We start from the raw sequence: 272,771 nt of genomic DNA, 5'->3' as shown, positions 1-272,771 counted from the left end.
CAGCACCTCTGGGATGCGCTTAAAGGACAAGGGGAGAAGGGAAGGCAGAGCTACGGCACTGTGAGCTGAGGCTGGATCCTGACTTTTGTTAGTGTCCCAGGATGGCCCTTTGGGATCTCCTGGTGATGCCACCGGCTTCGCCATGGTGCTCAGCGCCACATTGCTCAGTGGCACATCATGGACCTGCAGGGCCCAGTGCTCTTGTCCTGCCCACCTGCCAGCCCCAGGATGGGACAGCCTTTGTGGCACCGGGGACCTGCCGAGCACACCACCTTTCAGGGGCTTTTTGTCCTCGCTATCACAGCCACTGGCCATGGTGGAGCCATAGTGGGACATTTCAAGCCATGCCAGAGCTGCCAGGCTGTGTGCACAATTAACTCTTTGCTGCTCAACCAGAGCTGTTGGGAGGTGCTAAGGCCGTGGCAGGACAGCCTGTGCAGGCATTAGGATGCCCCTCGCCCCCCCCCCGCCATCATCTGTCCCCACTGCCGAGCCACGGCTGATTAGCAGGAGCCACTCGCCCCGTCGCGGCGAGGAGAGATGGGGGATTAGCAGCTGTGAAGCCTGACAGCCGACTTTATTAACAAGGAATCAAAAGCCCAGCTGAGAGCCCAGCTGATCCGTCTGCTCCAACCCCGGCGGGGGGAGAGAAGGGGTCCACTCCCGGCTGTGCCCCCCCCCCCCCAAGCCGGTGGTGCAGAGGGCACCACTACCGCCTCCCCAGCATGACGGTGGGTGGGCTGGGGGGCTGCCCCCCTCCCCAAGCCGCGGTCCGAGCTCCCCCCACGCGCCTCTCCCCGCTGCCGCCCCCCAGCACGAGTTACCCTCTGCCAAATTACATCAGCCATGACAAACGGAGCCAATTTGGAAGGTGCCGCGAGAGCGTCGTGATGCGGTTTCGGCAGCCCGCCGCCCCGCCAGCTCAGCAGACCCCAGCCCCACCGCCCCCCCGCAGCCAGCCGCTCGCCCCAGCACAGGTTCAATAATGACAAACCTATTAACGCTAATTAACTGGGCCTCACGCCGGTCAATGTGCAAGTGCGCTCTTGATTTCAAAGGCTCCAGGCTAAGTACCCCACCGGCCTTTCTGCAGGCAGCGGCTGTGACACTTCGGTTACATCTTCATCCCTGCAGCCCCTCGGGGCTTGGCAAGCGCCACTGCAACGTTGGGGAGCCCGCATGAGGCGCTGGGGGGTCCCCACCCCACAGCCCCCTCCCCTCCTTGCCCCTGCCTGTCGTCCCTGGGTGCCTGCTCACTCCCACATTGCAGTGGGGGACACAGTGACACCACCATCCCCTTGGCCAGAGACAGACGGACCCACAGAAAGCACTGTGTCTTCTCCAAGCCGCCTGTGCTGTGGCAGCACGAGGCCATATCCCTGCTCTCGGTCCTCCCCAGCACTGCCAGGCCATGGCACAAATATTTTTATTAAAAGGCAGCTCCTGCAGCAGGGATAAATATTCCGCCTGAGCGGCAGCAGACACAGCTCCAGTCGAGCTGGAACACATGGGATGGGCACTGTCTCTCCAGGGGCACCAGCCCCAGGCACAGCTCTGCAGCCGTTGCCAGAGCATGCAGGGGAGGGGGACATCGCCAGCATCCCCAAACCCCAGCTCTCACCAGCAAGGAGGGGGCAGGAGGCTGTAGGCGTGGGCTGGGGAGGAGGGGCTGCTCGCTGGGCAGTGCTCCCCGTGGGCGCAGGTATCCCCGGCACACTCAGGCCCTGTGTCCCCTCTGTCCCCAGTTGGAAGGGGACATGCCACCCTGGGGCCAACAGTACCCCGAGCCTCTGTCCCCAGCCTGGCCGCAGCAGCCACTGCCGGAGCACACGGCTGCAGCGATTCCCGTCACGTCGGTGGCTTGTCCGGCCCCAGCGCCGGGTGAGGAGGGCCAGCAGGAGCTGCGGTTCCACATTAATGCCAGCAATGAATATTAATAGGAGGAAGAGGCAGGCACTAATGAGGCCACCTGCCGATCCACACCTCACCTACGGCAATGTAACTGGGTCCCAAGTGTGTCCCTGAGAGAGCGGGGACAGGGCTGGGCTCACTGCTGCCCACAGCCACGATCCTCCAGCCAGCAGTGCTGGTACCCGGCACACAGCCACGTCCCCAGGCAGACTCACGGATGGTACCCCGTTCTCCGAGCAAGGGACCGGCAGTGGGGTGTCTCTGGGTGCTGCCTGGTGGCAGCAAGGGACGGATACAGCCCTCCTGCTCGGCCTCGAAGCCATCCCCCATCCAACCACAACCCCATTGCCACTGTCACATCCCTGCTCTTGGCCAGGCACCCCTGCCCACACAGCACCCAACTCCCACCACCCATCTCCCACCAGCACCGCCCCCCCAGCCCTGCAGAGCACCTAAGGCAGGGAGGGCGAGTCCAGCAGGGATGCCAGCACCCTGGCATGGCATCCACCAGCAGCCCGGCATCCACCAGGAAGTGGGGCTTAAGGTTTCATTCAGATAAAGGAGCCCCTTAATCCGCTGCCTTTGAAGTCGGAGACATGAAAGCGGCTGGGTGCCAAAGCTGGAGTGGAGGCAGCTCCACTTAAAGGGACAAGCCCACGCAGAGCCGCCCGCACTCACACCCATCCCCTGCCCCCCACACCCGTCCCCTGCCCGCGCCCACCTTCCCACTGCTGCCTCGCCCAGCCCAAGCGTGGGGCTGCTGCAGTCCCGTGGGGGAAACAATGGCAAAGCGGGGACAAAGCCCACAGGCACGGCTGCCTACCCACCCGGCACAGTGGCGGCTGCTCGGCTAGCGGCGGCGGGGAGGCGAGCCTGCTCGCCCCAGGAAGGCAGCTTACTAATGAGTGCCACGACCCCGATGGCAGACGAGGCACGCGGTGCTATTAGCACTAATTCACTGTGCGAAAACAGAGAGGGGCTGCGGAGGGGGTGGCCGGATCGGGGAGAAGCTGGCGGGCGGGGAGGGAGGGAGGAAGGGAAGGAGGGAGGGAGGCGCGCTCGGCGGTAAAGAGATTACTGCCAATTTCTGCAAGGTGCCTGCATCTCTTGCCGCTGCAAAGCCCAGCTCCTCTCCGGTGCCTCCGACTTCACCTCCCAAGTGGCACAGAAAATCAGGAGAGGAGCTGCAGGGAAGGAGCTGCCCGGCAGGAGCCACTTGCAGACACACCCTCTGGGCCACCATCATCGTCTCGGTCTCCCCAGCTGAAGAAGGGCTGCTCTCCATGCTGCCCTGAGAGTGGCACAGCCAGACCGTGGCTGCGGGGCAGGACAGGGCTGTGCAGGAGGAGGGCAGGAAACCTGCACAGTGGCCCCGCTGCCAGCTCTCCCCTCACCAGCTGCGATGCTGTGGTGAGCACGCAGGCACCGAGCTGGCGTCAGCCGGTTGTTAACACGGCTGCTCCCCAGCTCCATCACCCCGGCGAGGGCCCCAACGTGCTGAGCTTGTCAGCAGCTCCTGGCAGAGTGGTGAGGGGAGGAGAAGCTGAGCAGCGAGGGCTGGGCTGGCGTAGCGCCGGTCCCTGTCCCCAGGGCTGGCAGCGGGTTCCTGTGACCTGCACAGGGCAGCAGCATTACCTGTGCCCGGCCAGGCTGTGGCCAAAGCATCCCTGTGAGGGCAGCTGCGCCGGGCCCCCCCCCACCCGACCTTGGCAGCAGCCCTGTCCAGCAGCCACCCCACCACCTGCAGCAGCCCCAGTCCCCTCATCAGCCCCCGGAGCCGAGTAAGGAAGCACAGAAAAGCCATCATCTTACCGCTCAATGATGTCCACGATGGTGCAGGCAAACATGAGGAGCCCCTCCGGCATCTGCAGGGCCACTGGGAAAGAGAAACGGCCCTGGGGTTAGGACAGGCTGGAGGGGACACCCAAAAATGGGGACCTGGGCACCAGCCCCTGGAACCAACACTCAAGTGGCAGCCGCAGGAACGACCCTCCCCAAAACAGGCAGAAATTGGCGAAAAGTCCCGGCAGCTCCAGCAGCTGGGGTGCATGTGGTCCTGCCTCAGGCCATATCCATTCTTCCCCCTCACACCCAGCCCCTGCACAGACACCTCATGCCTTTTTGAACCCGCTGACACCACTGGTCTCTCCTGCTTCCCGCAGTAATGAGTTCCAGATTTTAATTATGTGCTGCACAGGAAAAGGTACTTTCTTCTGTTTATTTTAAACCTGCTCCTAATAACGTAAACGCGTGCCCCTGATTCTCCCAGTACAAGAAAGAGTGAATAATCACCCCCTATTCAGCCTCTCCGCATCATTCACAATTCTATATCCCTCTATCATATCCCCCTTCGCTCGCCTTTTTTCCAGCTAAAGGATCTAAATCTATTTAATCTCTCCTGTTCAGAAGCTGTTCCAAACCTTTGATCGTCCTCGCTGCCCTTCTCCACACCTCCCCTCCCTGCTTCTCTCCCTGTTTCAGGAGGGTGGCCGGCAATGCCACAGCATTGTGCCTAGCAGGAATTCATTCATCAGCGAATGATGTTTCCCAGTTTGCTCCCTCCTCGCAGATGGGAACAATCCCTTTGCCTCACAGGCCAGCTGAGCCCCCCAGTGCCTGGGGTCCAGCCAGGAGCCCCCTGCAGGACCCCCAGGCTGCCCCAGGGTGGTGGGGAGGAGCAGGGACCATGCTGGGGGAGCAGAATGGAGGAGGTCCCATTAATCCCGTTGTCATTTCACCTCCCGATCCCACTAAGCCATCCCAGCTCCAGCGATATCTACCCAAACATCCTTTCCAGATCCCCCTCCAACAGAAATCCCGGCGCTACCACACCCAGCCTGCAGGCCAGTGCGGAGCTGTGTAAAGCCCTGGCCCAAACTGGGCTAATCCCACCCTGCTCCAAGGCACAGGGCCCAAGGAAAGCCCATTTGGGACCATTTGGGACTGCCCTCTGCCCCGGACTGCCACGAACAAGCCACCCACAAACAGCTTTGCCTCCCCCAGTGACGCATTTTCAGGAGGCAGCTGGGTCACTCTCTGCCAACATGGCACTATGGGAACAGGGGGTGACACACCGGCCCCCCCAAACCCCGCAGCAGGCAGGGCGCAGGCAGGGCTGGCCGCAGCCCGGCAGGAGGCTGCGTTCCCCCAGCAACAAGCCCCTGGCTGGGCTCTGCACATGAAGATTTTTAAATCCCAGCACGGCTGGCTGGCTGATGGGCTCCGCTCCCAGCTCTGAAGCCTAAATCCCAGCCGCATATTTACATTTAATTAGGAGGTGCCAAGCAGCAAAACATGGCAACGAAAGCCGGAGCGGCACGGCTGAGCGGCCTCGCTGCGTTCTGATGGGCAGCCCTGCCTCCCGCACCGCAGCCAGGCTGGCGGGCAGCCCTACAGCCTCCAGCCCCTCAGCCTCACAGCCGGGACCAGCTCAGGCAGCAGCTCCCAGAACGTCCCCCATGGCGCCTGCCAGCCCTGCCAGCTTGGGGGCTGCAGGAGGAGACGTTCTGCCCCCAGCACTACACAACCCCACGAGCAGCCCCTGCCCACGTGCGAAGCGAGGGTGGGGATACTGATGACAACCAGGGACGGAGAGGGAGGCTCCATGCCCTGGTGCCTGGAGCTGATCACATGCCAAGAGCTGGCTCAGCCACAGCGGGACACACACACTGGTTAGGGACAGCCCTGGCAGCACCCTGCAGCATCAACTCTGGGACTACCACGGTCACTCCCCACCCCTCCAGGGCTACAGCAAACCCCCAAAGAAGGCTCAGACCAGGGCATTGTGTGGCCCAGCTCCTCGTCATCCCCTCCAGCCCCCTGGAGCCAGGCGTTGCAGGGCTCCCCCTGCCTCATTCCAACAGCGTGACAGCAAAGCACAGGGAGAGAGGAGAGCAGCAGGGACCTGGCTGGCATCCCAGACACATCTCGCAGGCTGACAGGTCCGCGCAGCTCAACCTGTCCTGTCCGATGTGATTATAATCCAGAGATACAGATCTATTAACCTGCCTCGAGGGGAGGGGCACCATCCCTGCTCAGGCAGCACCGACCCCATGCCCTGGCCCAAGCGGGTTCCATCACCGCCAGGGAGCTCAGTGGCACCAACCCACCACGCCGCAGCCCCAAAACCCCTCGTCTCCGGGGACGGCGCTCACCCTTCTTGGCCTGAGCCTGCCGGATCCGCCAGATGGTCTTGGGGATCTCGAAGTTGTAGTTTCGGGGCAGAGCCTTCGCCGCTTCCCGCAGCTCCGTGTTACCGAGGATCTCCTCGGGAATCTGCTGCGCTGCTCGCCGACCTCGGGCTGCGGGACAAACGAGGTGGCCTAAAGGAGTGACCAGGAGGGCAGCGCACGCTGTACCCCACGGGCCACCAGTATCCTCGCTGCCCCCCAGCCACCCCCGGGGACAAGCGGACAGAAGGGGGTGGTTTCCTGTCCTTCATGCTGGGGGCGGGTTGCTGGCGCTTTTGGGGGGTGGGGAACACGACCCTTTTCTTTGCCTAGAAAGCACCGCTGTAACTATATGAAACCCTATGAGTCGGGCTGGCTCCCCCCAAGCCAGCACTAGGCACAACCTCGCCATGGCTCATCCACAAACACCCTCAGGGGGGGTCCAACCTGCCCCATCAAGGGGGATCCCGTTATCCCACCGGGATAAAAAACAAGCAGCGGATGAGCCAGGCCCGTCCCCGGGAGCTTCATCCTGAAGTCGGCCCCCGCCAGCAACCGCCCCCCTACAGCTCGGCGAAGCCAGAGAGCGGCGGGGGAGTGACAGCAGGGGAATTATTCACTATTTCCAGCCCAACACCGGGACTCATGAGCCACCAAACCCTCCCCGCACGGCCCACGGTCGAGCCGCCAAAGGGCCAGCTGGGCCGGGACGGTGGCGGGGGAGGCCGGGACGGTGACTCCGCCACCGTCCCGGCCTCCCCCGCCACCACCCCGGCCTCCCCCTGCCAGGGGATCGAAATAGCGACCGGTACCGGTACCGGCAACCCGGCCTCAGCCCACCTGCGGCGGGCACCGGGGCCACGCTCCCGCCCCTCACGGACGCCGCCATTGCTCTGGAAGCACGTGAAGGCGGGAAGGCAGCACTAAGCGAACCCCGCGCTAGGCCAGAGCAGTCGCTGGACGAGAGCTCGAGTACGGGAGCCAGCCGCCGGGCCCCGACGGGACGGACGGTGTAACGGGGACCCATGGGTCCCGGCACGGTGCCGTCCGGTCCCTGGGTGTGCAGGGGGCAGTGACAAGCGCTGGGATGTCGGAGCTGCCCCTCCTTACGTCAGGCCGTGGTCCCGCCGCATCCTCCCCCGGTGCTTACAGCCCCCGAGCTGCCGGTCCCACGTTAACACAGGGACGGGGCGGGGGCGCCGGGGCTGTTGCCATGGTGATGGGTTCGTGTGTCCGTCCCCCCCGCTCCGTGTCGCGGGACAGAAGCCAAGTGCCTGTGAGGCGTGGGGCAGAAGGGACCCGGAGGTAGCGGGGACTCCCGGGGGCAGCAGGAGACCGGGGAGGCAGTGGAGACCCCCCAGGAACAACAGCGGTCCCGGTGGGATAATGGGATCCCTGGGGAGGCAGACGGGACGGTGCGTGAGGGACCGCCCCGGAGGCAGCGGCGTCCCGGTGGGGTGTCGGGACCCCGACGGGGAGTGCGGGGACAGCGGGGACCGGAGGGGAGGAGGGGACAGTAGAGCTGCCGGTGGTGTGTCCGCGACCCCGTTGGGCTATCAGGGACCCGGAGGGGACGGTGAGGGGCAGAGGGCACCGCAGGGGGCGGCAGGGACCCGGCGGAGAGAGGGGCGGCAGGGACGGTGCCGGGGTGGAGCGGGCAGCGGGGACAGCCGGGACCCCGATCCGGTAGCGGGAGCACGGCGGGACACCGGGAGGCGGCGGGGGCGATAAGGGCCGAAGGGGACGGCAGGGACGGCGCTGGGCAGACGGGACAGCAGGGACAGCCGGGACCGCGGCGGGCGCGGGGGGAGGCGACAGAGCCCCCGGCGGGATACCGGGACAGGCGATGCGGCGGGGATGACAGCCGGTCCCGGGGGGAAGCGCAGAGCTCCGGGGGAGCGGGGCTGGGCCGTGCCCCCCGCTGGGGCGGAGGGGACCGGGGCGGGGGGGAGCGGGCGCGGGGAACGGGAGCAGCGGCACTTTCACGAACTGTCCACGGGAGGCGGGAGAGGCGGCGGCGACGGAGGAAGGGGGGGCCCGGCCGGGCTCGCCCAGCCCAGCCCAGCCCGGCCCGTCGCTGCCCCGCCCCGCCCCGCCCTGCCCAGCCCTGCCCGCCGCTGCAGGCAGCGCGGCACCGGCACCGGCACCGGGCGCCCCTTTATAGGCTCGGCCCGAGGGGGTGGGGGGCGGCGGCGGCCCCAGCCCCGAGGGGGCGGCTCCCCCCTAAAAGCCGGCGGCGGGACGCGCGGCGGGCAGAGGCGCGGCCGGCGCTCCCCGGTGCTCCGGGGCCGGCGCTCCCCGGTGCCGCTGCGGCTCGGCCCGCCATGCCCCCGCGGGGGCCGCTCGCCCGGGCTCCGGCTCCGCGTTCCCGGTGCAGCAGCAGCCACCGCTGCCGCCGCCGCTACCGCTCGCCGCCGCCGCGCCCGCGGCTCTAAGCGCCGCCGCCGCTGCCGCCGCCGGGAGACCGCGCCCGCCCCGGCTCCAAGATGCTCCGCCAAGGTGAGCGCCGCGCCGGGAGGGCACCGGGCACTGCGGGCACCGGGGGCAGCGGGGCCGGCCCCGAAGTTTGTCTCCCCGCCGAAGTTGGGGCCGCGCCGCCGGGCGCCCCCCCCCGCCGCCGCCGCCGCGTTACCGGCGCCGCCACCGGGGCTCAGGCACCCCCCGGGGTCCCCGGGGAGCGGCACCGGCAGCGGACGGCGGGAGCGCAGCGCGCCGGGAGGGACCGGGAGGAGCGGGAGGGCGGAGGCACGGCAGGCGCCGGGTCCCGCAGGACGGGGGACGCGGCGGGTCCCGGAGGCAGCGGGGCTGCGGCGGGCGCGGGGGGACACCGGGGCACGGCGGGTCCCGAGGCGCTGGGGGCACGGCGGATCCTGGGGGGGTCGGTGCTCGTCCTCCGAGGTGAGGGATGGAAAAACGGGGCTCCCCGGGGGACGGGGGGCTCGGCGGGGAAGTTGGGGTGAGCCGTCCCGTTCCGCCCCCCCGAGGAGATTCGTTCCGCTGTGACATCACGCTATTTCCATGGCAACCGCCTGGGACATCATAGGGGAGCTTTTTGACATCACAGCGAGGGGAGAAGCCGGCCCTCCCGGGGGGGTCCGGGTTGTATGGGGGGCAGGATCCCCGGTCCCGCTGCACCCGGGCCAGTCCCGAGGAGATGCGGGCAACAGCGGTGCTGTGGGGGGGACCCCATCCGGAGCCCCCCACTCCCGTCCCACACCCCAGGGAGGGGGTGGCCACGCAGCCCACGGCCCATCCCTCGCCACCACCAGCACATGCCCCTCTCCACCGAGGCTCTGGCAGCAGGATACGGTGCCAATGCTGCAGCCATGGCCCCCCATATTAGGGTGCGGACCCCCCGGCAGGGCAGAGACCCCACTGCTGCCCTGGGGATGCCTTTTCCTGCTGGGGGTAATGTCACCTTGCAGCTGCGGGGCCTTGCTCTCGGATGCTCCTCTCTCCAGCTCCTGCCTCGGCTTTGTTTGGCATATTAACCCAACCGGGCTGGCGGTCTTGACAATAAACCCCAAATTCTCGGAGCAGCCCCGGTTCCCAGCCCCGGTTCCCAGCCCCAGTGCTGCCGGCTGGAGGAAAAGCATCATCTGGGTTGGGAAACAGGGAACCCGAGGTGGAGGCAGGCGGCAGGGCTGCCGGCAGGGTTGCATCCCACCAGGGGTAGCCTGTTAAGGTCAAGATCTACAGCTTTCATTTCTGGAGCTAGGAAAACAAAATGCAAATTGCAGAGCCTGTGGGCTAATGCAAAACCTATTCTTAAAGTTTTTGTCTTGTTAAGCAAGGAAATAGAGTGCCAAATAGGCTTTGTTAAGTGGCAGTCTAATTAATAATTTAAAATCTTGTAGCTGTCTTTCATTAGAATTTATCTGTACATCAACCACAAAATCAGTCAAACACACTCATTTATAAGTTAATGCCATTCCTGAATAATTCAACAGGCAGTTAGAGGAGGCCTCCATCCCAGCAAGAGGCTCTCCCCTCCCTGTCTGGCCATGGCCAGGTGTCCCCAGGTGGGGGGTCCCAGTCCCTGGCCTGTGCCCCAAAGGGGGTGCAGAGGGGTCACCCCATGTGGGGGGTAAGGGGAGACAGGGAGAGCTGCTGTCGGGGTGCGGGGCTGGGACCAAGCCCCTCGGTGGGGCTCGGGGGGCGGCTGGCTCTGTGGAGGGACGAGGCAGTGTGAGGCTGTGCTGGTGGGAGGCAGCACAGACCGGTGGTGGCACTGCCACTGCCTTCGTCGTCCCGCCGCTGGGCACCGGGGCTGGGCTTGGGGCGGGGGGACGTGGCAGGGCTTGGGGGACCCACAGGCGATGTCTCTGGGGAAAGCAGCTCTGTGTGCCCGCTCTCGGGGGGACGGCTTCGCGCGTGATACCATGTGAGGCGAAGGTGTTTGCTGCTGGGGGTTTGCAGCAGGATGGGCAGCGGCAGCAATGTGATGTCCGGGGGGCATTTTGGGCCTCCTGCACCCCATGTGCTCCAGCTGTGGAGGCACAGGGCACCCCAGATGAGAATTGGGTGGGTTTTGGGCACTGGGGCCACATCGGTGTGGCAGTGGGTGACAGCACAGGGTGCAGCTCCAGCCTGGGAGAGGGTGTCGGCGGGGCCGGCGCTGTGCTGTGCACCCTGCCGGAGGTGGCTGCAGACAGGAGTGCAACGCTGGCGATGCAGGAGAAGGAGATTTCCAGGTCAAGGATGACAACAAGGTCATGGGCAGCCACGTCCCTGTCCCTGCCACCGCTCAGCCCGTCGACAGGGCGTCAAGCCCCTGTCCCTCCCTGCAGGGGAGCAGCCGGTGGGCAGAGTGCAGGCGCAGGCTGGGCTGCGGTTCCTGTGCCGGGGAGCCGAGAGCCCAGAAACCTTTCTGCTTATAAAAGTTTAATTTCGTAAAGAGCTGAGAGGAAGCCACAAGCTCTCTGTGCCTGGAGAAGCAAGGGGGGTGGCTGGGGGTGGGTCAGGATGTGGCCCAGGCTGTCCCTGCGGCAGTGCCGGGGGAGCAAGGGGCGGCTCGGGCAAGGGAGACCTGCCTGGACCCAGACCCGGGATGCGAAGGAGCCGTTGCCACTCGGTGACCTGCGCTGATGGAGCCTGGCACGGTTGGAGCCACGGCCATGCTCAACTGAATGTTATTCCCACGTTTTGCCTGAAGTGCCATGCCCAGCGCCCCACAGTCCCATCTGGGTGCCTGAGGCCACGGGTGACACTCCAGGTGGCCTCAAAATGCTGCCCTAAAAAACACGAGTGAACCTGCCAGGGAGGTGTAAAAATATGCATTTTTCTGGTGTGATTTCACACCCACCTTTCCCTGAGGCACCTGGTGGTGCCGGAGCCAGTGGCATGGCCCGGAGCCATGGGCAGTGGGTCCCCGTGGTTTGCAGGATGAGGCCATGAGTGGGACGTGGTCACCCTGGGGCTAGGCAGGGACCCGGGCTGCTGGAAACTGCCAGAGTGCTGATGGGTTTTGTCAGCAAGAGCCGAAACCCTGTTTGGAGGCAAAAACCAGGAGGGGAAGTGCAGCAGCTTGGGGGACATGGTGGTGGCCAGGTGTGGCTGAGGCCACCCACCATTGGGGTGTCCCTGGGGGGCTCTGTCCCCAGCTCCTGGCGGTGTCCCTGGCCAGCCCTGGGGCAGTGTGGAGGCAAACACCCCTTGCAGAGGAGTGACTTAGGACACTGCCACTTCAGCCCTGCATCACGGGGGACAGCCACCCATCCCGCTGTGCCCCATGGTGGGGGACCCCAGGGTGATGCCGCTCCCCATCCCTACCCCCCGGGGAGCTGCTCTGGCTGCCCACAAACAGCCGAAAACTTGGGTTTTGTTTGGAAAGTGCAACCGCAGGGCTTAGCCATGTCTGGTATAAACTCTGGTTATTAACGGCAGATTATGTCTTTAAAAGCACTTTGCTGGAGCAGCGGGCGGCAGCGGCAGGCAGGCGAGGTGCTGGCACCTGAGCAATGGTGGCTGTTGTTTGGGTTCCCTGTGGAGCAGGACGGGTGAGGTCTGCCCTGACCTGGCACTCGCCAAAGGAGTCTGGTGTCTCATTTAAGAGCAGAGGCAACAAGTGGGAGGCTGGGAGGCCGTGGTGCAAGCCGTGGGGCTGGGAGCAAGTGGGACACCGGAGGGGGTCAGTGAGGAGGAGCTGGGGGGTCCGTGTGCCAGTGTGGGCAGGGTGCGCAGGGCATGGCCCAGAGGGCACAACTGGGATGCCCGAGCATCCTTGTCCTCTCTGGCGAGGGTGTTCCTCCCCCGCTATTTTGGGTGACACTGCCCAAGCCCACGGGAGGACGAGCCAGCTCAGCCCCAGGTCCCTCCACCAGCAGCGCGGCTGCTGCTGTCCCTGCTCCGGATGTCGGCACCACATCCCATCTCCCAAACTGAGGAAGCGCTGATCCCCTGTACCATCCCTGCGGAACAGCATCGCCATGGAAACCCGCAGCCCTGCGCCTGCCGCCTGGCAATCAGGGGGGACACTTTTAGGAATATTATTTTTACTGAGGACAAATGATGGAGGCTCGGCACTGATGGAGGAAATGACTGTGCCTGGCACCAGGCATTGCCTGCCCTCCCCAGCGGCTGGTCTTTCTCCTGCCCATCTCGCCGAGGGCAGGGCATGGCTTGGCACGTGCCAATCCGGCAGCCGCGGCTCTGCCCGCGTGTTAAGTGCAGGCAGCAGCAAGTGGCAGATGCAGGACGGGCAGATGCAGGGGGCAATCTTCTTTGCGCAGATTAGGATTGGGAGGTTATTAAGCAGAAAATGCTCCATTTGGTGTAGAAAGCTCCTTTTCTTCTTCATCAGCACATGTGCCCGCCGGCTGCTTGTTTCCCGGTGGTGCTGGCACAGCGGCTCGGAGCCAGCCCAGCTTGGGTGAGCAGCTTTTTGTGATGCTCCTGCCCAGGCTGGTAGTGCCATGACTGCCCCAGAGACTCCCAGCACTGAGCGCCGGTTGCACTCAGAGCTGCATCCCTCCCTGGCTCGCGGCTGGCAGGACGGGACGGCAGCGGGTTTTGGCCCTGGAGAGATGATGGCACAGTTGGCTGGGGCTCCGTGGTGTTCCACTGCATCCCGACAATGCCTGGCCATGGGGAGTACAGGGTGCCGGTGCCGGAGGGCATTGGAGATGCTCCACGTGCGCCCCAAGTCCCAGCATCACCATCACACGGGGAGGCTGCGGTCGTCGTTTACTGGGGAGCGGCGGCAGGAGGGAATTTGGCTGCTGCGCTGGCAGGGCTCCTTACGGAGGCAGCCCTGCAAGCGGAGGGGAGGTGCCAGCAGCTCCGCCAGCCCCGTGTGCTGCACTTGGGAACAGCTTTTTTTTTTTTTCCAGCTGTGTTTGCACTGGCGTTTGCACTGGTTTGCTGGGGGAAAGCCCGGCCCCGTGGCCACGGGATGCCAGCGGTGCCGTGTGAGGGGTGCAAAGCCCATCCTCATGCTTGGAGAGTACCCTGGTGCTTTTTGGCCCCATGACAAGCCTGCGTGGCACGGGTGAGCGCTTGTCCGCAAGACCTTCACCTGGCCGGGCATCAATGAGCATCTTGGCATGGGGGTGTGCTTGCGCAGGGCTGAGCCCCTCTGATCCCCTGGTGTGAAGGCAGAGGGGAGCAAAGGCTGCTGGCTGCATCCGCTGCCTGCCGCTGCCAGCTCCTGCCCCCTGAGCCCCCCTGCCTCCTCGCTGCCTGCAAATTCAGCAGCCTGCGGGGTGCTGGATACGGCCACCCCCCAGGCAGCACACCGCAGCCAGGAGAGGGCCCGGGATGATCCCCCCCCTCGGCAGGGATGTGCCCAGGTGTTTGTGCTAACAAGCCCGGCGTATTATAATTTCAATGGAATTTAAAAAACAAAATAGTCCTCAGACAAACGGCTCCGCAGTGCCTCTGCCAGGGCCTAAGATCTGCTGCTATCTATTTTTTAATAATTGAGGGTAATAAATATGTATTTCTTTCTCCTTTCTCTCTGCACTCCGCAGCTTGTCAGCTCCCTGTGTCTCTCCTCTGATCAGACCCCATCTTTGCCGTGTGGAAAGAAAAAAAAAAAGGGGGGGGGGGGGGAAGGAGGGGGGGGAGGATCCTTTAAGCAAAAAGGATTAAAGCCTTGAAAGTAGGTCTGCCCGAGCTGCTCGGCTGTCCCTGCTCCCCGCCAGCTGCAGCCAGGGCCAGGGAGGGCTGTGCTGAGGCAAGAGGAGCATCCCCAGGCAGCTGTATCCAGCCCCGAGGGGTGTCAGTGGGTGCGGAGCCCGGCTGGGCAGCGGCAAACCCCCCGGGAGCCGGGCAGAGCTGCTGGGCAACTTGGCAAACCGCTGTTCAGAGCCAGTTCTGCTTCAGCGGCAAATATTCCCCAGCGCTTTATTCCCTCCGGTTTTCGGATGGGAATGTTGGGCTGAAAACAAGGAGGGGGTTTGACGGCAGGGCTGAGTGTGGGGCAGGCTGCGGGACCCCCCCGGCCGCGGGATGCTGGGGCGGAGGAGGCGCTGGTGTGAAGGAGGCGGCTATTTATAGCTTCCCTTGGCTTTTGTTCCTTTTCCAGTAGAGCTCCTCTCGAAATAGAAACAGCGCTGGCTGTGTGGCCGTTCCTGGGGCCCAGCCTGGCTGTGGGGGGCACCTCCCAGCCCAGGGTGGGGGGACACCCCCTGCCACGGGGTGCCTTCACGTTGGGCATCCTCTTGAGATGGGGCTGGCTTGAGATGGAGAGGGAGAGCCACCCTGCTGCCCCCTGCGCTGGTGATGCTGGTCCTGACCCTGGGGGGCATGAAGGGCTCTGGGGGAGCAGCTCTGTGGGGGGCTGGCACTGGATGCCTCTGGGGAGAGGGAGTGCAGCCTTTTGGAGCACCCCAGCAGGGTCCGTCCCTGTCTTGCAGCTCAGCTGTTGCCTCTGCTCTTCCCTCCCAACATCCAACTGTCCCCCCCCATCTCTGATCAATATAGCTGGGAAAAACAAAACAAAACAAAGTAAATATTTAATACGATCCAGGGAGCCACGGCGAGCGCTCCCCCCGTCTGTCTCCTCCGCCAGCCGCTCGCAGCAGCTCCCCGGCCCTAATGAGCCTGAGTGCAGCAGGGATCGATGGCGAAGGCAACCTCCGCAGAGGGGTCAGGTCCACAGCGTCCCTCCCCGTGCTGCGCCGGAGCCGGGGCTAGGCCCCCCGTGTCCCCCAGGGCCACCAGCCCTGCCCCACCCCACCCCCCCCGCCCTGCTTCTCCTCTCCTGCATCGCCTTTGTCCTCTCTGGCTCCGGAAGGGATGAAGGCTCTGCTGTTCGAGCACAGCCATCCCTGCTGCCACACAGGACACGAGCTGTGTCAGGCATCAGCTCTGGGCTGGGGGATCCAAAGGGGTGTGGGACAGGGCGTGCATAAGGCCGGGTCCGACACAGAGAGCCAGCATCTATCCCCGCACTTGGGGAGCAGCTCCTTATGGATGGGAGCCCAGGAGGGGCTCCAGACGCCCCCGGCGCTGGCTTCCTAATTGATGCCAAGACACTGTCCCTGCTCATGGTATGACCAGACCTGATGCCGCCTCCTCCTCCTCAGCAACCTCTCACCCCCTTGCCTGGGGACCTGCGTCCTCTGGTGTCCCCCTGAGACCCCGGCCACTGACGCCATTTGGAAAGTGCCGGTGCCGGGCGGCTGGCAGACTCGCCCCAGCAATGCCAACGCGGGACCTGCCTCATCGTGCTCCGGCTCCATGTGTTTTCCAAGTTCGGGTGGTCCCTGTTGCGCCTGGTGCCCCGACAGCACCGACCTCCGCCGCACAAAGCCCCCGTCGTACCCCGCAGCCTGCGCCGTGGGTTTAGGAGAGGGGCCGAGCCGTGCCCCCAGCCAGGCACTCCAGCCGACGGGCCCGTGCCTCACCGTGCGGCCTCACCCTGCCCCGCGCCGTGGCTGGTTTCCCAGCGGGATGCAGATGTGGCACACTGGAGGCAAAACTCAAGAGGAGCACCTGGCTGTGCTTCTCTGCCACCGTTAGCACTTTGCAAATTGTTTTTCTGTGGAAAAATCAATTGTCCTTGGTGGCGCCTGGGATGAACCCAGGGCTGAGCGCTGCTCCTGGGATGGGGCGAGAGGAATGGCTGCCCTGCCCGATGCCCCTCGTCCAACCCTGCCAGACCTCCAGCACCGTGAAGCCCTGGCCAGGCTGCGCCTAGGGATGGCGACTAGATTTACAGCTGGAAAACACCTTGGTGCACCCTGAGCATGGAGCGGGGAAGGTCCTTCCCTGACAGCCTGGGGACCATCTCGTGTCTCCAAGGTGATACCGAGCATCTTCCCGCAGCTCGGGGGTCTCCGGGCAGGCGGGGAGGGCAGAGGGGCCGGGACAGGACTCCCTATGGGAACCACGGCAGCAGCGGTGCGAGCTGGGACAGCGGCGCGGGTCCTGCGTCACAGATGCAGGCTTGTGGCAAGGTGCCGAGGAAGTTTTGCAGCAGCATTAGAAAATGTTGACATGTTTTTTGAAACAATTTCAGATCTGATATCTGCGCCAGATTGAGTTTGTAACCAGCTTTATTGTTTAAGCCTGCTGGGATTTCATCAAAGGCGTCTGCTGTTTACCCAGAACCATTTCATTGGAGAAAACAGCAAACAGACCTGCATTTCTATCTGATTTCACTTTTTCCTTTTCCTCCTGAATTTAAGTGCTTGTGAAAAGCATGGCTGATAAGGCAGAGCAATGTGGATAAATCCCGAGGACCAACTCGGCAGAGGTTCCACCAGCTGCTTCGAGTTTATTAATAGACCGAAGGCAGTTGCAGGACCAGCTGCCGGGCTGCCCTGGCTGGTTTTGGGATCTCCATCCTGTGGGTTGAGCCGGGTCCTGGCTCCTCGGAATGCTGAAGGCTGGGGAGAGTATCCATGCGGTGCTTTTTTAACTGCTTCCAGTACTTCAGATTTAAGCTGTGAAGGGGCTGATGCCTGTCCCTCCCCAGGGAGCAGCAGTGACCCTGGCAAGCGATGTGCTCCACGACAAGCTGAGGCAAATCCAGTGCAGCTGCAGGAAGCAGAGGAAGATGAAGGAGACACTAAACTCAAAAGGGGCCTGGCAAAAACTGCATTAATCCTCCTCACACCTTGGTCCCCGAGGGCTGCAGCAGCTGCCTGGCCAGCTCTGCCTTCTGCCCATTGCTGACCTTGGAAACATGCCGGAGAGGAGGGCTGGGGGCTTGAGACAGGCCCCGTGAGGTTTTTACAGGGAGCTGACCTGGGGGCAGCAGCCCCCCCTGCCACCGACTGCTCTGCCCCAGGCACCCTTCCCACAGCTGCTTCGTGGGTGCTCCTCACGGTCACCCATCGCCAGCGTTGCTTTCTCCGGGGTCGGGCACTTTCCCCACCTGGGAATGGCCTGGGTGGTCGTGCCCGCCTTCCCCAGCCTTTGGGACAAGGACACGGCGGGCTGGGGTCGCCGAAGCACACCCCGCCTCCTTTCCCTGAGCCCCTTCGGCGTCCCCCGGAGGCCGGCGCTCCCTGGGTGGGTTGTGCCGGTGGCACCTTGCCGGCGCTCCAAGGGCTTGTCTCTTCCATCGATCACACCTGCACGGTGACAATGTAATTTTTATCTCTGGTTGTTTATTTCTCAGACGGAACTACTTGTAAATTCCAAGAAGAATATATATCCCCGCTCGTGACAGATCCAGCACACGGCGATTAATCTGCCCTCTGAAGACCTGAATGCAAAAGTGTCCCAATGTCACTCCTGGAGGGGGTGTCGAGCCCCAGAGTGGCCCTTTGGGGATATGCGGGGACTGGGTGGCAAAGTGTGCCCTGGTCCAGGCGATGCTCCCCTACTACTTATTGCACTTGCTATCAGCTCCAGTGGTCCCCATGCGATGCTCGCAGCCGCTCCGGCTCTCCAGGCTTGGGCTCAGGCTCCAGCTCCTCTTTTTGGGAGGTTTATGCAAATAGGGCTTTATTTTTTTTGTCCTTTTTTTTTTTTTTTTTTAATTCCTCTCCGCTGCTGCTCCGCTGTGCCCCAGATAGCAGAAGTGCTGAGGACAGGCGTTTGCGTCAGGTCCTGCGGCACCCGCGTCCCAGCCGGCCGCCCGGATGAGGGGAGGAGGGATGCGGCGAGGGGACATCGCAGGGGGAAGGGGGCAGAGAGCAGCTGGCAGAGGCCACGGACAGAGAGGTGAAGGTCCTTCAATGGCCGGTACCTCCGCACGGCGCTCGTGTGGATGGGCTCTGGTGCCAGCGGGCGTAGGTCTGTCCCCAGCCCAAGCACAGACCCTCCCCAGCGCGGGGCAGGACGGGGATCGGGGTGTCAGTCTGGGCTCTGCAGCAGCCCCGTGGGTAACACCCCCCGTGCCATAAAGCCGCTTATTTACAACCTCCTACTTGGGAGCATCTGGGAAGCGAAGCGCGTCATTTCCAGAGAGAGGAAAAATGCTGCATATTTCAGTGTCTTTTGAATTTTTTAGGTTTCCCTGAACTGAGCTAATGGGTTGGCAGTGGCAGGGGGGAGGCGAGGGCCCAGCCCCACTCCCGGCCTGCCTTGCTGCTCTGCCGCGCGGCCATGACTGCATTGCTGCTCTTAAAATATTCAGTGCTGTTGGCCACAATTTCACAGCGGGTCAAAGCGCGCCAAGCCAGCAAGAAGGAGGGAAAAGTGTGACAACGAGATTAGCCCCAGCCCAGCAGGCCCCTTCCGTGCTCGGCAGGCTGAGCACGATGTGCTGCAGCCGCTTCATCCTGGGGGACAGGCAGCGAGGCTGGGGGGGGGGCTGCGGCACCCAAAATGCCCCCAGTCGCCCCAGGGTGCTGTGTCCGTGGCGTCACCTCCAAAATGCTGCGAAGGGCTGGTGGGAGCCTCTCCAGTCTCACCGGGAAGGCTGAGCATCCCCTGGGCTCCAGCACCTCCCCCAGGCAGGGGATAGCTCCCCTCCTTGCTCCAGGCTGCTGCGAAGCCAGAGCCACGCTGGGCGCCTGGCACTGCCCCGGCCGTGCCGCCGGATGGAGGGCTGAGGGTACCCCCCGGGTCTGGGGACATTGCAGAGAGCCCTCAGCGCTTCTGCACCCCGAGATGTCGTGGTTCCCAGGCCTTGCACGGCCATCAGTTAGTGCTAATGATGGAGCGGCAGATTTACGATGCACAAGAGCAGCCGCTTGAACCTAGAGGCGATTGTGGACGGGGATTTAATAATCCTGCTGTCGGCCCAGAGTTCGCTCTGCAGTTGCTGGCTTGTCTGCCAGGCTTTTCTAAGAAAACTTCTGTGGCTGGGGGAAAAAATGAAGCAAAGCAAGTGGTCTGTGCCACCCGTGCAAGGGGGGATGGTGGGAGGTGTGTGTGCACCAGCGTGGAGCCCAGGCTGGATGGGGGATGCTGCAATGGGCAGAAGGGTCTGTGTCAGGCTCAGCTCCGGGAGCCACATGGTGTCTGGAGGCTGGAGACCTCCAGCAACTGCCCTTGCATGGGCTGCACGCCCTGGAGCTGGGCTACGCTGCATGGCCAGCCTGGCCCAGCCTTGGTCTTGCGTCTCCTGCATTTTCCTTGGCTTCCCGGTCCCATGCCGTAACTCTGGAGCTCACCAGCAGTGGCACGGATGTTCTGCAAAGCCCTTCTCCTTGCATGTCGGCATGGCGTTGTTTGCAGGAGGTGCTGCAGCTGAGGGATGCTCTCCCAGGGTTTTAATGATGCTATGGCTGAGCTTATTGGGGTGTCCTCGGGGGTCAGGGTCAGCACCCGGCACCCCACCGGCCTCCAGATACAAGAGGCAGCTGCTGGGCTGGGGGCTCTGGGAAGGGGCTGCCGCTGCGGTGACCTTTGTCCGTCCTGGGTGGCCACCTCCAGCTCGAAGGCAACCAGCCCCACGGTGACGGCGCCGGCACTGCCCCATCCCCGAGCGCACCCGCTCGGCCCCGAAATCTCGCTCCCCAAGCGTGCACGGGCACGTTGGCATCTCTGCCATGGTCAGGGTCTGGGCCGGCGGTGCCCCCCTCGAGCTGGCCCCGGGGGTGCCCCCCTGCACCCCGTGCCAGCGGTGAGCCGGGCTCTTCTCCCTAATTCTGCTTGATCCCTGCTAATGTACCAGCAGATGTTCTCATTATCCATTTAAACATATAATCCTCCCCCGAATCCCGCTAAGCTCCTGGCCTTCCCGATACCTCGTGGCAGTGCGTTCCACAGGTTAATTATGCATTTTTAATTAATCACCAAGGAGAGAGTGACCCATGAATAAGGGATGCAAAGCTCCAGTGGCTGGGAATAGTCAGCAAGCTGTCCCCAGGCGGAGCCGCGCTGGTGTCGTGCTCTCCCTGAATAACAAACTCAGCTCTAAAAATTCCTGGTTTGTGGATGTGGCGTGACCGGAGGATGGGCCCCCCCGGTGCCCCATGTCCCCCAGCGAACGGGGAGGAACTGCGTCCCCGACGGAGCTGTCTGGGTCCCACCTGGGAGCGATGGAGCAGGTGCCAGGGGGAGGAGGAGCAAAGCAGAGAGGGGAAAAAAATAAAAATCACATGTTGTTTTTAAAAGCCATTTTTGAGTGAATGCTGAATAGAGTTTGGGAAAATTACCTTAAAGGCCTGTTCTCTGCAGGGACGGAGCTTTTCATGGAGCACGAGTATTTTGAAACTTAATTGCACATTTGCACGGGCTAGTGTTTTTATTTCTCTCAGGTCTCCGAGGTGGTCTTTGAAGATTGCTGTCTCTCTGTAATGGTTTTCTTTATCTCAAATAAATTCCGCACACCTGCAAGGTGGAGCCGCTTGAAAGAAATGATGTCAAAATTGGCTCTTGATTTAATAAATCTGCAAACGGAGCTGGGATGCAGAGAAACGAGGAGGCTGGTGGGGCCAGCTGCGCCTCCTCCCCGCTCCCCTCCTCTCCTCTCCCTTCCCCTCTCGTGCCCTCTCCACCAGCTCACTTTCAGCCTCTCCAGGGGCTGGGGCGACCGCGGGGCTGAGTGCTGTGGGTCCAGATACCACCTTCCCCACCCCGGCAGCTGCAGCCGGCGCATCCGAGGGGGCTCTGGCTGAACACCCCGCGCTGCAGACCCCATGCACCCCTGCCTGGCCGCCTCCTCCGGCAACGCATCGCGCTGGCTCAAACCCGCCTGTGCTTCCGAAACGAGTGGCAAAAGCTGCCGTCGAGCGAGCGCTGAGAGCCCTACCACGTGCCGTGAGCGTGCTGCGCCATGCCGGCCGGAGACAATGCTACGGGCTGAATGCCAACTATCCCAACTATCCTTTGAGGACCCTCCAATGCCATTTTCTTTCCTGGCTGCGGGTTTGGGGTTTGGAGCTGTGGTTTGCTCTGGAAGCTCCTCCTGCAGCTGCCCACCGTGTGCCGCCACCGTTTCTCCGGCTCCGGTAATCCATGCCATGGCTCCCCAGCTCACCAGAGGACATTTAGCTGGCTCTCCATTTTGGAAGCAGAGCAAAGCACCAGAGAAATGCCTGTGGCACAGTTCAGCGGCGCTGGCTGTGCCACTGGAGCAGGCAGAAACAAATCCCTAGGCAGCCAGGGCAGCGTGTGCCGGGCAGCCCCGGCTGTCAGGCGGAGAGGAATGGGCGGCCGCAGGAGTACACAGACAGGTTAATGGCAGCCGCGGATGCTGCACAATTGGATTTCACCTCCCCATTTCTTAAGGCATCAGCATCTCTCCTTTGCTCAGAAATCCACCGGCCCCATTCCTCTCCCCGGGAGCCTCGGTGGCAGCGGGGTGACCTGCCACCCATGGAAAGCACCTGAAAGGTCATTTAAAACTCTCCCTTCCCTTGCTGGGCTCCCCAGACACGAGGTTACCTACAGAGGCCGTACCACCTCCTGCACAAACCCTGGCAGCTCGCGCTCGCTCGGCTTCAGGCGAACAAGACGCCGGGTGATTTTATTGCATTGCTGGATTTTGTTCCACTCTGTTATTCACCACGATTGAATTTGCTGCCGCAGAGGCAGGAGCCGGCCCAGCCAGAGCTCCCGCACTGCCCTCACCGCTCCGATGGGACCACGACCTTGTCTCAGTATCTCACTTAGCCCTCAGCTGGGTAATTTGGTGCTGGCATGGGAGCCGGGTGTTTGTCTTCCTCCCGCCGAGCATCCCAGCACGGTCCGACTCCCTTGCCTGAGCCAAATCTTCTCTCTGCTCCACTTTTAATCGTTGACCTTGTAAATGCTTTCAGGGAAAGCATCCGCCTTCCCAGCTCCCTCCTCTCTCTTTCTCACCCGATTGTGTCCCTCCGTCCTCATCTCCCTGAGTAGCTGTCGAAGTTTCGATGCCGTGCGCATCACCATGGTACCTGAACCCCTGGGCAGAGCAGAAATGCGCGTCCCCATTATGCAAACCCTCCTCAAGTTTTAGTCACGCTCGCAGGTTCACGGTGTCAGTTGGGAAATGGCACTTCATCTCTCTCCTTCCCTGCTTCTTGGACTTATGTAAAAAACACCTCAGGCTCTCCTGAAATGGTGGTTCCTTGGCCTGTTTCTTCTTTGTGCTGGAAGCCGTGTGGCCGTGGGTCTGGGAGCATCCCACCTTTCCGTGCGAGAGGTCTTTGATCAGTGCAAACCCGTACGGTGGCACCAGTGCCCCGTTCCCCCCCGCCGGCACCGTGGCCAGAGCAGCCCTGGGACCGCGGCTTCATCACACCCCCAGCCCTTAACGGAGACCCAGAGCTGATCCCGGTGTGTTAGGAAGTGCAGCTGGGAGCTCCATGAGCGGCCGGGGAGCAGAGCCAGCCGGGAAGGCTGCGAAGCCTCCCTCTCTCTGCAGCGACAGCGACGGCTCTTGTCCCCCACCGCCTGTGCCATCGCCTCTGCCCCTTGATTGAATTAGGGGGCTGTAACCCACCTCCCTCCCAGCCATGGTCCCTGCCGCGCCGGGCTCAGATGCTGAACTTGAGAGCCATAATTTAATAAGTCTCAGGCAGACAGCGCGCTCAGATAGCCGTCGGGATCTCTCGCCTCCTCCCTGCCCAGCGATGGGCTGATTTATGCTCCCAGGAGACAGCCGGGATCTTGCCTGGGATTTTTGGTCTGCCAGGATGCATCGCTCTTTTCCCAAAGCGGGAAGCTCGTGGGGTGAGCCGGGAGCAGGAGCAGGACCGTATGTGCTGCGGCCGGTGTCGTGTTCTTCTGCACGACCCTTCGTTAGGCTGGTCCTTCGTTTGGGGCAGGGAGCAGCAACAGGGAGCAGAGGGACCCCGTGTCCTTATAGCAGCAGCTGCTCTTGGGCTTCCCGGGCACAACGAGTTAAAAGTTGCAATTAGTAAAGTGCTGACAATGGGAAGGTGGGTTGGGAAGTGAGCGGCGCTAAATGAAACCTGAAAGGTTATTCCAATAAGTGGCAGCACAATTTGCAGCTGCGTTTGCTTTTCCTGGGAGCTGGGGGACGATGGAAGGGATCCGGGGAAGGGCGAGAGGTGTTGGGCGGGATGAGGGACGTTGCTTGAGGATGTTCAGGCACCGGCAACACCTGCGGCACATGGGGGCTGCTCTGTGCCCTCGCCGGGAGAGCGACAGCATGAGAAAATTTTGCCAGGGTTTGTTTGTAAGTGCCCCTGAGGAAGCCTGTTGGAGGCTGGCAAAAGCTTGGCACTTACTGGAGTGAAACATAGCAGGGGAATCGAAGCAGGAGGGGTTCAGGCCACCGCGCCCCGAGGATGCTCACGCCGGCACCAAGCCGGGAGCGTGGTGCGGTGGGTGCTGCCCGTTCTGCGGCCCCGGTGGCTCCTTTGCAGGGGCTGAATCCTGCGGCAGGCGCGGAGCCCAGTGCCCCCTGCGTTTGCACGGGGTGGGCTTTGGGGAGCAGTGCGAGCGTGATGCTTTGTGCAGGGGATCTTTGTAGCATGGAGAATTGTCCGTGAGCCACAGTGGGGGCTGCAGGAGGGAGCAGAGCGGAGCTGGGTGCCAGGATGGAGAGGAGCTGGGCAGGGAGGAGGTTCCCAGGAAAGGCGTTTCTCTTCCAGCTGAGCAGGCAGGAGCCCGGGCAGGCGGAGGCAGCCGGCGGTGGCCTCTCCCCCGTTCCCGCTCTGCACTGGTGCGACACCAAGGCACTATTATTAGACTCCAGTAGGTCTCTGTGGGTAGCTGTGAACTCCCTGATGCCTCCAGCAGCTCAGCAGACACCAGGGCAGAGTGGTGGGGACGAGAGGCCCCAGCACGCTCAGAGGGTGTGGGCTGCGGCGAGGGGCAGCAGAGCCCCCCCGGCACAAGGGCACGGGGAGCTGAGCACCGCAGCCGGAGCTGGAGCAGCAAAAGGCAATTATTTGTCTAATGAGAGGTTTGGCTGATGAGGAGGGCATGGCGCCCCTGGGAATGTCATCGGCGAGGCGGGCAGAGCTCGGGGGTCGGTGGCAGCCAGGAGAGATGCTGCCCCGGCAGAGATGCAGGATGCAGGGCTCTGAGTGAAGCCGCACCTAAAAACCAGATCTGAATTTCACAGCACCGCTCTAAAATGGAAACACAATGCTCCATCACCACCATCTTTGGCAGGAGGCATGGGGGAAGCGCGGCAGGGCTGTGGCACGCTGCGACACCCCATCCCGTGCCGGGGGAGGGCTGGGGCTGGCGAGACATGGCGTCTCCCTGCTCCCACCCTCTCCCCAGCCTGGTTTCCAAGCGGGAGTGTTTAAATGCCTTTTATGTTGTGACTCAAATGATGAAAGGCCCGAAAATGGGACTAACAAAGACGAGTTGTACTTCAGAATAAAAAAACTCATGAAAGCAGCAGACGCTGTCATAGGAATAAATTGTATCAACAGCGATCAGATGGGGAGTGAAAAGTCAGAATGGAGTTGCTCCCTCTTTCCCGTTTCCAGCAAAAATGTCTGGGTCCATGAATTTAGCCAGAATCAGGTAGGATGAAAGGCTTTTCTGACAAGGCATTTCAAAGCATCTGGGAGCCTCCAGAGAAGATGTGGCCACTTGGACAGGGAAACAGAGCCCCTCAGTTTTAATGAGCATTTCAGTTGCCTTCCTTTATCCTTCTGCCAAGATCTTCCTTTTTTATTTTTTTTTCCTAACCCCACCCCCTGATTTCTGCAATTTGATTTAACTTTGCAAAATGTGCATTTAAGCAACACGATGTGAGGAGGCTGAGGGTAAAACGCCCCCGTCACTCCGTACAGCCCGGCCTGTTGCTTCTTGCCATAAATACCTACCCACCATGGCCAGCCCAGCCACTTTGGCTGCTGCTAGGTCCGCACCACATGCCTGGGGCCAGGAGCCTGGTGCCGGGCCCCTTCGTCCCCCGTGGCAGTGCTGGGAAGGGCAGCAGGGCCGGGGGGAGAGCGGCTGCACCCCCCAGCCTCCTTCAGCCCCTTTTGCAGGAGCTGAGATGCTCCCGTCCATCAGAAATGCTCCTCTGGGCAGGGGTTGTGTATTTTAGGAACAGCTGAGCATCAGTGAGCAGTGCTGCGTTCCCAAAGGCTGTGCCCAGTCCCCCAGACCAGTTTGCACGGCCTGCCCTGTCCCAGAAGGATGCTGGCAAACTGGGAAGGGGAGGGTGCTTGCTCACGGCACAGGGAGCAGGATTGCTTTTGAAGGCAGATAGCAGTGTTCAAAGCAAACTCTTCATGGCACTGTGAGCCACCGGGCACAATCCCCATGGCCATCCCGCATCCCCACACTTCTGCCGACTCAGCAGCTCCAAAAAATGGGTGTCGCTGCCCCCACATGTGGACAACGCCCCAGCACATCCCCCAGCCCCTCCCCAGCTCCTTCCCCAGCGCAGCCCATAGGACACTCTCACTGCTTGGCCGTGCCCTGCTTCCCTCCAGCTCACAGTATTTCTCTGCAGCGGTATTCCTAATGGGAATTTTGGGCTGGGGGCTCCAGCCTGCCCATCCCCAGCAGGAACATCTGCTCCCGGAGAGGCTTGGGTACCACCGGTGCGGAGGTGCACACCTGCCAGCTACAGTACACCCCTCTTCGGTTGCAGCTGCAGGTTTTTTCCTTACATTTCTGGCTCATCCACCGCATCCCCGGACAGTCTTGGGAGACGGATCGGCGAGGGTCCGATGCCCGACTTGTCCATCCCGCTGCTAGCGCAGACAAACGCTGGTGTGGGTGGCTTTACGCCAAGGCGTGTCTTGTGCTCACCATCATTACTTGGTGGAGAAGGGATTGTAACAGGATTTATAACGACTTACTGAGAAACAGGCTCTGATTAGCTTGATGGGAAGCAATGGATGCCACACGAGGGGCACTGGCAGCTGCCGGCAGCAGGGCAGGGCTCCAAAAAGTGGAGGGCAAAAGAGCCCAGCCCCCTTCCGCGGCCCCCCACCGCAGCGGCTGGGCCACAAGGGTTGTGCTGTGCACCGAACGGAAGCCCTGCCAGTCACAGGACGTCGGCTTTGAGTCTTTAATTGGATCCTAAACCAGTAGGAAATCACCCGAGCCGGTGGAAAGGCAGGACTGCAGAGCTGGCGTAGTCTCCTCCTTGTGCCCTTCCACATTTAGGGGGGCTTTGGCAGCTCAGGCAGCACCCCCCTACCCGTACGCTCCCTCCAGCCCCTCCGCCTGCTCGCGCGTGGCCTCACGCTGCGGTGACAGCCCAGCCTCTGCGGTGGCCGCAGGTCACAGCTGCTGCGAGCATCGCCTCAATTCCCACACACCCCCTTCAGTCCATGTATACCTTACTTTTCCTGACCTTCCACTCTGTGCGCAGAAACGCCGTCCCCCTTCCCCACCAGTTAATAAACCACCCAAACAATTCACCCAGTTTGGGGCCAGGGTCACATCCCCTACCCCGGCCCCCCCCGCCTGCCCCGGGTGCAGAGCGGGTACCACTTCTCAGCATCTTTCAGCATATCCCCATCCCTCCTCAGCCCCTGCAATGATTTACCATCTCCCCAGCTCCCCTTTCCGCTGCGACTGGATCACATGCGGGCTATAATTAATAGAAATTAGACTGTCGAGACCTTGCAGCCCCCATCCCGTAATTACTTGGCCTTGCTGCATTCGAGGCACAGAGATCGGCAGCGAGCTCGCAAGCCACCGGCACTGGCAACGCATCCCGGCACAAGCTATTTTTATTAAGCTTTTAATGCAGGCACTTGTGTGGCGCTGGGGGATGTGCAGCATCTCCACCAAGCCTGCTCATGGGGGGACGCACGGGGGGATATTTTGGGATGAAATGCCAGCATCAGAACTAAAGAAAGCAGGATATTAGCCAAGCGCCATGTCCTGACCACGTCCATTGCTTGCACATTAATTCCCGGCGCCCAACTGCTCCAGATGCCCGCCGCCCAACCGTACAGATTTCAGGGGCTTGGCAAACCGTTGATGCTCAGCAAGCGGTAACCCCCCCCCCGGTCCTCAGCTGCCCCACATCCCCCCGCGCCCCGAGATCCGCACAGGAGCGTAACGACACCCGACATCTAACTGGGCACACAGCAGCTCCCCACCGGCTCATTAAACCTCCTAACGGCCCCCATGCGGGGCGCAGGTCGGCCCTGGATGATGGGCAGCGGCGCGGCGGAGCGCAGCTATTCACATGGCTCTGCTTTTATCGCTGTGCTTTTCACAAGCTGCTAAAAAGTCCGGTGCAAAGCACAGGACAGGTCCCTGAAAGGCAGCCGCGCTCATGACCCAGCATGCCGGCGCACGCCTCCGGTGGGGATGGGGTTTTGCTGGTGTCTGCGATGCTCGCTTGGCTGCCGACCCGCAGGGACGTTCACTTGGAGGGCTCGTGGCATCACGCACCCTGAGAGTTTCCCCAGGGCCCGGGGAAAGGTGCTGCTGCCCATTTTGGGTGCAGGAAAGAGACATGAGGCTGCGGGTTGGGCTCCAAATGACGCCATCGCTTTTTATTATTTTTTTTGTGGGAAGAAAATGTGACAGAGTCGGTGGCTTTGATGCCCGCCCGTCAGTCTTCCCCCCTGCTGCCAGCAGAATGATGTGCCGCTGAATGGGGAAGAAGGTACATGACAGGCTCCAATTTGCCCTCTTCTCCACAAAACACAAGGACATCCAGTAAATCTGAAATGCAGAAAGACTGAAAAGGGATGAAAGGGAGCCTATGTGGCACGGTACGTAATTGGCTTGTGGATCTCGGTGGCGCAGGACACCGCTGGGGTCGGGACCTCAGCAGGATTACACGTTTATAGAGCTAATTCTCTCCCTATTAGCCATGCCAGCATAAAAACACTGCAGAAGGGCCCTTAACCTCCCTGTTTCGGGCCGTCATCCACTCCCTGCTCCACCCAGGTAAAGCTCTGTCCCGGCCAGTCCATCCAGCTCATCCCTGGTTTTCTGCAGCCTCTGCTTTTTGCATGTCCTGGGGATGCAGGCTGGATGGCAGGGCAGCCGAGCGTGTGCCGAGAGCCCGGGTAGCTGTCGCTTTGCTCTTCCACCTCACATTTGCTCTGTTCTGGCTGTATTTCTGATCCTACAGAAACTCTTCGCAGGTCCCAGCCAGCCGCTGGCAGGGAAATGAGCTGGTGAATCTGCTTTCACCACACATGAGCTTGTTCAGCATTTGATACCGATCTGGCTGGTGCTCATCTGGGGTGGGTTTTGTCATTTCATCTGCAATAGTTTTGCTGTAAAGCACCTCAGAGGGTTCGCTGGCTGGTTGTTTTACAAAGGACACCGTCCTTATTACTACTGTGAATGAACTACTTTGCATTTCTGTGAATGGGAAGGAAAACTTGTCACCTCAGGACAAAAGGGAGTGGAAGTATCTGATGATCCCCTGAGATGCCTCAGACAATCCACTAAGCTCAAGTCATCCTCCTGTATTTCTCTCTCCTTGGGGGCAATTGGAATTATAAGTCCCTTCTCAAGGACCTCAAGATGTCTCTGTCCTTTGCCGGTTTGCATCCCAGCTCCGCTGCAGGCTGGTGGCGAGTGCCGCCGGAGCCCTGTCCTGCGCCAGGGACCAGCAGAGGATGCCTGGTGCCTGCTGGGGGTCGGGGCCGCAGCGCTGGCAGCCAGTGAAGCCCCAGCCGTGCCTGAAATCTATGCACACCGTGCTTGGGGTGTCCCCTGAGCCACGCCGTCCTCCCCGGGAGAGGCGGGAGCATCATGGTGTCCACCGACACCTCCAGCCACGGCTGGACCCGAGGACTCGACTCATCCACCTGCGAAGCCAGACGTGCCGTTTCCCTCCTGTGTGCCCCTGCTACAGGAAGATCCCAGTGGCTTTTGAGATGCTGGTCCATCATGTGCCATGGGAGGAGACGCGGGAGCACAATAAATCCTCCAGCAGCAGGGAAAGGAGAGTCAGGAAAAGAGGATGAGCTCTTCTCCCTGGTATTGAGTGACAGGATGCGTGGGAATGGTTCAAAGCTGCACCAGGGGAGCTTTAGACTGGGCATTAGGAAGCATTTCTTTACTGAGAGGGTGGTCAAACCCTGCAACAGGCTCCCTAGAGAGGTGGTCGATGCCCCGACCCTGACACTGTTTAAAGAGGCATTTGGACAATGCCCTTAACAACATGCTTTCGATGTTGGTCAGCCCTGAAGTGGCCAGGCAGCTGGACAGGGTGATCGTTGTAGCTCCCTTCCAACTGAACTGTTCTGTTCTATTCTATCCTATTGATCTGCCTCCAACCCCATGCAAGCAGCAGCCCGGCCTCTGATTTAGACCATTTTCTCCCAAACGCTGGTTTTTAGGCTCTGCACCGAGGTGGTGGGTTTGTGCCCCGGGCCTGCAGCCGTAGGACCGGCAGCATCCAACTGCAGCTGTACTCCAAGGGCATTGCTGCAGTGGAAGGCGTACTGCAAACTGGGATTAAGCAGAGCAGATTACACAGGGAAAACACACCCTACACTCCCTCTGTTTCTGCATATGTTAGTCCTGAAACAAGCATTTAAATTAAACAAGTTTCTATAGCTGAGTTTCCAGTCCCACCGCCACTTCCACTGTTGGCCTCCTTTTCCTCCCCCTTTTTCTTTAGTTGGAGCAGAGGGAGGAGGAGATGCAGACACAGAGAGAAGTGCTAATTAAACAGGGAGTTCCACATTAGGGTACAAATCCTCTGGACCAGCACAAACCCTGCCAATTTCTGTATTTATTTATTATTTTTTCAGTACAATTGTAATTTCCAGTGGTGCCTCCAGCAGCGGGAGAGAGTTCAGGGGCTGCTCTCAGAGAGGATTAGTGCGCTGGAAGCATTATTACTTTCCTTCGCTGTGAATTCAGGAGTGATTCCCTGATGGCTGCACTCTATATAGAAGTGAATCGGTGCTAATTTGTTTTTGAGGATCACACATCCACCAACATGTGAAAGACAATCCTGCCTCTCGATGTATATTTCGAGTCAGTGCTACAGCAAACAACGGAAAATAAGCAAGCAAAGGAAGCCAGACCTCCTTTGCCCAGAAAGCCAGAGCTGGAAAAGAACAGACTTCACATTGTTTTGATGCTGGTGTGAGTTGGTGCTGCATCTTTCCAGGGGTGTTTTGGGGTTTTGGCTGTGCTGCCCGTGGGGATGGGCAGCGGGGCATCGGGTGTCCCTGGCGTGGAAACCCTCCGGGCTGCTGCGTCGGATGGGATGTCAAAGAGACTGAGCATAAAAGGCTCCCTTTTTAATTTTATTTTCCTTTTAAATCATCCTCGAGTTTAACTGCAAGAGAGGAATAAATTAACTAATGGCATCTGTAACGACGGAGGGGCCGGGCACCTGGCGGGAGAGCAGCCGCCCCGCCACCCATCGCTCCTCTCTTTATTTGTGTGATTCAGAGGGACGCGGTCCGTGGGGAGACATCAGAGCCGGCTGAAATGGAAGACAAAGCTATTGTTTCAAAGAGAGTTATTGATTTTTACATTATTACACTATGAAATTTATGGTCTGGTTTCAAACTGCAATAGGAGTTAATGACCACCATCCAGAAACTTCCAGGTGACCTTGGCCTTGACTTTGGCGGAGGAAGGTGAATACTCCAGACACCGGGTCAGCAAATGTAAAATGAGCTTGCGGCGTCCTAAAGGACTTGATTTTGGGGTGCTGCTGACCCCAGGTCTCTGCCCTGAGCTTCAGCTCACAGTAAAGTCTCAGCTGACAGCAGTGATGGAGGAGGGGAAATTGGACCTTCTCAGCTCCAGACAAAAGCCGCTTCTGCTGTTAAGCAACATTTGGCTCCTCTTGAAGCGCCATGATGTCCTCATTGCTCCTGACCACGGTTCTCCATCCTCAACCGCCTGCCCGGCGCAGCCTGGCTGACCAAGGGTTTGCTCCGGTCACTCACCGCTGGAGAAACGCAAACCAGGGGGCTCTGGGGTGGCCGAGAAGCACCCGGGAGAGGAGGCACCACAGCCCAGAGCAAGAGAAGCCCCGTAAGGGGGGAGAGCGACGGGCAGTGCCTGCGGAGCGGGCAGCTGCCTGCGAAGGGATGGCCCCTTCTGGTGCAGGCTGGCTCTCCCATCCCGGCCGCGCGAGGAGGAGTTGCTTTTTAATGTTGGGTCCACCAAAGCGGGGCCAGGAGGGGGTCCAGTTAACACACGAGATACTGGTGCTACAGAAGGGTCTGCAGGGGCTGCAGCACTTCTCAGTGTAAAGCCTTTTTCTGGGTTTTCTCTAAAAGGTACCTCCCGATACATCTTTTGGCACCAGCCTCTTCCCAAAGCTTTCCTTCGCAATATTCCTTCCAAATTTCCTTGTATGCTTCTTCCTCTGGGAACAGTCTTTTCACTTGTCAGCAAAGAAACGCAATTTCCAGCTGCCAGAGAAGGGTTTTTTTCTTGTAGTACCTTCTCCCTGGAACATCCCTGTTGCTGCACCCCAAGCTAAAGCCATGTGAAGGCAGTAGCCTCCAAGCTCATCTTCTGCCTCGGAGGTCATAATTGCCATTAAATCACAGCTTGCCTAACCAAATTATGCAAAAGCGAAATTATCTCCAATGATTTTTATGTTGCTGAAATGTTCCAGAACTGCCGGGGTGATGACTGGGGGATTGGGAGCAGCTGTCACTCCATCAGAAACCATAACTCCAAACAGCTGGGATCTGTCAGTTATTTATGACACCGTTTGCAAAAAAAAAAAAAAAAATTTAAAAAAAATGATGAAGGTGGATGGGTGGTTGCCACTCTCCGGCTGAGAGGCAGCTCGCGCAGAGAGCGAAGCCCCGTGCCGCGTCCCGGCACGGGGAGCTGCAGCCGGCGCTGCGGGGAGCAAACCCGGCGAGGATGCTCCCGCTGCCGCGCGCTGCAGGGCTGCGGGGCAGCACCTAAAGGGCTTTGCAGGGAGGCTGAAAGCAAGATGCTGCTTGCTGGGGAGTTTAGGCTTTGTGACAGTCAGGATGGGCTTGTTTATTTTATACTCTGTGTTGCACAAAAAAAAAAAAAAAAAAAAAAAGACAAAAAGGAGGGAAAAACCCTGCAGCTGCTAAGCACAGGTCTGACACCGCGTTGTCGAACCGTCCCAGATCTGAAGTTTCGCTCTTGGCTCACGCCCAGTTGCCGTCGCTGCTCCGGCCTTGCCTTTCATCGTCCTTCACTTGGCAGATGAAATTGTGAATGTTTGGGGCTTCTTTTTCGCCCTGAACATCAGTTTATTTCCGTGGCGGTGAGAACATCCCCCATTCGGAGTTGGTTCCCAAGTTTCAAAGTATATTTTCCCCCGGGGGCTGTAGTCGTGCCTCTGTGCTCCAGTTCACTCGGGGTGGATTTGGAAAGCATCCTTTGATAGATCCAGGGTGTGAAAGGGGCTGGAAAATCTCTCTGTGGAGCTCGTTGACAGTGACACGGTGGTGCTACGCCAGGTGTGAATTTGGCCTCAGAAGAGGGTGAGTGATGAGTAAGCTCCTGCCTTTTTGATAACGCCGGCTGTGAGCAGAAGCCAGATGCTTTGTCCCCACTTGTAGCTCGCTCTGGTTAAGTATTATTATTTATATTATGTAGTAGCTATACATAGTGTTTTATGGCAGTAAAGATACATAAATCAGCAACCAGAAGACGAGGGCTTTGCTCTAAAGAGCTTATAAATCTAACAGCTTGAGCTGCACCGGTAATGGACACTGTAAGCAGGCAGTCAAGTTGCATGTAGACATGAGCTAAGACGGGTCTCCCAAAGCAGATGGTGGTTTAGGAGAGATCTGAAAGCAACCTGCTCCACCCTCGAGACCAGATCCTGCCAGAGAATTAGATGGGCCGTGACCCATCTAGCTTGTCCAGGTGGAGAGGTGGACGTGTCTGCCTGAGACACGCAGCTCGCAAAGAGGGAACGGGCAGGGGGCGGTGAGGGCTCGTGGCAGGGCTGCCTTTTGGGGGCTCTGCAGGTGCATCTCCCCTGGGGCTGGAGCATCTATTCTTGTTCTAAGTGATTTCTTCCTCCTGAGCCTGAGCCTCCTAATGAAAATAAGTGGAATTACATCTTCCTAAATAAACCAAGGCTCTGCCTTGCTCTGAGACACAGTAAAGCATTAAAAGCCTTGAAGTGCAAGAAAACTGCCAGCGCAGGTACACCCTGCTCTCTGGATCGAGCAGTGCCGTGGGGACAGGCTGCCTGCAGAGCAGCGCCGAGGCCAGCGTCCCTGCCGCGGCGGCAGGCAAGTGCTCCAACCCTTTGAACCTTCCCCCCTCCCCAGTCCTGGGTATCAAACCAGCTTTTTATTTATTTTTTTTTTAATTTCTTCCTGTGCTGGCACCGGCCCGGGAAGAACCTGGGCTGGGCTGGAGAGAGATGTGCTGTGTCTGGCCGAGCACTCTGGCTCCGGGCGTCTGCATTCCTCTGGCCGCTTTCAGCTCTTGCACAAATTGAGGCTTCACGCTAAATGCATTATGCTGTATAACAATTAATCCCATGCTACATATAGAAAGTCCTTACTCATCAATAATGCATGTGGGAGGAGTGATTTTCACTCTCAGTAATAAGGCTAAGACAATGGAAACAAGCAGGTAATGGAGAACATTTATAATGATGTTAATCTAATAATGAGTCTAATGCTGTTAAAAGTAAGACTGCAAACTGGACGCATCCAAAGATAAATTATTTCAAGCATTCATTAACTGATGTCTAATTAATGCCCAATTAGAGAGATGCTACATGGGAAATGGTTTGGACAGTTGGACGAATTCATTCCAATCACTGAAACCTCAGTCAAAAGCAGGAGGCGGCAGAAGGACACGGCGAGCAGAAGCCGGGGTGACACGGGAGAAAGCCAGGAGATAAACACCCCCTTGCTGGTTTTATCTGTGTCAGCAGGGCTTTGTTTTTGTTCACTTCACCAGCAGGTTTCTGTAGGATTTTTCTGCGCCGCTTTTGAAGCTCTCCCTCCCTGGTGAGCTCCGACACACGTGCTGGTGACCCTCCATCTGCCTCGCAACCTTTACAAGATGAAGTCAAAAGGGCTGTGTCAGGAATAACAAGTTAGACAGGGTCTAACTCTCGCAGGAGCCAGGCTGTGACCTCCGGGATGCTCCCACCAGTGCTTTCCAGCCTGGGAAGCCCAGTGAAACCCAAGCGCTCCCGGCTGCCTTGTCCTGGTGGGCTCGGCTGCTGGCCAGCACGACGCTCCGGTTGCCAGCCTCAGTAGCTTCACGGCTCCATGACCACAGCCTGTTTGTTTCTAGGGTGTCTCATACCTGGATCTAAACTGTGACCAAGCCCAGGGCGTCGCAGGAGCGGTTTCTCACAGCACTAGGGAATCGGCAGGTTTTGTGGGCTCAGAGGGAAAGCATCGTTGATGAGACCACACGCCCATAGCGCATCCACACATTTCCTCTTTCCAAGTCCTGCCCATTATTTTTTCTAAGCATCCATCCTTCTGTTTTCCTGTTCCGCTCACCCCCAAGTCGCACTTAGGTAGAAAGGCCTCCCCGGCTTTTCTTCCTACCATCCTACCCTTGGGAAGCTGGGAACCAGAAACACCCCAGACCGTCCCCACCGCCACCCACGACTGTGGGAGTCACATGTCCCTCTCCGTAGGGACTCCAGCCATTAACTCAGAAATGCCCGTTAATTAAAGAGGTGGACTCAGTTCCCTCCGAACTTTACCTCCGGAGTCATCCCTGCAGGCAGGGAGCCGTTAAACACTGCGCTCCCTTTCGGCAGGAGCCTCTCCCTTGGCCGTGCTCCAGGGAGACCCCGGCTGCCTTCGTCCATCGCCGCCCATTGCTAACAGCCGCCTGTCACCACCATCCCTATACGTGAAATTGTGGATGCTCCGAGATCCCTGCCCGGCTCCACCCCTCGTCGGTAATCCCATTAGCCTGGCAACTGTCGTGTCACGGAAGAGCGCATAAAACTGTTGTTTGGAAGCAATATGTAATCTTCCAACCTGCTGCTTATAGCTGGGAGATGGTTTATTGATTCAGACCCTTGTGATTTGGTATTTGCAATAACAGACTCCGCATGTGGGAGATCGTCACAGCGCTTGTGCCTGGCAGGATTTTGCTAATAAACATAAGACCTACAGAAGGCTTCGTACTTCAGTGTCACCGAGGTAAGACGGGGAACGTGAAGCCGTCCCACCTTGGCAAAGCACATCTGCGGGTAAAAAAAACCCAGCAGAACGTATCTGCAAACAGCTTTGTCTTTACCATCATTATCTGGCACTCAGATCATCACAATATTCTCAGGATACCGCTGTTTCCCAGGCTGCGCTTGCACGGCGAGTTGCAGCAAGGGCTCCCGTTCTGGCAGGGAGTGCTCAGCCGTCAGCGCCGGCACGGTGCTCCCACCAGCACAGCCCCTCTCTCATCACCAAGGCACGACAGCAAAGCCAAAATGGTGCGGCAGTGACTTGGAGAATGTTCCCTTTCCTACACAGCCGTAGGAGTTGTCGTGAATTAAACGTTCCTGACTTACAGCCCCTTTCTGGCAGCGGCGCAGGAATGAGACATCCCTCCCGGTAGCCGAGGCTTAATTCCTGAAGGGCAGTGCCTGGAAGAATTCCCCCCTTCTCACTGCAGCCCAGGCTTGGTCCAACCCTTTGGCTAGCGATGCTGGTTTTTCTTTATTAACAGCCCAGTCAGAGATGACTGCCTCTTACTGGTGATTCATGGAGAGTCTGAATAACCCAGTTTATCTAAAAATGTGACAACTTTGCCTTGAAAGGAAGGCTCCAGATGGACAGGTCACCTGCTGTTAACCATACGGTAACAGATCTCCATACCAGGCAAAAGGCAACGGTAACGACAGAGTTATATTTCAAATACAATTAATAAGAAAACAGTGAGGGTTTTTTGTCTCCCACTTGTATTCAGCTGTAGGGGCTGAAAAGAGGGACTGTAAAAGCCCAAGGGGTCCGAGCTCACGGACTACTTGCTGATACTGACGTGGAGTAATTAGAGGTGAACTCCACTTCCACTCTCGTTTTTCAGATTATTACAAGCCGAGTGCGAGGCGAGGACTCGTGGGCAGGATGGCACCGGCAGCTGTACGCTGCTCCAATGGTACTCCTTTCCCCTGTAAAGTCCAGAGGCAGAATTCATTAGACATGAGCAAATTTTGCATGTAAGAGGAAAAAGCCAAATCTAGGAGGAAAATCTGAATGAGAAATGACAAGCCTGGTGCAATGAGTCTGAAAAGCCACTCGGCGCAGAAGGAATAGCCTGAAAGCAAGCCTGGTGCGAGGAGTGGGAGCGAGACGGGAACAGGGCGGCGAAAGCGGCGCTCCGAGCTGAGCAGAGGGAGGGGATGATTACTGCCTTGCTCACCGCTTCTCCTCTGCAGCGAGAAAGCCCCGGTCACAGGCACATACTGTAGCATTAGAGGATGCAATATGCTTTGCCACAGGACATCCATTTAAAAATATGTCTGAGCATCCCACTTCCAAACGGAGTTTTCAGCTCAGCCTTTTCCACCAACTGCTGACAACATATTTCCCTGTAAATCGCTTGGTTTTCAGGGTGGATGGTGGTGTCTAACAACTGTAGCAAAAAGAGATGCCGGGGATGGGTCTGTGGCTTTGGGGGAGCTGGGCGCGCTGTGCGGATACACTGGACGCGTGTGTTTTAGGTGATTCGCTGGGAATCGCTAAAGCTTTTCCTCTCCGATATGTGAGCGCGGGCGATTTAAGAGATGCATTACAGGAGGGGTGGACACCAACGAGGGTTTGCACCTCCTCTGTTTACTCTCACATGTTTGTACAACTGCCTCTCCCCCGGCTGGGCTGCCTGCCTGCAGGCAAAGCGCTTTGCTGCCTGCACCGCCAGCGTGAATCCCCCCGAGAAAGTTTCCCTGCCCGGCTGGGGCTGGGACGCGACCGCCTGCCTGCTGCAGGTAGGGCGAGGAGGCAGGGAGTACTCCATGCATCACGTTTAAGCCCACTCATCACAGCTGCGTGGGTAATTCACGAGCAGAGAGGAGGGCTGAGTTATCTGGGGGCGTTTTCCACCTGGAATAGTCCCCGCAGCGGCGATGGGTGGGCGGAGGGGTGCCCGAGTCCCCGCTGATGCCGTTCTCCCCTCTCTCCGCACAGGGGGGTTTGCAGAGCTGCTCCTGGTGCTGCTGGGGCTGAAGGTTCCCGGCGCCCTGGGCTGCCCCACCGACTGCGTGTGCTACCCGTCCCCGATGACCGTCAGCTGCCAGGCTCACAACTTCGTCACCATCCCCAAGGGCATCCCTGAGGACAGCGAGAGGATCTTCCTCCAGAACAACCAGATCACCTTGCTGCTGCGGGGCCACTTCAGCCCCTCCATGGTCACCCTCTGGATCTACTCCAACAACATCACCTTCATCGACCCCAACACCTTCGACGGATTCGTCAACCTGGAAGAGCTGGACCTGGGGGACAACCGCTACTTAAGGGCTTTAGCGGCAGACACTTTCCAAGGGCTGGTGAAACTCCACGCCTTGTATCTGTACAAGTGCGGGCTGAGCTCCCTCCCCAGCGGGATATTCGGTGGCCTCCACAACCTGCAATACCTTTACCTGCAAGACAACCACATCGAGTTCCTTCAGGATGATATTTTTGTTGACTTGGTTAACCTCAGCCATCTTTTTCTCCATGGAAACAAGCTCTGGAGTCTCCATCAGAACACATTCAGGGGACTAATAAACCTGGATCGCCTGCTCATCCATCAAAATCAGCTGCAGTGGATTCACAGGCGGGCTTTTCACGACCTCCGAAGATTGACCACCCTCTTCCTGTTCAATAACAGCCTCTCGGAGCTGCAGGGGGACTGCCTGGCCCACCTGGGTGCCCTGGAGTTTCTCAGGCTGAACGGGAACCCGTGGAGCTGCGACTGCAAAGCCCGTTCGCTCTGGGAATGGCTGCACAGGTTCAGAGGCTCCAGCTCCAGCGTCATCTGCGAGTCCCCCGAGCAGATGCACGGCAAGGACCTCAAGGTGCTAAGAGCAGAAGACTTTAGGAACTGTTCGGGGTCCGAGTCGCTCCATCAGATAAAAACACATACTTTCTCCACAGCAGACAGAGGAGCCTCCAAAACCCACCACCCTCACCACTCCTCCAAGGAGAAGGGGAAGGAGAGAGGGGCCGAGAACAGTTTGCACAGCAGCCAGCCCGCCGCCCCCCCCAGCTCCCGGCCGGGCTATCGCAAACCCGGCAAGAACTGCACCAGCCACAAAAGCCGTAACCGAACCTTTAAACCGGTATCCTTGGGGCCGCGGAAAAACGGGCAGGAGGTTCCAGACTATGTGCCTGATTATCAGCACAAATTCAGTTTCGGGGTGATGCCAACGCTCCCCCCCAGACGCAAGGGTAAGTGTACCCGGCGGACGCCCATCCGCGCCCCCAGCGGGGTCCAGCAGGCAGCCGGCTGCGCGGGGCTCAGGGCATCGCTCCTGGTTTTTATGATGGTCTTAGCGGCCATCATACGCTGAGCCCCCGGCGGCGGATGGAGCGAGTCTGTACTGCCACCAATCTACAAAGGACCAGAGTTTCTTTTCTTCTTCTTTTTTTGTACGTGGCGAGCGTTGGCCTGGCGAAGGGAAGAACGTTGTCTCGGCTTCTGAATCTCTCCGTGCCCGGCCGGGCTGCCAACGCGGACTGTGCCGAACGCAGCGGGAGCGGATTAAAAGGCATTATCACACCTTGTCACAAACAGCCTAACCGAGCACCTACAACAAAAAAAGCCAACCTTACAAAAACCCAGATAACAGGGATGGTAGCCAATTCGTCGGTGACAACAACCGGACAGATGGACTGTATCCATGCTCTTGTGAAATCCCGTTCATTTGAGAGCGCTCTGAACGACCCCTCCAATTACCAAAAGGAACATAATTGCTGTAAAAACGATCACCAGTTAAGCCTACACCGTTTCTCTGAAAGTGAGTGCAAGGACACTGATACTCGTGTAATAAGGACATTGGTTCTCCCACGTTTTAGCCCTTTTGGCTCCAAACCCAGAGGTCAAAGTTGGCTGGGAATCTCTTAGAAGACAATCTCAAACCCCTGAATATCTCAGGCACTACAGCAGAACAGGGCTTGCCTGCTGGGCTTGGAGTAGCCAACAACCAAAGGAAAGACTGATTAGAGGTGGAATTAAACAACAAACCCAACACTTAAAGAAATGACGTATCCACAGGAGGTGCGTTTTTTTTTGTAACCATGTTCACACGTCTGAAAAAAAAATCAACCCCAACAAATGCACAGGCTCCCCCCTTCCCCTCAGTTATCCATATGTATGTCTTATAATGTTTATAAACTATATGGAAACTATATCTTCAGAGCTAAGGATTGTATTGTTGAATTTATAGCAGACCAGTATATGATTTTTTTTTTTTTTTTCTCAAGAAAACAAACCGGCAGCAGTGCCTACAGATGCTGAAAGCCATCAGGCGGGCTCAGTACGTGCGGGGGAACCACAGCGGACCAATGTTCTCAGCAATTCAGAGCACTAAACTTTGGGAGGGGTGGGGGGGGTTGTGTACGATGCAGCAAAGCCCACGTCCAGAGAGCCAGACCTCACCCTTACTTACATCCTGATTTGTAACTGGGGGGAGAGCGAGATTAATTAGTCCAAATAAATAGAGCCATAGAGCTCTGTCTCCAGAGAGCGCTGCGAGGCCCTGGGGAGGAAAGGGGCTTTTTCGGGGCTGGAGGCAGAGAGGGGCTTCCCAGCCGTGTCGGTGGTGTGAGGACCTTTATAGCTGGACTAAGGTTTTCACTGGGGCAGCAAGGAGCAGTTCCCAGGCTGCAGATACTCCTGACAGTGTCAGGAGAGGTTTTATTTCTTAAAAGAATCAAGTTGTGTCACAGGAAGAGGCAGAAAGGCGAAAACTGCAGCTGGGAGAGGACCAGCGAGAAGCGCAGTGCCCAGGGTTTCTGGTCCGCCATAGGAGAGAAAAAATACATGGTCCAAGAGAGCCAGATGAAGGGGGTTGTGGCCAGGTGGAGGAGAGGGAGCAGATCTGCTTGTTCCCCTCATCCCGAATTGAACCCCGTGGCAGAGCGGTGCATTTGCTGGTCGGGGGCACGGCGGAGCCGGCGGCATCACCGATGGCAGCCCACGGGCCCGGGGAGGTGCTGCCCAAATTCCGCAGTCGGTGTGAATTCCCTGTCAGTGTGGATATGTGAGACCAAACAGACACTGAAGTTAATGAAACAAGGGAAATAAAAGTGATCTTGGACAAGAAAAGGCTGCTGTTCTTTTCGTAACGATATCCCAGCGATGCAACGTTTCTAGCCCGTAGCTCACGTGTGGGGCTGGAAAGCCTGAAGGAAACGGCTCGTGTTTTCCATCAGACACACCACTAGCTTCAGGAAAAACGGGCCAGCTCAGGACATCCGCTCTCCCAGCCGCTTTGGGGATGGGGAGAGGGTATTTACGCAGCAGCAGATCCCCTGGAGGCATCTGGAAATGAAAAGGGAAACTCCCAAGCGAAAAAAAAAAAAAGAAAAAAAAAAGAAAAATTCCCTGATACGCTTATTTTTAAGAGCAGTTGGGTGCTGGGAGCGGCAGCTGGGGGGGCCCGGTGTCCTCTGGCCACCTCGCAAGCGAGGAGGGGCAGGGGCGTGGATGCTTTGCTTTTAAATACCCTTCTTGGGGAACAGCAGGAGTAACTCTGGGAGGGGAAAGGAAGAGGTTACTTCATCAAGCCCTCTCCCTTCCAGCTCCTACCCAAACTTTTCTGTCTACAGGGCTCTGAAGCTCCACTAAAGGGATGTCCAATGCAGCCAGAACAAATAATCCGTGATCTGAAATAGCTCCCTCATGTCCTACTCTCTATAACCAATAGCAACTGAATGAGTCTGGCACTGTCCCTTAGAAGTGGAGAATGTTGTTATGTTGGTTATTTCGTTTCATACTCTGGAAATCAAAGCTCTCTGTGGGAGAATGAAGAAGAGAAGCACTTTATTAATTTTTTTTAAGTCCGTGTGTAACTTCTCTAATATAGGAGTGAAATGTCAGCACAGGAGATGCTAATGTTTTATAAATGATTTGGGTGCAGCAGGCACAATGGATAGTCTTTGAGATGAATTATATTAGAACAGACTATGCCTGGCTCAAAACCATAATTGTATTTTTAGTATCTTTTCCTTTAACATGTAGGAAAAATAAAGGCAACTCCGTGGTGTATTACGAGCCTTGTCAATCAAGCGCTCTAACTCCTAGCAATAAAGGCTACTGTTTAAAAACCAGAAGGGAGACATGATACACTGCTAAATAGGAGGCGTCACTTGACATAGACTATAGGTTTCTGATGTTCCTCCTGCCTTTCCCTTAGCGGCCATCCCTCCCCGTGCCCGTCCTTCCTCCTCGACCACAGCTCTTTGAGGATAAACCAAATTTTTATGGCATGCTCTGACACTTAGCCTAAATAACTAACTCCCCATCTGCATGGTTCAGCTCTACCACGGCCCCGGTTCGCTGTCATGTGTTTTTTCCCCAATCTCTTCATACAGCATGTCTTCGTGCATTTTGAACGCTGCTCGGAGGGCTGGCACAAATCCCCTCTTCTCCGAAGCAGCACTCCCACGACCTCAAAGCAAACACCTCTCCAGCTGAGCGGACGCAGGTACAACCACGACTTGCCAGAGCTAGTCTGGCTCAGGCTGGAGATAAGTTGGAGAAATTTGAGATTTAATTAGGATTGCACCCAGACACCAAAAGTTGGGCAGGGAGGTCCCTGGGGTGAGGGCTGAACCGCCAAGGTGGTGGTAAGCACCATGGCCCCTCCGAGGCAATGCCGGGCAGGGGTCCACGAGCTCCCGTTTGGAAAGGCTGGATCGATGGGCCGAGGCCAGTTGTGTGAGGTTTAACAAGGCCCAGGGCCGGGTCCTGCCCTCGGGTCACACCAACCCCAGGCAGCGCCCCAGGCCTGGGGCAGAGGGGCTGGGAAGTGCCCGGCGGAGAAGGCCCTGGGGGTGCTGGCTGACAGCCGGCTGGGCATGAGCCAGCAGTGCCCGGGTGGCCAAGGAGGCCACCAGCCCCCGGGCTTGTGTCAGCCCTGGTGTGGCCAGCAGGAGCCGGGCAGGGATGGGGCCCCTGTGCTCGGCCCTGGGGAGGCCCCACCTCGAATGCTGGGCTCAGGTTTGGGCCCCTCGGGACAAGAAGGGCCTTGAGGGGCTGGAGCGTGTCCAGAGAAGGGCAGCGGGGCTGGGGCAGGGTCTGGAGCACAAGTGTGCTGGGGGGCGGCTGGGGGGGCTGGGGGGGTTTAGCCTGGAGAAGGGGGGGCTGAGGGGAGCCCTTCTCGCTCTCTGCAGCTGCCTGAGAGGGGCTGGAGTGAGGGGGGGGGTTGGTCTCTGCTCCCAAGTTATTAATGATAGAACAAGAGGAAATGGCCTCAAGCTGCACCAGGGGAGGTTTAGATTGGATATTAGGGAAAATTTCTTCACTGAAAGGGTTGTCAAGCGCTGGAACAGGCTGCCCAGGGAAACAGTTGAGTCACCATCCCTGGAGGTATTTAAAAGATGTGTAGATGTGGCACTGAGGGACATGGTTCAGGGGTGGACTTGGCAGGGTTGGGTTAACAGTTGGACTTGATGATCTTAAGGGTCTTTCCCAACCTAAACGATTCTGTGATTCTATAAACCTAAACAGCTCCAGGCTCCACAGCTCTGCCTGGGCTCCCCTGGCCGTGCCACCGTACCCCTTCCCGGCGACAGGGGAACGAGCTGTGAACTGTAGTTCACTATCGCCAGCTCAGCGCGTGGACGTGCACCAACTCCCCTCTCCGGGGTCCGGGCAGACAGGCTGCCTGTTGCCGACGTGGTTAGACGCTGCCGATAGCTCCCCACAGCTTGGCTGCAAGCTCTAAATGCCTCCCTTGGGAAACATGTCACTTGAGCATTTATTTGCTCATCAGTTTCCCATTCCTTCAGCGTTCTCCGGTCTGCCGCCCGCACCACGCGCTGCGCTGGCAGATGAGACGAGTCCCTGTCGGTGCGGCTGCCTTCCCCTTATTTACCCGATTGCATCAGTGAGCTTTAATGCTCACACTTTGGGCTGTTCATGCAAATCCTTTCCATTAAAAATAAACGCCAGAGAACGCAGAAGAAACCCCAGACTGTGCCGCTGGAAACTCACCCCCGGCGGCAGAATCCCGTTTCTTGAGTCGGAGCCAATTTTCTCTCCATTGTACCACTTTTCCACAGTTTCATCCCATAATTGCTAATACGGAGCTTTTCATACATGCTTTGAAAACGCAAACCATACGACACTGCATCTCTTTTATCCTCCCAGGCAGGATAAAAACCAAACACCTCATGGATATTGAGAATAAATTTTTAGTTTTATCAGTCTAAAGCAAGACCGCAAGTCCACGGTTTCTCCTATGTTCCCCATCGCCTCCCAGGCAACACTTGTGCCCCCCCAGCACCAATTCCAAATTACTTCCTTTGCCTCAGAAAGCTGCTCTGCGACACGTAACCCCCTTCAGAGGGATGGAGCAGAACAAAAGCATCGCTGCACATTTCTTATAAGCCAAATAACACTTTTTGTGGTCCTTCAAGTTCACCTTTCCCTAAACCCTCCACGTTTCCCTTTCCGTCGCTTACTGTCTCCTTGAGGTCTCATAGGCTGGCATCATTCCTCTGTCCCACCAGCCCCCTTCTCTCCCGTAACGCATCCAGCACCCCCAGAGCTCACGACTGCTTTGGTCGTGAGATCTCCAACACCAGACAGTGCCGATGAGAACAGGGATCACAGGGACGCTCTTGTACTGGAGTTTGTGGGCTACAGATGGAAGCAGAAGCGCCTGTGAGAACAGGACACGGCGACCGCCACGGTGCTCACGTTCTGCAGCGCGTGTTTTCGGGAAGGTGTCACGCTGGCATCGCCGGCGAGCCAAGCCACCTCTGCAGCCACACAAGAGCAGCCCCAGGAGCAGCACCCCGCCGGAGTCCCCATCCATCTCGCCATCTCCCAACACACCCCGTCCTCCCCTCTCCCGGAGAAACTGCCTTCAAAGGGGAGAAGGGTCTTTCATCTCGGTGACCACCTCGGTCCCTGGCCCCTGCTCAAAAGCAGCCAATTAGGTGAACAAAAGCAAGCGCGGTACCACAAGCCCGTCGCTGCCTGGCTCATTGCTGAGCGGAGCCGCTCACTAAAATCCATTTTTTCCCCCCACCCTGAGAATATGGGTGAAATTCTCCGCACGCCCAGCGCTCTGCAGACACATCTTTATCTCTCTGCAGGCTCCTTGGCTCATCCGCACACCGCGAGTCCTTTCTGGAGCTGCCCTCCATCCTCTTCCTCCTTTGTGAAAACAGAATCAAAATAACTGTTTAACAAATCAGCCATTACCTTCTCCCATGTCACCAATTCCCCGCTATCATTTCGTAATTGGCCAATTTTCTCTTTTACCTTCTCTCTGCTCTGAATACGTCTCTGGAAGCTCTGATTGTGTGTTAAAATATCCTCCCTAATTCACTGCTCAATATCTCTTTCTGCTCTTCTAATTGCCCTTTTAACTTGCTTCTAATTTTTTTATAAATCTCCTAATCCTCTTCCTGCACAAGTTGTTTACACGCACCGGAGAATGTATATGTATTAGCAGCTCTTCCTGGGTAAATAACGCACAAAACAATATTACTGCCTCACGCAAGCTGCAATTACTGCTTTTCTCAGAATAAGCCCTGTTTAACCCTCCTATTTAGGGCACACGCCCCTGCTCTCGCTGCACATCTCCAGGCTATTTCACTCCTGCTGCAGAACATTAACACCACCAGCTCCACCACAAATCGCTCGCTATCTTCTGGAAAAAAAGAATTAAAAAAAAATAAAATACAAAAAAAGAATCAAAGGATAAAGGGATAAAGGGAATGGTATAGTTATGTTCCAACAAATCTTTTTTTTGGGGGGGGGAACACAGCTAGAAGAAACGAAACGAAACAGCTACACGACTCGAACACAGCGGCACAACCCCAAGTAATAAACAAATTTGATAGTCTTGGTGCTTTTGATTTATGGACAGCTTACCGTGCTCCCTGCTCTCAGGGAGTCGGCTGTCAGAGCCCTCATGCCGCAGAGAGGCAGTGGGTCAGGCAGGTGCTGTTTGCCATCCGCTTGGTAAAAGACTTCCTAAAATTACTCAGAATTTCCTTTCTCTTTTCTATTTTGTCTCTCAATTTGTTTGCGGTCTCCTCCTCACAAAGCACTGCAGTGCCTGCCAGATGCTTTGAATTCTGTATTTTCCAGCTAAAGGGTGATGCTAAGTCATGGATTTAAAGTTGCACACCTCGTTCAGGTGAAAAGACGCAGGCCGTTGCCCAGGGGAAGCGCCCCTGGCTACAGGCAGAAGCCAGCGTTTTGCAACCCGACCCTGACTTTGCTGGGGGACAAGGGGCTGGGGGCTATTTTGTACTTAGAGCCAACACTTGGGGAGGCACCTTGTTGCTGCCTAAACACCTATCATGATTTACAACAGTGAATCATGATTTACAACAGTGTTCTGGCCACCAGAACATCTCCGGCCGCCTCTGTCACCTCCATCCTGCCAACCCCAGGTCCTGCTACGCCCCGCGAGGCCGCCTGCACCTGCGCCGAGCGTCGCGCCCGCCTGCGGCCGCCTGCCCAGGGGACAGAAGATTAAAAAAATAATAATAATGGAGAGGGAGGAAAACCAAAATCAGGCGGAAATAGTAAAAGCTCACCTCCTGCTTTTCAGAGGCTGCTCTGCCACGCAGGGTCATAAGCAACACACTTCTAGTAAAATACAAAATTGTTCTTATGACAGACTGTGGATTTCCGAGGCTGTTATGGAATAATCAGACTCTTGGCTATTTGCTGACTTGCCCAGAAAGATTTCCATTTCTTCCCCGCCTCCGTACACTTTATTTCCCAGAGAAGTGGATCCTGCTCCCAGCAAGGGTTGCCTCCCCCAGAGACGGATTTTGTTTGCTTCAGTCTGAGCTGCACCGGTTTCGTTTGATCCCCCCCCCACCCCGCGGTTCCCGCGGGCAGGTATCGCAGCATCCTCAGCACAGGGCTTGGTGCTGCACCTTCCCCACCTCGCAGCCAAGATTTAACACCTCCACTTCAAGCCTGCCAGCGTGACTTGGTTATTATTTTTCCTACAGACCTAGTGGAACTTCTCTCAGACCTGATTTCTCAATAGTGCATACAAATTGCTCTCCCTGGAAAAGGTTTTCATAGTTATTCCCTCAGTCAATCCTTCTACAGCTAAAACATGCTGTAATCAAAGGTCTTGGCTGCTCACAGGTCTTCTCTAAAGAAGCGTTTCCAGGTGGGCTGTCTCATGAACTGCCTTGCGTGCCCTCACGTCCTCAGAACAAGCCCTGTTTAACCCTCCTGGGAGTTCACAGAGTGTCTGTATCATTTTCAACTCATGCATTAATCTCATTCTAAAATATAAAAATTTAAAAATTAAGAAGAAAAGCAGAGTGGCCCTTGTGGCACGTACCCTGCCAAAGGCTCCTGAGAAGGACCAAACGTGCAAAACCCCAAACCCATCGGCACACAGAGCCGGCTGCCTGCAGGGCCCCGTTCCACAGCCCTGCGTGCCCTGTCCCCCGGAGAACCCCTGTCGCTGGAGAGGCCTTACCACATTTTCAGGGGTTCCTGACAGGAGGAGACCCTGGGACACTCGCTTGTCTCCAGCTCTTACGCTAATACTTTTCTAAAGGCACCGCTCAGGGAAGCAGCCCCGCAAAGGAGAGCGGCACGCGGGGCAGCGAAACCGCATCCTTGCCATCGCGGGAAGACTTCTCGACTCCGTCCTGCATCTACTTAGCACGTAGAAAGCAAAAGGAAACAAGAGAACACACACATATGGAGTCCCCGTTAAACCTGAACTAAATATACCACAGGATGCTAACAGCCTGCCTCGACTTGCTGGCGCTTCAGCTGGCGCAGGAGGACCCCGACCACCGCGTTCGCCGGGCAGCTGGAAGGGGTTTCCGCAGAGCAAACGTGGGAAACCTCCGAAACCCGCCTCCGCACGCGCTGCGAGCGCCGCTGCTGGCACAGCAATGCCCTGAAATCCTGGTGCAAGCATCCAGCTAAAGGCGTGCCGGGAGGGACGGGGCAGCCCTGCCTCACGGCATCTCTTCTGATACTCCATCATCCCGCGGGCTTGTCGAATCCCCTGCCCCGCGGCGCCGGGGCACGCTGGGTGGGCAACAGCACCGGGACCGGCCAAGGGCATCTGCGCAGCACACCAAGGCCGGGGAGGCACTCGCCATCGACCGGGTGGGTCTCCAGGAAGGATGATGGGAACTCTCAGGATTAAAACAACGGGGCATGAGGCAAGCACGCAGGAGAGGCAGGAGCAGCAGGAAGGAGAGCATACGTGCAGGCTCGAGTGGGTGCGTGCGGCTTAAAGGGGTGGGGGGGGGGAAGGGGAAAGGTGGTCGTATTTGACTCAAGAATGAAGGGAAGCCGGCTGAGAAATTATTAGAGGCAATTATGTGAGCAGAGTACGTGAAAAGTAATCGCAGCTGCAGGGAGCTGGCGGGGGGGAGAAATCATGATGTGATTCAAGGGGGCCCAAGAGAAACAGCGCAAGAGCAGCGATGACCTGGTTTGCAGATGGATCCATTTCTATTTCTGCTCGGATGCTGAAGCCGAGCCTCATCCAGCGCACTCGGCTCTCCCGTGGCTTGCGTGACTTCTCCTCCGACTGGTGCAAGTGTCAGGCACGTGCATGTCCTGCGCGTCATCTGGGAATCCTATTTGCCTTAACAGTCTGCACAGATGCAAGTGCAAACAGGAATTCACTATGAACACGAACCGTTCTCCTTCCAGCAGGGCTATGGTTTTTAGTCCAACATAATACCCTGTCCCTGGGTGTCAATATTTGTGACATATGCTAATCACTTTATTCCTATTTTCTCTCTTTCTTATTTTTCACATCTTTGGAAATAAAAGCTAATTCGTTGTGCTGAGTCTGATAATTTCGAGTCAGGCACTAAACAGAGCGATTCTCAAAGAGATTTTGTTTCTCTCCCACCACGGCGTAACTTCCCCCAAGTCACGCTACATACAGAAAAACCAACAACAGCTTCAAACACCAGGGCAGGAAAACAAAAAGCAGCTCCTACGTCAAGCCAGATCCCAGCTCCTCAGGCTCCCAGCACATCTCAACACAGAACTAGAGCAAAAGGGCAGATTATTTAAAGCCATTGCATGTAGGCCAATTTTCACTGCAGTTCCTTTTGGCTCTGATTTTCAGGCCCCAGTGGAGTGGTGAAGTCATGAATAAATGCAAGTAAACTGAGCTTATCCACTCTTATTTTGAGCAGTGGAGTTTACTCACCTCACGCTGTTTCAGCTGGAACACCAAAAGGTAAGTTTAAAGGGAAAAAAAAAGGGGGGAGCGGGGGATAATCTACAGCTGCCCTCGCCTGCTGCCTCAGCGAGTCCAGCGCGGAGCGAGGCAGGGCCAGGACGCTGCAGACCTGCGGCGTTCCACGCTCCAGTATTGAACATCCACGATTATCTCCTGGTGCTGCGGAAGGGCCGGAGTCGGTCCCCTGCTGTGTGACGGGCAGGGCGAGGCTCCCGCGCCCCCGCCGCGCAGGAGGGGTTTACAGCAGGTCCGACCTAAAACGCTGAGCGCAGGAAGCTTCGTTTAAGGAGAAGACATCCTCAGAGGATACTCTCCATCAGAAGACAGCGTTTGGTGGAGGAGGGCTGGGTTTTGACTGCAAACTACATTACAGCCTTCCAAACTGAAAATAAACAGAGCCAATATTTGAGAGTTCAAGAGCCCGCCGTCAGTCCCAGAACACTTCACCTGGCCCTCGGTGCCCTTCCAATTAACAAAGTAGGAGCATCGACCCAACAACGCCCACCCGAGGGCTTTCCCTGGGGGCACGGCAAGCCGAAGACGCTGTCAGAGCTGGCCAAATACAGCACCGCAAAGGTTGTGTAAAGAATTAAATATGCTAAATACCATATTCTGCTCCTCGGAGCTGGGGCCGTACTTGCCCACTCACTTGGTTTGTACGACCTACAAGTCCCTCCGAGCTCTGCCCAAGACTGGCGGAGCCTGCGGAGAGCCACCTAGACAGGATCTGAAGTCTACAGAGATAAATCCATTATGATTACCACGTTAAGGAAAAAAAAAGAAAAAAAAAAAAGAAGGAAAAACACCCTGCAATTTTATCTCCCTGCAAGCACCCCTTCCGCTTAAGCTTTGACCATCGTGGAGTGATTGCCGCACGCGTCTCCTTGTGGTCAAAACAGCGGCGAGAGCCAGTTTCTTCAAAGTTAAAAGAAAATAATAATAATGGAGTCCCCACGTTCCTGCTGTGTTTATAAAGAGATGTTTTCTTCCTGAGCTATACAACATGGCAGGCTTAATCTGAAATTTCTTTTTAATCATAGCGGGAGTCCCAATTAACATGTTGGGTAATCGTTCAAGTAGAACTGGAGCTTTGCGGCTGCAGCAGGGTGAGGAAAGGCGCAGGATCAGGGTACCGGGGATGGGCAGGGACCAGGAGCTCAGCTGGGTGCTGCTGCTGGCCTCGCGCCCTCCCCGAACCACAGACGGGCTGCCGGGGAATGGGGGCACCTCCCCCCCACCCGCCCCCAAATACTAACATGCAAACAGGTCCCCCAGCTCCCCAAGCATCGGGGCTGCGGCAACTCCAAGAAGAACCGCATGGTGAGAGCGACTGCACCGGCACGCCGTAAAGTGCCAAATTGCTTTTACACGCACCTTCCCAAAGGAAAAAGAAACCCATCAGAGTCACTCCTGCTTTAATCTGCAGGCGTGTAATCCAACACATGTGCTTCCAGCGCGCAGGCGGGGAGGGGGACCTGCCACTGACCTACTTTCTTTTGTTGCTGGAAGTGCTGATCTCTATGCAGAATTCAGCCAGCAGGCAGAAGCTGTTATTGGGATCTGGCTTCACCTCCGCTTTACACCACTTCTTACATCACTGCAACCACCGATTCCGGCCCAGTTCCTCTCGATTTATACCAATCCCGCCGACAGGAGGCTCAGACCTCGTCCTGCCCGCAGGCAAACAAAATTGCCGCCCGTCACACCGCAGATTTTGCCCGTGCAGGGGGGGTTACCGGCAGCCTTAGCAGCTAAACGCTGTACTGGCCCAGAGGATGCTGCTGCGGCCGGCGTACCCTAACAGCCTCAACCAGAGCAGCGCGTGGGCGGCCTTACTCTACACCTTATTTTTCATTCCCCAGGAAGGTGGGTACGAGTTCGGCACCGCACCGGCCTGGAAATCAAAGCCCTGTAGAAACCGAAGGCGTACGCCCAAGGCGGAGCTCGTTGGCAAGCGTTACAGAAACCGCGGGCGCACAAGCTCTTAAACGCGCCGGCTTCCTTCCCCAGGTATAAGGGGTCCGGCGCGCACGGCCGACCCGCCCCCAGCACCTCCTGTTAGGACGCCGAGCCGCAGCCCTGAGGTTTGGGAGCTACAGGCTCGCTGCAGCCACCGGGGCGTGCGTAAATTGGTCTTCAGAGACAACCAACTCCGTCGCGTTACGCAAAAACCACTCCTCGGTAACCTACTAAAGAGCTGCCCCTCGTTTCCCCTTCCCGGTGCTCCCAGGTACCTGGGTAAAACGTGCTGCCTTGGTTTTGCAGATTTGAAGGTAAAAGGATGATATGTTTAACTCGCATCCTGCAGACCTCGTAAGGCAGCTGTTCGGAGCAAGCCTTTCCTCCCGCCATGGCTTAAGATTTTAATTGATTAGTTTGCCTATTCTGGATAAGCAGAATAACAGCCTTGCAACTGAACTTAGGTGCTTGAAATGCAGAAACACATCAGCCTGCGGTGCATTTGCAAGCCTCGGAGGCTAATTTCTACCCTTTCTGCTGTTCCACTCTCTCAGCCTGGGATTTACCTAAGCACGCAGGATGCATCTCTACGCCAGGCGGGGGGAATTGCTTCGCATTGACGTTCAGTCAACAGATTCTAATGATAAAACAATTTCAAATCCGCACTTTGATTAAAATCAAAGCCATGGAAAAATCATGCTAAGGTACATCTAATGAATTTCTCTTTCCAAGACTTTAGCAGAAGCCTGCCAGGGACTAAATCCAAGGGGCTAAAGCTAAATTTGATAGTCTGATAGTCATCTTCACCCCAGCTCCTAGAGCAGGCTTAGCAGTATGAATAAATCTGACATGGCCACCAAGAAAACAATTCTATCTATTTAACAACAAGTCTACTGGGAGAGGATGAGAGACATTTGAAGACAAACGCAACAATCTCAAACTGTATATATACATGAAATTGAGGGATGCAGGTAACTAATTGTTTGATAAGATAATAAAATCTGCGCCAAGCAAGGGCCGTATGAGTCAGAGAAACAGGAGATAGAAAACATGTTCATCACTCAGTCCACCTCTTTACCAACACGTATTTTCTAGCATTTGTCCAGTGTAGGTTTTGTTTTGTTTTTTAAGTCAATGAATCAACTTTTTTGATATTCAGCCCAATGCCAAACAGGAGCTAATGGCATTTGCCGAGGATGAATAAATAACTAGTAATGGTGCAGTCTCGTGAGATGGTCCAGGAAAATCCTGGGAGAGGTTTCCCCAGGACACAGCTCGCTCGGTCCCGCTACCCTCTGCCTCCTAAAAGAACATACATACCTACATATATATATATATCTCTCTTGCTACACCGACCGCCAGCCACAGCCGCCCATCCTTCACCTCTCCACTGCTGCCTTTTTGCCTGCTGCTCCCATCTCCCCTAAATACCAAGCGACTTGTTTTGAGAAAGCTCATTTCTCCCGGCACCCTTACCTCACTCTTAGCAACCTTCTATTTAAAGTCGCAATCTGTTGCAGCAAGCCAGCTTCGGAGCGTATAAACAAGCTGTTATGACCCCGCTGCAGGAAGGGGAGGAAATGGCCTATGCTTTAAAGTCAGCTGCCTTCAATAATTAGAAGCAAGTAGACAAACATGAAAGCAATGATGCTTCAGCGTTCTGTTATTTAAAGGGTACGCTGGCCCTCAAGTCCCTCGTTAGCACCTAGGGACGCAGGCCCAGTGCAATTAGTCAAGCGAAGATGAGCGTCACCTGCCGCGGGAGGGGGTCACAAGCTTTTCCACCGTCGCTGTTACTGGAAGGACTATGTGGGGCTTTTTTTTAAAAAAAAAAAAAAACTAACAACAACCCAGTCTGTTTCTTAGCATGCAGCATCAGCTGTTTCTCGTATCAGAAACCCTGAAAGGTTTTTATTAGTCCTAATGCTCCGCAGAAGAATTAAGAGTAACAGCACATATGTTCTGCTCTGCCCCGAAGAGTGGGAAAGGGAGGAAAACGAGCTCTCCTGCAGCGGCAGAGCTAAGCGTGCCTGCCTTGCTCGGGCCGTAGGCAGCTGCTGATGAAGTGAGCGCTTCTACGCACAAAGCGCTCCCTTTGCAAAGCAGCAGCCTCCGCATTATTGGCCTGAGAGGGGGAGGCTGAAGGTCCCATACAGAGCAGCGGGAACGTTTCTCCTGGAGCTGTCAGCAGAGGAGAGAGTCTCCTTGCGAACGGCAAAGCGGGGCTCTGCTTTATTCCACCTCCCAGATGGAAAGGGGAGAAAAAGGCAAAATCAGCACTAACACCACACCTGGGACGCTTACGGTGCTGCGTGGTTTAAAACTGAACGGGGGCACGTGTCTCCCATTAGGCTGCCTTGACATTACACTCACAAATAACCCTCAAACGCTCTTAGGGTAAAAGCCTGGAACTTGTTTGCTGAGGGACTCCCTCCCATCAGCATCCTGAGCAGGGAGCGACTTCTTCAAAGCATCTTTCTTTGGGGAAACACAACGCCAAGGAGAGCAGGCACTCGGCTCTTCCAGGAGAGATTAAAGAGGAAAATTAGCGAAGCTACAGTTTATGCCCATACTAATAAGAGCAGGCATTTACCACCACTTAAATAATTAAAAAGATTTTTCACCAGTGACCAGGTTGTCACTGACTCATCTCCCAGCCGCCCATGGATGCAGGCTGCGGAGTGACGGCCGGGGGCTGGCGCAGGGCCCTGCTCCGAGGGGGTCCCGCAACCCCCGTGGCCCCGGCACAGCGAGACGGAGGGACGAGAGGAGGAGGACGGGCTGGAGGAAAAGCTCCCCGCTTTGCCCAGAAAGCTCTGACATGATATCTCCTGGGACAGGACCCAAGGTTTGTTTTGAACAATTTTTAGCGAGACCGTGTAATACCGACTACGCTAAAATGCCGAGACTTTGGGAGCAATTATCCCAAAAAAAGAGCATGTCAGGCAGCGCAGTGCGAGAGGCAATTAGGCTGCATGTGAAGAGGCAGAATCCAGGCATTCGCACACAAGCCAGCGTGCGCGGGATGCACACCGCATTTAGTGTATTTACACCACATGACCTAATAGTAAAAGCAATAATTAGCTACTATTAATACCAATGGAAGAAAATAGAGGGAAAGGGAAGCCGCGCAGCTAAACGCGAGTTATTTATACAGAGGTGGCTAATGCAAGCCAGGAGCAAAGATGGCACGGTGTCGCGGTGCGAGCGGCTCGTCCCAAGCCCCGGCCACAGACGGGGGCCACGGGAGGGTCCACGGGTGAGGGACCTCTGGAAACCCCTGCAGCTGCGTCACGGGCGCTCCTGCTCGCCAGGAGGACGGGTACTCGAGGCTGGAGGAGGTGGATTGAGTCCCACCTACCTCGCCTCTCCACGTACCGAGCTCGCACGTAGCAGCCGCTTCCCATGGAGAACCTCTCCTAGGATTTGCAAACGAGATTAAGTCATACGCAACCAGTGGAGGGTTGGCATCCCCCACCCTTCTTTTTTCTTATCCAAAATATTTCCAGGCAGTTGGGCAAGGCGGCCCCCGCCCCGGTGCACGGCAGCTCCCGCACCGTCTCCCAGAGCAAGAAACAGGACTGGCTCAAAGCTTTTGTTAGAGAGAAGAGGGTGCTTTCATAATACAGCCCTTTGTTCTGCTGGAGGAATTCAACTGCTATAAATTCATTCCCCTGGTAAATGCAGCAGTTATCAGGCATTTTACCACGGGATTCCTGGTCTCCTAGTGAAGTTAAATGCAGTGCCATTACAGCAGCACTTTAACGTGTAAATATTACATTCCTGGTTCTTTAGGAGATGTTCATTTAGTGAAATAAAATCCTGCTAGTAAAACACCTGATCAAACCCTTCAGCTGAACTGGCCCAGTAATTGCTCTAGGACTGGAGGGAGTCCAATGACTGGTTGCAATTTATGACCACTTTAGAAAAAAAAAAATCTACCTTGAAGCATCCGCTAAGGACTGAGTTGTAGATGAGATCATGGAGTACATTTACATCGAGCTTTCTATAACGTTAAGTGGCCACTAATTCGTGCTGAATTCCTTTGTAATTCTGACGGAATTGCATCTGACAATCACATAAATAGCAAAAAATTCCTCGGGAATAATGTTACTACAACAAGGAGTAAAAGGCAAAGGAATGATTCATCTTTCATGGTGAGACATGCCCTTTTCTATCATCTCTACTCACCCAAAATAATTTGCCCAGCCCAAATTTCACAGCCAGGGCTGACAGACACCAAGTTGTAAAGGGGTCGCTCTCCCGAGCCACAACCAAGCCACAGTTGCAGTTTGAGGGAAATACAGTTAAAGCATGAAGCTGTGAGAAAGCATAAAGACAATTAAGCAACGAGATGAGCTGCCTGAGGGAGGCTGCAGGAAAACCTTGATGAAGATTTTGCTGCAGGCAGGGGGCTGCATTAAATGACCATCATCTCCGCTGTTATTAAAAATCCAAGGGTCGTGGTTGGAACCGGCCAGAGAGAAGGGATGCAAAATAAGACCATTTTAACCATTTCAATTCACCACAGAGAATCAGGATTAGAAAAGGGGGGATAAAAGACCACAATGTAGGAAAAAGCAGAGAGTCATAAGCCTTCAGTCCAGCTGGAGATCTGTAAAATGGCAGACCAGAGCTCAGAACCACGTCAGCGGTGGGATCTATGCAGATCTGAAGAGGTTTGGTGCTTTCTCCTTCCTGCAGCGAGGGTGCATCCTCAGCGCACTCCGGGGCCCCGCAGTGAAGGTGGGCTTAGGCTCTCTGCCTCCCCCCCGGCTCCAGACAGCAGACGCACTGGTTCTGCCCTGGAAGAAAAGCGGTTTCATCACCTTCAGCAGCACAAACCCACTCCGAAAGGCCTTTCTAATAAAGGCCACAATCCTTTGGCGCTTGAACAGCACCAAAATTACAACGCCAGCTCAGCTCCCCTCCCCAGCGGAGCCTGTGCACGCACAGCTCGGGGGACAGCAGATCCCCCTCCTGCCTCCACGTCCTTCCTCGGAGAAGAATCGCCTGGGGAAGCCGCCGGGACATCTCCTCGTCTCGCTCCCAGGACCTGAGAAGCCTGGAGATGATGAAAAAAGAAACCATATTTTGACGGCCTCAATTAACCAAATAGCTTAAAACTTTGTTATTTGCCTGGAACCAGTAGAAACAGGGTCCATACGCTGAACTAGAACAAGAACTTGTTTGAGGAACTGCTGCCTCAACCGTGAGATGCCAAAAGCCAGATGGGGGATTTATAACAGTGCAAGGCTGGCTTAGCGGGCAGGGCCAGCTACAGCACAGCGTGTTCCTGGAAGACAGCAACAGTCACCGCAGCTATGGGAAAGGGTTAAAAATAAAAGCGAGCAACTTTCTTATCGCGCAACTCCTTGCCTTCCGCTAAATTAACGCCGGAATCAGAAATCAGACGGCACTCCAGGCTGCCTGAAAATTGTTTTTACATTTCCAGTACGCCCGTGGCCAAAACCTAGACAATATACGTTCGGTGTGAGGTGATTATTTAATGAGTTAAAGGAGCAGATACATCAGGAGGAGCCGAAGCTCCGTTCTGCTCTTCACCTCCTGGACAAAGACTTGAGGAGCAGCTTCACCCAAACGGCAAGGGCATCGCTGGCAAGACGACTGGCTGATGCCCCAGCTCTTCCGCAGAGCAAACACGCCTCCTGCCTCCTGCCGAAGCCAAGTGGCACGGGTCTGACGCGAGGCTGCAGGTCGTACGTTGGGAAGTTGCGTTTTCAGATTCCCATCGGGAGCAATAATTACGAGCGCGGAGCAGCAGCAGCATCTCTCCTTAAAGCTGTTAATAAAGTTCACCTTCACCAGCTAAGCCCATTCCTCTTTCCTAAAGACTGGAAGAGATTTTATAGCAGATTCATCACCTCCACCCTTTAATTCTATTTTTGGAGTCTATTGAACTTTTGCATATGTTGAAATGAAAAGAGTCTATATTAACACAACCACTTTTTTGTTACTGTAATGAGAGCCTTGAAACCACCACAAAGAGAAACATGCCTTTTAGCAGCTGAAACAAATTATTACAGCAACTGAGTCTTAAAAGGAATTTCAAGTAAAAATATAGTATTGCATGAAGTTGTTATGGCAACTGATGTTGTAGAGTAACTGCACTGGGGCAAGTTTTCCTCCTTCAGCCTGCTCAGCAAAGTCTGGGAAAAACTTTACGATTAAACCGTGCCTTAATTAGTCAAATAAGTCATAAATATAGCTTATCCCAAAATCCTTAACATTCCAGCCTCATGCAGTCTGCGTGCAGTTAGTCTGCTAATGAGAAAATATATCTACCCCACTTACCATTAAAAATCCTATCCAATATTTTTCTAATACAATTTATCAATTTAAACACATTGCACAATGTAATATTCTGCAGCATTCCATTAAAATGATAAATAGCTATGGAAAAAACAAGGGATTAAACATACTGTAACATAATATAACAGTATTTAAACGTAAATAAAAACTTAAGCACAGGCGGGGCAGCATACCGTATTTGAGAGCAAAAAGAGCGCAAGTTCGGCTCTGGCTTGGAGTATTAATAGGACAGAGGAAGCAGGGCAATGAGAAATGACAGTCAACTTCAGAGGATATAAAATTTCCATTAGGCTTTGTTATAAGATTACATCAAAGCAGTTCATATGTTTTAATCTGGGGAAAGAGAAAGCAGCTACTTGGGGTCTGTGCCTGGGGGCTGCCTCTGTGTACTGAACCAGACAGTTTGCATAATGAACAATTTTTATTCAATCAGGATTTCGGCACAGATAGCTCCCACTCAATGGGCTCCAGCACAAATGGGGTTGGCAATTGATGCTATTCTTCAAGCTCCACCTGCTGGCTCCGGAAGAAGTGCCGGTGGCTTTCCGAAGGGCCGGTATTTGGAGGGACACCAAGTTAAAATCCCTGCATTAAGTTATTGGGATAAAAATCCAAGCCCAGGTTCTGCACTTCTTGCCCTTCTGAGTTAAAAACAAACAAAAAGCCACAAAAATAAGTTAAAAAAAATCCCCAAGCCCTAAGCCCGTGTTCTGCTTGGGTTGTGCCAATAATTCAGCTGATTCAAGTTTGCTTAGGCAGTTCTCGAGCAGCAATAGCGCTCCTAGAGCAAAGGTGCGGCAGCTGCCAAAACCTGCCTGTTTGAACCCACCCGGCTGCCGAGGGAGTCGTCTCGCGCTCAGAGTGCAGCCAAAAGGGCAAAGCAGCCAGGGGAATCGTTCCATTTAGCGTGCGCCTTCTGCACGATAATTACTTATTTAAATTTTACTCCGCCGGTTGAGCCATTAGAAAATGCACTCTAAACAAAGGTGATTTCATGCAGACAATAGCTGAGCCAGTCATTTTTAAAGACAGGCGCGTGATGACTTATCTCCCAGGATAAACAGCTCTTATGAGATAGCTGAAACGAGGTTTATAGCCTACACCCTGTTTCCAAGGGTTATTCCGGAGGCTGCGCTGCCCGATCACCTTCAGCTTTAGCAGCAGCGCGGAGCTCGCCTGCCCCGCTGGTGCAAACCAGGGTCGCCAACAGCTTTATGGAGAGGAAGAGCCCAGGCAACACTTAGCTGCGCAAAACTGTTTGCTAAATCCTAGGCTGATCATTTAAAGGCTTCAAATATACACCTGGTAATTCAGAGTTAATTACCGCGGGCGTATTAGAGATGTTTCTGCCAGCACCTCTGGATTCTGCCGATTGATTAGGCACTGCGGCTGCTCCCCGCCTCTTAGAGAAACTGTTGCAGGGAATTTAGCTTCCTGCCTGAATCGGGTAGGCTTTGCCTCTGACTGGCACCAAATCCCTTCTTCCTATTTCCAGAAGAAAAATAGCTACATTTTAATCTAGGCCTTCCAAAGCTCCTGCCATGCCTGTGACGTCCTGAATGCAGAATTACGGCTTTCCCTGGCTCTTGCTCATTTCTCTGGAAGCCGGTAGGCTGTTGTATCGCTCCCCCAGTACTTTTTGGCTCAATCCAGAAATATTCTGTTATCAATTCCTCTGACAGCGATCCAACAAGAAGGGTGTGTTGGAAGATGATGCTAATCCAGAGAGACTACTCTTCAGCTGGGGCGTACATGAAGCCTAATGAACTATTGGCAGAAAGGGACTTCTGTAGCACAATTAAAACTTGCTTCGGCGAGATACAAGAGATTGCAAGTAAAAGTTAACCGTGCCAAGCAGGGGAGGTGGATTAGCTCAAGGAACATAAACTGGGGAGAGAAGCCACTTCCCTCCCCCCCCACCCCCCAGGCCTTATGCATTAAGCAAAGCCAAAATAATGAAATAATGAATATGCATTGCAAGGTGTTTGCTACCAGCCTACGTACGAAGCGCACAGCCAGAAGCTCCTGGAAGGGGATTTATGGGTGCAGTCACACGCAGCTGGCACGCTCTGCTCTGCAGGCTTCAGCTGGGGCGAACGCCCCCCCCGTAAGCACTTAGCACCCACCACAATACGCTAAGGCGTGTAAGCAGAGCCTAAAGTTTATTTTCGGGAGCATCCCTTGGGGGGAACGCTAAATCATCCCGCTTAGGTCTGGCTAATTCAACGAGAAACCTGAGCTGGGAGAAAATCCAATGAAAAACCATCAGCTGCTCCCGGAAGGAAAGCGGGAAGGGCAGGAGACGCACCGCGTGCCCTCTCCCAGCTGAGACACCAAACGTCCTCGAACCGCTCAAAAAACAGGAGGCAAGGCGCGGGAATAGGTTGCTGCTTGGGGACCGGACCCGTCATTAACACCAGATGACGTCTCATTAGTCATAGGAAATGACACTAACAGGGATCATTAAAATGCCGCGATCTTTCACCAGTTTTGTTAACTGGAGAAAAAAAAAAAAATAACCCACCAGAAACTAAGTTTTAAAGTTTCAGAAAGAAATTCACATTCATTGTTTTTTTTGTATTTGTTTCCAAAGATGGTAAATTAAAATTCTAATCAAAATACAGTTACCCTTTTCCTTAAATCTTGCTTAGTAATGAGCATGCTCTCTCCGGAACCTGATACAAGACCAAAGTATAATGACAGCGAGTCAAGCAAAGCTTCCTACAAGGTGGAGGCAGCTCCTGGGGCTCTAGCACCAGCAAGAGCTGCGGCGATACAGGCTTCCCGCTGCAAAGGCTGGCTTTAGGAGTGACGCTCAGGGCCGTGGCCACTGACGGGTGGTGTATTAATGCTGTTCCTTTCTTCAAACTCCGTAAGGCCGTATTGCTTCATGGGAGAGGTCTGAAAATTAAGAGACTTTTTTTTTTTGTCTTGATAATCTCTTTGCAGAAGCTGTACATTTGAAGACAGCGCAGAAAATAGGTTAAGGCTCACAATAAGCTGAATGAGTTAAATCAGAAGCAGGCAAGTCTGCTGACAGCCAGTTATTGTGGCTCTTAAGCTTACGGGCCAAGGTACGAGTACGAAGGAAACTGCAGTATCAAGACAGATAAAATGAACACGTTGGTTTTGACTAGTCTATAAGAAAGGGTCAGGCGCTGGTTTGCTGGTGGGACCTGTTGCCAACGTGAAACGACTGGCTGAAGCAAAGAAGGACTGACATTACTTCTCCAAATTATAAATTCTGCTTCCCAATCTATCTGAATGGATTAACCTCAAAACATGAGATCCAGAATTTAAAGATTCAGAATTCAGAAGCTATTATGAGTCAAGAGCAGGAATTAGCATTTGAGTTATAAATATGCTCTAACAAACTGACAGGAGTCGGCTTGCTGTTCCTTCCCTTTTTGAAGATGGTGGCATCAGGCTCGCGGTATTGAGAGATATAAACCCAGAAGTGATTTTCACATCCCAGCTGGATGTTAACAACACAACTTGTTGGAAGAACACTGCTCCTCGTCTTCTAACCGGTGCTCCCGTGCCGTAAGCTGTTACGGCAAGGGAGGGTCTTTGTTCTCAGCGCAGGGATGGGGTTTGTCCGAAGAAAAAGCACTTTCCCGGGACACGAGGCTGTGGCGCGCCATCACGAGCTCCTACAGGTCCTCAACTACCCGAAAGACAGGCAGGAGAGAGGCAGACACAAGCACGCCCTGAATAAACAGGAGCCACTAATATCAGAGAAAGTCTCCAGGCAGTAAGTAATGAAGGCACTAAATAACTGTACCCGCTATTCGGATTTTCTGCCAAACATTAGCCAATTTAAAAGGCAGCAAGAGGCCTTTTACACAGAGAGAATTTCTTTGAGCGCTGACTTAAAAGCTGGAGTTTGGCAGGAAAGTGTCTGAGAAGGATGGGGGAGAGGTAAAAGCCAATTTTACCTGGTAATCTGCTACACTATTTGTGTCCTACCCAGACCACACTTCATGCATTAAGAATACACTGCAGCTCTCCTCTTTGCCGGGGTAGCAGAGAAGCTAATGGTTTCTATTACAGGCGTGTGCGGAGGGTGGCTGTGGCATGCACATCTGTCTGCAAAATAGATGTTAGCTTTGGAAACTGCCTAAACACCTTCGTTTCCCAGCAAACGGGGATGGCAGCGGAGCTTTTTGGGCCCCCTCCCGGTGACAGGCAGGTGATTGACAGGCCTCGGAGCTCAAAGCCCGCACGTGCTCCCACTGTAAATAGTAATGCTTAAAAGCAGCAGCCCTAACAGACTATTTCACAGGCTTAAACTCAGTTACTCTAATGAGGATTTCCACACACACACACACACACACACACACACACACACGAAAAAGAGTCTACACATTCTCACTGCAAGGGGGAAAAAAAACCAAATAGCTAAATAAACAGCTGGTGAAGTGAAATACGAGGTTAGAGCCCTCTCTGATTCAAGAGAAGATTATTAAAACAGCTATAAAGATGGTGTTGGCATCTCTTGAAATGAGTTTGTTACATTCAGAAGAGGCAGTTACACATGACAAACCATTTTCTGTTTAATTAGAGGGCTCTGTGTGGAACACTTCCAGGCGGAGGAGGGGAGCAGATTGCTACCCAGCATCTCAATTATGGGACAGCGCCTTAACGATTCAACATGCAAATGTTTTTAACTGACCGCAGGGAGGAGGGAGGGGGAAGGTTTTGTTTGTTCAGCAGGGTTAAGGAACAGGAGCTTTCCGCTAACCTTCAGCAAAGCTGGGCTCTCTTGCAATACCTATTATTGCTTAAGGTTTATTTCTGCCCAGAGAACGGCTTCTACTTGCTGGCTGAAAAAAACTTCTAGAGGGGAAACCACGACAGAGCTACTCGGCTCTCCAGCCCCGCTTAAAGCTTTCGATTCTTCCAGCCGATACGCGGTTCCTGAACAGAGAAGGACCCCGGTATTTGCACCAAAGCTCTGGAAGTAAGCAAGCATGGAAAGGAGATTCTAGCTAATACAAGTTAAATATAGGTTATGTTAGCTGCATTTTACAAGCACTAAGAATGTTATTGGAGAAAGCTGTCATTTTTAATGACAGCACAAGCTCCAATTACCAGATAGCTGATACACTTGGGATTTGGAAGGGTTTTTTTTAAATCACTTGAAATCTAAAAAAAACACCTTCGTTATCAGCTTCTGAGTTCGATGTAAATAACTTCACCTGGTGCTAAGAAGTTTAACATTTCACAGGGCACACCGACAACTTAAAGCCATTTAAAAACGTAGCTCCAGCTTCCTGGCAATTCAAACACAGTCTATGGCAACTCAAGCGGCAGCAAAGAACGCGAGGCTGGGCTGCAAGCAGAACCAGCTGGGGACGACAAGCAAGGCTCAGGGAGCTGCGGCGAGCTGCCAGCCCGAGGGCAGCCGAAAACAACGGGGACGCAGCACCACCGAGCCCTGGAACGAGGCAGGGACGCACAGCCGACTGCAGATCATCCGCCAAGTCAGCGAGAAGACTAAATCTTGCTGCTAGGCTTAAGAAAGGCCTGCTTTAGCTTAGAACGAAGCCACCTATCTCCTTGAGCCTAAACCAGAGCGTACGCTCCCCAAGCATGCACAAGGGCCGCTTTAAAAACACGCACGCGGCTATAGCGATAGGAAATCCTCCGTCTGATGGTACCCTCCCAGGCCTATCAAGGCATCCCTCGGATCCCCCGTGTCTTTGTTGCTCACCAAGGTTAGCAAAACCAAAGGCGAGTCAAAAAAGTCTGCAAACCCGCTTACAAAAAGCAGAAAGCTGCTTGGAGAAGCCTGGTTTCCCAGCTGCACGAAACAACGCCGCGCACACGGATGCTCCGGCTCCCAAACCTAATGCAATCGGCAGCAAAGGTAAATGCTGAAAATTTTAGTTCCCCACAGATAATACGAAAGCCTTACAGTCAGCAAGAACAACGGCAGCCTTCTAGCTTGTGGCAAGCAGAAAGTGGGATTGAATCATTACTTGAAGAAGAACGTGTTTCAATGTCTATAAATAAAAACCTGCGAGGCACGTTGCCAAAGAAGCGCAAGTCAATACAGCTTTTCTATATGCGCTGTCAAACTTTACTTTTAGACAGTATATTAATTACATAGTCAATAATTGTGGGTTTCATTAGTGTATTAAATACCTCAATCAATAATATTTATCCTTCTCAGAGACAGTCTTCACCAAAAAAACAAAAAAGAAAAGGAGGAGTACTTTTTGATCCTGCAGTTCAAAAAGTCAGTGCAGCACACCAGCAAGGCTTTAATGGAAAACATAAAACACTAGAAACAGCCAAAAATCGGATTATTACTCTTATTTTTCAGCCTTTTGTACAATAAGCCATGAGGGAATTCCGAGAGCTAAACCGAGAGCAAAAAAATTAGATTTCTTCCTCTTAATTGCTCAGCGGTGATGTCAGAGTAGACATGACAAATGTTCCCATCTTTCTTTCCTACATCAGATAAACCAGCAACCCAGCCCCGCTCAGCCAACTTTCCGAGGAGAAACTCCCCGAGCAACCAGCCCACTCCTGGCGCCTGCCCGCGTGGCTCCCTGCGGCAGCGCAGCCGCCGGGGTGCTCTCGCCCTAACCTGGGCCACCCCTGGAAAATACACCCCTGTGAGAAGCACGAGACCCGTGCGGGACCTTCACTCAGCTTGGCCAGGCTGAGCCCAAAGAAAAATCACATCAGGCAACAGCAAAGTAGGTCAGGAGGATTTTTTTTTTTCTTTTAAAATCTCCCTTTAAAGGGCAAGAGGTTGGGGACAAATTTAAAACATGCCTTTGCAAGTGTCCAGTTTATTTTAAATGACTTGCAAGAACAGTTATATACAAGGATGGAAAAAGCAAAGTACTACAAGCAGCCCAGAAACACTCCCAAAGGCACGCTTTTGGCACGGCAGAGAGGCTGAATTTAACAACAAATCAATGCACTATAAACAGGAAAAAACTAAAAACAAACAACACCCCGCCCCCCAAACACAGACACCTTAGTATTCAAATAAAACACACAGAAAAATGCGTAACAGTCCTCATGAAAAATCCATCTGGCAATTCAAACCACCTTGTTTTTTAAAAAAATATGCATATCAATGAAATGTAAAAATGTAAACACGAAAAACAGTCTAAAAAACTGCGAGAAGGTCTGTGGGCCTCTTGCATCCTCACAGATAATATATTAAAGAGAATTTCGACTCCCTGTAATAAGATTACTACTATTTACTGCACTACTCCAATATTTATAATGCATAATATGCTGCAGACCACTCCCTTCCCCGAGCACAGGCTTTGGAAGTAGGCAGCCTGCTCCGTTTCACATTTTCATTGAGCTTTTATATAAAAAGTGATACAAAATTTCTCTTTTTTTCCCCTCCGAGTCACCTAAGCAGCCCCGCAGCTGCCCGAGAGGCAACTCCTCCGGGCAGGAAGGCCGGCCCCGGCAAGGACGAAGCCCTCTGGGGTGGCTGCTCTTCCCCGAAGCAGCTAGTTTGAGGGCTAGGAAAAAAAAAAAAAAAAAGGCAAAAGGAAAGGAAAGATGACGAAACAGGACACGGAAGGAAAGTACGTCTTCCTCCCCCCCTCAAGATGTTACGCTGTATCTTGGGCAGCAAATGCAAATATCACCAAGAATCAAAACATCAGACTCATCGACTTCCACTCTCACGCCCGTTGCACTAAAAGGACAATCCCATCGTGCTGGAACACGGAAGCCCACACACGCGCTCATCCAAGCTGCCAGGCATAGCACACACAGCGTAAAGCAGCCAGCTGCCAAACACAGAGCAGGCGCCTCGGGTCCGCCCGAGACCACCATCTATTTTTCACAACAGCTCTTAGAATGTATTCCTCCTCAAAGCTTTATTTGGGGGGGGACGACGGGACGGGACACGACACCACAAGCCACCCGAGGCATCTTAAAAACCAGATCTGACTCCAACAGAACCTCGCCTCCAGAGGCCCGCAAGGGTCTCTAACAATTAATTTAAAATTCACACGCAGGGAAAGCGCAGTTAAATCCTAACGGGGGGAATTAGCACAAGCAGCAAACGACCCGGACGCGCACACCGAAGCACGCTCCGGATCTTCCCTCGGCCACGCAGAACCTGATGTTCTCATGGAATTGCCCTTGCACCTGCCTGTTCAAAACCAGCAGCCTCCCAGTTTCATCTTCGCTTTGTACATTTGGTTGAAAGCAAAACACCAGCCGCCGCCGGAATCTTCACCTCGCGGGGATCTCGTTACAAAGCATTCCAGCGTCCTTTCAATTGAGCAAATACATATTCAGCCCAGATAATGGTTGAAGCCACTCAGCGATAACCTGGACACCAGCAGGGGGAGATTTATGATGAAGGGAAGGTAGGCACGGGCTTGTTTGCCAATAATCCCAATTAGCGTTGTGAGTCCACTCACTTCGCCTTAATTAGCACAGCCAGAAGAGCCCAGAGCCTTCTCAAGAGTCCCGTTTTCCGCGTCGGCGCCTACAGGGCCCTACCAGGGCTTGGATGGCCATGGCCACTGGGCAACGAGGTGGGAGGAAAGAGCCGGGACACCTCCGTGGCCTCCCTGCCCTCGCTCCTCAGCTAAGATGGCTGCTTCAGAACCCCTCTCTTTTGATTGCCAAACTATCTATTAACCAGTTATCTCCAACAGCTCTAGTCCATGATCAGGGGAAGGAAGCAAGATACATAGATATATGCCTATATATTTTATGTAAGTGGGAAATCATATCCCCCCTCTCAGGAGTCATCTTGCTAAATTAGCTCTTCCAGGCCCCTCCTAAAAAAGATCTTCATTCTCCTACTCAGCGGTGTAGTCCTCCTCTGTACTCGCCCCAGCTGAGATTCTTTTTTGCCTCCATGCGTAGCAGACCAGAACTGTACATAGCATTCGAGATGAGATCTCACAGCAGAGGCTTATATAATCCTATGGTACTTGTATAGCTATACTAGAAATACCTCGCCTTACATAGCTTGATGTTTTTCTCATATACTAGCTGATTAAAGCATGATTAAAACCCTCCAACACTTCAGTCACTAATGAGCATCCACTTTAGAGCAGGGTTGGTTTTTTTTTTTATTAGTCCTCAAATAAATGACTTTTCACACAAACGGTTTTAAGCTGATTTGCTGTTCCAGTTCTCAAGGTCATTCGGCTGATCCTGTAAGATACCTTAATACCCTGGAGTATTGACAACTTCCACGGCTAGCGCCGCGGCCGGTGGCGTAGCGAAGCCGGCGGTAGGGACGCACAGCGGTTCCCTCCGGGAGGGCGAGCCGCCCGGCAGAGGCGGGTGCTCAGCACCACCTGGTACAGCCGCAACGCCAGCAAGCGCGCGCCGACACAGGCGCCCGTACGCGCCACCCGGCGCCTGCGGGCCCGAGAACTGGCAGTAGCCTCAAGGAACATCTTGCGTTGCCACTTGCTACCAGTCCCCTCAAACTGGGAAGGAGGGACGGGAAAGGAGGAGCAGAGCGGAAAGACTGGTTAGCGGCGTGGAAGGATAGATTATCACCACTAACCTACCATTTGTCAATCCGGCACCGTGCTGAAGACTGTAATTTTATAGTCAATGTTTCATAAGCAAGGTCAGAGGGAACAAGTTCTTCAATAAAAAAAACAAATTCAAGACATCAGCAGAAGAACCCAGTCACGATCCTCAGAATCCACAAAAGAGGAAGGGGTTGTTTGCGCAATTAATGGTCCCAGAATAACGCCCTTCGCTTCCATCAATGGAAATGGCATTTACAGTTCTTAAACATGAAGACTTAAGGTGACAAAGAGGAAATTACGGGAAACAAAGGGCAGCAACTGAACACATGAAGAAACAGTGCTCTGTGGAGCAAAATAAATAAATAAATCTCAGGTTTGCTACCAGAGACCCACTTCAGCATTGCCTGGATGCTTGGAGCTGCGCAGCAAATGCCAAGCTGTGAGCTGCAGCCAGGGAACACATAATTAATGTGATTAGGAGCACACAGAGCTAGCATGCTCTGCTGACTGAAAAGCCCAGTAGCATAATTACTGTTTTCTGTACTAGCTCTATGTCTGAACAAATCTCAAAGCCTGGTTAGTTTTAGACTGCTGTGTAAACGTCAATAAAAATCCCAGAAGTGCCAGCTCATCAGCATTCTCAGGCACAGAAATGGTGAAAATATCACTGCATTTCCATGCTGTTAACATCAGGCAAAGAAGTCTCCATTCTTCAGTCTAACCTTAGAGTTTGTAATAAGGTAACATCTCCCCCAAGTGAATGCTTATTATGAAAGCTAATTAATTGCTTTCCAGTAATGAGAAGTCTTTGGTGTTCAAAGAAAGCAAAATTCACTACACAGGAATTCAACAGCATTTATTGAAACAAAGCTCCCCCCACCTAAAGACCTGCTTCTGATTAACATCATTACAAATAAAACCGAAGAAACTGAACATACAAACATACAAAGTAAGTATAGGCAGGAAGGCTGTGCTAAAATACGTAACATAGCATTAATTGAAGAGAAAACTGAAGCAATGCTTTGTAGTTGCCTAGATTTCCCTGGGGGGTGGAGAGTCAATGCTTATCTGCCTTCCTCAGAAGAGACAATTTTGATTAATATCAGACCCATCTGACTCAGTCTATTAAACCCTGAAGGAAGGATATTCTTCAGATATAAGAGATATGTCTTTGATTAATAATTCTACCATATTGCCATTCCAAGCGTTAACAACTGTGTGGCACCTGTGGAAAGAGAAAGCCTTTGAATTCTATGGGAAGGAACTAACTTGCACTAATAGACCTGTTCTCCTTCATCCATACCTGAAAGCTGTATGACACTCCTCCTCCTCCCCTCTGCTGAACAAGCCCAAGTGTCAGGTTGTCACTAGTTTCTTGCACAGAAGACATAATGGTTATATAGTTCAGCTTTGCATATAGTAAGAAAGCAAGTTACTTCAGACATTCCGAACGGTTTGTCTAAAGACCCTGGCAATCTGTCTAGAGATTCCTCTCTAGAGCTGTCACAGCTTAATAGACCACAACAGCCTACGACATCGTGGCCGTTAGAGTGCACTCCTACCTACCAGGGGCGTATCTTCAGAGAAATGCATTAAATCACTTAGCCCGCTACACTGGACTACCATCATGCACGGTGTAACTAATGCCAAATTGTCACACACGGGGTGGAGAAAAAGTCAGTGTTATATCATCTACTGAGATTTTCCTGGAAGTCAGCCAGTCAGCACCAGCCCCCTCACCCTAGCTGAGCGTTTCTCCTGATGTTTGCGATCAACCTCTTGCAGTATTCTCTGTAGTTCACAGCTTTGACGTCCACTGCTGTAGCCTTAATACGAGATTCATCCTGTGAAAGAGAAACTCAGCATGTAAAAGAATACCAAGCATTCAGACATTTGGTCCTAACCTCCTTCTGCCCCGGGGACTTACTGCCCTTGGCGTCAGGGTTAGCCGGGAGCACAAACCTGACTCCCAGAGCAGCTATGTTGTTTTCATCTGAAACAAGCCAGGCTTGACGAACCCGGGGGGGGGAACAGCATTAGTGACAGCGGATCCTGCCCTTAGTGCTCAAGTCTGACAGCACGTGTGTGAGCAAGTACCCTCAGACACTTCTCCCCGCAAACATAAGGGAAGGAAGCCACCTCCTGTGGAGACAAGGCAAACCACCAAAGCAACGTGCTACGTTATTTGCCTTTTGGGGGGTACTTACATTGTAAGTCTCCAGTTTTACTCGGATCCTGAACTCATACGTGTTGAAGTTTGCATTTTGGAACACTTCTTCAAACGCCTGCTCGTTCTGTGAGAAGGACAAAGACAGGTATCAGCTGCAGATACTCCAGGCTTCTGGGAGTACCAGGAACTTTCAGAACCGCTCCTCTTTCGCTGATGTTGGGAAAACGGTGGAGCTACTGGATTGTGTAGCAGAGCTGAATCTTCCATCACATTTTAGATGCCAAAACCATAACTTAAAGTTTTTATGAAAAAGTTTATTTCAAGGCAAAAACCTTCTTAGCTACCCAACCAAAATAACGTACAGTTGCACCGAATCTGCAGCCAAGAGCACAGAATGAAAATATTATAAATCTACGTGAGAACCTCTCATGCTACTTAACTGGCTAATTCTGATGCTCTGCGACGCTCACAAACGCTGACAGTTAACCATTTCCCCATTAATCGCCTTGTCAGGCATCCTGTTTCTCTGTTTATCCATCAAGGCTGCAGGTATCCTTCACATCCTGACCCAGACCTATTTAAGAGGATGGTCTATAAAAAGTGGATGAATGTTTTGAACATGCTTTCATAACCATTAGAAGATTCTGTCATATTTATAACATAAGCTGCTTCTAATTACCATATGAACACTAAACATCATCATTTATAAAAGACATTTTGTCAAAACAGTAGAAAAGAAGCAGACGAGTTGCAGAGACTGTCAAAAAAGTTTATTTTTGTAAAAATCAGTTGTAGAAACCTTTGCTGACATGCCCCAAAAATCCTGCAGCCCCATGACGATACAGACAAGTAATTATTAACGCATTTATCTACCAGATGCACTTGACTCGATCAGTCACTCCAGCAGCAGACAGAACATCTGATCTGGAATTGAACCCACCTCAGTTTCACTCATATTCCAAGTGTTACATCTGCTGTTTTTAAATGCGCACAGCACTATTTTACACTACACAGTGATTCTACTAAGGTTAGAAAAGCACAACAAATGAAGGTGAACAGGAGTAGCTAGTTTCACAGACCGCAAAATCTAGGCATATCCTTCCTGAATATTAATAACTCTGTCTTCTGACCATCGTATGGATTAGAGGATAAGAAAACTCGCTTAATAAAGCACTTGGCTTCTGTTTCCAGCTCTGCCACAAACGATGCTAACCATTAGCGAGTGGAAAATGCCATCAGTGTACCAGCCACTGCTCCCCTACGTTACCTCCTTTGGTAACAAGCACAGCGGAGAAGCAGATGAAGAACCGCGCGTGCACATCTATGCTTAGCATGGTCACTTGCTGTACATGGACTCGATAGATACTGTGAGCAGCGGAAAGACTCCCACCAACTCCACAGGATACTGCATCAGGTCTTCAGAGAAAAACCACTAAGAAAAGCTTACTGAAAATGCACCAAGTACCATTTTTAAAGGCTCATAAAAGTGTCAAATCAAAAACAATTTCTCCTGGCACACAAAGCATTCCCGCTCAAGGGCTCATTCCATATTATGTTTCACTTTCTATCCTCAGCCAGAAGGATATGAATGTCTTTTGAAAGACATTACATGTTTCTACTGTTACATAGGATCTGCTGTCTCTCCTTCCCCACCCAGTTCTCCTCAGACAAAATTTCTTAGTCACTTTTAATGCTGAACTCTAGCAGAGATTAAGGACGATCAAACTAAGAAAAGACTGACAAGTTAAGAACGCCTGAAAATGGAAATGTAAGAGTGCAAGCACGTGTAATTAGCACGCCCTACCAAAACATCTTCCTACAGAAGAGAGGTGTCCAGCCTTCATAATATCACCAGAACTCTTACCACAAAGGCTTTGTACCACTTAGAGAGCCGATGTGCAGGAATGGGTTACCAGCAACTGGTGTACCTGTGGAGCCCTCGTATCAACCAGCCTCGGCCTGGGAGCACAGCAATGCTCACATGCAATCCAAGAACTTATTACACTTTCCACATCATCATTTAAAAAAACCAAACCAAAACCACACAGATTTTATACAGGAGACAACTAAAATTCAGAAAAGATTACTTTGGCTGGAAGAAAGGAAAATACAGCAGAGAAGCAAACAGTGACAAGGGGAGGAAAATACTGTCTGTCAGTGTTTAATGGCTTACAACCTTAAAAACCATTCTAATCTGTCAGAGAAAGATCACTTAAGCATCTCCGCCAGTGACCCATTTTACAAGTCATGGCTTTCGTATGACCCACAAAGTTTCTGATGATATTTAGTGGGGAAGGATAGAGTCTTCAGAAGTGGGCTAACACATGTTAGTTCAAAAAGCTTCCTGCCTACTTACAAAGATACATACAAAGCGTTCTGGAACTTTTTGGTTTTGTAAACAAATTTTTGGAACACGTTAGGGATAATGTTGTTAGCATTCCTGGCTAAAACGGGGGGGGGTGTTGCAGATTCTTCCAATCTAGGTACAGTAATAAAACAGCCGGTCCTTTCTAATGGAGTCAACGTGCGTGAAAGCTGTCAGCCCTCTAAAGGCTGCAGGACTATCAACAAGTAACCAGCTGTCTCTGGAGGTCCAGGTGATAAGGACAGGCTGATCCCCAGCTCTGAACAGCCAAAAGAGCTCAGAGGTAGACAGACTGACTGTGGGAGCAAACTATGGGGGAAACCAGGCAAATCTCTGTTCTCCAGGCAGATGGCCTGTGGAAAATAATCCTGAGGAGAGTAAACAAGTCCCTGCCAAGAACTTCACACTAGGGAGAAGCAATGATTTGTGAACTTGTAAAAGATACTGAAGTCCAATATCTGGAGCACGATCTCAGGCTGCCACGCCCCTGAGCTGGCCTGTCACTCAGAGAAGGGGCGAGATCAAATTCTTGCCAAACGAAGCAGAATATCCCTTTCCTGTGGCACTTTTGCATCTGTTTTGATAATGCTGTTCATTTCCACAGCAGCTACACGAACACACCCCACTGCCTTTGCCACCTCTGCAGACTTAGGAGCGCCACACGTGCGCCCGCAGGGATGAGAACACGCTGACTGATGAGCACTGGTGTTCCACACGCACATTACATCTTTCTGCAAGTTGCCTTCAAAGTCAACGTTACAAGAATATCTCCTTACCAGGAGGATCAAAAAAAGCAAGAAGTTTGAGGGCAGCCCTACAACAAGATGTGTGAAGCACAGTTCAACTTCTAGACATTTACTAAAAATACAATAAGCTAATTGACTGACCTTTTCCTTCAGTTCTCCCAGGAAAGCTGCGTTCTGCCCAAGAATGAATTCTGCCGACTCTTGAAAACAAGTCACCCACTGATACTCCAGACAGTCTGCAATGGTCACCTGAAATAAAAAAAGAGAAAAAAGAAAAAAAGAGTCACTTCATCCAGTTCTCTGCTCCTCAAGGAAGGCAGAGACAGTACAAAAGATAGATTTATTTCACAGCTAAAGAGAGTGTTAAATTCCCAGCAGCTCTCAGAGCCCTGCGCGCCATAGGTACTGTCCGTCACCGAGGACAGAAAGCAGTGACATACTACCTTGTTTTTTTTTTAAGCTCCGTAGAATGACACAGTAACTTACTACAAGTTAATATTGTCAGTACAGTGTGTCAGAGGAAAAGGCCAGCAGGACCACTGGCGGACAGTCAGCTCTGTTCCACTGTCACTGATGAGCTGCGAGCAAGAACAGGTAGCCCAGCCAACAACCAACGGGGACACCAGCAAAACTGCAACCTCCACTTGCTTTGTACGTACCCGAGTACCTGACCACAAACACACGTAATACTATGCTATAAGGAAACTATCAAAACATTCAAGGACAAGACAGAGCAGGGAAAAGATCAAATACTAGCCTCACTCGCATTTCCTGGCTGCTTTGACAATTAGGACCGGGAAAATAGGAGACGCACTGTTCTGAAGGCCACGACTGTACCCTCACTACCCCCTTTATATGCTGCGAGAATGATTCTGCTCTGTAAAGTAGTTCCTGCATTCCTAGAAGTTATCTGCTAGGAATTATTAAGAAGCAGTCTGTGTTTTAGTGAGACTGCAGGGATGGTCCCCTTCTCTCCGCGTGCCCACCTGGCACAGCACTTCTGAGAAGCAGATACAACTCTAACTTGTAACGCAAAAGGTTCATTGCTTATGGTGTAAGCGGGCATCACAATAATAGTCCTCAGACAACTTTCTGAAGCAGGCTCCATTAAAGCATGAGACAGAACAATACCTACCAAAAAAAAAAGGTACTAAATATAGGTAGGAGCTGTAAAAGTGCAATTACTGCTCTCCAGAAATGCCATTTTACTTCAGTTTATCTTCACTACTGAAGAGGCGTAGGCCATCTGTACTCTGCACCGCATAGTACACTTGGAAACCAGAATCAACTGAGCCAGCATCAACTTTTTGGCAAAGAGAAAAGCTTTTAATTGGAGCACTAGGAAAACAAACTGCTAATCAGCTCAATGAAACATCCCTCACTCAGGTACAGCACACGAGCAATTTAAACACCCTCTAAGCCACGGGCACTGCAGACGGGTGAACGGCACTAACGCCCCCTTCTCTCGAAAGGTTTCTAGTTGGACCGTACAGGGGAAACGGCGAGAAACATGCCCTCCTCTTCTAATGCATTTACTTACCAGAAGCATCATGCGGTACTTGAAGTTGGGGAATTCACGATCGCACTTTTCACAACGATACAGTCCATTTTGTTGGTCTATCACTTTCTTATTGCAATCCTGAGAGGGACATGCCTGGTACATACAGTTCTCTTTGCGCAGATGTACGACTGTGCCCACACAGCTAAAATAATCCGCCTAGGAGAGTGAGTGTGCAACATTAGCCTCAAAATACTCAATGTTTTCCAATTCTGAATTAACTACAAAGCAAGACACCCATACTTGGATATTTAGGATTAGAAAGCTTAACAGCTATGGATTACTGGGAAACTGTAAATCAACCCCTCTCTTGCAATCATTTTCAAGCTTCCATTATGTTAAAGAAAGCCCCTACAGCAAGATTATTTTGTGTTTCCATTGCAGGAAACTCCAATTGCTAGGTTTTCTTTAGATAAAGCATATTTGCTTCTCCATTGTGTCTGTCCAAATCTCTACTTTTTCACAGGATTAAGATTCTACGCTTTCCTGTGCTTCTTTTGGGAGCCAATGCAAGAACCAGAAAGCCTACTGTGTAGTATTACAGATAAGGATTTGATTAAACTATAGCCTACGGAACAAAATACCCACTCACCATACCAAAATAATCATCCTAATGGTTTAAGACCGCGGTCAAGTCTTTCAACAGATAAAGAGAGGTTGCTTAAGCAGCACGTGCAAAAAACCTCACAGGAAATAGCTGAATTACAGGTAAAGTTTCTTCCTTAGATAGAAGTTCTTGCATATCTCAAATGGCTTAGCACTTATGTTTGGGGGAAAAAAAATTAAAAACAAGTCAAGCAGCAGCGTAAGCCTAGAGAGGTTACTGGACTGGAATGCCAGAGACCTGGGATTTATTCCTAGCTTTTTCTATTGCCCAAGCGTGCGCCCTTGAAAACCACTTCCTCCTAATGCACCTGTTTCTCCTAGAACACTTTGTGCTATTTATATAAACATCTTTGGGGCGAACCCCTCCCCGCCCCCATTTAAACAAGGCTTAAGAATTCTCTTGCAAGCATAGTGTCATGTTGCAACATCAGCAACAAGCTTGAATTTATTTGGAAAAAAATTATTTCCTAGCACAAATCCTGACAGAGTAAGCACGTACCGCTCAACGACCGGACTACTTCAATAAGCAGAATGCCTGCATAAAGGCTAGCTTTTTATTTCCTCCCCAACACACAAGGCTTGCACCCAGCAGCCAGGCTTTACCTTATCTCCTTGTCCCAAGTTCTCAGATTTGGCTTCAAACAAAGTCTTCCAATTGGTATTTGCCCCAGACACTGGCCCACCCCTCACGTCAGAGATCGAGGCACATTCCAGAAGCTGCCCCTCGGAGTCAAACCTGGAACCACAGAGATGCACTTCTATTTTTGGATAGCAGACCATACAGACTTATCAAAAGCTTACATTCAGTTTCACGTACTTAGTACATGAGGGATTTTTTATCAATGATTGCAAAGGAAACAATTACAGTAATTTGTGTATATTGCAAACAAAAATAGAATTTCAGAATAAGTTAATAGCCTGACTTAATTAGCACAGTATATTATAAACCCACAAAAGGAGGACAGCTTTGTCTATATAACTGCAATTTGTTTGCCAGCTAGTGGTCAGACCACGCACTGCATGCTTCTTAAAGGCAGTCAGATAACAAGATTTAAGGGCATCAAGATATTTCCATAATTAAAATTAAATTACATGGTACCATTATCTTCACAGCAGCTTTGAAAGAAAAAGCAAATAGCATTGAACAGATTATGCTTCCTCTGTTAAAGAAAGAAAGCACTGCTTTTCAGCAAAAGGTTGTACTGCCATCCCATTCTGGTGGGTTTTGTGATTTGAGAAACACGCCGACAAGACTCAGAAACTGAGCTTAGTTAAAGTGTGACAGTAATAGCTAAGACCCACCATCCATTTTACCTTCAACAACCCTCTGAAGTATGGGAAAACCACAGCTCAACGACAAATGGAGAATGCCATCATATTTTATCCATGTTTGGGTGATTTAACTAGAACCTGAACCCCCAGCATTCACGAATCTGATGCTGTCGGTACTTAACCCTATTCATACATACACCACATCTCACCACGTTAGTAGTTCTAACGGACAATTTAGCAACTACCTAGAGTAGAAGCAATGAGCCACCAAGAAATCACTTTGTTTTCCTAACAATAAAAATGTTATTTTTTCTATCTGAAAAATATCTGACAGCTAATAGACACTGGAAGAAGTCAACATAGCGCCTCCAGTCCATGCTAACAGAGCGTGTATCAGATTCCACGCGATGGAAAAAGCCTCTGGAAAAAAAATATTGTTCTCTCAGATAATGCCTCGGAGAGTGGAGCTGGTCAAGTCTGATTTCATGCTGCCTTCCAAGGCTTGGGTCAGCATGCACTACTCCTATTTCAATTTCTCAAGGTCTGTCATGGAATTAGAAGTTTTTGAATTGAACAACTTGAAAAAGACAGCCTTTCAGGCTCTAGTGCTTTCAAGGAAGAGAAGTTTCTCTAACCCTGGAACTCATATCCTCTGCTACCTTCTTCAGTACTATACAGACTGCTCAAGTACAGAGAAACAGAATAAAACAAATACTCTGCAGCAGGCTGGAATGAATCAACATAAACACACACTCATACCATCCTCGGAGCTTAAAAGCCTCCGGGCTATCAGGGTTGATGACAACTGTACTCGAGGACAGGACAGACAGGCTTCTACCACCAAAATCAGAGACTCGGGCTCCTTTGATGGCTACCACAGGTTGTCTAGAACCATCAAACTGTTCAGCCTGCATGTGTGAAAAAACAGATCACATTAGTAGCACGCTGCAGTAAAAGTACCGAACTTGAGGTCGTAATTCACAGATCATGACAAGAGACCAAATCTGAAACTCTCTCATGTTCTATTTAGAAGGTAAGGTTTTAAATGATATCACTAGGAGTTTAAGAAAAGGCGGCTACAGTTAAAGCTGTAATCCTAACACCTCCTTTCCTGAGGAACCAGAGAATCCTCAAGTCACACCACTGGTTTGGAAAAAAGGACTGGTCCCTCCATTAACAGTTTTTACATAAGGATTTTAGAAACAGAGATGGGTTATGGGCATGGAGGTTTCTCCAAAGAGGAGAAGTTATTTGGTCAGATCAGACATTGCAGGAGATGAAACAACTCAGTTGGCTTGACTGAGCCAACCTTGTCTATTCTACTAGAAGTCAAACAGCAGAAGTGTAGGTATGCTGACCAAACACTTCTCGACTTTCCATTTTCTGTTTTTAATCTCATAAAGCTGCTTTAATGCTGTTCAATAGCTATCAGTTGTTATCTGAGTAAAGTCTGACACTAACAAAGAACCTCTTGGCATGAGAGATTTTGAAAGGCACAGATTTTCTGGAGCCCACACCACTTAGCAAGCACGGGGAGGATCATGTGCTTGAAGATTAAACACGCCAGAGTTAGCAGTAGCATTCACTATATCCATGAGATGCAAAAAGAACACAAAACATATCCCAGCAGTTAGGGCAACCACTGTTACATGGGAGATTCAGAGTCTAACCCTCACTGTGCCAGCTGCAAGCCATGCATCGCTTGCCCTCAGTGCTTGTTGCTGTCTCTACTCTACAAGCAAGGGAACAGATTCAACTTCGTGCGACGCGGCCACTGGTCCCTGTCGGAAGAGTTATGTCAGGCGTTGACTACCAGGAGCCTCTCCTATAACCACCTGGTTCAGCCTCAAAACTTTGTGATACTGACCTTCGGTTTACTTTATTTATATCAGCAGATGGTTAATGCTGTTTAGCTACCTACGATATCAGTGCACTTGATTAGTTAGCCATAAAGCATCACTGTCAAGCTGGCAGGATCACTCCCATTTTACAGACTGGAACGTAAATCCCTAAGTATCTACAACACTGCTGGAAAACGAAGTAGCCTGTTAAAAGGATAAAGCAGCAGTTGACTGCAACTACTCTAACTTTCAGTTCCAAGGCTCTGATGCTTTAAACTCCTAGTCTGAGATACAGCATCTCGACCGCCTAGTTAAGCAGCGATTCATTGAGGGTAGCATGTATCCATCCCACCCTATGAATAAAACTTATCTTAATGAGACAGCCGTAGCCACCGGGCTTTTCCATAATCAAACTGCAACTCGTATCCTTTCCTAAACTAGAAGCCTGTTATCTTCAGTCTTTGGGCTTGAGACACAATGTCTGCAGTTGTTCAGAACACATTACTCAGATCATGTCAGCAGTTTGTCAGGGAACGGTTAAGAACATCACACCTGAATGAAAACAGACAGTCTTTCACCTTCCCTCTGCCCCTGACCCTTACACACCCAGGACCTTGCCTCAGTGCTATGCCCATCTCAGATGACAACAGCCCACTCATTTCCTCACCCTACACAAAGGAAGCTTTGCTTAAGGACAGGTAAGAGAGCACATACCTCGTTTCCCCACAGCGTGGCTGTCACCAGTTTCCCTGATGTATCCACCAGATGCACGTTCCTCTTCGATACCTCCCTATTGTTAGCTTTCACTGTAATTTTAGTGACATCTTCATAGCTCTTACAAATTCCAATTACATCTGAAAAACAGTTACAGTTTAGGTAGAGTTACTCAAGGGTCACAACTGGGGAATACAAGATCACAGGAGAAGAATTCAAATCTAGTGTCACGATTTTTACCTTGCATCCTTGCTCCCTATTCAGATCAAGTCTGATATGGAAATTAAGTGTATTATGGTAGGAATGCTCCACTACAGAACTCTTCAGTGCTTTAATTTTGTTGACGAATTCATTAAGATATTCATGAATGCAAGCCTCACCACATTAGTGAGATCAAGGCATTGTACTATCCTTCCCCGTGATGTTTTGTCAAAGGACTTCAGCCCTGATCCTGTAACACACACTCTTGCTGTTTAAGCACCAGTCTCTCAGGCAAGGAGTTTCAAAGTGACTTTAACGCAACAAAGCAACTGCCTAGTGCCTTCGCTGTAGCCCCGCAACTGTAAGCTGCGGCTTAAACAAGTCTGTATGTTTGGGTAGTAAAAGCTAACGCAACCCTCTTTGCCCTCCCTAAAAATATACAGTTTTTAATATTTTTAATATTACAGATCTACCTTTAAAATTCCTAGCTGAATGCCTCTGAATCACAGGCGTCTTGTGCCTGCGAAACCTGAGAACCCTCGCCCCCACCCAAGCCTCTGATTTTTCCGGAGTCTTCTGCCCAACACATTACAGAAAAACAAACCTCCAATACTTCACAAAGCAAGCCAAAACAGTCATGCAACTTGGACTTGGATGCAATATATTATGCCAAAATCACTACTGAGATAATTAGATAGTGAAAGAAAGCAAGACCAGGGAAGGTATGAGACGCACACGTGCTGAGCAAGGGCGTTTTCCCTTCAGCCCTTTTCTGTGGAAAACGATGATCATAGTACAATAAACAAGTAGCATTTATTGTCTTTAGTTTGAAAAAAAAAAAATCATTCTATATCGTCAGCAGAACAGGGCAAACATCTTAATAGGAAAACTGCCCGAGGTATTTTTAATGGCAACCCTCACTGGATAACTTCGTTTAAGAGATCACAACAGTCGAAGCACTGCACGCTCACTACCTCCCCAGCGTTCAGGAGACAAAAGAAACTCAAAAGCTTTAGTGCTTGCCATTTTGCTACTTAGACTGACCAACGATCGAGTCTTTGGGTGTGTTCTCCAAGTCAGAGATGGATACAAACTCAAACTGAACAGATGGGAGATGCTGGGCATCGTCACAGGGCACAACTGTAGTCTCATTAGTGAATGTAATCTCATAGTCATTCTTAACAGCCGTATATTGCTTGTTAGCATTCTTCAGACTGCCTTTGGTAAAATAATATACCTGCAGGAGAAAGCAATGAAACAGAGGATATTATCAGAAATCAGACAGAGAAAATAGGTTGCATTCACCTTTAAAAATCCTTGCTATGCTGAAGCTCCTATTTTCTAGCTCCTGTCAGCCTATGAAAGCACAATGCTACCATACCTTGTTCAGTTCAATGAGGGGAAAGAACTTGTCTGCTTGATCATTGAATGCAGTAGCTCTAATCTCGCCCTGCAGGAAAATAGGAGAGCTGGTCAGAACTGAAATTCGGCATGAAAAAAAAAAAATAATAAAGGAATCTTTGCAATGTTAAGTGGCATCAGTTCTGCAGGCGCAGCGTGGCCTGCCAGGCGAGCTCCAGGCGCCTGAGAAGCAAACAATGTTCTCCTCACATTCATAGTTACGGCTCAAACGACACATTCTACACCTGACCACCAAATCTCGTATTCAAGCCTCATTAGTATTTCAGGAGCTTCAGAATGAAATGCCCAAGAACTACGTATATCGTACACACACCTCTGGAAACGTACTCTTAAAATTGGATTAATTGCCGTTACATGCAAAAAAAAAAAAACCCAACAGATCACGCAGCTCCCTAAGTTAGCACACGGTATATTGTGGTATCTCCCACTCATACCTGATGTCAAGCCTTTAAGTAAGAATTAGTAACAATTATAAACTCATTAGATACAAATATTGGTTTTAAAAATAAAAATCTGAGGACAGACCGTATGCAGAGATAACAAATGGCTGATGACACACGTTACCTTATGAACCTCACATTTTATACTAAACATAATCTAGCAGAATCTTGTTTGTTTTCACGACAGAAGGCTGTAATTTGATAAGAGGTTTGACAAACTGCAAGTTTAGTTAGACTAACCAGACACCATTCCCCAAACAAACCACAGATGAAATTTCCGAGTATTACAACAATTTGTACTCCCATTTCCTCATGAAAATGAAAGCTTATAACTTGGAGGCAATGCTCCTCTCGCTCCTTGCTCTGTAACGCGTATCTAAGCGAGGATGAGGCCTCGTTCTCAATCTACAGGCAACCACCACAACCCTCAGTATTAGATTGTCACTTTCCATAAACAACTATATTTTGAAGCTGCAAAAATTTAGTCACACACTATAGACTTTGATGAAAAATAATCAGTAATGCCATACATTTAACACTTCATTCCGGATAAAAACTGGGTTGTTGATGCTCAACTTAATGAATACAGGAGTACAACCTTCAGTCATAATAAAAAACACCATTTCGTATAATACACTTTATTTCCTCTATTCTGTCTTTACGAAGGGTTCATCAGCATCTGACATACATTATCTTTTTCTCAACATACGACACTTACGCTTTCATCAACCAGCTCTATGGAAAAGAGCTTTCCTTCGCCACGGGAGTTGCTCCATGTGCGGATCTGGCCTTTTTGGGTAACACGAGCACAAATGGTCCACCTGAAACAGCGCAAGAAACCACTGTTCTGAGTCTTTCTTTTTTTTTCCCCTCTTAAGAAGAGATTGAATTTACAAGCCTTTGGAACTGGAATGTCACTGTTTAAAAGCCAGAAGCTTTCCACTGCACCTCAGCAACTCTACCTGCTTTTCTGCTGCTTTCTATTTTAATGGCCTAGACCATTAAACGCAAAAAGTTGTAGAGAAAGCGGCAACAAAGCCAGCCATAAAGCATCTAGTATGATAATAGCAGCGAACAATCCTTCTGCATAGAAGCAGGCCTCAAATCTTTTACTCTTCTAGGGTACATTTCTCATGCAGCAGTTTGCCTGTTCTGAAAAGCCATGCTAGAACTCAAGAGCTCAATTATAGGATTCGCATTTAACTTGGGTAATCAAGTCAGTTTGCATAACTTAAAAATGTCATTCACGAAATAATTACATCCTCATGCTTTTCAACAGAACAGTAGCCAAAGTGAATAGCTTACTGAGCTGTTTTGTCATTAAGTTACCAAAAAGAAGGCTGCTTTAGGAAAAAGAGAGAAGTCAATTTATCTTCAACTGAAATATTAAAAACCCATCAAGCTCAGCAGGGTAGCCTCACCAAATGCAAAAACCTCACCAATGCAAAGGCAAATCTCAGATTGTCAGTGTTGATGATATAATTTAAAAAACCAAAACCCCAAACAAAAAAAAACCCACACCAACCAAAAAACCCCAAACAAAACCCAAAACAAGAAACAAAAGCCACACCAAAGCCCATACAGCTGTTTCTATGGAGGTTTTTTGTTTGTTTCTCTGGGCAGCGTTGCTATCACTGTTGGTTTTGTGTGTTTGAAGTTAACCAGTGAAGTCAAAAGAACTCAAAGAATGATTTGACAGATTCATACACGAGAAAGCAAAAAGCCATTGTGCTCCTTTGCGCCCGTGACATCGAGTAACACCTGGCAAACCACCACAACTCACTTCAGCTGGTACGGGTTCAAGCTGGCAATCGGCACTACTTTGGCCTGCAGCGGCCCCGGTGTCTTCGCCGAGCTGGGAGCGCTCCCTTTACCAAACTGGTTGGAGGGAGCAAGGTACTTCGGAGCAGCAGGACCTTTCAAAAACCACAACAAAGCATAAAGCATTTCAGCCTTGCAGACAGAAGCCAAGTTAAAAACATCTCGTGGTGCAAGGTCAGGCAGAGCTTCGCCCACCACGCTACGGGGAGCTGCGCAGAAGGCAGAGTTATGCCTAACACCGGGCAGGCGCTCAAAGCGCCATTCACCGCGCCACGCGGGCCCCACGGCGCGGCTGGAAGTCTGTCGAATCACTTCTGCTCTTGGTTGCAAGTATTCTCCAGGCTGCAAACTGCTGCAGAAGAGACTCTCAGCCCTTCATAGCACTTACACTGGAAGTGGAGATGTGTCCAGAGTCAATCACTTAAAGACGGTCTAAGCGGGAAACTCCTAGTTAGCAGTGAATTCTCTAGAATGCGGCACACCAAGCTTTAGATCTACACCATTTGGGGGAACAACTAAGGAATGGTCCCCCACCATCAAATGACTTCCTCACGTAAAGCAATACTGCTAATTCTAAACTGAATCTTGTCGATGTTTAAGCACAGAACTCTTACGATCAGCTTTAAGTACAGGAAGAAAGAGCTTGTTTTCTGCTGCAGCATGCAAGTGTCAACATTTTACTATTTCAAAATACTTAAAGGCCGGGGTAAAGAATACAGACAGGTTAAAGCAGCACCAACAGCTGACAACTTTTTTGCTTCAAGAAAGTTTACAGGCTGACATTTAAATTGCCTTTTTCAGCATCTCACTATTTAAAGTCTTGATCAAAAACCTGTATTTATAGATGTACTATCAAATGAGTTCAGTCCTGTACCACCTAAACTGCTTGGCCTCAATATCTCAGCATCGCTAACACCTCTTGGCCAGCTCCAAACTGTACTTGGGTGTCCACAGAACACTGTTTCAAGAATGCAGGACTGCATCAGACTAGATGTTCAGTTTACGCTGCTTTTTAAGAGTCGTTTCCTATTTTTGTTCCTTTTTCCCTTTTTAAAAATGCATTACTAAATCCAAGAGCACAGTAGCCTCTTGAGAGAATTCCCCTTGTCAAGCTATGGGTCAGTCTAATGGAGCCTTTCTTGTGCAACACCATTATAAAAAGGATCTGTTTTAAATTTAAGCTCTAGTTTTGCAGAGCACAAATGGAAACCAGGATTCCTGCCCAGGATTACCCTTACCTGCTACAGACAAATTGCCATTTTGTTGCTGTGGTTTGCTGGGTGCTGGGTTTGCTGCTGGAGCTGAAGAACGTTGCTGCGCTTGCCCTGGTAATCAAATGGAAAAAGACCATGTAGTACAGTCGGGAGCACAATAATTAAAACTACTTTTAAGCTTTTTTAGGAAATATGACTTGCATGGGAAAAAAAAAAAAATCTAACACACAGAGGACACACGCTGAAATTCAGGTGTTATAAGACACAGCAGTAGCAAGCTCTCTGAACAATATTGCCACGGAGGAATTTCAGTCAGATCTGTTTCCTCAAGCAACTGCTTCCTACTTCGAAAGAATTCAGGGTTGACAGTTATTTGAAAGGACACCTCTGAAGTAATCTTGACAACTTCTCAGTTTTTACAGGCTTCTATTGCTCTGACAGGTATTTTCTGCTACCACCTAACAGCTAGGATAAAAACTGTAGGAGAATTCCCTCTGAAAACTCAGAAAGGGCCAAAAACCCCCTGGGTCAAGTCAAACCTGGTGTTAACACAAGGCAAAGAAAACACCTATTTCCCAGATACGAAGATATTTAAGGCTCAGTCATCGCCACATTAATTTCAGCATTCACCAGGGCTCCTCTTGGGACACAGCAGTATATTGCACAGGGAGCAAAGCCATACCACAGTAAGTACATATCATACTTTTTTTTTTTTTTTAAGATTCCAGGACTTTTACTTGACTTATATTGGTGATAAATTACAAGAGAAAGCAGTTATGTATCTAGAGAAATAGTACATTGAAGACTAATCTACAGTTCAAAAATGTGAATTACTTTGCAGAGCAATTGCTTTATCATATTTCACCTCCAGATGAGAAAACATCCAACATTTTTGTCTTTTGGGATGCAACTAACTCTTAAGCCATCAGTTTGCAGAATTTCCAGGCCTGAGCAGGCAAAGCCCCCCTGATCTGGGGTGTGAGGAGTAAGTTAGTCAGAGAAAGTGGAAAAGGAGGTCAGGCCCAGCCCATAAGCATCACGAGGAACAAAAGCAGAGAATCCCAGAGAGAATGGCAAGGGAGGATGGCACAGAAGCAAGGTAGAGAGCAGAAGCAACACAAGGAGACCCTGCTGTAGCGTTGCCGGACGTTGCGTAGCCTACAGAGGTAACCCTCTGGTTACTTTCAACCCAAAACAAAGTCCTTGCACAAAACCAGTCTGCTCCTCTAACTTGCCGCAGTAGAGTCACATCGGTGAACCGGTGACAGCAGTCTCCCTGGCAACAGAGTGACGTCAAACAGCAATGTGTATTTACTGCAGAATCCGCTAGATGGAGAAGCCAGGTTTCGCCCTCACTCACAGCCTCAGGTACTCAGTGGACCCCGTTGGGGTCAGTGCTCAATACCCCAAATCCAGTTTGTGTAACAGGAGGAGGGAAAAAACCCAACAAAATACATTAAGAGAAAAATATGTCTCGTCAGGGAAAGACTATTCAAGAATAGGAATGTGCATATGAAACAACAAAGGACTTCTTTGCTGCTTTTGTTCCAATTCCACCCCCCCCCCGGACTTTTTAATTAAACCCACCAAAACACAAACAAAAGGCCACCGCATACATTAGACCACTTGGGTATTACAAATCACAAATTCACATTTTAATGGCTGCCTACCCACAGCCTAGTGTTTCTCAACGGATTAAGGCTATATTAACACACCTGTGCACGTGTTCAAATACAGAAGTAGCAGAAATATCCCTCAAAGTTTCTCGCTTGTAGAGCCTAGGGACTCTAAGCTATAATTTTTGGTGGCTGGTGGCTTACAGATCACATAAGGTACTCAGAAAACTGACCCATCTGCCTAGTTTTCACTGTTACTTTTTATTAGCAGAAGCTGAAAAAAAAACACATTTGAAACACCTGCTCACGTTTCCGCTATATACACCGGGTTAGTCAAACCCAAGACCTTTGGCCACAGCTAGCCACAGAGCCCACTCTAATGTAACAGCTGTGCAACGGTAATCCTCTGCTTCCAGTAATTCCGCTTCCAAAATACCAAGAGGCACTGCCACAGGGCCGTGGTGACAGAAGGCCTGTCCCAGAACGGAGCAGGGGGCCAGGCGAAGAGGAGGGAAGAAAATGCACTTTGAAAAAAGGCACACCAAATCATGATGGTAGGAAGGGCAAGAATAAAGGGTTCAAGTGAATGTGTAAGTATACAAACATTTCAACACTGACAGCCTAATGACCAAAGTTAAACGTTAAGTGGCAAGTGTCATAGCAAGAAGAAAGTCCAGCATCAGAGTAAGTTGAATGAGATTAATGACAGTAATAACATTATCACCTAGTTCTCTGCCAAGAACTAAACTGCTCAATCTTAATTTTCAATACTATTATGAAGTGCCGCCTGAAAAGTTTTTATGATGAGTATTAAGCAGATTGTGTCTCCGGCTTCCTTGTTAGGCCGATTAAACTCCTACTGCTCAAGTGTAAGGTGGCCAAAAGCCAGCTTCTCACGCCCCAGGTCCTACTGTGGTGTTACGGTCTAGGAAAGACTATGCCTTAATCCTAGGTCTAGCAATTTGAGATCTGTATTTCAAGTAAGACCAAAATAGTATATTAAGGGTACAAAGCTACTAGAGAGTGTCCAGAAGAGGCCAGAGGGCTGGGGAAGGGTTTAGAGGGGAAACCGTACGAGGAGTGGCTGAAGTCCCTGGGTTTGTTCAGCTGGAGCAGAGGAGGCCGAGGGCAGCCTCATGGCGCTCTGCAGCTCCCTCCCGAGGGGAGGAGGAGGGGCAGGGCTGGTCTCTGCTCTCTGGTGACCAACGCCAGGCCCCGAGGGAATGGCAGGGAGATGGGCCAGGGGAGGGTTAGGCTGGGCATTAGGGAAAGGTTCTTCCCCCCGAGGGTGGTGGAGCCCTGGAACAGGCTCCCCAGGGAGGCATCACGGCACCAGCCCGGCGATATTCCAGAAGCACTTGGACAAGGCCCTCAGAGCCACGGTGTGAATTTGGGGTGTCCTGTGCAGGGACAGGGGTTGGGCTCGATGGTCCTTGCGGGTCCATTCCAGCTCAGGGAATACTAAAATTCTATGAAAAGCAGGACTAAACATTCTTTTTAGAATACTGGAACTCCTTTTCCATGAAAACCACAAAGTGCTCTTAGATACTCATTTTGCATTAGCTGAGTGTTCCTCAGAAATACAGTCTCTCAATATGTACAGGATTTTAAAAGAATCTGCAACTTGAAATACACCTCTGCCATTTTATCCAAGCCTTCATGACAAATCAGGCAGCCCTGCAGAGCAGAGGCTGGGTTTAGCATGCCTAATCTAAACTATTACCATCTTCTGTAACTGAAGCCTTATTTAGTGTCAAATAAAAGGGTATGAAGTCTGCAGAACGACATCAGTGTTGAAATGAAATCCATATCACAGCAAATGTGGCATCTCTTAACCATCTAGTGCAAGACTACGCTTACTATGATCATAGACCTGTAACATCTCCAAAAGCATTTAGATTTCAAAACTTCATTGCTGAGTACTTTTGTAAGCCCAAATAAAGAAAACAACTTTGATCAAGGTCGTGGTAATTTTACCAAAATTTATACTCTTAAAGGTATACTTTCAGTTCTGTAAAATATCGCATTCCCAGTCGTTTCTAAGCAACAATATGGTAACTGAAAGCCACTATAGCTCACCAGCCCTCGTATCACACAAGCAGGAGGAACGGGAGAAAGACATAAAACAGCCTGCTCAATAGCTATTCTAAAAATCTTGGTCTCTACAGCAACTGTGGGATTAAACCATAAAATCTGAGATGTCAACACATTTTTTAAACAGCAATTAGCTAAGTAACTATCAAAGGAACAAAGGATCCTTTAGGCTTATTTAACAAACGCCCCTCTAATTCCCTAGGAAAAAGAAAATTTAATGAAGAAAGATGTCTTTGCCTTTGCAACAAAGTCTAATTTCTACTTCAATTAGTAAAGTAGATTTTTAACCAGAACGGCAGTGTACCTGCCACCGTTTGTCCAAAATATCCTACAAAAAAAATTGTTGCCACTAACCTGTGGTGCCTTAGTAATAAAGATATATTCATTCATTTCCATCAGGAAAAAAGTAATTCTTCAAGAAGAGCTATTTGCTATTAAATTTCAGCCATTATCTGTATATACGTCAATGACAGGGCTGTTCAAATATTTTCTTTAAGTGCTTATTATCCTCTCTCTTTTTTAAAAATCAGAACTGGAAGAACAGAACATACTTTTGAGCATATCTCGGGGCGGGGGGGGGGGGGGGTATATATTAATTCAAAAACATTTGCCCGAGACCTGTAAGCTCAGCACATGAAAACGAGGGACACAGCTACTTATGCAACGTAATAAAAACAAAAGATCCCCGGCAGGTCAGGTACAGGTCGGCCCAGCACACCACCGTTTTTCAGAGGGCAGGGTAGGAACGGATGCTTCGGGAAGTCTGTACGCTGGCCGTGCTTTCCTACCTGTACCTCATCTATGTACTTCGAGCAATCTAAGCTTTAGCGCTTCCTGAACCTGACATTCATGCAGAGGATGTATTGTTATGTTTAACAGCCTGTAATGGATTTTTCTTTCACGTCTAATTGCTTTTTGAACCTGTGCCAATTTTTGGCACCTACCTTAACAAGTTCCACGATTTAACTACGCGCTGTTTGGGGGTGCAGTACAGCCTTTGTTTTAAAACCATTACTTGACAACTTAAGAACTGAAGAGCATCAAATGAACATAGGAAAGAGAGAGACTCATCATTCTTTATTCATCCCCTCCATGCCATCTTATACTTTCATAGATCATTATTACATCTTCTTCCTGCTGTTTTCTTTCCAGACAGAGAAATTATAATCCATTTGATTACTCATTATGAGGAGACATAAAATAGCTTCCGCATACTTACTGGAAGTCTAGGTAGAGACCACTAACGTATAATAAAAACCTGCCAATGTTATCATAAGGTATAGATACTTCCCAATACCACATAGAGACTAAAGCTTCAGCCATGGTGTAGAGTTTATGAAAACATGAACAAAACCCGTTTTATGTTGCACAAACAGAAAGGATTTTCAAGATCTGGACGTCACTGTTCCAGGCATAAGAAAGCTGAAGGTGTCTGACTGCCTCTTTTCAAACAAAACGAAACAGACAGCTGAAAGACTACGGTAACAGACAGTCTGTTCAGAAAGGTGTTTGTTTACAGAGAACACTCACCTTCATTGAATGGCACTGGATTGCCAATAGTCCCGCCAACCTTATCAGCAGTTTTCAGAACATCTAAATCCATCAGTATAACCACTCTCCTACAAACACAGAATAGACAGCAATGAAGACTTTCGCTCCCGCTGCAAGTCTAGCGGACTATGACTATCCTTTGTGCAGATAAGGGAACCAACCATTAGGGGATGGTTCTTTGGAGGAGGGATCTGGAAGACAAAAGCTCTCTGCTGTCAACCTAATGCTTCCTTAAGGTACAAGTAGGTTTGAAACAGCGTCACATTTCATCAAGGACAGCCCATCGATGGCAGGCTGAATGGGCAGGCAAAAATGGCTTGAAACAACACAGTGTTCTAAAAGTATCAAAACCATGCCAGGTTTTACAAGAGAGAATATATTCCCTGCCTCAGAGAAGTTATATTCCCTCCACAAAAGCACTGAATAAAAAGGCATGGAACCTCAGTTCATATTCTCACAGGCACATACATAGTTTTTCTACAATCGCTTCCCTCCGATCCCTTCTCATTTTGCAGTATCCTAGCTCCCTTCCCTCCAATTTTCATCAAAGAAAGACCAGATTCCACAACACCTAAGCAACAAGAAACCTTCACTGTTTCTTTTCCACAGCAGATAATTTTAAGTGAGTTTTAATTAAGCTTTGTACAATTTGGAGTATTTCAACTGGAAACTTTAAATCACTAAATCACTGTACTAGATATATCTGAACCCACTGCAGTCACATTCTGTAATTTTTTGTTTCTGCTTGTGCTGTGTACTTTCCCTCCTGCACCTAAAGACTGAGTATTTCCAGATAATCCCGAACAAAAACACGTGGCCTCTGCTTAGTCACAAAGGACAGAGCATCTACTGGCAAAGCTGCCCTTCCATAGAGCCATACTTTAAGAAACAAACACACCTTCCATCTTTCAGGCTGTTGACAATGAATCTGTTGACCTGGCAAATACATTGGGCTGATAAGCGTTCATCTTCCACCAGAGAGTTCAGCTGCGTCGCCAACATGAATGCTGCAGAAAGAAGAAAACCAATGAAATTATTAATGCGTGTCAGCCTTAAACAGGGCTGCCATGCCTGGCCGCAACTTTTCCAGCCCATCTGCTAGCGTTGCATCAGATCTATGACTTGCTCAGTTAGCTCACACATGGAAAACGGTGCAACCACTAACAAGTCACCAAAACTGAGCAGAAACTATACTGTATTTATTCCCCAAACTTCAGACTGCAGCAATAGCTGAATGATCCTATAGCAAAGAAGTGAGATAAAGATTAAACTAAGTTACTTTAAAATCACCATTACAAAAACATGTATAAGTTTCTACATTTCCATTATACCCTACAGCGAGTTAATCCATTACAGCTCACAAAAAAGAGGATTTTGTCCAAATGTTAAATGTCCAAATGGACGCTTCAGAGTCCGTGGTCCCCACACAAGCCACGTTCTCCTTCAATACTCATTTCATTGCTACGCACCAAGACACTAGACCGGAACTTTAGCACCATTGGCATCACCACACAGAAAAATCTCGCTACAGCTTGTCATACTTACAGGAGAGTGTGTTGACCCCATCACTCATCAACACTCGGTAACGCGGTGGCCCGTTTCCTGTGGCAATAGCCCGTGTATTCTGTGTGGAAACAACCGATTTTGGGTTCTCATTTGTTCAGAAGCTCTTCAAGAACACGAAGTGATGTTGTTAGCAAACAACCTATCACTTCACCTTTTTTTTTTGAGCACCGATACCAACGGCATAGCCCGAGTCACATAAAACAAAATTAAGAGCACATCAGCCTCACTAGTTTTGGCCGCACTCAGAAGTGTGTGCAGAAGCACACGCAGCCACTGACGGACAGGCACAAGAGGTGACAGAGGGTACTCACGATGACTTGCAACACGGGCTTGGAGATGTTCTCCCCTTGCATTATGGCCTGGAGAAAAGAGAGAGACCCTCAGAGAGGTGCCACCACCTTGCACAGGGAGCCGCCAAGACCCACAGCTGAGGAGGAATTGCTGCAGAACGGGGGGGGACCACCAAAGGAACGGTACAGGGACCCGGAAAGGGACCGGGGAGAGGGGAGGGGGACGGGAGGACGACGGACGGCCCCCCGCGAAGGGGGGAGGGGAGGGGACGGGACGGAACGACGGGGGGACCCGCGAAGGGACGGGGTGGAAGCACGGAGACCCGCGAAGGGCCGTCACCGCTGCCTCCCGGGAGCGGGCCCAGCTCAGGGCCCGGTGCCTCCCCTCAGGACCGGGCCGCACTTGGTGCCCAGCCGCCGCCGCCACCGCCTCCTCCCTAGGCCTGGGCCCGAGCCCGGGCCCGGGCGGGCCTCACCCCCACACAGGGAGCCCGGCCGAGCCGGGCCCAGACCCCCCCCGCGGCGGTACCAAGCCCCTCACCGCGATGGCGCCCTCGCTCAGCCGCACGCTCATGGTGCTGCGCGTCCCGCCACGCTCCGCCGCTGCCGCCAAATCCTCCCGCCGCCCGCCACCCAGCCCCTTCCTTCCGGCGCGTCCTGACGTCAGCGCCTGCAGCGCTGCGCTCCTATTGGCTGCCCGGTGCCGTACGGCGGAAACGCTCCCGGGCGGTGCCGTTGGGCGCTGCCATTGGGGTACCGGCGATGGCGCTGCCGGTGGAGGAGTGGCGGCTGTGCGCCGCCCGGCGCTGGGCCGCGCTAGAACCGGCGCTGCGGGAGCGCTTAGCAGCGGCGTCGCTGCACGAAACGCTGCGCCTGGGCTGCGGCCTCCTCCGGTGAGGGGCGGGGCCGGGCGGGGCGGGGGAAGTGGGGCGCGGTGCGGAGCTGACCTCCGTGTCCCACAGGCCCGAGGCGGAGGCGCTGCACCGGTTGTGCCGCCGGGCGCGCGCGGGGAAGGAGCCGGCGGCCGCACGGTTCTACCGGGAGGAGGGAAACCGGTTGTTCGGCCGCCGCCGTTACCGGGCCGCCGCGGGGCTCTACTCGCAGGTAGGTGCGGCGGGGGGGCCTCACGGCCCGGGGCCTTTGTGGAAGGGCTCCCGGTGGGGGGTGGGGCTGCCGTGAGGGGGTCCCCGGGGAGAGGGACCCCGGGGAGGGGGACCCCGCAGCCCTGGCCGGGAGGGGCCCCGTGGGGGGCCCCCCGCCGAGGCAGCAGCTCTCCGGTGTCCGCAGGCGGCGTCCCACGAGCTCCCCGGCAGCCCCGAGGTGTCCGTCTGCTTCGCCAACCGCTCCGCCGCCCTCTTCCACCTCGGGCGCTTTGAGGTAAGGGGCGCTGGGGCAGCGGGACCCGCGGCAGCCCCCCCCCACACCCCCCCCGAGATCCTGGGTGCCCCCGGGCAGGCCCGGGCGGCCTGGGGCCTCCCCTGCGGCGGGAGCGGGACTGGGGCGAGGAAAGCCCAGGCGCCATCGGAGGCGTGTTTGCACGCAGGGTGCGGGTGGGTGCTCCTGCAGACCCCGCCACCGCCGGTATTTGGTTGTCAGCACGAGAGGCTGTCGATCAGATGTGCTTCCAAAGCCTGCTCGAAGCATCCGTCGTCACTTAAACTTTTTGAGGCATTCCTGTTCTACATCAGGAGGCTTTATCCGGCCAGCAGATTGGCTACGCACGTAGGATTTGCTGATTAACATAGTCTTATTAAAATATTCTGCATCTTAGGTGGAATAAAAGAGCACGAGTCTCAGATGGTTTTCAAGTATGTTTGAAAGGCCTCGTCTTTGTTTCTAGGTTTGTTTGGAAGATATTGCCAGGGCTGAAAGTCATGGCTATCCAGAGAGGCTGCTGCCCAAAGTCTTGCTGCGGAAAGCTGAATGTCTGCTGTGTTTGGGGAGGGTACAGGATGCAGCAGACACCCTCAGCGTGGCGGAGAATAAAATTGCTAAGGATGGGATTGTGACTAGTTCTTCACACCAGACACTGCTGAAAAAGTTAAGTCAACTGAAGATGAAAATACAGGAGAAAGAGAGTTGTGCAGAACCTGCACAAGAAGCATCTGGTGACATTCAAAGGAAGTCAGAGATCTGGGAAGAGAATGACAGTATTTCAGGTGCATCTTCATCTTTGAGCTTGAATTTCAATAGAGAGAGAGGTCGTCACCTGGTGGCCTCCCAGGACATCCTGCCAGGACAGAGCTTGTTGAAAGAGGAGGCCTTTGTAAGCGTGCTCTGCCCAGAGGAGAGTCACCTGCAGGCCAGCAGTGAAACAGCGTGGGACACTCGAGTCACTAACGCAGATCTTTATTGCCACCGTTGTCTGAGGCAGCTCTTGGCCTCAGTGCCTTGCCGTGGGTGCAGTTACGCAAAGTACTGCAGCCAGAAGTGTGCGGAGGTGGCGTGGGAGCAGTACCACAGGACGGAGTGCCCCCTGGGAGCGCTGCTTCTCACATTAGGGGTCTTCTGCCACGTTGCCCTGAGGACTGTTCTAGTGGCGGGATTTGCAGAGGTTAGCAGGCTCGTGGAATGGTCCCACAATGGTGACAAGGATCTTCATAACCCTGAGGCAAGATGCAAAGGTCTCAGTGAGGCACCAGATACAGGAGCTGGTACCAGAGGTATCCCTGGTTGTAACGACAACGGGCAGTACCAGAGCTCTTACCAAGCTGTCTTCAACCTTTTGCCACACGCTGAGAAGCACAGCCCTGAACATAAGTTCCTTTGCATGCTGAGTGTAGTAGCTATATGCAAACAGCTGCAGGAAGCTGGCTTAGAGGCTGCTGTTTTGCGTCAGGAATCATCTGAGAAGTGGTCCAAACCAGAGACACATGAAGAAACATCAGGTGAATTGTCTCCAGAGCTGAAGACTGTGGCAGAAGCGATGCTGAGGCATGTGTTGCAGCTGCAGTGTAATGCACAAGCGATCACTGTAATGCAGGAGTTGGGTAAGATGAAAACTTTTAAGCCTTTCTCTGTTGCCCTTGCCCGTCTAGCTTGTGTGAAGAGATTATCAGTTGTAAAAGCTCCCATTGCAGATGGGAAGGACTGGCTTAAAATTTACTGGCCTTGTGCCATGCTGGCCTGTTCTCTGGTGCACGTGCAGAGGGTATTCAGCTATTATTTATTGCAGCGATACCAGAAACCTTTCTACTGTTATCTGCAATTGGTCACAGTGCTCGTTGCATAAGATGCGTGGGTTACTGAGCATTCATTCTCAACCTGCTTGTTTTTCCTCTGTCTTTAGGGTCCAGAGATGGTGCTGTTGTAAATAAGAAGCCTGCGCGCCTGGCGACAGCCTTCTTTCCTGTCCTCAGCCTTCTGAACCATTCGTGCAGTCCCAATATCAGCGTGTCATTTAGTGGGACAGCTGCCACTGTCAGGGCATCACAGCCAATCCCCAGCGGCCAGGAGATTTTCCATTGCTATGGTAAGTATTAACTCTCTGTCTCAAGGCACAGACATTCTTTCACCTCTACTTGGCATGTGAACTGATCGCTGTTAATATCATAATTCCCAGTGTAATGTTGCTGGAGTCTTTGTGTATGTGTAAGCTTTGATCAAAGATATCAATGCAAGAGTGTATCTCCTGAGCCCACTGTTATGTTTTCAGTCTCCAAAATATGATATATTTAGTCTCAGTTATAACCGTCTGGTGTTAAGAAATGTACCTTTAGTGATTTCCACCCTTGCCGTCCCTTTGCAGGGCCTCACCGATGCAGAATGAGGGTTGCTGAGAGACAACAGCTTCTCAGTCAGTATTTCTTTGAGTGTCGCTGCCAGGCATGCCTTGATGAGTTAGAGTCTGATGTCAAGAGTGTGGTGCCCATGAGAAACTCATTCTGCTGTCCTAGCTGCCAGGCTTCAATGCAGGTAGTTACGATTGTGTAACTTACTGGGATGTGTAGCATCTGGGTCTCTGGGAGGTTCAGGAGTTAAAGACCCGAGACTGTGACCTCTGCTCAGAAGGCAAAAGCCCCTGTAGAGTCAAGACAGTATATTGCGGTTCTTAGCAGCTTCCTTGTAACATTCATGTATGCCAGTCTTCCAGCATTCTAGGGAAAATAACGCCTTTAATAGCGAGTTAAAATCCCTTTGAACTTGCTGAGAGAACCTTAGAATATCAGATCGGGGGAAGGGGGATATTTAGGAAAGAAAATGGAGGTCTGGGAGGTGTAAATCCAGGGGCTCTCTGTAGTGACAGTCATGCTCTCTGCAGTTCACAGGATGTAAATGAAACCACCTAGTGTGGGTTAGATGAGGAGAAGTCAACACAGTATGTATCTTGTATGAACGTTAGTTGTACCGCATGACCCTGCTTTGGTCTCATCTATAGCTCACATAGTCAGAGCTGCTCCTGGAAGTTTCTCATAAAATCAAATAAGCTGGTAGCAATTTGCAAGCAAGTAATTTTGTTTAATGAATGCAACTGAGAAACTACTTAGCATCTCTGTAACATAATACAGAGATAACGGAGATGGAAAGTCAGCTTTGAGTTGCCTGTGAGCAGGAACGATCGCAGGGATGATTTCCACAGGGGGAAGAAATGCTTTGTTGTTCAAATGAAGCTTGTGCAATCTCAGTCAGCAGAGAGAGCCTGTCGCTGCGTTTACGAGACCTTCAGCACCAAATGGAGAAAGCATTAGAACTGCTAAGAGACAGGAAGGCCGGTAAGGCTCAGCTTTCTGCTTTAAGGTCAGCAAATGAGCACACATCGGGAGACGTTGTTCTAGCCATGAGATGGCACTGTTGCTTATGCAGTTGGGGTCTTCTGGCATGCAGCCTGGTGTCCCTGGGGACTTGAGCTTTAGGGTATTTTATACCCCTGATCCAGGTGTTAATCTAAGTCACACGTTATTCCATAGTAACTAAAAGAACTCAGGGTAACATTGGAGTTATACGTTCCCAAGCAGGGAATAAGCAGGGTTGCAGATGAAGTTGATGTTGAATCCTAACCAAATCCAGATCTAGCCGTGTAGGATGCAGAGATGAGATTGGACTTATTTCATGGATCATGGAAAGCTGGAGATTGGCCAGTAGGATGAATTCTGTACCCTGTTTGTTATAGATCAGGCTATCAAAATGCTCCTGAAGTGTCAGATGGATGCTGGAAACTTCTTGTCTCCAGAGCATTTGCTGATGGGAGAGATGGAGGATCGTCTGGCTCAGGTCTATGCTACGCTTGGTATGGCATTGTCTTCTCATCATCTTTAGTTTTCTGAACTTTGACTTTAATGTGACTGGCCTTCTCTCTGACTAGCCCTTTCACTTGTCTCCTACCGCACTTCTCTAGTTTTGACAGCAGGGCTCTCACAAAGACTACTTTAGCCAAAACTGAGTTCCCAGCAGCCAGTGAACACTAATGTGATCTTGTGTTCTTCTAGATTCCCTGTCCTGGTTCTGAGGTCTGCAGCCTTCCAAGAATGCTGTGGACATAGGTCATCACATTTTGCATAATGCTGTCATATTTTTTGGGTGGCAGTAGCTCTAGAAAGTATTTATTCATTACTCAGTTTTTGGTTTGTTTTGTTTTTTCCATCAGGGAAGTGGCAGGAAGCAGCCAGGCACCTGGAGAAGAGTATTGAGATTGTGGAAATGCATCATGGCTCATCGAGTGTGGAAATAGGTCATGAACTCTTCAAGCTGGCACAAATTCTCTTCAACGGGTAAATTTGCTTTCATTATCTGTCTCTTCCCTGCACCGCTCCTGTGTGTCTGACACAATATCGTGGCAGGTGGCCCTTGGCATCTTGCAGGGCGTCTGACGGGACCCTGGGCAGTCTGGCACGGGTACCGAAGTCGGGCATTACTCAAGTTCATTAGCCCCTCTGGGGTTCACTTATACCTCATGACTCCCTTTGGATCCATTTCTCTGCTTTGTGCCTCTCTATTATTTTCTTCTCCCTGTCCTATTTACTATTTGACAACTAGTCACCCTTGGTGTTTATACCTCGGTTGTATAATGTTGCTGACATCTTGTCAAAGGAGGAAATAAAATCCTCTTGCTCTGTTTTGTCCCTCTTTTGGCATGCAAATCCTGACTGCTGCTGAAAATCTTCTCACACCACCCCCCTTCAACGGAATTAATTTTAGCGGGAGCTGTAGTGAGGAAGCAGTGGGTACCTGTACTCAAAGATAACGTTCCAAGTTTTTGTCCACATCCTTACCTTTTTTCCCCACCCTCCCTTTGCAGCTGAAGTGCACGCTATTTGCCTGGCGCTGAAAGGCAGTGGAGGGGAGGACCTGTACCCGTCAACAGGTTTAGGTTTTTTTGGGAGGGGTTAAAGGTTGTGTAAGTCAAGGAGCTGAATAAAGTGTTTTGTGTACTCTGTTCTTATTCTCTTCCTGTTTCAGATTTGCAGTTTCTCAAGCTCTGAGCACAATTCAGAGAGCAGAGGAGATCTTGTCAGTGCACTGTGGTCCTCAGAGTGCTCAGATCCAGGAACTACAAGAGATGAAGACCTGTCTGTTAGAGCTTCCCACAAACATCCTTCAGAGGACTTAATTTCCCTGTCAAAGGAAGCTGCAATGTGATCTTTCATCAAAGCTAAGTTCCACGTGGTAAGGTAGTCATGTAGTACAAGCTGGAAAATCGTACGTAACAACTTGAACGAAATCTAAAATGCTCTTTAGTGAGACTGTTGTAAATAAAATGACCGGTTCTAACATGAGGGGTCTGTGTGTGGTATGGTGGGAACAGATGCTGTTGTACCATTTCTGCATGTGAGTTTGAAGCAAGCATTCGAGGTGCCTGTGGATGCGTGTGTTACTGGAGCTGTGCATCCCCCGTGTGTGGTACCCTGATGGTTACGAACACGCAGTCATCCCAGCCACGCTGCCTTTTCTTTCTAATGCTAGGAAGCACTTTTCTTCTTGCCAGTGTGAAATGTAAATGGCTGGAATGGGTGAGGCAGCAGGCTGGGAAGTGCAAATTACAAGCTGTAAGAGGTGGCACTGCAGAACTGGGAGGGCTACCAGCACAGACCTGTCAGTGACGAGGGATTCAGTGTAAACAACTGGCGTCAGGTTGAAAGACGGGATAGGGAAGAATGCAGTGTACACCAGACAGATGCTTGCGTACAGGACACAGGACTGCATTGTGGCTCAGTCTGGGCAAGAGGGGAGTGTGAAGGCGTATGACATAGGCAGGCAATCTTTCAAGGGAAAATACTGGGGCTTGCTGAGGTTAATAGCAAAAGCTCTTTTATTGCAGCATGAAGGCATAAGATTTGCAAGTTGTGTCTTTGTGCAGCAGAGCAGGGAGCCAGTATCCCTCCCAATACCACCCTTTCCATTTGGGCCCTACCATTGCAGATTATTGTGAAGGGATCTAAACACTCCTGGGGTCCAGGATCTTGCCAATGAAGAGGAGGGTTCCAGTGGTATCATCTCGCAGTACAAGAAGGAAAGGTCTGTCCACGTGATATTCTATGGGGAAGGTCAGGCGAGCAGCATTCACCCCAGGGTTTGGTGTGGATCTTTCCCCATCTTCACTAAGCTCCAGAACTGCCTTGTGTTGCACGTGAGATAGCTTGATAGGTTTGGTAGAAATCTTGCCAAAATCAGGTGATGTGAAAAGTGATTGGAGCCCTGGAGGAAGGAAAGAAAATTCCATTAGCTGAAAGCATAGATTGCCGGTGGGGGAGCAGTACTGCTAATGCTGTGGTCCAGGAGGGTGTGTGGTGGCTCTGGTGGAGTTTATTGGGGGTAAGAGGGAGAAGCAGCTTACATCTGTTTGTACTGAGCTTCTCAATCTCAGGAGCGTTGTATGAGCTTGGTGGAAAGACGTCATAAAAGGTTGAGGAGTCCTGGACCAAGGTGATTTAGTTGCTGGTGAAATCTCTATCGACTGACAGCAGGACCTAACTAATAACCCACCAGCTTCATATTCTGAGAGCAGGAAGCAACTTGCCCACTGCTTTGAGCCCTGGCAGTCTGTAGAGGGTGTGTGAGGTACATACTTGTCTCCTTTAGTGTGCTGCCAAGTGCCTCTTCATAGTTCAGCTTTAGTTTGGGCAAGCTGAGCACAGCGTGGACTGTCTTCAGCTCCTTGTCTACGTCGTGGACAAACTCAGAAGTAAGGCTTTCCTCAATCAGAGTCATATTCTGGGTCACCTTCGTAGGCAGGAAGAACATGGCACTGATTCCCTCTGTCAAGGGCAGCTGGGCAATCTGGAAGGCCAGTTATAAATAAGAAAGGGTCATGTAAAGAATAAACAGTTTTACCCGTCCTGTAGCAGGCACAGGCCTGAATCTCGACTGCCTGGGCAGCCTTTCCAGTTAACATTTGGTCATCTTCACTCTTTGCTTTTATCGGAATGATGCTTCCTGAACCTTCTGGAGCCCAGGCTTTCATCAGCCCGTGCTGCACTCTGTGAATTCTGCCATTACATGGCGAGTGCTCTCTCTCGCCTGCTGAATCCTGTAATGAACTGTGGTATTGCTTTGGGGGATTCTCAGCTGGAACACCTTTGAGCTCATGCTACAGTGAAAGACTTGTTGAAAGAGGTAGAGATGGAAAAGTTTTGAGGAGTGTGCCCTGCCCCTCTTGCCCAACTTTAGGTCAAGCAATACAGGCTAGCAGGACCTGTGCATTACTTAAATTCTGGGCTGCTTGTCACACAGCCAGTGTAGAAGTAGGATATTCCACGGATCAACATACTGCCTTTCAAAACAGGGATTGCAAAACTAGCCTGATGGGAGGAGCAGGGCTGTCTTCTGGAACGGGTTAACAGGTAAAGTGTAGCCGAGCCTGTTCCTCAGTAGGGTTAGGAGACCTTGTGCAATATTTGCTCTCTGACCTTGCAGTTGAGTTCTGAGTCAAAACCGTATCGCAGTATGGCTTTGGGGTCCGACATCATGGGCACCTTCACCGTTCTGTCCTCATGCAAATGGAAGTCCTTCAGGGCAGTCTTCTTGGTGTCAAACTTGGTTTTCCACGTCCCTGTTTTTTAAAAGATAAAATTGAGGATTTTCTGGAGTAATAGCGTATGAAACCGGGCTTGTGTCTGTGGCCGAGTAATCTCACGCTTTATATATACAGTATTTGTGCTTTAGGAGTTGAGGCATAACTGAATGATGGTAGAGATGGAAATAGACTGATTGGAGCTACTGATTTAGTGCCACTCTTTGGCCCCTCCTTTTCATCTGAGAATTGGCTGAATGAGAAATTAAAAAATCAAGCCAGTGTATGGGTGGAGTAGCTATTGGGAAGTTGATGTCTACTTATGTAATTACAAAACTATTTTAAAGGGTAACAGTTGTGTCAATGCATATAAAGTGCTTCTCTCCCCAGCCTTTATTTTGCTGCTTGTCTCTAAGCAGTAATTCTATAGGACGCTGGCTTACAGCATATTCTAGAACAGCTCTCTAGTATCTCCCTCCATTCCCTCTACCGGGGCAAAAAGGCTCAGTGCGCTCCTTTAAGCTGTGCCTCCCCTGAAGGGTAAGATTCTCTCTCTTGCTGTGCAGCTTTGTGAGCTTAAATTTTCTTCTCTGGTCTCTTACTGCAAACAGGTCAAGATTCAGCTTCCCAAGAGTACTAACCCCTCCCTTGAGGACTATTTCTGTTCAGGTAGCGTCCATTTTTCCTTCTTTACTAAACATTCTCAAACCCTTTCTCCCTACACTCTGGCTCTCTGGCGGGCTGTTTGCTCTATAGGAAGTGAGAGCATTCCCTTGCATCTCTTCTCACACGTGCTTTGTAGACCTTCTCTGTAATAAAGTACACAACATTCTTACCCTTGAAGTAAGCAGCCCCAGCAAGGAGAATACTGACATCCGTGGGCATGTCCTTCATAAACCGCATAATCCTTCCCTTTGTCTGCTGTCGTACCCAGTTGTTGATTTCTTGGAGGTCTAACTGGGTATTGCCACTTAGTGCCCTCAGACGCATCTTGTAGGACTTCTCTAGTTCGCTGTGGAAACCAGGCTTCACCCTCAGTCCTGGGGAACAAAAACACCGGTATTGCAGCTGGCTCCCTTATCAAGACAATCTCAAGGCAGCAGATTGCAATCCAAAGCCCGGCAGCAGTTCTCTCGTAAAACTTCTGTGGCTGTGTGTATACAGAAACCTGCTTTGAAGAAGAATGACTGAAGGCCATTGGAGGAAACTGATCCAAATCCTATAGCTACCCGTGCTGGAGTACGGGATAACTCCCTTCTGAAAAGTAAAGTAAGAACAGAAGGCTTGGACACAGCTATTCCTACATCAGTCTTTCTTCTTTCTCCAGCTCACTATATGAGTACGGCTTACTCAACCTATTGGATTCTTGGAACCAGCAGGTTCCAAAAGATAGCTCTTAGCTTTCTCAGCAGATGTTTATTCCATGCTGAAAGCAGACATTTCAAATAGTTCTGCAAGGAATTAAATAAAGGAACATGGCTGAATGCTATCACAAATAGAAAATGTGATTTGTGGTTCCTGGAAGTTAGCAACACCTGCCAGAAAACCTAGAGCGAAAGCAAAATTCTCAGCAGGTTTCTTATAGGTCTTCCGCTTGTTAGCTGCTCTGTCAGCAGTGTCTTTGTGTGCATAGGTCTGGTCTTTTATTTATGCGCACACAAACTTTCCAGGGCTTTTCTGGAGCAGGAAGAGCATTCCATGCACTGTCTGCGTCCTGGCTCGACAGAATGTCAGAGCCAAAGCTGCTAGCACAGTGTTACTCAGTGTGTCCTACCTCTGCTAGTTGTTTAGGTTAAATCTGAGAGAGGGGAAGAAGGGCTTTTACTTTTCTCCAAGATGATCCTGGCGGCACTTTTCATGCTCTTCTCTGGTCCAGACACGCTGTTCAGTAGGTCCTTGTAAGTGTTGTGAACCTCAGCTTTGTTAAGCAGATCGTAGAAGAGAGCGCGAGAAATCACATCTTCTGTTCGTTCTCCAGCCCCTGCCCACGACAAGGACAACAGCATGAGGGGAGGCCCGTCCAGCCAAACAGCGCCTGAGGAGAAGGGGCAAGGACTCACCAAGCGAGAGACCAGAAAGGGCAGTAGCCAGGCTGAACGGAGACAGCAGCACGTTGGCAGTGGCTGTCCGGCTAGATTGCTGACGGTACAGGTCATAGCCAAAGTTGGAGACTGCAGCTGCCAGCTTGTTCACAGGGCTCTTATAGAACGGATCTTCCTCTTCGACCTCGCCGGCGTTGGCCCCATCAGCGGTGGCAGAGTTCTAGCAGGTACAGGGAGCGCTTCGGTTAGACTTGCAGTTTTTAAGAGGAGGCGCAGCTGTGATAAACATTCCAAAGGCAAGCAACTTACAGATACTCTCCTACGATCTACACAAATACTGGCTTAATCTTACTGATAGAGAGTGTAGGAACAGTTTCTTTACAGTGGCCCAGTAAAATGGAAGGCAGCACTCGGATTGGAATCCACTATTTCTGCCTCACGGTCATCCCCTGATGTAACTACTGTGGTTTTATCTAGGTAAAGCAGGAGTTAGTCTCATTATGTTGCTAAATAAAATCCTAGTAACCCTCCTAAGTTACTAACTCCTTAACTTAACTCCTAAGGTACTAACTCCTTACTAACTTACTCCTAAGTAAGGAGTGCTTAATCCTTCCGTAAGATTCTCTAAAATTAAATTACCTGCTCCAAGTATCTTTCCCTCACTCTCCGCATGTTGTCTCCTACTCACCTGCTCAGCAGCTGAGTTCTGGGATCTGCTTGGGACCGTTAAGAGACCCAGGAAAAGGAGAACCACTGGAATCTGCATGCCTGAACCTACAGAGCAAGAACATGACAGAGGTGGTTTGAGCAACTGAGCAAATACATCTACTACTGCTACTATTCGCTGTACCTGGTTGTGACAGGGACTGCGATGACACGTGCTGCTGCTTGTCCTTCCCAACTGTGAAACGCACACCTGATCTCAGCTGGGTTTTCTTCTTTAGTCTGAAGTATTCGGCCAGCCTGGCCCCAATGACTTTAAAATTGGGCAAGCACACATGCCCGGGTGCGCCTGAGCACAAAAGCAGATGTGTGTGGCCCAGACAGCACTGATGCTGGCAGTTTCTGAGTGCCAAGGGCCGGAAAAGCACTAAACCGTATCTTCGGAGTTTTAGACTTTAACAAATTCAATACTTCATTTATAAAAGGTAGCAAATCCGTATTGTTGAATGGGGCAGAAGGCGAAACTGGCTGGTTACTGCTCTGCTGTGCGAGCTACCTGCCTCAGGCAGTAGTTTGTCATGTGTCTGCGTGTACCGGGAAGGCTGTACAGCCTACGTCTAGTCTTTGCTTCTTATCTGCGATTCGATAAAGTAAAAGTAGAAGAGCTTTCTTAAAAGACAGTAAGGGAAGGGGCTGGGAGTAAATACCTAGCGCTGGGCCAGACCTAGAGAAGAAGTGAAAGGCAGAGCTTGGCTTATTCAACATTTTTAATGGAAGTGGGAGAAAAGTACCAAACTCCCCAGGGCTGTTCCTTCTGTGGAATCTGCTTTTAATCACTCCAGTACTGGCATATGTGGCCCTTCCAGACAGATCTGTCTGGTCCAAAGGACAGCGTGTAACCCAGGGCTTCACTGCGGGTAAACCAGAGCTACTGCAGAAGTGTCATGCCCCTGAGAACAGACGCCACTGAGGCTGGTCTGAAGCAATGTTTATATAGATTCCCAGAAATTAAAGGAAGAGGGTTGTATTTAACTAACCCCTGTGATCCAGGCATCCAGTGAAGTAGGAGAAAGAACATGTGTTTCAGATTAACTTCAGTTATAAAGAAAACATTCCTGCTGGTAGAAATACAACTTAAAGCCACGTGGCTACAACAGCCCCAGTGCAGGACCCAGTCTGCTCAGGCAGAGGTTGTGCTTCAGTGGAAGGCAGTTTGCTGTTTCCCTTTCCTGCCAAAACCTTTTTTTTCTGGAGGCAGTTCTGCCTTGGAGAAAAAGGTGTCATGGTGGAGGTTTTAAGTTTTCATCTACGGTCAGACAGCGTAACGCGGGAGTGGTACCTTCTTCTCCCTGTGCACTTGCATGCCGTGACCTGCTGCCGCCCTAGCTGCCGAGCAGATGGGGTGTTCTGGTGCAGATGTGCATCGAGAGGATTTACTGTGCTGGAACAGACCGATGCGCTCGGTGGTACGACAGTGGATATGATGCTGGCATTGCTCATATCATTGCAGAGTGTTACAGTGGATAGGCACCACGCTGAGAGAGAGATGACAGAAGCCCTGCGTGACTCTAAGTTAAACAGGTCTTAGCGAGGGCTTTGTGAGGGTGCCTGCACCGAGCAGTGCTCTTGCATGCTGAGCCAAAGAGGTTTGGTTCTGTCTAGTTTAGAGATGAAGGTTTTCCATGGAGCACAACCTTTTCTCTGAAAAAAAATAATCATCTCAACACAACCCCTGCTTCCAACTACGCTGAGCTCCTGGGAGCATGAGAGCGGAGATTGGTTTTGCAGATTTGTATTGTTTTTGCCAGTACTGTCACCAGCTTCATATTTCTCACACTTTGCCAAAAAGCAATTTCCATTTTAGAAATACAAAGCCTTTTGCGTTTGATTTGGCCTGGACATCTGGATTCTATTTGCACATCTCCTAGCACAGCCAAAAGTGCAGAAAAAACTAATTTGGTGGGAGCAGAGGTGGGATGGTTTCGGGCATGACACTAAAACCTGTGGCTGTCTTTAAATGGAAGAGAAGGAGCAACAGCGTGCAGCGTGTGAAGCTACCGTCGGGAAGGCGCAGGAAGAAAGCTTTGAGAGACGAGCTGAGAAGGAACTTGGTGCTGGGAGCCGCATGTTTGCGAGGGTGCAAAGGGAACATCCCGCTTTCCCGCTGCAGCGGGACGAGTCTCACAGCATTTATAAACAGTTGTGATTTTAGGGGTGCTATGCACCATCCCCCGCGAGTCCGGGCTGCTGGCTGCGCTCGCCCCACCCCACAGCACTACCTCCTGAAGCACCCCTGCGACCACTAGCTCTAGGGGGTCTGACCACCACCAAATCCGTTACCCTCGCAAGGAAAAAGCGTGCTCCCGGCTGCAGCACAGGCGCCAGAGGCGCAGAAAACCACGCCGGTTCCCAAGCCCGGTTCGGTGCGGTGTCCCCTGGGCGCCCCCGCCGAGCAGCCGGTCCCCCCCCGGTGCCCCGAGCGCTGCCCGCCCCGGGGAGCGGGCCCTTACCTGGGGCTGCTCCGGCGGCTGCGAGGCGGCGGCACTGCGGCTTCGCTGCGGCCACATCTGCTTTTTGCTGCTTCCCCCGGCCCAGCCTTCGGCAGGCTTCAGGTTACAGCTTCCCGGGGCTCTCTTAAAGTGCTCTGCCCCCATTTCCCGCGGGCGCAGCGGCTCCGCAGCCCCGGCCGCCCCCCCCAGGCACGGAGCCCCCCGCGGCGGGCGCGGTCCGGCGGGGGACCCGGGCTCGGAGCCGCGGTGCTCCCCCGGCCTGCTGGAGCGAGTCTTACCCGCAGGGCTGCCGGCTCTCACACGAGGGGATTCCTCCCCTCGCAGGTGCAGCGGCGTGCGATGGATCGATGGATCCGTGTCCAAGATCCAACGGAGACGCGTGTGAAGTGGAAGCAGGATGCTGTTGCTGTTTAAAGCAGTGAAGGGGAAGATGTTCCGAAGCGGTTCTACCCCGCAATAGTCGCTAGTTAACTAGAAGTTATTAACTGAACCGGCTTGAAGTTTTTGGCCGCAGAGAAAGAGACTAAAAAGCCAAGGGCTCTTGGTAAAAACGATGAATCGACAGAATGCTGGGGGAGTTCACAGACGATAAATGATCTGGAGAAGGGAAAGGGGCAGAGGAGTGTCATTATTTTTTGCAACAGGAGACTCTAGAGAAGCACCCATCAGTGCACATTTAAATCAAAATAGTGTATTTTTCGTAAGTATTAAATTGTAAAACGCATTGTAACTAGGTACTGCAGAAGATTAAAGATAAGTAGGTGGGGGGGGCGACATGACCCAACGCAAATTAGTGCAAGACAGGTCCCACTGAAGGCTGGCAACAGTCGGATGTACCGTCAGAGTCGACAGCTGGGCAACGCAACCAGACAACAGTTGGTTTTCCTTGTCCTTAGTCGTTCTTGGCTTTTTTCCCCTGGCCATTAGTTACTGGCTACCAGGAGAGCCAGCATGCTGGGCTAACTGGACACGTAGCTAGCCTGATCCGGGGCAGCTGTTTGTCTGCCTGGAAATGCTGCACGTAAATGGTAGCCAGTAACGTCGGTGCGCCCAGCCTAGGCTTGCGCTGGGGCCTCTCCCCTTTGGGCTGCCAGCCTGGCCGCTGACAGGTAACGAGGAGTTACTTGTGCGTGCTGGCACGGAGCTCACCAGTCCCTCTCGGGGAGGAAAGGATGGCTTTAGAGAAGCGTTAGCCGCTGCTTTTGCAAGGTGGGAAAGCAAATCAGGTAGCCTGCCCTGTGGTGAGTCGGTGCTTCAGAGGTGACCCCTTCTAACGAGAAGAGTAACCGCTCTGCTTGCAGCTGCTGCGCGGCTTGCCCTGCGAGACATCGTCTGCAGAGAGATGTTTGTACTCGTTAGTCTTCCGTCGGCGGCCCAGAAGTGGGGGTGTTGGCTGTGGAGGTGTCTTCTGGTGGTTTTCATCTCCTTTTGATACCTTATTTATGGTACTAAAATGCCCTTTATGGAAGGACCACTAGAGAAGTTTTTACATCTCGTTTCTATCTTGTTGTGAAAGCCCATCTGTTTAAAGACAGGTTCAGTGTTAAACCATTTAAATCAGAGTGGCGGTTGTACAGAATGTTATTATAGACCAAAGCAAGCTTTGTGCCCGTAGGTGAAGGGTGTCCCTGAAATGGTGCGTTATACTCTTCTAACTAGATGCAAGGGCTTAAATCAGGTTTGTTAAATCAACAGAAACATTTTGCTGTCGTTCTGGTTTAGGTTCAAGAGAGCAGGCAGCGTGCTGCCTGAACAGGGCTCACGCCTGCTATGGAAGTACTGATCGTGTTCACAAGAATTTGCTCTGGTAAGGAAAAAAATGCATCTAATATTAAAGATACTGAACCTTATTTGATATTCTCAGCCAGTGGTGCAAATAAGCTATAGAGCCGACGCGCTGTGCTAGTCATGTCTTTTCAGAATAGAGCTCAGTCAAAATGAAAGCTTAGCAATGCAGAGTGGAAATTCCTGAGCAGAGACATTAATAGTCCTTTGCGTTTTACAAACTGCCTCTTCTGGGGAGCCGGTGGAGCGAAAAAGAGTCTTAAGGTTGGTGTAGCTTACAATTTGTTGGGCAAAGCACAGTCATGGAGGGCTGCTGTACTGTCAGAGAAGATGAAATTAAGAGTTTGACAAGAATAGCTTGGAGGAGGAGGGATGGCAGAACGATGGAAAATAGGAAATAAGAACCAATCTGTTCATGAAACTGCAAATGAGGGGAAAAACTTTATAGAAGAGGGAGAGCTGGAGGGCAGAGGCATGAAAAGGAAGACTTAGACTTCAAATTTTGCATGGGTTGCAGCGCAGCAGGGCGGAATTCAGGGAGGTTAGGGCTGAGCTTGCAGTAGCCAAAGCGAGACTTACCTAAGCCATGGGGTGGATTTGCTGAATGTCAGAAGTGAATCTGTATAAATAAATAAACTAAAATGTTCCCTGTGGGCTAGAGCTATGCCCTCATAGTAGGGCTGAATTCTTGTGGGTTTACTTGTTAAAATTACATGGCCCCGTAATTACACCCTCTTTTTGAAGGGTACGTGTCATTGCATTGGTTAGAGGGGTAGGCATTATCTTTAGCCGATTTTCCCCTTTTAGACTGCAAGAAATGTGTAATTGCAGGTTCGAGCCAGGACTTTTTATTCCCCAAAGTCTCCTGTATCCCCAAAATTCATGGGTAGTGAGTCAGTCCTTCTCTTATTCCAGCAGATGGTGCAGACTATTCAGGGACAGAGGCTCCCAGAAGCATTCTGCTCCTTCCTTTGAGGGAAGGCAGACTTCCCGAGTGAGGAAAACACTGCCAGAAGGATGGCCCTTGTGCTCTGTAACTGCTACTTTGCAAAACAGAGCACCATCCTTTTTACCCAGAAGCCGAGGGAGTTCGGAAGCAGACTCTCCTATGGACAGCAGTTGTTTTGTACAGAAATAGCTGCAGCGTGGCAGGCTATGGTGAGTTAGACTAATATTTTTAAGTGGTAGGGTGGTTTGGTTGGGTGGAGGGTTCCCAAGATTCCTTCACGGCAGCTTATTTCAGACATGCGCTGCTACCTCAGAACAAGGACCCGGGGGGCTGTGCCCCCATCTCAGACAAAAGTGAAGCTGTGACGGGACATAGCCTTTTGCCAAAAGAGGGCAAAAGCAGTGACATTCAGCTACGCGCATCAAAATGGGCCCCTCCTTCCCCTGGAAGCTCTCCCAGCCATCCATAGCATTGTGCTGTGGAGCCAGGAGTATCCCAGTGGAAGGACAAACCGCAGATAGCACATGCCAGACCAGCACCTTGGAACCTCCTAGTAGATACCAGGAGTGGTCAGGGTTTGCCCACGAGAAAGGTTAAGAGCTGTCACATCACCGCTTAGCACTGCGTTGCTGCTCGCCGGCGGAATAGCCTCCTGTCCATTTGCCACTGAGCTCGTGCCCTAATTCAAGGAATTCCGCCCGTTTCACAGAGCCAGCTCTGACCCAGTCGGTGTTCCCTGCACGCCCTGCAGGTGAGATGCCCAAAGCTTATTGGACTCGGTCTTTGGACAGTCTTTTCAGGTCAGCCATTCCACCTCGCAATCCCTCTTGTCCTCTGTGACAGGGTGTAGCAAAAAGCAGATCCCTTGCAGGAGCCCCTCCTAGCCTTCCATCGATCACACCCAGGCTTCTTTCCCCTCCCAATCTTGGCAATTATTCAAGTTCTGTGCCTTTTTCCTTTCCCTGTTTGGTCTTTCAATGCAACACCTTAAGCAAATATATTCTGCTTTACTCTTTATTATTCTGCCAACATAAAAATTACTAAAAAACACGTTATAAAATACGTCTTGAACAATCTAGCATTACCCAAGAACCTAGAGTTTCCCAGGAAAAGGGCTGGAGATAAGGATCCAAAGGGGTTTCCCACTGCAGACCCTCCCACAACAGATCCTAATAGCCAAGGAGTGGGAAAAGGGAATCTTTGAAAAAGAGCCTGTGCCTGGAAATGGCTGTGACACATCCAGGAGAAGACAACTGGTTACTAGTCCAGTTGATCTAGAGGTCGTTTTCTAAGTGAGTACAGATGGTTTTCAGAGGAACACTTTGAGGGAGACGTTCACGGGAACTGCGGAAGGAAGAGCCATATTAATATCTCTGGCTGTTGTCCAAGCTGCCAGATGCTAATGATGATTCCAGGCTATGGAGGACTCTAATAACAGCTTAATAAAGACTCTAATGAGTCTGGGGACAAGGAAATGTCCCTCCCAGGACTGAGAGCCCTGGAAGGGAAATCCAGGCAGAGCAAGATTTTCAGGCTCAACAGAGGGGAACCCCAGCCTGGAAAAGCTCGTCAAGGCTGGAATGGGCTACCCCAGGACTGGTCTCTAGGGATCTGTAAAGGGAAGCAGCAAGCGTTTGCCTCCTGTGGCCTCAGAGGGAGGTCTCCAAGGACGGGAGGCCTCTCTCAGCTGGTCCAAAGGGTCAGGTAGCAGTCCCAGAACACTTAGGCTCTACTCCTCTTTTATTTGGGCACGGGGTACTCATCGACATCTGTTGATTCACTCGAGTCCTGTGCCTTTTTTGTCTGGGGAGTGGCATTGGGGTTAGGGTTCTGGACACTGCCTATAAAAAGCGGGATGCCTGTTTCATCTTCAAAGACTATGAAGAGAAAGGGCCGGTCAAGGCTGAAGGCAGAGACCGAGCGTGAAATCGCGATGCTGGTAGCAGCAGATGCTTCCATCCCGTCCTCTTTAAGCTGCAGGGTAGACTGATGCTGGATACTGGATACAAAGAGAGGCTCATCTGTGATCTTGTGGAGATCTGGGCTTGTGAACAGCTCCCACAGGCCTGCAGAGAAATGAGACTAAGTTAACCTTTCCCAGTTGGTGCCACCACCTCTGGTTTTTCTCAAAGCTGTCCTAAGAAAGCAATTCCCTAATCTGTTGCTACGTGTGTTCTCCACCATGGAGCACTGGTGAAATGGCAGGCAACGGGAACAAAAGCTGCGGTCCAGCCAGGTTCCCCAGCCCCTCTCTCTATGATGGGCTGAGGATGCCAACACGAGAACAGTTTTCACAAGCTTTGTCCACCTTTTTTAGAATAGTAGTGCAAGAACTTAAAGCCTCCCTTAAAAAGCAGCAGCAAGTCTGAAGGCTCGCTCTTGCTAGGCTCGAAACACTTTTACAGAGGTTATTTTTTTAAGCAATTCTGCAAAACAAAGTGAACTCTTCATTTATTCTCATTTGGAAATGCAGTGCATGGTGCTTCAGTTAGCTCTCAGCTCCGGGTTTGGTGATCTGCACTCTCTTTATTGGCAGTCTCTATGTCCTGGATGCTACGCTTAAGGACAAAGTAAGACATAAAGGGTGACGCATGGGAGGAAGTCAGTCTTGGCTACACATAGGGGAATAGGAAGAACTCGTAAAGATTGTGGGGAACTGTGAATGCTGCCTTCTCCATAGTATCCTCTTGTCGGAGCAAATCATTTGGTGCTAGGCAAGCAACGAGTAAGGAGGAGGAGAGGAACAAGAGAGGAAGAGTTTGGATGTTACCTGGAGCAAGCTGTGAGGCACAGCTTCAGAAACAAGGATGGCAGTTTTTAGTGTCAGTGAACAGATGCCATATAGATTGATCAGCTTCACTTATTCCGTGCAAGTCCTGTCAGAGGCCTTACCCATTTGACTGAGGACCTTGTTGAGTTCCAGCTGGTAGTCCAGTTCCATTTTGGGGATCTTCACTGTGGTGGGCACCTCTTTGGGGAAGAGCCCACACAGCTGTTTATAAGGGAAGTTCTCCAGCACGTGAGAGGTATTCCAAGTGTACTGGTTTGGTACAATGACCACAAAACTCATGTTACCCTTAAAGGGAAACTTGGCCACCTGGAAATAAAACCAACAGGAAGAATTTATGGAAGAGGAAGGGAAGTCCAGCAAGCGACACTTTTAGTTTAATCTTTTTCTAGTTGGTCTACAGAGCCAGTCTAGCTATCGGACGAAAACAGCCTGGTGGGAAGGAGGTGTCTGATTTCTTTGGAGGATAAAGTTTGTTGGAACAGCAGCATTAGATTTGAGTATTCAGCCACTGACTGGCAAAGACTGAACAACGGCAGGGTGGAAGCCCACGTGCACAAACACTGTACCCACTCTGGCAGTAGCTGTATTCCAAAGGGCTCCAGCAGGACGTTGTCTGAGGGAATTCCTTTCCGTATTTCCTCATTTATTTTTTAACTCGGGGCTGTAAAACTCCCATTAATTCCCACTTGGTGGGAATATCTCTCTGTGGGTTTTCCTAGAGATTGAGAGTGAAGACTCAACATTCTTGCTAGCAGCAAGGACAAAGGATGCTTATGAAATTTCTGTGTGCTACAGCTGTTAAATGACATTTGGTTTTCGGGGGGGATACTTGCAGTCAGTAAAATGCCATGCCAAGAGGAAGGTCTGGCTGGAAGGTCAAAACCTGTAGTGCTCCTAATAGAGCCCTACCTGAACGTCCTGGGACTCCAGTGTAAACCAGCTCAGGGAGTACTTCTGGGCTTTCATCATCTCAACCGGGACCATGTACTCATTGTCAAGGTGGAACACATCTGGCCCAGTGAAGCTAGCGTCGAACTTATTCCTCCAAAACCCTATCAAAACAGAAGTTTAGAAATCAACAAAGTTAAATTTGTGTAGGGAACCAGAAACTGCCTAGCTGACACGTGTCCTGTCGTGAGCTCTCCAACAAGGCAGGTAGTGACCAGGCAAGTAGAAATACAGCGAAGACAAGTCAGTACCAAGGCTGGAAGAGCCCTAATAGCAGGAAGCTCTTATCTGCCAGAAAGGGACTATGGAATAACAAAAAGAGCAAGGATTAACCCTCATGCCTCAGCGTGGGAGATTACTGAAGGCTATGAAGACAAAGTAATGGATGTTTGCGCTTTGAAAAATGAAGAGTATTGCTTTTGTGCTCCGTAGCATGAAAAAGTGCTCCAAGACCAAGGTAAAACATTTTCAGATTTACACTGGAAGTAAGCGTTTGGTCTGTGTTTCAATGCACAACCCTCAGGGAGTTAAAAGGGGAAGATGTGCCTGACCACTGTGCTGTAGTCAGAAAGAAATCCGCAGGAGCTGCCTCCGAGCTCTGTGCTGGGTGTGTAGTGAGTTGCGTGTGACCTGGTTAGGACGAGCAGTGATGTGCCACAGTCTGGGATCCTCAACCAGGAGGCAAAAATACTGCAGGTTCCACCTGCTGCGTTCTGGCTCTGCTGTCAAGTAACATTTTTAGCACATGTGAAGCAGTTGGGAATCACTACTGCAAAGAAATCTAAGCAAGAGGAACAGCAGATTGACTAGCAGGAAGCAATGAAAGGAGATGCCATTCAGCTGCCGCGCTTGCAGAAAACTAGTAGATTTCTGACTATTCCTCTTTAGAAGTAAGGCCTGTGGAGCTCACCATGGAAATGGAGTGCATTGAGCAAGAGCATCACTGTGTTTTCGGGGAGCTGCTGTAGGAAGGTGGGTATTTGCCCATTAGTTGCTTCCTTTACCCACTCGTTTATGGCTACGAGGTCATCCTCACTGATCCCAGAAAGGGTCAGGGGCTTTGCTCCGTAGAATTTCTCTGAATCCTCCAGGAACTTCTCTTTCACCTCACATCCTGGCAGAGGGGAAGAATTCCACATGAAGTCAGCAGACATTGAAAAAACCTTGCCCAGCGGCCCAGCCAGCGGCGTGACACTCCGCAGGAGGAGTGCTTAGGAAAGCAGAGACTTCTCCCAGTACGGTAGCGGGCTTCCATCACTCTGTCACCGAGAGTTTTACTCTACGGCAGTACGGACCCCCCGGTGCCAGCTCTCACCTTTCTGCAGGTACAGGCGCGATGCAAAGCTGAGCGCGTGTTCTGTGAGCCTTCTGCGAAGGGTGCCCAGCGCGTGGTGGAGACAGGGCACCGACTCCAGGTGCATCACCGCCAGCAAATGCTTCTCTGTCTGGTTTGCTGCTCCTAAAAAGCAAAGTCAAATTCCTGTTAGGTCACGCCCCTGTATTAGAAAACAGGGACGTCACTCTAGCTGCCTCCTGTTAGAAACGCTGTGCCTGACAAAGGAGGCTGGAGAAACCCAAGAGCGGGAGCCTCAGCAGGGCCACGGAGGGCAGCTTCAGTTGTAATCGTACCTAATTAAAGCTGCAGGAGCAAGATTAAGCGGAAGGTGCTGTATTTAATCTTTGCATTTTGCACATTGGTTCCTAGCGCCTCGGGAGGGTACAGAGGAGGGCAGGAAACGGTGCTTTTGTAACTAAGGAGTTACCCAGTGCCAGGTGAGACAAGGCGAGGGCGATGCTGAGGGGCGACAGGATCACGTTGGTCCTGTTGGACTCCAGCTGCACCTCCCTCAGGAGATCGATGCTGAATCTCATCAAGCCGTCTGCTAGTCTCTGGCGCTTCTTCCAAGTCATCTCACAGCTTTTGTCTTCAGCCTCTCCTTCCTCTTCAGAAGAGGCCATTTCCCCATGCGGTTCCTGTTCACGGCAGCCTGCAGCCACAGATATGGCTTCTTCTTCTGGGATCCAGCCATCCCTCGTGCCTGGCGAGCCGGTGGTGAACGGTAACATGGGTTCATCGACCTCCTGGAAGTTGTCATAGGTATTGTCTGCCAGTTCTGCATTCGGCAGCGATGGGATGGCTCCCAGCAGAGCAGACTGTGCAACTCCAGCACTTTTCATACCCTGGGGAGAAAGGAGAAGGATAGCACTGGGAAAGGAGGAGCACGGCGCTACCGTCCCTCATGGGTTTTACTGCACACCTGAATGGTTGAGAAAAGTCTCCAGCTTCTCTACTCTGGTGGTGCATTTTCTCCAAGGCCTTTTAGCCTTGAGAATAAAAGCACCTCAATAAGTATGGAAAACAGAAGGTCTTGTATCCTGGGAAAATGGTCTGAGTGAGGGTCTTGCAGTGGTTCCTCCTCCACTTGCTTTCAGGGCCTGCCCCAGGCAAACAAGCCCAACGGGCATGCTTTGAGGGTGACATGTCCTGTGCCTTCACTGTTTATAGATCCGTCATCCTCAACCTTGACTTCACCGCCTCCTCTCACATATTTCAGAGCTGCTGATCTGCCTCATGCATCGGTCAGAGCCTCGACTGCTGTCACAGCCTTGATCCATTTTGGCTCAAAGCCTCCTCCAGGCATCTGTCTCATCTTGACTTCTCTGTTCTAGTCAATCCCTTTTCTCTCCAAATTCCTCATTTTCCAGTTTTCTAAGCTTTAGCCTATAGCACTGCCGCTACTGTCCTTACATTTGCGTGGTCTTAAACACATGCTTTTTTCCTCAGATCTCTCTGTTCCCACCGGCGTCCGGACGACGTTCCTCTACTGCAGGAGTGCTGCACTGTCGGAGCCGGGCTCAGTGGGTAGCACTGGCTACGGGTCTTTCTCCCTGCCACCCTGAGAGCTAGTTGTTTTCTTCATCACCCCTTATCAACCAGAAATTAAATAATCCACCTGCCAATCCTGGTACACACCAGCCCGGTTATTTAGGCTGGAGTGTCCCGCACGAAGGAGCGCGGCGTTGGCAGCAGCAGGGAGCGAGGCGGGGAGGGAAGCCTGCTCAAAGGTGGACTTTCTCATTGCACTGGCGCTGCTGGATGGCACTGCCTGGACTCATCCTGTCTCGGACAAACTGGAAAACCATTGCAAATGCCACAGCATAACTTCAGTCCCCTTGGATGGAACCGGTCATTGCTTACCTTCAGCTCCCCATCTTTGTCTAAGAGATGCTTTTGCTCAATGGCATGTGCCGAAGAAAACTGTAGGGGAAAAAAAGAGCAAACCAACAACAAAGAAGCAAAATCAGGTCCCAGATCATTTCCTCTGAGCTCCCAGAGTCAGTCTTCTCTGCTCCTACTCCTAGCACTTTGCCGTGGGGCCAGGTCAGAGCCTGGCACCAGCCTGGCTGTAGCAGTGCTCGCATGGCCGCAGCGTGGGCAGGGCTTTGGGACGCAGACCCAGAGGCAGCGGGGTCCGCCGAGGGGAGGCGGAAGCCAGCGGGGGCTGGGAAAGAGTGCAAAGGCTGGATTTGTTTAGAAAGGGACCAGGCCAGAAGGGTACAAAATAACGTATCCTCCAGAGGGTGAGCAGTGCGGTTTTGCAATCTCAGATCTGACGGGGATCCAGATTTAAAATGGGAGGGAAAAAAAAGCTGTTATTAAACAACCTCCTGTTAACCCCTGAAGGTCACGGTCACTTAATACAGTTGAAGCCAAGTTTCCAAAGCTTTTCTGCAGAAATCTACTTGAATAATGAAAATATACGCAGCTCTTTCAGCTGGGAAAAAGGAGATTAGAAACCTTGCTGCAGCGGGGCATAGGCTAACCCCGTAGCAGGGAAGCAGTGTCCTCCGCCAGGCTGCCTGCCAGGGCTTCTCACGCAGAAGCAGCCGGCGGTATTTGCCCCGTGGTCTGGTGCAGGAGAGCCACCTTGCTCCCCTTGCCTGTTGCTGGCTGTACTTGCACCGCGGAGGCCCCTGCCGTCGCGGGAGCAAGGCCACTTACCCTTAGGTGACTGTGCAGAGCAGATAGGCAGAGCAGCAACAGACCCCAGAGGAACACCATATTTCTGGAACAGAAGCACCGGCCGAGAGAGAAGTTATTTCCAGCTGCCTGGCAGCAGCAAGCGGAGCCTATTCAGGTCTACAGGGAGAACATTATCAACCTGGCCAAACAGGTTGGCGCAGGAGCTTGCAGAAAGCAATAGGGAGATGAACAATGCTGCAAAGAAACTACACAGGACTCCTGGGTCCAACGCCAAGGCAGCGAAATTGGAGAGGAACAGGGAGCTGCACCGGAGCAAAGCTGTAACCACAGCCAGGCTCCTACATGACACCCTCGGGCTCGGATCCTGCATTTCTGACCCCGTCACCCTCGTTTCTCTGGATTGCAAACGGCATTCCCCTAACCAGTCCTGCACACGTGGAGCCTCTGGGAGAAGACGAGAGCCTCTGCCCTTTTCCTGTGCAAAGCACCAAGGTATGGGCACAGCGTCCTCAGCTCTTGGGAGAAGGGATACTAACCTGCCTCAGAGGGGCTGCAGGCACTCAGCAAGTGCTGTCTGGGAGGGACTTTGCAGGTAGAAAATGCAATACCAGGGCAGTTTCTCAGTAATATGTCCTGGAATAAAGAGTCCTCCCCTTCCCAGCACTCGCCTTCCCCTTGGCTGGCAAACCCAGCCTCTCCCACCCCCGCACTCCGGTTCCTGTACGGGACAGCAGGAGCAGGGCTTCCAGGGCCATGGATGAAACCCCACCCATTCCCTGGCCACCGCTTCAAGCAGCCACTTTTCCCTTTGAAGCAGAATTAACATATCTTCTTTTTAACATAAAGCCTCCATGCCAAAGCCCAGCCGTTGCAACAGCTGCCATACACTTAATTCCTGGGGCTGGTTTCCACTCCCCAAGCAGTCCTTGCTTTCACCCAAAACTGCTGGGCTGCAACCCCAGCTGCCAAGTGGAAGAAGAAAAAATTGAGGCCATTTCATTCCCCCTCACCCCAAATCCTGCAGCCGCACAAAACCCTGAATACCCCTTCCCTCCCTGTGGTGCCCATCCTTTAACTGCTAAATTCACCCCCCCCTCTCCCAGGCAAACAGTACTGCTTATTGGAGAGCCCGCATTTACTGTCAAATCCTGCTTTATTTGCCCCTTACCTGGGGTTGTCCGTGTCCCCGTTGGAGCTGGCACCTGCTTTAGCCCAGCCGGTAGCTCTGCGTGGGGCAAACGCTGTCTCTGGTCCAGGCCACCCCTCCCACCCGCCGGCAGCGACCTTCGGCACCACCCCCTGTTTGAGAATTTGGCAGGCAAATATTGACCTACAGCATCCGGTTAAACATTTGTTTGGGGGAGAAGAGTGAATTTGCGGTGCATTTGGAGGTGGGGAGGCACTTTGGGCTGCTGTACCCTCAGGACAGTGTTAACACTGAGTTCACCAGCTCCAAAACTCCCATCAGCAGAAGTAACGTGCGAGGTCAGTCGTCCCTAGTAGTGTCTCTGCTTTCCACATACTCCCTGTGCTGGGAAGGTGTTCTTTTATTCAGAACCTTTAGTGAAAACATAGGGCTTGGTATTTATTGCCACAGGGCTCGCTCTGTTTTTGGAATGTTCACTGCAGAAACCCCCAGATATTTACTCCCTGCATCCCAGCTGCTTCTGCTGCAGCAAGTGCGAGGCACCGGCTGTAGCAGATGGCAGGTTCCCAAGGCCCCGTGGCTGCGTAGCCGAGCGGGAGGCAGCGATGCTCCGGCTGGGCTGAGCCAAGAGCAGCTGGTACCTCCTCCGGGGCACAGCACGCACCGGAGCCCTGCCGGGGGAGTTGGCCCCGGTGCCGGGCTCCTCCGCACGCACGCACCGCTGTGGCACGGAGGGAAAGTCTCGGGGACGGGCAGAACCCCAGCGGTCCCGTTCTGTGCCCTGTGCAGAAGCAGTGGTGATGCTTCCTGGCTCTGCCCATGTCCTCAGTGCGAGAGGAGTCACCCGGGAGCAGTGGGAACGCAGCGCTTGCAGCCATCCTTTCCCTGCAGCAGCTCTTGGTTCCCAAACTCACGCCAGGCAGTGAGGGGGAGTGGAAAGGAGACAGGTCTGTGCTCTGCAACCAGAGACTGCTTTGGGACACGCCGCTGCAACATGGGGAGCTACTTCCCTTCGGAAAGCAGATCCGAGTCCCCGTGCAGCAGAGCCCTGTCTTACATCCAGGGCATCTTCACAGCACCCCTCCTCCAGCTCACCCAGGCACACAGGAGGTGCCCGAATGCAGAGCTTTAGCTTTGGCTGCCAGAGCAGGAGAGCTGCAGCCAGCACACCCAGCCCCATCCCGCACCGCACCTGGGCCCCCCCAGCACAGAGCTTCCACACACACCCGTCTCTGCATCGCTTCCAAAGAGTTTATTAGAAGTAAGTATTTACATCTATTGCAAATGGTTAATAGGCATCACAGGACTGAGAGCTCCCCTCGGGTAGGGAAGGATAGCAAGGGCCGACTGCTCACCTCCCCGCCCTCCCTGGAAGCAGAGGGCAGCCCTCCCAACTGCGGGTGGCTCAGAGGAACTGGCTGCTGGACGACAGCCCTTTCCCCTCCCAGGACAACCCAGAGCATGCTCCTCCTCTGCCCAAGGTAAGAGCTTCCCACTCCCCGGATACTGGCTCTGCCTAGGCTGAAGGATGGATGGGAAAAGGGCTGCAATAGATGTGAGGTAACGGCTCCTGCTGCTGGGTCAAAGAGCGATCTCCTCGCCTCTGGGGTGGGAACAGAAGGTGCTGTCCCCAAGGGAAGGTCGGAGGGAGACCACGCTGGACATGCCTCCTGGCTCTCACCCTACAAGGGCAGGAGGGGACCAAACCTAGCACCTTTTTGCTGTCCTGTCTTCCCCAGGAGTCCAACCAGCACAAAGGAGAGGATTAGAAGGAGAATTTCTTGAGGAACACTGCCAGTGTGTGGTGCACAGGGCATTCCTCACGCCTTAGATAATCACAAATGCTGCTGGGGCAGGAACCAACAACAGTCCATCCCTACCCTAGTGCTCCAGAAGCCAAAATCCTCATGGAAGCATCTAGTTCTGGCCTTCCTAAAGGTCATGCTCCCATCCCAAACTGTCCCTCCGCAGCAGCCCGTTCCTAAATGGAGCAGCGGAGCAGATGGGATTTGTGCCTTGGCTGACTTCCATTCCAGTCCTTGCCCCGGAGCCAGTAAGGCAGCAGAATTGCTCTAGTTAACCTCTCCTCCTCCCATACAGGCTCTAACTCAGCCAGCAGAACCTGAAGTTAATAGAGTACGTCCTCTGGGCTTTGAACACAGACAGGAGGAGGAGATGCCCAGCACCACGCAGCTCCGAAGGCAGCAGTTCCCAAGCCCGGCTTATGCTATCCTAATAAGTAAGACTGTTCAGTGGTTCAGGACTGGAAGTGAAGGGTAAGTGCAGACGGCAGTAGCTATACTGTCGTGTTCTTGTCAAGGGGCACCTCTGACCCCCTAGCTGAAGGAGGTGGATAGCTAGGTGAAGGAGGGAGGATACCTGTGGTCCACATTACTCTGGAAGGCAGCTCACAGTCCCTGGGGATCAGGCACACACGGTACGGAAAGCTCCAGGCCTCTCTGCAGGGGTGACAGTGACCTACAACGCTCAGTATTTCTCCCAGCAGCAGTGGAGGTTTCTCAGTTATGGCTTTTTTCTTTTTAAAGATACAGAAAGAGGTTAGAGATGCTTTACCGAGTGCTCGCTAACAAGTACACCTCCCCCCTGCATCCTCTGTCAGAAACATCTCGCTCTGCCTCCTCCGTAAGCAACGCTGCCGGCTTTCAGCTCTACCACCAGCACCGCGGGACAGCCACCAGCTCCGGGGCCGGGGGTGGCTACGCCAGGAGGCGTACGACGCCGTTGTCCGAGCCCAGCAGGAGATGGCATTTCGTGGGCAGCACCGCCAGGCTGGTCAGCGTACCCCGAAAATTCTCCGAGCTCAGCTTGGTCGTGCTGATGGGCAGCGCTGAGGACTCCAGCATGGAGTAGACGCCAATCTTGTTGGCCACAGTGCCAGCGACCACTTCGTTGCCATAGAGGTCAAATGCGTGGATGGGCTCAGAGGCAGATTTGTAGTGGTGCAAAGGCTTCTGCTCCAGTTCCTTCCAGACAGTCAGGGAATGATCCGAAGAGGAGCTGATTAGCACATTGCCCTCTGCAGCCTGCAGGAGAGGAAAGGCCAGTGAACCAACAGTAGTTCTGGTTTTGATTTCAAAAGTTTTACCTGTTTCTCGTGACAGTTTTACCTGCAGTAAAAACTCCCAGCCTCATCCTGGAAATGAGATTAGCAGGGAGCTGCCGATAATCCAGCAGTCGCTGCGCAATCCCTTGGGACAGCCCCAGCCATTTCCAAGCAACCGATGGTACAGAGCAGTATTAACAAGGCACCCAGGTGGACACCGCAAGCTACAGGACTCTCTGTAGCTGGCAACCTCCTCTAGTGCTATCAAAGTGTCCAAGAGATGGGCTGTGCCTCTTCTCGACAACATCCTGATACTCAGCACAACTAATTTATCATCTGTTATTACTGCAGTGGGTAGAGATCATCATGCAGTCTCCCTCTCTGTCAAACCACCTGCCAAACTGTTTTCATTCCCAGAAAAAGGAACTGGGAGGCTTCTCTCGTGGCAGAAAATACTGCCGAGGGTAGGAGAAGCCTGGAGCTGCTTATTAGGAGAGCTAGTGAGAAGGCAAACAAACCACACCGCTGAACTTTGTTTAACCTGCCTTTGGGTCGAGGACACTGGAGCCCCAACACTGCTCCCTGAGGGCGGGTAAATATGGACAAGGGTTATTCATTAGAGCGACACTCTCCCAGGGGAGCTGAGAGCCCTGCAGAGAAAGCAACACATTCGCTTCTTCACAGGAGACATGTCTCCTCCCTGCCCCTGCTGCAGGCCTGCTCAGCAGGGACTGACACCTGGGAGGGCCGATCTCCATTTATCACAGGCTGGACCAAGAACAGCCGCCTGCAGCACAAACCATGGGGCAGAAGAGCTTGAGCAGCCTCTTAGGGACACAGCAAAGGATGGAAGAACACCCAGAGGATGGAGCAGACAAGCCCTGCCAATCAGTGTGTGCCAGAAGGATGCTCCGCACGACCCCAGAGGATCGACGAGGCCCACAGAGCAGCCCCCCACCCTGATCCCTGCGGAACCTCTCACCTTGATCTGCAGGATGTCTCCCTCATGGGCAGGCCACCCCCGCATGATGAGTCCTGTCCTGGTGTCCAGCAGCACGATGAACCCAGAGGAGAAGCCAGCCATTACACTGCGCCCGTTAGGACTGACAGCCAAGCAGCGGATGAGCCCAGCGCTCACCCCGCTGGCCAGGCGAAACTCGTGCTGCAAGAGAGAGTCCAGCTACTGGGGAGGTGAAGATCTAGGGGAACCAGCGTTTAGGGGACAAGGCCCAGCTGGCTTTCGTGGAGGCGTCACAGCTGGCTTTGGGCCAGCCACGACCACATCATGAAGCACACGGATGGAGCAGGGTGGCTCACAGAGCACCAGCCTCCCTACCTGTAGTCCTGGCTTCCTGTGATCGATGAAACGCAGCACGGAGTCTGCGCTGGCCACAGAGATGCTGTGATAGGGAGGCGGCATGGTGGTCACAGCTGTGATGGGGACTTTGCTGTCTAATTCATCAAAAGTCCGGAGAAGTTTGCCTGTGAAAACACGACAGAGAAGTTACAGCAGTAGATGTACAGAGAAGGTACGCAGCAGATCTCCAGTTCTGCACTGTTTTTATCAGGTGCCAACAAAACTCAGTACGGCCCCTCTGTCTTTAAGGGCTGGACCAGTTCACTCCAACCAGCCCTCGCCCTTTCCATTCTTACCCGTGAACTGGTCCCAGATGTGCACGGTCCCATCACAGCTCACCACATGCTGCGATGCCTCCAGCTGGCTCACGTAGAAGACTGACTTCTTGTGCTCCGCGTACGTGAAGCGCGGTGGCACCTCGCTGGTCCCATCCCCGTAGTTGTACAAGGGCCAAAGGCGGACGGTTTTGTCCTTGCTACCACTAAGAAAGAAGTCCTCGCTGCTGAGCGGTGCCACGCACTTGATGGCCCCTGAATGCCCTGAGAAACTCTGCAGCTTGATCTGGTGGAAGTGGAAGCGGGGGTCGTGTTGGCTCACCCCAATCTCATACTGCCAGTAGGCCAGCCAGTTCCCGCACAGCATGTGGGTGCTGCGAGGAAGGTCATGCTTCAAGGCATTCTCCTCGCTGGATGAGCTGGGAATAAAGCCATCAGTGCCAGCACCGAGGCGAAGTAAGCCAAGACCCTCACGCTGCGTGTCCACTGGGACCTGGATGCGGTTCCCTACCAGCACGCTCCCAAAGGTGCCGGAGTGACTGTCCTCATGGTGGCTAGAGAAGGGCTCAGTCCCTCGTGTATCTTGGTCTGAGCCCGCCGCACTCGGCGTTTGTTCCAGGCTAACCACCTGCAGGCTCTTGGGGTTCACGTTCTCCAGGTAGAGACTGGCCAGCTTCTCAACCAGCGAGTGGTTGGGCACAACCGTCCGGATAACGTCACCTGAAGAGAGACAATGTGGCTCCAAGGGAAGGAATTTTCCCATCATCATCCCCCACCATCACCAAGAGAGCAAGGGTCAGCACAGGGTGGGGAACACAGCGTCCCCCACAAGCCCCTCCCAGCCAAAGCAGCCCGAAGCCCAGCGGGCTCCCGACCCAGCAAGCAGACCAAGCCACAGTGGGGAAGCCACGTGTTTCCCCCGGCAGCCCTACGCCCTCTGACTGCCCCCGAGTTCAGGCCACGCGTGTGCAGAGCACGGGGCTCTCTCACAAATCCCAGGAGGTGGTGGCCAAGCCGTACCTAGCAGGCAAGAGAAGGGGATGTAGGTGATGTAGGCCATCTCAGGGCTAAACACCTTCTGTAACTCCATCAGCACGGCCGGATCCAGGGCCAGCAGTTTCCCGTCTGAGAGGGGCACCTCCATCACTGGCACCTCACAGCTGCTCAGCGACTCCGCTGTCAACCCCTGGACAAGAGAAAACAGGAAGATACTCAAGACCAGATGCTCTCACCACACAATTAATCACACAAACACAGTCTGGGATGGACGCTGCTGACGCCAGCGCTGGTGTACGCAGACATGCCCACCACAGTCCTGCGGCTGGGTACTCGGGGATGGCAGGAGGACCCCCCCCACATCACTGACCTGGTCTTCCAGCTCCTGCAGCAGTGAGAACGCCCCAAAGAAGTTTCTCACTGTGTCACTCAAATGCTGCTGCACCATCTCCTGCCCGATCCGCAGGCAGATCAAGGCAATTAGGCTGATTGTCTTAACGCACAGGACAACGCGGGCCTGGGCACCACTGGGGAAACTGAAGAGGACATCCATTACCAGCTTGCCCTCTACATCTCCCTTTTCCCTGCCTTTGCTTCATGCTTCCTGCCTTGTCCGTGTTATCAGGTGGTCTTGAGCAGCACAAGCTCTACGAGGATGCGGTGTACCGGTGCAAGGAGGTGCACATCGGGGCAGGAGCAGCCCCACAACCCCAGGAGCACTAAGACCCTCACAGAACCATTTCCAAATCCCCGATTTGGAGTTGTGCCCGTCCTGGCTGAAGGCACGGCAGACCGCGGTGCTTACCCGACAGCCGGCGAAGTGAGGAAGCCCAGCACCGGGAGTAGCACCTCCTGGCTGATCTTGGGGAGAATGTCCATGAGCGTGGTGTCCGAGAGACATACCACGATCTTCTGAGTCAGCGTCACAGCAGCCAGGAGCCCTGCCTCCTTCCGGCTGTTCAGCCGGCCACCACCGGCCCCGCCGCCCGGCGTAACCTGCAAAAGTAGTCCTTCAGCGCCAGGGCCACCATCTCCCCGCAGGACACATCAAGGGTGATCCCAGGATTGCCCAAGCTCAGCTTCAAAATCCAGCACAGTAGTGCTGGTCACAGCCCCTGGGAGAGGAACCCGAGCGCTGAGTCTCAACAGCGATTCATGTCTTGCACTCAGGGGATGAGCCTGAAAAGTGACAGACGGATGCCAGCACAAGGCACGAGCCCAGAGAGAATGGGGCATGACATCCCCGTGCTTGCAGGCATCCTCCAGAGGCCATCTCCCTGCAGGATGCTCCCACAGCTGGGAAACTCAGAGGGGAGAGAGACAACCCTGGACTGGCCCGCAGCATCAGCAGCCTGGACCCCGCAGAGCACCGCCTGTCAGCTCAGGAAGCGGGGAAGCCTATTACATATATGCGACTTAAAGCAAGAATTGGTGTCTTCATCCCACGCTATGTTGAGCCTGGATGCACAGACTGCAGAGGAACAGTCCCTGCACGAATTATGGGCAAACCTGCTGCTGACTTTGAGAAATCCAGCTGTTAACAACATCATTAGGCAGAAGAGCGCATCCTTTTTTGCTGACAATGTACCAATGCTGGTTACAGGAGTGCCAAAGAGTTAACGACAGCGGCAGCAGCGCTGAAGGATTTCTTTCTAGATTGTCCTATTTCCTAACTCCTAGATGAACCAAAACTCTCAAGAAGAGAGAGCCAACGACAAAAACCACAAACAATCCCCAGCTTCCGCTATATTTCTTGTACACCTGCCATCTTCCAGCTCATCACAGAGGCTCTTCCTCTCACAAAATATCGACCCTGCCAAATCCTGCAAGACGGATTGACTTTATCCTATTTGTGACCTGCAAGTTTCATCGTTTCAATATCAGGTTGCCAAATGCTGTTCACGGGGGTATTAATCCCCCCAAGGGCCCCCAGGCAATACGTTTAGTAAAGCGAAGCAGAACAGCTGGAGCTATGATTGCAACTGGGTGGAGAATGATTTTGCTGAAAAATGGGATTTTTTCCCCTGAAAAATCTCCCCTTCAACACTGGAAAAACTGACAATGCCTTTTTGTTTTCTTTAAATGAACAGCTGTGGCCTCTTTTCCTCTATGTTTAAATTATCAAAAAGCTATTGAAGTTTTCCATTTAAACACGAATCCATAACCAAAGTGTTTATAGCCACCAAAAAAGGGAGCAATATGAAAAATAAGCCTGTTTAAAACATTCAGAAACATTTTGGATGAAAAATTGGTTTGTTTTTCAACCAGCTGCATTACACACATTTTATTCTTGCTATTCAGCTATCAATTCCAAGCTGAAAAGTTTCAAAGTCTTGCCAGTATTTTTTATACAGTTGAAAAACCTCCTCTCGCCTCTCCCCAGTTCATCCCCTATCTACCCATACAGGCCTCTAAAAACACTTTTTCCAGCAATCCCACAGCAGCCCGAGCCGCTCCGCCTGCCCATTATCACAGTCCCAGCCTCGTGCCAGCTCCGTTCCGGCACGCTCGCCCAGCAAAGCGAAAGAAAACATCTTTCTCCGGTTTCGCCCTCGCCAGCAAAGGGTCCGACAGGGAAAGCCCCCGGCTGGAATGGGGAAGGAGGGGCTGCGGCAGCCCGACGCGCATCTGCGGCGGACGAGGCTCGCTCGAGAGCGAGGCCCACGTACGCAGCCGCGCGCCTCGCTGGAAGCGGAGCGGAGCTCATAGCCGGGCTGAAAGTGCCTCTTCTGGCCGCACCAGCACAGCAAGAGCTGCTCAGCCCACTCCGGCCCCGACGGAGCTCATGCGAGCACAGGTTTCTGTGCGGGAGGCTCCTGGTGAGGATGTTCTGTGCATCCTCCTTTTGCGCCTAGAGACAGCTCTTGCCCCAGCAAGCGCAAGAAGAGGAGAAAAGGCAACACTAACCAGGTAGCTGATGTAGGGCAGGTACTGGTAGGTGAGGACAGGCTCTCCGTACAGGTACGCCACGTGCACAAGACAGGCCAGCACTGGCTTGGACACCTGATCTCCCAGCACTGGCCGTTTTTGGTAGATATTTCCTGTACTCAGGGGACCATTCTCGTCGTTGCTTGGTACAAACTGCTGCCTGGTGGGGCCTGCCCAGAGACAACATCATGAGCTGAAGCAGCAGGCTACCGCCAAGCCGCAAGGCGCCCAGCAGACTGCTTTGGGGCACAGCCCACCCCGGGACCTGGGCTGCGAGGAGCAGATATTACCAATGTAGCAGGACGTGAGCAGACGGAGCAGGTTCCTGGCGATGAAGCGGGACGTGACGGTAGGGCCCAGCTTGGCTGAGAGCCACCTCACCATCTTACAGGCTGTGTCTGCAAAACAAAAACAGTTGCAAGGACAAAGCCTGGCACAGCACAGATTAGCTATCACCTGGCTGCTGCCCAGACCCTGCCTGCCCCGCAGGCAGCTCCCTGGGTCTCAGATCCACATGCCTTCGTGGAGACCTGGCCTTTTACACTGGTTTCATTGCTGTCCCCAGGCTGGGACCACAGAAACCCCCAAATTTGGGCCCACTTCTTCCCAGCCTCTCCCCTTCTCCCCCTCGCTGCTTTACTGGATGTTTGCCACGCTCGGCAGAAAGGCTCAGCACTAGCAGGGTCTTACCCAGGAGTATTGTCTGTTCTTTGTCATCGCAGTGATCTGGCAGCTCCTCTCCCTCTCCATCCTCTGGCTCGCTGCTGTCATCAGCCAGCGTGACATCCACAGAGGCACCAGCATCCACGGCCACCGTCAGCTCTGCATCAACCGCAGCATCATTGTGCTCCTCTTCATCGTGCTCCTCTTCCTCCTCCTCCGAGTCCTCGCTCTGTTTCAGGTCCTGGCTGCTGTCCATCGACTTCAAGCTGCTCTTGTCCTTCTGGGAATCCCCGTCCGCAGGTCTGTCCTCTCCCAGGGACACCTCGCTGGCGCTGCTCTTGTCACTCAGCCGCCCAAGGCTGAGCGATTCCTGCTCCTGCGGCTGCAGGGACTCCCCGACATAGAGGCCACTCTGGAAGTCCTCGCTCTCGGGCAGGTAGGCTTGGTCATGGAAGCTGACACCAGAGGTGTAGTCGAGGAGGTCGAGAGCAGCGGAGCTGTGCTCCACATCCATTTTGATCTCCTCCCCAAACACACATGACACTGGGCTTTCCCCTCCACTTTCATCATCTTCAGCCGTGCCGAGGAGGGATTTGCTCTCCTCCCGTGAGCTCTCAATGCCAACGAGAATCTGCAGGATGTGCGGCAACAGGTTCAGGAGGAAGGACTGCAGCCCCAGGCGCACTATCAGCTGGGCGACAAAGCAGTCTGTGTAGAGGTAGAACCTGCCGTGGCGGTAGCAGGGGGTCTCATATGCTCCGATCAATGGCTTGAGCAAGTATTTATTGGCATTCTTTGGGCCTAGGGATTTAGCTATAGGTTCAAAGAGATACCACGCTGCGTAGACAGCGGTATTCTCCTCGGACATCAGAGATAATATGAAGGGCAGAAGAATCTCCAAGCCTTCCGGAGTGATATCAGAAAGGATCCCCTCCAGCTGCTGCCACAGCTGGAAAACAAGTTCCCGGCCCTGACCTTCATCCTCTATCTTCTTTGCCTGATAGGTGAAAATGAATTTGTGCAGGGCTGGGAAGTACGTGGGGAAGGGGACAATAGAGCTGAAGGGACTGAGGAGCTGGGTGGGAGAGGGCGGGGGGAGGCCCTGGGAGATGGGCTTGTACTCAAACAACTGCACCGTGCCCTTGCCCAGCCTCGTCTTCAGAAGCTTCTCCACCGGCACGCTCAGCTGCAGCAGGACGTGCAGCACATGCTGGAGCGGGGCCGGGATCTCCTTGGGATGGTAGCGACACAGATTACGCACCATCAGGAACCGCTCCAACAGGGACGCATCAGGCTTTGAAGGACGAATCCTTGGTGCAAATATAATCTCAGCTACCAGAATGCCCAAAGCTTGCATGTCCCTCTGGAAGAGGTCTGAGAGACCCAAGGGTGGCTCTTCCCACGGCTGCTCCATTAGCTGCATCTCACTGCTTAAGCCTTTAACCAAGAAATTGTCCAGTTTCTCCAGTTCTTCCAGGGCCTGGAGTGGATTGAAGCCTTCAGGAAGCGTGATCTTCATGTGAACCTGATCCACAGCGCCTGCCTTGCTCCGACGGAGAGGTCGGACACCTGAGGTTTTGCCTTCGGTGGCATAAGCCGGGAGGGCGGAGGGCTGTGCTGAAGGCGCAGTGGCACAGGGCTGATCAGCAGCTCTACCAGTAGCAGAAATCGAATCCAGGGCTTCTGTGCCTTGCTCTAACTCATCCTCACCAGCGATGGGTTTCTCCCCAGACCAGGTGGTTTCACTAGGAGTAGCCTCCAGGACCAGCCCGTTAACCACATCTGCCACCTGGCCTTGGATATCCTCCAAAAACACAGTCTCCCTGATGTGCTGGAGAAGAGGCCGGGCAATGGCTGGGGCTTCAGCGGGTGTGTAGGCAGGTCCCACCATGCGCCTGGGATGCGGCTGGTCGAAGAGCTGCACAACCCCGTAAGTCGTCAGATGTGTGTGGTTGTCTACCAGATGGAGGCAGACATTCTTCTCCTTGACAGCGTCCTTCCCCAGCAGCTTGTACCCAAAAGTGAGATCAATCCAGTGGTGGAGGTCCTGAGAAACCTCCCGGCTCTCAAGCAGCATACGGTGGACTTCGATGAACTCCTCGTAGGAGCTACACCAAGATGGCACATCCAGGTCGGGCATGTCCGGATGGATGGATCGGAAGATGGAGGGGTCTGTATAAAACTCCGGGATGCACTCATCCGGCGTCCAGCTCTGCATGCGCTCCATGCTGGCGGGGTACTCATTGGGCTCCCACTGGGACCTCACGTGGCAGCACAGCACTGCCTTGGGTGTCCTCCGGGCTGTGTACACATAGTAGGTGATATCCGAAAGGACATCGGAGATGTGATGGGGGACATGGAGCTGCTCCCCACTCAACCCGCCAGCAACAAACGCCTGCTTGGTCATCTCATAGGTGAAGTCCAGCTGCTTGTCTCCCTTGTTGAGTCGGAACTTGGATTTCCTTAGGTCCCTGAACTTGCCGTTTTTTGTAGTGAAGTCCACACCCACGGAAGAACCGGGTGATAGTTGGGGTCTCCCATTCTCCTCCCAGCCAAACTGTTCAGACGCATAAGGTAGTCAAAGTTGCTGACCTGCCCGTGAACCCACTGTAACACCAGGTCTCGGAGGTCCTTCTGGCAGGCGGTACACCTCGCCCCCTGCCCTCGCACGCCCAGCGCTGCTTTGCTCGCTCGTTTGTTCCAGACCGGCCTCCAGATTCGCTTCCTCCTTCTTCGGCCCCTCGTACTCTCTGAAGTTCACGCGGAGCCGGCTGCACAGCTTCTCGTCCACAGCCACATCCCGCAGGGAAAAGGCGCCGCAAGCCAGACCCACCTGGTGACAAGCCTTCATGGCCTGCAGCACGTGGAAGAGGAGGAAGAGGATTTTGGCGTGGCTGTTGGTGAGCTTGGCGGGGCTGAAAGTCACAATGTCGTGCAAACAGTACTGCACGTAAGGGTAGACGACGTACAGCATGCTGGCCGACTCCAGCAGAGCTTCTGCCTGCAGCACGTTGGGGCAGGGAGGGCACCCCCTTGGCGGCCGCCACGCTCTCCTTGGCGGGGGAAGCACCGGGCGCGCTCTTGCCCACCTGAAGGACGGGGCAGCCGTAAGCCTTCTGCAGGGCAGCCCGCAGCGCATCCAGGGCCGGCACGGTGGGCGGGCGCGTCGGCGTGCCAGTACGGGCCGCGCGTAGAGGCAGTGAGCCCGGCACCACAGGTTCCGGTAATTCTGGGAGGCGACGCTCTGCATGAAGCCGTGCAGGGTCTCCGGGCTGCCGTTACGCTGGTCGGAGGCGGGGGGCTGCACCTGCAGGGGGTACGCCAGCCGGTCCCTTCTGGAGCCCGTGGATCTCCACCCGGGTCCAGCCCGCAGGCAGCTTCTGCACGGAGTGCTGCAGGAACGTCCTTACCTCCACGTCGCTCAGCCCCTCCGGCCGTGGGCACAGGCCGGGCAGCGCCCGGCGCTCTTTGAGGCTCGCCAGCCATTTCACCGGGACGAAGGCTGTAACGTGGGTCCCCTCGGCAGCGGCAGCCAGCTGCCGGCGGTCGATGTTCAGGTCCTTCTCCACGCTCTGGAGGAAGCCGTCCATATCGGCTTCTGCTGGAAGAAAGAGGGCCCAGAGAGGTGGCAAGTGGGAGCAGAGGAGCGCAGCACCATCCCTGCCCGCCCCGGGGGAGCCCCAGCTCCCCTGCCGAGCAGATGCCACGCAGCAAGTCTCACTTCCCCATTACCACTTGGGGAAAAAAATGCTAGTTAGGAGCTTGCTCAAAAGATGCTATATCTGGGAAGGGTGGGAGTTGAGAAGGGACCAGCCCTGGCTGGGGGGCACAAGATGGGACCTCCGCAGCCGAGGAGGGGGAGCTGGTGGCACCTCCACAGCCCCAAGGCGAAGGATGGGAACGGGGGGGGGGGGGGGGGGGGGGGTGATGGGACCCGGACAGCCACAGAGCTGGGGAAGGGGACACGGTGGGACCTTTGCAGGTGTGGGGGGGACATGATGGCGCCTCTGCAGCCCCCGGGGGGGAGACCGAGAGCTGCCCATCAGCCGGGGAACACGAGCGGAGGGGCTGCCCCGGGCCCCGCCGGGCACGCGGTACCGGGGGTGGGTGGGGCAGAGCCCAGGCTGGGCACCGAGGGCGCGTCCCGGTGGGCCCCGCACCGCCCCGGGAGAGGGAAGGGGGGGGTCTCACCGCCCCGCAGCGCTCGGCCCGCGGCCCCGCGTTACCTGGCGGCGGCGGCGGGCTCAGCCGCGGCGGGCGGCGGCGGCGGCGGGGGCGGCGCGGGCCCCGGCCATGTTGGTCAGGTGACGGCGGTCACATGCGGCCGCCGCGCCGCCATGTGCGGGGGGCCCGGGGGGGGGCGGCGGGGGTGTGCGGGACGCGGGCCCTGGAGCGGCGGGGCGGGGCCGGGAGCCCCCCTCGGGCGGCGGGGCCGGGCTCCCTCCAGCGGCCGCCGGGGCGGGGGGGACGGGGAGCGGGCGGTTGCGCAAGGCCGGGGCGCGGTGCCTATACATGGGCAGGCGGCGGGGCATGACGCGGCGGTGGCGGCGCCGCCGCGGCTGGCTGAGGTCACAGTGACGTCAAAGGCGCTGCGGGCTGTCAGCTGGAGTCGGGCGAGCCGCGCTGACGAGGCAGCCGGCCTTAAAGGGGTCCCCGCGGCGGGCGGCGGCAGGTGGACCCCACCGGCGGCAGGTGAGTGCCGGGTGGGCCGGCGCGGGGGGAGCGGGGCCACGCCGCCCCCCCCGCCCCGGGACCCTCTCACCCTCTCCCCGCGGAGCCCAGCGCGGTCCCCGTGGGCTGCGGGGCCGGGGAGGCCGGGCAGGGGCAGCGCCCAGCCCCCGTCCCCGTGAGCCGGGCCGTGTCCCGCAGCCGCCTGGCCGTGTCCCGCAGCCGCCGCCCGACAGAGGACCGGGTTCTGCCACCAGGCGCGGGGTGCGGTGCTGCCGGCGGCGGAGACAGCCCGGGCACCCTTCCGCAGCCGGAGCCGCGCGGCCCCTTTAAGGCCGCAGAGGGCTCCCGCCGGGCAGCGACGGCATGGCGCGGTGGCGGCAGCGCGTGGGAGTCACGTGGGCGGGACGTGGAGGCAGCCCATTGGCTCCCCACCCCCTGCCGGCTGCAATCAGCTGTTACTGGGGCGAAGGGCAGGAAACGTCCTTAAAGGGGCGCCGCAGCCGCCAGCCCCCGGCTCGGCCCGCAGCAGCCGGCCGGGGGCGGGAGCGGCGGGGCTGCGGCGGGCCCCCGCCGCCAGGCTGGGCTGCCCCTGCCCTCCGCCCCCCGCCTTCCCCGTGGGAGGGCGCGGCCCCTTTAAAGAAGTTGTCCAGTCATCGCGCCGCTCTGCCAAGTCATCGGGGTCAGCCGAGTTCCCGCGGCCCCGCCCTCCGCGCCCGCCCATTGGTGCACGGGGCGAGCGCTCACTTCTGATTGGCCGCCGACTTAGAGCAACTTCTCGGAATCCGGGGCCGTGTCACCGGGCCCCGGCGGCGCCGAAAGGCGGGGGCGGCCGAGGCGGCCGCGCGACAGGGCCCCGCGAGGGGGGGGGCCGCGCCCCGCGAAAGGCGCCGTCCCGCCTCCGCTATTTCCCTCACCCTCTGGAAAATGCCAACTCACAGCGGGCGGGGCGGGCCGGGGGCGCCGCGCCGCACTACACCCCCCGGCGTGCCCCGCGGCGGGGCGGGGCGGGGCCGCCCGTTCCCTAGGCAACCACCGGTCGGCCGGGGGGAGAGCCCGCCGCTCCCCCAGCCGGGTGGGCGGGGCAGACGCCCGCTTTATGTTCTCATTGGCTGAGCGGCGGGCAGTGCTGGGTCGCCATTGGCGGGAGCGAGCGGCAATCGCGGCGGGGGGCGGGGCGCGGCGGGGGCGGGGCGCGTGCCGCCCGTGCCGGGAGGCGATTGGTCGGGGGTGGGGCCGGTGGGTGGCTGCGTCATGACTCCGCCAGCTGATCCGAGACGGGAGCCGGCGGCGGCAGCACCGGGACCGGCACCGCGATCAGCACCGGGCCGGGCGGAGCGGAGCGGCGGCGGCGCCGCCGGGCTGCGCCGCGTAGGTGGGTCCGGCGGGGACGCGCTCGGGGGGGCGCGAAGGGCAGCCGAGCCCCGCGCGGGGCCGGCGGGACCGGGGGGCCGGACAGCCCCGCCGTGCCCGGTGCTCCCGCCGGGGAAGGTCACCTTTTCCCCGGGACAGGGTGGCGGTGGCGGGGTCTCGGTTCGGCTTGGTGCTGCTCTCCCGGGGCTCCGCGGGCGCCGCCCGGGGCCGGCGGCCTCGCCCCCGCTGGCGGCGGGGCGGGGGGGAGGGGGTTGGGGCCGGGCCCGGGGCGCGGCCCCCGCTGTGGGGGGTCCCGGTGGGACGGGCGGGGCCGCCGCCAGGGCCGCCCCGCGACGGGCGGTGGCCGCCCCGGGGGTGACCTTCACTCCAGGACCGGGCGGGGCAGACTTTGCCCCGAGGCCGCTCCCGCCGCGGGCACGGACCGGAGCATCCCGGGCGGCGGAGGGGGCGGGGGAGACGGTGGCGGGGTGCCCCTGGGGGGAGCGGAGGGACCGGCGGAGCGGGGGTGGGGGCTGTCTCCTTTGGGGGGGAGGGGGAGTTGGTTTTACCGAGCGGGGAGGCGTTTGGAGGGGGGGTGACCCGGTTAAACCGGGAGGGGGCACCCGCTGGGGGCACAGCGGGCTTTATCGGCGGGGCGAGCTCTCATCGGGGCCCTTCCCAGCGCCGGTGAGGTCGGACAGTGCCGAGGCGTCGGGGACGGGGGGGGAGCTCTCCCGTTACGGGCAGGCCCCCCCGGTCCGCGGGGCCGGTGGCTCGGCGGCGGGTGCTGATTCACGGGCCGGCGGGGGTGGAGCAGGGCCGGGACCCGCTCCCTGGAATCCGGACCAGATGTACCCGGCACGCCAGGAATGCTCGGCATTCCCGCCAGGCCCCGCCGCCGCCGCTGCGCCCCGGCCGCCGCCACCGGCCCCGCACCGTGAGCCGCCCCGCAGCCCCCCGCCACGACGCCCACCGGGACTCCGGCCTTCGCCCGCCAACGCCCGGGCCCCGCCGGGATCCCCAGTGCCTTTGGGGTGACGCTGCGGGAGGATGATGGGGGGCAGCTGCCGCGGTGGCCAGCCGGCGGGGTTCCCGGGGCCGTCTGTCCCCACACCGGGGCCGTCTGTCCCCCCCGTAGCGGGGCCGGACACCCGGGGCTTTCGCAGAACTCGGTCCCCACGGCTGAAGCGCTGGGAGGTGGAAAAGGGGGTTTTTCCCTGGGTGGAAGGGGAAGCAGCGGGGTCCCGCAGCAGGCCCCCGGGGCTGGCGTCCTCATTCTGTGACAAAATGACAGGGAAAAAGGCTGCACTCTCCGAAATTCCCCTGGCGCTGCCGTGGCGGCGGCCGCCTGACAAAGTGTCTTCCCCGGCAGGCGGTGGCTGGCCCCTGGCCAGGTGGGACCCTGCCAGCGCGGATGCCCGAGGTGAGCAGCCGGGGAATGCCTTAACCCCGACCTGCGGTAGCTCCTGCCGCAGCCACCGGTCCCTGCCGCAGCACGTTACCTTATCTCTTACTTTCTGGCAGAAACGGCCTTCATTTCCCTGCCCGTTGCTTGTGTTTTAGGGCCAGCTGCAGGTGCCGGGGCCGGTGCACCAGCTGCCTTGGGAGAGGGGAGGGATGGGGAGAGTCGTGGTCGGAGCTGCCTCTGGATCCCCTGCGACGGGAGGGCGATCCTGGGGGGAGGGTCGAGGAGGAGGACCAGGATTTGGTGCTGGGGTGGGGCAGAGGAGCAGCTCTGCCACCTGGGGTGGCTGCTCTGGGTGATGTCTCAGCTCAGCACGGTTCGATCCTGGCTCTGATGTGTGTGTTCCCTCCCCAGGTGCTGCCCCGCCACCCCGTCCTGGCTAACCGGCACCAGTTCTTCAGTGGCAAGCTTTATGTCCTTCTCTAGTAGCTAAAGCTGCCAGTTGAAGAACTGTTGAACGTAGCCACTCTCTTCTCGTCACCGGCACCTTGGATGTTAGCCGGACCCATGCCCCGAGCGACCGGGATGAGCCAGTCTGCAGCCTCCTGTGGATTTGAGGGCTGAGGGTGAGCCCAACCGGGATGAAGAAGTCTCCTTGCAGCCTCCAGACAGAGCCTTGCCTGGGGGGTCGCCAGGCAGCAGGGCTGTCAAGTGGGGTCCTCCTCGCTGGTGGGGTGATGCTGAGATGACTAGAGAAGACCGAAAGAGGCATTAAACTTTGTTTGGCTCAACAGTTCAGTTTTAAGTTTGTTGCCTGTGGGGTGCCTGGACCTGCCGGGTGGGAGGGTGGTGGGAGCTGGGGGGCCCACAGTGCCAGGGCTCAGCCTGATGCTGCATTGGGGTCCGTGGGTGGAGGGTTGGCTGTTTGTGTCCCCTTGGTTTGTTCCAAGCTAAAGAGGTGACCTGAGGCTGGGTGTGGCTCGCAGGACTGACCTGCTGCTGAGCTCAGGAGCAGCATTAGTCCTGCAACATGCCAGGCACTGGGATGGAGCCAGAGGAGAGGGCCGGCTCCGCACCGGTGCTGGGTGTGGTGCGGCCCGACCGCCGGGAGCGGGTGACTCGGGGCCGAGTCACTCGCTGAGCCAGACAGATCCACTGCCCGGCGAGGCTGGGCAGCCCTGTCTGCGGCCAGCCTGGGGCAGGGCCAGGATTCTGGGTATTTGGAGCTGGCAGCGCTGAGAGGGGCCCAGATGAACCTTGCTGGGCTCCTCTGTGGTCCAGGCTCTTGCCTTGCTGGTGGACAGAATCAGGAGACTGCCCTGAAGGGCTTCTGGAAGCTGCTCTCCAGGGATGGAGTCCCTCCTGCCTTGTGCTGGCCAAGAGGGGAGCATACAGCTCTCCTATGGCTCGGTGCAGGGTGAAATGTGTGGACCTGGCAAGGGCTCTTGGGAGCCTCTGCACCCCCGGAGGTGCCTCTCCCGTGGGGCCGCCGGGACCACTGCCTCCCAGGCTGCCTTGGTGGCTGGGAAGCAGAGGAATGTCCAGGTGCTGCTGCTTGGGCCCTGCCAGAAAGATCACGTTCATCCCAGCTCCGAGGGTGGGCGGGGAGGCATGGCCCTGTGCTCAGGTAAGCCTGCACAGTCTCAGCTGAGTCTGCCTGTCCAGCTTCCAGCTGCCCAAGGTAAGGTTGCTACCAAATTTTGGCACCCAGCAATGCGCAGAAAGTGGCCTGGTGTCCGTTAAGTGGTAGAAGTGGAGGAAATTGGTGTCGTGGGGGTCCCTCCTTCTTATATAAAGCCGCTCTGATTGATGTGTGCTTGCTGACGGCTGCAAGAAGCCGAGTTTCTTTGGGGTTGTCACCCAGAGAGAGTGGGGCTGCTCGAGTGCCCTCGGCTCGCTCTCTGAGCAGAAAGGACCACGGACGAACACCTCCAGCCTGAGGCAGAGCTGGACTCCTCTACCACAGCCACCCTGCTGCAAGTCCACACCAAACAGCTGGCGCCTGCCCAGCGCTCGGCGAGCCCTGGACTGCACTGAGGGGGCACGAAGTCGTGTGCGTGTGTGCAGGATGCACCAGGGCAAGGAGGAGCAGGTCCCGGGCCATGCTCCCTCTGCCATGCTTCGCAGCGCTGTCGATGCTTGGCACGGAGGGGAGCGGTGTGCTCCAGCCACCAGCATCTCCACTCTTGTGTGCTCCAGTGTACAGGGTAGTGAGTGCTCACGCTTGCTGCTTCCTCCTGTTGTTGCAAAGGGCTGACCCGCTGACTTTCTGCTGAAAACCAGCTCTTTCCTTGGTAAGACGCGGCTGTTTCAGAGCAGAGAGTTGCCCTGAGCAGCAGCACCAGGGCCCTGAGGTCAGGAAATGTAAAACACCACATTTGAGTCAACTTTTCATACACAAGAAGGTTGCAGAGTGCAAGCTTGTGGGTTTAACACAAAACCGGCATTGCAGTAGCTCACCTGCTGAGCAAACAGGCTCGGGCTCTGGCTAGCCTGTGTTTAATGTAAAAGCAGAGGGGTTTTAGACTGATGAGGTAAGTGTCCCTGCGGGAACTTGCCTGGCTCTTGGGGCTTACCCTTCCTCCTGCAAAGTCCCATGTGACCAGTGAGTAAGTGCAGTGTTTCCTGTAGAAAGCACAGCCTTGCTCTCTGTCGCCTTGCAAAAATCTAGTAACTCCTTCCTCTAGCACCGAGGCTGTGTCTCCTACAGCACCTGGCCACCTCCTCAAAGCATCCAGCACGCAGGGACACGGCAGGAGGGGGGACGCCAACCAGGACTGAGATGTCCCTGCCAGAGGCTGGCTGCTGTCAGGGGGTGGGAAGTGCTTGCTGCAGCAGCTAATGCAATATTCAAGACAGCTGCAGCAATGCCAGCAGGTGCTGCTCGCTCAGAGGTCGGACGGCAGCCTTCTGTCCTTAGGAGTAGGGTATTTCACCAGTTCCTGCACCCAGACTGTCTGGTTCCTAGCTGGGAGAGCTGCCTGCCTCCCTCACAGCAACTCTTGCTGGGAAAATGTGCTTTTGCAAAGCAGAAGGTCAGCGTGACCGGTGTGCTGAATGAAAGCTTCCTGCCAACCGCCAGCGAGAGGAGCAGGAGGGGTTGGGGCATCCGTGAGTGTGCGGCCACTGCTGCCTGCTCAGACCCTCAGCTGAGCCCCAGGACATGGGCGTCCTCCTCTTATCCAGCCCAGCAGATCCCTGTCTAGAAGAGAGGGAAAAGTGCTGCTCCACTTTGCTCCAGGGTGCAAGCGAGCAGCCGAGGGCTGGCTGCAAACACAAAATGCAGGCGTTGGGTTCAGCTTTGCTCGTGATTTTATTTCTCTTGTGCCAGGATGGCAGGATACGAAGCTGTTAACACTTGGTTGACTCTGTGCCCCTCGTGGCAGGGTACACAGCGAGCTTAGGTTTCTGCCAGCGAGGGTATGTTGCAGATATCGCAGGCCCTGCAAATGAGAGGTATGTTGGGGATTTGCAGTAAATTGTCTTGACTTTGTGTCTCTCGATGGGCTCTGCTGGCATGGGGAACGTAGCGCAGAGCCGCCCGCCGGCTCGGCCAGGGTGTCACTTACTCTGCTTCCTCTTTAGAGATTCGTTTCCCAGAGTATAAAACTTCTGCAATCAGAGCCACCATGGGGTCTGTGTTCAGGCTGGCAGCTGCAGTCACGATCCCGTCCCTGAAAGGGAAAGCAGAAGAATGTGGATCTCTTCAGTGTACATAACTCAGCACGGCAGCATCCCTGTGGCACCCTGGCTGGAGGCCAGCTGTATTTTGGGGGGCTCAGGGCAGGGTGGCTGGTACTGCAGGGCTCTCAGGGACTTGTGGCAGATTGCCTGGCACTGCTGGGAGCCAGGCACCGAGCCTGGGAGCAGTGGGGCAGAGGGAGAGATGTGTCCCAGGCTCCCTGCCCGGCTGCTGTCTTCATCGAAGCTCATCCTCTTCCCTGTCCTGCTTTGGTTTGTTCTGAAACCATCTGAGTGCTGGTTCAACGGCCAGCAGCTGCGTAGGTGATGTGGAGCCTCGGCGGGAGCTCTGCAGGCCATAAGGGAGAGGACCATGCCCCGTTCCCAGGGCACCGCTTTGTCAGGGCACAGACTAGCCACTGATTCACTCACCTGATGTAAAAGATCAGGAACTTCTGCTGCTCCAGGCTGCCCTTCACAACAGTGTCTGTGTATCCCTTCCCACAACCTGCAAGAGAGCGTCGCAGCCTGCTCGGGGAGCCCCGGTACTCCAGCTGCCACCCATCCCACCTGAGTGCCATCGCAGGTAGGGGCAGAGGGGACAGCAACTGGCTGGGGCAGGGGTCTGGGCTGGGGCTGCGACAGGGCTGTGGAGCAGGCAAGAAGGCCCTGGACAAGCAAAACTGACCCAGAGATGCATCATGACCCTGAGCCTCTCCTCGGCTTGGAGAAGGAAGCTCTTCCTCCTTTGTGGCCTCTAAGCCACTGGAGATCAGCAAAGAACGAGAGCTCTGGGTAACCTGCAGGCTGGGAGCTCAGAAACAGCGGTCACAAACCCGCTGCGGCAGCCCATCCAAAACTTGAGCTGCTTCAGGTAAACTCTGCAGCTGCTGTGTGTTTACAAGCCCCAGACCCAGCTGGAGGATGAGCGGATGGGCTGGGAAGTGGTTCGGCTGTTCCCATCTCTCTGCCCCCTCCTACCTGCGTAGCGGATGCTTTTCCCAAGCATCGTGGTCCAGAAAAAAGGGACAGTGTGCAACTCCTTCTCTTTCTTCAGCATGTTCAAGGCAGCGACGTGACCTGTGATGAACCAGCAGAGGAAAAATTTGTTTCTTGTAGGTCCTCAAAGAAGTGCCCCTGCCTCTCGTTACCCTGCTGCCCCTTCTGCCCCGTTCCCTCGATACCCATCTCCAAGGGGAGCTGGAGAGAGGTGGTGGTGCTGCCTCACCGTGGGCCTCAGCCACCTGTTGGTGATGGATGCTGGAGTGGTCCCCGTTGAGCAGCGCTACAGGAAAGGAGGCCACGTCCCCCGCAGCGAAGACGTTGGGGATGTTGGTTTGCATGCGCTAATGGGACAAAAAGCAATTAGTGCAATGATGTGAGGGATGGGACTGGGTGTGGAATGGGGATCCTCCGCTGGCACGTACCAGGTCCACCAGGATGGCACCGCTGTCGTCTCTAGCGATGGAGGTGCCCTTCAGAAATGCTGAGTTGGGGAACACCCCTGTGGGGAGAGGAGAGAGGACAACTGCAGCAAAGCTCTGCAAAGGCAGGGAGGAAACTTGGTGCTGCCTCTAGAGCAAGCACATGCCTGTGGTACCTCTTCAGCCTGCTCGGAGCAGAGCAGCTCGCGGCAGTGACAAGTGCTTGGGCTGGTGCTGACCTAATCCGGGGCAATGAAACCAGGCCCAGAGGAAGGGGTGCTCTGTTGTGCCCAGCGATCTACGGTGCTCAGCAAGCATGCCAAAGTCATACTGAGAGTGTAAGTAGCTCCTTCCCTCCTGCTGTTGCTCGTGCGCTGCTGACTTTCTCCACGTGTTTGGGGCCAAAAGGTAGGGTTGGATGATAATGGAGTGGGAAAGAGACTGCAGGAAATGGCGTCCTGGGAATGCACTGGGATGCTCTGGGCTTGCTGGCTGTTCTCCCCATTCCCAAAGCCGCCTCCCTCTCCCAGCTGGGGTCTCTTACCTATTCCCACCACTACCACATCTGCAGGTAGTTTCTCTCCACTGGCAAGAACAGCCTCTGTGACCTAGGAAGGAAGCAAGAATCATTAACAAAGGGTTAAAAGCTCTGTCCTAATTCCTGAAGCCTCCCTGCTGCCTCGTTCTTTACTGTCTTTTTTCTTCCCCAGGTTCAGATCACCTTGTCCAGCTAATGTGTGTTGCCAGGAATGTAAGAAAATCACGCTATTTTCTCTGAGATACGAAGACATATTGGTGCCCTTTGAGCCCAGAGTTGTGCTCAGTGGAAAGAAATGTGAGGGTCTAGACTGGGGAGAGGAAAGCCTAGATGCTAGATGTAGGCACTGAGTTATACCTCAGTCTGGGTTTTTTTCCCCCTAAATGTAGCAGTTCAGGGATCACAATGGCATGACTGACCTTTCCATCCTTTCCTTTCAGCTCAGAGACTTCTGTTTTCATGTAAAACTTCACGCCTTTATTTTGCAGCATCTGAAAAGGAAGAGGAAGCTGGTTTGAGTATTCACTAGGAAATTCCAGGCTGTACTGCTGTAAAAACAGCCGTACCCAGCCAAAACCCAGGCCGGCAGCTTAGCTGCTGCTCCAGGCTGCAGAGAGGTTTCATCTGTGTCCCTGGCTGGCACAGGCTGCCTGGAAGCCTGGCTTTGCTCTGCTGTCCTGGTCAGGACTGATGCGTGAGGTGGGTCTAGGACGAAGCAGGGCTTGGGGATGAAGATGAGCTGGAGAGCGTGCCGTGTGTGTGAGGGAGGTTGGGACCAGCCCTGCGTGCACAGCTCCCTCGGAGAGCCGTATGTGAGCAAGGTGGCTGGGCACATGGGTATGTCTCAGCGCAGGGGCTGGATTTCCTGGGCTGCTGCAGATCACGGGGCTTGGGCAGCATGTGTCCTCCGTCCTAGAAATTAGCACCAGGTTTTCCTAACCTTCATGGCGACACCTCCAACCTCAGGACCTAACGCATTCTGGAAAGGGAACTCCTTTTTTTCCACCACTGAGATGGCAGCAGCCTTGTCTGACAGGAAGGCAGCTGTCTCCATTCCTGCAAGGGAAAGGCATGCTCAAGGTAAGTCTGTTGCAAGCATGAACCTGCACCCTCCTCCTTGGAAACCTTTTCCCCTTCCAGGTGAGGAGAACAAATCTGATGTAGTGCCAGCGCTTAACTGCTCTTTTATGCATTTCTGGGCTGAGGTATTTACCCCCCTGGTTCTTCATTCTCATGCACTATGGAGGCAGATATTAGGAACTGCAAAGAACGGCTCCTGGCTGTGTACCAAATAGCTCCCTTTCTGTGCCTTACCCCCTCACTTTCCCAATGCTCCTGGGGAGTCCAGCTCCTCTGAAGGCCAGTGACCTTTCTATAAGGCACATTCCCTTCTGTCACTGCCCAGGAACTGTTTATAGCTTTCAAAGTTTCTGGCTGTCAGAGGAAAGAGTGGTGCAAAACACATACCCCCACCAGCTACAGGGCTCGGGGAAGGAACCCAGGCAGGCAGTGAATGAACATCCCTTCCCCAGGGGCCTCTAGTTAATCTGCACATGCACCAGAAGTGGGTTTCAAGGCTATCATGGATGACTTGGTATCCACTCCTGCCTAGTACCTATGAATGAAGCTCCTATGAGCACCAGATTCTTCCCAGTTGCCAGCTCTAAGATCTTGCTGGAGTCTTCTGGGGTTTGGAGAATGCACACATTCTGCAGGTCTGCACCTGGGACTTTGAGGGAGCTGGAGCTGAAAGAGAAAGGATCCAGGTATGTCTCATGATTAGAAGTGAAACAGAAAGAATGAAGGGGGGACCACAAACCCATGCAATCTCTTGTCTGTGTCATCCCATCCTGTCCTTTTATCTCATCTCCTACTGCCTCCCCCTCACATGCCCTAGAAGACCTCTAAGCCCTCTCGTCCTGTCTAAAATCTTGTGTGTGGCAAATGCTTTGTGCACTCACTGGCTGCCTGTTGCAATGAGCAGCTGATGGTACTTCTGAGAGGAGCCATCCATGAAGCAGACCTTCTGTTTCTGGAAATCCACAGACACTGCCTGCAGGAGAAGGAGGCAAAGACCAGGCAGGTACCTCCGGTCCACTGGTGTCCTGCCACATCAACCCGTTCTGCTTGCCTGTGACTGCAGGCACGATTTCTGGACACCCAGGTGAGATGAGGGATGCTGGAGTCCTCTCTCTCACTTCCTACAGGCCCTAGGCTTTAGGAGCGCTAAGTATCGCAGCACCAAATGTGGGTTCCCCTAAGGGGTGTGCAGGCTAGTTTCAAGGGCCAGCCTGTTTGCCTGTGATGGGCATATCTGTCCATGGGCAGCACAGATCGGTGTTACCCCCAAGGCATGCACACCATCCCTAGCACTGGCCTTGGAGTGATGTCCCAGAAGATAATGCGCGTATGTAGGCAGAGCTCTAATTTCTATATAAATATAGCACGATGCCTGCAGGTGTGGACATCCCCTCCCATGGCAGGGACAGGACCACCCATTGAGGACTGAGCTCAGCTGCTCTTGTACCTCTTTCTCTGTCCAGAACTCTATGCCATGAGCAGCGAGGAATTCAGGTTTTCTCAGGTAGATGTCCTCAGCTTTCAAGTTCATTTTCTGGAAACAAAACAGAAATATGAAATAAAGCAATTCTTGCAGCCAGCAATACTCTTGCAGCGTTTACTGGGAAGTAAGTTTGCGTAAGAGGTAGATTTTGCATTAGTAAATCACAGCTCTCCACACTGCCCCATCATCATTTTCTTGTCCCCCTCAGAAAAAAAAAATCAAGTCAAACTCTAGTGGGAAGAACTCAATGAAAAGGGATAAAACCATTAGCTTGTGGTGGACTCTAATCAAAGACTTTCTGGGAAGAAGAAGCGAGATGTTAGCTGGAAATTATACCCCTTTTCCTCGTGGGTGCCTCAGGACTCCTGCTGCCTTGCCAGCATGGCTTGCTTGATTGCTCAGCCTGGTCCTGAGCGTGAACCACGTCCCTGGTTCACACTGGGTACCCAGGCACCATCCTGCCCTTCTCACGTACAAACCTTGCTCAGTTTGGGCTTGTCATACGGAACATGTTTCTCTTTGGTGGCCATGATGATCCTGCCAGTGAAGCCCTCCTGGCGAAGCGTCTCTGCACACACCAGGGCAGCCACACCTACAAGAGATGCTCATCTCAGCCCTCTTACCTGTCACTATGGAGTAGGAGGAAGGTGGCAAGTCCTCCCTGGAGGAGAGAGTGGCAGCTCACAGCATCTGTGGGGAGGGCAGAGTACAGATCACTGCACTGACCTCCCCCTAGCAGCAGCATCGTGTCCTGGTTGAGGCGGCATCGCTTGCTTGTGTCCTTCACCCTCAGGCTGCTTTCAAGATCCTAGAAGAAAGCAAGTGAGAAATGCTGAAATCACACCTAGCCCAAGGCACTGCTTGTGCTCGGAGATAGCAGGTAAGGTCAGTACCTTCTTTTTTGCTGTAACAAACACCTTTCCATCTTCCACTGTTACCTGCAGGCGTGAAAGGAGAGTGCATTTAAGTGCTGCATTCATGAGGTGGTGGGAGGAGGGTCTGCTCCAGTGGGCCACCTGTCTCTGATACACCGAGAGTGACTTGTAGGGATCTTGGATGTCAAATGATGCCGAGAGGCTCATGAGCTTTTCTTCTTATCACAAGGGCACTCAGGAAGAGTGCCCTTTTTTCTTTCCAGAAGGTGTGTGCTGGCTGTGATGTGTACCAGGAGGTACAGCATCACCTCTGATTGAAAGGAGCTTTAGGACAGGGAGTTACATGATCCCAAGAAGTTGTCCCATGTGTAGCTCTGTGTGACCTGGACCACGGAGCTGTGGCCAGGGCAGGATCCTTTCAGCTGGTGTCAGGAACATGGAGCTTGTGGGAGCAAGTGGTACAGAGGACATGGCCCAAGCTGGGAGGAGGAAGAGGCAAGAAGTCACCTTAAAGCGGGGAAGGCAGTCCAGAGAAGGGTACTCCTCGATGTCTCCAGTTTTGATGTTAAAGCAGGCACCGTGCCAGGGGCAGCGCAGCCTCTCCCCTTTCAAGACTCCTGCAGTAGAAAAGCCCCCACGACCAAGCGGTGAGAGCTGACCTCCCTGACGTGGCCGCTCCCCCTGCCCAGCGCCAGGGTTACCTTTGCTGAGCGGGGCACCATAGTGGGGGCACGTGCTGCCCATGGCACTGAACTCCTTCTTGTTCCTCACCAGCAGCACCGGGTAGCCGCCCACCATCACCTCCCACAGCCTGCAGGGGAGGCGGGGAGGTGGGTGCCCCAGGGAGCCGAGGACCAGTGCCTCGCAGGAACATGCTGCTCCCTCGACCACCAACATGGCGGCCGCCAACATGGCAGCCGTTGCCATGGCGCTGTCGCCCCTGCTGCCTGCAGGCCACGTCTCGGCCTCCCCCCGCTGGGTACTCACTCTCCATCCCCGACGTCAGCCTCCTTGCAGACCTCGTCGGTTACGGTGTCATCGCAGTCCATGCTGCGGGCGAGCAGAGGGAGGGGTTGGCTGCCATGGATGCTGGTGCCTGTAGCCACTGTCTTTCGCCCCCTCGGCAGACGGTCCTCCCCGCGCGCCCTTGTGCTGCAAAATCCCACCCCAGCGTATACGGCCACCGGCGCCCCGGCTGGCAGCGGGTCAGCACCGTGTGCTCAAGGGGTCCCAACCTCCCGGTACCGCAGGAACAAACCCACAGCTGGCAGAAAACACACATCCCCCCCTTCTAACTTTGTCTCAAAACCCAAAGCCCGTTCCTCTGCTCTTTTTTTCCTCCAGCTTAACCCACTTTTTTGTGTTCAGCCTCTTGTCCCATTAAACTCAACTGCAGCACAGCGTGATCAAGCAAACATGACGAACAACAGTCGTGTCGTAAATCAATACAATTATTTATGGTGAGGCACTGCCACCATAGCCCACGGCTCCCTCAAATTGGGGGTCTGAAGAACCGCTTCAGCCTCTCCCAAACCTCTCCAACATTTGTGCAGAGTCATTGTTTACACTAATTGCCATGAAAGCAGTAATCCCTGGCCAAAATGCCTCCTGGGCTAGAAAGGAGCCAAAAACCTTGGTCCTTAACACTGTCCCTGACTTAGCAATCAGCTGAGAGGCTGATTAGAAATCTCCCTCTCTGTTTTGGAGAAAAAAAGAGCAAGAAACGGAGCAGAGGAGGGTTGCTCAAGGCAGGTTTCAGTGCAGGGTGGTGACTTGCTCCTGCAAATCCCCACCGTGCCACTGCCCCGCTCCTGGGTCCCTGAGGAGAAGTGTCGGCAGGTACTCACCTGGTCCCGCCGTGGGGGGCTCTGACACCCGTCCCCCGAGTCAGAAAGCTGCCACCACCACCATCCGCAAGTTCCTCCTCCGCTGAGGTGACACCCTCGCGTCTTATTGCAAGTGCTCTCCCTGCCGCCAGCCCACGGCTGGGTGATGCTCTCTCCGAGTTGCACAACGTCCCCGCCATCAGGAGATGCATCTCCGGGAAGTGGCCACCTGCCAGCCAGCCTTATCTGATTTCTGCAACTGGCCTGCAACTAATTAAGTGTATTTTGCTCAGGTTTAGAATTGCAAAACAATTGAGGGCACGTAGGAATTATGGCGCAGGTGTGGTGTAAAGACAGGGTGCGTTGCGTGCGATGTGAACAGAGACTTGAGTGGATGCAGTGATAGGCTGCTGCAGCTTCCCATTGCCCCTTGTCCTGATGGAAAGTGCTCTGGCTCAGTCCAACATGGTTTTGCAGCACTTTGGAATGATATCACTACTCTTTATGTATTTTTATAACATTTAAAATTATTTAATTTGATCTTTCTGTAAGGCAGAGCCTCTCTCACATTGATCTTAAGGAACACAAAGAGTTCGGCACCTCTGCACGTGCCTTAGGTGCCAGCTCTGCTTCTGGTTCAGTCCGCCAGCGTCCAGGCACGTGGCCCCATGGTCCGTGAAGGATGGCACAGAGCAGCGTGCTGCTTGCTGTACTATTTTTACAACAGAGTGGGAGTTGCAGAAAAACGGGAGTAACGCCTACGCTGTTTGTGTCTACTCCCGTTCTTATCTCTATTTCACAGTCAATATGTTTCACAACCTTAAAATATGCCTCAAACTTTAGTGGGGGGAAAGGTACTAGCAGTGTGCTTCCATCATCTCCCTTGCAGAACCGAGCTTCACAGGGACCAGCTTTCTGCCACACAGCACGTTCCCAAATCCAGCATGGGGTGGGGGATAAAAATGCTTCGGTGGGCACAGCCGGGAGAAGAGGGCGCACACAGGGATGTTTGGTAAGCACAAGCTGGCTTATTTGCGAAGCAGCTCGCTCCGTCAGACCCACCAAGCCAAGAGCACAGCTTCGTTCAGTGCCGGCTGCTGGGGCGCTGCTGTGTAAGGGGTGATCTTAGCGCACGGATGCTGCACGACCATGATGGGTGCAGGTGCCAGGTATTTTCTCACAGCACCAACGAGCGGCTTTCGGGCTCTGCCTTGCTGGCCAGGAGCCTGAATGTGAAGCAATTTGGCTGTTGAACATCCCTGTCTAAACTCTCTGTAATTGTTCCCCAGAAGCACGTTCCCATGTGGAGAAGCAGCAGCCCTCGTGGATGCATTCTCTGACTCAGCAGAAGTCGCTGGAAAACATTGTTTGCTCACAGATAAAAGCTGCAGTGCACCAGCAGAGTGGCAGGTACAAAGGCATGCCGCTGTGGGAGGCTTTGGGGTGAGCCAGATGGAGCTCGGTCCTGCGCGGTGGCGTTCGCACTATGGGGCTGAGCAGCTATTTCGGCTGCTGGGTGTAGCCAAATACCCCGGGAAGGGCTTTTGTAAAATGCAAAGAGATAAAGGCAAACCAAAATGCCCATCTCTGATGGGGACAAAGATGATGGCAAAGGATAGAGAGTTGAAAAGGGCATTGGATGTAAGAGGGAAGGTTTGGGTTAGCTGCAGGGGTGCTGCGTTACTATGCCTCTGAGAGCCAGCACCTAGGAACACACAGTATGCCCCCGTGGGGCATGGACCCCATTCAGGCAATGGGATGGTATTGGAGGCAGATTTTTGGGAAGATGCTCTGTAAACACCTTTGTTAGGTAACCCAGAGGTGGATACTCAGATCGGTTAAGACCTTTGTTTGTAACACACGGCAGGATAACCGTAGGAAGGAAGAGAGCCAAAGGAAGCAGTGCCTTCAAAGGCAAGCAGAGCCCAGGTAGGCATCAGAAATCTCTGGCCGACCTGCTGCCGCATTGGTGTTGACTCACGCGAACCGCTGAGCTGCCCTCCTATTTTATTAGATAGCTTTGCTTTCGCTGTGTCTCTCCAGTAAGGTCGGCACTCCAGAAAATTCAAGTTTGGAGGTGAAGATTTAATGGGGGTAGCTCTCCTCCTCTCAAGTCCCTACTCCCATCAGCTGGTGTAGCACATTTTGTCATGCCATAGCGCAGCCGTGGCTGCGTGGAGGTATCCTCATCCCACCTTTGCTTCCCCCAGCCTGCTCAGGTCAGGGTCCTTCCCTGCCCTCGCAGACTTACCGATTTTAACCGAGCATTACCCACAGAGTCAAACATTACTGAAGACTGTTCGGGCGCAGGAAGAGGAAGTGAAGTGAAAACTGCAGCAGAGCTAAAATGATTAATGGGACACCGCTCTCAGAACAGCTTGGTTTGTGATATTAATACTGACAGAATTCAGGAGGGAACCTAACCTGTTCCAGGCTGTGAAACTGGCAGCAGCAGGAGACGCAGTTAGGAAGCTCCCGCGCTTATATTTGTCATGCAGGAGGAATCGAGTGGGCTCAGCAATGTGTGATGCTGCACAGAGCGGGTGTAGGGGCTGAGGCGTGCTTCCACCTCGCAGGGCTCACGCTGCACCTGTCTGGATTGCAAAAAAAAGCATGCGGTCATAAATACGTCATAATGTAACCAGAAAGCACATAGATGTCCATCAAAAATCACTTAAGCTTGAGAATGGTGAACCAAACGGGAAAAAGATGTTTATCCCCCAAGGGAAGAAGACATGGAAAAGGAAATACTTAGTGGGAATGAATTTGCTTACAGAGTGAGAATAATTATATGTGCTGTTTCATATTTTCTTCCTAAGCATTCATGCCTGGTGATGGTGAGACATGGGATACAGGCTGGGCAGACATGTGGCCCCACATTTCACTGCTCACCACAGGAACCTGAAACCTCACTTAACAGCAGCAGATAAAAAATTCAGAAAGTAGACAAATCTGGGGCATGTCAGCTACGGAAAGCAGAGGAGGAATAGAAGGAGCTGCCCATGCTGCTGTGCTTGAAGGGGTTTTGCCGGTCAATGAGTCTGGCAATGGAATTTTTTTTTATCCCACAGCGCACCTGTGCAACTGGAGTGAAAAGGAGAGAGCACATCCTTTGCACAACCAACTCGTGGCAGCTGGTCCAGCCCAAGCCCTTGAGCAACAGCTGAGCCTGCGGCATCCTTAGGGGTGCTGTGCTGTTGTCACAGATTCCTCCTACAGGTCCCTTGTGCCAAATCCTGAGAAAAAAAGACATCCAGCCCTGGGAAAACAGAAGGCGGCCAAAAGCAAGAGCATCCAGAGCAACCTGCCAGGGGGTTGTTTATCGCATGGACAAAGCAGGCTCTGGCTCTCGGGTGAGGGGGCATTCCTGCACGCCCGGCTGCAGAAGGCAGCATGCTGTGCCTGGCCAGCCGGCAGCTGGCACCAGCGTCACCCAGTGCTCTGAAGCTCCCAGGAGACACTGTGTTGTTCAGGGAATGATCTCAGGAAGGACGACCAACCTGGGCAGCAGAACACCTGCAGGGCGGAGGGAAGGGAAGAGTCTTCCCCTCGTGAGGTCAAGCCCAGGCTTGATGGAGCAGGGTGAATGGATGGGCTGCGGTGCAAAGCCAGATGATTTCCTCTGCTGGACAGGGCCAAATCCTGAGGTCAGTGGTTAAGCGACGCACACTTTGGCGTTTCTTGCATTCAGTCCTGGAGCTCTGTGTGTGAAATGGAGCTAAGGGCCGGGGAAAAAGGTAGTAAAAATTCTCTGTGGTGCCAGTGCCAGCAGAAACCCTTCTGCTCACCACGCTCAGAGACTGGCGTGCCTTTCTCCTGTGGCTGTGGTGAGTACCTCCCCAGTTCCACCTGGAGAACATCCAGCTTCCGCATCAGGAAGGTGTTTCTGGCTGGAAGGGATACACGCTCGAGTTGGCATTGATTTCAGGTCGCTTCATGGCTACCCCTGCAGTATCTGGGCACACTTTGCCATACACGGCATGCATTTTGCACAGTAGAGCCTTTCATAAGTGTGGAGTTACAGACTTTCTGAATGAACAAGTGTATATATAGAGTAAAGCTTTCCTATATGGTCTGACTTCCTACAGCCTAGCAGATAGAGTAGTGCCACACTTCAGGTAGGGATGAAGACAGCGGCTAATTAAAGTTCAGAAGCCGAGCCATTTGGTTTGTTTTGAGATCTTGTACTCCTCAAATTATTGTAGATTTGAGCCAGGTCTGGCTTTAGATGAGCAGATGGGCTTAATGCCTCCCTGGCTGGAGAGAGGCAGGTTAAGGGGACAAGGCTTTCCGAAAACAGGACTTTGCCATGGCAGGGGCTCTCATATCCGTGGCTATGGGGAGCCCCGGGAGGTGTCTGAGAGCAGAGCAGGCTCCTTCACATGTAAGGGATGGCAGAGCTGCGAAAGCACACCTGTCCAGAATAGCGGGGAGCATCTGGGGGAGGACACAGTTCATCTGGCAGAATTCGTTTTGGGGGATTATCAATAAACTGCCAGCCCTTTAGTGCAGAAAACGAGTTATCTCTTCCAGATGTGCGGAGGGGAAACTCCAACCTGTGAGAGGAACAAAAAAGCCACTGTCCAGCTATTGAAAAAAAAGCTTCACCTCAATTTAAACCCCGGCTGCTGCTGTAAAGCCCCTGCTAGGGGATTAGCTGTGGTCCCCAGAGCGTTCCGGGGTGGACCTAGGCATGTCCTTGGTGGTATCTGGAAGGAGTCCCCTGCCCTGCTGGGGTCACCAGGCCGAGCTGCCTCCTTGCAGAAAATGAGGCCGTTGGGGACCGTTGGAAAACTCGAAATTTGGGTGAAAAAGGCAATATCTCCAAATAAGGTGGGAATGAAGAGTCCCGTCGGCCCGGGCTGCTCTGCCCGGCTCTCCAGCGAGCGTGCAGGGACCTCTTGTGGCAGCTCTGCCCGAGAGCTCCTGTCCCCGCTCTTCTGTGCGGCTTCTTTGGGACAAGCCTGGCCTCCGAGCCCAGCCTGTGGTATGTGGCTGACTATTTGGCCTCATCTGGTGTCAAGGGACCCGCTTGTAACGGGGCTTGGAAGTCTCCATCTCCGAACCTGTGCCCGGTTAACGGCATTGCTGCAGAGGAAGGGAGAAAAGGCTGGAAACAGGGCTGGTGAGAAACCGCTGCCCAATGGCAAGTCCTGGCAAAAGTACATAAAACTGGGCTAAAATTACCTAAAAAGTAGTATTTATGCAGTTGGTGCTGTAGCAGTGGGATCAAAGCCCCTGAACAAGAGGCTCAATTAATCATGGCTTAAATTACTCCCATGCAGAAGTGGTAGGTAAAAGCTCTCCCGCATCCAGAAGCATTTTAACTATTCCTGTCCCTGACCCGAGCCTGGCCAAATGTTCATGTTTAGATGAGTAACACGGTGGGTGGGGGACCCCCTGGGATAAACGGGGCCGGGCCCACAGGCGTTTCACGGTCCGGGACTTCTCCCGCAGGCGGGCGAGGGCAGGGTTGTCACCGCGGAAAGGGTTAGTCGAGATTTCTGAGGCTAAACCACTGTAGACGACTTCTCATTAGGGATCTTCTCTCTGCAATTTTATACTGCAATTAATTGTTAAATTATTTTCCTCCTCAGTGCCCTGAGCAGCCTGGCATGTCTCCAAGGCGTCTCCCTTTCCTTGTCATATCTTATGCTAAGCAGAAATGTCTTTGTATTTGGCCTTCTCAGTAACAGATTAGCCGACGTGATCCTTCAAGTCTTAATACGTAAGATTATGTATAATCCCTCAAGCAGTCAGGCCTGTGGATCACCTCAGGCAGCACCTCCCTGCCACTAAACCACTATGAAATTACATCGCCATGTCCAGCTTTTAAGCAAATCTCTGCAGGCTGAAGAGACTTTTCTATTGGTTGGGAGTGTCTCGCCCCTCTCCTTCCGATCCGATTTAATCGCTCCCCTCCTCAGTGTCCTCTCCATGAGCGTATTCCTTGTTGATGTTTCGGTGTCTGTCACCCCAACCAGGGCAGCGGCTGAGAGCTCGGCCTTCACACGCTCCTGCTTCGGCAAAGAGAAAGTAGAAGATTTAGTCCAGAGTGAAAACCTCACGGGAGAGGCAGGGTCTGATGTCAATCGGTGCGTGCACGGTGACTCATCCCGGCTGCAGAAGAGAAGCAAAATCTGTGCAGCGGCCGCGCTTCTGGTGGAGACTTCGAAAAGCAAGACGGGAACGATCAAATTACGGGCAGCTGGAAAATCAGCGTAGTTGTGGGCTGGAACTAGAGAAATGGTGGGTACGGGATCCTGGATTCCCACAAAGCCCGGACAGCAGAGCTGGACTATCCCAGACCCCGGGGAACTCCTCTGGGGACGGGACGGGGGGTGGCGGGCAGGGGAGCTGCGGGCAGAGCGGGTTGTTTGGCAGAGCGGTGGGACCCTCCTGCTCGGCTGCGGTGCGCTGGGACCCGGCGGAGCGTGTGCCCGGGAGGGACGGCTCTCCAGCACGGCGCGACCGTGCGACAGCTTCCCTGCTCCCAGGTGGGGCGAAGGCCCGCCGGCCGCAGCACTTCACGGTGAGCTCTTCAGCCACCCGGTGCCACCGGGGCGGACGAGGAGCCGCAGGGGGACGGGGAGGCGTCCCCAGCCCGGCGGCGGGACACCCGCGCCACGCTTGCAGCCGGCTTTTGGGCCGGCCGTCGGTTGTGCCGCGCTCCCGGGAAGGCGGGCGCGCACCCCGGGGTGCCCGTTGCCGTTCCCCCCTCCCCTGGGTGCCGGGCTCGGGGGGAAGCCCTGCCCAGCGTGTCTGCCGCCCGGCGGGGGTGGGGCGACCCCCGCAGCCCACCCGGCCCTTCCCTGCGGGGCCGGTGCTCGCTGCTCCCCGCCCCGGGGCCGCGCATCCCGGCCGGGGGGGTGCCGGTGCCCGGGGCGGTGTCGGTGTCCGGGGTGGAGCCGGTGCCCGGGGTGGAGCCGGGCGGTGCCGTTGCCCGGGGCGGTGCCGGTGCCCGGGGCGGAGCCGGGCGGTGCCGGTGCCCGGGCGGTGTCGGTGTCCGGGGCGGTCCCGGGGCGGTGGCCCCGGCGCTGGGCGAGGCGGAGCCGTCGGGCGGCGCGGCCGGCGCCCATGGGAGCCCGGGGGAAGGCGCGGGCCGGTGGATGCCTATGGCTTTCAGCCCGGGGCTGCTGCTGGTGGCCGGTTCCTTCGCCGCCTTCCGCCTGCTGAACCGGGGGCTGGAGCGGTTGGTGCCGCCGCCGCCCTCGGCCCGGCGCAACCGCTGGAAGTGGCGCAACATCTGGACGTCGCTGGCTCACAGCGTGCTCAGCGGCGGCGGGGCGCTGGCTGGGTGAGCGGCCCGGGCCCCCCGCGGCCCCGGAGGGCACCTGGGGCCGGGGGGGACCGGGGATGCCCCAGGGGAGCGGGGGCGTCGAGGGACCCCGACGGGAACCTGCGGCGAAGGGGGCACCGAGGGAGACTGAGCCACCGGCGGGGGGTGGGGGGAGGTGCTGGGGGCCCCTGAGGAGCATCGGGGAGGGTGTGGACCTGGAAACTGGGGGGCACTGAGAGATGGAGGAGGGATTAAGGAGCACGGGGGACCGAGGGACAGAGAGGCACTGAGGTGGCAGGGGACAGGGAGACTCCGGGGGAAACAGGAGGACAAGGGTGGTCGTGGGGGGGGCAGGGGGACAGGAGGGGTCCGGGGTTGTCAGCAGCACCAGGGGAGCACCAGGGACACTGGAAGGGAATTGGGGGACCGAAGGTGCTGCCCAGCACTCACAGACCCTCTCCCCGCAGGTTCTGCTTCCACCCTGGGCTGGCCGAGGACCTGGTGGGCACGCATCCACCCGGGGCACACAGCCTGGTCGCCGTGTCCGTAGGTGAGGGTGAGGGAGCGAGCTGCCCCCTGTTCTGCCCCCCAGCGAGGTCTCCAGGGGCTCATTGGTGCCTGACACCAGGCCCTCAAGCCACATCGTGGGCAGCGATGTCTCAGGCGCCCCAGACAATCACCCTATTCTTGGCAAAGGACAGTGGCTCCTTTCTGTCCCATGGCACCCGCGGCCAGGAGGTCCCGGGCACCAGGCTCCCCGCCACCATCCTCATGGGGCAGCCAGAGCTTGAAGCATCCCAAAAGTGCCCATGATAGGGGATTGATGCAGATCCCCCTAAAGCCTCCAGCTAAACCTGCCACTGTGGAGGCCAGGAGCTTTGAGTCTTCCGGCTGTGTGAAACCTTTCCTCCTCCCTCCCCCTGTCACCTTCTTGCAGATCTGTCACCTGCCCTGTGGTCAGCGCTAACAGGCTTCCCAGCATGGGTACAGCTCAGCAAGGAAGTTTGAGTACCTAAAATACCAATGTGGCATTGTTTTGGTGGCAGTGAATCCTGCAGCTGTTAAGGGCTCCAGGCTGGAAGGATGTGGGGTGGGACCTGATCCCAGAACAGTAACAAGGGTGAGGGTCCACATGCTGCCTTCGCTCTCACCCTTCTCTAGGAGCACATCCAAGCAATCAGTTAGTTAGCACCTCTCCCTATGAGCACGTCCCACAGAGCGACTGCAGGAGGGACCCAAAACACAGCAACTCCCTTCTGCTGTGTGTGATCCTGCTCTGTGCGTGATTCACCACCCACCCAGGGCATGGGCTGAGCTGTGGCCACCACTTGCCCAGAGGGGCTGCTTAGCCCAGTTAGGCGCAGAGCCTGCACTGGGGGTGCAGCCCTTCGTGGCCCCACTTTGCTCATGGCCTCTCTGTCCCCAGGTTATTTTCTCGAAGACTTTGTGGACATGTTGTGCAATCAGAAACTTCACCAGTCCTGGGAGCTGCTCTTCCATCACTCTGTGGTGAGTCTACCAGCAGCTCTTCAAGGGACAGACCCCAGCACTTGTGCCACCAGGGAGGCTGGGGGACCTGCTGCTGCTTGTGCGGATGTTTGTACCTGCTACAAAATCTGACTTGTCTGCCTGGAGAGAGGAGCCTGGCAGCCCAGACAGCAGGGCTCAGAGCTTTGCTTGGTCCTGTGGGACTCACGTACTCTTCCAGGACTTGCAGAAAGGCACCCAAAGATGGGGTAGGAAAAAAACCCAAGTATGCACAGAGTAGGGGGGGCAGAGAGCTGGGCCAGGGGGCTGATCCATAGCAGTGGCGTGGGCAGGCAGTGAATGACCCAGGTGTCCCCGCTGGCGCAGGTGAGCAGCTCAGCTCCTGCCAGCTCTCGGCCACTTGAGCAGCTGCCAGGAAGGGCCACACATCGCCTCCTTCCACCTCCTGCTCCCCGGGGTGCTTTCCTCTCATTTGGGTCAGAGTCATGGCCACAAGGCTGGGGTGGCCAGAGCACCGTGGTGCAGGAGCCCCACAGAAGTGCCCAGTGTGCGTTTCTCCTTGATCACCTCCGATGTCCGGATGCTGGAGTGTTGTGGATGCTGCAGGGAGGGCTTGGCACAGCCCGGAGCTGGGCAGCAGAGATGCTGTGGGGTGCAAGGGAGGCACAGGGGTCTGCTGGGCCTGGGAATAGGGGACAGGGACAGCGCTGGGACCTACCTGGGATGAGGCAGGGGAGGTGATGGTCAGACCTGCTGCCTTGCAGAGCCCAGGGAGCCCTGTGGCTCTGCTGGCCACTGCTCCCGAGTCAAAAGTTCATCTCCACCATAGAGCTAATTCAGGCCAAGACAGCGACTTAACGAGCATAGAAGATAATCTTATTAAAGAGCCAATGCAGAGAACAGCATTTATGGTATAAACTGAAGAAAGGACTGAGAGTGCTAAAGCGCAGGCAGGCAGAGCCCGTCCCCACTGTCCAGCGGAGAGGGTGCGGGGCAGGAATCATGGCCACTCTGTCCCATCCAGTAGCCCCAGGGTGCTTCAGGCCAGGCTTGGGGCATCCCACCGGGCTCTCTCATGCACCAAAGCCACTTAATCCCTGCAGTGTGCCTCTCCTGGGGAAAATCCCTGAGCCAGCAGCAACCATAGCCCTGGGCTACTCGTGTCCCTTCCTGCCCTTTTCAGCTGTTCACTGCGTGTGGAAAAACCTGCTGGGCCACAACCAACTGCATTCCCCAGGGCATCAAAGCAGAGTTAGGTCTGGCTGCTCTGTCTCCTCTGCCAACCTGGAGTTTACAGAATTGTTTCCCTCTCCTCCCACTGAAACAAAACAAAACAAACCTGCTCAGGTTTCATGCAACGGTGGGGAGGTTTTGTCTCATGCCCACAGCTCTAGCGGTGGCTGGAGGCTGCAATGCTGCAGAGATACATGTGAAGTGATGACCAGCGGTTTGGCACTGGCGTGATAACCGTTTCCACCTCTGCTCCATGCTGCCCCCAATAATAGAGGGCCCCAGCTTGTAGCAGCTGAGGGCAACCAGCTCCCACCCTCAGCCCCTCTTCTTTCTCCTTCCCAGGTGATTGTCTGCTTTGGTATTGCAGTGCTGCTCCATCAGTACATCGGGTTTGCCCTCGTGGCTTTACTGGTGGAGATTAACTCCATCTTCCTCCACCTGCGTCAGATCCTGCTCATGGCCAACCTGGTGCACACCACTTGCTATCGTCTCAACAGCATCATCAACCTGGGCACCTACGTGGTGTTTCGCATCACCACGCTGGCCTGGATGACTCGCTGGCTCTTCCTCAATCGGGAGAATGTGCCCCCAGTCACGTACGCCGTGGGCACGGTGGGCATGGCAATCATGACGCCCATGAACATCATCCTCTTCTACCGCTTGCTGCGTAGTGACTTCTTCAAGCCCAGCCGGGCTGTGCAGAAGGAGAAGGAGCAATAGCCTCCTTCCCCGCAGGGTCAGGGATGCGCAGCCCAAGCCTATGGAGGACAGCAAAGCGCAGTGGAGAGTGAGTGTGGCTGTTTCAGTACCTTGCTTGGAGGGTCTACACTAACAGAACAGCTGGGCTATTGTTGTGGCTGCAGATCCTGGGTGCTGCACAGCAGAGAAGCTGCTCATGGACCAGGCACTGGGGCTTTGCTCCTGCTGTGCCTTTGGATGATGTGGTCGGATGACCAGGAGCTGCTCAGAGAAGCTTTGACAGCTCTCGCAGCATCCCGAGCCACCGCTGAGATGCGAAGGGAGGAGAAGAGCAGTTTCCCCACTGTTCTTCCAGACAGCCAAACACCTCAGTGTGTTTCCAACCCCTTTGGTGCTGCAGCCTGCAGCGTCCCATCAGCTGGGGGATGCTGTGCTCAGCCGTGCGTTCTCCGTGGCACTTCCCATGGGAGCACCACCAGACAAGAGAGGCTCCCAGGCTTCACCCTCGAGGCCAGGGCCAGTAGAAGCCAAATCCTGCACTCCTGAGTCCTCCCTGAGGAGATTGTCCCAGGTGGGTGATGGAGGGAGAGGCTGAGACCTGTCTGGGTGGGATGCTGCCTGCTGCGGGGTCCAGGTCAGGGGCAGAGCACCAGGCAGTGGGTTCTGCGGCGCTGTGCTCAGGGACAGGCGCCCAAATTCTCCTGGCAGCTGGAGCTTTTCCTGTGTTGTTTCGTTCCCGGATATATTAAGTGCCCATAAATGAGTGTGGGAGAGTGTGAGTCTCTGGCCAGGATGATGCTAGGTGATGATCACTTCCCACAGATGTGGAGTTTTCAGGCATAGGCATCTATTAGGGTTTAGGCATATATTAGGAATGAAAAGTTCTGCTGCAAAGCCCAGTGTAACGCTCTTAACCAGCAGCAAGGGCTTTTACTAACATGAGCTTTTAATAAATGGCTGCAAAAGAAACAGCTTGAGGGGAAGGGGCTTAGAGGTAAAAGGGACTGAGCAGCCCACCCTGCTCCAGGGGTGTCCCTGCTTAGCACAGTGCTTCTTACCCTATGTCTCCCCGCCACAGAGTGAAAATACACTGTATACTGGCACAGCCTACCTCTCTTGGGGTGTCCCCCCACCTCCTTTCTATGGGGGCTGACACCCTCCTGCCCTCCTAGGCAAGGGGAGGCTGTGCTTCCCTGGGGCTGCAACTGGGAGGCTAAATGGCGGCAGGACCGGTGCCAGCTCCCGCCAAAGCTCTGCCTTTAGCCCTGCTGCACCGAGCTGCTTGTGACTTGCAGGGTTAGGAAAGCGCTGGCTGCGAAATAGGGCAGGTGGCAGCCTGAGCACCCACCACGTGGCTTTGCTGCTCTCATTCCTGATGCTGGAGGCCAGCTTGCAGCAAAGCTAGGATCCTTGTGGTTTGCTCTGCCTGTCCCTGGAGGCTTCCTATGATAAGGAATCAGAATATTTTAAATTTTTTTTACTCCACATTTCCTTTTCCCCACTGATTCCCACACACTGAACTGTTCCCCAGTAGCTCAGCACCCTGTATAAAAGCAAGGTCATTCCACTCAGCGTTACGTGTACTGGTTTTGAGAAATCCACTGGATCTGACACGCTTTCTGTGTGGCAAATAACCTTTAACTCAAAATCTCTCCATTGGTTTGAAAAGCTGGGGGACAGGCTGAAACAATGAGCTGCTCGGAGTGGGCGACACTTGTTTTGAGGCGATAAATAAGGGGACACACTTCTTCCTGGGCAGGGAAAGACAGGCAATGCGTGTGGGCAGCAGGAGGCCAAAGCCGCTTACATTTCTATTTGTGGAGAGCGCAGGGAAGCTTTCAGGTGCTGGAGACACCTACTCCATGTTTGGGTTTGTCACCTCGAGCAGTGGTTACATACCCGTGTGCCGCTCACGGCTCTGAGCTGGAGCAGAGCTGGCGGCTGGGGCTTTTTCTTTGCTTTGACCCATTTGCACCCAGCTTTTGAGGAGCTGCTCCACCGATCCCTGTCCTTAGCACAGCCTCTGCACCCACTCAGCAGCGCTGACTCTTGTCCTCCAGCCTCTGCCCACACCAGGGATGTTTCTCAAGCCTTGGATTGTGTTATTGCATTCCTGCCATCACATGGAGGCCGGGTACCCCGGGTTTGTGGGGTTGAGGCCACGGAAGCCTGTTTTGGGAGCCTCTAACCAGACGTGACTTTCCTGCAGTGCTACGGCACGATAAGCTTTGCAGCTTGCTGCTGCTGGGCGCGGGGGTACCCTGTCCTTGTCCATCCTGATGACAGATGCCACAGCCTTGGCTTGAAGGGCTCTGGGAATGGACCTGCCCTTCTAATCCCCCGTACGGGGGTTCACGGGGCTGGAGGGAGCATCTTTGTCAGGGAATTAGTCCCTATGCCCCAGCCACCCCCTTCAGCCTCATCCCAAGAGCCAACACCCCCTCCGGCACAGCCCCTCTCCCCATGGGGACCCCCCAGGGACCCCCTACCCTGCCGACGCCCTAAGGCGGGGGGACATGTGTGCTGCCGGGGGGGCTGCAGGGGGGCACTGAGCCTCTGGCTCTTGCTGGGGCGTTGCGGGCCAGGGCTGGGGGCGAGGGGGGGGGCGGGGAATGGCTCCCTGGGGGTCTGGGGTGCAGCGTGCTCCTGCCCTGCCAGGGGTCGGGAACCCGGAGGGACACAGACCCGGGACGTGGCCGAGGCGGGCAGTGGCCCCGCCAGGGGGGGAAGTACAGACCCACGCCGCCCCGTGGGGGATTCCCACCCACACCCCTACCACCACCCCCCCCCCCCCCGCCAAAAAAAGGCCCCACGGCGGGGGAAGGGCCAGCACCCGCGGCGCCGCCTGTACGGCAGCACCCCCTAGAGGTAGGGCGTGCTAATCCGCTCCACACGTTGTCCAATCAGAGCCGGCGTCGAGCTGTCACCGTAGCCCCCCTCACCAATCGAAAGCAGCGAAGGGCGGGACCGGTGAAGGGCGGGCCTCCCACCGGAAGTGTACTCCAGGCACAACTTCCTTTCCTCTTCCGCCCTCGGCCCCGCCTTCTGCTCCTCCTCCGCGTTCTGATGGGCTGCGCCTGCTGTCTCCGAGGCTGCCCGAAAGCTGATTGGACAGCCCTCCTGGCTGCGCGCCCCGCCCACATCCGGGTCTCTGAGGCGCGGCGGCGGCGGCGTAGGGCCGCCATTGCGGTGGGGCCGCGCGGGGCGTCGCGGCAGCCGGTGAGGGTGGGGGGCGGCGGGGCCGGGATCGGGACGGGTGGGGGGGGTCGCGGGGGCGGCGGGGGAGAGGCCGGGTGTGGCCCCGTCCTCGCCCTGAGCCCCCGCTCCGCCCCCGCAGGTGCGTCGCCATGGCCGCCGTGTTCCCGTACCGCGGGGCCTGCGCCCCTGTGCCCGCTCCGCTGGCGCCGCTGCCCGACTACATGTCTGAGGAGAAGCTGCAGGAGAAAGGTGGGTAGGGTCGGCCCCTGCGCCCCGCCCTGGGCGGCGGGACCGGGGCTGAGCCCGCCGCCTCTCTGTCCCCGCAGCCCGCAAATGGCAGCAGCTGCAGGCCAAGCGCTACGCCGAGAAGAGGAAATTCGGCTTCGTGGACGCGCAGAAGGAGGACATGCCCCCCGAGCACGTCAGGAAGATCATCCGCGACCACGGCGACATGACCAACAGGAAGTTCCGCCACGACAAGCGCGTCTACCTGGGGTGAGGGATCCCCGCGCTGCGCGGGGAGCCGAGCTGCCCCCTCCCCGGCTGCCCTGCCGGAGCTGCGGGTCGCGGAGGGCAGAGGCCCCTCTGCAAAGGGCTCTCCGTGATGGTTGCGCGCAGGAAGCTCGTAGTAGCTTGGGGAGGATGGGGTGGTGGGTTGCACTAGGGTAGCAGTGCAGGAGAGGATGAGCAAAGGAAGTCGTTGCTTTGAATTTCTGAGAAAAACGCTTCCCTGGATAACGTGTTATCTTAGAAGACTGGGGGAGAGCATGGAGTAGCCAGCGTACGTTTTTTGCAAGATTAAAAAGCATCGCAAGTGCTTGGGTTCAGAGAGCTATGTCATACATATCATCCATGGCACCAACTTGACCGTTACCTGTAAAAACTCCAGAAGCTCATTTGAAATGTTTTGTTTTCATCTGTAACATTCTTAATGCATAACAATCTCTTGGGAGCCAAACCAGTGGAAAACGTCCTGAAAGTGCGATGCATGAAGCACAAGGATAGAATAGGAAGTTTGTGCATCTGTCACTGGGGGCCTTTATGAAGAGGTTAGATGAGCGGTTTTCAGGAGCGAAAGGTGTAGAGGTAATTGGGCTTGTGGCAGATGGATGGATATGCTCTTGAGATCCCTTCCAACCCTGATTTTCCTTGATTTCTGATTGTAGTGCTCTGAAGTACATGCCTCATGCTGTTTTGAAGCTCTTGGAGAACATGCCCATGCCCTGGGAGCAAATCAGAGATGTCCCGGTCTTGTACCATATCACAGGAGCCATCTCTTTTGTGAATGAGATTCCCTGGGTCATAGAGCCGGTGTATATTGCTCAGTGGGGGTAAGTTCCTTCGCCCTGGCGGGAACTTGTGAGCAAATGCACGTGCATCTGCAAAAAAAGCAATGTTTGACGGTCTCTGGGTTTCCGCCAGGTCAATGTGGATTATGATGAGGCGAGAGAAGAGGGATAGGCGTCACTTCAAGAGGATGAGATTCCCTCCGTTTGATGATGAAGAACCTCCTCTGGATTATGCTGATAACATCCTGGATGTGGAGCCCCTGGAAGCGATTCAGCTTGAACTGGATCCAGAGGAGGATGCCCCTGTGCTGGACTGGTTCTATGACCACCAGCCGCTGAAAGACAACAAGAAGTACGTGCCTTTTTGGTAGCACAGTCACTGGGAGATGGGAAAACAAATGCACTATATAAATTACCTCTACATAGCAGTGTATAACCTTTGGTTGTGTTATGGTGGGCTACGTGTGATGTTGGTGGGGGAGGAAAACCCTCCCTCAGGGGTGGGAGGGAGAACCTGACTGTGGTAAAGCTGTACCTCTTGTCTTTAGCATCCAGTGAGGGCAAACAAGGCCTCTGTGTCCAGGAGGGCTGCTGCCCAGCTAACTGCTAAAACTCTGATGTTTCTTGCCATGCCATAAAGGTGACAACCTGGATTGTGTAGTTGGAATTTGAATTGATATATGCAAAGAGCACACAAATACTGTGTATCAAGTTGGATATGCAGGAGGACAGGAGCTGGAGCAGTTGGTATTTTCTGGGCAGGTGTAGTCCTTAGTGGTCTTCAGCGGTCCTGCAGCCTTTCTTTCTGTCTAGAGGGGCCCATGTGTTAGCTGTCCTTAATATTTTCAGCAAATGATGGGCAATGAAAGGTGTTTGGTTATTTCTGGTCCTTTGGTAAAGGCCGGGTTGTCTTCTGACTGCATAGTGAGTGTCTGTGCTTTGCTCTTTTGCAGGTATGTAAATGGTTCGACGTACCAGCGTTGGCAGTTCACGCTCCCGATGATGTCCACGCTGTACCGGCTGGCCAATCAGCTGCTCACTGACCTTGTGGATGACAACTATTTCTATTTGTTTGACCTGAAAGCATTCTTTACCTCCAAAGCACTGAACATGGCTATTCCTGGAGGTCCCAAGTTCGAGCCTCTTGTTAGAGACATCAATCTTCAGTAAGTGTTGGGTTTAGGAGGAAAGATAAGTGGTTGTCTGGCAAAAGGGCTGGGAGGGTTAATCTGTTATCAAATGTCTTGCCTTGGGTGAGCTATTCCTGGGTGTTCGCTCTCTTTAGCATTAAGTCTGCGATGCGCTTGCTGCTTTGGGCGGCGAGTGCTTGCTAGCGTGAGGAGAAGGCTAAAGGAGAAGCGCTGATGTCATGTCGTCAGTCAAAAATGTTTGGATGCTCATATAACAATTTCTTTTTGTCTCCTTTGAGGGATGAAGACTGGAATGAATTTAATGACATCAACAAAATTATTATCAGGCAGCCGATCAGGACAGAGTACAAAATTGCTTTCCCATACCTGTACAATAACCTGCCACACCATGTGCACCTGACCTGGTATGTGCAGCAGCCTCAAGAGCAGGGAGAGGAGGGGAGAGCTGTCAGGATGCTCTAATACATGTTTTCTATTGCAGGTATCATACTCCAAACGTCGTTTTCATCAAAACAGAAGATCCTGATCTCCCAGCTTTTTACTTTGATCCACTGATCAACCCCATTTCACACAGACACTCTGTCAAGGTGAGCCACTGGCTAAGAGAGCCTGTGCTAAACCCTGTGTGTGTGTGTGATTTACTTTCTTCCTTCGCTTCTGATAGTGGCAGACACGGAGGTATTTCAGGAGATAGCAAGAGCCCTTTCACAAAAAAAATCCCACAGTTGCCATTTTAGTATTTTTCTGTTTCTGGAGTTGCACGAAGCTGTCTCCTTTGGTCTCTGTAGGATAAAGCTCAATATGTAATTAACAGCGTTATTTTATAGTCTTCTGATAGGTTATTTTATCTTTTTGGTTGCTCTCAGAGTATTTATGGAACTCTTCCTTTAGTTACCTCCGTGAGGCAACTCCCTGAGTTACCAACACCTACCTCAGGGTCTAGTAGCCAAAGTTAGTTCTTGGGCCCATGGGGGCCTTGTGGAGTGCTTTTTGCTTCTCTGCTACTCAGCACTGTCACACTCTTTCCTTGAGAGCAAATAAATGATTTTTACTTGGTTAACTCAGAAAACTGAACTGAAAAAAACAGGTGTTTCTGCATTTCAGAGTCAGGAGCCGTTGCCTGATGATGATGAAGAGTTTGAGTTGCCAGAGTTTGTGGAACCTTTCCTGAAGGATACCCCACTCTACACAGATAACACAGCCAACGGCATTGCCCTGCTGTGGGCCCCACGGCCCTTCAACTTGAGGTCTGGGAGGACTCGGAGAGCTCTTGATATCCCACTGGTCAAGAACTGGTAAGTTCTTTCCTGGGAGAAGGGGCGTTCTAGTGATTGTGACATTATCTTGTTACAATGAAAATAAAAAGAGCACGTGGTGACTGGTTTCTGGAGATTTTGAGAGACTTTCTGGAGACTCATTATTTTCTAAGGAGCATGAGTTACCTGAAAATTTGAAATGCGGTCTATCCCTAGGTATCGTGAGCACTGCCCGGCAGGCCAGCCAGTGAAAGTGCGAGTCTCCTATCAGAAGCTACTGAAATACTATGTTCTGAACGCACTCAAGCACAGACCTCCCAAGGCCCAGAAGAAGAGGTGAGTGGGAGTCTGGTCAGTGGGGAACTGCTGATCTGTGATGAGATATCAGCTGATGATGGCCTCTTCTCTCCCCAGGTACCTATTCCGCTCCTTCAAGGCTACAAAGTTTTTCCAATCGACAAAGCTGGACTGGGTGGAAGTGGGCCTGCAGGTCTGTCGCCAGGGCTACAATATGCTGAACTTGCTGATCCACAGAAAGAACCTGAACTACCTTCACTTGGATTACAACTTCAACCTGAAGCCCGTGAAGACCCTCACCACTAAGGTATTGCTCTGTGTGCAATGGTACTTGAGTAAAGTTTACCTGAAGATGGTTAAGTAGCTAGTGTGGCAAGACAGGTCACAGTGCCTCAGCTGTTGAGCTGTTGTACAGACTGACCAAATTGGAGCTGCTTCACTCTTGTATAACATCGTTACATAAATTCTGGGTTTTTGTGTCTTCCAGGAAAGGAAAAAATCTCGTTTCGGTAATGCTTTCCATCTGTGCCGAGAGGTTCTGCGGCTGACTAAGTTAGTGGTGGACAGCCACGTCCAATACAGGCTTGGAAATGTGGATGCGTTTCAGGTGGGCTCAATTTTTTGTATTTGTTTAAAGGTGAGGAGGAGCAGTGAGAGGAGGAGTGGAATATCTGGGCAGGCTTATGTAGGATGCACAATATGACTGAATGTTGCAGTGTTAAGGAGAAGAGGGGGAGCAATGAAAGCATGCAGCATTGCATGAAAATCTGCATTTACCCTAGCTTATAAGACTTGATCTTTGTGTGAGCCAGTGTTAGGAGCTTTGTGTGGCCTCATACGCTCTGCCCCTGGCTGTAAAATAGACCTGGCCTCTTGAGGAAATGTAGTGTTCGGTTATCCCTGACTGCGCTCCCTGTGTTTCAGTTGGCAGACGGCTTGCAGTACATCTTTGCCCATGTGGGTCAGCTGACAGGAATGTACCGATACAAGTACAAACTGATGAGGCAGATTCGTATGTGCAAGGACCTGAAACATCTCATCTACTACAGGTTTAACACGGTAAGTTCCACTTTTCCACGTGATGGTGACCCCACAAAAACCGAGCGACTGGGGAGGGATTTTGGAGTATCAATAACTGACCTGCTGTTTACCATGTCTCTCTTCTTCCAGGGGCCTGTGGGCAAAGGTCCTGGCTGTGGCTTCTGGGCTCCAGGCTGGAGAGTATGGCTGTTCTTCATGAGGGGCATCACGCCACTGCTGGAACGCTGGCTGGGGAATCTGCTGGCTAGGCAGTTTGAAGGTCAGCACATTGTGTAAATCTTGGACATGGGAGGAGTGTGTGGTAAAAATTAATACTATTTACTTGCCAGCTCAAACTCCAGTTTTCTGTTCCAAGTGGTGGTCTGTATCCATGCTCCATGTCAATCCCAAGAGCTGTGGATGGGTTTAGAGCTCTTACAAGATCGGTGCCCCCAGAACAGATTCCAGACAGCAGTGGGATTCGCTGCTGCTTAGCTCTCTGGGGTCCATAGCCTCCTAATCATCTACTCCAGACTTGACAGTGACGTTGTGGCAGTGTAATTTCTCCAGACATCTTGCGCCTCTGTGCAAAAGACTCCTGTGTTAGGAGTCCTGCCCGGTAATGTCTTGAAGGGCTGAAGTATTTTGCTTTTTCCAGGCCGTCACTCAAAGGGTGTGGCAAAGACTGTCACGAAGCAGCGTGTGGAGTCTCACTTTGACCTGGAGCTGAGGGCAGCCGTTATGCATGACATTCTGGACATGATGCCAGAAGGAATCAAACAGAACAAAGCCAGAACCATCCTGCAGCATCTGAGCGAGGCCTGGCGGTGCTGGAAGGCCAATATCCCCTGGAAGGTAAGGCTCTTGCTTGGCCTTTCGGTTCCATTTTAACATCTCCCAGGTAGAACTGCTCACTCCTGCTTCCCTCGTGTTACCATCCCTCCCCAGGTGCCGGGGCTGCCAACTCCTATTGAAAACATGATCCTGAGGTACGTGAAGGCAAAAGCTGACTGGTGGACAAATACAGCTCACTACAACAGGGAGCGGATCCGTCGGGGTGCCACTGTAGACAAAACTGTCTGTAAGAAGAATCTGGGCCGGCTGACCAGACTCTACTTAAAAGCTGAGCAGGAACGGCAGCATAACTACTTGAAGGTACTTCTGCCCTGCCTGAGGTTGCCCAGATTAGTGCTGTTTTCATAGGGAAGCTTTCGCTGACTAATGCTGGTGTTGTCGTTCTGCAGGATGGGCCTTACATCACTGCGGAAGAGGCTGTTGCTGTGTACACAACCACAGTGCACTGGCTGGAAAGCAGGAGGTTCTCACCCATTCCCTTCCCCCCGCTGTCCTACAAGCACGACACCAAGTTGCTCATATTAGCCCTGGAGAGGCTGAAGGAAGCTTACAGGTAAGCAGCAGGAAGTGACCATGTTCCACCAAGGCACAGACATCTGCACTGGGAGAGGCTTCTGAAGCTGTCTTGTTACCCATTTTTCCCAGCACTGAGTCCGCTGTAAAACTTACTCTGATGGCCTGGTAAAGGCTGTAGGCTGTGGTACTGCCAAGGCCGCCGCGGGTTCTTCATGGGCTGTGCCGTGGGGCAAAACTAATACCGTGCTTGTAAGGGTCACTGGGCGCCTTGGGGATGTGGATTGTGAGGAGTCACAGATCTTGTCCTGATCCACTTGGCTGAACGGTGTCTTTCATCAGTTTAATGCATTGGCCATTAGTTTGTTCGTGCTTGGGTGCGTGAGCGGTTCTTTCTCACTTGCAGTGTGAAATCTCGCCTGAATCAGTCGCAGAGAGAAGAGTTGGGCTTGATTGAGCAGGCTTACGATAATCCTCACGAAGCTCTGTCCAGAATCAAACGACACCTCTTAACTCAGAGAGCCTTCAAGGAGGTAAGTTTCCTGGTGAAAGCCAGACAGTATGAGAAGTTACACTGCATCGGGAACTAAATGGTGCTAGGGGGACTTTGTGGTCTCTGTCAGGTATAAGCCTCAGTTTTGCCTCTTCTTTTTAGGTGGGTATTGAGTTCATGGATCTCTACAGCCACTTAGTTCCTGTTTATGATGTTGAGCCCTTGGAGAAAATCACAGATGCTTACCTGGATCAGTACTTGTGGTATGAGGCCGATAAGCGGCGACTCTTCCCTCCATGGATCAAACCTGCTGACACTGAACCTCCTCCACTGTTGGTGTATAAGTGGTGCCAAGGTTAGTGGGCCCTTGTGTTCTGTGCAAAAATGAGGTTTCTTATCGGAAGCTTGCTTCCTACAAGCCCCCTCGGGAGCCGAGTTTTTCTGTTTGCAACTTGCAGTCAATAGTCGTTACAATCAGAGGCTGTGTTTTGTAGGTTAACATATAGATGTATATACTGGAGGAGGAGAATTCCGTAGCATTTGTGATTGATTATGTATTTCTCTTCCCATTTCTGCATGGACCAGAGGCTGAAAAATCGCATTACAGGAAATACGTCAACTTTCTGTGCCCAGAAGGGTGCTTCTGCACTCTGATGTGTCAGATAGCACGACAAGCTTATTTGTCTCCTCAGGCATTAATAATCTGCAAGATGTTTGGGAAACGAGTGAAGGCGAATGCAACGTGATGCTGGAGTCTCGGTTTGAGAAGATGTACGAGAAGATTGACTTGACGTTGCTCAACAGGCTGTTGCGTCTTATTGTTGATCACAACATTGCTGACTATATGACAGCCAAGAACAATGTGGTGATCAACTACAAGGTAATGGTTGCTGTCAGGAAAGGGGGTGTGTGGACTAAAACTGGGAGCTTTTGGACCTGTGGGGGAGGAAGGGACACAAGACTTGCCAGAGAAAGAAGTAGTGAGGGAGTAAGAAAACCCTTCTGGGTCCCACTAAAGAGCAACTTCTCAGGTAAAAGGTCTTTCATGTATTGTGACAGTCAGATTCTCACTATTCTCCTTCATTTCCTCAGGACATGAATCACACAAACTCCTATGGGATTATTCGTGGGCTGCAGTTTGCTTCCTTCATTGTGCAGTATTATGGGCTTGTGATGGACTTGCTGGTGCTGGGTCTGCACCGTGCCAGCGAAATGGCTGGGCCTCCCCAGATGCCAAACGACTTCCTCAGCTTCCAAGACATTGCCACGGAGGTGGCCCATCCCATCCGCCTCTTCTGCAGATACATTGACCGTATTCACATCTTCTTCAGGTGAGAGCTCCCTCGGGCCCTGCTTTCCTCAGGTGAACTTCTGGCATCTTGCAGCAGATGCTGTGGAAGGGGGAATTAGTGTGCTCCTACTCCAGGCTTCTCTTCCCTTTGCTAAGAAAGATTGACAGACTTTCCAGAAGAACTGGGTGTCCAGGGGCCTCCTCTTCCTTTCTCCATTTGCTGTGTTAATAAAGGAGAGCTTTTTACAGCTTCACAGGACCAATAGAAAAGCAATGATGTCAAAAGTCCAATTGTTACAGATTTTCCACTGGCAAATAAGCCTTTTCTGGCTTCCCAGGAAGTGGACATAAAATTTTATGTCTGTTCATGGAAAGATAACCCAAACAGTCATGGGTTGGACTGTGCTAATGCAGTCCCCTTCAGTGGGAAGGTAATGGAATTGGGTATTTACCTTCAAACGTGCTATGGCAGACAGCTATCGACAACCAACTCCTTGTCTGCCTGGGTGTTCGGAGGAGATGGTCACGTAACTCCAGGTCCTCTTCTCTACATTTCCAGGTTCACAGCAGATGAGGCAAGAGACCTGATTCAGCGGTACCTGACAGAGCATCCAGATCCCAACAACGAGAACATCGTAGGCTACAACAACAAGAAGTGCTGGCCCCGGGATGCTCGGATGCGCCTCATGAAACACGATGTGAACCTGTAAGTGCTGCAGCCTGGAAAAGACAAGTGGTGTGAGGGTGGGAGAACTAGTTATAATAAATAGCTGTTGGAGACGGATAGGCAGGTGCTCAGGAGGAAAAGTAAGAAGAGCTGAGGGGTCTGTGCTGTAATCGTGACAGTGAGTGATGGGTGTGAGAGACTATAGTGCTAGGAGAGCACTGAGAACTTGCCCAGTTTCTGTTTCACTTCGGTAACAGACCACCTGTCACTGTGCATGTCTTGTTTTTCAGTGGTCGTGCTGTATTCTGGGATATCAAGAACCGCTTGCCTCGATCAGTCACCACAGTGCAGTGGGAGAATAGCTTCGTGTCTGTTTACAGCAAGGATAACCCCAATTTGCTGTTTAACATGTGTGGTTTTGAGTGCCGCATTTTGCCCAAGTGCCGCACCAGCTATGAGGAGTTCACCCACAAGGACGGTGTCTGGAACTTGCAGAACGAGGTAGGGTGAGGGTTTGACAGGGTGGCAGAGCAGTCCCTGCTGGGCCCGTACCTGGCATCAAAGCAGGGTTTATACGGGCTGGCGGCAGGGCGCCTGGCAGCGAGAGTTTGCCAGCTGTGTAACTGGGACCACTAGCAGGTAGAGTTAAAATGAACTGGGTGTGAACTGTCCTTCCTGAGAGGGATGGGAAGTCCTTGGTTGGGGATGAGCGGGGGACCTGAAACTGTAGAGGTGCTCTTCAGCCTCTTCTATCCCTGTGCTTCATTAACGCCTGACGGCAAGAGCGTGCCTTACTGCCTCTGTTGGGGAGAGGGCTCCCGGGAGGGAACTGATGGCCCTGTGCTCTTGCAGGTCACCAAGGAGCGCACAGCACAGTGCTTTCTGCGTGTGGATGATGAATCTATGCAGAGGTTTCACAACAGAGTGAGGCAGATCCTCATGGCATCTGGCTCCACAACCTTCACTAAGGTAAGGTGGGAGGCAGAAGTGTGACAGAGCTTTCTGCAGATGCTTGGAGAACGGGCTGAGAACTGATCCTTTGCTTTCCTTTCCAGATTGTCAATAAATGGAATACAGCTCTGATTGGCTTGATGACTTATTTCCGGGAAGCTGTTGTAAACACTCAGGAGTTGCTTGATTTGCTGGTCAAGTGTGAAAATAAAATCCAGACTCGAATCAAAATCGGTCTGAATTCCAAGATGCCCAGCCGTTTTCCACCGGTGGTGTTTTACACCCCTAAAGAGCTGGGAGGGCTGGGCATGCTCTCCATGGGCCACGTTCTCATCCCGCAGTCTGACCTGAGGTGAGTTGTGCTACTCTAATGGCCACATGAGTTAGGTGTGTTGTTCGATACTCTTTCCCGTGAAAGTACATGAGAATGCTAAACTGTGCCTTACTCTAGAGATATGGTGCCTTTACAGTAGGTCACGGCAGTGTGACCTGTGAAGTCCTATTGCTCTTACCTCAGTCTTGTGCCTCTCTGCTGCAGGTGGTCCAAGCAGACAGATGTTGGCATCACTCATTTCCGCTCAGGAATGAGCCATGAGGAGGACCAGCTCATCCCGAATTTGTATCGTTACATCCAGCCATGGGAAAGTGAATTCATTGACTCTCAGAGAGTCTGGGCAGAGTATGCCCTTAAGCGACAAGAGGCTATAGCCCAGAACAGGTGTGTTTCCATGTACAGTCAGATCTGTGTGCGTGTCTGTGTGCAAGGATGGGCAGCACTGTGAAGCCCTGCACTGTCTCGGGGTTCTGGAGGCCTTGCTGGGCCCATCATACATGCCCTAGGCCACCTGCAAAGCTGCCCTCTTGCCTCTGGAGGAGGTATGGACTCTGCAAGCATATAGTGCACCCGTGGCACAGTTTGAAGGAAACAGTATGCCAGGTGGTGCCAGGAAAAGCTGACATCAGACCCATTCGCAGTTAGTTCTGCGCGCTCACAGGGGCAGGCTTTTTCTTTTGGCTGCTTGACATCAGGGTGTTCATAGCGATGGCTATAGACGCTTTGCTCAGCCTGTGAGCGCTTGGCATTTTAGAACCTCTCCTGACAGAACACCCAAGTCTGGATTGTTTCTGTGATCTCATCACCTGAAATACTCATTAATGCATTGCTGTAAAAACGAGAGGTAACAAACTGTGGGGATTTTTTTTTTCTTCAGGCGTCTGACGCTAGAGGATCTGGAGGACTCGTGGGACAGGGGAATTCCTCGTATTAACACCCTTTTCCAGAAGGACCGGCATACTCTAGCTTATGATAAAGGATGGCGAGTCAGGACTGACTTCAAGCAGTATCAGGTATTGACTGGGAATTTCTCTGAGTGTGAGGTTCAGATACCTGTTCCAGACAATGTCCTTTCACTGTGCATTATTGCATGTGCATTTCCTTGTCTCTCTGCTGCAGGAAGAGCTTGGAGCTGTGTGTTGGGACTAGTAGAGGCTGTTGAGAACCAAGTGCTCCAAAATCGGTAGCTAGCCGCTCTTGAAGCATTTGGATAGATTGCAGTGTCTTGGGGAACACTACTTAGCGCAGCTGAGTATGAAAAAATCAGTTCTGGAGAGGGAAAAATAGTCCCAAAACAACCATTCCAAAATCTTACATTTTTCCACCATTATTAAAACTTATTATTTAAAGCCTCTAATGGTGGCTCTGTAGAAGGCCAGTCCCTGAATTGCATGGTAGCACTGACTGAACTAATGTTGTAGATGAGCTGTGTCCTCCAGGACTGAGGGCATGAGGTCCTTTACTTGCTAGCTGACATGGTCATCATCATCTTAGTTCCTGCAGTTAGCGCAGCCGGGTTAAATGATGCTGCTCACTACTGCGCTGTTGTCCCCAGGTCCTGAAACAGAACCCGTTCTGGTGGACGCATCAGCGCCATGATGGCAAACTCTGGAACCTGAACAACTACCGCACAGATATGATCCAGGCACTCGGTGGAGTGGAAGGAATCCTGGAGCACACCCTCTTCAAGGGCACTTACTTCCCCACATGGGAGGGTCTCTTCTGGTAAGAGGAACGTTGACGTGGCCTTGTCTTGCAATCTGGAGCGTAGTGGTGCACCAGGAGTCCTTGGCTCAAGCTGTACTGATACTGCTGAGCCTTTTCCCTTTTTCAGGCATCACTGGAGCATACTGTATAGTTCCGTTGTGAGGGCACCTGGGATGGGCTGTAGTTGAACTTCAGCATGCAAATCCATGGAAATTTCTTTGCATGGAACAATCTTTCCCGCTCGCCGTGTGTGTGTTTCCTGCCTCTATTATATGTGGCACGTGCCAGTCAGGAGAGATGAGGGACATCTTATGCATTTGATTGTCTTTCCTCTAGGGAGAAGGCCAGTGGCTTTGAGGAGTCCATGAAGTGGAAGAAGCTGACGAATGCCCAGAGATCGGGTTTGAACCAAATTCCAAACAGAAGATTCACCCTCTGGTGGTCTCCTACCATTAACAGAGCCAACGTAAGTATCTGGAGTTTGTATCTGTAGAAACTTCCACTAATTGAGAGCAGTTAATTGATCCAACTAATTCTTCCAGAACTTTTCTTACAGATGAACTACACCTCCTGAACTGTAGCTGTTCTGTTTTCTAAACTTCATCAGTTGTGCTGTTGCATGTTCTCATAGCTGCTTTTCCTTTGCAGGTATATGTTGGGTTTCAGGTGCAGCTGGATTTGACAGGCATCTTTATGCACGGCAAGATCCCCACGCTGAAGATCTCTCTCATTCAGATTTTCCGAGCTCACTTGTGGCAGAAGATCCACGAGAGCATTGTAATGGATCTGTGCCAGGTGAGCGGTTAACTGGGTTTGTTCCTGCATGATGCACGTGTGCCTCTTGCGTACCAGCAGCCTCCTGCAAGCAGCAGAGATTGTCCCAGGGACTGTAGCAGAGCTACTCCTTCTTCAGCAATTTGACAGGGAAGGGGAGGAAATGGGATTTTTCTGGGTGCCTGTTTTAGCTCTGTATTTAGGATAGATTCTTTAGCTAGGTTGCTTGAACACAGCTCATCTTTCACTGCCTTTTCCCCAGGTGTTTGATCAAGAGCTGGATGCTCTGGAGATTGAGACAGTGCAGAAAGAGACCATCCATCCCAGGAAGTCATACAAGATGAACTCCTCATGTGCAGATATCCTTCTCTTTGCTTCCTATAAGTGGAACGTGTCACGTCCATCATTGCTCGCAGATTCCAAGTGAGTGTTTCCCTTTTCCCTCTCCTTGATATTGCTGCAGCGCAGAGCTGCTGAGCCTGTCATCCTGAGCCCGTCTCGCTTGGGCACCAAGGGTTGGTTTTCTCTGGGGACACAGAGGACACAATCATGCCTGGACTCATTTGGGTAGGTGGTTGCAGCACCTCCTAGCGCTGCGTTCTGCAAAACACAAAGACTGTCTTTGCTCCTGTGCTCTCCTCCTCCTGACCTTTCCCCTGAGCCAGAGCTCAGGAGCTCTGAGGGGTTCTTCAGAAAACCCCGCAAAGCTGTGCTGTCTTAGGGCTAGAATCTGGAGTGAACTGAACGCTACCTGCACCTGTGCTGTGTTCAGTTTGACTGAATCCTCACCAGACAGTCCCGGGGGAGATGACCCTTGTGACTACACAGTAGAGGAGTAACTGTGCTGCTTTGTTTAGACCTGCAACTGAACCCTGTTGGCTGAGGGTTTCTCTTAACAGCTTCTGCATTCAGCTGCTCCATGAAGAGTCCCTTTTCAGGACAGTTTGCAGATAGTAGCTGGCTTCAGTGTTCGTGCTTCGTGGCAGTTACTCTCTCTCAGAGACATGCAGTAACTGGAAGAGAGTTTTGAGCAAGATTAAATTGTTCTGGCATGCTTTCTCCTTAGAGATGTGATGGATAGCACCACCACTCAGAAGTACTGGATAGATATCCAGCTGCGCTGGGGAGATTACGATTCCCATGATATCGAGCGCTATGCAAGAGCCAAGTTCCTGGACTACACTACAGACAACATGAGTATCTATCCATCTCCTACTGGTGTGCTCATTGCCATTGATCTGGCCTATAACTTGCACAGGTGAGTTCTGCACCTTCTGTGTTTTAACTGTAATTGGTAGTTCCTGGCTGTGTCTTAGTGTGGCTCCAAGCTGGGTTGTATTCTCGGCAGGGGCATGAGGGAGGAGGCAGAAGCTGGAGGTATGCAGTGAGTAGGACAAGGCATCTAGGCACTCCTTTCAGGTTGCCTGATGTCTCCTCATTCAATAATAATAGTTCGGTTCTCCCAGCTCAGTAATCATCTGTTTTCTTAGGCGATTTCTGTCAGACTGTTGGAGCTGAAGGACAGGCCTTGTTTCAAGGCCCCCTGCAAGTGGGGAAAACTGTTCTTCACCAGAAAACTAGAGGGAAAGTCCCAGCAAGCAGGCCTCTGCTCCAGTGTGCTGGTTAGAGAAGATGCAGTTTTTCTGGGCTGCAGCATGTGTGGGCTGTGGCTTCCCACTGAGAGGAGGTGTAGGGAAAAGCTGCAGGTGAACAGCTCCCGAGAGAAACCATACAGTAGTATTCAGCAGGCAGAAAGGTGCCTGGCTGCTGCGTGGAAAGACTTGTGCGTGGCTGGTGTGTCTTCATCTCAGAGCTGACGGCAACAACTTGGTCTCGCGTTTGTTTTCTTCTTCAGTGCTTATGGGAACTGGTTCCCTGGGAGCAAACCTCTCATCCAGCAGGCTATGGCCAAAATTATGAAAGCAAATCCTGCGCTGTACGTGTTGAGAGAACGCATCCGCAAGGGGTTGCAGCTGTACTCCTCTGAGCCCACAGAACCATACCTTTCCTCCCAGAACTACGGAGAGCTCTTCTCCAACCAGATCATCTGGTTTGTGGACGACACCAACGTGTACAGAGTGACCATTCACAAGGTGAGGCCAGAGGTGTACCTGCAGGAGGGGAAAGGGCAGGGACTGCAGCTGTGCTGTGCTCAGGGTGGTTGTGGAGGCATGCATGATGGAAAACTAGGAATCAACGTGGACCCAGATCCTTGCGGTGTGCGCAGAGCACCTCTTACATTTCCCATACAGTTCCTGCTCAAAGCGCGCAGCGAGTTGGCTGTTGTGTAAAAGTGTGGATTGCCTGTATTTATCTCCCTGTACCTTTCACTTTTGCTTGTTTTCTCAGACTTTCGAAGGGAATTTGACCACAAAACCCATCAATGGAGCCATTTTCATCTTCAATCCCAGAACTGGACAGCTCTTCCTGAAGATCATCCATACTTCTGTGTGGGCAGGACAGAAGCGTCTAGGACAGGTAGGGCCTGGCTGCAGGTAGTGCTTTGGGCTGTGAGCTGGGACGGGCTCTGACTGCTTGGGACACTCACCTGAGCAAGAAGACATCATGAGGGTCCTCAGCTTCCTGCCTCTCAACAAGTTTGGAGCTCCGATTTCCAGAGTGTAACCTGTGCTCAGGCAAGCGTTAGCATGGGATACAAAATAAAAGAGTGGAGAACTGGATGTTGCAAGGTTTTTCAGGCTCTGGTGTGTCAAGAGTTTACATCCTCAAGTAGGGCTTGAGAAACAGTGTTGTGCTCACCGTTACAGCACACCACGTTGCACTTGGCCGTACATCCAGTGCAGTGAGGAGACTCTCAGGTGGCCACGCCAGGGAGGTGGTGTAGCCAGCTATTTTTTCTGAGCAGTCAGGAGTAACTGAACTTCAGGAGAAGGGAACTGCCCTCTGTGATCAGTAGGAAGGAAATGCTGGGCCTTGTCACTGATCTGGAACAAGCCATAAATTTTAGTTGTATTTTTAAAATTAGGTTTGAGTCTCTGTGATTCCCAAAGGCATGGAGACAGCGCTGTTAGCAGAGAAGTATTTCTCTAACTCTGCTGTCTTTCTGTAGCTGGCCAAGTGGAAGACTGCTGAAGAAGTGGCTGCCTTGATTCGATCGCTTCCTGTGGAGGAGCAGCCTAAGCAGATCATAGTGACGCGGAAGGGCATGTTGGACCCACTTGAGGTAACAGCACGGATACTGCTCTCTAAGGACATGTGAAATCTTTGGGAGATTAAAGGTCCTATGTTCCTATGAAGGGCTTGATCTGGACCAATGTTCTGCAGTAATTGTGAGCTAATTCCTCTTTTTGCTAAACCCCAGGTGCACTTGCTGGATTTCCCCAATATTGTGATCAAAGGCTCAGAGTTGCAGCTGCCCTTCCAGGCCTGTCTGAAAGTGGAAAAGTTTGGTGATCTCATCCTGAAGGCTACCGAACCCCAGATGGTTCTCTTCAACCTTTATGATGACTGGCTGAAAACCATCTCTTCCTACACGGTAAGCACAGCATGCCTAGTCTGCGTTTGCTGTGCTGCTGATAATCATAGGATCATTAAGGTTGGAAAAGACCTCTAGGATCATCGAGTCCAACCACCAACCCAACACTACCACGTCTCCTAAACCATGCCCTGAAGTGCCACGTCTACATATCTTTTAAATACCTCCAGGGATGGTGACTCCCCCACCTCTCTGGGCAGCCTGTTCAATGCCTGACCGCTCTTTCCTAATATCCTGTCTAAACCTCCCCTGACTCAGCTGGAAGCTGTTTCCTCTTGTTGTATCGCTAGTGACTTGGGAGAAGAGACCCAGGCAGGAGCCAAGGCTTCAGAGACCCCTCACAATTTGTGGCTTGGTAGCACTTGGCCCTGAGCCTGCCTGGATTTTCCCTCGGATTGATTCCATTGGCACTTCCCGTGCAGCGTCAGTGTGCCCAAACAGAGGAGTGCTGTGCTAGGGCCTTGTATATCTGGTTTCCTTTCTGACTAGCTGCATCTTTTTTTCTTCTCCAAGGCATTCTCTCGTCTGATTCTGATTCTCCGGGCGCTACATGTGAATAACGATCGAGCCAAAGTTATTCTGAAACCGGATAAGACAACCATAACGGAGCCTCACCACATCTGGCCCACCCTGACAGATGAGGAGTGGATCAAGGTGGAGGTGCAGCTGAAGGATCTCATCCTTGCTGACTATGGCAAGAAGAACAAGTAAGCCACTGTCAGTCTGCAGTAATCCCTTCAGCCTTTCCTTCCTGCTCTAAAGACTGTGTGGCCAGAGTGCTCCTCGTGGAGAGCAGAGACTTTGAAGGGCCTTTGGCAGCGAACTGTCAGCTTTGTAGGGAAACCGGCTGCTATTGTTGTTATTAATTGCTTTCTAGTAAGGCAGATAAAAATGTCTGCACCAAACCTTTTCTGATCTGCACATCATGTGATTTGGTCCCTCCTTTAGTCTAAAAAGCTGTGGTTTCATTTTTCATAGTGGATGCTCTGAGCTTGTGCCTTGGTGAGGGGGTCCAGAATGTATTTTGAAAAGCCTGACTTGGGTGGATTTTCTCTTTCAGTGTGAACGTTGCGTCCCTGACGCAGTCGGAGATCCGAGACATTATCCTGGGCATGGAGATCTCTGCCCCCTCTCAGCAGAGACAGCAGATCGCAGAAATTGAGAAGCAAACCAAGGAGCAGTCACAACTGACAGCCACACAGACCCGCACTGTGAACAAACACGGGGATGAGATCATCACCTCTACAACAAGCAACTACGAAACCCAGACCTTCTCCTCCAAGACTGAGTGGCGAGTCAGGTAGGAAGGCAGGCGGGGCTGTTGTGCGAGGAGGTCAGAGCGCTGGGGAGATCTGTGCGCCCTCTGATCATCGTCTCCTCTTCACAGAGCAATTTCTGCTGCCAACCTCCACCTGCGAACAAACCACATTTACGTCTCGTCAGACGATATAAAGGAAACGGGCTATACCTACATTCTTCCCAAGAACGTGTTGAAGAAATTCATCTGCATCTCAGATCTGCGGGCCCAGGTGAGCATGCAACCAGCGCGTTACAGTTGTACTCCACGCTGCTGGGGCACGTGCCCGCCCTGGGCAGTCAGGAACCCATGGCGAAGGGCTGGCAATGTGCTGCTCTCTGTTTGAAGCCCTCTGTGCTCAACACAGACACTGGCATTACGGCTGAGAAGGCGGGTTCTAGCTAGGCCGTGGTGGCTCCTCGTGGCCCAGACTTGGGGGGAAGCTCAGCACTGAATGAAACTGTGATGTTCTCCTCTAGTGAGAACCTGCCGCCCAAGAGATGCTCACCCCAGGAGCTACTCTCACACGGTTATGCGGAGGTCTCTTCTGAGCTTCTAAGGGGGTGTCTGTGTTCTTAGATTGCGGGTTACCTGTATGGAGTGAGTCCTCCCGATAACCCCCAAGTGAAGGAGATCCGGTGCATCGTGATGGTGCCGCAGTGGGGAACACACCAGACCGTGCATCTCCCAGGGCAGCTGCCGCAGCATGAGTATCTCAAGGTGAGTTGAACTTCTGCTCCTGGCATGGGTGGACGATCAGAGCCTCGAGTAACGGGGCCCTAAGGTGGTGGGGCAGCTTCCCTTGTCCTTGTAGGACTGAAGGCAGCCTCAGATCAGGCTGAAGGGGAAGCCTTCAGCCCCTGTGTGCTTTTTGCCAGGCTGGGAGTGGTCTTGTTTTAAATGTCTTTCATTTCTCTCAAACACTCTACCTTTGCCAGGAAATGGAACCTCTGGGGTGGATTCACACCCAACCAAACGAGTCCCCTCAGCTCTCGCCGCAGGACGTCACCACTCATGCCAAGGTCATGGCTGACAACCCCTCCTGGGATGGGGAGAAGACTATCATCATCACCTGCAGGTGAGAGGCACGGCGGCTTCTGGGCGCCCCGTCTGCAGAGGGGGCCTGCAGGAGCCGTGCTCAGGAACACGCTGAGGTCTCAAACTAAAGGTTTGTCAGGAAGGGAGCGTTTGCTCACTTCTGGTTTCCCTCCTTCACCCCGGGTCAGTCTGACTCCCCCCACCTCTCCTTTCTTTCAGTTTTACACCGGGCTCCTGCACGCTGACAGCCTACAAACTGACCCCGAGCGGCTACGAGTGGGGCAGGCAGAACACGGACAAAGGGAACAACCCCAAGGGCTACCTGCCATCCCACTACGAGAGGGTGCAGATGCTGCTCTCGGATCGCTTCCTTGGCTTCTTCATGGTCCCGGCGCAAGGGTCCTGGAACTACAACTTCATGGGTGAGCTGCCCTGGGAAAGGGAGAGGGGGCAACGTGAATAGCCTGGGAGGAGAAGGAAAGGGCTCCTCAGGGAAGCGTTCTTTCGTACCCTTTCCAAAGCTTGACCTTCCTTGGAGCGGCTGGCAGGGGTACTTGCCCTGCGCTCTGACCTTTCCTTGGGGTCAGCGCTGGGATGTCCGTTCTCAGTGATTTTTTGGTGGCAAGAGAGCAAACTCTGATAGAGGGGAGAAGTAGGCTTCTTGTCTTTCTGCACTGTAGTGTCTGGTCTGTCACCACCTGATAATTACTCTCCGTCAGGCAGACGAGAGGATAATGGAAGGTGCAGAAGAAGAGCTGTTCTGGGGAGGGGGAGTAACAGGAGCTCCTGCTCTGGTGAACCACCGGCACTTGTAGATGGGGTCAGGAAAGGCAGAGAGGGCAGAAAAAACACTTGATTTCCAGAAAAGGGCTGTGGGGGTATTGCTTTGTAAATCTCAACTGGGAAGAATGTGAAGGGTGCTGGTTTTGTGCATTGAGAACCCTCTCTTCAGGCATGGTTTGCTTAAAAATTACCTTGTGAGGGTAGAGGGCTTCACTGCGCTCCCAGGTGGGTGACAGCTGGCAGGGGTCCCGGGTGGGTGACGGCCTGTCTCTTCCAGGTGTTCGCCACGACCCCAACATGAAGTATGAGCTGCAGCTCGCCAACCCCAAGGAGTTTTACCACGAGGTCCATCGCCCTTCCCACTTCCTCAACTTCGCCCTGCTGCAGGAGGGGGAGGTCTACTCCGCCGACCGGGAGGACCTCTACGCCTAGTCCTGCCCCCGCGCCTGGGACTGCTGATATTCAACAGCCCTGTTGCTCCTCGCCCCCCCCCCCCACCCCCCATGACCGCGGGATGTGCCCCCCCCCCCCTTCAAGTTCAAAAATTAAAGAAATTTTTTAGGAACGGGAGCGCTGGCGCCGCGATCCCGCCCCGGGGGGCGGCCCCGGGCGGGCCGGGGCGGGCCGGGAGCGGGGCCGGGCGGGGCGGCGGCGGCCATGGCGGAGGCGCGGGGGGGCGCGGAGCCGCTGTGGCGGACCCCGCCGGGCCGCCTGGCCCCGCAGCACGTTTACCGCATGGCGGGGGCGCTGGGCAGCGAGCTGCGCCGCCTCTCCGGCCGCTTCGGGCCCGAGGCCGTGGCCGGGCTGGTGCCGCCCGTCGTGCGGCTGCTGGAGCTGCTGGAGGCGCTGGTGGCCCCGGCGGGCGCCGAGGGGGACGCGGCGGCCCCGGCCCCGGCGGGCGGGCGGCAGGACGCGGAGGTGAGCGGGGCGGGGGGCTTGGGCCACCCCTCTTCCTTCGGCTGTCCCCTCCGGGGCGGCGGTGGCCCACGCGTGTCCTCGCAGGAGTCCACGGGGTGGCTCTAACCCGGCTGTCGCCGTCCCCCCTGGGGTGGCTCTGGCCCGGCTGTCCCCGTCCCCCCGGGGCTGGCTCTGACCCGGCTGTCCCCGTCCCCCCTGGGGTGGCTCTGGCCCGGCTGTCCCCGTCCCTCCGGGGGTGGCTCTGGCCCGGCTGTCCCCGTCCCCCCGGGGCTGGCTCTGACCCGGCTGTCCCCGTCCCCCCTGGGGTGGCTCTGGCCCGGCTGTCCCCGTTCCTCCGGGGGTGGCTCTGGCCCGGCTGTCCCCGTCCCCCCTGGGGTGGCTCTGGCCCGAGTGTCCCCGTCCCCCCTGGGGTGGCTCTGACCCGGCTGTCCCCGTCCCTCCGGGGGTGGCTCTGACCTGGCTGTCCCCATCTCCCCCCCCGGGGGTGGCTCTGACCCGGCTGTCCCCGTCCCCCCTGGGGTGGCTCTGACCCGGCTGTCCCCATCTCCCCCCCGGGGGTGGCTCTGACCCGGGTGTCCCCGTCCCCCCGGGGGTGGCTCTGGCCCGGCTGTCCCTGTCCCCCCTGGGGTGGCTCTGACCTGGCTGTCCCCGTCCCCCAGGACCCGGAGCAGAGGCTGTGGGAGGCCGAGTGCCGGGAGCGAGCCCTGCGCAGCCACCTGGCCTGCCTGGAGGAGCAGAACCGGCAGCTCCTGGGGCAGCTTGCAGAGAGCCAGACCCAGGAAGGTGGGTGTTGCAGTGGGGTTCAGGGTCCCCTGCCACCACGGGGTGTTCCCACGGGGGACGGCAGGCTGGTGCGGGGCTGAACCCATTCTCTGGGCTGCCCAGCCCAGGAAACTTGTCCCACCTGAGAGCGTGAGCGCTGCCTTGTTCTGCAGGCTACGGGGACCCCAAGTGTCCCGAGCACCCCCTCAGCCCCCAGGAGGAGGGGGCAGACACAGGGTGTGGGCTGCCATTGTCAGCGCAAGGATGCGTCAGGCACAACCTAAAGCTCTCAGCTCCCCTCTTTCCACTGTTCCTACTCTACCATCTACCCAGAACAATGTAGAAAGATGCTCTGCAGAAGCATCGAGGAACCTCAGTGTTGGGGTTGGGGGTGTCCTGGGGCCCCGTGGGCTGCTCACACCTGTCCGCCCGTGTCCGGGCTCAGTTAACACGGCGCGGAAGGAGCGGGAGGTGATGCTGCGGCTGAAGGAGGTGGTGGACAAGCAGAGGGATGAGCTTCGTGCCCAGGCCCACGAGATCGTCTGCAAGAGCCGAGACACGGAGGCGGTGAGCATGTGGGAGCTCGCGGGTGTGGCGTGTGAAGGGCCTTGGGGACCTGCTTTCATGTCACCTCGCCCTGGGGCTGCCGTTGTGGCCCGTGAGCCGGCCGGGGCGCATGCCTTTCCCATGGTGGCTCTCTATGCACTGACGTCCCTGGGTGGGGACCCAGAGGTGGTGCCGGGCCTCATGCTGGGCTGCCCTGGGCCCTCCAGCTGCAGGAGCAACTGCATCGCTTCATGGCCATGAACGAGGACCTGCGTCACAAGGTGGCCGTGGTGCAGGCTCAGCTCAAGAGCGCACTGGAGAAGAAGTCAGACCTGGAGGCTGCAATGCTGCAAACCCAGAGGGAAACGAGCAGGAGGAGCAGGACTGCCTCTGAGATCCAGCGGCCACCGCCCAGCCTGGTGAGTCCGAGCCTTTGGCCCCGCTGCTGCAGGGCACTGGTAACGCTGACCCGACCTCCCAGCCCTGCGCGGGGCTCCTGGCGGGCCCGGACCTGCCGGCTGCCAGCTGGACACGGCTGCTTGAGTGAGCCCCGCTGCTGAAAACCGAACGGTGCGGTGTCTGCGATGCCGATAACACCTTGTCTGTAAAAATCGGTAGGACGGCAGTCCTGAAGGCTGGAGCGAGGGAGGTGAGGTGATGGGAGGAAAAGCTGGGTGGGACTCAGAGGATGAGGAGGGTTTGCCATGCGTGGCGATGGGTGGCAGGTGCTGGCTGAGCTGGGGAGCCGCCATGGTCTGTGGAGGGCTGCAGCAGCTCCAGGCTAGCAAACTAATTCCTGAGACTTTTCCATCTCTCCCTGCACGTGGTGCCCAGCCTTCAGGGTCTCTGCTCGCCTGCTGACTCTTTCTGTCCCTGCAGGAAGAAGCGCCGTCACCGGCGGAGGAGCCGCAGCACCTGGACGCCACCGTGGGCAGGAGCACTACTCACTGCTGCTTCTCCAAGGAAGAGCTGCAGCAGATCCTGCAAGAGCGGAACGAGCTCAAGACTAACCTGTTCTTGGTGCAGGAGGAGCTGGCCTATTACCAGCGGTGAGTCCCGCCGCCGCGGCGTGGGGCAGCGAGCCAGGTCCCTCCTGTCCCTGCAGCCCACCAGAGGCTGCTCCTGGCACAGTTGGGGCGGATTTCTGTGCCAGGCTCTTGGTGAACCAGCTGGCTGCTTTTTGCCAGGGAGCTGCTGAATGAAGAGAGAGTTCCCAGCTTCTTCTTGGATGCGATGAAGTCGACTATCAAAAGACAGAGAAAAAAAATCAGAGCCAAAATGCTGGGAACGGTGGAGGAGTCGGCAAGCAGGTGAGTCCTGCTCTCCGGGAAGGACAGGGTGCCTCCCGTGCGGGGTGGATGCTGGCTGGCGGGCTCTGGCTGGTGGGATCCGGTGTTTCCGTGTGGTGTGACGCCCTAGAAGGGCACTCCCCCAGGCCAAGAGCTGCCTCCTCCCTGCCTCCGTCCAGAGATCAAAGGTTTATTGTCTGCAGTGGATGTCTTACTCTCGCTTAGCCCTGGGAGCACTGCAGGGGCTGGGCTCTTCTCTGCTGCCACTCGCGTGTTCCTGTCACCAGTCGCACCCGGCCCGGCCGCTCGTCCCTGCGTGGTTGTGGCAAAAGGGAGGCGAGGTGGTGGCACTGGGACCACTGGGCGAGGCAGGCTGGTCCCTGCGCTCTGCGGCCGGAGGCTGTCAGTGGAGAGCATTTGAAGAGGACAGCAGAGATGTTCCCTGGAGGCTCTGCAAGACGTTTGTGGGCAGTGTTGGCTCCAACAGACTTCTCACGATGGGGAGGGGAGGGCCGGACCCTGCCAGGCACCAGCCCCGGCTCTGCGTGTCTGCCGCCGGCGGAGGGCAAAGCCTGCGCTAAAGCTGCTGTATGGCACGGGGGGAGCGGGATCTCATCTCACTGCCTTTTAGGGGCTTTAATAAAGGTCTGAAGGGGGCTGGGCTCTTCTGTGCTACTGAAACCTGCTGCTGGCTTGTGTCGGGGTCTCTGCTGGTAGTAGGGGTGTCTCGGGGTGTCGGGTCCTGCCTGCTCACCTCCCTGCCTGGCAAGGATAGCCGCTGCCATATGAATGGTGCCCTGCGGTCACCTCTCATGTGTCACCCTGCTGTCCTGCGAGGCCTGGCTGTCACCAGCCTCGGCCCCGAGCTGCGGCCGGTGGTGCCAATTGTCTGCCTGTTCCCCTGGAGAAGCGTGTGCTCGCACGAGGTGCCCAAAGACTTCAGTGCTGTGGGGACTGGGGCACACTGCTGACCAAGCACCGGGGGTTTGGAGCTGGTGTCTGAAGAGCCTTGTGGCTTGAGATCACCAAGCCAGGGCTGGGCTTGCTGTGAAACATGGCGTGTCAGGGACGCGAGCATCGCTACGGCTGGCTGTGTCTTTGTGGCAGGTCACAGCCCGATGGTGATTCATGGGGAAAGCAGCTCCGGCCCGTGTGCCTCCGGCTCTGCGGCCGTCTCCGCATGTTTGGCTCTGTGGGGGACGCTGCTCGGCTCGGGAGGGAGCCCCGGGGTTACTCTGGCACTTGCTCGTGGCAAGCTGTGACTCAGCGCAGGTTTTTCCCCAACTCCTTTGTGCTGCAGCGATGAAGATGAGGGCTCCTGGCTGCCGGCTCACGGCGCAGACTGCGTGGATGCTCAACCTCCCGAATCCAAAATTAGGAGCTTGTAAGTTCGCTCCCGTGCTCCAGTGCTGCTGGGACGGGTGGCTCTGCTGGTGGAGGTCTGGGGCCCGGCTGTGGCCCTGGTGCCTGCTGAGGCTGGTGCCTGCCCCGGGGGTGTGAGGGGGACGGAGCCAGGGGCGCGGGGCTGGCAGGGCTGCTGCTGCTGCAGCGGGGTCGCTTGGTTCAGGGGGGTTCTGCCTCGCAGGCAGGCAAGGGCAGGCCTGGCTGCTGCCTCGGGGGTGCTGCACGTCCCCAGGGGCTGCGTCCCGCTGCTGCTACCGAACACAGAGGGAGGTTGGGCTCTGGCTCCTTCCCTGGGAAGGCTCTTCTCCCCCATAGCCGTTATCTGCTCTCTCTGCAGTTTTGGGCTGTGGTATCAGGGCAGCAGCAAAGACCCCCCCGCATCCAGCTGCTCTGGAGCCTGGGAAATCATCGACTCGCTGGACACGCAGCTGGAGCAGGAGGCAGCGAGTGAGCCGGCGGCCGGCGCCCCCGACAGAGCCACGCCGCCCCTCTGACCCCACCTGAACAGGAGCCGGATCTGGCCTCGCAGCAGCGCTTCCCGACTCCTCTTCTGGTGTTTTCGGGAGCGGCACTGCAGCCCTGGCCGCTTCCCCATGCCATGGCGATGGCGGAGCCACAGCGTGGGCAGCCTTCCTGCAAACTTACTGGGACGCTTGGCCGTGGGTGACGGCTTGGCACGGGCGGCTCGGCACCTCCAGGCATCTCTGCCCGTCGACCACCCTTTCGTTGTGCCCATGGCTTAACTACAGGGGTTCTGCACAGCTGTGCCCCCACTCCCTGTGCTGCTCAGCGCGGTGGGGGTCTGCACCCACCTCCCACTGCCGCATCCCAAAGGGTCTTCCCGTCCACTGGTGGCTCCTTCTGCCAAGCACCTCTGCTCGCAGACCAGGATCCCGTCACCGGATTCCTGCAGGGGTATTTCACTGCACCCCTTTCCACTCATCCCTCCCCACCATCCCTGCAATGTGAAGGTCAAGTTGGGGTGCCCGGGCTGGCTGGGTGGGTGCTCTCCTGGGGTCACCGTGTGGCTGGGAGGGTCTGGGCACGCTGCACCGGGTGTCCAGATGCTCCCGTGTCTGGGAGCAGGCAGGAGCAGCACAGCGAGTGCCACTCCTGCACTTTTCAAGGATGGGGTGAATTGGTTTTGTACTGGGACCTCTTCCTGCTGCTACTGGGAACTGGAAAACTGGAACAATCCTCGTGTTCACAGGGCGGGTCGGTCCCCTCGGGTCAGGTACTTTCTAGCTCTAGAACTGGAGTCAGAAATAAATGCCTCATGTTTCTCGTCCGAGGTTCCCGCTGCAGCCTGTGCTCTGTCCTTGCTGGGGAAGGCGATGGGCCAGGCTTCGGTCGCAGTTTGCTTTTCGTGCACCAGTGCAAAGGGCCGCGGCCAGCTGTGCTGCGCCAGACCCCAGAGCCCCTTTCGGGGTCACCTATGATGGGGAGCGGGGCTACACGGCTGAAGCGCTGGGCATGGAGGAGTTAAGTCCCGCGTGGCGGGGGCAGCAGCGCACTTCCAGCCCAGGGCCCCCCCGGCCGAGCCGGCTTTGGGTAGGAAAAAGGTGTTTCCTGTGCATCTGCTGACACAAAGCTGCTGGGGAGATGTCGAGGTGGGACAGCAGCCAGCAGCGGTTCAAAGGCCAGCCTGGGGCGGACTGTGTCCCGGGGGTTACGTGGGGACCCCACTTCTCAGCCTCTGCCAGGGGTCGGCAGCGCCACGGGGCAGATGACACGGGTTGGGGCAGGGGGAGGCAGCGGGTGCCTCGTGTGGGTTGGGGGACATTGGCTAAAAGCTTTGGGGGCGATGGAGGATGGCACGGGGGGAGCGGGACGACCGCAGGTGGGATGTTCTGGTGGGTGCCAGCCCCTGCGTGGCCATGCTGAGCCTCTCCGACCACTCATTTCTGGTATTGGGGTGGCAGCAAGGGCCAAAAATAGCCCGTGCGGCGGCATTCCCTGCCTCCTCCTCCCCACCGCACCCCTGACGTCTGGATCGGGGCACCTCCTCCTGCGTTTCCTCAGGAAGAAACCCAAGGCTGGCAGGAGGAAGAGGCCGCACCACGGGAGGGACGGGACAGGACGGACGGGACAGACAGACGCCAGCGCAGGGCTGGGGAGCTGCGCGACTTGGGCCCTCGTGCCCCGGTGGGATGGGGAGCGCCCGGCCCATCCTCTGCCTCCAGCTGTGGCTGTGGGTGCAGGGCTCTGCCCAGGAGCTCGACCCCAATGGCAGGAACGTCTGCAGGTATGTGCCGCAAGGGTCCCTGCTCGTGGCCTTCTGTCTCTCAGGGCCTCTCAGTAGCCCCAGAGGGGTCATTGTCCATCTGTCCTTCCACGGACAGAGAGCTGCCACCCGGCATCACATGGGTGCCGAGCCTGGGGTGATGCTGGGGAGCACGGTCAGGGCACACACAGGTAGTTGGGGCACCCAGACCCCTTCTCTAGGGGTTCTCTCTCACGCATGTGCAGCACACGGGGCAACGGGGAACGTGGGAGCATTGGTGAGACTCTCACCGCACACCAGGTGGGAAACACGGGCATAGCAAACCCCGATGGGCTTTTGGAGCTGCCACCCCCGCCGCTTTGCTGCTGCGTCGCCTCTCCCGTTGCGCCGGCCCTCAATGGCGGCGCCTTTGGTCGCCTTCGCTTCAATGCCTTTTTCCTGAGATGCTGGCAAAGCGTTGAGCTGCTCCCAGAGCACTGGGGACCCGGCACGGGCTCCGTAGTGCCAGTCCCAGCAGTGCCGGGCAGGCCTGCCCCACTGCCCAGCCCCACCGCCCGCTCGGGCTGCAGCCTCTTAAATTTCCTTCTATTTTGCTGGTTTCCTTCCGGAGCAATGCTCCTGGGGCCGTGCTGCTTCCCCACCCGCCAGGCCCAGCCGGGGCAAGCGCCCACGTTTGCTTTGCCTTAGCCAAAGCTGCAAAGCTGCATGTGAACCCGTGCTGGCCCTGGCACCCCCTGCCCCGGCTGACGGCCCCCGGGTCTCTCCCGCAGGCTCCCCACCGGCCCGGCGTGCTGCCCCGGCTGGAAGCAGGACGGGCGGGAGTGCACGGCCGGTGAGTGATGGGTGGCAACGAAGCCCAAAGCTTGGTCCCTGCGCTGGGTGGCTCCTTCACGGCGTAGGTACTGGGGGGGAGCGCTACAGCTCTCCCTGAGCAGTGGCGGTGGGGTCCTGCACCGTGGGGACCCCCAAACGCCCACCGAGCAAGCTACTAATGGTGCTGTGGCTGGGATGGCGCAGGAAGCGGGATGGCAGTTTCCCTGGGAGGGCTGCCTTGGCGGGAGGTGGCCGGGTGGTGGGGGGTCTGGCGGAGGGGTGTGAGCCCGGGGTGGGGGCTGTCGTGCGCTGACGTGCCTGCCCTGCCACCGGCAGCCCTGTGCGAGGGGGAGGACGCCTGCGGGGTGGATGAGGTGTGCGTGAGACCCGGGGTTTGCCTCTGCAAACCTGGCTTCTTCGGAGCAGACTGCAGTTCCCGTGAGTATGTGCCCAGGGCTCAGCCCTCGCCATTCCCTTTACAAGCCGGGATGGTCGGGGGGCGGCCAGGCTTCCCAGCACCCCTCATCCTCGCCGTCTCCTTCCCTTTGCAGGCTGCCCCGAGCAGTACTGGGGCCCCGACTGCAAGCGGAGCTGCCCGTGCCACCCCAACGGGCGCTGTGACCCAGTCAGTGGGCGCTGCACCTGCGACCCCAACCACTGGGGAGGGCTCTGCCAGTTCCCCTGCCAGTGTGGCCCCCATGGCCGCTGCGATCCCCTGACCGGCGCCTGCCGCTGTGAGCCGGGCTGGTGGGCACCCACCTGCAAGAAGCAATGTCAGTGCAACCCCGCCAGCTCCCACTGCGACCCGCTCACCGGCCACTGCAACTGCCGGCCGGGCTGGTGGGGCAGGAGGTGCAGCTTCAAATGCTCCTGCAACCTCTCGCCCTGCACCCAGGAGACGGGCAAGTGCGAATGCAAGGCTGGGCTTTGGGGGCCGACGTGCCAGCGGCACTGCGACTGCTTGCACGGCTCCTGCAGCCCCCTCAGCGGGCACTGCAGCTGCAACCCCGGCTACCAGGGCAGGAGCTGCCAGGACCCCTGTCCGGCAGGGAAATACGGGTCTCAGTGTGTGCACAGGTGAGCCGGGGGTGGGGTGGGGTCCCTGGGGGCTGCAGTGAGACCTTGCAGGGGGAAAGTCATCAGTCATGTCTGTCCCTTTGGCTGGGCAGGGACACTCATTCTGGGGGGGCATTTGAGCATCCCTGGCTGGATGCAGCATTAGTATTTCCCCCAAAGAAATATCTGCTAATGCCAGCAGAAAGCGCTGGTGTCACCCCAAAATCTGGCCATCCTCAGTACCGCTCGCCAGGGCGATAAAGCAGCATCTCACCTCCTGCCCTGTCACCACTACAGTGCATTAAGTGCTGGAAGTATTTCCCTGTGAGCCAAACTGGTGCTGAATGCTGACGTGGGGTGAAACCTGCGCTTTGGGGAGGCCAGGGTGGGTGTCAGGACCTCACCGCCCCTCTGCCCGTGCAGCTGTGGGAGCTGCAAGCGCAGCCAGCCCTGCTCGCCCGTGGATGGCTTCTGCCTGGCCTGCCAGCCCGGCTGGAACGGGACCCTCTGCAAGGAGCCCTGCGTGCCCGGCTTCCACGGCGAGGACTGCCTCCAGCTGTGTCCCCGCTGCCGGCGCGGGGAGGTGTGCGACCCAGAGACCGGGTCCTGCCCGCACTGCGAGCCCGGCTGGACGGGACCCAGGTACGCCCGGGATCAGGCCGCCGGTCCTTGCGGGGGGGTCCCTGCTCCGGGGCGCAGCAGGCTGATGCTTTGCTCTCTGTCTCGACAGCTGCAACAGCTCCTGCCCCGCAGGCACCTTCGGCGATGGATGCCAGCTCCTCTGCCCTGAGTGTGTTGCGGGGAGCTGCGACCCCGTGTCAGGAGCTTGCGTCTGCCAGGCAGGCTACTGGGGAGCCAGGTAATGCTGGCAGTGGGGCAGGGCTGGGGCCCCACTCTCCTCGGGGGCATTGCCTCTCCTTTCCTGTCTCTTCCAGCTGCAACGACACCTGCCCGGAGGGGTATTTTGGTGTGAACTGTTCCTCGCCTTGCCAGTGCTCCTGGGGGACCTGCCACCCCGTGCGGGGTGACTGCGTGTTGAGTAAGAGCAACCTCAGATTTACTCGTTGGCAGTGGCCAAGGGACTGTGACATCCTCGCTGGGGATGGCGGTGCTGGGAGGCTGCGTTGCAGCCTCCCGGCCCTGCCACGAGTTGCCAGCTCCTGCGCTCTCAATGCAGAGCATCTCTACAGGCTTGGCAGCTGCGGGACATGCTGACTCAACCCGTCTTCTCCATGCAGGTTTTAAGGACCACGGGGCCCTGGCAGCCGCCATCCTCGTCCCTCTCCTGCTGCTGCTGCTCTGCATCGCCTGCTGTTGCTGTGGAGCCGGCCCAGCAGATACTAGAGACAGGTATTTGTTATATTTTGCAACCTTTGATGCAAAACCCCATCTCCCGCATCGCTTCACACCCATCTCCCCTGCACAGGGCGGCCGTGCCGGACGACGACGTGGTGGCCCGGATGAAGCACCACGTGCGGGGGGTGCTGGCGAACCTCAGTGCTATGATGCCGTGCTTTTCCCTGGGTGGCTACAAACTTCCCAAAGTCACAGGTTAAAAAAGCAGGGCTGCCGACAGCCCTTCGAGGGTGTCACCCCCCCCCCCATGCTCTTTGCATCATCACCATTTCGGGGTGGGGGGGGAGCCTGCGCTCCGCCTCGCCCCACTGCACAGCTCGGGGCAGACGTTGCTCTCCCACCCCAGCCCCGAGCACCCTGGAGTGCCCAAGCTCAGCTGCGTGTCTTCTCCTCCCCAGTTTCCCACCATGACACAGAAATCCCCTTCAACCCCAGCTTCATTGAACCGCCGTCGGCTGCGTGGGTTTCAGACAGCTCCTTCTCTTCCTTCGACACCGACAACGAGGGACCCGAGTACTCCATCCCTCCCAGAGAAGGTGACGCCACCGGCTGCTCCTCCTCTCCCTGGCCACCCACAGCCCTTCTGGGCCACCTGGGGTCAATCCTGCCCCGCTTTTAACCTTGGGCAGCCCCGGGATGGGTGCTGGGTGTCGTCAGCAATTATTTTCATCCTCTTGTTTTCGTGTCTCAAGGACACACCGGAGCCATGCTTGGCCTCGTGCGATGGGACGTGCCCGGTGCGGGCAACACCATTTCACAACCTCGCCCCAGGGGAACGCTTCCAGGGACGGCCGTATTGCATCAGCCCCTGTCCCAGTGCGTGTCCCTGGGCAGGGGGGTGGCTCCAGCAGCCCTAACCCTCACCCCTCTCTCCCGCAGGTGTCTCGCTGCTGGGGGGGGCTGAGCTGCAGGACGGGGTGTCCCCCCTCAGCGAGGCGCTCCCAGACCCATCAGCCTTCGACTCCGAGGATGTCTCGCAGCCCTTCGCCATCCCCCGCACCTCCAGCATCGCCAAGGCCAAGCGGCCCTCCGTGTCCTTTGCTGAGGGGACAAAATTTGGGGCAGCGGAGACCCCCAGCCCCGGGCGGAAGCCGAAGACCCCATGGGGCCCATCCAGGCTGTCCCCACCGCCGGGGGACACGGCAGCCGAGCCCCCCACTGAACGACCAGCCAGCAATTGCTACGAAAGCCCCGAGCCCCTCAGCAAGGGGGAGGAAAGCCACCGGCCATCACCCCGGGCCACCCCGGGGGGACGCTGGCGCGTCGCCTCCGGCACCAGGCACGTAGCCCAGAGAGTGGAGGCACTTGAAGCGGCTGCAAAATCTGGCAGCTGGGAGGCGAAGGGGAAGGACCCCAGTGTCACCACCATCTACATGATGGTGGGAACGGCCGGGCAGGACCCCCAGGCGGAGGGGGGTGGCGAGGGACCGGTCCAGGCCGTGCTCAAGCGGCTGGGCAGCTTGCAGAGGGGCAAGTGGGCAGCAAAGGAGGAGCCCAAGGTGAGGAGGAGCGTTGAGGTCATCCAGAAACCGCCCCGCCGGGCCCTGGCGCAGTGCAGAGACTCGGTGAATAGCTGCAAGCAGAGGGAGAGTGTCCCAGGGGCTCCCGCCGAGCCATCCCCTGGCAAGCACCAGCACGTCCCTGGGAAGAGACAGTCCTTCCTTCTCACATCTCCCTTGCCAAAAAGCACTGGCGCCCAGGATGAGACCAGCAATGCTGTAGGTGCCACGGAGGGGGGCAACAGCCCTGAGATAGTCCTCAGCCTCAAAACGAAGGGACAGGCTGACCCGGAGGAAGAGCCAAAATACGAAAACGTGATCAGCGGCGGTGCCGATTCGCCCCCCGGCCCCGCCAAGGAGCCGCCGGCTGCCCCGCTGGCCACCTGAGCCACCGCCGCCGGGGCTGGGGCAGCGGGAGCCCAGGAGGCCCCTCCGACCCCAGCGCGGGGGGAGCCGAGGTCCCCCTCCGAGCCGTGAACTGGAGAAGCATCGAGCCTTCCCGCTGACCCCCTTTCCTCCGCGCCGCGTTGCCGGTGTGGACCCTCGCTGGCCGGCACAGCCGGCAGGACGGGTGAAGCTGAGAGCCGCCGCGGTGGCAGCCCCAGGGCGTTGCGGTGCTTCAGGGCTGTTTTCTGCTCCCCCCAGCCCTATATGCCCCATTTTGTGTCTGCCGCAGCCCAGGGGGACAGCGATGCTCTGGAGGCAGTGGTGGCACCTTCTAGTCCCTGCCAGCGTTGGGCTTGGGGACACGTCTGCCCCTCACAAACGGGAGCGGGGCTGCTGGGGGCTCAGCTGGGAAACACACAAGCAAAAACCAGTTTCACCCCATCAGCTTTTGTCTTTCCCGGTCCCAGCTCTGGCAATGCTGCCTGGAGCCTCTTGCTGTAAAGGTGCTTCTTGCTGTAGGGGATTTTGTGGAGCTGGACTGAGGAGAGATGTTGAGCTGTCACAAGCAGCTTCAGCAAAAATTAATTTTAGCTGCTTATCTCAAAGGGTATCTGGGTCTGCTGGCGTTTATCTGCGTGGCTCTGGCTTTCGTGGCAGGCTCTGGCTGCCTTCGTTTCTATGTGCATGCGCAGCACATGAAAGGGCTCGTGGCACGGCACGGGGTTTATCGATGGCCTTTTAAACTCCACACGATACCAAGCTGCAGTTCTGCAGGAGCAAACGTGGCAGCTGGGCTGTGACCATCAACCTGTGCACCGGGCGCTGTGCTGGCCCTGATAAGGATGAAAGCTGCTCGGAAAATGGCATTTCCGTGGGTGCCCTGAGCTCCTGCCATCTCCCACGCCTCATTCCTGCTGCCGCACCGTGTCACCATGGGCAGCTGAGATGCAGTGAAGGGGCTGCAGCATCTGCAGTGCAGCCAGAGGACCTCGAGCAGTGCGGGCGAGATGGGCACAAGGGCTCTGCCGCTCACGCCAGGCGGTCGAGATGCCAAAGAGGATTTGCAGCATGAACTGGTTTTAGATGTATCTTAAGTGATAGAATTTTCTTGTATATTTTTTTCTGTTACTTCGCGTGGCATGAAAGCCCCTGAATGAAAATTAAATTTTACCAAAGCCCTTCAGGATTTGGGTTTCCCAGCTGCCCTCTGAATCAAAGACATGGTGAGAAATATCCTCCCAAGTACAGAAACTGTTGGCAGCCTTAGGCTTTCAGGTATTTTTTTTATATTTTATTTTCTGGTTCTGTTGAATTCTGAACTCTCACTTACGGAGCTGAGCCCAGAGCAGTGCCAGAGACCGCAGGGCAGAGGGAATGTGAGGGGGCTCTGAGTAGCCGAAGCATCTATGCTGCAGGCTGCATGTCATGCCCCACACGCAGAGCTCTGCATGAATCCTCCTGGTCCGGCACTGCTGAGTTGGGGCTCAGGCTTCGGGGTGTTTCAGAAAACAGAGTGGGGATTGGTTTTGCCCTTGGGCTTTTCATGGGTGCTTCTCCGCAGTGCAAGGCACCGAACCGCCATGGTCCCACATGGGTGAGGCTTCCAGTTTTGCAGAGAGCGTGCAACACTCCTTCCCTCACTGGTATCACCCACTGCCATGATTATAGCACCAAATATTCTGGTATACAAAGAAAGATGCTCATCCTGGCAAGACTCGAGCAGCAACCTGACCAGACCTCTGTCCAGCACAGGCTAGTTTGTGTTTTGACGCTATTTTATTACAGTGGCAGGGTCAGCCCCACATTTTACCTATAAGCAGCCATTTTTTTCCTACTCGGTTGGGTATTTTCAGCCTGTGAGCTGAGCAGTGTTGTGCCAGAAGTGAACGTCACGTGAGCCGGTTTGCCCTGGGTACAGTATGTGAATAGCTGACAACAACCCAACAGCCTTCCCTGGCACTGAAACAAGCACCCAGCTTTGAGCAAAGGCTGCTGCGAGAACCTTTCCTGTTCACAGGCTGAGCTGTGGGGCAGGATGTTTCCCCTCCTTGAAGATGAAGCATCTCCACCCTGCCTGGGCGGTGCGAGGAAAACAAGCGGCGGATTTTCAGCGCATGGCTGCCCATGCACCCGCCTGCAGCATGGTCGCGCTGGTGTCTTCTTGTTAGGGATGCTTTGGTCCGGCTCTGCCGCGGCTTTAATTCTGGATGCGGGAGGTCCCTGAGCCAGAGCTGGTGGGTGACGGAGGGGTTAATGTCTGCCCCTGCTGGACCTCTGACTTTCCGAATCCCGCTGCAGTGGTTTGGAGGCAGCCGGTGGGAAGCGGTTCCGTGTGCAGGTTAGCAAAGAGGCGTCTGTGCTCTGCTGGGGCAGCTCTTGCCCTCCTGGAGGTAGGAGCAGAGGCTGGACCCACCTGCCGTGGCCACAGGGGTCTGTCCCCCATCACCACAGCCTTGCCAGCTCCTTTCCTGAGCTGTCCGAGCTCTGCCTTTGAGGAGGACCACGTCGTTTACCCCAGGGGCTCTGTCGCAGCCTGCTGAGGACCCCCGGCGTGGCGGGCAGGAGCTGTCACCTCCCTTCCAGCTTAAACTCACTCCTGGCCAGTTCCTATAAACGTGTCTTTGTGCCAGCGCTCTTCTTCAGCCTCACTTTTTTTTCTGCCCATGATGTTTACTCATTCCCGGGTGTATTTATAGATGGCAGCAGATCACCTGATAGCTTCTTTTCTCCTTCTAGGATAGGAAAACTGAGCCCCCACATGCTCTGGCTGTAGCAGAGGGGTCCCATGTCCCCAGACAGCCTCTGAGCCCTCCTCCTGCTCCTTCCGTCACAGTTCACTTTTCTTGGACACAGCGACCAGGTCGGGGTGCTGAGGTCTCCGGGGTCCTCGTGCTGCCTCAGCCTGCCTCTACCTCTGCTAAACCCGCGGCACCGATCAGGCTGCCTAGGTTTCTTCAGGCTTTTTGTTTGTTTGCTTTGGCTTAAATCCACTTTCCAGCTGTTGCAACGTTTGACCCTTACCCCGCAGCTGAGGCCGAGGAGTTTCCTCTTCCCACCCGCCATAGCCTATCCCTTTCTCAGGGATGCAGTGATGGGTGCGCGTCCGTCTGTCCGGGCCCTCGGACAGACTCGAGCAGCTCAGAGATGTTTACCTGCCGCAAGCACCGCTTTCCTCTCCTTTGGCCGAGAAAAAAAATCCCCTATAACGATTTCCAGGGCTACGTGGCCGCCCCCCGGCCCAGGACCTCGCTGCTGCGCGGCGGGGCCGTGGCAGCACTGGGAATCCTGCAGGGGAACCATTTACCGGAGGGCAGAGCTCGGGGGCAAAGCCGCTCGCGTGGCCTGCGGGGATTTCACCGTCATTGCACGGACAGCCGGCCGTGCTCGGGGCCCGGTACCGGTGCCGGTGCCGAGCCGGGGGTCAGCCCCGGGCGGGGGGTTGGGTGTCTGCTCCCCAAACGGCCCTTTGAACGGGGGACAGCTTCTCCGCTCCCCCCTCGGGCGGGGCAGCGCGGCGGGTGGGCTTCGCAGGACGGACCCGGGGACCGGACCCGCGGCGGTCGGGGAATGCGGCGGAGGCCGTTACCGAGCGGCTCCGTGTGCCTGGCCGGGGCCGCCCCACCCCCGCTGCCGCCCGGCACCGGCGCAAACCGGCGGCAGCCGGCACCGAACCCCGCAAGGCACGTCCCCTGTCCCCGCGCGGCCGCGCCGTGCGGGAGCTGGGGCGGGCGACCTCGCCTCACCCGCTCCGCATCACCCCCTGCTCCCCCCTTTTCCCGGGGGGCCGCCTGGGCGGCGGGTACGGGGTGTCGGTGTGTGTCCCCCCCCCCCCCCGGTCTGCCTCGTGCACGGCCCTGGGGCGCCGCCGCGGGCTCCGGCCACGGGAACAGCGGTTGTCGCGTCCGGACGCTTGTGGCCGTCCCGGCCGGGAGGGGCCCGGTGCAGCCCGGTGCGTGACCGGGGGTACCGGGAGAGGGGATGTGGGGTGATGGAGAGGGGTACCGGGAACCGCGGGGGGGGGGGGGGGGGGCGCAGCCCGGCACGCGCCCCAGCGGCAGCAGCACGCGCGTCCCGGGGCTCCGCCGCGGGCGCGGTGATTGGCCGGGGGCGGCGACCAATCAGCGGCGGCGCCTGTTTGCGGCGGAGGACCCATAAAAACCCCCGGGTGGGAGCGCGGCGGCGCGAGGCGGGGGCGCGCGCCGGGTGAGCGGCGGGAACGCTGAGGGACGAGGGGGCGCTGAGGGGGGAGAGCGGGGTGCGTGGAAGGCTTGCGTGGGGTGCAGGCGGATGGGGTTTGTGCAGCGGGAAGGTTTGCGTGGGGTGGGGTTTGCATCGGAGGGGGGGTAGCGGCGTGCGGGAGGGGGGGTGTGCGGAGAGGGAGGGGGGTGCGTTTGGGGGAGGACAGGGTGTATTGGGGAAGTGGGGTGCACGGGGGGGGGGTTCACGCGTGGGAGTGGCGTGTGTTAGAGGAAGGGGGATTGATGGGGAAGAGCCGGGTGGGTGGGAGCGATCTGTGGGCGGGGAGCAGGGCGCTGGGGGGGTGGTCGGGGGGGAGAGAGCAGGCTGCAGCAGGGGTGGCTGGGGCGAGCTGGGTGCGTGGGGGGCTCTGGGCAGGGGGAGGGTGTGTTGGGGAAGAGTGGGGCGCGCGGGGGGTGGCTGGAAGGGGAGGGAGCGGGCTGCAGCTCTCGCCACCGGGAGGATCTGTGCTGAGGAAGGGCGTGCGGGGCTGAGGAAGAGGAGGCGGTGGAGGAAGCGCGTTGTAGGCTGTACTGCGGGGGGCGGGCCTGCGAGGTGGTGGGTGTGCGGGGGGACGCGGCTGCAGCCTGGCTTCTTGGGGTGGGGGCCTCGGCACCAGCTCCCGGTGCTGGAGGGTGGCCCTGTCCTCCCGGCACCTCTGCAGGGAGCCGGGCCAGGCTCCCATCCACCCCGAGCAGCCCAGGGTTGGGGCCTCTGCCCTGTGGAAAGCCCTGAGAAACCGCCTTGGGCCGTGGTGTGTAGCCAGCTGGCTGCCCCGTGCCTGATCAGGGCATCCTCTGGGCTGGGAAAAGGCTCGGCTTGTCTGAAATGGCCATCTGCCTTATGACCCAGGGTTGGCCCCGGTGCTGGGCACCTCTGGGCTCCCTGGAGCGGCCCCGTGGCCAGCCAGCTCTGCTCCCGAATCTGCCGCTCGCGCCCGTGGGCCCCAGGGACGGTGACGGGTGGAGATGGAGACAGTTATCTGGCTGCAGCATCTGCAGGGCAGCCTGCGGGTGCCTGTGTGCCATGGGCTGTCCCGGCTGGTGCACCTGGCTCTCTGCACAGCTAGAATGGGGCAGGATGCAGCCTGCCTGGTCTCCCAGCTGGATGGTGTGGCAGTTAACAAAAAGCTCTCCTTGATGAGCCATCTGCAGTATAAACTGCATATATAGGACCCATGCTCACCCTCCAGAGCAGATCTGTGCTCCTGCGTGGGGCAGAGCAGACCACGTGGGTCACTAAAGCCACCATTAGGGCTGTGGAGCTTTCTCCCTGGTCCTAGTCTCTGCCTGCAAGCAGCTGGGAGACTGGGGTGCTGGCTGAAGCCCCCTGCTCTGGCATGTGTGGCTTTGCTGCCTTACAAATGGGCTGCCTGCCCTGTGCAGGTGACAGGGGAGTGGGCTCTGGGCAGTTGATATTTGCTGCATTTTCATACCTGTTGCTTGGGAAGTGGAACGGAGTCCTTGAATGCTCCTCTGTTGCACAGTGCGTGCCCTGGAGGGGCTGCTCCAAGGGCACCTGTGCTCCCCCACCCCTCCAGGTAACTTGGCAAGCTGGTACCTGCAAAAATGAGTTTTACACCTGAGTGCCTTACATTCAGTAGGCAGGATTACTTGCGTTCCAGTGGAGAGATCTCTTAAACCATGCTTTTTTTTTTTTTTGCACTCTTTGAGCAGCATGTGCTGTGTCTGTGGACTCACTGGGTGTTGTTCTGGTCGCTGCAGGTTGAGACTCTGAACGAGGCCATCCTCCCACGCAGCAATGGCACCCACACTTGCTACCGCCCATCGCCGGCGCTGGTGGATGGCATTCACAGCCATCATTGAGAACCTGCTCTTCTCTGCCGTCCTGCTGGGCTGGGGGTCCCTCCTCATCATGCTGAAAGCAGAAGGGTTTTATTCCTACCTGTGTTATGAGTCAGGTAAGGATGCTCTGGAGACTTGTGTGAATAAGTTGCTGCTGAGGCTTGCTGGTGTGGTTCCCTGTCTTAGGGTGGTGTGGAAGAGTCTAGAGTGGGGTGAGCTCCAGGTCAGTCCCGGGGTAGAAGGAAGGGATGTGCGCTCCTTACCAAAACCAGTGGCATCCTTGTGATGGTGTAATGTGCTTGTAGTTGCTGTTGCTTTGCAGAGTGATTGGAAAAGAAGCTTGAAGATCAAGTAAAGCTTTTCTGGACAGCATTTTCTGCTTGGCCGTGAGTTCTTCCTCTGCATGGTGGCCTGGCTGATCTCTGCAAGGGAAGGCCTGATGGGTTCTGGAAGATGAAGATTTGTGGGGATGGTGTCCTGAGTTTGTAGGAAAAAACTGTGGGCACCCTTTCCTTAGTGGTAGGAAAGAAAAGAGCATGGGTGGAAAATGAGATTGGGGGAGTCCAGTGGTGCTGTTAAGAAGTTGCAGAAGTAAATGCTACTGATGTTTTGTTCCTTTCCCTTTTCAAACACCTAGGACTTGCTCAGACGAGGCTGTGTCTCTGTGAGGGCTTGAGATCCACCTTCTAGAGGCCCAGCCAGAGGAAGCAGTTGTCCATGTTGCGGACACAGCCTTGCAGGGAAGGAGGCAATCTTCTGGTGTGGGAAGGATAACCCTGGGAAAAACAATGTGTAGGTGGACATATATCCCCAGCCTGGGCACAGAGAGGATTGTGGTCTGGGGAATCCCACAGTGTGGTAGGGTGGAGAGTAGAATTAAAAGGAACTTGAGGGTAAAGGTGTGTGGATTTGGAAAGCTGTTTTAGTGGCAGAAGGTTCGCCCGTGCTCAGAGAAGGGAATAGCAGAGTGAAGAGAGGCAGGAAGCTAGGTGTTTGGGCTCTGTCCGGAGGTATGTGACGGTGGATAAGAAGGTGGGTCAGCCCATTCAGGGCTAGTGGGCATGGAGATGGAGCAGGAAGCAGAAGGGGAAGAAAGAGGTGGAAATAAGAGCATGGACCCCAGAGCTCTCAGTGGGTAATGGCTGAGAGTAGTGGGGGAAATCAGAAATATAGAGAAATAAATTCCAAGCAAAAAGTGACTGTGAATAGTTGTGATGATACTTGTTTGCTTTTCTCATTCATCAGCTGCTTGCTATGGTCTTCTCTGCTTTGTATGCCTGTGGGCAGCTGCCTCAGCCTTGTAGGGCCTGGGCTGGTGTTCCTGGCGCAAATATGCATGTGTTTGAGTCTTCAACCAGCTGTTGCGTGGCTGCTTCATCTCCTTCCTATCCTTTGCTCATAGTGCAATGCTTCCAGGCGTGTCCGTGGCACTCCAGAATGCGTGAGGGAGAGTCCTGAGCGGCTGGAGACCGTTTAGGACTTCTGTTCAAGGCCGCTCTGTTCTTGCCAAGCCATGGTGACTGCGTCATGGGGCCTGTGTAAGAGATCTCATTAAACCTATCAGGTGGAGGCTTTCTGCCCCCAAGATAAAACACTTGACAGTTGATAAGCAAACGCTGACTGTCTCTGAAAGCAGCTATTTTCCTATCTGCTTTTTGAGATGTGCCCTGCTGACAAGAGCCCTGCTTCACTTGGGGCCCACCTCCTACTCTTTGCTTTGATTGCTTTCAGTTCATCTGCCTTTGCTCCAAATCAGCGAGATTCACCTTGGCTTCTCACCCATGTTTGCTGATCTGTGGTCTGTCTGGCTCTCCCTGTAGGAGTGCCTGTTCTGCAGACCATGGGGAAGATGCAAATGTGCGGACAGTGGTGAAATTGCTGTCCTGGGGGCAATTTCTTCTTCCCAGTGACCAACCTGTGCCCTGAGGCAGGAAAAGTTAATCCCAGAAAAGAAATTTCATGTAGTCAAATGTTCTCATTGTCCTCAAATATCTGGCCATCACTGCTGAACTCAGTGACGGGCTTGTGATGAGCATTGAGGACCAGTTTTGCCGGTTTCCTTGTTCATCCATGCTTACTCACTTTCCATTCTCTTTTTGTCCTCATTGTAATAATCTTGGCGATTTGGTAGGGAAGAGTCCTAGTTCCAAGTGTGGGCATGGCAGACTCCCTCGCAGCTGCCCTGCAGTGGTCACTAAATGACCGGCACTGAGCTGAGTTTGCCCTTAGCTGGGATTAGGATGGCCCAGTGGTTGCCTTTCTCAGCATAACCTATTGAATCCTGCAGCCCGAGTGGGTACTTGGCTGGAAGGTTGGTGCAAACAAATAACTAGTAGCCTTTGGGCACTTCTTGTTCCTAATGCTGCTGTGTGCATGTAAGTATTGCAAAAAAAAAAAAAGACTTTTCCTAATGAGCCAAAGGTTCTTGGCAGGGCTTTCCATTTGTCAGCAAAAGCTCTTGCACTTTGTGATGCCTTCCAACGAAAGAGAAAACTAGACCTTGTCCCTTCTGCAGGCTCTTCTCTGAAGGTAGCAGCAGCTGCCCAGAAAGTGCCTGCAGCTCATGAAGGGATCCTTGTCTTCCTTTCCCTTCCTGCCCTTGGCTTCTGGTATTGGATTTTATGCAGCCACCATGCAAACATGTGGGGTCTGCCACACTCTTGACTTGGTTGCATGAGGGTGGAGATGGACACCTAGGAAAAAATGCACATCAAAATAACATATATTCTTAAAACAGTTGTGCAACAGGGTTTGAGTGGGGGGTTGTACCTGTTCTGGGCAGCGGGTTTGGCCACATCCTGAGAGGTATGTTGGAAATTTGCTGACAAGGAGTCTGGTAGTGGCACTTTGTTCCCATTTTAATTTTACTACACTACTACTTGGCCTTTAACCAACTGATGCAGCATCTTTTACTCAGCACAAGTGCTGATTCTGCAGACTTTATCAGGATTTGGGCATTACTAGCTGTTGGGGAACTTGATCTGTTCAGGGTCTTGCATTGCTGTGATGTTACTGGGTTTGGGAAGCTCAAGGCTTGGGTCTAAGCAACTTGAACTTGACAATCTGTTCACAAAGAGCAGAGATAAGGAGCCGGTTGGACAGAGGGCCTTCCTCTAAGACAGAGCTGCAGAAAACCAAAGGGATAATTCACTTACAGCAGGTTAATGCACCTTAACACAGGCATAGGAGGAAGCTGCTGCCTTACAGCTCTTTGCTCTTGTTTACTTGGGGTCTGTGGAGGGGAGCTTGCAGTCTGAAGGTCCCTGACAGACTGGTAAGATGTGATGATGGTTTGAAAAGGCTGTGCATGTGATCAGTAAACAGGAAAAGAGTGAATGTGGTAAATGTTCGATTTCTACAGGAAACACACCATGTTGATTAGCAGCTGTTGGTGGTATCAGAGCGCTGCATGGGAAGGTGCTGGCCCTGAGTGAGAATAGCTGCAAAATGAAACTGCAGCTGGGGAGAGAATGTGAGTTTAACTGGAGACTGTGGCTCAGTTATGAGGCTTTCAGCTGGGTGCCTGGAGAGGGGGTACTGGAAGTGCAAGTGGATGGGCAGGCAAAGAGGGAAACCCAAACTAATTGCATTTGCAGTGGTATAAAGCAAGAACATCTCCTCCCAGTTCCCAGAAGTATGACACCATCCTGAAAAGAGAAAACATGTTCTTATGTGGGCAGGCTGCAGAGCAGTTGTTTGCACATGTCTTTCACTGTGATTTTTTTTAAACCAATGCTCCCAGACTCTTTGGCCCTGATTATTTTTTTTTCTTTTAAAAAGAAGAAGGTGAGGCCATGCAGGCTGTGTCCCACAGAGCTATTGCCAGGGTGGCTGGGGGTGTCTTCCCTGCTTGGCTCAGTCTGGTCCATGAAACAAGATGAAAGGAAACCTCTCTGCAGCCTAAGAGGGCAGCCACTCTTGAAAAAGCCAGACTCATTCCTCTGGTAATGTAGTGTGTGCCTGGGATTTGAAGAGGTCAGCGAAGAGCAGTTAATGATTGACCCTCTCATGAAACCTGCAGCACTTAATTTGGGAGGAAGGATGACTTAAATGTTCCTGTAACAGCCTGAGCAAATCCCAGCGATGAGCTTGACATAAATGATTACCGAGGCAGCCTTCCTCTCACCTAAGCTGTCATTCTTTAAATAGTAACCTCAGCTACTAATTGGGCACTAGAAGTCCTGCTGCTTGTAGGGGGAGCACTGTAAAAACAGGCTTTATGTTCTTGTAATTGCTGATAAAGACTTGTAGCTTCTTCTAGCCTGACAGTGAAAGACCAGTGAGCATATGTGGACTGAGCCTGTGCTGCTGGCTTACCCAGGTGGCACCCTTGCATGCCAGACCTGGCACGCTTGCGTGCAGGTGGATTTGGCAGGAGAATCTGGGGAGGGCACCACTGTTGGCACAGAGACAGCCCTTCCCCAAAGCAGTGTGGCGGATGGAGCCAGGCACGTAGGAGACTTTTCCCAGCAGTGTGGCGTGCACTGATCTGGAACAGGATCTGAGCTGTGATTGAGGGGAAACTGCTGTTTGCTGTAACCAGGTGCATTAGGTAGGTGAGTAGTTAGGCAAGTTCTCTGCCCATTAATCTCCTCCCAGCTGCATGTTATATACTACCACTAGCTCTCCTGTGCTCCCCAGTGAGATGGCTCTCAGCTGGACCCTGTGCCTGCTGCACACACCTGCAGCCCCTCCAAAATGTTCTATTTATGGAGGTGGCTCAAAGGATCAGAGGATGTCAGGGTGCCAAGGGCTGCTTGAATAATTTCCATTATGCCTCAGTGGATCTTCTCTTGTTGCTCAGGGGCTGCTTCTATTTTCACAAACAATTTGTATTTCCACATAGCACTGCCTGGGCCCTCCTTGGAGCTGGCGATGAGCAGCTGTAAACAAGGTGGTTGGTAGAAGCAGGGACTGAGGCTTGCCCTGTTTCCAGCCTTCCTGACTGCAAGAAGTCTTCAGAGAAGGTCGAGCTTCCTTGCTGTTTCTGAGCTGTCCTCTTTACCTCCTGGTATTACCACTTATTGTGCATGCCATCGGAGGGTCTCCTAGCAGGTAGATGCTCTGGGAGCTCCTTCGGGTCATGTTGCAACTGCACATGTCAGTGCATTAACAGTAATTCACCTACTCCAGCTTTAAATGCTGACTATTTCTGTTTTGAGATCTCTGTGGGGAGGGATGACAGGTTCTTTAACATGTGCAGCCAGAAGTTATCAGGTCACTGCACTGTCCATGGCCCTGCACCCTTCTTCCACTCCACAGCTGAGCTATCTCTCTAGAGTGCTGACACAGGGAAACTTTTACTACTTTGTCACTCTTCCCCTGCTCTGTTTTTCTGAGTTTAACCTCTCACCCACATCTGTTTCCTGTGAATTTTTCTTTGTGGAGAGCTCAAAAAGCCTTGGTGCTGTGGGTGAAGCTGTGTGCCTGCCTCATGGAGATGCTGTCAGAAGTCAGTGTTCAAAATCCTGGGCCATATCAGGAGGAAATTGTGAGGGAAAGATGGATGAAAAAGATTGAGATGTGGTGTGAAAACTGCAGAGAGCCTCCCAAGTCTGTCCAGGACTGATTTCTAAGGATGTGAGTGGGGAGCCTCAGGCTGGAGTGCTGTCCTTTCTGCAGAAGGGATGTTGATGGGAGGTGTGGCCTTTTGGGGGGTATCTGTTACTCTGGCTATCCGTGACTAGCAGGGCAAGAGAAGAGACAGATTATCAGTCAGGAGCACATGGCAAAGTGAAGGAAGAAACAGTCACTTTTGAGACCATCTTAGTAAAGGAGTTGGTGAGAGCAATGTAAATGGAGAGAAATGCTTTGTGCCTTCCGTGGAGTGCTGGGAGGGGACAGAGGAAGGTTTGCAGGCAGCTTGTAAGCCTTGGATATTAGCCTGAATTCCTGCTAACACCTGACATCGGGCAGGTGGAGTGTGATTTGTTTGCAGTGGACACAAAGCTGGGAGGGTTGTTGTGGCCAGCTAGGAGAAGCAGGGTGACACCTGTAACTGTAATGGTGCTGAGGCTTGGGTAGAAGGGAAGGAGTTGCAAGATGAGGCTGTGTGATCTCCAGAGACACAGGGTGGGTGAGAGCAGCCAAGTGGATCTCCTCCACAAGCCACACCAAGCAGTGAATGTGAAGTCATTTGTATGTGAGGGATTCCTGCTAATTAACTAACTAACCAGGGCTTGCTCTAGTCTTGTTTCATGTGGATGGTTATGTAGGTGACTTCTCTCTCTGCTCCTCCTTTAATATTGAACTTTGTCAGATCAATTATTAAATATGGAGGAGAGTGTTTTATGTCACTGGCTTGCAGCAGCAGTGAGAAAGCGAGTGCTTTGTCATACCAGCAAAGGTTACTTATAAGTCAGATAAGGGTTGGGAGAAGGAGAGGTGGAATGTACTAGAGCTCTGGGTTAATGAAAGTCTAAAGGCACATGTGCTTGCCTGAGGAGTTTTGAGCCACTGTGGGTTAGGCTTGTAACGGGAGCAGGGATGGCATGAGGCAGTAAAACTGCTGCTGCAAAGAAAAGGGAACTACTTCTTTCCTTTTCTTAAACTGTCCTGTTTCTGCCTGTGTTACACAACATGGGTTCTGTTCAGCGTGGGAGTTTGCATGTGGATTTCCTCATGTACAGACAAGGGCAGAAAGCTGGAGATATTATTGGTCTATAAGGCCTAAACCCATTGGAAAGAATAGCAAATGCTAATTATGAGGCAGAAGGTAAAGATGCATCAATCCTTTAACAAATGGAGAAGGCAGGTAAGCTGCCAGCCCTCCTGGGAACAGGGTAGTTAAATCCAGGAAGGATTTTTCAGAGCCAGGGCAGTCAGGAGGCAGGGTGGCTGCTGCAAAGCCATTCTGTATCCCGATGCCTGCAGTGAGGGTAGGAAGCTTTTTGTCTGAGCAGGCTGTTGCTCTGTGCCAGGCTTTGGCAGCCCAGTGCCTGGACCCGAAATAACTGATTTGGCTGTAGTTACTGTGCCCAGTTTAGTTAGGGAAAAGATCTGTGAGGATGTGCCAGCTGTAGATTAGGAAGACCTTATTTTTGTATTAGTCCCTTCAGGATCTCCTGAGTTTAGTCCGCTGTATTTGCCAGGGCCTTGCTGTAGAGTTGTTTTCATAAATTAATGAATCTCTGTCCTTGGGTTGTTACCCTGCTACTGCTGCTTGGGATACTTGTTTCCTGGGTGCCTGCGCACTCCTTTCCTGCTCCCAGCTGAGCTCATCGGGCTTCTCTTGTCCTTCTGCTGCTCTTCTTTCCCTTTTCCATTTCTCACTGACTATAATAAAAAATGAAGTGTGGAGGGTGTATGCCCGGTGTGTTGTGGCACCCAGCGTGCAGGGCTTTTCTCTTCCCTCCTTCCTGCAACGCTGTAAGCCTCACCATAGCACACTGCAATGATGATCCTTTATCATCCCATGTAGGAAACACCACTAGCAGCCCTGAACGCAAGAACTGCACAGCTTTGGAGCACAAATGGCCTTCCTGCAATGCCCAGGATGAAATGCTGAACTTGGCCTTCACTATTGGGTCCTTCCTGCTCAGTGCGATCACGCTGCCCCTGGGGATTGTCATGGACAAGTATGGCCCTCGCAAGCTGCGGCTGCTTGGCAGGTCAGTGTCCTGGGCTCCCTGGGTGCGCTGAGGGGCAAATTCACTTGTCTGGGGCAGATGAGTGCTGTTTGGGTGCTACGCCTTTGTGGGGTCCCTGCAGCCTCAGGGACCATGGGAGGGATGGGGCTGGGACCTACTGGGAGCTGCTGGCCATGCACGGGGCACTGGTGCGGGTGGCTCTGGGATGATTTTGGTCAGCATGGTGAATTGCTCCATAAGGGAAGGGCCTGGGACTCCATGTCCGCAGTTCAGCTCTCCAGTGTTCCTCTGTGCTCCCTGGCCAGATGGAGCCTGAAGGGAGAGCGGAGTCATTTGTGAGTCACGGAGGGCAGCCTCTTCCTTGAGCTGGAAGCTGTGTCCTGAGAGGCACAAAACCAAGATGTTACATCATTGCTTGCAAGCTGGGAAGTTAACTTGGGGATAAACATGTCCTGCCTGTCTTATCTAGGGCCCTTCTCTGCCATGTGGTGTATGTTGCTTTCTGCCTCAACTAGCAAGGTCGTTAGCTGCTTCTGTCATGGCATGTAGGGGTTAGTGACTTGTTGGGCGTAGTGGACCCCAGCACTAATGAATTTTAATGCTCTGAACCATACCAGAAAACAAAGTGCCCTGTAGGCAGAGTGGGAAAAATGGGGCAAGTCTGACTCAGACCCTACCAGAGAGGAGCAGGTAAAGGCTGTGAGTGCTGTGGCCGCAGCAGGGTCTTGGGGCAAAGGCTGCTGCTGTCTTTGGTCACCTCGAGGAGAGGGTTGGCAAAGCTCTGTGCTGGAAAACCAGTAGGGGATTTGGGTTCAGCAAGAGCTGAGTCAGTACTCAGAGGAAAGGTTGCTGCCTCAGCCCTTATGCAATATTTGTCTGTAATATTTGGGTACTTCCCTGGATTTTTCTTTCCCAATGACCAGCATTCCTCCCTTTTACAGAAATTGTACTGCACTTGCTTAACGAGGTACTGAGGAGGTAGGGGCATATGTAATTTACTGCTTGTAAGGCTGTGTAAAACTCATGGTTTTGGTTCCCTTTCAGTGCCTGCTTTGCTGTGTCCTGTGTGCTGATTGCATATGGTGCCAGTAACCCAGACTGTAAGTGGGCGTTTCTCTGAGCTGGGAGGGCTATTGGGCTGTGGCTTGGGCTATTTTGGGGAAGCAGACAAGTGTGCATGGCACTGTGTGCTCTGACAGTCACACCTCCAGTGCTGGACTTGGGTCCTGCTGAGGACACAAGCTGAGCATCTGCTGGCCTGTGGGAACTAAGGGCCTTTGGGGAGGGCTGGTGTCTCAGAACCTGAAGTGGAGAGTGTAGCCAGGGCCAAACATCTGGGATAGGCAGGTCTCTCAGCTTTGTGTTTGGGCAGGGCCAGGTCCTATAAAGGAGCAATTCCGAACAAGTTAATGGCTTTTTCAGGGTTGGGAAATAGGTAATAGTGCATGATGTGTAACCTGTTTTTTCACCAGGGATAGATGGAGCTTGCTTCTCAAGACTAGAGACTGAGATGACAGTTTAAATCCATTTCTTTGAACTAAATATTCCTTTTAAGACCCATTCAGACAAGCTGCATCAGCAGGTCTAGTCCTCAGAGAAAAGAAATCCATTCTGGAGAGAGATGATCCCATCCTGAACTCTGTCTTGGAGAGCCCTGGCCCTCCCCCTCTGTGTGGCTGGGGAGATGAGTGCTGGGTCAGGACAGTGTGGCAAGTCTTGAGCGTGTTGAGCCACTGAGGCTTTTATATGTCAGGGCCAAGGCCCTCAAGGCTCCGTCTCCTTTCCCTCTCCACCCCAGTAAAAGCTAAGGGTGTTTTTTTTTTATTGTTGCAGCTCTGTCTGTGCTAATATTCATTGCGCTGGCTCTGAATGGCTTTGGTGGGATGTGTATGACCTTCACATCGCTTACGGTAAGCGAAGAGTTATTACCTGACTCTATTTTATTCCTTACTCTGGCTGCGAGCTGGGCTAGCAGGAAAGAACAAAGTGGATCTTTTGCCTGTGGTTTGGATAACACAGGTTTTTGTTTGGTACAAAGGGTCGGTCACTTTTACTTGAAAGGCTGAGTACTTATTCTAAGATTGTTCTAAGGCTTTTTTTTACCTGCCCCTTGCATCTCAGGTGAAGGTAGAAGAAAGAAAGAAAGTGTTTTTGCCTAGGACTCAAATTGTCATACGCCTGTACATGCAGTGCTCAGCTACCTGGCGCAGGCTGGATAAGTGTTTGCACTGGATTTAGCACTGACATACTGCAGGAGGAATCAGCAGGGCACAAACCCTTGCAGCTGGGTATGACCAGCTTTCTGCAAGAGCGGTTTGTGTCTTGCCCCAGGAAAACGTTTTTTCTTGAGCACAAAAGCTTTTGCTCTCAGAAGGGTGAGAGTCCCTTCCAGGTTTCCTTAGAAATGCTGCATTGTTGAATGCACCCAGCTCCATCTGTGCAGCCTGGTTAGATCTGTTTAGTCCATGGACTGTACTGCAAGGATTGGTCAACAACTGTAAGCCAGATCTCTACATTTTGGGGTGGTTCTTGCCTGGAGACAGAAGCAGTATCGTCCTCCAAGCTGCTGCTTTATTTTCTACCTCATTACCCTGATCTTTGTCAGTGTGGCTGAAACAGGGCTGGGTGGAAGGCGTCCCAGAAAACAGTCTGGGAAGCACTGATGTGTCTTGAGCTGTGGCTGAAAATGTTCAGATTTGGACGGCATTACCTTGAACTTGCCGTTCCACTTTAAGGCTACTTCTAATTTAACAAGGCTTAGACAGTGGCTGAACTCCTGAGGCTTAAATTTGGCAGAGGCTGGGTCTACAGATCGCTGTGTACTGTGATGTTGCTGCTGCTATTGCTTTCATATATTCGAAGCTTTCAAAACTCTGTGCAGATGTCAGTCTCATGTTGTGCTCTTCACTGGAAGCCTTGGCCATGGTCCCAAAGAACTATGGGGCAAATGTCATCCTGCCATGCTTCAAATAAAAGCAAGGGAGAGAGGAGCACATCAGTACTGCTGTGGGAGAGGATTCCCATACTGCTGCTGCCAGCACTGGTTATTGTTTCTCTGGGTGGTTATTAAGGGGTCACAGATTATTTTAGAGCCACTAGTGAAAATAGGAGGGAGGGCAAGGATAGGGCAGAAATACATTGGATGTTCTGTACTGTGGCTTTTAGCACCAGAAGTAAGCAAAGCCACTTACTAGCACCCTCATCAGTGAGTCAGTTCTGCAGCACTAAGGAAGTACAGTGACAGGAAAAAGGTAAAGTCTTCCAATAAGAGATCCAAGCCTTGAAGAGGTGGGTCTGAAGCAAGTAGAGATGCTGTAAGTTCACAGAGGGAGACCTCGGGCAGAGACCAGTGTGTTTTGTAAAGAGCTGAGGTGGCTTCAGGCCTGACTTCTCAAATCCAGATTCAGTTGTAGCTGCTTGTGCATCCCAGCAGAGCAGCACAGAGGCATTTCGGTACCTCAGGCATGTGAATGTGATTAAAAAGTCTAAAGTGGGAGGGAAGCACTTTGTCACCTGCATCACAGCGTGGTGATGACTGTTAAAAGCAGGTGTATTTTGCTCACTGGCAGCTTACTGGTTCGTCCCTGTGCGGTTCTGCCTGCCAGCTGGGGTGCTCAGAGGTGGTGTGTCAAGAGCCCCCTTCGGCAGTGACATGGTGAGCTCTTGCGGGTCCCTTCCACCTGTGGCCCATGGAGACAGGGAGCGTGGCAAGGGAGGGACACGGGAGCAGCAGGTCGTTGCTCGCAGGCTCCAGGCGATGCGGCTGCACGTGCTGTGTGCTGCATTGTGGCCAGGAGAGGCTGAAGTAAGCGCTGGGAGACTCAAAGACCTTTGTAAGGACGTTCATTACACAGAGGTGGTGAGCACCAATCAACTTCTGGTGCCAAGTAAGCTGCTTCTGGCCGACACAGGCACTGACTGCCGAGCACGCACGTGCATGCACACATCAAAGCAAGGTGACTTCCTTGTCCTGCCAGCTGTAAGTGACCTGAAGTGTTCCAGGAAGCGGGTCAGACCTGCTGGTGCATGAGCTGTCCTCTGCCACCCTGGCAGATTACGGCTGCTGCTTCGTAGCAGGGTGGCTGCAAGGGGAGCCCCTGCAGTGTGTGGGGTTAGGATGCTCCCTGGGTGCTGTGGCTCGTGGGGCTTCATCGGGTGTTGAAACCTCCCGGGACACCTGCTTGCATGGGCACGGTATGATCTGGGAGGGCAAGAGATGGGGATCCTCAGTGCCTGTGCAAGCGACAAACGGGATCCCGGAGGATTACAGCCCAGGACATTACTCTGCAAAGCTTTGCCTCTTGGGTTTAAAGTCTTTTTCAGTAACAAGTCCCCAGGGTATCATGAAAGCACATGGCAAGCTGCAGAGCCAAAGCAAGCTGCTGCTCCTGGGTGCCTTGTGTTGTGCCTTGGGGAGGAGGGGGAGTGAGCAAGTGGTGCTGTTCCCAGTTCTGGGAACAAGGTCAGACCGTGCCTGTTGTTAAAATGCAGAGGGGAGATTTCTGCCTCGTGACTTGGTCTTAGCCAATATAAGTGAAGATTGGAAATGGAAACAGATCTGTGTTGGTGGCTCTGACAGCAATACAGGAATCTGGCACTGGTTCTGTTCCGAAGCTATTTCGTGCAAAGAAATAAACATGTGTGATAAATTACCACAAAGAGCCTTTTATAGATTGTTTTCCTTTCAAAGAATTACAGCTGCTTTGCTCTTATTTTCTGCTACAAACAGGGCCCTTTAATTGGAGCAGGGGGACATCTCTGTGCAGAGAATCTGCTCTGCTTAGAAATATTAGAAAACTTAGGACTCTGTGATCTTTGGAGAATGGGAAGGGGAATTTCCATATGCTTTGGACAAAATGGGCAGTTTGAGGCTTTTCTGGAGAACATATTTTTGATGTCTGTATAACTTCCAAACGTACCCCTGATAGGGAAAACAAAGTTTAGCTTGAGCAAAAATACCATTTTCCAGTAGTCTAGTTCTCAATCCCCTGACTTTTTCTACTGTTCTTTCAAACAGTCCTTGCAAGAGGAGGGAAACTGGGTTTGGTAATATTACTGTGGTACTTCTGTATATGGATTGTCTCCAGGAAAAACCTGAAAAAAATTATAGAAAAAAAGATTGAAGGTCTTAAACTCATTATAGGGCAGGTGAGAAAATAAACTTCCTCTTGCAGATATTTTATGAGTTTAGGATTGCATACCTGCAATAAAGGGCTCCTGGAAAAATGTTATGGTATGGCAAAATGAAGTTAGTGTCTTTCAGATGGGGCGTAAAGTTAATAATACATTCAGTGTTATTGACCTTTAAACAGCAGGTATAAGAGTTTCTGTCATTGTAGGTCTTGTGGAATTGGGGCTGCCGTACCAGAATGGGCAGAAGTTATTTGAGGATAGAATCAGAATCATAGAATTTACAGGGATAAGATCAGAATGAGGGTCAGATCTTTTTGGTGGCAGAAAAAAGAGCCCACTGGCTCTGTAGCTTTTTTCTTCTCTGTGGTTCATTTTTGCCAGTGCTTGCTGCTATAAAGGCAGCATGAAAATGGCTTTGTAAATACTGTGTGTTATTTTAGTAGCTGGTCTTTAGATGAGACCTGCACAGCCATTGCCAATGCTGGCAGTCGCTGTCTGAGAGGTTTTCTGTCTGGGTATGGACTACTGTTTCCCTTCACCTCTCCTCTGCCTCTCCAGGTAGTCTCAGATATCTTTTCCTCCTAAGGGCTCGGTGTTTGCGGTTTCTGTTTTGATTGGTTTGGATAAGACCTTAAATCTCCTATGCCCGATCTTTTTAATCTACCTGCTTGCTTGGTGCCAAGTAGGATTTTAGGAAATCTCTGGCCTTTCTAGGACTTCTGTCCCCATCGAGGCAGCAGACTTGGGTTTTCCCAGACATGACTCCTTGTTTCAGGCCTGCTCTGTCTCCAGTAGCCCTCAGAGCAGGAGGACCCACCTGGGAGTTGCTTTTCTCCTGTATGAAAAAGGCTTTTTGTGATCTCTGGGCCTCTGGGGAGAAGCAGCCTGAGCCAAGAAACAGCTGTGTTTGTGGAGCTCTTGCCCTGCTCCGAGCTCCCCAGCAGGAGCAGCTGTTTGTTGTAATTTCTGGAGATTATTTTAGGTTTGGGGTATTTGAGATTAAATGAATGCCCTGGCTGGTGACAGTGGTTAGCCTTTTTGCAACCTGCAGGGACTGTATTCTGCAGATGCTATTTTTCTGGGGTGTGTGTATTTAGGCCACTGCTTCCAACGAGATTTTGAGCCTGGTAACAGACTTATGGATCCTTTGCCGTTTCCTGTCTGCAGTTCCTGAAAGCAGCCTCTTGGCAGCTCTCCCACATGCAGGGATCTGGGGGTGGGTGTGGGGATCCTCACTGCAGAGGAGTGCAGCGTTTTCTGCCTGGGCTCATGTGTCTGCTGGGGGTTCACCAGCAGCATCAGGCTCAGCACATTGCCGCTGTTCCCTGGCTGGGGTTATCTGAGGACCTGGAGGCTGCACTGCATAGGAAGCTCTGCAGTGAGACAGAGGGATGATAAACAGCCAGATGGATCCGAGAGTGTTCCTGCACAGGAATACTTGTGTTGTAAACACGCTGGTCCTGCCGTGACACAAGCCAGATTTGCTTGCCTTATATGCTACTCCTGGGAAAGATGGATTTGTTTTTCAGCAGTGGAAGGGGAATGTGATGACAGCATTTGCTTGCTCAGACTCGGTCTAATGCTCTCTGAATCACTTTGTTCAGCAGCATCTTTAAACAGATAAAATGCTGGTTATGCTTTCAGTCCTAGAAGGCACCCACAGTGTCCTGCTTTAAGGCCTTCTGAGGCTGATGTGGTAGTGATGCCCAGGTGAATTTGGGGAGTAAGTGACCTGAAAAAGGAGGTGGGAGGGACATCTGTTTGTCTGCAGCAGAATCTTTTGCCTGTTGACCAGCTTCAGGAGGTAGCAGCTGAGCTCTCTGTAGCCTACAGCTTCAAAGCTTCTCCCTGTAATTCCCAGATACAGGCCACCATTAGTTGGTGATGGAAACTTTTTTGCTTCTGGTTCAGAAAAACAGGCGGTTCCCCCTTTCACAGGAGGAGTGGGAAGGTCTCTCAGCTATCTCTGCCTGCTCCACTCTGGTTTTGGGTCCTGAGTGGAAGCAGGGGCTGGAGAGCCAGCTGGGGAGTGCTTTTGCTGTTGAGGTGGCAGAAGTGGCTGCTGTGAGCTGCCCCTGCTGAGAGCTTTGCTTTCCCAACAGATCCTTGCAGAACCAGCCTGAGCTGCTCTCATCAATGCCATCACACCTGATAGGAGCCCAGGCAGCAAAGGGGTGGGTGGCAGGAACAGCAATGTGAGGTGCTGTTGCCTGCTTCTTGCTGCAGAGTTCAGCAGCTTTGTAGCTGTGCCAGGCAAATAGAGCCTTGGATATGCAGTGTTTGATTGCCTTCCTGCACCTTGCTCCAAGCTAGCATGTTTGGGCACCTAAGCCATCCAGCTGATGGAGAAATGACCAGCTTTAGCTCCTCTCGTAGCGAGAGTCTGCTCTCACAGAAGGAGCCAGGGACCTCGCTAGAGATTGAAATGCAAACAGCAACACAGTTCGTGTGTGTCTGTTGCTTCATGTTAAAGTGGAACTTTCTGGTCTACTGCAAAGATCTGGGTGCTGACCCAAGATGCATAAATAAACCTGGCAGTTCAAGGTGCAGGGTGTGTAACAGGCTGTGATTGCTGCACGGTCTTTGTCTAACAGCTCTTGACTAAAAAGAGGGTGATATGTAGAGAACTTGGGCACATTTTTTTGGAGAGGAAAAGATCTGGTGGCTACAGGCTTGGGGTACAGAACTCTGAAAGCACGAGGGCTGGAGCAAACACTCCTGTGCTAAAGGTAACAAATGCAAGGTATGCTGTCAGTCTGGAAGGAAGCAGTGTCATTAAGCACATAAATCTTGGGTTGTAGATGTTCCCTGACACTGGAGACACCAATGCAACCTGCAGAGCAATACCCTGAAGAGCTAAGTCATTCTTGAGTAAAACTGGCTGCGTTAGATTCTGGTATCCAGAAGTCTTAATACTAAATGCCAGACTTATGCCTGCCATTACCTTTAAGTCTTCTCAAGAAAGCCTCCTTCCCTCTTCTTCCCTCCTCTTGCAGCAGCCTGTTTCAACCAATTTTTCTTTCTCCAGCTGCCCAACATGTTTGGTGACCTTCGTTCCACGTTCATTGCTCTGATGATTGGCTCCTATGCTTCCTCTGCTGTGACTTTTCCAGGAATCAAGGTGAGGCCGTGGCATCAGTGACTCATGACTGGTGGTGGTGTGCTGGAGTTTTGCACTGTTTAGCAATAATGTGGCAAGAAACAGGGACTGTTTGTAAAAGCACTTGTTTAGAGATTCACATTTGCAAGATTCAGTTCCCGTCTGCTAAAAAACTTCCCAAGTGACTGCCTCAAGAGCGCAACAAATACTGCAAAGAGAACAGTCTGTTTGCTAATAGATGGTAAAATTTTAAAGGTGCCAAGTAAAAATGAAAAACTGAAGATTGTTTTGAAAGGTTGCTTTTCTAAGCTCTAGAGAGTAATATATGTATTTTTAATATACATGTGTATATTTAATCTGTGTGATTGTCACTGATGGTTGGCTTTGAACTTAGTTCAGAGCCAGCAAGCAGCACTGAAGGGACAGAAGAGATGGTCACTTAGGCTGACCTGGTGGATAGCTCGAGGTTCTGAACCTGAGATGTTTCACTGCAGAGTTGGCATAAGGTGCTACAGTAAAGGTAAGGCAGTCCCAAGTGTGCAGGGAAGTTCCTGCTGGCCTTCCAAGGAGAAGGTCCTAGATGAAAACCTTTGGCAGTCATCTGCAATACAGCCACAGGCTAGTCCAGCTAGTCATTCTGTTGTTGCCATTGCTGCTCTTAAAGATGTGCATATATATCCCTTTCCAAGCCTGTATCTCCCAGAACTGTTCTTTGTTACTACTTGAGTTAAATGCATTTTAAATGTAGCATGTTGTTCTCTCCCACAGCTTCCTCTCAGACCTCATTCAAAGAATATTGAAGTATCTTTCTGCTCTTATAGCCAAAACTCTATTCCCTTGTGATTTCCAGGTTATATATGACTTCGGAGTCTCCTTCATCCTTATTCTGCTTGTCTGGGCAAGCTGTGCAGGACTAGTTTTCCTCAACTGTTTCTTCAATTGGCCATTGGAGCCTTTCCCAGGACCAGAAGACATGGACTATACGTAAGTGTCCTAGACTGGCCTTGGGGGCTCATCACATTCTTAGTTCTCTAGAAAGTGCTGGCATGGCTAACTTAGAGGAACGGACAGAGAACTCCCTTGCGTGTTGTTTACTGCTGCCATTCCTTCTTAGGCTGAGGATTTATGCCTGCCATTAGTGTTATGTCTTGACTGGTGAATATCTGTGGAAAGCTGAACTTTCCAAAGTGTAGGAATTAGGAGGGAAAATGATCTGTCAGTAGTAATAAGTATTTCTATATTGACCTGTGCCAAATTGGCCCAGGGGAAGTATCTCTCTGTGCTCTGGATCCAGACCATTTGTGGTTTATAGATGGAAACTAGTGCCTTAAATCCACACATAGCCTTTCTGACTCCTGCAACTTCGCTGCCTCTGATTCCCCACCCTGTGTTGCAGCTCTCATGCTCTTTACTGCCCAACAGGGTGAAAATAAAGTTCAGCTGGCTGGGATTTGACCACAAAATCACTGGGAAGCAGTTTTACAAGCAAGTGACGACTGTGGGGCGCCGTCTCAGTGTGGGGAGCTCCATGAAGGGCCCCAAGGAGCCGACAGCCTTGCAAGAGAACAACAAGCTCTGTCTGTCTACGGTGGACCTAGAAGTGAAGTGCCAGCCCGACACTGCAGGTGTGGCTCCATGAGTGCCCCAGGGATGCTTGTGCTGTTACAAGGGCGGCGGCCCCTCTGCTCTGCCCCAGACCTGTTGGAGATAGCAATACCTGATCCTTGCATTGCCAGGGCCACATGCCAGTGCTGTTAAATACCAGTTCAGTTATATAAGGAATCCTGTCCTTGTGTACTTGCCTAAATAAACCATATGTTGTTGCCAGTGGTGGGGACAACAGCACAGGTAACTGGTGAGGCTGCAGAAGGACAGTGCTGTTGGCCACTGCCGCTTCTTAAGCAGACTGTTGCCATTGTCACCGAGCCTCCCTTACTCAGGGGGTATGGCAAGAGCAAATGGCTTGAAGCTTCCTCTTGCTCTAATCCAGAGTTAGATGAGTCTTCTTCCCTTGCCCCAGTTACTGGTAGCCAAACTCCAAGCATCTATAGCTGTTCATTATGGAACCAGGTAGTTGCTAACTGAACTCCTTGGAGCTGCTACAGGCACACAGTGGTGTAACAACTAGCTAGGAGAAGACCTGCTAACCTAGAGGCTGAAGCTTCTTCTGAAATAGTGCATGTTTATGAAGGTATGTTGCCTTCTTCAGAGACTCTACTATTCCTTCTGCAGCTTCACCCTCCTTCATGAAGAGTGTCTTCAGCCCTATTTTATTGCTCAGCCTTATCACCATGTGTGTCACTCAGCTACGGCTTATCTTCTACATGGGCGCCATGAATACCATCCTTGAGTTTCTGTCCGGAGATGAAGATCAAGGTAGGGTAACCTGAAGATTTATCTGCTTCCTTGGAATTGGTACCTGGCCCAGACTTGGTCCTTGCAAGAGGCCAGTGAGCCCAGTCACTCAGAGGATACACCGTGTATGGCGATTAGTGGTGTCAGAGTGTGGCTGACAGCTGCTGGTAGGGTCTAGTGGAGGGCTGGAACTGGCCCAGGACAAAGGGGCAGCGAGGTAGACACTTGAATGTCAAGTTAATTTTAGCCCAGTGTCTGTTAAATACTATTGCATGTTATTTCCCCAGATGGGTTGTTGAAAGTAGCCTCTCAGGAGGGACTGCGATAATTTTTTTTAATTGGAAAAACCTATTTCATCAGGTATTTGCTTTGCTTATCCTAAGCAAGCACAAAGTACAGAGCAGCTGACTCATGACTAATGGTTGGACTAGGTGTCTCAGCCCAGCAACTGGGGGTGGGAGGAGTGAAGTCATAGCTGTTTTGTGCAGCCTGGTGTGTGCCGGGGAGACTCAGGGGTGCTCACTGCGCTGGACTCGTCTATATTTATAGCTCTGATTCAGTACATGGAGCAAACAGGAAAGAGTACATTAGTTTACTGTTGTTGAAAATACCCAGGATTGCAAAACAAGACTTAGCCTTTTTTTTTGTCCTTTGTAGTAAGATCCAGTTTGAACTCGTTAAATCTGGATTGCATGAAGCTGATAAATCAAGAGGCACTCCTCTGAAAACAGGAGTGAGCTCTGGGGGAGGGAAGGAAACTCCAAGTGCCCTGGCATTCCCTGAATTGCTTTGTTTCTTGAGCCTTTGACAGCCTGCAGCATTCAGCTCTTTATCTCCTGGCTCAAGAGCCAATTAAACAGTAAACAGGACAAACTTCACACTGCCTGCCTTTCCCAACACAACTTTTCTGCTTAACTTGTAACTTTTTCACACAGATTTTTTCTTGCTTTCATTTTACCCTGGCTTGCTCTAATTCTCTTTCATTTTTTTCCTCTCCTTCCCTCCTTGGTGTTTTAGAATTAATATTAACTATATATGCTGCCAATTCTGCTTAGCTCAAGCTCCATGTTAAAAAAGGGAATGTGCCCCTTGGGTGTATTGTTTTTCTCTGCCACCTTTGAGATGTCTTCCCATTTTTTTTCCCCTCCTCCCCCTGAATGTAGCCTGGGCTCGCAGTGCAGTCTGCTCTCCGTCTTGGTGTTTCCATGGCATCAGCAAAACAGTAGTATTGTCTAGTCGCAGCAGTGTCAGGCTGCAAGAGCAATTCCAAGATGTGTGCAGCTCTCTTGAAATGTAGCAGAGATGCTGCTCTCTCGGATTCCTCGTTCTTCTTGCAGTTATTTACTTGAATGCGAGTTGTTTAGAGAGCTCCCTCCACCTGCGGCTGCTCTCAGGAGCACTCAGCAATGGAAGAAGAGTTGAGTCAATCCTGCAAGTGTTACGGTCAAAGAAAACTTAAATGTTGCTGGGAGCAGAACAGGAGAGAAGGATGTGGGGAAAGTTGTTCAGACAGGGAGCGAAGTCTTTAAGTTGCAGTGAGGCACTGTGTCCTTGAAGGTCCTGCTTCCTGTGCAGATTATGGTGATTTAGGCCTGTCATGAACCCTAGAGGTGGCAAAAGCAGTCAGCCTGTGGCGACTTACCTCATGAAAACCCCCCAAAAGGTGGGGGAGAAGCTAAGGGGTTCAGGAGCTCTAAATGACTAATTGTGTTGTAGGTGGAGGAGAGTAGACTTGTGTCTAGAACTTGAAATTTTGCTGCATCTTTGATAAATTGTCACTTGGCTTTCAAATATGGTAATACTTGGAGATCTTGGGTGGAATCAGACTGGGCTGGAAAACTCAGCTGTATGAGGTGCTTGTGCAGGACAGTTTGAGGGAAAGGCATGTAGAGCAATGGATGTAAAGAGTCGTGCCCATGTGTGCACCCTTTGCTTGCTCTATCCCGGCTTCCACTTCTGCCATACCTACTTCTGCTGGTATTTGCTAGGTGTTGTTCTCTCTTGGTCTCTTTTTTTTTTTCTCCCCCTCCTCAGCAAAGAATGTTTTTTTAAGATGATACATAAATTGAGGAGGCCCTGTTTTGTAGCAGCTACTGTCTTTTACTTGGTGACCCCCTGAATTTCATTCCCTGCTTCAAGTTGGCTGCTCCTCTTGCTGTTTAGAGCCCAAAATTAAGTGCTCAAATAGCATGAAGAAGCAAAACATGACAGCGTGGCTTGCTTCTTACCCTCTATTAAAAAATAACCAGACCAACAGTAAATCAGCTCCAGGAGTGTTTGTAGAGGGTGATGCCACCTGTCTCTCTCGGCTACAGCAGTTGCTATAATGAGATGGGATGTGGGGCCACTTCAGGGCTTGCCTCTGAGGAGGAAATGGGGGCATGAATGTGAGTTTGGAGGTTGGAGCTGGAAGTTCCTCTTAGCTCCCTTGCCAGCAACTGGAGCCAGAAAAGTGTCATCAGGTGCCATGCCTGGGCACAGCAAGGCAGCCCTGCCGGGGTTTGCTACAACTGTGTAGGAGAGAAAGGCTTGTTGGAAGCGTCTCTCTGTTACCAAGCTGATTTTGGTGTAAGTCCTGGCTGTACCGCTTTGGCTAGATCTAGAAGTGTGTTGGGAGGGACCAACTAACATTCTTTCTGGTGGTTTTGCTTAGTGCTGTAACTTGTAAGTACTCTGTGCTGAGATGGGCAGTTTCAGAGTTACATCCTTATTTCAGAGCTGTGGTACATCATGACTCACCAGCCCTTCTGCATGAGGCCTGCAAATCCATCACACGGGCTGCAGAGAGGAAGTGGAAAAAGCGTTGTGGGGTGGGGGAACTGTTTAGTAACAGGAGGGGACAGTTTCTTCTAAGTCTGCTGGCATCAGCTTTCCCTAAGCAAGCCCTGTAGACACTTCTCCCATCTTTAACATATGTGGGATGTTCATCAGTTTGAGTTTTCAATGATTGCTCTCAGGGGCTGTGTTTTTTGCTGCTAATCTCTCCCTTCCCCCTGCCTCCAAACTTGTCTGTTCTGCACAAAATGGGCTAGTCCTTACCTTCTCACCCTGGCTTGTCCTTGCTGGAGCTTCCCAGCTGGAAAAGATGCAGCTGGAGCTCCCAGCAAGGCAGAGGGGATATGACTAAGGCAGGGTTGGCTGGGCAGGATATGTTGCTTGTAAGAATTTTCCCTGTTGGTTCTAACCAGAAGAAATCTTGTTGGCACTAAGCAGTTGCTGGGTCCCGTTCCTGGAGCCCTACTTGCCATTGGGCCGATGCTGCCCACAGTACTGGTGCAGGATCACAATGGTTGAAGCAAGTGTGCCCAGCATGTCCACTCTAATGCTGTGCCTCTGGGAGGCTGAATGATTAAGTGGGGTTTTGGTGTCCCAGCTCCTTCAGCCCTGCCTATTAGCTTGTGAGTATGTGGGGTCTGGGCTCTTAATGAGAGAGTGATCAATGGGGAGGAACAGCTTCTTTTCTGTCTTTTCTGTTGCTGCTATGGTGCTACTTGGACTGAGGACTTTTTAATCTTTTTTTTTTCCCCCCCCCTGCAGTGGCTCTCTACACTTCCATTTTTGGGGTATTGCAACTGCTGTGCTTGCTGACAGCACCTGTGATCGGGTATATCATGGATTGGCGACTGAAAGAATGCGACGATGGCTCAGAAGAGAATGAGGAGAGCAACGCTGAGCAGTGCGTAGTGTGCGCCACACGGGACATGCAGCCACGTAGCAGGCCCCCTCTGCTCCGCATAATGTGTTTTGTGATGAAAGACTGAAAAGAATATTGGTTCATCAGTATAGAAAAGAAAGCCTGAAGGAAGATAATTGCAGAGGAAAGGACCAAAGTATCTTCCATGTCCACTAAGATCAGTCAAGAAGAGCAGATTTGAAATGTAGAAGGGGAGGCTCAGACTTCCCTTCTAGTCTAACAGTAAGCGTAACAGCACTGTAATAATTGCCCAGATGTTCCTCAGCTTCCACTGATGGAGATCCCACCACCTCCTTAGACAGGCTTCTAGCCAAACCGGTTTAGATAGAGTTGATGTGATACGTGGAGAATCTTGCTGTGAGTTCCAGTAGCTGCTGAAAGTGCTTTTTGTAACATTGGTTTTGCTATCCTTCCAGAAGTGACAAGAAAAAGAAAAAACGTGATCGTCGGATCCAGAAAATCACCAATGCTACCAATGCCTTTGTATTCACAAATGTCCTGCTGGTTGGATTTGGAATCACCTGTCTTATTCCTAATCTGCCGTTGCAGGTGAATGGGTCAAATGGATGGGTGTGCTGGAGGGGCTGCCAGTGTGGGTCCTGACAAAATGGCAGGCACAACAGTGCCAGGAGGTCCTGCAGGCCAGCAGAACCAGCCAGTGGCAGGAGGGCTTTCTGGCACTGCTGGGAGACTTCTGCACTGCTTTGGGAACCCCAGTCTTGGAGCTGCAACAAGCAATACCGTGCAGCTCACATCTCTTGGGAGAGCCTAAAGAAGCAGCTATAGTTAAAATGTCAGTTGATGGGCAATTTATTCAAACTTAGAAGTTTCTCCAGCTGAGCTCTGTAACAACAAATGCTTTCCTACCGAGGGGCTCTCGGCAGTGCCTGTGCATTTAACCTGGGCTTGATTTAAGCTGCTGATGGTCAGAAACGTTGCTGTAAGAAGCATGACACTGATACATAAAGCAGGTTATTTCTGCATCAAATGCTATGCCCAATGGTACCCGTGGGATTATAAACCTGTTAAAATATTTATTTTGTGGCACCACCTGTCTTTGGCAGAGTTTAGTGATTTTATGCTATACTTAAACATGCCTTGATGACGCAGGCAAACAGATATAGTTTGCTCATACTTGCATATTGTCCACAAAAACTTGTGAAAAATTAACTAAATTGGCCACAAGTGCAATGAAAAAGCATTGTGACCCTGGCCGCAAGCTGCTGGGGACGTGTCCTTGCAGCGGTGCCATCTACAAATGAGAGGCCTTGTGTGCAGTTAACCTCGGGGCACTACACGTGAGCCTCAGCAACATAAGGAAAAGCAGCACTTTCAGAGATGAGCACAAATGTCTCCCCTTGTGCTGATCTTCCATGTTTTGGTTCTGGGTTCCTCAAGCCCACCTTTGTACTAGGAAGGAGAACAGCTTTTGGGAATGGTTGTGTGTTGGGGTCTGGCACACCTAGGTGGTATCTAGGGTGTGACACTTTTCTGCTTCTCTTTCCAGATTCTTTCCTTCATTTTGCACACAGTTGTGAGAGGATTCATCCACTCAGCTGTGGGAGGCCTCTATGCAGCTGTGTAAGTATCAGCTTACCTATAGTATGTGGCTGGCCAGATAAACTGGTTTGGGATGATAAGGGAGATCAGGAAGTGGAGTCTTCATGGTCGCAGGGGAAAAATGATGCAACTTGTTTCCTCAGTACCACTGGATATGACAGTAGCTGGAGTGAAGTCCTAGCTGATGCTTTCCATGCTTAGAAACAGCTAACCCCTTTGGCATAGCTATATACGGGCCTCAAGTGAGACTACGCTATCAACACTAAGGTTATATAGTAAAAATGCAAGGCTTTTTAATCCTATAATGAGTAGCTATGTGCATGTGTCCAGGTAAAACATTAACATAATTGAGTACACTGCTACTGGTCTGCTCTGAAATTACTTTGGTAAAGCGTTGCTCAAGATACCATTAGTGATGCCTACTCCCTTTCCCAGGACAGATCATCCATCTTGTTTCCAACTTAACAAAATTATCAATAGCTGAATCTAAATACTCTCCTCCTTATTAAGCAATGTTCTTGCTTTTGAAAGCAGATCTGCCCCTCTGTCCTGAGCTGTTGGACAGAGGAACAGAAAGAAGCTGTTATCTTTCAGAGAATCGCAGAATCGTTGAGGTGGGAAGGGACCTCTTGAGACCACCTAGTCCAGCCCTCATGCTCGAGCAGGGTCAGCTAGAGCAGGTTGCCCAGGACTGCATCCAGTTGGGTTTTGAATATCTCCATGGATGGAGACTCCACAACTCCAGAAACTCCGTCAAAGGTTTTGGTCCCAGTGTCCAGACCCATCTAAGACTCTGCTTCAAAAATACATAAACTTTTGGTTCCCTGGCAGCTAGAAGAAAAAGATTTTTGTCTTAGGCAAGGTAAATGCCTCTTGCTGTACATATCAGCTTGCTTGTAAACTAATCCTGTTTGCCCACTGCAACTCTCTGGAACTTCCTGGAGTGAGGTATTTTTGCTTTGAATGTGAGTTCTTTGAATATTTCAAGGTTTTGATCCACTTCTTTCTTTCTAAGCTTGGTTGAACCTGACCCTCCTTAAACACTGCTTGGTCCTGGAAAGAGAAAGATGTTAGACTGTTCCTGAAACTTATTTTTCCATTAGTAGTATCTGATATTCAGCACTTTCCCATCAACAGTATTGTTTAGTTTGACATAGGATTGGACTTGTCCTCTAAAAAGGAGAACCTATACTAACCTGTTGCACAGGTTTCACTCACTTCTAGAGGGAGCAAATTGTTATGACCAGATGAAAATGATTGCTCAGCTGCAAATGCTGTCACCTGGATAAAGAGGCCCTGCTTTTAACTTGTAAATACCAAGGCTCTTCTCCCTTTGCAATAGGAACAGTAGCTGTACGGCACTTCCACCTGCCTATGGTACAGCTGCAAAGCAAGTGCTGGATCTCATACTTCTTAGGTTTTGAGAGCTCAGGATGAGAGTAGTCTGGAGAGGAAGGCTCCAGCCTTGTCACCAGCCGCATTCTGCTCTAGAGAGCAGGCTGTGCACACCATCGGGTATAACTACATACTCTACAGAAAGAGGTGGTTGTACGTAAGTCCAGGAGAGGGAAGTTCTTCATATTATGTCTGTCTTGGGGACCGTGCTCTGTTGTGTAGGTCGACTGGGAATGTAATCTGATCTGGGTGATGTGAACAGTCAGGTGACATATAATAATACTGTTGCTTTTTCTGTTGATAGATACCCCTCTACTCAGTTTGGCAGCTTGACAGGGTTGCAGTCATTGATCAGTGCCCTTTTCGCCCTTCTGCAACAGCCTCTCTTTATGGCATTGACGGGACCTTTGGAAGGAGATCCTCTCTGGGCAAGTTCTCAAATTTAATATGAAGGTTTGGTGGTTAAAATGATTTTTGGCTCATTTCTTTGAAAGCAAAAGGACTCCGGTGCACAGACCAAGGTTAAAAACAGCTGGAATGTTACATGTCCCTGAGTCTGCTGTTACCTTGGTGCTGTCCAGGAGTCCCTTCCCTGGGTGAGTAATGAACCCCTGGGAGGGAAAGCATGAACCCTTATGCTGCTGTGTGGAAAGGGAGGAAGGGAGAAGGCTGCATGAGTGCTTCCTGCTAACAGTGTGTGTGGTGAGTCAAAATCTGTCAGGTATAAGTGAGTGAAACTGTTGATCTCAAAATGCAGCAGAAACGCTCTGTTCCCTTGAGAGCTATTAGCTCCAATTACCAGTAAACTTTGTTTTGTTGATGCTAATGTCTGAAAAGCGAAGTGGCTGTTGAGGGCAGGGCTGATGTGGTGTCCTGATGAGGGTCTGTCTGGGCAGCTTGTTAAAATCATGACATGGGTGGTCTTGGAGAGTCCCTGGTCTCTAGGCCACCTGTGCCCACCCCAGCAGCCTGCTGCTCTTCGGTCAGTGAACTTGGTGTAAAAGAACTGCAGCTTAAACAGCCCTCTGTTCTGTGGAGCGAGACTCCTGCGGCCATGATCCGGAGCAACAAATTCCTGCAGAATTTAGCTTACATACATGGTGCTCTGGGCACAGGAGTATAAATATAAACACAGTGGAGGTTGTTGCCAATACACTGAGCAGGGCGTCTCCTGGTTTGCCCACAGCTGAGTGACATGGGCTGGGTTCTGACACTTCGGCATGCGTGACTGGGTTGTCATTTTCCTAGCCTGCCTAATTTTGTTCTGTCTTTCTTCCTGCAGGTCAATGTTGGCTTGCTCGCCGTGAGCTTCCTGGGTTTCTGCCTTCCACTGTACCTGGTCTGCTACAGACGCAGGCTAGAGAGAGAAAAAAAACAGAAGATGGATGATGCCAAACTCTTCTTGAAAATCAACGGCACTCCCAATGAGGAAGCCTTTGTTTAAACTGGTGCTTCAAATACAACCTCCCCTGTGCAGGTTCCTACCATATCCGTGGGTTCTACCTGTGGTGTAAGCCAGGCTTTTTCTCTCCTGGCTCTGCCAGTCTTTGCTCATCACTGGAGTGAGGGACAGACATCATGACTGAGCTTTCCTCAGATATATGTTGTGAGGAGACTTCCTACCCCTTACTCCAGAACATGGGACACTTCCCTTTTATAAAGGCCACGCTGATATTGTGTCTTAAATTATCCCCTGATCACACTCTCCAGCAGCGGAGTTGCTGCACAGGAAATTGGTGAGAGAAGGAATAGAGGGATGGGGGAAGAGGGAAGAAAGACCATCATTTGAGTTTGCAAATAGAACACACTGAAGTCTGTTTTCTCCCCCTCTTCCCTCAGCCTTGGCTGACATTCTCAGGTGCAAGCTGCACTCTCCTCCCTCCCTGAGGCTTCATAATGGTCCTTCTGCTTGATATGTAGCTGGACCCAGTGGTTTTACTGTCTATCCAGACATACCCCAGACTGTTTCAGAGGTAGGGAAGGATATTTTATTCCTATGTGTATGAGCACAGCTTCAGTCTCTTGCTAAATGTTGGCTGCCAGCACTGACAGCTCCCAAACCTTTTATTACTGCAAATGACACAGACTGTGAGTAATGGATCCGCCTTCCGTGCTGAAATGAAGAGCCTAGTGGACTGCTTGGTCCTGGAATTCCTCCTCAGCCTACAAACCACCTGTACGCATTTTAAACTGTCTGCAGTCCTGGAACCTTTGAGATAGGAATTGGATCTTGTTTACTGATGAAGTGCTTTGAGACTTGTTGCCTTTTGCCTCTTCCCTCCAACATGACCCTGGGAGGGCAGCAGCAGCGTGTATTTAGTAAAGTGGAGAATCTTCTTGAAGTTGAGTTCTGGGGCTCCAAATGCCTTGGTGTTCATATGTTGGGAGCTGACTCGCTGTTGGAAGAATGAAGAGTGCAGAACACTCCTTTGTGTCTGGTAACGGGAGCCTGCGGACATATGGCAGGGTGATGTGGTGATATCATTCTTCCACTAGCCGTAGCTTATTTACATGGTTCTGATAATAGCCCCCAAGCTGCTGAACACCATGTTACTGTGACTGACCAAAAAGCTGCCAGTTTGGCTGTAAAGAGCCTTCTATGATGTTGATGCTCTGTCTGGACAGAGTATGTGGTGATTGATTGTATGGTGAAGCTGACTTAGAGCAATACATGTGGGTAAAGGTGCCCCAGGCCTGTTCACAAAGGGAATTCTTAACCTGCTTATTTTTGTAAAGGTTTTCCTAAGTCTTGTCTAAAGTCAACTTTTCTGCCCTTAACCTTCTTGTTGAGGTTGGCAGCGCAGCCTCGGTAGCCCTGTGACTAGCGTCGCCCATGGCCCCATTGGGAGCTGCTGGGAGCAGGACGCAGCGCTGAGGGGTGCAGCAGCGTACGTGCTGCCCCGGGCTGAGCTAGCGGCTGCCAGAAGGTTGGGGCAGAAATAAAGCAGATACGAAGATGTCGTGGTGGTGCCTTCTGAACTGCCAACTCCTGCATTTCTGCAGAGCCTGGCACAGGGCAAGTCATTCAACTTTATGTCTGGTTGGAAATGTTTGAGACTTGATCACTGCCCTGTTAGCACGCAGCTGGGGATTAGGAACAACAGTGCACTCGGACCTTCCTTTGAGAAATTTCCTTGGAAACTCGGTGATAACTCCTTTACTGATGTCTTGAAGCATGCAGATGCTCAGCCCAGCCGGGCCTTCACCTTCCCTAACTGCAAGGGCTCACCAAGCTTGTAGAGAGCCTCGGCGGGAGGCTGGAGGCCAGCGGGTCCCCGTTGCTCGCGGGTGGCCTTGGCAGCCCAGGATGACGAGGCAGCTTTGCGGGACAGCAGCGCCATCTCGAGTCATTGCCTCCAGCCGGCCTCCTGTGGGCAGTTCCGATGCTGCTCCACGTCATGGTACCCTCAGTCCTTGGTCACCTTTGGAAACGACTTGCCACCTGAGTATTTTACACACTTGTGGAATTTTTTTAATGTGTTGTCTTTATTAAATGTGTTTTGTTCCAAGACAGCCTTACTGCTTGCTGTCAAGACTTTACTCTTCTAGAACTTCTCGTCTTCTGTTGGCCTCTAGCTTTTGTGATGATTCAGTGACCTTCCCAGCTTTTCTTTTGTGTTGAGCAATAATTAAGGGGGGCAGGGTTTTGATTCATTGTCCTGTTCACCTGGCATGGTCTGAAGTACGTGTTCAGAGACCCACCAGCAGTAGCACAGCTTGCCTAGATTTCCAGAGGGCTTTCTGCAGATTTCTGCATTTCATAGTACTATATTTACTGCTAAATATTTTCCTGCTCTTGCTCCAAGGTATTTGTGACATGACAATCACAGATTAAGCATTTCTTTTTTAGTAAGAGCTCAGACAGGTGAGTGTCTGAGCCACAGTCCTCAGATGCACAGTGTTTTAAACTAGAGACAGCTGTTGGAGGGTGCCAGTGTGCTAACTCAGCATTACTTCCACCTCAGTTTCAGAACACTGTGATGGCTTCCACTGTGTCGCTCAGATTACTGATGTTAAGGTCTCTGCAAAATGGTGGAACAGAGTGGTATATTTTTCATGAGGTCACAGTGGAAAGGATGCTGCCTTTGAAGTATGTGCAGCTAAATTAAACAGAGAACACCGTTTTATTCCTGCCATCTACCTCCCTTCTGCAGTTCCTGCCCTTTATTAGGAATATCCTCTAACCCAGTTTCATCTGCTAAAGTGGTAGATATATGTGGTTCCTGTCTCTGCTGATGTGCCATAGTGTTCAGAAGCTGCTGGCCAGCTGTGAGGAATAGAGCTCTTGCCTTTGAGTCACAGTTTCGGGCTCTGTTTGCAGACTGAGAGTAAAGCCAAGTGCCTTGGCTTGCAGTCACAAGAGCTAGTGGGTTCACAGCAAAGTTCTAGTTGTTCAGGGTTTAACAAATGGGAATGTTTTCTCATGCAGTGCAAAGGCAAGCTGGCATTCATTGCCGCAGAATATAGCGGGGAACAGAAGTATGACTGTTCTAAAAAGGGGCTGGTTAAACAATGGTCTGATGCATCCACTAACTCAGGGAGATTTTAAGTTGCTGTAAATAAGAAAGTTATGCCAAGGAAAGATTATTCTGTATGCTCTGTCTCTTAAGAATTGGTCAAAGGTGGAGAAAATAACACGCTGGCCTAGGTGAAACTCTGGTCTAGTGGGGCTTAATTTACTCTGACAGTTGTCAACCAAACTAATTTTAAAAGCAGTCTCAAATTTATCTACCAGAAAAACTATCTGCAAGCAAGATGTGCAAATCCTGATTGTGGCGTAACTGCTTAAATGCTGCACCTCCTGCAGGGGTGAGGCCGTTGGAGGATGGAGTACCCTGGCTTCAGCCTCTAGAAGAACATGGCTTGCATGGTGCAGAAACACCGTTGGGGTGGTCTGGTTAGGTGTGATTGTTCACAGGCAGTTTGCCTCGTTCTTTGATGCTTGTAGAAGTGTAACTGTGGAGTGGAAAACAGCATTGCTGCTTTCTAGCCCGGTGATGCAGGACCAAGAAAATTCCTGATGTGCTCTTCTATGTGCGTGAGCCACCTTGTGGGAAAATTAAATGGCTGCCAAAGACAAGAGCCACCCCAATTTAAATCAGTAATGCATTTACCTGTGTAGCTCATATATAGGTCAGTGTGTTTAACTACATCCATAATTCCTAAATGCTGGAATCTGTAGGGGGTTTTTATGCCCCTTGTGCCCCTTACCCTCATCTGAGAAGCAGGAGGCTGGTCATGGGGAAAAAAACTCATCTCCAGAGAAGCATCCCCAACTGAACGTAACGAAGCAGAAACCCAATCTGTGGGTACCTGCTGTTTGCAGGAGCCCTCAGAGTCAAGGCTGTCGCTGTGTAAAGGTGACTGCACCTTCTGGAAACACTGCCCCTGGCCTCTACAGACTCGTGCATTTAGTGTGCATCCATATTAAAAAAAAAAAGAGTGGGGAAGGGACAGCTTTTTCCTTTCGCTAATCTGTCAGTACCGAAGCCCATCGATGCAGTCTTTATAGCACTAATGCAATGATGCATCAGGAGCAGCAGAGAAAATCTGTGCTGTTTTGCTTAATAGGACACTTATAACTTCATTCAGTTACTGTCATAGAGTCTCTGGATCCTTGAGATAAAACTGGACACAGATGTCTGCAAAAAAAGAGTGAATCTTGCTGAGACTCCAACTTAACTGCAGTGCTGATACAGCCATTGAAATGTTTGACTCCCACAGCAAAGCCTGCCCCTTCGTGCTCTGTCTCTGTCTACAAAGGAAAAATTGTATGATAATGAGATTTTAACTAAGTTGGTAAATAACTAAAATGTTTTAAAATAGGAAACTTCCCTCTTGACAGGCTGATGAATTTGGAAAATACGCCACAAAATATAAAGCAGATACTGTAGGGTAAAAAGAATGAAATTTTTTAAACTACAAGGTTTTTTTATTCCCCTTTGTGTCTTTTCTGCATCTGCAGAGCTTTTGGTATTGCCTACTTCCAAGTTTAGAAGTGCAAAGTATTCATGATGGAAACTAGTATTACTGTAGGACTCTTGATGGGAAGGGACTGGTGGTGGTTGGTTTTTTTTTTTTAAATTATTAAAAAAAAAGCCATTTCTGATTTATATTTCAGTGTTACCTTCTTGGGAATAGCTGAAACAATTATGTGCTTTGTAGGTGCATTCTTTCATGTTAATTATAAACTCTCCAGTCCTTGTTTTCCTGCCTGCGCCGCTCCACCTGTCTGCGCAGTCTGTTTTTACCAAGTGTCCTGTGTTCCACATGCTCATCGTGCTCATCCTTCCCGCTGCTGCTTGTGCCTGACCCCGTCACTTGCTTTTTAGTCCCAGGGCAATCCCCTTTTTCAGGAGGCCCCTCTTTTTAGCCTGACAGCATTACCTGCCCCACCTCGTCCTGTTCGCAAAGATTTTTGTAGCGTTTGTCGAAGTTGAATTGTACGCTCCCCGTGGCAGGCCTGCATCACCTTCTCTGTGTCTGTAAAGTGATGTGCAATCTTGCAGTACTATCTACAAATAAATGTGGTGTTAAGTTAATCATTAGTTTTCCTTTTGAGGCCGAACATAATAAAGGTATTGCTCTGTTCCTACTGACTGTGTGAGCATGAATGCTTTGGACGGGGTCATCTGCCACAGCGCCTGGCTGCACGTTTAATGTCTCCTTGGCTTGTCTAGGTTGGGGGCTAACAGCCACATTAATTAAAACGTGTAGCGCTCAATCTCTTTAAATTTAATCTCCTCATTTATGTGGACAGCAGGTTGAGGAAGAGATCAAGCTCAGCTACACAGCGTGAGCTGGTAGCAACCAGCAGAGGGTGGGCGCCTGTGGCCTGGGCCAGGAGCGCCACGGCGGGGGTGCAGGGGGGCGAGGGGGGAGCCGCGCCGCTGCTCCCGGAGCTGGAGCCCGGCGCTGCGCGACCTCTGCGCGTTTTTTCTCCCAGTCAAATAAAGACAATCCCTCCTCTGTCATTCCCGTGACAAAGTTTTAACTAGTGCTCTTTAGCTGGTTTTTTACTGAGTAAAATCACGTAAAAGGGTGGGTTTTGTTTTTGTTTTTTTTGCAATGGTCTTTGATAACTAGGTGGGGTTATTCTTAACGCCAAGCGGCTGGTGCTTGCAGGTAGCACCGAGCAGGAGAGAGGACGTGCGAGCCCCCGTACGTGAGGGCCCGGTGCCAGGGTAGAGCCCCGCTGCCCCCGGCTCTCTGCGCGCACGCCCAGGCCGCCGGGCAGCGCTCCGGGACGAGGCGGGCCCGTGGCGGCCGCCCGAAGGCGCCCCGACACCGCCGGCCAGCGCCGCCCGCCCGCCCCGCCGCGCTGAGGGCAGCGCTCGCGCCGAGGGCGGGAAACTCCCGCTCCGCCCCGCCGCCAACGTCCTGCCGCGCGGGCGGTGCTGAGGTAAGGACGCCTGCGTGGCGCCGTGACGCAGCCGTTGCCGCAGAGACGCCCCGCCCCCGCTCCCGCCGCCGCGGCTCCCCCCCCCTCCGTCCCGGTGCGGCGCGGTCCGGTCTGGCGGAGCGGCCGGGAGGCGCCTGTCACCTTCAGCGGGGCCGGCCCGGGCGGAGCGCGCGCCGCCGCCGCCATGGTGCTCATCAAGGAATAGTGAGTGCTGGGAGCTGTCCTCGCCCTCCCCCCCTTTCCCCCTCCCCGGCTGTGCCCCGGTCACCCCCTCCGCTCCCTCGGCCGGGCCTGCGGTGGTGACCGGCCGCGGGTGGGGGGGCCGGCCCGGCCTTGCGCTGCGGCCGCCGGGAGGGGAGGGGAGGGGGGCGCTGTGTGAGGGCCGCGGCGCCGGTGGGGAAGGGAGTGAAGGTCACGGCGGAGCGGGGCGGGGGCGGGGATGCCCCGGGGGCGGCCGGCGGGCACCGGCCTCCAGCCGCCCCTGTGCGGCTCCCGGTGCCCGGCCGGCTTGGGGAGCCCCGCGGCGGGCGGCGCGTTCGCGGCCCGGTGGCCTCGGACTGTGTGTGTGCGGGGGTCCCGGCGCTCCGGGGGCCGGTGGCGCCGAGGGCCCTGCCCGAGCCGGGAGTGGGGCGGGCAGCGCCGGTCCATCCCGCCGCAGCGGGCTCTGCGGGAGGCAGCGGCGTCGTGCCCCCAACCCGCCCCGTAACGGGGTGCAGAGGCGACCCGGGCTCTGCCCCCCCCCCCCCCCCCCCGTGTAGTTCCTAACTGGAGACTCCAACGAGAGCGAATGTGCCAGAAATGAGACAGCTCCAAAAAATACACGTTTTGATGTGGAAGCCTCCCCGTGGGGCTGTTGGAGGGCCCGGTGGCGGCTCTGCCCCGTACTGGGGAGAAGGGGTGCAGGGCGGCTGGGCGGTGGGGCTCAGCCGCTCGTGCTCGCGGATGCGCCCTGCTCTTTTGGACCGGTGCACTTTGGCCAGGTGTCGCCCAGTTCTGCACACTACTGCACATATTTCGAATTCTTAAGGTTAACTTAAGTGCATTCTGTGATTTTGAACTTCTTTTGACTGATGGAAGAGGCTTTTCTTCTCCACCCCCCCCCCCCCCCCCCCCCCGGAAGGTGGCTGCAATCCCAGTGATAAAGTGGGTTTTCAGGTCTTCTCTTAGATACATTCACCTACGTGACAGTGTCTGCCTTACAGCAACTACTTCGCATGGACCACGGTGTGGATTTGAATATTAAAGCTACGTTGAGGGCTGTGCTGATCGTTGTAGTTGTCTTTAATCTTGATTAACAACTTCTTTTTTCACCAATCCTTAAACACTTGCTATTTTTATGCAGCAATAGGGGTGCAGAATTTAGGAGCAGCAGCAGAGCTGGTCTTTGTGACACAGAGACACCGTTACCTTCTGTAGCGCTGAGCTGGACAGCAGGCAGAAACCTGGGCTAAGTGCTTAGTTTCAGCTGCATGAAAAGATACTTAACTCGTTCTTCCACAACATCTGTTTTGTTGTTATTTTCTTATTAATTTAGCGGGTTAATGTACTTTTCCTCTTACAGCACCCGTCTGGTTTATTTCTGTTCACATTCATGTATCTCTTTCATGCCCCTGCTTACAATCTCCCGCCCTGTACTGCAGTAACGCCCGCTTGCCGGGGAGCTCTCGTAAAGATGGGAACGTATGTACTTTGAATTTTCAGATTTCTGAGAGTATGAACAGCTCATTTTGATGAGCATCGCTTCCAAAAGTAATTTTACATATTATCATTTACCTCACGAACTCAGCATAACTACTGGTCTTTCACACTGCCTGTTCCAGAAGCAAAATGTGAAGTGTAAATGTTAAGACTAAAGATCAAAGGACCAGAATTACTAAATTTGTTTCTTTTTACAGGTTTCCTTTCCTATTTGGGGAAGGGCCAGCAAACCTTTAGCTATAGTCAGGGTCACCAAACCTCATTAGCTGTGTTGTCCTCTTTCTTTTCTTCCCATCTCTGTGTTTTTGTTAAGACATGCGTGGCTCTGAGGACAGTCAGGATTGCTGCTGTACTTTAAAAGTGAGCATTCATTTTTGACTTCTCGGGATTCCCAACTAGCTCTAGGAGTTGCACATTCGGAGTTGTGTCACCGTATCGGTTCTGGTATAAATCTTCCTTGAGGTGGTATGTGAAAGTTGCCCATTTTACATGCCGTTTGAGATGGTTTTTGACCAAATCTCATGTTCCAGGAAGCAGTTGTTTAAGGCATACAAAAACTACTTGATTTGGTGTCACCTGGATATCTGAAGAACTTTTGCTTTTGTTGTTTCATTAGCTCTGGCTGCGCCGGCACTGCGTGCAGGTACCTTGCTGCCTGCCGAGTGTAGGTGGTCAAAATCTCAGTGAGCCGTAACTGCATGTCATCTGAGCAGATCATTCTTCCGTCTCTGTGACCCCTTGTCACATCCCCCCTCCTAAACCTCCTGGGCGTTATTAGGTGCTCCATAGGTATTTTGGGAGATGTTACAGAAATAGAGCCATGTAACAAAAACCTGATGTTGCATCTTTTATTGTCAGACAACCTGTATCATCTGTTCTCTACGATCTCCTGTGCTGATGGTTATGCAGTGATAGCTTTACCATTTTTGTTTGATGTCCCATCGGTCCTTCAGGCTTACCTTTCATTTCTACCGATCCACGCTACAGATAAGCTGTGTGGGTTTTGTTCGTTTGTTTGATTGTGGTGTTTTGGTGGCAGGGTTTGTAAATGCTGGTTGAGGTCTTGGTTGCTCTCCCTGTTTTGATTTAAACTGCATCAGAAGACCTTAGGGAGAATCAGAGTGTAGAGACTCGCTTCCCTTTCCGGCGAAGTGACGATAATGACACCGACCTTGTTTGCAGCTGTACTTCCCTTTGCTGTCATTTGAGGCAGATTTTAATCTGGGAGGGATCTTAAGTGTTCTTCATAATTTTCAGGCCTTTGGTATGGCAGGTGACCACATCGTGTAACTTCTCATAGCTGATCAAGTTGTGTCCCAAAGTTAGGATCTTTGTTCCCTTTGCAAATCTTTTGCTCCGGATCCTCATCACTCCTTACTTACCACTCGCCTACCTGTCAGCGTTAGCCATCCCCCCGCGTTCTTTCTTTGTGGGCTAAACCAACTGTAAACTATTTAACTTCTTTGTGTTTCTGTTTCTCTGTTCGTGAACATTGAACCTCAAGGTAATATTCAGATCTAGTGTTTTCCAGTTTCCTCAGTGGAGTTTCGTTAGCTTACATTATCTTTTTACACCAGGTTTTCTAAAGAAAAATATTTGAACTCCATTCCAAAGCCAATGTTTCTTCCCAGTTGCTTGGTCTTTTGCCTTTTCTTATCATCCTATCCCTCTTTTCATTCTTAACTGCATTTTTGTCTGGCTAACTAACCTAAAGTCGTGCCTGATGGCATGGTCCACCTGTGGAAGCCCATTTTCTCTCTTTGTTCTCCCTTATATAAGGAATACCATACTGAATTGGGCCAAAGGTCCTCTTCCATCATGCCTTCTAGCAGATATTTTTAGGAAACAATATATAAATAGTGAGTGGAATGATTGTTTTTCAGTATATGCTACCAGTAAGTGGCATACAGGCTTCCACGAATTGATCAAATCCCACTTCAAAATTGCTTATACTTCTTGTGTTTGGCAAGGAACCCCATAACTTAAGTATGCATGAGGGAAAGAAGTACACTTGATTGGTCTTAAATCTGCTGCCTAATGATTTTTATTCTGTCCTGAGTGGTTCTGCTGTAAGGCAGTCATTGTTCCGTCTCCCTTCACTTTTTCACACCATTCATGACTCTCTAATGCTCTACCGTATCTTAACCCTTTAGGTGTTTTTTCTTCCAAGCCGAAAAGCCTAGTCTTACTACGTTCTTCTCACGCAGGAGCTTTTTCCCATCTCTGATCATCTTTTTGTGTTCATGCTTCTGCTTGCTCTGTAACCTCTTTGAGATGAGGTGACCAGAACTATATGCATATTCAAGGCATTGGTGCATGAGAGATTTATAGTGGCATAACTGTCTTTTTTTTTTTTTGGGTGTGTATGTGTGGTGTTCCAATTTCTGACGTGGTGCTTACTTTTGCATTGCCGCTGAGCTGATGCTTCCAGGTGCTTTTCCACAAGGACACCAAGATATTTGTTGGCGACAACTAATTTGGGGCTCAGTAACCCCCTGTGTCTGGGGAAAATGAGCGCCTACCGTGCATTATTCTGCTTTTATTGACACTGAACTTCAGCTGCAGTTCTCAGTAGCTCTTCCTGCAGTGCTTTGCAGCCAGCATAAAGCGTTGCTGTCCTAAGTAATCTTGCATAATCTGTAAACTTTTGCCCCTCTTACAGCTTGTCCTGTGGTATCTTATGGGTAACATTCCTGTAGTGTAGGAAAAAAATTCAGTTTTCACCAGTATTGCTTTTCAAAATCGGTTTATTAATAAAGAGGACTTTTTTCTGATCCCTTTATGTCCTAATTGTTTTGAGACTAATTCCCAAAGAACTGGGAATTCTTCCACCCACAGTAACCGTATCCACTTCATAGCTGTGTCTTGCTTTCGTTCCTTGATTCAGCATCATCCTTACTGAAAGCAGAGGTCAAACACAAATCTAGTTTTGGAGATATCTATATATATATATAGATATATAGATACATAATATTTTTAAAGGCCTAAAGATGGATGCATCTTTATCTGCTTTAAATTTAGTTTTATTCTTGTCTTTTTCAAAAAAATCTCAGTGTGACTTCTGGCAATTTTTGCTCCGTAGTCTAGTCAGTTGATTCTGAGAGGCATTCAGGAAACCACAATGTGAAAAAAAGAAGTGACTCATGTATAGAAATGGCAACACCTTTCTTCGCAGGCGGCTCTGAGAAAGCCTTCTGTATGACTCTCATGTAGTGTCGCTCCCTTCTGGACGGGACATATTAACAAATCTTGCCATGGCTCATGACTATCGCAGATCCCTGCAGAACTGTTGAAGCACTGCAACAACTGACGAGAAATAAGATGTGACTGCCGAAAGGACGTAGTGAGGAGGAGCGTGCGACTGTTGTGGTGCGGTGTAGATTAGTGGGCTGGTGAGATATCACCAGTGAGGGTCTGTGAGAATTACGCAGTTGTAGAGTAACGTTGCAGTCATGCTATATCATGGATTGATTCTCTTTGAGGCTGTTGTATAAGTGGTCTTGGGAAGAATAAGTGCTAGGGATGCTGGCGCTAGGTGGATGCTGGAATACTGGGGGAGAGGAGAGCTGGGAAGCCACTGCTGTGAGGAATGTGTCATGTGAATTTTGCAGTGCAGGGATATATGTTAACTTTCTGTTTCTGTATTGCCTTTCAGCCGCGTTATCCTGCCCGTGTCTGTGGAGGAGGTAGGTCCTTTTCTTGTTGCTTCCTTTCTTTAGGACTGTAAATAAACTTGTGACCAAAGCAGTTTGCATGAACGAAAACTGGAAAATGCAAGAGGAGGATATAGCTGTCTTCAGCAACCCTGTGGGCTCTTACTCATTCACCGTCATTTTGACCAAATAATTGAATTTCTCTAAGCCTGAGGGTACTGATACTCTCTCCTGTAAAGTACTTTCAGATGTGTTGATTACAAATCTTGTCTTGTCAGGCTGTTACAAAGTGCAATTTCCTTTTGATTAATACTATGGTTCTCTTTTTTTTTTTTTTTTTTTTTTTAACATAAAGAGGGAGCTTTAGGACAAATTTAAATTACCCTTTAAACTGTGTTTTGCTGGAACTCTTTTGTTTAAACTCTTAAACAAAGAGAAACAATTTCTTCTTATAGCTGGTATAGTGAAAGATTGTGTGTACCTTTCTTAGGACTCTTTAAGACCTGTCTTCTCTAGCTTTTGCAGAAAGAGAACACTCTTTTTGTTCAGGTAAAGCTCTAATTGAGAGGACAACTGTAGCTTATAATGGAGGTGGTCATTCTGATTGCCAGACTGGCCATGGGATAGCTGTGCGAAGTCTGTGGCTGATTCCCTGCTGTTACCTCTGGGAGATGCAGCTTACCTTTCCTTCCCCCCTCCTGCACCAAACACCACTCTTGCAGAGAATCAGACTGTATAAGTGTTTTCAATTTTTTAACGTTCACGCTAGTAAGGTAGGTGAGAAGTTGAAATGACTGAGTCTATAGCATTTCTGTCGTGGGTTTCTTCGTCTGGATGTATTTTTCCCTTGTGATCCTTGGCTGTAAGCCTTCAGTTTGTGAGCTCTGATCAAGGGCGTGCTCTAACTTTTAGGGAGAGCTGTGATAACAGCACTCATTCATTTTGCTTTCCCCTGAATATAGCAGCTACTGTGGCAGAGACAGGGGTGAGCCGGATCATGGCAGCACTGTTTTAAGCATGTGCCTTTTATAACTCTCTGCTCCTTTGACAGAGCACAGCCTAGAACTTGGTGCAGCCATGAGACTGGCTAGTAAAAGAAAAGCGGTGTCTAAGCCGAGTTCTTTGTTCCTGTGGCTCAGTCTGCTGTGACAGGCATCACACGCTGATGGAAAGCTTAGACCCCTGGTCAAAGGGTGGTTTTAAGTCTATGTATGATGTTAATGAGACTGTTAATGCCGAAAGTCTGTTGCTTACTCCTTACCTGTAGGTTATATGCTTTCTGCATCAATCTGCTTCAAGCACTTTTAACAGAAGTCCAGCTGAAGTACTAGAGTAGGTATGTTTGGATCTTTTTCTGTGCCTGAGTGCTACTTGTGTGGGGAAGTCCTTGACAAAGAAAGGACTAATACAATAAGCTTTGGCAAGTATGCAAAGGATGCAAACCACAAGTTAGAGAAAGCTATGGGTAAATGGGAAGGTACCGCGGAGCTCAATAAACAGAAGACTTTAGCATGACTAGCTGGAGCCCTGCCTCGCAGGAATGCGCCTCCTAGGTATCAGGCTGTGTAAAGAGAAGGTTAAAGCATCAGTATACATATTCTTTCTTTGAGGGGGTTAGACTGGACAGAACCCAGCACAGGGTTTTTCTGAGCTCTCTGATACGAGGATTAACCTTCATCCAGTTAAAGCGAGTCCCTCGCTATGCTCTTTTCCCTCCCTGCCTTGCTGTGCAGTGCCAGGCATGTCTGAGCCTTGTGTGTAGCTGCCTGTGTGGGAACTTAGGGTTTTGGGCGGTATGTAAACCTGTCAGTCGCTAGCAACCTCCTTGTCTGAGGCTGCCTTGGGGTCACCTGTTTAGGGAGGTGTTTTCCTCTCTGGATCGGAGGAGTTCCAGAGGACTGGGTAACCTACTGCCAAGTCTATAATGTGAGGAGCAAATAAACATCATTAGAAGAGAAGGAATGAAGATACTGGAGAGAAGCTTAATGTTCTTGGATTGTGGATAGACCGCCAACGGGACCAAACTCAATCTCTCCCCAAACTTGCATATTGTCACCATGTCCCCTGAATGATGGCCCTTTTCAAGGTCTGGTGGTCCTTGTGTGATGGGCCAGATTTCAGGAAACAGTTCCCTAAGTGGAAAGAGTTCTAAAGTTCGCTTAGCTTTGCGTATGCAGTACCGTAGCTTTAAAGGTGTGCTCAAGAGAGGTTTTTTCCGGTATTGACTCAAAGGATGACTCCTGTTTAAGTTTGTGTATTGCTTCACCCCGCTTCCTGTGTGGGAAGATGCTGACACATCTGTGATCGCTTGTGCAGAGAGCAGTGTAGTGACCTGCAAAACAGCTGTTACAACTTTGTCACTTTCAAGGATTTCCCTGTGCACAAAACCCTTAAATAGGGCTCTGGAGACTTGTTGTGGCTCTTGACTGCGTAGCTGCTCATTCGGCATCTCTGGCTAGCAAGAGAACTTCTGATTTCACTTTAATATGGGGAATTTTTGCTCGAAAGACTTAAGAGTTCACGCCGTCAGCATGTAAATTGCTGCCAAAAGTCTGATGCCAATGGGCAAGATAGAGGATGAAATTAACTGTGACTTTGAGGCACTGTAATAGGGCTGAGGGAGTCTTCTGTGATGTGCCGGGGAGTCAGTGTTCAATCCCCTCGCCCCTAGCAAATGGAGCTTAACCAATAGTAAGGAATTCAAGGGAAAATGAGTGCTCAGGAAGACACTGGGGAGATGTGGCTTGATGAATAGAGATCAACGCTGAAGAGTTAGCCAAGTAGCTGCTAAGATGGGAACAAAACGGTGGAGGAGAAGCCCTGGTGATGACTAAAACTTGAGGGCTGGGATGTAGGAGTTCGGCTGCAGCAGACCATCTTCTACTAGGAAACTCTGCCAAAATGAGGTCCTGCTCAAGTGCAGGCTGCACTCCTGTGTTGTTTTAGACATTGTCGCACTGCAGGGAGCTAAAAGAAAAAAAACTTTGTCGTATCTTAGGTTCTAACCTTTGCTCTTGTACTCTGACCAACATCACGTTGCACGGTGCCAACTTTGAGAGCGCGGACTTGAGCGGCTGTGTGGGTGTCTTGCCAGCTGCCACTTTGAAATGCTGGTATGGATTAGAGCTGTGTGTACGCGTTCTGTGCTGCCTCTTTGTTCCTCTCACATGGGAAGGAGCTTGCCAAACACAAAGGACTCTTATTTATTAATTGTGTTCAAAGCTGCTTTCAGGAGAATAACTGTTCTCGAAGATGGCTGCGTTGCGATCAGGCCTTCCGAAAGGAGTTTGGTGTAATGAAGCTGTGCTGTCAGCTGTATAATGGGTGCTGTGGCATGGATCAGGAGGGGTAACTTCCTGCAGAAGAGGAGAAGGTATTTGGGAGCTCTCAGGTCTGCAAGGATGGGTCTGCCTGACACTTTGGACTTTGTGGAATCTGTTTTTCTGTTAACTTTTTGCAGGCAGATGCTGTGGAATTTGTTCACTGGGGTAGTTTTATTTGGGCCCTTTCCTCTTTTATCAATGCGATTAAAGGATCAGAAATAACAGGGGAGATTAAATGGTGAAGATGCCAGACCAAAGGGCTTATCCTCTTAGTGTCTGAGCTTTGACCCAGGTATTTAAAAGGGAGAAGGAATGAATGAGACACTGTTACTGAGAGGAATTAGTTTGCGCCCCTGGACCTGTCCTGACACCTGCTGCAAAGCAGTCAAAGCCATTCAGTCCTCCCTCTAATGCACTAGTTGCCAAACTCATGGTACGTTCTCCTCTCTACGACTGTACATGTGGGTCTTGCTCTCCTAAATCAACTTGCTACTAAGATTTTACTCACCTCCCTCCAAAAGAGCAAAACACGAGCGCTGTGTTCTGTTTTGTACGGGTCATCCGTAGGGAGTCCTCTAAGGAAAGCAGTGTAGGGTATGAAATGTCAGCCGGCGGAGAGTTGTGTTGCAGCCCAGAACCCAGACTGAAACCCAATCTGCCAGTGACAGTGCAGGAACTGTCCAGCCAAGTGAGGGGTCCCTGTAAAACCTGGGCCGATACCTTTGGAGAGAGCCAGCAGAGCTGTTGCTCTGAGCCCCAGGGTGGTCTGTAGGTTGCTTCTCTTACAGACTACTTTTACTGGACAGTTGTTTGGTTTGGTTTGTTTTCAGGGGTAGTCTAACAGGTAGTCAGGCTTACTTAATATACCTATGTGTTGAGCTTGGGACTCTATAGAGCACTTGTTTAAACCCCTCTGGTGTGGTTTTTGCCCTGCCCCAGATTAACTGAGGCCAGGACATCTAGCCTTACTACTTTGGCTTACCAGCTGCTACCCTTCCAGTAGGAATAAATGTTTTCTTGGTCTTTGTTGGCACCAGATGGTACAAAACACCATAGAACTTGGGTACTGTTTTTATTTTGGATGCTCTGACAACAAAGTTTACCTGCTGCTGACGGTGTACCAGCCCAGTGAAGTATTTCTGGGTTGTCAGCTCTGAGCAGTATGCCACTTCTCCAGCCTGGGTTTCGGTGTGGTGAGTGGTAAGTGCTACAGTGCTACTGCTGATACTGACGCACAGCCCTATGCTGGGGAAAAAGGAAGAAGGCCTAAACAGTGTTTGGTTGCTTTGTAGTTATGTTGTGGAGTTTGGGGGTTTTTGGTTTGGGTTTTTTTTTTAATCATTGCGCTTCTGATGCCTGACACTTTGTGGATAACCCTTTCAGACTCCATCTCTGTACTGCCTGTGGCAACAGTTGCTGTTTTGCTCCCTTTCAGTTCTGAAGACTTAACTCTCAGTTTGAACACTTCCTTTTGTCTTAGTGCTTTAGCTCCTTTGTCCTCAAACCTTGTCTGCTCATCTAACTTTGCCTCAGAGGCCCGTGTGAATTTTCCTCATTTGATCATATTTCTTTTGAGCTCTGCATCTCGCTTTTAGCTACCAGCGGCTAGACTTAGATACACAAGAGTGTATTAGTCTTTACATCTTCAGCAGAGAAGAATGTTCTGTTTTGCTCGTGTTCTTGATTTTCCTCTGCTCTTCCTGTGAAACGTTTGGGCATGCTTCTTATGGAAGAGATTGTATAGTGTGAAGAAGTTTGAGTGGTTCCTGGGAAATAAGGCTGCCGTTTTGTCAAAAAGCTTTGTGTGAAGTTCTTTGGGAGTCGTCTGCATAAAGTACTGTATGCTTGTTAATTTAGGACTGGCAGTGTGTTATTCTCCATTTCACCTGAACAATTGGGACACCTGTGTGCCAAAAGAATTGAAAACCAATGGATTTTGCTACTCTATGCCTGAGATCTGCTGTGTTTTCTTTAAACATTGTCCTGGCACTCCTTTAATCTGTTTTAGTTTCTCCTCAGTTTGTGTTGGTTTGGAGCTTGAGATCTAAGGGTTAAAGGTAACTAACTACCCTGTTGGCAGTGCTTTCCTCCTAACTACCACTCAAGCTTTCTGTATCAAAATGAAATTAAATGAGCTACTTATCTCAACACACAAGTGGATGTCCTTTTCTCTGCAACCTCCCCAGATAGTAAATTTATCCTTGGCTTCTTCTGGTAAAGTTATTACTTCTGCTGAACTATAGCTATGACAATAATGTGTCTTTAATTTCTTTAGTATCAAGTGGGACAGCTGTATTCTGTGGCAGAAGCCAGTAAAAATGAAACTGGTGGAGGCGAAGGAGTGGAGGTCCTGGTGAATGAACCCTACGAGAGAGATGGAGAGCGTGGGCAGTACACACACAAGATCTACCACTTACAGAGGTATGTGAAACATTTTATTCCAGGGTCAGGCAAAGTTCCTCGGGCAAGAGGAGCTGGAGGAAGATGCAGTCAGGTTGCAGCAACTGTGAAATCACCAATTATGCAAAGGCTGAAGGACACAGAGGTAAGACAGGACTATAACAGGAGCTAGCACGTGGTACAGCTGGAGGTGAGCATCGCTGGTACGCCTATCCGCCCCTGTAAGCGTTGTCCCAAGAAAATCTGTCTCGGAGCTTTTCAAAGCAAATATGGTCCTGTTACCCAGGATTTTGGTTCTTGAATTTGGCTAAAGAGCAAAATGCCTCCTAGATTTCAACCTGGTTTCAGCCTCCATTTTATTTTTCTTTCTTTTTTTCTTTCCTTTCATTATGTAAAGAAGGTTTAGATTAACCTGTCCAATTCAGCAGTCTCTGGAAATCATCGCACTGGGGGTGGGGAGAACCCCACCAATTCCACCAGGGTGCGCATGTGCCAGACCCTAGTGTCTGCAATTCAGGTGATATTCTGCTTGTCTTGGGACATCTGGGCCATAGCTCTTGTTACATGTAGTTCTTATCAACGCCTTCCTTCCTATTTCCACATTCTGCAGCAAAGTGCCAACGTTTGTGAGAATGCTGGCCCCTGAAGGAGCTCTGAATATACATGAAAAAGCATGGAATGCCTATCCCTACTGCAGAACCGGTGAGTGCGTGGGGAAGGGTTGTGGGTTGCTGGCTTTGCTTTCTTGGGGGTGGGAGGGCATGAGGGAGGGCATAATGAAGGAGGCAACCGGTGAGGAAGATGTTTCAGCTCTTTACCTTAGATTTCTGTTCTCTAAGCCCTTTCTGTGGTCAGGAAAAGCAAAACATAGTGCTGTGGAGTTAAAAGAACTGCCCTTGTCTGCTGTGCCACTAATGAATGACAGCGGAGAAGAGCAGACCAAGAAACGGGTGTTAGTCCTACTACAGGAGCAGATGTGTAATGCTAGTGAAATGAGCGTATGAGGGGTGTTCTTATGTACTCAAGCACAGCATAGCCCAGTGGGGAGACAAACGGAAGATGCAAGAGGGGAGCAGGGAAGATCTCGGTTGCCTCTTGCATAGTGCAATTTGGGAGCAGCAGCGTTATGCGGCTGATATTTGCTTAGTTGAGGTATCCAAGGTTAGTGAAGGTTGAACAGGTAACGCTACGGTTGCTTCTGGGTTGGGGGCTTGACGCAGATATCCAAACCTCATCCGACAAGCGTGAAGTGAATCCATCTGTAAAGTCTGGCGTGAGGCTCTGGAAGCTGTGCAAAGTGGTGAAATAACTTCAGCGAGTAAAGACGACACTAAACACTCCTGTAGAAAATGAGTTTGACGTTATTAGCCGCAGTGTTTAACCACTACTGTTTTCTGGTCTTTGTCGCTGTAGGGACTGCAAGTTTGACTTTGCCTCCAAACTTATGTAGTATTTTTGGCTGTGTTTTGTGCTGTCTGTAGCTTTGAAGGATGCATTTGCTGCTGTGTGGTAGTGGTACGGTTGCTATGGGAACTGTACAGTTAAAATTTCCAACTGTTCTTGAAAGTCAGTATAGGAAAATATATTTTTCAACAATTTACTTAAGAGAATTTCAAATGAAGTGTTTTAAAAGAAGGAAAAAGCCTTGCAGTGGGGGAGGATAATGTTATTTTAGTACGTGAAATGACATGCAGAGTCTAGTGGAATGGATATTTCAAATACAGAATTCGGATACTTCATCATCAACTGCAGAAAAAGTTTTTAACATGTCACATAATTCAAGATGCTGAAACAAACTTATTTACAACCTTTCTTTCTCGTTTTCTGCATTTTTCTTGCTGCGTATTACTTCAATTAGCTAGTAAATGTCTCGTTGATTTCCACGTTAAGTATGCTGAACTGCTTTAAACACAAACAGTTCTTTCATTGATTCTTTAAATTGTGGAAACAGATCTGACTAAATTGACTCCAGTAGGTTTTGTTAGACGTAATGCTTCGCTATATCCTCCTCCTCCTCCTCTTTTCCACCAGTTTCTGAAATGAAGGTATGGAGTTAGGTTGTTTTGTCACTCTTACCTGCTTATCCTTCAGTTACACACTGCTCACGTTCTACTTCAGTGGAAAAAATGTGATACTAAAATCAAGTACAAGGCTTTTCAATACAGTTGAAGAAATTTCAGATTTTGGTATGCTGGAAATTATAACAACAAAAAATATCCTCAACTGCAACAAACACCAGTATAACATGAGATAGAAAGTGCTTTGTTGTGGGGGTTGGAGCAGAAGGCAGTTTTTATGCGGAGGTTGACAAATCTGTTTAGAGAGTCTGCCAGCCCAATGTGAATCAAGGGAAGCTCAGAAAAGTTGCTGCAACCTTCACTTGCTGGTACTGGGCAGGAGGGAAGAACGCATGTACGTGGTGTAGCCTGCCTTGGGCATTATCAGTTTACTTTGGGACACGCTCGGGTATTTTGGTCGTACGAGAGAAGACTTGGATGGCCTCGTGTGAATCTTTGTGCAGCAAAAAATGCCATGCTGGCTTTCAGTCCTCCCGCTAGAGTTTGAACCTTAAGAGCCAGGGCCGCAGTAAGAACTAAACTAAACCTGGTTTGACTGTGTAGGAGCTAGTGGTACCTCTGCCTGTGCCCTCCCGTTCCAGGGTGGTACCAGCGTGCTGCTCTCCAGAGCGCCGCTTACTTCCATATCGGCGATCACATAGAGTCTTTTAAGTCTGGGTAAAGCAGCCCTCGTAGTTAATTGTGAATCATGGTATTTTTTTTTAAATTCTATGAGGTGATCCTTCTTACATTTCCCCATATCTCCTCCGTAATGCTCAGTTATTACTTTAATATGCGTATTATATACCATTATCAAAGAAATACTGAAGGTTGAGGGAATTTAAATGCCTAGCATATAACTTCCTGCAGCTCTGCACACTTGTTTGTGCTGTAATGTGTTGTTTTTACGTACTTTGAATGGAAGCCTTGCTTTGCTCCTTTGAGAGTGCGGGCTGTAAATGAGATTGTCGTTGCATGCATTTACAACTTCTACCGTAAAAATGAAGTGAGGATCGCCTAGTGGTTAGAACAGCGGGCTGGTGCCAAGGAGGCCGGTGCTCCTCGTTCTTCCCTGCAGTCTGACTTCAATATTAATGTCGCTTAAAGGTTTTTTGAGAAGCAATTTGATGTGTGTTCCACTCTTCTGGGTGTCAGCATGAGATGCCTGTGGCCAAATGCGAAGAAATTGAGAAGTTACAACTGCATCTGAAATGTGTAGGAGTCGCTGCTGTAATGCCTCGAGTGCAGGCTGTAATTTGTAGCAAGCTGAGCACCCAAGTTTTAATGGGCATTTCTAAAGAGATTAATTTGTTTGCCTTACAAATGAGGAATCTTCCCCACAGAGAAGTTGGGAAGGTGAAAGAACCTGTTTTAAGGCAGCTGCATAGTCATGGTGCGTAGTTATGGAAAAACAGTCTGTCAAGGGAAGGTGGGAAGGCTCTGGTTTATAATTACTGCGGGTTTATTCAGTATTTTGTGTGGACTAGCAGGAAAAAACTCCTCCTTGCAGAAATAATGAAATGTTCTTTGAAATTATATTCAGCCTTTTAAAAATTAGCCTCAGCTCTGCTTGCTTGTTCTCTCCCTCCATCCCAACTTGTCAATCTAAATAACTAGCCTTCTGTAAATTGCTGTAAAAAGCAGCTTTCAAATAGTTAGGGGCTGAGAGCAGTGCACGGCCCAGCAGCAGGCAGTTAAGGTAGCTGGATGCGCACGATGGGTGATAAGGGATGGCACCGTCTACAGGGTGTTGGGCTGGAAATTGCGAATGGTAGTAGCACCTTTGAAACACGATTGCTTCTTAGCAAAGCCCTCATGTTAAACTTCAGAACAGAGCAGCGAAGTTCAGCTCTAGCTCCAGACCTCCTTATTCTTAGAGTAGAATTGCTAACCTACTCCGATGGCTCAGGTGGAACAGATGCTGGCTGTTACAGGATCTTTAATTGCTTTTCTGTGTTGAATAATTGAGCCTTACTATCCAGGGAGTTTAGTTACCATGAGCAGTAGGGATGCAGAGGGTCTGGTTACTGCATGCAGGAGTGATGAGGTCTGCACTGGCCTGAAATCAAGCATGTGTTTGCTTCAGAGCTATGGAGAGGTTTCTTATCTGCAAGCTGAGAAAGGATTGGTAAAATGCCGTCAGCTGAACATACTTATTCCATCTTCTCATCCAGCTGGCTGGAGTCCAGAGAGCAGGAGTGGCAGTACATAATTAATTGCTGCTCCTCCGGGTTTCTCCAAGTCTGAGAATTTCCAGAGGAGAAGGGGGTGAAGTTAGCTGGCTTTTATCAACTTACAGGTTTTTTTCCTCAGTAGTATCAGCAGCCCCCTGGGAGGCTGACGTTGTCCCTGTTTTGCTAATAGCGGGAGGAGGGGGATGGTTGCTGCATGTTCTTTTTTCACTAAAGTAACTGTGTCTCTTTCTTTTCATGTGTTGATTTCTTGGACCAGTTATTACAGTAAGTATTTTTACTGATGATCTATGGAAGCATGTGTAATGTCTGAAATGAGGTGTTGTGGGTATAAGAAACTCTTCAGCCTGCGCTAGAGGCACTTTAGCTTAGTCGTTGGAAGATCGTGCAGACTAAACCCCCTTACCAACTGTGGCGTGTCCACAAACACTTTGTTACTCAGGGCACAGGTCTGTCCTTACTGCAGCGATGCTCAGCTTTACACACGGGAAGGTGCCATTGCCTGGATAAACTGATTAACAGAAAGTCAGTTCATACCATTATGGCCCTCTGAGTCATCTGTCTTCTGAGTTTGATATTTCCCTTTTACGTGCTGAGTGTTTTACTGGCTTGTGCTTTGGTTTCTACTCCCTGAAGGGGAGGATAGGGTTACCTTTGGAAGTCTTTTTCTCCTCACAGTAGTAATGAGAAATGGAAAGTGTTTTGCTTACTTGGCAGAACTGCGCTTTCTTGTCCCTTCCCTTCCCAGTGTCAAAAGCTCTCCACACATCAGTATAATATTGGTGCTCATTTGATGAGTTGCATCCAGATATGTACTCAGTGCTAGGCCAATAATCTCTTTGAAAAGACAATTTCTGCCTAGTTAACTTCTCGCACCCCTTCTAAACTCTATTTAGAGAGGCAGATATTGAGCTTTAAAGAAAATGCTATTTATAAATTCCAAACGTTTCACTAAAACAATGGAGCTTACGTTTTTTTCAGCGAACAGCCTGTAGTTTATTTGATCCTACCTATTTCGTGATCAAACAATTTTTCTAAAAGCAATGGTGTGTTTACAGATAATTCTGAAGTTCCCTAGGTCAGACCCCAGTCGAGTTATAATTCTTTGAGTTGACTGTCCTACTGCTTATCTAGCTAATAAGAAGACAAGTTCTATATCCAAAGAATAACAGGAAGCTTTATTTTGATGACAGAATGAGTATATGAAGGATGACTTCCTGATCAAAATTGAAACCTGGCATAAATCAGATCTTGGAACACAAGAGAATGTAAGTACTTGTCGTGTGTTTTATTCATCTCTGTAATGTCACAATGCTGCTTTCCATGCTAGACTGGGGAATTGCTCTCTGGAACTGTCTGTTTGCTGCGTTCCTGGATTTGAAATGCTTATCGCAGTAGCCAGGCAGAGACTCCCTCCCACTGGCTTCTCATACAGGCTGAACAAAATTGTCCCCAAACACTCGTTCTGTGTGAGCCCCTTTGCTGCTTTAGAAGGTCTCGTGTTGTGCGTTTGCCACGGAGTCTTCTCTGCACGTGGAAGGGGAGCACTGCGTGTCTGCACCTCCGTCTGGTTTTTTACGCTCCTGGAATGGGAGTGTTCTGTAGTTGAATCAGTTACGTTAGTCTTGTGCTTTCGCTGCAGGTTCATAAGCTGGAGCCAGACGTATGGAAGAATGTAGAAGCTATTTATATAGACATTGCTGATCGGAGTCAAGTACTTCCCAAGGTATGGTAGGTGGGTAAGAGTTCCCTAGTGTGGGAGGCCTTGTGTTAAAAGAGGGGTAACGTACAAACTGTGCTCCCGGGGATGGTCACAGGTAACAGGACAATTGAGAGGATGGAAAGGGGAGGAAAGGCATTCCTTAAGTGTTTAGGCAAGCTAGAGGAAGAGCTCTTCTAAAAGCTACATCAATGCTGTCCGTAAAACGTGTTGCTTAGCCTTACAGTGCGTGTAACAGTGTGTATATGTGTAGTTCTGCAGCACTGCAGCTGATTGTAACGCTTGAATAACAGGAAATGGCACTGCCCTTCCCATACAGGATCTTTTTCAAGCTGCCTCCTTCTGAAACTGACCCATGGCTTCACAAGTGTATCTTGAAATCACGTAGCTAATGCCTTGTTCTAAGAATCACTACAGTTACTGTAAGAAAGTAAGGGATGTTTCTGTACTGTACTGGAAAAAAAACAACTGTATAAAATTGGAATGTCGTTTGAGTTTCCTCACTTAGTATTTCTGATACCATTCAAATACGGCTAATTTACTTGTTCTCAAACTTGGCCTTGGGCATTCAACCAGAACTAGTACTTAGTTTTAGCTTTTCTTTCCAATAAAGATGAATTGGTAGAACACGGGTAGCATCTGATTCTGATAGAGCTTAGTACCTGCCTAACCTATCTGCAAATACAAACTACTCTGAGTTAAGTGCTGCCAGAGAGCAAGGAGGATTCACCTGGAGCAGAAGACTCCTGAAGGAGATACTACCAGCTGATCGCTTTTGGCACTAAACTGATGATGTTTTGGTTTTGTTTTCATTTTAATTGAATTGGGAGTGGGGTGGGGTGCACGCCCCAGTCTTAATCCAATGTGCTGTGCAATAGGCAGCATAACTAATGCCTCCTTCTTTTTGGTGGCATTGTGAGTTTGACTGTACTTTTTTCTGGTGTGCAGCATGTGAGAGTCATACTGATACGGTGCTGTGAAAAATACTAGATACCACAGCTCCAGAGAGCATAGCTGTTTCCTGCAGCAGCAGTGTCTAGCTCCCGAAGAATGTGGTTACAGGAAACCTATCCCAAGGGTTTACAGATCTTCTGATAGTCTTACCCCAAAGGAGTCCTTAGAAAGGTCATACCAATTTGTTACCACTTCTTCGTATAGGTCTAGGACACAGCACAGGGGGGAGAAATATATTTCCTTGAAGAGTGCCTGATCTAATGTTGAAGTCTGAAAACAGTAGCTCTTGAGAAGGCAGTGAGAGGTTAGCCCACCAGGAGAATAAATCCTTTGTGACAGCGAGCAGCTGGGTAGCAGTAGGATAATTTGTGTTTAATCTTGTGTCTCTATCCAATAGGATTACAAGGCAGAAGAAGATCCAGCAAAATTTAAATCTGTCAAGACTGGACGTGGACCTCTGGGTCCCAACTGGAAGGTGTGTATTGCATGAGTTCAGTCACCGTGTCAGCTGGCATAGCTGAAGTATGGATACTGGGGCTTGGAGCCGCAGAAATGTGTGTAAAATATTGGATTCACTTCTGTAAGAAGGAAACGCAGAACTCAGCTGGTGGTCTGTTCCGAAGTTAAAGGAAAGGGAAGAGTTTGGTACAAATAGCTAGAATGAGTTCCAAGAAATCTCCAGAGCTGTGTGGTGTTCAGCCCAAGGGTTCACCAGAGGGAATTCAAGGATGAAATACCTTGGAATCTGAAGACTCTAGAAATGCAAATGTGATACCAGTCCTTAAAAGGGACCCCGAACAAGGCCTGGGGGGCTGTAGGTGTGCAAGTCTGATCTCTAGCAGGCAAACTTAGAAGCCATGGTTGATACAGAACAGTGGGTATAGCTCCTGTGGAAGGAAGTAGGAAAGTCCACCTTACAAACCCCGTGATATTTTCTTTAAGGCTTGATAATTATGCGGATGATTCAGATGAGATAATCTATTTCCAAAATGGTTTAGGTAGGGACTTTGTCAAAAGGCTTTTAAGGAAGCTAAATACCATGGCATAACCGTGAAGGTGCTAAAAGACATAACTTTGATTGAAGAAAAAATGGAGAACAGAGAAGAGGAAGGAATGGGCCATTCTGAAAATGGAGGGAAAGGCGCCTGTGGAGGAAACCATGGTCTGTTTTCATCGTGGTCTGAAACACCCTGAAAAAGGGGTGAGCAAAGATGTGACAAAACTTGTCGATAAAAGATAGGCAAGGTGTAAGGATGCAAGAGGATTGAGAGGAATTGTGGAAAGACATCGTGGTTATGACTGAGGGACTGCTTTCCTGGAGACATTTGACCCAAGTCCTGATGTGAAGGTCTTTGTGTCTTTGCAGAAGGAGCTGGGGAAACAGACAGATTGTCCATACATGTGTGCTTACAAACTGGTAACAGTCAAGTTCAAGTGGTGGGGTCTGCAAAACAAAGTTGAGAACTTTATACAGAAGGTAAGTGAGCGCTCTGACGGGGAGGGGTGTGGAAACGAGGCACGTTTCATCTCCCATCTGTTTTAGCGCCTCAGCTTCTTCTAATCGTGTATCCTGCCTAGTTACTAACTTGAAACCCAGTTGTGTCGCCTCAGGCAATACAGTCAAGGCCTTTGCCTGATACTCTGCGATCGGTTAAAGTTGGGTTCAGTTTGCTGCTAATCTGAGGGCAGGGTTGGCTGGTTGTTCATTGAACTGGCTATTGAATTGTTTTCACTCTAATGTACGACGGTAAACTGGCTGTTGTGCTTTGTTTAATAGATCAGAATTGCATTCATTTGGTAGTTGATTTGTGAATGATGAGGTGATGCACGTATACTAGCGTTATTCTGGTCAGAGGCAAGACGTGTTTTGTGCGGGGATAGCTACAGCTTCGGATCCAAATCAGCTGCGGATCTTACTGGCAAGTCCTAGAGCTCCAGTCACGTTTTCCTCTCCCAGTCTGCTGCTTGAAAAACTTGGGTTAAAAAACAAGCAGATGCTGGGAAACTTCATTAACTTAAAACAGGAGTAGTTGGCATCCTGAAAGGAGCTTTTTCAGTGGCAGAGTTCAGAACCCATGAACTGCAGCAGGACGATAGACCTCGGAATCGGTACGGGCGACATTCCAGGCAATGCCGTGTTTGTAAAATGCCTGTGACTTCAGGTCACGGAGACCTCTCGGTGGTTAATATTGATAAACTACCATGCTGCTTCTGCAAAAGCAATCCTCTGGTGATATAGTCTGAAGAGAACTCTAATGGGGAATGACCATGCTGCTGCAGGATTTCAAACACCTGTAACAAAAGCCCTGAACAAAGCAGTGTCTTGAATCCCTTTCTCTTCATGAGTGTCTCTTCAGCTACACGTTTGCGTCAGAGTAGTTGAGCTGCTTTTGATGAGAGCGAGTTACCAGATGCAAAACCATAAACTGAAGTGTTCTTCCTTAACGAGAGCTTGCCAAGAGGCATTGTATACCCCTGTCTAATATAATGTTTTTGTCTAGCTTATCTCCTAGAAAATGGAAATAAGTTGCTCCTAACTTGAAGTGGCTTGTGCACATTACTTACCTCTGCTTGAAAGGTTTTCAGCTGTGGAAGACAAGTTTTGGCTTTTTTTAGGTCATTGCAAAAGAAAAAAGCAAGATAGGTGCAAGTCAACCCTTTACACCTGCTAACCTCCAGTTTTTAGCAAGTCAAGGATTATTTTAAAAGGAGAAATAGAATAAAAGTATTTTTCTCTGCACCTTCAGGCCAAGTGTCGTGCTCTACACAAACCCAACTTGGAGCACTTCATTCAGCCAGAACAATACCGTCAAATCAAAGGAAGTTACTGAAGCATTCACTAATACTTTCAGTACACTGTGCAGGCTGCTGTCTAGGCTTGAAACAAAAAAGCATTTCTCTGGGGATTCAGTGCCCTAGGTATTCTGTTAAAAGAATAAAAACTAGCTAGCTCCAGTTTCCAGCAGTGGCGGCTATATAGAAAGGTGGGTGAGGCAGCTGGTTCTTCAGCGTATGCATCTCAGAACGTTGTTATGATTTGGTTGGATCCATATTAATTGCCCTGTGAGTCAGCTCGCTTGTATGCTTTATTCCTGCTTTTGCAGCAAGAAAAGCGCCTCTTCACAAACTTCCATCGGCAGCTCTTCTGCTGGCTCGACAAGTGGGTTGATCTGACTATGGAGGACATTCGTAGGATGGAGGAGGAGACCAAGAGACAGCTGGATGAGGTCAGTGGAAAAGCAGGGCAGGTGTGGGTTGTGTGAGAAACTGTTTCTACCCAGTACAGGGGAGAGAGGAAAGGCTGCTGCATTGTCATAGCATAGCGTGTGTCGTCCTCCTGCTATTTAGGTCACGCTGCTTGTGGTCTGAATGCTTGGCTATGACTCCGTTGTGCTGGCATCTCCTTCTGTTTGTTGTTGAGCCAACAAATGTATTGAACCACAGGTAATGAGAGTATGAGTGGCAATGATTCATTTACCTCTTTATTATCTTCTCTTAGCCTTTACCCAAAGCTGAATGGTCATTTTTGTCCTCAATAGTTTCCAAAAACCAGTTCAGTAAAAGGATTTTTAGCTCTAAGTATTATAAGCAGGTGGTGGGGGTACGTAACAGGGTTCTTAGCATGAGAAACATGAATTTGGTAATAATGAGTACTTTGTTCTGTGATTTGTGTCCTGCACTGCACCCTTCTCTTCCTTCACGCCTCAGGATATTTAATTGTAGTTTCACATACGCTCTGCCCTTTGGATAGTGGTTCCAGATACCCAGCAGACCTGCAGCTTAACCAGAAATGGTGCCTGCATGTGCGTGTTCACAGCCGCTGAGTTGGGATGCTCAGGTGTAATCAGTGTCTAACACGAAGGAGGTAGCTTGATGTGTTCCGCACCAGTACGCTTTGAGGTAACATCACGTGAGAATCGGTACTTGAATTGTGTTTCCTATTTCAGATGAGAGAAAAAGATCCAGTGAAAGGAATGACGGCTGCAGATGACTAACATGACTTCTTCCTCGTGCACTGTAGGTATCAAGAGAGTTTGACAAAACTGTACTGCTCTGTTTAAGAGGAAAAATGCATTTGGGTAAGAAATTATGCTGTTCAGAGCTTCTGGAAGGCAAATGTGTGGTATTAGTTGTTTTTATAGTGAACCTGTTTCACTGACAGGTTGACAAGGACGTTTACTCTCTTGTTTCAGAACTATTCTAAAGAAATGTCAGAGTGAAAAGTGTAAGAAAAATGTGTTAGAACTTTTTGTAGACTTTACTGCTATTCTTATTTCTGTAACGCATGTGTTACTTCCCATGACTTGCAGAGAAACTTTTGTCAGTCCCAGAAGAGGAAGTTGTACCTGCAGATACTTAGAATATATTTGGAAATTGAACATTCCTTGCAAATACGCTTGGAATGTATTCCTTGCATTGTTTGTTAATGGTATTTACTAACGGGCCAAGGCCTGGAGCAACACTTGCACATTGCAGGAGAAGCAGCAACAACAGTTTTAAAGCTTTCGACTTGTTTTCCCTCAACGTCACTATGAGCATGCTCACGTGGCGGGGAGGGACTGTCGTACTGGAGAGCATATAGGAACTTGCCTTTGTTGGCCAAATCCCTAGGCTGTATTCTGGACAGCAAGCTGGGTGATGACCTGTAAGCAGTGCTGAGAATGTTGGATCTTATTTTGGTAAATGAAATCATTCTGGGCTTTGGTTTTGGTTGGTTTTTCTTAGACACTATACAAGAATGTGGTATAGTATTAGGGAAGTAAGAAGGCGAGGAGAAAGAAGCCATTGTCCATTTATGTGGAGAAGTCCATGTTCCTAGCCATGACTTCTCTAGGGCAGGAAAACGCCATCCTAGCTGTCCTTGGAAAGAACGTGGTGGGGCAGAACCACTGCCTTTCTAAGGACTGGCTGTTTACCTGTGCTTGTCCTCTATGACCTGCTGGTGGTAAGTGGGGAGCACAAGGTGAGGGACTGTCTGACAGGGTGTCTTCTGGTAGATGTATTCTGATTTTTTTAATGCAACATCAACCTTTTTCATTTCCTCTTCATTCACATTTACTCTAGTTCTTAAGGAAATGAGCTGGTGATCTTCTCAATTGTATTCTAGCCTCTGGACTCGTTAGACTGTTTCAGTTGCCATTTCTGTTTGTCATTTTTAGGACATGTTGGAAATTCTGCTCGGGATTAGTGCTGAAATGTACCGATGCAGTGGTGCATTGCCATTGCCTGCACTGGTGACAGTTTGCTTTCTGAAGGTTCAGTCTGATGCTTCTTTTGGCATGCCGCTCTTCCAAAGCGGTTCTAAAATGTTTTCCTGTTGTCTCTATTTCAGTTTGCAAGACAGTCATCAGGAAGGCCCGGGGAATCCACGCTCTTGACTGACGGACCATCTCCGGATCAAGCCTTCCTATATCCAATCAGCAGGCGATTTTAAATCTCCCATAGCTAATTCTAGATGCCCCTTAATATTGTGAGCAAATAGACCGTCTGGTACTCAGCACTCCACTGTTAGCACGTGTATGAAGGAGGTAGCTCCTTGGAGACGTGTGACTTAGAAATCGCTGTATTTACGACTCCTCCCTCCTTTTTTTTTTTTTCCATTGTGTTCAGACCAATTTCCATGTGGCCCTGTTTGATTTCCAGGTGACATTTTTAGCTAAAATAGTCTTGTGATGTGGTGACTTAGATTTTTTTTTTTCTCTTTTTTCTTTTTTTTTTTTTCCAAGAGGGATAAACTGCCACCTTTGTTCCTGCCCAGCCCTTCACCATTCTTTGAATGTCTGTTTGGAGAGGGAAACTGTCAGTATTTTAGAGTGCAAAACTATTCCACAAAATGCTATGCTCTGACCCTTGCTCCCAGGGTAAGAAATTTAATGGCATGTAATCTGAATACATAATCAGGAGTAGCCAGATATAGTTCTTGGTCTGCGATGAATCGTGATACGTGGCTTCTGCACGGCATTACTTTGTTCTGTCTTAGCACACGTGAATTAAAGACTGCACAGAAGCTGCATTCGGCGTCCCCGCGCTGGGGCCTTCAGCACAGAGCTGTTGAGTTTCAGTTCAGTGGCATGCAGTCCCTGTGGCCCGCGTAGCTACGCCGTCCTTCAGCTCTGTGTCGGTCTTACAAAATCATTACGAAAAGTTGCTTGACGTATGTTGCAACTTCCTGCTTCTTTATTTACTAAAACTTACCATAACTTACAAAGCTAAAATTATTTTAACTAGTAATAACATGATTCTCCCTGGACAAATTGGGATGTAGCAAAAGCTGGTGTACAAACAAAGTCTTGGTATCTGATTACATCCAGGTGCCTGGGTTGGTGGTTCTGCTCAGCAATAATATTCTTCCCATTAAAAGACTGACTAAAATATCTCCCTTTGTGCTATAAAAAAGCAACTTACAAGGACCCGCAGTTGTTTTCTAGGATATCTGTCAGTTACTATACACCACAAAGGATACTATTAAACAGTGTAAAGAACTCTGGTTATTTAATGAACTCAAATACTTACTGTAACTATCCTTATGTTGATATCAGCTTTAGACAATCAAATAAGCAGAACAGAATCAAAGACATGCTGCTTTATTAAATACATATGAGAAAAAGTTTCTTTGCTTATGCCTAAGGCCCAATGTTTGATTTCCCGCCCCCCCCCCCCCCCCCCCGCCCAGTAGTAATCACTTTATTTTCCACTTCTGTATTTGGCAGCACTAACACGAACTACTGAGTGCCAAACACAGTCGTGGGTGTATCGCCACTTTTGAGGAGTCTCTTTGGTGTTGCGTAATTCACCCAACTCCTTCAGCACTTCGCGTTCCTGCAAGCGCGAGGTCCTGAAACGATCCCGTGCCGTGCTGAGCGAGCGCGTGCTGGGGTCCGAACTGTTTCCAGTGCCAGGGAAAATGAGGCGTGCTCCGGAGGGAGAGGATGGCGCTTGGTTTCTGGGGAGGGGGCAGTTTATCCCTTTGGTTTTAGTTTGTTGTTTTGCCTTACTCATGTCGAAGTGCAATAAGCTCTGAATTGTACCAGTAACTCTGGCGGGCTCTTCTCGGTGACCTCGGACGGTTTTGCAGCGTGGGGGTGGGCTTCGAGGGATTTTTAGCGATCTCACCAGGCAGAAGTAAAACAAATTATTGCACAATAGGTGAAGAAACTAAATCTTAATCTGCGAGGCTATTTGGGACCAGGATGTTTTGTGGCATCTTCTATCTGTAGCTGTTCTAGGAGTGTAGGCCCCACGTAGAGTTCTTTCAGTTTAAAGTATTTTTAACTGAGAATTTATGCACTGACTTCTGTTCGTGTTTGTCGGTTACGTTTTGAGGGATTCTTACCCTTGAGGACAACCTGAGAACACACATAGCACACTTGTTCTTTCAGTTTGTGTTATCCAAGAGGCTTTCTGTCCGATGACGCTAATCGCTGTGGAAGCAGATTGTAACATTCCACTGTGCAATCCTTTTTTGATCCTCTGATTTCAGAGTAAGAGCTTTTACAGAAGGCTTTCCTGATTAGTGGAAAAACTGAGAAAAGAATAAAAGCAGGAACTCCAGCCTGAGACCGTGCCCCCCCCCTCCCCGCCCCGTGCTTGCTCTCCTCCCCGTTAACCCAGTGACAGCATCCCTCCGCCGGGGCCAGACCCGTCCCGTGAGGGCCGCGTTCCCGCCGGTGAGCCCGGCGCCGGTCACGCACCGCTGCCGTGCGCTGCGGGGGCGGCGCGGGGCTGTCCGTCTGTCCGTGCTGCCCGGGGTGGCGGGGGGTCGGAGGCGGCTGCCCCGGCTCGGGCCGCTTTGGTGGCGGGGCCGCCCGTCCCCCCGCGCCGGGCCCGCCCCGCCGGGCCTCCCCGCCCCCTCCGGCCGCCCCCCGCGCTCCTTCCCCTGGCGACACGCGCCTTGTAGAGTGGGTTAGGTTATCTCGTCGTTTCTTTAAATGTGAGTTTGTGCCTTTTTTGTCTCCTAATCTTCCAATACAGGCATATTGGAAACGAAATCTAATAAAATACTAGACAGAGCGTTACGCCTCCGCCTCCTTTGTTGCGGGGAGCCGCGGGGTGGCGGCGCGCCCCGGCCCCCGCACCCGAAGGTCCTCCCGCCCGCCAGGGGGCGCCCTGCGCGCCGCCCTCCTTCCGCGGTCGCGTCCCGCCCCCGTGAGGCGGGCCAATGGGCGCGGGGCGCTGAGGGGAGCGGGGAGGCGGCGGGGCAGGGCAGGGTGAGGTTAGGCCGGGCCTGGCAAGGCCGGGCAGGGCCGGGCCGAGGCGAGCCGGGGCCTCCGCTGTCCGCTCCGCAGCGCCTCCCGGCTGGGCCCCTGGGGATGGAGCCGGCGGGCCCGGCGCAGCGCGGCGGCCGCAGGCAGCTCAGGTGAGCGGCGCGGGGCGGCTCGGCGCGGCTCTGAGGGCGGCTCTTCCGAGTTAGGCACAGAAGTAGCTAAGCCGTTACGTAATTGGCCGAGAATTAGCGAAACTTGTGTTTCTGCTTATTGGCGGGGAGTTACGCTAATTGGCGGTGTTACGTAGTCGTGTGAAACAGGGAGGAAAAGCCGCTTTTCTGCTTTAGAAGCGTCGGTAGCGGGGTCGCTTCGGGGAGGCTGAGCCTCTCCCGCGGCCAGACCGGCGCGGCGCGGCCGGTGCCTCAGGCCCGGCGCTGTTGGCGAGGGACGGAACCTCAGTGCGACCCTGGCTCCGCTCACGGCGCTGCCCCGGCTCCGGGACGAGCTGAGGCGTCGCGCGCTGTGGGCTTGGTCCGCTGGAGAAACGACTTCAAGGGTAGTAACGGGAAAATGGAAAAAGGAAAAAAAAAAACCACAAACCACAACGGACACTAATATTTACTCAAAGATCTCAAAAGTCATCTTAACGCAGTGTTACAGACACTGCGACCCTAAATAATTCGCTGCTACCGGATCGCGTCAGGCGTCGGTGACGCTAAATAACGCGCCCGGTGGTTCGCTCGTAGTTAGGCTCGTGTTTGCAGGGACCGTGCTCGGGACCGTGGCCCGGCGCCGCGGCGCGCTTGCAGAGCGGTCCGAGCGGGCGCCTCCCTCTGCGGGCGGCGGTCGCTGGGCTCCGGGCGAGAGCCGGCATCGCTGGGCCTCCCGCCCCCGCGGCGGGTGTCCCCCCGGCCCCCTGCAGCCGCCGGCAGCACCAGCAGCCCGGGGGCGGCGTGAGGCGCTGGGCTGCCGCTTTGCAGGTGCACGGGCCTTCCTCGCTCCTGTTTCTCCGGCAGACAGAGTCGTAAACTGCAGTGAAACCTAATTGTGAAGGGTGGTCTTGAAATTTTTTAAGTATTTTTTTCTTTCGGTGTAAATGCTAGCGCTGCAGTCTTTCCTGCGCTCTGATCGGTAGCGTGGGTGCTGCGCGCTTTGAGGAATTTAATTTCTGCCAGTAGCGGCTGATGAGTTCAATATTATTTCAGTTCTGTTTAATCAGATGATTGCCTTGCAAAATTAGTAACCGGAGAGTGTTCCCAAGTGGTACGGCTCCGACGACGGAATTAGATCCGCAGCACACGTACAGTTATTTTTTTCCCTCTAGAAATTTACTGTAGGGTAGCTTTTGTTACAGTGTAGTCTTACGAAGATAAACTATTGGTAAGAGAAATGATGGATCATTTCAGCCTGGTATACAATGTCACTTCCCAGCTCTTCCACATACGTTGTGTGTCGCCTTGAGCAGCAGTTGGTTGAGGGATAAAACCGTGGCCCTAATAACGGTTGTATTGGTGGGATTCACTATTTAACCATCAGTGGTGATAAGGTCCTTAGAGGACCCAAAGATGGATGGAAAATTAACAGCTTGTTATTTTTTAAGTCTGTCTGATGCGTAACAAGAGCGAGGGTAAAGTGAATCCCTTTTTAGAAGGTCTGGTAGTGAAATCGCCAACATATAAAGAAACAGTGGTCGAGTCCTGTGAGACGTGAATGTTTCTGACGGTGCTCGAGAGGAGCAGTAGCTTTGCTTGGTTTTGGTCAGAGCTGTGTGTTTGTATGTTTGGGAGCTGGAGATTATATTTCTGCTAGCCTACGGATGGAGGCACGTGATTGATTCAAATAAACAATAAATTCTTTTAAATCTTGAGCTTATAGAATTAACCACGTTAAATCTATTATGAAGAAACAATTCGCTGTGCGAGGTGGGGTGTGACTGCAGCTTTTGTGACGACCCACTGAGTGTGGTGGGAGCACTGCAGCTTTTTTCAGTGTCGCTGCGTCTACGTTTGTCCTTTTGCGTTAGAAGCAACGCTGAGTTTCACATGAGAGAAAACTTGATCTGGAAGGCTCTTAGCTCTCTGTTTCTTCTATACTTAGGGTTTTAATGGGTTAGTCCTTCAGAGGGTAGTGGTTCTTTCCTTTGGAGTGAATGGCATCCTTCAGCAGTGACGATGCGCTTCAAGATTCGGCAGCCCTCTCCCTAAACGATTTAGAAAGCCTGCACAACTTCCGCAGCCGGTCTGCGAGCTTCAGCAGCACAGGGTCCAGCGGCCGCTTGCAGCTCCGGCAGCGAGTAGCCCAGCTCATGGCTTGTGTGGAGGACATCAGCTCGGATGATGAAATTCATGAAGAAGTGTCTCGCACTCTAGATGAAGCTTTCCTGATCTGGGGGAAAAAGCTGAAGGATAAGTGGAATGAATTCAGGTTTTGTTCCCTCTAGTTGATTGGTTTTGGGTTGTTGGTTTGGGGTTTTTTTAATGCTAGCTAATAAATAGCTTTGGTTGATGAAAAGTGACAGAAAATCTGTGTTTTCTCTAGATAGACATTCTGTGGGGCAATTAGATGCTCTGGGGGTCAGTTACCTGTTCACGTTTCAATTTTAGCATTGGTTTTGTGTGATTTTTGTTTGTTTGTAGATTACACCTAGTTACCTGGAACGTGGGCACAGCTTCTCCGCCTCCTGATGTCACTAGTTTACTTCAGCTCGATTCACTGGGCCCAGCTATGGATATGTATGTTATAGGGTAAGTATCTGTTAGAGAACTTGCTTTGTGAGTTTATTGCAAAACTGTTAAGTCTCAACAAGTTATTGTCTCTTGTGCTGTGTGAGCTGCTGCCGAGGAGGCGATCCAACATTATTGCTAGCGGCGGGTGAAGTCTAGAGTTAGTATCCTAGAACAGAGACAATTTATAGCAAGAGAATCTTCTCTCCTTTCTGCTCTTGTTTTGTGACAAAATATAGAATGTATTTTTTTCTAAACATGCAAAACATTTTTGGCTGCTGTTTTCTTTGCTGGCACATAGAGGCATATTCATTTCGACATAAAAGTTATCCCAAATTCAGCATGTTGTAAAGGAACGAGTGCAAGCTTATTAGGCACAATCTGCCATCATGTTTTCCAAACTTTTCTGAAATTTTAAAGACCTGACCATCAGGTTATTTGTCATTAACATATCTTGAGTCTAGCATTGTGTTGAACTCTCTTCAGGTGTACATAAGCTCCTTTACCTTGGCTTTTCTCAGTGTTAGATGTGCTCAGGCCTGTAGATGGTTAAACTGCTTGTAGGTGGGAACAATAAGAAATTTCCGAGTTAGGCTGAGAGAGGTCTCTTAGGATGTTGTGGTCTGTGGTCAGAAAATGTTGTGTGAATTCTGTCAAAGCCAGGTGATAAGCGTGAGTAATCTCGATGTATTCAGCTTGCAGGAGGTGAACTCAAGAATCACAAATTTTCTGTCTGACTTGGCATTTGATGATCCGTGGAGCATTTTTTTCATGACTGTATTGTCTCCATTGGGATATATCAAGGTAACTCTTTACATCTCTTAAGTGTCACAGCAGTGAAGGAAAATGTCTTCCCCAGCTCCATTCAGATTTTTTTCCCCTCAAACTCTCCATAAAGGATGAGCTGCTGGTGTTTTTCGCAGGTGTGGGTCATTCCGTAGGTACGCTATGTTAGAAGTGATTCTTCGCCACACTTATTTTCCCCGTTTGTTGATAAAGGCGATTGAAATTTTTCTCTATTAATAAAAATGTCCTTAATTTAGCAGTGAAAATTGGACATACGGTTTTTCATTTCTCATTTGGAATAACTGGGCAGTTTTGATGCTTTTGCAGCTCAGGTGACAAACAGCAGGAGGTTGTTCCGATACACTGGCGATGGCCGGTGTAAGCGCTGCGGAACCACGCGATGAACAGAAAAATACTCCTGTCCTAGTAAGAACACATTCTCAAGGAAGAGAGTAATGAAGATTATTTAAAATGAAATGTGATGTAAACTTGCATTCAACAGCATGTTTCTTGTGGCCACAATATCTCTGTCTCTCTCTTCTTTGTAGAAAATTTTTTTGCCCTGTGCACTATTGGGGAACTGCATTGTGATGTAGTCTGCTTAAGTACCTGCTTTCACTGTCAATATCGCAAGCAATGGCAGTGATTTTTGTTAAGATTCATAAGGGTTTTTTTTCCAACTTGTTTGCAGGTGAAAATTAATTGCATATGTGTAAAACAGGATTTTAGTGTGTATATATTTCTCTGAGGGCTTATATTTTTGTCTGAAGACCTAGAATGTTGCATGATAGTTTAAATGACAAGTTTTTCTGGTAATACTGGGTCGTAAGATCAGTACTAGCTATTTTAATAGTGCAGGCAATAAACATGGGAGGATATAGTAAGCTTCTCTAGTAAAGAGATACTAAAAGCCTTTTGAATGTTGTATTGCTTTTCTAACTCCGGCATTACTTCAGGGTGATTTTGCAGAGATGATTGTATTGTCTGCGTGCTAATCAGACTCAGTAGGTGTGCCATTCTTTTAACTGTAATTAAAGAAAACAAGAGACCCACTGGGAGTTACAAAAAGGAAAAAAACCCATTTTTCATCCTGGTGTAAGTCATTGCTGACGAACATTCAAAATCTGGCTGTGGGCTGACATTCAGGCCCTGTATACAGAGAGTTAAAAAGAATTCCTAGTGGTATGCGTGGTTGATTTTGAATTCTAATTTATAAATGTGGCACTTTGGACACGCTCATGAATGGATGCTGCCACCTAATGGTTTTCAGCAGGACTTGATTAGCACCAATAGTAAGAGGGGACTGTCAGGCCAGGTCAAAATCAGAACAGGCAGCGAGGAGAGCTTATGCTGGGACTTCTCTGGGAGGTTGGCTGAGGAGGAGAGGAAGAGTTACCCCTTCTTTGCTGAGCTGGGACAAGGCTGGGTGTAGAGGGGTGGTTGTGATCCTTGGGGCACTCTGTCCCTTCGATAACAGGGTCCGTTTCCAGAGCGTTAGGTTGGTTGGAGTCAGTCCCCTCCTTCGCCATCGACGGAATCACGTCCCCTCTGCAAAAGGTCTTTGCTTGATTGGGCGCTACGTGTTGGTGGGACTAGTGCTCGTTCCAGCAGAGGAGGGATCCAGCGCAGTTTGATGCTGAAGGCCTAACCAGAGAAGAGGTTTCGTATAGGTCTTGAGAAGTGTCTGGGGACTGGCCCGCAGCAGTGTGAAATGTAGCCAATAATAAGGGGACTGAAAGAGTCTAGTATTTCATGGACGTAATTGTGGAAAGGAGAGTACTAGTTACACCAAGGGTCTGATCAGATACAAATATTTATGCGTTATCTAGTAACTGCCATCCATCATTTCACTGTACTGCTTAGTATTTTGTTGGGTTCAAGGTCAATGAAAACATTAACGTATATTCTGAAATTATTTAATTGTGTAGATGTAGAGACAAGGAAAGGAGGAATTCTGTTTTAGGTTTTGGGCTAAGTTTGTGTACTTCTCCAGCACTGGTAGAGTCAGTGTTGTTCTTAATATCAGGTTTTATTCTAATTCAGTCTTTCTCTAAGTTCATGCAGCATAAAATTGAACTACAATTAATATATTTCAGTGCCTGTATTTTAAATTGAACCATTATCATTAAAACACCTAAAATGGGTTTTGGTAGAGGTAATAAATTTTTAATGAAGAACATTGCTGTTAGACTATTTCTACACAAGCACACACAAAAAAACCCAACCCCAAAACCAAATCACAAACCCTGCCCAGTATCTTAAAGCTTAATCAGTGTTTTATGTGCTCCCTAAGCATCTTTGCTTTGGAAGTGTTGGGTAAATCAGTGTTTACAGGCATTGCAGACAAGAGTTACTGCTGTTCGCAGGTCATTGTTTTGCAGGTGCCCAGCAGTACCTGCTGTGCTTTTTAGGCATTTTAATGGCATTTAGAACGATTAGGTACATGCTGAAGGATGTTTCAGGATGTGAAAAACTTGCTCCTGTTGGTGGACTTGTAGGTGTGTACTCTTAAGATCAGAGGTGAAAAACTAAGGGTTTGGTTCTTCATGGGCAGGATGCTTAAAGGTGGAAGCAAGAGGCTGGTGAGGCAGAAGAAAGGTCTAAAGGTGTTTGGGCAAATACTCGTGTCTTGAGGTCAACTTCAGATTTGTAATGTAATGTCACAACTAATGTTAATTAGTTGAGAGATTCATCAAAATCGTTTGTAAGCATATCTCCAGTAAGAGTGTATGCTTTGCAGCACTGAAATGCGCCTGCATTTACTGTGCCACGGTATTGAAGCCAGGCTCGGCCAGGGAACTGCATGGCTCCTGCTAGGTGTTCTTCACCTAAAAGCTCCTATGGAGAAGACCTGAGGAATCCCAAATACCTCCCAGGCAATGACTGTTCCCTGTTTCATATCTCTTCCAGCTCTCCTCCGTTCGCATGCAGGGATTACTGCTGCTGATCTTCGTGAAGCACGTCCACCTTCCTTTCATACGGGACATCCACACCCACTACACACGCACGGGCCTGTACGGATACTGGGTAAGGAGGTGTCTGAGGCTCGGCTGCCTCGGCTACGTATGCGTGCGGCGGCGCGTGCCTCTGCGCGGTTTCGTGGTGGGGAGAGGGTATAGGGTTTAAGTAGAAAGTGACGAGCAGCAAGACTGACTTGTTCGAACCTTGTGTGCAAGGGTACAGCACAGACCATAATTTTACCAGTTAGCTGATACGCAACAACTTACATAGGAAGAAATTGGATTCAGTTAAACCTAAATAGCAAGATTTAAAAATGTATAGGTAGTGTTAATGGTTAGGTCTGCAGGCGTTGACTGTAGTTTCAGAGAACGTTGTTAATCCTCCGTACCAGGGGAACAAAGGAGGCGTCACCATCCGGATGTCCCTCTATGGTCATACAGTTTGTTTCATGAACTGCCACTTGCCAGCTCACATGGAGAACACAGAGCAGCGCCTGGATGACTTTGAGAAAATTCTGGAAATGCAGTTTGAAGGAGAGAATATTCCAAGTACTTTGGATCATGAGTGAGTTGTTCATACCCTATCCTGTCTGTGTTTCTATCTGTTATATGATAAACTCATGCACTGAAGAGCGTTGGTTTTGGAGTTTTCATTAATCTTTTTTATTTTAAATGTCTTTTTAGCCTTGACCCTGAATCCTGGGAGGAAAAGATAACCTAAAAGATGGAGGTCTATTTTGAAAGATGGTTCTCTTCCCGTCCTAAATTACATTAAATTTGTTAGCATATGTGCTGCACATGTGATATGCTGGAGAGCTTAGGAAGCTAAAGCCCATTTATATCAAAAATCCTTTAGATCGCTGTTAAATGTTTATCTTCCTCCCTTTTTGGGGGGAGATTTGTGTTGTTTTGGGCCATTTTTGTTCCCGTTGTAATTTTAGTGTCTGGCTGAGGGCTTCTCAGCCTTTAAAACTTTGACTGATGATTTCTGTAGCTATATGAATTATACTTCCCTCAGGTGCCTCCCCAAAAAAACCCCAAACAAACCTGATTTGGGCCACTAATCGAGCTCTCTTTCCTTAATTCTGCAGGAATTATTTGTGTGTTCTGTTGTTTTCATGTGCTGGAGTCTAAAGGTGGTAATAGAACCACTTCATAAAGGGTTGAGAAAAACATTTTAGTTTGGTAATTTTAATTTTTTTTAAATACCCGTAAAACCGCCAGGATGATAAATCTGGAATGGATATGTAATACCACTTTAATTGTTAATGAGTTCATTAAAATCAGGTAAAAATGTGTGACACATGAGTGTCAAAGTCATTACTTTTCCTACCTTAGTATAAGCGTTCGATATTTCAATTTAATGTGTTTCATTTTCTTGGCTGTGTGTGGGCATGTACCAAATCACCTGCTGTCATCTTCTAGAACAAACTACAAACGGCAGTAAAACAGAAGTTTTGTTTCCATAATGCCAAGTTTGGGGTACCCACCCTGGAACAAAACGTTGAAAGTGGGGGGTTTCAGAGAGAAGTTAATTCTCTTGAAAAGGCGGCTTTCCTGTGGCATAAAACATGGCTGATAATACGCCCCAGTGCTTGGTAACAGTAACTTTCTTCCCTGATCATGGTAGAACACCTGATCTGTGTCGCCGCTCTCCTAAGGCGCTACGCCGGAGCTCTGAGGCGGTGCGTTAACATCGCCAGCTGGTGTGCAGGTCGTGAATTTTGTGTGTCATTTTACCTGCTGTGAAAATTTGATTTTAAATGTGTCTCTAATAGAGGCGTGAGTCGTTAGGAGACTCGGGGTAAGTAACGAGCGAGCGGCAAGAATGCAAGGGACTTAATTTACTATTTCAATTCCTTTAGATTTTTTGTTCAGCAGCGGGTTATCCCCGTGTAAGCTTATCTGTAACTACTTAATGCTTGTGTTTAAGCTGTTTAGATTAAGTAATATAAATGATTAGAGCACCTAATTAGCGTAATGGCTTATATTCTATTTAATTCTTCCCTCGTGTTAATGGGTTCTTATAAATCTTTCTTGTTTTTTTTCTCTTCTTTCTCCTTTTTTTTTGTTTTTTTTTTTTAGTGTTCTCTTCTGTTTTGGAGATCTAAACTTCCGGATAGCAGATTATGGCATACATTTTGTCCGAGAATCAATAAATAACAAGCGTTACAACCTGCTGTGGGACAAGGACCAGGTATGTTCTCTTAATTTGGGGGTTTGGCTGGTGCGTTTGGTTTGGTTTGGGTGCACACAAACACACAACACGGTAGTTAGTGTTAACTCTTTGAGTTTCTAATTTCTGTTAAAGAACACAAATTCAGAGCAGTCATGAGGTGGAACAGATCTAGCTGTCCGCTCTCTCACTTCTCGGACATAAGCCCCAAGTAATTGCAAACTTTTTCTGCTTTTCTTTAGTTTCTTACTTATTTGCAATGCTCGTGTTTGACTGAAGCTTTTTTTGAACTTCATGGCTTGTGAATTGTTCCTCACCTTAATTTCTCCTCCTTTTTTTCTTCTCTCAAGAATTATTTTTAAGAGAAGCTTATTCTAGATTTTTATTTTTTTAGTAGAACAGCTACAAAAGTTTTAAACAGATCATGTCAAGAGTCCTGGCAGTAACAGAGAGGCACTTCCGAATTTACCTTCCAAATAGGTTGTACTGACTGAGGTGTTGGATTCTTCTTGGAAGATGCTTTCTCAGCTCCTTTCCCAACTGCACTTTAAGCTCTGATTTTTAAACATAATCTTTAAAAGTTACTTTTTATTTCTACAGTTAAATATGGCAAAAAAGAAGGAAGCATTTCTTCAGGAATTCATAGAGGGTCCTCTGCAGTTTAAACCCACCTACAAGTTTGACCTGTACTCGGATGTATATGATACAAGGTAAAAGCGTACGATGAGTTTAGACATGGACTATTCGAGTGAATGTGGTGCTTTGCTAAATACCACCTTTAGTCAGCAAACCTGGATTTCCTGAAGGTACTGGTGAGGAGGGGCTGTTGAGCTCACGCAGTGGTCAAGTCTGCGTAAGTGAGTATTTCTGGCTGAAGACGCCTGAGCCTGCTGATTGCATGAGGGAAGCGTGGAACAACTCAGCTTTTTTTTGGAAAGACTAGATTAACAGGATAAACTAGCGCTTGTCTGAGCCACTCCTTTTTTGTTCTTTAATACTGAAAGTGCCCACTGGTTGTCAGAAATGAGCAAAAGATTAATTGTCTGCGATTTTTGTTTTCCTTCTCTGTTTAAGCATTTCATTTGATACTACTGGTACTTGAAAATAAATATAAATGTGTCTTTATAAATGGTTTTAAGTGAAAAATGGAGCAGCTTAAGTTCCAAAGTTTTTCTCTGACACTAAAGTTTGTTAAATATTAGTCTTATGTTTCAATAGAAGGATAAGTTCCTGTCCAAAGAAGGGTTTTGTACTGATCTTTTTCTTTATTTCCAGAGAGCAGAAGTCCCTGTTTTGGTTTAAGTAAGAAGAGAACTTTCTGGATTTCATAGATCTGTAAATATTTCAGAATCAAAACAATGCTCCTTCCTGAGCTTTTGATTTGATTTTTGTGAAATATTTGAAAATCAGATGACAGCTGATTTTCTTCAGGGATTTTCTGAACCTGTCTGAAAGCTGTAGCGTTATCTGCTCTGCTGTTGCACTTCATGTTGGAGGTTTAGTCATTTGGATCCAAAGACATTTTGCTCCCTAATTGAGTGTAAAGAGATATAATGGGACCGGCAGTAAATCCAGTTAACAAATACTTGGAATAATCCACATAATAATCATAATAATCTAAGAATGAGTCATAGTCTAGTGGTCCGTATTGGCTCATCTAAAGAACGGTGTGCTTACACACACTCTGTGCGCTCTGCTGCGGCTAAAGCTAGCAGGGGTATTTTGGTCGGATGGGGGGTGATCAGTAGACCTCAAGGCATGCGCCCGTGGAAAGGGTGCTTTATATGAAGCACGTGGTATTTTGTTACATTGGATACTTTTTCAGTGTGGACTTTGAGGTTTTGTTTCCCATCTAACATGCCGTTTTCTGCAAAATAGTGCATTAACTTCAGCTGTTCTTTGGCATTTCCTTGCACAGCAGAGCAGACATATGGCAGCTCATAAAGATTTCTGTCGGTTTATATAATTACTGGAGTAAGTGGGATATGGCCCCTTAGTCATTTAAAATCTTGCCACCTTATTAAAGGTGAGTCACACTTACGTATGGGAAGGGGTAAAATAATAGTGTGTTGAATATTGAACTAAATGACATTTCCAGTGTATGATGATTTTCATATTCCAAGTTATTAAACTGACAGCTTTCCTGACACATCCCGCTCATTAACTTCTATAATTCAACCCCATCCATGCTAATTCCTCTTCCATAGGGTATGATCTTTTCTCCATTTCAATTTGAAGTGATGCATCCATACAGAGAGTTGCTGTTAAGTCTTCCTCCCACTATGGAGAGAACTAGGAAAGGCGCGTGTCTTCTGTTGTAATTGATATGGTATAAAAGGAAACTCTGAACTCTGATTACAGTTCGATGTATTGCACAGCTGCAGGGTGCAGACGCAACTTCATTGCTCGTGGAATTCCCAAAGCCTTTTGTTACGAGAGCAGTAGCTTACAGACTTGAAATAGGGGCTAGTACAAGTTAGAGGAACTTTAAATAAAGCATTGCTGTGTCACCTGTGATTAGTATAAGCTACCTAAGTTTGTCTGGGTTTTGTTGTTAAAAGAAACTTGTTCTCAAATGCTTTGAATAATTTCAAACATCATTCAGACTCTTCCTATGTCTTCCTTAAGTTTATGCCCCTTTTCTCAGAATGACTGTACATTTGAAGCTTGGGGCAGTTGCTGCATTATCTCAGTTTTCTGGCATGTTTTTATGGAGTGTTTTAGGAGAAAGTATCATTTCCTGTTCGAAGCTGGCTACTAACCCACTGAAATGCCCTTTTCCCCTTCATTTTACTCCTCTCTCAGAAACCTGTGAAACTCGTCTGTGGTAAATGAAGTTGAGTTCAAATTAAGGGAACCTTGTTCTAAAGCATATTGAACAGAGCTGTAAAATGAAGCTTGGAAGTGATTGCCTTCTTTTATTAATATGTACTTGACAGTCTGTCAACTTTTGAGTAGATTTTGCACAGCATTCTTAGTTTTTGGCAGCTGTTTTTCTTCTCACTTCACTTTTATCTTACGCTTTTGCAGTGAGAAGAAAAGAAAGCCAGCGTGGACTGATAGAATTCTTTGGAGAGTGAAAAATCTCTGCCAGCACACGTCAAAAGAAGGCGAATTCTCTGAAGAAGAACAGACAATTTCTGTTACTTTGAACAACTATATCAGTCACATGAGCTATGGCATCAGCGATCACAAACCTGTTACAGGAACTTTTGGGCTTGAGGTGCTGTCCCAGTTATGTTGTTAAGAAAAAGTTTGTTTTAAGAAGTCTTGCCTTACAGAAGCTGGTTTTCTAAACTCTGTAAGTCATAAGCTCTCTTTCATTCTGATTATAGTGAAGGCAGCAAATTACTTTCAGGTTATTTCCGTCCAGTTAGGAGTCCCACAGCAGGTGTGGTAGAGAAGAGTAACTGAAGGAATGACAGGCTTGGCTGACTTCAAATTCTGTTCTTTTGTCTAGTTGAAGCCTCTCCTAACAGATCCTTTGGTCACGCTGAATGCTGAGGGTGAGTGGAGCGCGGAACATGATGTTGTCATCAGCTATTCTGCAGTGCCTGAATTCCCAAGCAGTGCTTGGGACTGGATTGGACTCTTCAAGGTGATGTTACCGCATCGCGGCTCTTTACTCTAATGAGGTGGTGAATATGACTGGAGGAGGTGGTTGATAGTCTTCAGACATAGGACATTGTGATTCTTCCCGGTGCAAAACTCTCTGAAATAGCTGTGTATCCGTGATTGCCGTTAGTTCCTGTATGCCGACGGTTTCATTGCGTAGTGTGTGAGCTCTTTTGCCTCCTTTAAATTCTCTGCTAAGATAACGTGGTAAATTATTTAAGTAAAATGGTGCAGAAGCTGTGGAAAGGAATTGTCCTCCCCTAATGCCCACAGTTCAAAAGATTTATACAGCACAGAAAGAACAAAAATAAAAGAAAGTCAGTGGAGGGGTGAGAGAACAGGGCACTTGCACCCTCTCAGAAACAAAAGATTTGTGCATGCCCCCAAAGTGTTCTGTTTCTAAAAGTGAAGTGTTTTAATTACTTCAGTGAAGTAGTAAACGCCTCTCTCACACCTTTGAGTTTTCCAGGCAGCACAGTTTTTGTCTCCTTCAGACGGCTGATGGTTTGCATCTTCCTTTGCAGGTGGCTTTCAGGCATGTGAACGACTGTGTTACGTATACTTGGGTAGAAGATGATGAAATTTCTTCTAACAAAGACAGTAAACAAGTAAGCCAATTGTGTTGCTTTCTAATGTAGTTTCCCACAGAGTAGCATCAAGGCCTGTTTGCTCCATGTGCCCTTCCTCTTACGGGTGCTGTAGCCTCTTTCCCAGCCAAAGGTAATGGGGAGCAGTGTTGTTTAAAATGCCTCTTCCTAATTCTTATCGATTTTCGGGTAGTCAAGCACACCTTCTCGGTGTGATCATATTGCTTAAGGGAACTGATGAAAAGGCAATTTATTCCTGTAGCGACTTTTCATTGTATTAGAAGCTACTGTCATTCCATGTTGGTCTGTTCCTGCCACTGAAATAAGTAACTGGCCGTTTTTTCATCTGATCCTCAAAGTTGCTCAGTGTAATCTAAATATTTATTGTGTGATTTTCATTACAGTTGTAAGAACCTACTGTTACTAACACAAATAGTTCCAGATACCTAATACAGCTGCAGGTCAGGGTTTCTTGGACTTTCTTCATTTTGCCTGCTGAGGGCCTTGGTCCCCCGTTAAAACTGCTGTCTGTTATATAGCTTTCCAGGAGCGATTACCTGAAGTGGTTTAAAACAAACAAAACTTATTTTGAATACAAATGATCTGTTTCCAGAGGTATTTATCTGAACAAACAGAAATTCAAATTTAATTTTGGAGACACGGTGGGTGGAAGGATGGATGAGGTTTTCCAGACAACAACAGAAGGCAGTTATTTCTTGTTAGAGATTTTGTACGTTGGCATCAAGTTTACAACAAGAGGCTAAATAGTATTGTACCGATACTCTGAATCTCAGCGTTTCTCTGATATCGCGCTTTCCTATCACTAAGCTTAAAATTCCAAGCACTGTGAGCGTTGCTTCAGCAGGCTGCTGTGGGCTGCGGTTCAGGAACTGCGGGATCTTCGGGGCAGTGCGGCACCAAGGTGGGCGTTTGCTCTGCTGTTCCGCGCTTATTGCCACCAGGAGGCAGCTCATCCCCCGCCCTGCTGCCGCCGCCGCCTTGCCCCTTCCCTTCCAACAGCTCTGCGTTTCTTCTCGCCTCTTGCTGAACCAAGTCACTTGCCAACATGGTGGTGGATATTTGCTTTTCCTCCCTGACTCAGTTTTCAGATGGTTTCAGGAGTTACTTCTGTCCTCATCCTTTTTAGCTTATGTTTAGAGACTTCCTTATAAATAGTAAGGATGGATTTTTATGGTGTCCTGAATGGCAGAGACTGCTTTTTTGTAAGGTTCTTTTCCTGTGGAAATTGCCCATCGCCTATTCTTACTCTTGTTGACAGGTTTACATGAGTGCTGCAGAAATACCTGATATGGGAGGAGAATTTTTGCTTTGTTACTATAGCAATAGTTTGCGGTCAATTGTTGGTATCAGCCAGCCTTTTCAGGTAATGTGTTTGGAAGCTTTGATAAACACTGAGATTTTTATTTCTTTCGCTTTCATATGCATCTGAACATAGGTGTGTGCAGCGGTGTTAATGCTGGGGGAGGTGGCAGAACAAGTAATTGCAAAAAGGGTACGTGCTGGCTAACATCCCGTAGAAGAACGTGCTGGTATGCTAAAAGCCTGTGAGCAGCTATTTTTGCAACATGTAATGAAATAAGACAGGTTTCTCTCTCTCAGCTTTCATTTTTGGAGCTTCAGGCTCTGTCGGTTAGGTCCCTAGTCTCTGTAAAGACGAGAACTCCACTTCAACGCTGCCAAGTTTCTGACAGATTGCGAGCGAGCTCTTTGTGCTCCGTTCTGTGGTAGATTTGCACCAAAGTGCTTCCTGTATATTTAGTCACTTGAATTTGGGAAAGACAGGACAGTCGGAACTCAAGTTATTTGTTTAGCAGGTTTCTTTGTTTAATTTCTGAAAGGACAACTTAACCTGCACAGACTAGACGAAGCGACCAAGCATTGCAGCCTCCACACCAGCACTTTTTGCCAAAATCATTTTGTTTGTGCATAATTTTCCACGCTGTCATGGCTGCGCTAATGTGTTCTAGAATGGCTGAAGTGGAAGTTCTGTGTTATTGTTGTATGAAGGGGTTTTGGAAGACTCTGAAACTCCCGCTACCTGAGGGGATACAGTAATGGAAGTTGCTGGGCTGGCTGGTGTATCTCAGTGATACTGTTCGTATTTTTTTCTGTATTGGTGAGAAACATTGCAGAGCCCAGTATTTCGGTTGTCTCTCAGGTTAAGATCTGCCACAAACTCTGCAGGATGGTTGTCAGTTTCATGCGGGTACAAGATGCCACATGCCTTTCTTTTTGCATGATACTTAATGTTTTGATATCAGTTTAGTGGGTTTTTTACTAGATTTTAAAGAATTTCATAATTGCGTAGATGCATTGCTTTAATTTTCTCTTTCTAGCAAGTATGTAAGACATCTTTCTGTAACAGTGTATTGATAGTGTAGAGCAACACAGTGCTTCTGCACGTGTTCATTTGTGTTTTAACTACTGTCTTTCTTCTAGATTCAGCCTAACAGAACATTAATAGAAAAGGATCTGACACAGGAGGAGAGCGGTTGGATGCAGAAGCCTGACAATCTGGAGTCCCATGACGAGTTCTGAAGGCAAAAAGAGCATTTAGTGGCCCTGATTCAGGAGTCAGATGATTCTTTATGTCTTAGTGATTATAAGCTTTTACTCTTAGAAGATGGAGTAAGACAGGTAGGATTGTTCAGTACTTTGTCAGCTCGTAGAAGATAATTTATAATGGAAGCAGATATTTTTATTGTTACGGGGAGAGTAACCCACTTGCACTGGATGAGAACTGTAAAAATAGCACCTAATGAATGCTGTATGTTTTAAGGTGATGGATGTTTCTAATATGATGATTTAACCTAAGAAAGTTGTGGTCTGTAATAGATTTTTAGGCTCGCTCCTTTGTGGTAGAGGATATTTTATTTACGATACAATATTTACTATGCTATAACCACTTAATCATCGATTTCCAAATTTTGACTTTAAATGAAATTATTTAAAAATTATTTATTAGATACATCTAGTTAGCTTGTTTTAAAATTTTATTTGACTTTCAAATGTAAGCTAATTACCTTTTGGGAAACACGTGTGGCAACAAGTCACATGAAAACAAATCTTTGGAGTGTGTAAATTCTCCTTTGGTCGTAGATCCCTTTTCCTCAGGCCTTACTGGTGACTGTCTGGAGGATTTTCCATTTCTCATTTTCCCAGATTGAGATACATTTATCAAAACATTTTTTTTTAAATTATTGTTGTTATTCTTTTATAAAACAACTTTGCCTATTGCATTTCTCTTGATTTGAAGTAAAACTACTTCTACACTGGTCCCTGACTCAGAGTTAGCCAGGATCCCACAGTTTCTGAGAGAAATTGCTTAAGTTGGGAAATGCTTTAGCACACGTAAGCAGACCGGAGTTAGTGAAGCACCTGTTGGCGAAGAGCTAATGATCGTGGTGCTAACCCCGATGGCTTTCTGCTGTCATACTGAATTTAGAAAGCTAAAGCCATGCTTTAAGTACTTCCTGGTACCATCCTGCCACATAATTGCTACATGTACAACGGAGATGATGGGAATTATAAATGGGGAATTTCAGTGGAAGAAGTTCTTTCTTGTGGCACAATCTGTGCTGCCCAAATGGAAAATCTCTTGAATTCACAGCAGTCGGTCTGCAAAACTTCTGTTTTTCTAGAGGTGCTTAGGCCTCAATGTGTCTGTGCACTTGAGGGCCGAGACGGAATAAGAAACATCATGTACCTTAAAAACCTGAAAGGTAGTTAGCTTCAGAAATGGTTTTGTTTCTTGATGAGGAAATGGAGATGTTTGGAAAGGATTGGGAGAGGCACCAACATGCCACAGAATCTCAGACTGCAGTGCTGGAAAAGAGCACTTGAGTCTCCCGTGCACAGCTTCGGCTCCCTACTGTCTCTGGTAAGTAAAGTTAGTTACTAAGCGCTGTCATGTTGGTTATGGATGGAAAAGAGAAAATCTGGTTCAAGCGGAAGAGCAAAGCGAAGGATGTTGGTGTGTTTATGCTGGAACGTTGCTTTGGAACCGAATGGATTCCTTTTTGGTTTTTCTCAAAGCCTTAGTTTTTTCAGGATTCTTCTGAGATAGAGTTAACACCTTGATAGGACATTTGTTTTGCAGTTACTTGCTTATATTATTCACTGTATAAAATCTCCTGGGGTCTGGGCGTCTTTGTACACTGTGGAAGATATAGCGTAGGTTAAACAGTTGCAGGATGGGGTTTAAGAACACCTGGCCTCTGTAAATTTTATTTAGTTGTATCTCAGCTTAATGCTTGGTGTTGGGAACTGTTTCCAGCTGTGAGTAGTGGTGGCAGGTTCAGAGGATGCTGTGTTCGTTGCATGGATTTAAACTGCCTTGAGGTTTGCAGTTTGTACATTCCTGTTATGCTTTGGAACAAAATCAGAAAGTTTTCACATTTGTACCGGTCTTACAAGAATTTGTTTTGCACTAAATCTTTGACACGTGACTTCTCATGGCAATTAGGGCACCAGACAAATCCCTGCCGATTGCAAAGAGCTTGCAGTTCTTGAGCTGTGCTCGGTTGCTGATTTTACTTGTGTAACTGTATTCCCGTACTCCATGCGAGGAGATTCTGTGGAGAGCTCAAGGAACAGTGGTCTGTGGATTCCAGACCACAGCTGGCGATTTATTGTGGACCAAGATCTAATTTCTTCTCATCAGGGTGCATCTGCTGTTCATGAGCAGCTCGGAGGGGGAGCCATACAGCCGCTTTACGTGGGCAAGAAACAAGATCCCTGATGTCGTGCGAGAGCGGATAGCCCTCTCGATCACTGGACGTAGAAGCTGCGTTCTGTAAACTAATCCTTTGAACCACAGGACTTCCCTGAAAAGGCCCACGGCAGCTGTGATTGAATCCGCTTGTGTTAGTAGGATGCTGCACAGAACTGTGTACTTCTTTCCTGAGTATTATGCACACGGTAGCACTTTTGTTCACTACTGTTACCTATGGTAGCTTTTCAAACTATTCCATGACCTGTAATGATGCAATTTCTGATGAAATTTATCTTTCTTAAAACACCTTTAATTGGATGTTATAATCACTGGAAATGTTTTTATACTCATGTGTTTTCTTTTCATGTACCACTAAAATAAATCCTGGCAGTGAAGTGTTCTACATGGCCTCTCTTAATCTGAGACCGAACATGGTGGTTTGGGTGGGGAGGATTAATTTGAGCCTTTCTCCGAGGAACTTTGGTCATGTTCAACGAGCAGATATAACAGTATTTTAGAACAGAAATATGTCAGTAATAACATACGCGGTAGGGCTGTGGACTGCAAAAGAAGGGCAGGGACAGATACTATTTTACTTTTGGACAAAGCAGATTCATCTCTTTTTTTTTTTTCCATTTAAATGAGGCCAGTATGAAATGGACTCCTGTTGTGGATTTTCTGTCCCCCAGTGAGGAGGCTTTGATACCATCCTTGCCAAAATGCTGAAGCCACTTAAACTGCTTCCTTAATCTTTAAGAACAGGTTCTTCTAAATTCACTTTTTCACAGTGAATTTTTCACAGTATGATTTGAGATGTTTTTTTTGTCTTTGTGAAAGATGTGCTACATTGTACTTCGTATCTTAAATTTTGTAGGCTTTAATATAGATTTGCTATCGAATCGTTTCCATCTGAAGGTAACTTTTCGTAATTCCCTGCTGTTAGAGAATTTATTCTGAAATAGGAAATATGCCTACCAAGGAATGTTGTCCAGTATAGCCGTCTTTAACTTCCATATATTCCTGATCCCTAGCTAACCCCAGGATGTGCAGTGTATCATTGCACATAGATAGCACGGCTCTGTGTAAACAGGAAATATTTCTAAGATGTCTTGCGTGTTTGTTAGACCCTAAAAATACATTCTGATAAAGACTATTGTTTCTACTACCACTACTTCCTTCTCTGCTCTTGGACACCAAGTGACACGCAGATGAACTTGTCTTAATTAATGCACTGCAGTGGAAAGGCCAGTTGAACGAAGCTTGACTTAGGTTTTCCTTGAGAGAGGAAACAATATCTTTTTTGAGAACTCTGCATCGCTAACAGGAATATTTCTGATGGCCCCCTCTGCCCTTGGCTACAGGGATTCGCTGTTTGCAAGTGATTGAAATGAAGCCATTTCTTTTGTCATAACGAGGTACGGAGACAGTGGAAATTTCCTGGTGCTCATCAGTGCATGAGCACCAACGTTGTTTAGCTTCATAACTCGTATGCTCAGCAGATGATATCCTAGTTTCCTTATCCCTGTTTTTTCTTTATACCAGTCTTGAAAGAGAACAGATTAAAAGGATTTTTGTGTAAAGATGGAAGACTTTGAGGCCAGTTGTCGATATGCACAGCTTGCGTTCTCTTAGCCTTAACTCTTCAGGCGCAAGCTCAGACGCGAGAGCTGCGTACTCCCCGTGGTGCAGAGTAGGCGATTCTTCGTGCGCTGCTGCGTTCCGCCAGGGCAGCAGCCCTCGCCGCCAGGCGACTCTCTGCGGCACACAGTAGTTACTCTGGAAGCTGATCCGCGCGGGAGCTATACTGAACTTGCCCATCCGATTGCTTCAGCTTAAGGAAAGTCACGTGTCTCGTGTGTGCATCCCACCTCCCTCATTACAGCGGAACTGTCATCTTCCCTTACCAGGTCTCTGCAGTTAAAAGTGAGAACATCTCGTATGTGCAATCTAGAAAGTAGCAAGAGAACCTGTGTGGGAGCTTCTGAAGCACAGGTTGGAAGAATCACTGGAGGAAAACAGTGGAGTCGGAGGAAGAATGAGATCTGGGAATGCAAACTGGCAAAAGGAGGTAGAGGTGTGCGGAAAATT

General features: G+C 52.0%; 15 protein-coding genes and 1 long non-coding RNA gene across 33 annotated transcripts in view; 10 read left to right on the top strand and 6 right to left on the bottom strand.

Annotated features, from left to right (window-relative positions):
• Nucleotides 1-7,019, bottom strand: part of DPH1 (diphthamide biosynthesis 1) — an 18,764-nt gene extending 11,745 nt beyond the window's left edge. The window contains exons 1-3 of one of the 2 annotated variants that reach the window (XM_075112932.1): nucleotides 6,921-7,019; nucleotides 6,066-6,212; nucleotides 3,724-3,787 (exon numbers count right to left, since the gene is read on the bottom strand). In XM_075112932.1, the coding sequence (XP_074969033.1) occupies nucleotides 3,724-3,787; nucleotides 6,066-6,212; nucleotides 6,921-6,969 (260 nt within the window). In that variant the 5' untranslated portion in view covers nucleotides 6,970-7,019. Of the gene's footprint in view, nucleotides 1-3,723; nucleotides 3,788-6,065; nucleotides 6,234-6,920 lie in introns of both variants that reach the window. The other variant, XM_075112931.1, reaches the window with a different exon arrangement.
• Nucleotides 7,020-37,292: 30,273 nt separating this feature from the next.
• On the top strand, nucleotides 37,293-41,305 carry RTN4RL1 (reticulon 4 receptor like 1). Its single transcript, XM_075113280.1, has one exon. It carries the CDS (start codon nucleotides 37,312-37,314, stop codon nucleotides 38,734-38,736), a length of 1,425 nt encoding a protein of 474 aa, XP_074969381.1. The 5' UTR covers nucleotides 37,293-37,311; the 3' UTR covers nucleotides 38,737-41,305.
• Nucleotides 41,306-67,239: 25,934 nt separating this feature from the next.
• RPA1 (replication protein A1) lies at nucleotides 67,240-90,549 on the bottom strand. Its single transcript, XM_075112879.1, has 17 exons — nucleotides 90,427-90,549; nucleotides 89,907-89,954; nucleotides 89,575-89,653; nucleotides 88,928-89,036; nucleotides 88,009-88,097; nucleotides 82,793-82,879; nucleotides 81,517-81,649; nucleotides 80,452-80,554; nucleotides 79,253-79,321; nucleotides 78,916-79,108; nucleotides 77,671-77,810; nucleotides 75,875-76,023; nucleotides 74,447-74,579; nucleotides 73,220-73,396; nucleotides 71,821-71,928; nucleotides 68,606-68,692; nucleotides 67,240-68,242 (listed from the first exon to the last, which is right to left on the bottom strand). Exons 1-17 carry the CDS (start codon nucleotides 90,457-90,459, stop codon nucleotides 68,135-68,137), a joined length of 1,845 nt encoding a protein of 614 aa, XP_074968980.1. The 5' UTR covers nucleotides 90,460-90,549; the 3' UTR covers nucleotides 67,240-68,134.
• Nucleotides 90,550-90,647: 98 nt separating this feature from the next.
• Nucleotides 90,648-96,598, top strand: SMYD4 (SET and MYND domain containing 4). Of its 4 annotated transcripts, XM_075112876.1 has the most exons (10): nucleotides 90,648-90,778; nucleotides 90,848-90,989; nucleotides 91,173-91,262; nucleotides 91,726-92,875; nucleotides 93,175-93,357; nucleotides 93,634-93,800; nucleotides 94,465-94,597; nucleotides 94,996-95,112; nucleotides 95,470-95,593; nucleotides 96,282-96,598. In XM_075112876.1, exons 1-10 carry the CDS (start codon nucleotides 90,648-90,650, stop codon nucleotides 96,430-96,432), a joined length of 2,388 nt encoding a protein of 795 aa, XP_074968977.1. In that variant the 3' UTR covers nucleotides 96,433-96,598. The 4 variants fall into 4 exon arrangements, with proteins under 4 accessions (XP_074968977.1, XP_074968976.1, XP_074968978.1 ...); XM_075112875.1 differs by lacking the exon at nucleotides 91,173-91,262; XM_075112877.1 differs by lacking the exons at nucleotides 93,634-93,800; nucleotides 94,465-94,597.
• A 515-nt stretch (nucleotides 96,599-97,113) lies between these two features.
• On the bottom strand, nucleotides 97,114-104,569 carry SERPINF1 (serpin family F member 1). 2 transcript variants are annotated; one of them, XM_075112883.1, is made up of 8 exons: nucleotides 104,326-104,569; nucleotides 101,563-101,648; nucleotides 100,893-101,094; nucleotides 100,658-100,813; nucleotides 99,669-99,872; nucleotides 98,729-98,871; nucleotides 97,889-98,099; nucleotides 97,114-97,517 (listed from the first exon to the last, which is right to left on the bottom strand). In XM_075112883.1, the coding sequence occupies exons 2-8, from the start codon at nucleotides 101,638-101,640 to the stop codon at nucleotides 97,258-97,260; spliced, it is 1,254 nt and encodes a 417-aa protein (XP_074968984.1). In that variant the 5' UTR covers nucleotides 101,641-101,648; nucleotides 104,326-104,569; the 3' UTR covers nucleotides 97,114-97,257. The 2 variants fall into 2 exon arrangements, with proteins under 2 accessions (XP_074968984.1, XP_074968983.1); XM_075112882.1 differs by lacking the exon at nucleotides 104,326-104,569 and adding an exon at nucleotides 104,048-104,188.
• Nucleotides 104,570-107,779: 3,210 nt separating this feature from the next.
• Nucleotides 107,780-115,769, bottom strand: SERPINF2 (serpin family F member 2). 2 transcript variants are annotated; one of them, XM_075112880.1, is made up of 9 exons: nucleotides 115,674-115,769; nucleotides 114,524-114,587; nucleotides 113,720-113,779; nucleotides 112,284-112,701; nucleotides 111,836-111,979; nucleotides 111,431-111,634; nucleotides 110,482-110,624; nucleotides 109,674-109,878; nucleotides 107,780-108,847 (listed from the first exon to the last, which is right to left on the bottom strand). In XM_075112880.1, the coding sequence occupies exons 2-9, from the start codon at nucleotides 114,581-114,583 to the stop codon at nucleotides 108,522-108,524; spliced, it is 1,560 nt and encodes a 519-aa protein (XP_074968981.1). In that variant the 5' UTR covers nucleotides 114,584-114,587; nucleotides 115,674-115,769; the 3' UTR covers nucleotides 107,780-108,521. The 2 variants fall into 2 exon arrangements, with proteins under 2 accessions (XP_074968981.1, XP_074968982.1); XM_075112881.1 differs by lacking the exon at nucleotides 115,674-115,769 and adding an exon at nucleotides 115,042-115,205.
• A 1,116-nt stretch (nucleotides 115,770-116,885) lies between these two features.
• On the bottom strand, nucleotides 116,886-129,281 carry WDR81 (WD repeat domain 81). The gene is given in 17 exon segments (XM_075112874.1): nucleotides 116,886-118,696; nucleotides 119,699-119,878; nucleotides 120,053-120,198; nucleotides 120,370-121,068; nucleotides 121,369-121,534; nucleotides 121,715-121,880; nucleotides 122,150-122,340; nucleotides 124,252-124,442; nucleotides 124,563-124,670; nucleotides 124,963-127,440; nucleotides 127,443-127,608; nucleotides 127,610-127,954; nucleotides 127,956-128,096; nucleotides 128,098-128,118; nucleotides 128,120-128,272; nucleotides 128,274-128,536; nucleotides 129,162-129,281. Coding segments are annotated over 16 exon segments (5,730 nt in total). The 5' UTR covers nucleotides 128,526-128,536; nucleotides 129,162-129,281; the 3' UTR covers nucleotides 116,886-118,369.
• A 1,565-nt stretch (nucleotides 129,282-130,846) lies between these two features.
• On the top strand, nucleotides 130,847-132,913 carry LOC142065986 (uncharacterized). The gene is made up of 3 exons (XR_012663586.1): nucleotides 130,847-130,978; nucleotides 132,329-132,379; nucleotides 132,776-132,913. It is a non-coding gene; the product is annotated as an uncharacterized LOC142065986 (long non-coding RNA).
• A 2,739-nt stretch (nucleotides 132,914-135,652) lies between these two features.
• Nucleotides 135,653-144,220, bottom strand: LOC142066086 (apoptosis-inducing factor 3-like). The gene is made up of 19 exons (XM_075113084.1): nucleotides 143,290-144,220; nucleotides 142,430-142,492; nucleotides 142,144-142,253; nucleotides 141,950-142,059; nucleotides 141,461-141,505; nucleotides 141,294-141,375; nucleotides 141,047-141,159; nucleotides 140,532-140,618; nucleotides 139,966-140,057; nucleotides 139,620-139,750; nucleotides 138,945-139,060; nucleotides 138,424-138,495; nucleotides 138,011-138,074; nucleotides 137,470-137,546; nucleotides 137,271-137,388; nucleotides 137,024-137,122; nucleotides 136,475-136,550; nucleotides 135,931-136,035; nucleotides 135,653-135,804 (listed from the first exon to the last, which is right to left on the bottom strand). Exons 1-19 carry the CDS (start codon nucleotides 143,478-143,480, stop codon nucleotides 135,762-135,764), a joined length of 1,794 nt encoding a protein of 597 aa, XP_074969185.1. The 5' UTR covers nucleotides 143,481-144,220; the 3' UTR covers nucleotides 135,653-135,761.
• Nucleotides 144,221-149,495: 5,275 nt separating this feature from the next.
• TLCD2 (TLC domain containing 2) lies at nucleotides 149,496-155,609 on the top strand. Its single transcript, XM_075113085.1, is given in 5 exon segments — nucleotides 149,496-149,800; nucleotides 149,803-150,565; nucleotides 151,015-151,097; nucleotides 151,974-152,056; nucleotides 153,611-155,609. Coding segments are annotated over 5 exon segments (1,593 nt in total). The 5' UTR covers nucleotides 149,496-149,514; the 3' UTR covers nucleotides 153,989-155,609.
• A 1,479-nt stretch (nucleotides 155,610-157,088) lies between these two features.
• Nucleotides 157,089-176,936, top strand: PRPF8 (pre-mRNA processing factor 8). Of its 2 annotated transcripts, none has more exons than XM_075112975.1 (43): nucleotides 157,089-157,186; nucleotides 157,305-157,414; nucleotides 157,492-157,660; nucleotides 158,332-158,496; nucleotides 158,588-158,806; nucleotides 159,408-159,620; nucleotides 159,884-160,009; nucleotides 160,087-160,192; nucleotides 160,710-160,900; nucleotides 161,078-161,197; nucleotides 161,276-161,465; nucleotides 161,646-161,765; nucleotides 162,083-162,217; nucleotides 162,329-162,458; nucleotides 162,837-163,033; nucleotides 163,127-163,333; nucleotides 163,423-163,586; nucleotides 163,953-164,079; nucleotides 164,202-164,394; nucleotides 164,732-164,919; nucleotides 165,132-165,370; nucleotides 165,890-166,036; nucleotides 166,288-166,498; nucleotides 166,850-166,966; nucleotides 167,053-167,300; nucleotides 167,487-167,666; nucleotides 168,160-168,295; nucleotides 168,838-169,007; nucleotides 169,326-169,455; nucleotides 169,638-169,784; nucleotides 170,026-170,186; nucleotides 170,830-171,021; nucleotides 171,619-171,856; nucleotides 172,113-172,241; nucleotides 172,834-172,947; nucleotides 173,086-173,259; nucleotides 173,773-173,966; nucleotides 174,320-174,559; nucleotides 174,647-174,788; nucleotides 175,136-175,276; nucleotides 175,495-175,634; nucleotides 175,814-176,016; nucleotides 176,655-176,936. In XM_075112975.1, exons 2-43 carry the CDS (start codon nucleotides 157,315-157,317, stop codon nucleotides 176,807-176,809), a joined length of 7,008 nt encoding a protein of 2,335 aa, XP_074969076.1. In that variant the 5' UTR covers nucleotides 157,089-157,186; nucleotides 157,305-157,314; the 3' UTR covers nucleotides 176,810-176,936. The 2 variants fall into 2 exon arrangements, with proteins under 2 accessions (XP_074969076.1, XP_074969075.1); XM_075112974.1 differs by having other exon boundaries at nucleotides 157,100-157,156.
• Nucleotides 176,937-176,986: 50 nt separating this feature from the next.
• On the top strand, nucleotides 176,987-182,600 carry RILP (Rab interacting lysosomal protein). 3 transcript variants are annotated; one of them, XM_075112981.1, is made up of 8 exons: nucleotides 176,990-177,295; nucleotides 177,955-178,078; nucleotides 178,503-178,624; nucleotides 178,837-179,022; nucleotides 179,483-179,652; nucleotides 179,791-179,913; nucleotides 181,193-181,276; nucleotides 181,634-182,600. In XM_075112981.1, exons 1-8 carry the CDS (start codon nucleotides 177,035-177,037, stop codon nucleotides 181,788-181,790), a joined length of 1,227 nt encoding a protein of 408 aa, XP_074969082.1. In that variant the 5' UTR covers nucleotides 176,990-177,034; the 3' UTR covers nucleotides 181,791-182,600. The 3 variants fall into 3 exon arrangements, with proteins under 3 accessions (XP_074969083.1, XP_074969082.1, XP_074969081.1); XM_075112980.1 differs by having other exon boundaries at nucleotides 176,994-177,295; nucleotides 178,831-179,022; XM_075112982.1 differs by lacking the exon at nucleotides 178,837-179,022 and having other exon boundaries at nucleotides 176,987-177,295.
• A 721-nt stretch (nucleotides 182,601-183,321) lies between these two features.
• On the top strand, nucleotides 183,322-189,809 carry SCARF1 (scavenger receptor class F member 1). The gene is made up of 11 exons (XM_075112976.1): nucleotides 183,322-183,541; nucleotides 184,291-184,352; nucleotides 184,670-184,771; nucleotides 184,885-185,410; nucleotides 185,813-186,031; nucleotides 186,120-186,248; nucleotides 186,325-186,428; nucleotides 186,628-186,739; nucleotides 186,816-186,940; nucleotides 187,144-187,281; nucleotides 187,625-189,809. The coding sequence occupies exons 1-11, from the start codon at nucleotides 183,447-183,449 to the stop codon at nucleotides 188,629-188,631; spliced, it is 2,619 nt and encodes an 872-aa protein (XP_074969077.1). The 5' UTR covers nucleotides 183,322-183,446; the 3' UTR covers nucleotides 188,632-189,809.
• A 2,951-nt stretch (nucleotides 189,810-192,760) lies between these two features.
• On the top strand, nucleotides 192,761-226,094 carry SLC43A2 (solute carrier family 43 member 2). Of its 4 annotated transcripts, XR_012663601.1 has the most exons (15): nucleotides 192,761-192,834; nucleotides 194,592-194,788; nucleotides 202,093-202,282; nucleotides 203,306-203,361; nucleotides 204,095-204,171; nucleotides 210,423-210,515; nucleotides 211,345-211,478; nucleotides 211,917-212,119; nucleotides 212,727-212,870; nucleotides 216,387-216,525; nucleotides 216,960-217,092; nucleotides 218,051-218,124; nucleotides 218,698-218,965; nucleotides 219,803-219,926; nucleotides 220,781-223,011. XR_012663601.1 is itself a non-coding variant. In XM_075112977.1 (14 exons), exons 2-14 carry the CDS (start codon nucleotides 194,629-194,631, stop codon nucleotides 220,940-220,942), a joined length of 1,689 nt encoding a protein of 562 aa, XP_074969078.1. In that variant the 5' UTR covers nucleotides 192,761-192,834; nucleotides 194,592-194,628; the 3' UTR covers nucleotides 220,943-226,094. The 4 variants fall into 4 exon arrangements, 3 of the variants coding, with proteins under 3 accessions (XP_074969078.1, XP_074969079.1, XP_074969080.1); XM_075112977.1 differs by lacking the exon at nucleotides 218,698-218,965 and having other exon boundaries at nucleotides 220,781-226,094; XM_075112978.1 differs by lacking the exons at nucleotides 192,761-192,834; nucleotides 218,698-218,965 and adding an exon at nucleotides 193,178-193,223 and having other exon boundaries at nucleotides 220,781-226,094.
• An 864-nt stretch (nucleotides 226,095-226,958) lies between these two features.
• On the top strand, nucleotides 226,959-252,907 carry PITPNA (phosphatidylinositol transfer protein alpha). The gene is made up of 11 exons (XM_075112702.1): nucleotides 226,959-227,104; nucleotides 232,254-232,284; nucleotides 237,850-237,995; nucleotides 238,585-238,684; nucleotides 243,417-243,491; nucleotides 243,866-243,949; nucleotides 245,295-245,372; nucleotides 246,264-246,374; nucleotides 248,002-248,124; nucleotides 248,845-248,914; nucleotides 250,230-252,907. Exons 1-10 carry the CDS (start codon nucleotides 227,085-227,087, stop codon nucleotides 248,890-248,892), a joined length of 816 nt encoding a protein of 271 aa, XP_074968803.1. The 5' UTR covers nucleotides 226,959-227,084; the 3' UTR covers nucleotides 248,893-248,914; nucleotides 250,230-252,907.
• A 157-nt stretch (nucleotides 252,908-253,064) lies between these two features.
• INPP5K (inositol polyphosphate-5-phosphatase K) lies at nucleotides 253,065-271,086 on the top strand. 6 transcript variants are annotated; one of them, XR_012663628.1, is made up of 15 exons: nucleotides 253,065-253,253; nucleotides 255,199-255,525; nucleotides 255,738-255,845; nucleotides 256,520-256,628; nucleotides 259,521-259,637; nucleotides 259,963-260,135; nucleotides 261,656-261,767; nucleotides 262,347-262,456; nucleotides 263,022-263,048; nucleotides 264,777-264,969; nucleotides 265,207-265,344; nucleotides 265,886-265,969; nucleotides 267,228-267,332; nucleotides 268,409-268,606; nucleotides 270,633-271,086. XR_012663628.1 is itself a non-coding variant. In XM_075113349.1 (14 exons), exons 2-14 carry the CDS (start codon nucleotides 255,251-255,253, stop codon nucleotides 268,505-268,507), a joined length of 1,650 nt encoding a protein of 549 aa, XP_074969450.1. In that variant the 5' UTR covers nucleotides 253,065-253,253; nucleotides 255,199-255,250; the 3' UTR covers nucleotides 268,508-271,086. The 6 variants fall into 6 exon arrangements, 4 of the variants coding, with proteins under 4 accessions (XP_074969450.1, XP_074969453.1, XP_074969452.1 ...); XM_075113349.1 differs by having other exon boundaries at nucleotides 268,409-271,086; XR_012663629.1 differs by lacking the exons at nucleotides 255,199-255,525; nucleotides 263,022-263,048 and having other exon boundaries at nucleotides 268,409-269,849.
• Nucleotides 271,087-272,771: the final 1,685 nt, after the last annotated feature.

The sequence above is a fragment of the Phalacrocorax aristotelis genome, chromosome 18 (genome assembly GCF_949628215.1).
Source record: "Phalacrocorax aristotelis chromosome 18, bGulAri2.1, whole genome shotgun sequence".
Lineage (NCBI taxonomy): Eukaryota > Metazoa > Chordata > Aves > Suliformes > Phalacrocoracidae > Phalacrocorax > Phalacrocorax aristotelis.
The sequence above is the reverse complement of the archived record's forward strand: the minus strand, read 5'-3'. Positions and strand labels throughout refer to the sequence as shown.

What these genes read in the sequence shown, in the direction of transcription:
- RTN4RL1 (XM_075113280.1), top strand. Translation starts at nt 37,312, where the DNA reads ATGGGTGGGCGGAGGGGTGCCCGAGTCCCCGCTGATGCCGTTCTCCCC.
- RPA1 (XM_075112879.1), bottom strand. Translation starts at nt 90,459, where the DNA reads ATGAGCGTGCGGCTGAGCGAGGGCGCCATCGCG. An exon ending in AACAGCCTGAAAGATGGAAG is followed by an intron (nt 88,098 to 88,927) that starts GTGTGTTTGTTT and finishes CTGTGTTTGTAG; the next exon opens with GAGAGTGGTTATACTGATGG. An exon ending in TAAAACTGGAGACTTACAAT is followed by an intron (nt 68,243 to 68,605) that starts GTAAGTACCCCC and finishes TCTCTTTCACAG; the next exon opens with GATGAATCTCGTATTAAGGC.
- SMYD4 (XM_075112876.1), top strand. Translation starts at nt 90,648, where the DNA reads ATGGCGCTGCCGGTGGAGGAGTGGCGGCTGTGCGCCGCCCGGCGCTGG. An exon ending in GCTGCCAGGCTTCAATGCAG is followed by an intron (nt 93,801 to 94,464) that starts GTAGTTACGATT and finishes TGATTTCCACAG; the next exon opens with GGGGAAGAAATGCTTTGTTG. An exon ending in GCACAAATTCTCTTCAACGG is followed by an intron (nt 95,594 to 96,281) that starts GTAAATTTGCTT and finishes TTCCTGTTTCAG; the next exon opens with ATTTGCAGTTTCTCAAGCTC.
- SERPINF1 (XM_075112883.1), bottom strand. Translation starts at nt 101,640, where the DNA reads ATGCAGATTCCAGTGGTTCTCCTTTTCCTGGGTCTCTTAACGGTCCCA. An exon ending in CAGGATCATCTTGGAGAAAA is followed by an intron (nt 99,873 to 100,657) that starts GTAAAAGCCCTT and finishes TTTGTTCCCCAG; the next exon opens with GACTGAGGGTGAAGCCTGGT. An exon ending in CAGCACACTAAAGGAGACAA is followed by an intron (nt 97,518 to 97,888) that starts GTATGTACCTCA and finishes TCCTTCCTCCAG; the next exon opens with GGCTCCAATCACTTTTCACA.
- SERPINF2 (XM_075112880.1), bottom strand. Translation starts at nt 114,583, where the DNA reads ATGGTGTTCCTCTGGGGTCTGTTGCTGCTCTGCCTATCTGCTCTGCAC. An exon ending in ACAAAGATGGGGAGCTGAAG is followed by an intron (nt 112,702 to 113,719) that starts GTAAGCAATGAC and finishes CTTTCTCCCCAG; the next exon opens with GGTATGAAAAGTGCTGGAGT. An exon ending in CAATGCACTCCATTTCCATG is followed by an intron (nt 110,625 to 111,430) that starts GTGAGCTCCACA and finishes CTGTTTTGATAG; the next exon opens with GGTTTTGGAGGAATAAGTTC.
- LOC142066086 (XM_075113084.1), bottom strand. Translation starts at nt 143,480, where the DNA reads ATGCATCTCCTGATGGCGGGGACGTTGTGCAACTCGGAGAGAGCATCA. An exon ending in CATAGGAGCTTCATTCATAG is followed by an intron (nt 139,061 to 139,619) that starts GTACTAGGCAGG and finishes TTTCCCTTGCAG; the next exon opens with GAATGGAGACAGCTGCCTTC. An exon ending in TGTGGTAGTGGTGGGAATAG is followed by an intron (nt 137,547 to 138,010) that starts GTAAGAGACCCC and finishes CTCTCCCCACAG; the next exon opens with GGGTGTTCCCCAACTCAGCA.
- PRPF8 (XM_075112975.1), top strand. Translation starts at nt 157,315, where the DNA reads ATGGCCGCCGTGTTCCCGTACCGCGGGGCCTGCGCCCCTGTGCCCGCT. An exon ending in GGCAGCATAACTACTTGAAG is followed by an intron (nt 163,334 to 163,422) that starts GTACTTCTGCCC and finishes GTCGTTCTGCAG; the next exon opens with GATGGGCCTTACATCACTGC. An exon ending in CTACCATTAACAGAGCCAAC is followed by an intron (nt 169,456 to 169,637) that starts GTAAGTATCTGG and finishes TTTCCTTTGCAG; the next exon opens with GTATATGTTGGGTTTCAGGT.
- RILP (XM_075112980.1), top strand. Translation starts at nt 177,035, where the DNA reads ATGGCGGAGGCGCGGGGGGGCGCGGAGCCGCTGTGGCGGACCCCGCCG. An exon ending in GCGGGCGGCAGGACGCGGAG is followed by an intron (nt 177,296 to 177,954) that starts GTGAGCGGGGCG and finishes CCCGTCCCCCAG; the next exon opens with GACCCGGAGCAGAGGCTGTG. An exon ending in GAGCTGGCCTATTACCAGCG is followed by an intron (nt 179,653 to 179,790) that starts GTGAGTCCCGCC and finishes GCTTTTTGCCAG; the next exon opens with GGAGCTGCTGAATGAAGAGA.
- SCARF1 (XM_075112976.1), top strand. Translation starts at nt 183,447, where the DNA reads ATGGGGAGCGCCCGGCCCATCCTCTGCCTCCAGCTGTGGCTGTGGGTG. An exon ending in CGGGCGGGAGTGCACGGCCG is followed by an intron (nt 184,353 to 184,669) that starts GTGAGTGATGGG and finishes TGCCACCGGCAG; the next exon opens with CCCTGTGCGAGGGGGAGGAC. An exon ending in GGGTCTCAGTGTGTGCACAG is followed by an intron (nt 185,411 to 185,812) that starts GTGAGCCGGGGG and finishes CTGCCCGTGCAG; the next exon opens with CTGTGGGAGCTGCAAGCGCA.
- SLC43A2 (XM_075112977.1), top strand. Translation starts at nt 194,629, where the DNA reads ATGGCACCCACACTTGCTACCGCCCATCGCCGGCGCTGGTGGATGGCA. An exon ending in CTACCTGTGTTATGAGTCAG is followed by an intron (nt 194,789 to 202,092) that starts GTAAGGATGCTC and finishes CATCCCATGTAG; the next exon opens with GAAACACCACTAGCAGCCCT. An exon ending in GGAGGCCTCTATGCAGCTGT is followed by an intron (nt 218,125 to 219,802) that starts GTAAGTATCAGC and finishes TTCTGTTGATAG; the next exon opens with ATACCCCTCTACTCAGTTTG.
- PITPNA (XM_075112702.1), top strand. Translation starts at nt 227,085, where the DNA reads ATGGTGCTCATCAAGGAATA. An exon ending in TTGAGAACTTTATACAGAAG is followed by an intron (nt 246,375 to 248,001) that starts GTAAGTGAGCGC and finishes CTGCTTTTGCAG; the next exon opens with CAAGAAAAGCGCCTCTTCAC. An exon ending in CCAAGAGACAGCTGGATGAG is followed by an intron (nt 248,125 to 248,844) that starts GTCAGTGGAAAA and finishes TTCCTATTTCAG; the next exon opens with ATGAGAGAAAAAGATCCAGT.
- INPP5K (XM_075113349.1), top strand. Translation starts at nt 255,251, where the DNA reads ATGGCATCCTTCAGCAGTGACGATGCGCTTCAAGATTCGGCAGCCCTC. An exon ending in TCGGATGTATATGATACAAG is followed by an intron (nt 262,457 to 263,021) that starts GTAAAAGCGTAC and finishes CTTTATTTCCAG; the next exon opens with AGAGCAGAAGTCCCTGTTTT. An exon ending in AAGTCCCTGTTTTGGTTTAA is followed by an intron (nt 263,049 to 264,776) that starts GTAAGAAGAGAA and finishes ACGCTTTTGCAG; the next exon opens with TGAGAAGAAAAGAAAGCCAG.